General features: G+C 50.7%; 6 protein-coding genes across 22 annotated transcripts; 5 read left to right on the forward strand and 1 right to left on the reverse strand.

Annotated features, from left to right (window-relative positions):
* The first annotated feature begins 1,657 nt into the window (after window positions 1-1,657).
* On the forward strand, window positions 1,658-56,145 carry TMEM51 (transmembrane protein 51). Of its 3 annotated transcripts, none has more exons than XM_066375127.1 (4): window positions 1,658-1,935; window positions 47,687-47,760; window positions 52,430-52,966; window positions 55,019-56,145. In XM_066375127.1, the coding sequence occupies exons 3-4, from the start codon at window positions 52,626-52,628 to the stop codon at window positions 55,425-55,427; spliced, it is 750 nt and encodes a 249-aa protein (XP_066231224.1). In that variant the 5' UTR covers window positions 1,658-1,935; window positions 47,687-47,760; window positions 52,430-52,625; the 3' UTR covers window positions 55,428-56,145. The 3 variants fall into 3 exon arrangements, with proteins under 3 accessions (XP_066231224.1, XP_066231223.1, XP_066231225.1); XM_066375126.1 differs by lacking the exon at window positions 1,658-1,935 and adding an exon at window positions 2,524-2,958; XM_066375128.1 differs by lacking the exon at window positions 1,658-1,935 and adding an exon at window positions 25,901-26,060.
* Window positions 56,146-75,887: 19,742 nt separating this feature from the next.
* FHAD1 (forkhead associated phosphopeptide binding domain 1) lies at window positions 75,888-202,663 on the forward strand. 15 transcript variants are annotated; one of them, XM_066375129.1, is made up of 35 exons: window positions 75,888-76,006; window positions 79,626-79,733; window positions 103,078-103,284; window positions 110,337-110,604; window positions 115,002-115,111; window positions 118,664-118,897; window positions 124,597-124,720; window positions 126,503-126,633; window positions 129,387-129,476; window positions 131,254-131,358; window positions 135,794-135,901; window positions 138,589-138,672; window positions 139,853-140,005; window positions 141,146-141,341; window positions 150,308-150,378; window positions 152,416-152,568; window positions 155,696-155,803; window positions 156,045-156,152; window positions 160,868-160,975; window positions 164,260-164,367; window positions 170,404-170,577; window positions 171,591-171,816; window positions 173,807-173,891; window positions 176,189-176,295; window positions 177,228-177,387; window positions 178,829-178,961; window positions 183,251-183,380; window positions 183,925-184,049; window positions 187,032-187,115; window positions 187,527-187,747; window positions 188,303-188,468; window positions 193,593-193,673; window positions 196,161-196,214; window positions 200,397-200,547; window positions 202,270-202,663. In XM_066375129.1, exons 2-34 carry the CDS (start codon window positions 79,641-79,643, stop codon window positions 200,511-200,513), a joined length of 4,422 nt encoding a protein of 1,473 aa, XP_066231226.1. In that variant the 5' UTR covers window positions 75,888-76,006; window positions 79,626-79,640; the 3' UTR covers window positions 200,514-200,547; window positions 202,270-202,663. The 15 variants fall into 15 exon arrangements, with proteins under 15 accessions (XP_066231226.1, XP_066231227.1, XP_066231228.1 ...); XM_066375130.1 differs by having other exon boundaries at window positions 202,277-202,663; XM_066375131.1 differs by lacking the exon at window positions 193,593-193,673.
* Window positions 202,664-210,705: 8,042 nt separating this feature from the next.
* On the forward strand, window positions 210,706-227,626 carry EFHD2 (EF-hand domain family member D2). The gene is made up of 4 exons (XM_066375145.1): window positions 210,706-211,091; window positions 223,802-223,949; window positions 224,905-225,039; window positions 225,968-227,626. Exons 1-4 carry the CDS (start codon window positions 210,790-210,792, stop codon window positions 226,097-226,099), a joined length of 717 nt encoding a protein of 238 aa, XP_066231242.1. The 5' UTR covers window positions 210,706-210,789; the 3' UTR covers window positions 226,100-227,626.
* A 5,253-nt stretch (window positions 227,627-232,879) lies between these two features.
* On the forward strand, window positions 232,880-238,915 carry CTRC (chymotrypsin C). The gene is made up of 8 exons (XM_066375146.1): window positions 232,880-233,024; window positions 234,121-234,212; window positions 234,299-234,396; window positions 235,172-235,297; window positions 236,151-236,287; window positions 237,031-237,176; window positions 238,076-238,228; window positions 238,840-238,915. Exons 1-8 carry the CDS (start codon window positions 232,985-232,987, stop codon window positions 238,852-238,854), a joined length of 807 nt encoding a protein of 268 aa, XP_066231243.1. The 5' UTR covers window positions 232,880-232,984; the 3' UTR covers window positions 238,855-238,915.
* A 7,709-nt stretch (window positions 238,916-246,624) lies between these two features.
* LOC136399676 (chymotrypsin-like elastase family member 2A) lies at window positions 246,625-260,452 on the forward strand. The gene is made up of 8 exons (XM_066375148.1): window positions 246,625-246,736; window positions 246,988-247,076; window positions 248,388-248,485; window positions 249,956-250,084; window positions 253,274-253,410; window positions 256,180-256,325; window positions 257,297-257,449; window positions 260,360-260,452. Exons 1-8 carry the CDS (start codon window positions 246,697-246,699, stop codon window positions 260,375-260,377), a joined length of 810 nt encoding a protein of 269 aa, XP_066231245.1. The 5' UTR covers window positions 246,625-246,696; the 3' UTR covers window positions 260,378-260,452.
* Window positions 260,453-260,879: 427 nt separating this feature from the next.
* Window positions 260,880-279,658, reverse strand: CASP9 (caspase 9). Its single transcript, XM_066375147.1, has 9 exons — window positions 279,432-279,658; window positions 276,197-276,578; window positions 273,238-273,272; window positions 272,710-272,886; window positions 272,126-272,215; window positions 270,878-271,025; window positions 263,395-263,574; window positions 262,677-262,786; window positions 260,880-261,664 (listed from the first exon to the last, which is right to left on the reverse strand). The coding sequence occupies exons 1-9, from the start codon at window positions 279,561-279,563 to the stop codon at window positions 261,575-261,577; spliced, it is 1,344 nt and encodes a 447-aa protein (XP_066231244.1). The 5' UTR covers window positions 279,564-279,658; the 3' UTR covers window positions 260,880-261,574.
* Window positions 279,659-280,808: the final 1,150 nt, after the last annotated feature.

Raw genomic sequence — 280,808 nt, forward strand, 5'->3', positions numbered from 1 at the left:
GATTAAATAACACAATGTATGCAGAGCAATGGATGAGTGTACAACTATATGGAACAACTCAGTGAAACAGCGAGTTTCTCTCTCTCTCTCCCTCCCCAACCCTCAATCCATGGGGGGAAAGTGGGACTCAGTAAAAGGTAACTGTTGTCTTCCCCACTGCTTATTATGGTAGTGGGCAACAGAAATCCCACCATTCCAGATTTATTTCTTTGGCCCTTTCCTCAAGCACATATATCCCTAGCCCTTGTCAGCTGACACTCAGTGGAATAAGTTGGCAAGTTAAATTGAGTCAGGCTCCTCCGTGGGACATTAGAGAACCTGAGATTCAGAGAAACTAACCACGTAGAGAAGAGGGCACTGAAGGGATGACAAGAGAAACCTGTCTCCTTCTCCAGCTTCTCAGTTTTGCTGTGGCTCAGCTATGGCTGAGAATTTCTCCAGCCTCTCCCCAGATTAGCCAGGGTCAAAGCCAGCCTGAAAGGGACGCTCTGAAGATGGTGTTCTGAGATAGACAGGACCTGCCCAGCTGGGTTTGCAGCAGAGCGGGGAGAATCTGGAGCTGGATCCTGGCATGGAAAAGTACTGAAGCTCTTTGCGGGAGCAGCTGTCAGAAGTGATCATCTCCAGTCCGGGCCTCTCTGAAGTCGGTCTTGCAGAGTGAAATGAAAACCAGATTCCAGTTTTACCTGAGAGCTATGTGACTGTTTCCCAGCACTCCTTTGGAGCTTGGAAGGTTCCCAGTTCATTGTCTAAACTTTGTGATGTGTACACACAGATCTCAACCACGAGCATGCTATCACAGGTACCTGCTTACACAGAGGGCTCTCCCCAGTCACTAAAATAATGCTATTGGTTGGGGCTTTCATTCATTCAACAAGTATTTATTAAGCACCTGCAGGGAGCCATACAAAGTAACAGGGGCACAGAGATCCCGGTCCTCAAGGAGATGGGTAAAGAATGACATCACTCTGCAGAGAATGGGTCACTTCCTGACCAGCAGACAGGGGAAGCAGGGGAAACTTGTCCCAGAGAGCTTGTGTAGACTGACAAGGAATTATTTCTGAGTAGAGAAAGCGCAGCTTCTAGAACTGGAGTCTAACTCTTGATACTGCCCAGCTGTGTGGTCTTGGGCAAATGACTTCACCTCCTTAAGTCTCTGCTTTCACTTCTGTAAAGTGGGTGTAAGCAATAACCGTCTCAAGGATTGTTATAAGGATTAAATGAAATGGTGCAAAGGAAGTGGGTCCACAGTAAGGATGCCAGGAATAGCAGCTCATGAAGACCCACTACTCTGTTGCCCCTAATGCCTTCCTTCCCCACCCTCAAATCACAGATCTGCCTTTCTGTGAACACCAGGGTCCTGTGAGACCCATTACTGTATGAGCTAAGAGGAAACAATGGGGAAAAATACCCACCAGCGATAACTCTGTAGGTGTACAAACACATGGAGACCATTTGTACCCATGAATTCAGCAATTTGGATGTGAACTTGATTGCAATTCCACCAGGGTGTCTAATTTCTGTCCTGGACATGGTAGGTTCCCAGTAGGAGGCGCTTTCTGTCCTCAGCTCCATTCTCTGACACCTGGCCAGCTGCCTATTGGCTTTTCTCAGGGTTTGAACTTCAAAGAACTGGACACTCACCAGAGAAAGGGACTCTGGCCTGACCTCTCTTGGAATTCAGATAGTGTGAGCTAGTGAGAGGAGGCGGGCTACTTTCTCCCTCTGTTTAGAACGTAGATTTTTGGTGGTTTGGCTGAAATCAACCCAACCAGTTTGGACGCCAACCTCCAGGCAGGGACCAGAGGCAGAATTGCAGATGAGAGGCACCTTCGTAGAGCTCAGGGTTCACACTCCCAGGAACCAAGCCCCCGGCAGCAGCGCGTGGGCGGGGGCTCGGACTAGAGCAGAGGCGGGGCACCCTCCTGCTGCCAGGTGGGCAGGACAGCCATCTGTGCTTCCTCGGGAAAGTTCTCTGCAAAGTTGGGAATGGGGCCACAGCAGGGGAGACTCCCGGGCCTGAGCGCCTCCATCCCGCGCGCGGGTACCGGCATCCAAAATGGGTTCCACCCGGGCGGAGGCCCAGGCGTGCGACCCGGAGGGCGCTCGGAGTACTCAGGAGGGGGTGGAGAACCGGGCCCAGGGCATGAGCTGACTCGCTATTTGAAAACTTGCTTCGCAAACCTCCGCCCTTCAGTCACCTCGCAGGGCACAGCCCTGGCCAGTGCAGGCGGGTCCCTGTGCCCCAAGGGTGAAAGGGAGGCAGCCGCCTCCCCAGGAGGAGCCTGGAGAGGACCGCGCACCTGGCGGCCAGGTGAGCGCCGGGCCAGAAGGCGCGGCGGACCGGTCCGCGGAGCTGTGCCCAAGCGCTCGCGCCCAGGGTGGGGCGACGGTGGGGGAGTAACCCGTAAACACCCGGACTCGCCGCCCAAGACCTCCCCCACCCCACCCCCACCCCACCCCGACCATCACGGCCCTGGACGGCTGTCCCCTCTCCCTGCCCCGGCTCAGCCAAGTTGCTTAGCGGGGTCGGGGGAGGACCTGGGCCTAGCGACCCACCCACCCCAGCACGCCCTGGCCGACGCGAGAGGTTGGGTACCCGCCCACTACAGGCTGGGCTCCGCGCCCCGGGCCTTGGGGTGGCGCAGTGGGCCGGGAGGGAGGGTCGACGGGGGCGGTGCCTCTCCCCGCGGGAGGCAGCTCCGGGCCGGCACCGCCCTCTGCTCTCGCGGTCCCTCCCTCCTGCACGCCGGCGCTCCGAGGCCGCGCTTCCTGCGTCCCCATCCCGGTCCCGGAGCGGGCGCTGCGCCCTCTCCCCACCGCCTCCTTCCACCGAGATTCCGCGGAGCTCCCAGCCGCGGGCCCCAGCACCCCGGGGGAGGCAGCCCGGGAGGGCCGGGGTCGTGGAGTCCCCTGGCCCGGCCGGCTGACGAAGACCCAGCTGGACCCGCCGCCTGGGTGAGTCTGCGCCGCCGCGCTCGGCTGTTGATTCCAGGGAAAGGAGTCAGGGACTGTCGCAGTCTGTCCGTCCGTCCTAGTAGAGTTTATGCCCCGATTCTGGCTCCGGAAGGACTTCGTACCCACATCCACTGGGGCACTGCCCTTCCAATGTGGGACACCCCCGCCTCCCTGGCATTGCCCTGGGGCCAGTTGGCCTTAGCTAGGGCAAGGCAGCCGGCCTCCGGGGCCCCTGTGCGCGGACAAGTGCTACCTGCCTGTCGGGTTTTGAACCCCTGACCTCGACAAAGAGGCACCTTACCTTACACCGGTGCTTAGAGCAGAATTTCCCAGTAGGTCTCTGAAACCACCCTGGCGCTGCCTGCAAGATCTCCCCTCCCCCACCTCTTCCTCCTTTCTGGAAATCGAGGCTGAGAGAGAGAGAGAGAGAGAGAGAGAGAGAGTGTGTGTGTGTGTGTGTTACGCACTAGAAGCAAAAGAGTAAAGAATAAGGCTTGAGCAAAGTTTTGGTGAAACTCAGTTTCTTCACTGTAAAATGCTAATGATAACCACCTGGGGTGAGGTGGGGCACTCATGTCTAGCTGGTAGCAAGTACTTAGACCCCCCCCTCTCCCCCGCATCAGATCCATAGTCTGCGCCCTGAAGGGTGACATGTGGCCCGGAGTGCCAAGTCTGATTAAGAGGGTTGGTTATTCTCAGAACCAAGGGACAGGGGAACAGGAAACCTGGACCTCCATAGGTTTCCCCAGCACAGCCCCAGGCACTCCCTGGCCGGAAACAGCGCTGGGCACCTGTGTAGCTTACAAAAGAGCCAGGGTGACCTGGGCTGGGTCCCTCTTAGTGGCGTGGGTGGTCCAGGCACTGGGAACCCTGGCAGGGCCCCAGCTAGGTGGGGTAGGTAGGAGAGGGATTGCTCTAGGTTGGCTTCTGGCTTTAGCTTTTTGAAAGGTTTTCTCGTGGGAGGTTGGCTCTGGGACCTGAGAACCGCTTTTACACTTTGAAAACTTGTCACATTGGATCTTGACCTAAGTTGACCAGGCCAAATGGAACTTGGCAGGAGCCCCTTTCCCTCCAGATATCTCTCGCGACAGCCTGCTAGAGTTACGTGCAGATTGGGAGGAAAGGCAGGAATGAGAGGAAGGGGAGGAGGCTGGCGGTGCATCTGGTCCTCACCCGTCTGGGTTGGCAGTGGTTCTATGATTAGGACCTCCCAGGCACCTCCCACGGCCACCCCTGACCCAGGGCCAACAGGCCTCAGACAGCTCCCAGCCTAGTGAGTAGTAAATGACAAGTGTCCCAGAGAAGTGGCGATATGGTTAGGCCCTACCACTCCCAGGAGTTTCTCTGTGACCCACAGTGGGCAGTCCCTTTGCCTCTCTGAGCCTTGGTTTCTTCGTCTGTAAAATGGGAATGATAGCTTTATAGAGTAGGATGGGACATTCATGCCCAGCACACCGCACGCACTCTAGGCAGGGAGGGATGTTACAGGGCTGGGGGGAGAACAGAAGAAAGAAAAGAACTCAGGCTGAGGCATGACAGGAGGTCCTGCTAATATTGAACAGTGAATCGGAGTCACTCAGGGTGCCTGGGAGGAAGGGTGTCTGGGCGGATGGAGCAGCATAAACAAAGGCATGGAGGTATGAAGGTCATGGGGTGCTCTGGGCAGGGGTACTCAGGCAGTGGCTGATGGGGAAGGTAAAGGGAGTGGAGGGTCTGGAATGAACCGGACTGGAGAGGTGAGGCCAGGTCCCCGCAGGTGAGTTTTATCATGTAAGTAGCTTAGAACCACTCAGCAGATGAGGACCCCAGTGCTCTGTGTACACCGAACAAGAAAGACTCGAATTCCATTCAAGTTCTTTAAGCCGCGGAGTCACTAAGTCCTAGTGATAGTTAGGAAGGTAATTCCAGCTGCGCATTGGGCGGAAGTTTGGAGAAGGCTGTACTGCAGGTCGGTGGCCGTGGGAGTGAAAAAGGGGGTGTGGACTGCAGCACCACATGGGGCAGCATAATGTGTGGTCCGAACATGTGACCACTAATCAAAGGTGAGATTTGTGAGTTGGGTGTGAGGCCCCACACAGCCAGCTGGTCTTCTACCAGAGAGGTGGCAAGTGCCTGGCACCTAGACAGGGCCCCAGCCCGCACCCCTCCCAGCCCCAGCTGTGGCTCTTGGGCTCCAACAGACACGGGTCCAGGAGTTTCTCTTTGTGAGGAAAGGCAGAAATGCTCTGAGCAGCCTGCTCCATTGGGGGCTCATGTTTTACTGGGTCACAGTTCTGGTAAATGTCCCCTGCACCCCATCGCTGTGCGCTCTTTGAGAATAACAATTACCCCTTAAAACTCGGGCTAAAAGAGACTGGAGTGTGAGTAGCTTTGGTTCTGGGCTTCTCTTCCCCCAGCTCCAAATTAAGGTGGAATTTGAGCGACTGAGAACAGTTTTCTCCCTAAGGGCCTGGAATGTTCCAGAAGCTCAGATGCCTTCTGCTGGGGAACATGGTGAAGGGTCTCCTCTGGCTACTGGCTTTTGCTTTCACTTTTGTTGGGTCTGCTCTGAGGCTTGGAGGAGGCCTGGCAATCCTGACAGCTGTGAGAGTGGCCTTCTCTGCGTTAGAAGTCTCCCTTGGCTTGGTGGGGGACCACACTCTGCCCTTTACCTGCCCTTGGGTGAGGGGACCACTCTCATTTGACAAAGGAAACTCAGAGAGGGAAAGAAACTTGTCCAAGGACACACAGCAAGCCAGCAGCAGAATCAGGACTGGCACCCAGCCCTCCTGACCCCTCTGCGGTCCCCCGCATTATCCCAGGAGGCCTGGCTGCATTCAGGACAGACTTGTTTAAGCCCCAGTGTACCTCAGGTGATTCTCAACGTCTCCATCTTGCCGTCCTCTTTGTAGAGTCTTGCTCTTCCTGGGCCCAGACAGGTGGCCCAGCTTTGCCTGACAATGTTTTTTGCCCCCTCCCTTCTCCTGGATGGAGCTGTTGGCACACTAGTTGCCCCCCCTTCCCCCCAGCTCTGGCTCCCCAAAGAAACAGGCCACTTGTCTGGTTTTCCCTGCTTCGGGCCAGACTGCCCTGCTCCCTCCCAGACAGCCCTGAGACACAAGCCAGAGGCGCCTCTCTGAGGGTCTCAGCTGAGGCCTCAGGCTGATGCTCGACTCCTCCCTCCCCTGAGCCCCTGCCCTCTGACCCAGTGTTGTTGACTCAGTCTGAGCAGCTGAGAGTCTCCTTATTCTCTCTCGCCCTAGATTTATTGGGCTTAGCAGCCCTTAAACCTGAATGCTGGTCCCTTTAGCTCTTAGAAAATGGAGCCAGAAAGGACCTTAGCCATCAGAAAGTCCAATCGGTTTATTTTACGAACAGGAAAACCGAGGCCCAGGGCTTGCCTGAGACCAGAGCCAGGGTTAGAACCTGGTTTCCCGATTCTGTCTTGAATGATTTTGAGGATGATTCTTGGAAAAATAAAACAAAACCTCAGAGCATCCGCCCCCAAGAGCCCCCTTCTCCCCCTACACTCCACACTGCCTTTTGGAGGCATCCAGAGTGACCTGTCCAGAGGGGAACGTGCTGAGGCCCCTGGAAGAAGACGCGCACACATTAAGGACTCGACATCTTGATGTTTTCAGTTTCTGTTGGTTCAAGCTGGCATTCACGCCAGGGAGTAAACTAGTGATCGGACGTACTTGCCACTCTTTCACCATACTTTATAATGTTCCTCCGGGTGGATAGGCTTTTAAAGTTGTTTTTAATCCCCAGATTACGACAGAAGTTCGTGTTCATTGTAGAAAACTTGGGAGGAAGCCATCCCACTACGCTGGCTGCCCCTGTTGGTGTGCGAGTTTTACTTAGGGTTTTGTTTGTTTGCTTGCTTGCTTGCTTGCTTGCTTGCTTGTTTGCTGTTTCCTATCCTGATTTTTCAGTTCATCATCTTACTGTGTGTTTACATGAGTTTTTCACACTGGCTCTAACCCGTCAGACTCATATCCTTCTTGCATCTCATGGCTGGGAGGTATTTGGGAGGCCAGCTTTCTGGGTTGGTTCCCTCACACCACTCCTTTGGCCAAAATTCTGTAAAGCTATGCAAATGATTCACCCCTGTGGGACTGAGGAGGCCATTTCTCTACGTGGCTGTGATTCTTAGAAAAGGGCTCTGTTTATAAAAATCTAAAGCAAAACTGATTCTCAATGAGCCTCTTAGAATTGGAGGAGGTCAGCCATTCGGGGTGGGACGGGTGTGATCCGAAGATTATACAGAAGGAAGGAGAAAGCTTCTTTTCTTCTGAGTTTTTGCTGAATGGGTTTTAACCCAGCCAGATATTCGCCACCCATTGTCTCCATCCCTTGCCCCAAATCCCCCCAGGATTAGTTACTGGGGTGGCAAGTGTATGGATCCTTAGAAAAAATCAGCGTATGACCTGCTCATCTCTCAACCCTGCCTCTTAGAGAACAGGTGTTGCAGTGGCAAAGATGTACGGAGAATTTCTTACCTACGCGGGTGATGAGGTTGGTTATTCCACCTTGGGGACAGGATCTCCTGGCATCTCTCATTCCCTGACGGGGTCCCATGTGGAGTGTCAATTCTCACTACTAGACGCAGTTGCAGGGGCCCCCTGGGCTAATGTTTACAGACTGTGGGCAGCAACTTATTAGTTGGTGTTTAAATCAGTGAGGTGGTCCTCCACTGGCTTTCTGAGAGTGAAAGACGAAAGCAGACGTGAAGACAGAGTGCATTTCCCGTCAGGAGGGGAGAACTCAAGTATAACTCATCTCTGTTACATGTCCCTGGGAATGCACTGAGTCACCAGATATTTCCAACAGCTTGGTGAGGACCTTACGCAGCACTGCTCGCTCCAGTGCACTGGGTTTTATTCTGCGGATCCTGGGGAACTTGGGGGTTCCTTGGATGGGTCCGAGAAGCAACTCAGGGTTTGCAGGGACAGGGCTGAGTAGTGGGAGGGAGTCAGGGCCCTCTGAAAGGAAACTCTGCTTATCGATGTTCCAGAGGTCTGGGGTGTGAAAGGTCCATTTAAAAAGAACCTGCAGCTTCAGAAATAAAACAAAACAGCAGGTTGAACACCACTGCTAGTCTAGACGCCTCAATTCTTAGAAGAAGAAACCAGGGCCAGAAAACAGAGAGGCCAGGACCTGTGCGGGGCAGGTGGGTTCTCAGGCTTCACATCAATGAGGGTCTCCAAATGTAGACCTTTGATGCCTCCCCCAAGAGGCTCTAAAGTCAGTGTTAGAGCTACAGGGTCGAACCGCGCGCTCCCCACGCAGCCTGGGTGTCCTGTGGGCTATACTGGTATTTGCACTAGGAATTAATGTTTATCATAAAGCCTCTAGCTTCCGTGCCAACGGCCCTGTTTACATTGCCACAGTGCACTGAGCGTTCATTTGTTTGATGCCAGCATTTAAAACACATCACAGGGCTGGGAAGTCCATTTTGGCATTTCTTCTTTTTTTAATGTCCCCAGAGCTTTACTAATGGAAGCATCCCGGAGGCAAGGGGCTCAAGGTCACCCAGCAAATCCTAGCAGATCTGGGACTGGGACGCACCACACAGTGGGCAAGTGCCCTTTGTTAAGATCGTGGTCTCATATGAGGTGTGGTTCTGCTATTGCTTCTGTCATGATACAGAACCACATGGTCCTAATTCCCGGTGAATTGTATGTCTTTGCCACTTTTTCTCTTTACATCTGGTCTTGAATGAGAGAGAAAGAGAATTTACTTACCTTTCCCATGTCTTGCATTTCCCCACACCCACGGGCCAGGCTTGCAGGCTTCCGTTAGTTAGGTTGCAGGCATGCTCTGTTGCTACTTGATATGGGGTAGAGGGTTTGATAAAACTCAAAACACACTTTTAGACCCCAAATGTTACAGCTTCATTGGCTGCCTTGTGGAGGGTGGCGATTATGTAGTGGAGTTGCCTTTAGGTAACTGTTTTCAAACAGTGACAGATGCAGATTATCCTGTACAGGTGAAGTCACCTTTGGCTCTCCACAGACTGTCCCAGAGGCAGAGGTAAACTGGAGATGGCCAGCCCTCTAGCGGATTGCCCTAGGGGGAGGAGACTTCTGTGAAAGGGCCATTATAATACAAATGGCAGCGATGAGGAAGCCCTGGAGCCTGAAGGAGAAGGTTTCACTCAAACTTGGAGAGTCAAGGAAGGATCTTCAGAAAGAGTGAAGTCTAAGCTGAAATTTGTACCTGGCAGAGACAACAGCCTATGCAAAGGCCCTGAGGTGGAAAAGAGCTTAATTTATGGACTGGCATTAGATGTGAAGGTCAGGAATGGGGGAAACAGTTTATGTAAATCATTCTTTTTTTTTTTTTTTTTTTTTGTATTTTTCTGAAGCTAGAAACGGGGAGAGACAGTCAGACAGATTCTCGGATGCGCCCGACCGGGATCCACCCAGCACGCCCACCAGGGGGCAACGCTCTGCCCCTCCAGGGCGTCGCTCTGTTGCGACCAGAGCCATTCTAGAGCCTGGGGCAGAGACCAAGGAGCCATCCCCAGCACCTGGGCCATCTTTGCTCCATTGGAGCCTCGCTGTGGGAGGGGAAGAGAGAGACAGAGAGGAAGGAGAGGGGGAGGGGTGGAGAAGCAGATGGACGCTTCTCCTGTGTGCCCTGGCTGGGAGTTGAACCCGGGACTTCTGCACGCCAGGCCGACGCTCTACCACTGAGCCAACCGGCCAGGGCTGTAAATCATTCTTAAAAGTTATTTTGGCCCTGGCCAGTTGGCTCAGCAGTAGAGCGTCAGCCCAGAGTTTGGAAGTCCTGGGTTCAATTCCCGGTCAGGGGACACAGGAGAAGTGCCCATCTGCTTCTTTACCCTTACCCTTCTCCTTTCTCTCTGTCTCTCTCTTCCCCTCCTGCAGCCAAGGCTCCATGGGAGCAAAGTTGGCCTGGGCACTGAGGATGGCTCCATGGCCTCCAACTCAGGTGCTAGAATAACTCTGGCTGCAAGGGAGCAATGCCCCAGATGGGCCGAGCATCGCCCCCTGGTGGGCATGCCTGGTGGATCCCGGTCAGGCACATGCGGTAGTCTGTCTGACTGCCTCCCCGCTTCTAACTTCAGAAAACAAAACAAAAAAACCCCAAACAAACAAAAAGTTATTTTGGCCTGATCAGGCTGTGGAGCAGTGGATAGAGCATCAGCCTGGGATGCTAAGGACCCAGATTCAAAATCTTGAGGTTGCCAACTTGAGCACGAAGTCTCTAGCTTGAGCATGGGATCATAGACATGACCCCATGGTCCCTGACTTGAGCCCTAAAGGTCACTGGCTTGAAGCCCATGGTCACTGGCTTGAGCAAGGGATCACTGGTTTGGCTCAGCTGGAGCCCTCCAATCAAGGCACATATGAGAAAGCAATCAGTGAACAACTAAGGTGCTGCAGCTATGAGTTGATGCTTCTCATCTCTCTCCCTTCCCATCTGTCTATCTCTGTCTGTCCCCCCCCCAAAAAAAAAAAAAAATAAATAAAATTTAAAAAATAAAGTTATTATGGAAGTGAGAGTCCTTCATTTAAACAGTATTTGTGGTGTTCTCTCTGCAGGCCCAGTGTGCTGGGGTTTAGGGGAAACAGCCCTTTAATAGAGACGCCCTCCTGCTCTCATAGAGCTTACACCCTATTAGGCAGGGAGAGGAGTCAGTAAGTCAAGAAACAAACAAGTAATCTAACAAACCAATAACCCTATCACACATGGAGCTAAAATCTTGGCTGATTCCTCACTGCCTGTAGGATCCAGTCTGGGCCAAGTTTTTAGCTTTCAAAGCTCTGAAGACTGCACTCTTTAGAGTTCAGGCTGTTTACCTTTCCAGACCCACTCTGCGGTCCGAACGCCTCCCCCATTGGATACCTTGGTCACAAGGAACAAAGAACTACTTCCCATCTCCACCTCTCTCCACCCCCCTCCCATATGCCATGAGTTTGATGGCTTCTTTTTCTTTGCTATTCCTTGTGCTTTTCTGCTTAGATGGTTCTCTGTCCTTGTCAAAACCCTTAAAAAAATCAAACCTTTTATTTTGAAATACTTTGCATTTATAGAAACATTGCAAAAAATAGTACAGAGACCCTTTACTAAGAAATTCACGTCGTGGCGTGCTGAGCGCCCCTTCCGGTGCTGACAGCGCCAAGATGGGCCTCTCACCGCAGGCCTGCCGCAGTGTGGGATGTAGCGCGGGTCGTGGTCCCCAGCTAGCCTGTCGCCAGGCACGTCGGTCATAGGGAGACCTCTGCCTACCTGGGACTGAGACACCCAGCCTTTCCCCAAGCGGACGCTGCAGGGCATTGAGGTCCCAGCTAGATATCAGCGGGGCTCCTGACAGTTACAGAAGCTGACACGGAGGAGGAGCTGGCTGAACTGAGACCTCTGCTAGGGGCGGAGGGCAAATGAGGACTTGCCAACCACAGCTGAAGAAAGGCAAGCATGCCCAGTGCCCGGGGGGGGGGGTGAGGAGGAGGTACAGGTCCTGACACTTCCCCTGCGGCCCGCTGTGCCCGGAGAAGAGGGAGGAGTTTGTGGATAAGGTCAGGGAGGGACTCCGGAGGCTCATCCCATATGATATGCTCCCAGACTGGCTGGGGACAGTGACTGCCTGGTGTACATCCACAGACCGCCTGTGTCCTCCCTGCCAGCCTGCTTCAAGAGCGCCTTCCACATCCAAACAGAGACCCGCAACATCCGGACCCATTTGTTTGGTTCTGTGCTGTTTGTCTGTTTGGGAATCTTGACCATGCTCAGACCGAATGTGCCCTTCACGGCCCCGCTGCAGGAGAAGGTGGTTTTGGGATGTTCTTCTTGGGCGCAGTGCTGCTCCTGGCTCTCACACCGCCTGCTGTCCCTCAGAGACAGTCAGTCTCTCACACTCTTTCTAGACTGGATTGCTCTAGTGATTATGAGGAGCTTTGTCCCCTGGTCTGTTACTCCTTCTGCTGCTCCCCACTGCCAGGGCTCAGCTCTACCTCTTCATCGTCTGTTTCCTGGGCATTTCCGCCATCATCGTGGCCCAGTGGGACCGGTTTGCCACTCCTAACCACGGGCAGACGAGAGCAGGGCTGTTCCTCGGCCTTGGCTTGAGCGTCGTGTCCACCATGCGCTTTACTATTGCTGAGGGCTTTGTCAATCAAGGTCCCCACTGTGGACCAGGAGGGCTGACTCTTCCCTGTGGCTGTGAGGTGCATCACCGGACTGGCCTCTATGCTGCTCCAATTCCTGAGCGCTTCTTTCCTGGAGAGTTTGACAGATGACTCCTGGGGCATCAGATTTTTCGTGTCCTGATGGTGACATCAGCCTTCGTCCACTCCTGTGGGTCCTCTAACCTTCAGGAATTCCGCTCCGGCCTGGAAGGCAGCTGTGCCAACGACTCTTCTCTGAGCCGCCCCCTCCCCCCCGGCCTGAGGCTGGGAGGGGAACTTCCCGAGTGCTTCTAAACATAACTTCTCTGCTGCAGCGAGAGGAAGTTCTAATCTCCCTGTTTCTAGAAGAAACCTCTTAGAGAATTGAGTGTCCGCCAGGCTTCAGGCCGCCTTCCCACCCCAGGTCTGTGTGATAAACTTCCCTCGTCCCTCACTGAAGAAGGGGGTAGTCCACCTGGCAGCCCCTCTTCAGCAAGACAACTCTGTCCCCTCACACAGAGGACTTGGAAGCTCACTTGAGGTTTTACCCCCTCCTCCAACCATTTTGGGGGGAAATGATGGACTGGGACTCTTTGGAAATACATCCTTACTTTGTAACCTGGCTTAGAAGAGGGCATCGGTTTGTAACAACACTTTAGAAATGATTGTGCCCCAGTCCCGTCTTTCTGGGGCCTGGAGCTGCTGACAGCAGGGAGTCAGTCACCAATGTTGGTGAAGCCCAGCTAAGCATGGAAATGTGTCTGGGCTTCGGATAACTTGAGTTTGATTTTTTTTTTCCCTTGTCAGAGTAATGTAACATTGAAACAGGGAAAAGATGTTTACTGTTGAATACTAAGCTTTGAAAAGAAATCTGCTGTCATTGCTGTGTATCTTGATGCAAAGACTACGGTGATGAAAAGAAGACAGTTTGCATTCAGAGATTTTAATATAAAAGAAGAAAAGAAATTCACATCGCTATTAACAGAATGATAGACTTTATTTGGATTTCACCCATTTGTGGTGTTTCTGCTCTGGGATCCGGTCCAAGACACCACGTTGTATTTAGGTGTGGTGTCTCCTTCATCTCTACTGGCCTACGACAGTTTCTCAGTCTTTCCTTGAATTCCGTGAACTTGAGTGAGAGTTTTGAAGAGGACTGGTCAGTAGTCTGTAGAATGTCCCCCAGTTTGGGTTTATCTGGTGTCTTCTAATGATTAGACGCCACGGGGTTTTGGGTTTTAGGAAAGAGTACTACAGAGAAGTGTCCTCACTGTGTCACGTCCGGATATACACGATACCAGCCTGACTTATTGGTGATGCTAACCTTGGTCACTTGGGTCAAGTGATGTCTGCGAGGTTTCTTCACTGGAAAGACACTTGATCCTCTTTTTGGAAGGGGCTTTTAAAGTACAATAGTAAAAGGTAACATTATAATAGAAATGATTGAAAATTATTGATACATTTAAAAACTTAGATATAGCAAATGATAAATTGGAGCGATATTTGCAAGACATGGCAGACAAGGGGCTGTTTTCTGAACACGCGGAAGAGCTTTTGCTATCAGTGAGGAAGGCTGACGGCCCTAGCTGAGACGTGGGGGAGAAGAACTCCTGTTGGCCAACGAGCACCTGTGTGGGGGAGAGAAACTACATTCAACCTCACCATGTTAATGACAATGCCAGTGAAAAGAAAACCATCTTTCACATACAGCATTTTAAATGTTTGGAAAAGTTTTAAAATTTGAAGTTGAAAAAGAACACTCATGTTGAGAGGCGGTGCTTGCTTAAGCTAACGGTGGGAGTGTAAATAGAATGGTCCTGCAAATGCACATGAAAAGCTTTGAAAAAATGTAGCAGTTTCAATACCAGGAATTTATCTGGAGGAAACATGATTGCTAAAGAGTTTCAACATTGTTATTCTTTTTATAATAGAAATAAAATTAGAAACCAACTATGTGTCCCTCAACAGAGGTGTATTTAAATTATGGGTCCTCCATGTACTGGAATATTCCTCAACCACTGAAAATTATGATTTAGATAAATACTGATGATGTAAAAAAAATTGTTCATTATATAACAAAATTTTAAAAATTATGTCACAAAATCATGTTGTAAGATCTCATTTTTGTAAAAAAAATCTATGTTTAAAAAATATATAAGAAAGTCTGAATAGTGTCATAGATATTATCAGTAGTTGTAGATGGTGGGGTAATATGATGATTTAAAATTTTTCTGTTAATCTAGATTTAGTAATTTTTGTTTAGTAAACAAGTATGGTTCTTATGACAAGAGGAAACATTTTTGTTTTTAAATAAATGTTTTTAGCCTGACCAGGCGGTGGTGCAGTGGATAGAGCATTGGACTAGGATGCAGAGGACCCAGGTGTGAGACCCCGAGGTCACCAGCTTGAGTGCATCTCATCTGGTTTGAGTAAGGCGCACCAGCTTGAGCCCAAGGTCACTGGCTCGAGCAAGGGGTCACTCGGTCTGCTGTAGCCCCCCCCCCCCAAGGCACATATGAGAAAGCAATCAATGAACAACTAAGGAGCCGCAATGAAGAATTGATGTTTCTCATCTCTCTCCCTTCCTGTCTGTCTGTCCCTATCTGTCCCTCTCTCTACTCTCTCTGTCTCTGCCACACACACAAAAAAAATGGTTTTAAAAAAATTATTTAAATAAGAATTTTGTTGTGCTGTGGCCGGTTGTCTCAGTGGTAGAGTGTCGGCACAGCGTGTGGAAGTCTCAGGTTCGATTCCCAGCCAGGGCACACAGGAGAAGCACTCATCTACTTCTCCACCCTTCCCCCTCTCCTTTCTCTCTCTCTCTCTTCCCCTCCCACAGCCAAGGTCCTATTGGAGCAAAATTGGCCTGGGCGCTGAGGATGGCTCCATGGCCTCGGTCTCAGGCACTAGAATAGCTCTGGTTGCAGCTGAGCAATGCCCCATATGGGCAGAGCATCACCCCCTGGAGGGCATGCCAGGTGGATCCCTCTCGGGCACAGATGGGAGTCTATCTCTCTGCCTCCCTTCTCCCTTCAGAAAAAAAAAAACAACAACAATTATGTTGTGGCTCCTGTAAGGGTTACTGTTAGGTAAGTTGCTTGGTGAGCTGTGGAGGGCTTTGCAAATATTAGCCACAATTCCAGATGGTTCTTTTATGATTGTTGCCTACAGCTATAAAAACTGCCTGTTGTGGGCTGATTTTGTGCCTGCCCTACATTTGTATGTTGAACTCCTAACCAGTGTGATGGCGTTAGGAGGTGGGCTCTTTCGTAGGTGATTAGGTATAGACTTGGTCATGAGACTGAGGCCGTCAGGATGGGGTAAGTGCCCTTCGGAGCAGGGATAGAGAGAGATCAGCAAGGCAAGGCCATGTGAGGACATACTGGGAAGGCAGCCATCTATAAGCTGGGATGCTGGTCCTCACCAGGCACTAAGTCAGCCGGCACCTTGATCTTGAGCTTCCGGCCTCCAGAACCAGGAGAAATAAGTGTCTATTGTTGAAGCCCTTCAGTCTATGCTGTTTGGCTATAGCAACGTGAGCTGGCTCAAGACACCACCCTCCTATGATTATGTTTACATCTATAAATATTTTTTAAATTTTATAAACAGCGAAATTCTATGAGTGTGACAAACGCACAGTTTTGTAACTGCTACCATAATAAAGACACAGAAAGATTGCATCATTCCCCCACATTCCGTCATGCTTCCCCTTTGGGGTCAACCCCTCTCCCACCCTGTCCTGAGCAACACAACACCCGATGTTTGCTGCCCACTCAGTCTTGCCTTTTCCAGGAAGTCACATAAGTGGAATCACACAGGGTGAAGCCTTTTGAGTCCTTTAGTGACCGTGTAATGCCTTTGAGCTCCCACCCTATGGGCGTATTCCATGGTACAGTGGGCCCCGCTTTGTTTATTCCTTCCCCTGCGGAAAGGCATTTGGAGTGTTTCTAGTTTTTGGTGGTGATAACTCAGAAGTCACTGTAAATGTTTGCGTTTGGGTTTTACGGTGAACATAAGTGTTTCGTTCCTCTGGGGCAAATCCCTAGGAATGGGATTGCTGATTGCTGGTTTTGTGTGGCGCCTGTGTTTGTACGAAATGGTCAAGCACAGACAGTTTCATGCTGATGATCGAGGGAGAGTGGGGCGGAAGGGATGGATTCTCACAGAGCACCTACCGTGTGCCTCACACAGAGCCAGGAGCTTTACACGTGGCCTCATGTCATCCTTACCACAGCATAGGAAATACTGGACTCAGCCCCCCCCCCCAAGGATGACCCACAGAAAGGGCAGTGTCATGTGATTGGACCTAATTAATGCACAGCTACTCTCTTTGAATTGGGGGGAGGGTACATGTAGGGGACTGTTTAGGCTCTACTACATGTCCCCACCTCTACCCATCCCCCTCCTTGTTCTAGCATTGACATGTCTTTATAACCTCGATCCTCCACAGAGTCGATTTGCTTACGTGTGCACCCTCTAAACTTCCGTAAGAAGGTTCGGCCACTTCCTCTCCCTGGCACTGTGGCTGTCTAGGGACCTAATGAAATATTAACAACTTTTCTTTCCTCCATCCAGTCTGAAACTTTAATGACCTACGTTGAGCATTGAGTGGAAACCATTTGTCATCTTTCCTTGAGTGATGTTTTGTCTTTTCCCGCTGATGTGGGTTCAGGTCTCTAGGTACCAAGTTGACCTCTTCCCCGCTGTGACCCCTCCCCTTCCCCATGTCACAGGAATGAGAGTGACAGTGGGTTGTACACAGTGCTTCACTTAAGTAACTTTCTTATTAACTCTTTTTTGTTTAATTAGACAATTAGTTTTTTACACACTGTGTAAAAAAATGTCCTGAAGGATATGCAATGAAAATGATGTATTTTTCTCTCACCACAGACCACCTGAGCACTTTTTCCCAGAGGTAGCTATGCTTCCAGAAATTTTCTTTGCAGATAATGATGTTTCTAAATGCCTGCTCTGAGATATTCTCCTGGTAGTCAAAGCAATAAAATATTATAGTTGTCAGGATTGGTATGAAATTGTTGGGTAATTTTAAACTCGTAATAACTTGTACCAGGGTCCTCAGGTTGCCTTTGAGGACCCAGGAAGCATCTGAAATTTTGGCAAACCTTCCACCTCTGAATGTTTCTATGGAGGGTCAGTAGCTGTCGGATTCTCAAAGGGGTCTGTGCACAAAAGAAATAAAGAAGAAAAAAGAAAGAAAAATCATGACTCATAAATATGGGGAAAGCAACCTTTTACAGATAGATGGTAGAGATAAGCGTGTAATTAGCTGGGGGTACAAGCTCTGAATTTCTGGGTCATTGGTCTTTGGTTTGGGGGTTGGAAGCTGATGGAGCCATTGGCTGAACAGCGTCGTCTCGGGCTAAGGGGAACTGCGCCTGGCTGACCAACAGCGATGAGGTTAATGGAGTTCTTCCGCCCTTGTGTTTCTGCTGACTCACTGCAGGTGGGGAAGCGCGTCTGCAACTTTAGAACATGTGTGTGCTTTTGCCCAGGATGAAATTGTCCAGTTGCTGGGAACTTCTCACGGACAGGGGCCGCCAAATTTGCTTCCTGCAAGAGGGTTTCAAGGCTGAAAATACTCAGAAAGAGTTTAGGGAAATTCCGGAGAGGCAGAGACATATCCGGTTAGTGATGGAAGTCATAAATGTTTGGGAAACTATCCCTGATGGGGTCAATACCCTTGATGGAATCGAGGCAGAGGCATCCAAGCCTCCCCATCCCCCTTGTCTTGGGGAAGCCCTGGAGGAGGCAGGTAGCCTGGGCTGGCTAATGAGAAGGTCTGACCCTACTGGTTATTTCTAATGTTAGTGTAAATTGATGTAACAATTGTGCCAGGCACTATTCTAAGCATTTTGCATATGCTAAATCATAGATACTCGTAACAGTTCTATGATTTGGGGAAACTGAGGCAGGAGTATGCTAGCTACTGTGCAAATAACCCTATACCTCCAACACCACATTTTAAGGGTTTAAGATACACAGGTCATAATTACAATTTAATGTGTTCAGTGGGGAAGGTAGGGTCTTTGTTCCACATAATCCTTCTGAGACCCAGGCTTTTTTTCAACCTCAGCACTTGGTTTCCAAGTGCCTGGTGAGCTAATAACACAGCCGGAAAGTGGTCGTGTGGGGATTTGAACCCAGGCAGCCTGTTTCAGGGTCTGTATTCTTAACCACTACACCATGGTGAGAAACGAGTGCTGGCTTTTAATTTCATTTACCTGGGAGGTAACCTCAGAACTGGGAAGTAGGGAGAGAACTTGGGATTCTGGAGAACATGTGCTGCTTGTTGCCAAGGAAACAAGCTCATCTTTCCAAACAGTGAGATGGGTAAATCTGAGAGACATCTGACTTTGTCTCTCAGATTGACCTAAAAATTAGAGCTTTTTCTCCTAAAAGTTTGTACCTGAAATAAATGTGCATCAGCGACGTTGCTGCCTGGCCCTTGGGTGTTTCCACCACAAATCTCATCCCTCCAACACTGATTGTTGCTGCTTTGTGTAGGGAGGGGTTTTGCTAACTGTTAGCACCCTGATCAGATGTTTTTCACCAGTTAAAATGTCTTCTTGTGGAAATAAACCAGAAGTCCAACATAAAGGCCTGGAAATGGACCATGGTACATCGATGCAGGGGAATCCCATGTGGCCATTAAAATTGGTGGTGATGGAGAAGACTTTGAAAGACAAAGATGATTCTAATCTGTGAATGTAACAAAGGAGATTATTACAAAGCTGGCCCATTTAAAAAAATTTTAAAAAGATACAAAGAATTAAAAAAATTGAATAATTACAATTTCTAAATTCCTAAACATGTATCACTTCGTATTAAAGGAACAGATGTAAGTTCAAGTGCGGGCTCTAGTGACCTCGGGCAATTGGTTAATTTCTCCAAATGGGGAGAACAGTTTTGAGATTTTTGTGAGGATTAAATGAGCTATATGTAAAAAGTGCTTAGCATGTAGTAAATGCTCAGTAAAATTCTAGGTGCTGTTGCGATCATCATTTTTTTCGAATCTTTCCATTCCGATGAGCCACGCCACCTCCCAGCTAACCGTTTCCGGCGGCCCGTGGGGCTTTGTCTCAGGAAGACCGTATTCTCACACAGGTTGTTTTCAGGACAGTCTTCCTTTTCCTGGCTCTCGGTTCACACTCCAAGACATCAGTTCACATCAGTATCACTTCCTTATTTCTTCTTTAGGCAAATTTCACAAATTTCATCTTTTTTAAAAAAAAAAAAAGAAAAAAAATTCCATCAAGACCGTTCCACTCCCAGCCTTGCTTTATCTCAGAACTGTCTTCCTTAAACCTGGAAGCTTTGAAGCGTTTGCCCCCTGCCAGACGTTTCCATACCTGCCTTGCCTTTGCTGTCTGTCATTTTGACGCTCGGTGAATTGTGGCGGTCTCCCCGGTAGAACAAACTACTTTCCCCGAGAAAGCGAGTTGGAAGGTTCTATCCTGGCCACTGCTCCGCGGGTCAAAGCGGTTGCCTCCTGGGCCAGGCTGTGGGATAGATGGAGCCTTGGCTTGGAAGTATGCTTTTAAAGAAGCTGTTATTCCCAAAGCAGGCAGAAGCAGCAATCAGGAAAACAGAGGGGTTTGCACTTCAGCCGCACGGAGAAGGGAAGGGAAGGGTGATTTTCACGGTCTGAGAGCGGGGGCTGGGGGGGCCTTTCAAGAAGGGCTATCAGCCTTGGGCAAAGGCTCAGAGACAAACGTGCCGGGCACCTCTGAAGGAAATGCAGGGTTCTGTACCTCGGGCACACTTCCACAGGATTCAGCGATATGATCTCGCCATTTTACGCTATCTGTCTCAACTCTGAGACTTTTCATCCTGGGGACCCATGTCAGCATTGTTTGTTGAGACGTCCCCATCTCAGTAAAGGGCCTGGCAGCAGTCAGTTCGGGCTGCTGTAACGAATACCATAGACTGGGGGTTTAAACAAACAGAAATTATTTTCTTCTAGTTCTGGTGGCTGGGAACTTCAAGGTCACGGTCCAGTGAGGGCTCACTTCCTGGCTTCAGTCAACCAGGCCTGATAACTGGGAGGGAGATGGATGGGGCAGGAAGAATCACTGAAAGGAAAGGCTTCGCAAAGGAACGGCCTGGGGACCCGCTCGCTGGGGGTCCAGAGTGCGCGTATCCGCACTGAGGCGATGCGGCATGTCACGGAGGGAGCGTGGCCAGATGTAGGAGAGCAGGGAGTGGCAAAGACTGTGAAAGAGTGACAGGCAGGCCCCTGCCACGGGATGGGATGGAGCTATGCCTCGGCACCAGCTGCTTATTGCATGGGAGAACTTGGGCCAGGGTGACCAGATTGTCAAGTTTTGTAAATGAGATTACCCAGGTTCTCAATGCTGGAAACGACTACCCCATAGCATATAAAATAAGTAGCACTTCACAGGCCAAATAAACTGTATCCACAGGTCAGATACAGCCCTGGGGCGGCCCATTTGAGACCTGCTGTGTGTGTCTGTGTTGAAGGGTAGACTGAGCAGGAGAGAGAATGGCCAAGGTCGCTGAGACTTCAGGCCCAGGTCACCAGGAGAGTGCCATGCCCTTGCATGGTCATTAGGAAGTCTGGGGGAGACGGGGGGGGGGGGGGATGGTGGATGGGAGGAGGTGGGGAGTGGAAGATGTTGAAGGGACATGGACGGTCATATGACAGAAGGGGACACAGAGGGACAGAAACAGCTCTTTCTGGGGGGAACAGCTGATTTGCAAAGGCGGTTGGTGGGAGAACCGAGGGGCGGCCTGTTGGTGTGGTTAACTGATAGTGGGTATAGAGGTGGTCTCCCTTGAACCCTCTCCTAGAGTGCTTTTCTGTGCGGGGTTTATTCTGTTTGAGATTTTGGAGTTTTTTGCTTGTTCGTTTGTTTTAGTTAAGATCACCTGATTTGCATCCGAGTCGGTGACAAACATAAAGGACATGGGTGTTAGAGCTTTAGAGACACGGGTTCTAATCCTGCCTGGCTCCTTGGGCAGCGTGCCTTGGGGCCCCCTTTCCCGGGCATCTGTCACACATAGATAGGAACGCCCTCTCCCCAGTTCTTATGTCCCATGTGCAATTGTTCAGGTCGTCGTCACCTTGGGACAACCTTCACCCCTACAGTGCACCCGCCTTTTCATCTGAAAACGAGGGACTCGGGGTGGGGGGGATGAATCCAGGCTCCTTCCTGGCTCAACTCAGCCCGCCTGGGCCTCCTGAGAGAGCCCCTGAGATTTGAGTGCACTCTGGCTGGAGGGAGGGGGCAGAGGAGGGACCTTCGGGCCATGCAGGCCGCCCTCCCCCACCCCCCGCCACCTAGAGGCACGGTCCACCGTAAATGTCCCGGGAGAACCTCCTTTCACTGTGAGGAATGGTCAGACACTGGGGAGGAGTCCCCAGGAACAGTTATCAGCCACCTCCCTGGTCAGGGGAACTGGAGACCATCCTGAGACCCTGAATGCCTGTTTTGGATATAGTTTTGTCTGACAAGGGTCCTGTCCTCATGGGGGGCTTACAGTCTGGCGTGAGGGAGATGACACAGGCCACTTAGGAGATAACTCTAGTCCACAGTTTGTGATGATGTTTACTGAGTCGTTCCTGTGGACCGGGCAGCGCCTTACGGGGTTGGTGTGCGTGGTTTTACTTGAGGCTCACAACAGTGTGCTAAGGGAGGTTCTGATATGACACCCACTTTCCCGATGAGGAAGCCGGGACTCGGCGGTGAAGTCGCTTGCTCCCCTGCCCTCGCTCAGGCTGCAGAGCTGGGCCCCCTGGCTGTCAGGAGACCCTGTTGTTCAGCTGGGTATAGCTGAGCAAGTGACACCTTAGGAGCATCCCGGAGGAGATGGATTCAAGCTGAGACGCAGAGGAGGGAGAACACGGCTGCAGGGAGAAGGGCTGTGCAGCCAGGCGTGGGAGACAGCCACACCGTCTGTTCAGCCCCCACCCCCCCAGGTTAGGACTATTTGTCACTTGTCAGGAGTCACCAGCTGCATCCCCAAACCTGAGGGGGAGCAAGATGAAGGCCATTGCATCAGTAACCGTGTGAAGGGCGCCCGGCGTGGTGTCCAACGTTTCGACGCGCTTGAGCGCCTGACTGCCCTCTGACAGCTCCGTTAGGGAAGCACTGCTTTTCATTATACCCCTCTTTACAGCGCGGCTGAAGCGGCTTGCTCAAGGTCATCCCTCCAGGAAGTGGTGGAGCTGGGAGTCACACCGAGGACCTCCGAACTCCCCAGAACTTTTAACCCTGGCCTGATAGTGCCTCCCTTGCCAAGGTGCGAGGACTTTGCCGAGTTGACCCAGAGGCCACGGAAGGGAGGCACGTGTGGCTGGAATTCCTGGGTCGAAGCCAGGAGGCAGTCTGGGTGGAGGCATAAATGGGTCCCCAGTCCTCCCCTGGACCATTTCCTCACTGTGGCTCTTCCAGTCCTCAGCTGTCTTTGCTGGACCTTTCCACCCTGCCTGTCTCTGCATCCTCAGGCCTGGCTGACTCTCTAGGTGTGGCCTTTGGTCCACGCTCCAGGGTGAGTGTTCAAGGCTTTCGTGAGCATCAGGGCCACTCGGGACACTTGCTAAAAGCAGACCAGATTCTGATTCTATAAGTCCTCAGTGGGACCCTGGAATCTGCAATTCAGCAAACCCCACCCTAGGCTGCAAGGTAGGGGATGGAGTGGTCCTCAGGTAACAACTGGTCTCAAACGACTGCTCCCTCTGCCTCCCAACCCCACATACTGCTCAGCTGACCACAGCCACCTCCCTTTTCAACACCCCAGATTGTTCATCCTCTCTCCAGTATCATGACATAGGACGGACAGTGTCCCCATTTTACAGATGAGGAAAACAAGGCTCAGGGAAGGGAAACAACTTGGCGGCTAAGGCCACCCAGATAGACACAGATTTTAATCACCTCCTTGCTTTTCCGCCCCAGCTAAATTGGCATTGATACCTTCAGGGGGGCGGTCCCTGGTGGGGTTTAGAGGAAGGGCTGCGACTGATCCATCTTCATTAACACATCCAATCTGTCCACTCTGAAACAGAGGCATGAAATCCTGGTCAGCGCCTTGGCAACCAGAATATTCCTGTGTTATCTCCTTGGGCTTTTAAGCCGTGGTATGAAAAGCTGACGTCATTAGTCAGAACAAACCACCCAGGGTAGATTCAGGTTTCAAAACTAAATGTGAATCAAAATGTGGACTAACTCAAGGATCACTGGTTAGGAAACGATTCCTCTGTGACCCAGAGCAGTGCCTGTCACCTCTGGGGGCTGGTCACCTGGATCAAGGGCTTGCAGAAGAGCAGGCTAGGGAACCCACCCCTGCGAGCTGCTGCAGCACTGGAGAGGGGATCAAAAGAAATGCCCGGTGCCCCAGCGATGCCACCCCAAGGGATTTATCAAGAGAGGCGCTAACATCTGCCCACACAAATGTTCACAGCAGCTTCGTGCACAGCGGCCCAAACGAGAAAGTAGCCCAGGTGTCCGTCAGCAGGTGAACAGACTGACTGTGGTATATCCACACAAGGGGCACCATTCAGCAGGGTAGAGGAACCAAATGAACTACAGATACGGGCAACACCTTGGAAGTGCAGAAGAAGACTGAGATAAGAGCACAACATGTGTGACTCCATTTTTAGGAACCTCTAGGCCCTGGCCGGGTAGCTCAGTTGGTCAGAGCATTGTACTGATATGCCAAGGTTGTGGGTTCAATCCCCAGTCAGGACACATACTAAAATCAACCAATGAATGTATAAATAAGTGGAACAACAAATGGATGTTTCTTTCTTTCTCTCTCTCTCCCCACCTTCCTCTTTCTCTTATATCAGTCAATAGTTAATTTTAAAGAAAAAAGAAAGAAAGAAAGAAAGAAAGAAAGAAAGAAAGAAAGAAAGAGAAAGGGGAGAGGGAGGGAGGGACAGGGAGAGAGAGACTGAGAAAGGAAGGAAGAGAAAAGAAAGGAAGGATGGAGGGAGGGAAGGAAGGAAGAGAGAAAGGGAAGGAGGGAAGGAGGGAGGGAGGGGGAGAAAAGAGAGAGAGAAAGAAAGAAAAGAAAGAAAGAAAGAAAGAAAGAAAGAAAGAAAGAAAGAAAGAAAGAGAAAAAGAGAGAAACCTCTAGCACAGGCAAAGCTAACATATAGTAACATAATGAATGGGTCAGTGTTTTTCTGGGCCTGGGGTGGGGGTTGGGGGTTGATTGGAAGAAGGCACACAGAGAACTTTCTGGGGTGATGGAAATGTCTTACATCTTGATCTGGGTGGTGATTCCAACTCGTCAAATTGTATCTGTGCATTTCAGTAGATATAAATTAGGCTTTAAGTAAACAAGTAAATGAGCAGATGCCTCCATCCAGCCCCTGGCAACTCAGTCCGCAGTCTCGGGTGGGGCTCAGGGGCATCTGTATTTTCAACAAGTGCCACAGACAGCATTGTCCTCTAGCCTGGCAGGCACCTCCAAACTCTAACCGTTAAGGTCTCTTCTGTCCAGGGCAGTTGAGTTTTAGAAGATGTCAAGGACTTACTGCTAGTCTGTTTTAAAGCATAAGCCAACTGGGGGGTCAAAGTCTGGTCCCAGGGATAACTCCCAATAAATGCCAAGACCAGCCCTAAGCCACAGACAAAGCACCCTCAGTCACCAGGCTGGTTCTGGACACATGCCAGGCATCATAGGGTCTGCTGTGCTGGGAACAGAGGGCAAGACTCCCGTGTAGAGCTGTAGATGTCTGCCAGGCAGAACTAGGCAGGCCCTCATCTGGGTTCTGTCTCCATGGCCACCCTTCAAATGATAATAATTTTGGCTGTGGGTTGAAGAGCTATCATATTATAGACACCACGCCTGTTGGTTTGTGTATGTGTTGAATTACATAAGAGGATGCATTGCGCAGTTCTTAGGAGCCTGGACTCAAAGTCCACCTAATCCCCAAATCTCTACAATTAGCTGTGTGTCTTTGTACAAGTGACTTAACCTCTCTGAGCTCCTCATTTATAAAATGAAGAAGATGGCAATGCATCTTTCTTTACAGGGCCTTGAACGTGGGAGCGTTTAGTATATGTTGGTTATTATTATTAGTATCTGATTTAATCCTTATAATAACCTTGTTGGTTTAGGTGCTATTTTTGTCCCCCACTTTACAGAGCAACAACTAAGGCTCAGAGAGGTCAAGTCCCTAACCCAAAGTCCCACAGCTAGAAAATGGAGCAGCTGGGATTGAACCTTAGGTCTGCCTAACCCCTGATGCTTTTCATTGCACCACAGTGCTGTCAGCTCTGGGGAATGGGGCTCACGGCAGAAGACCCCCATGTACTGGAATGAGCATCCATCGCTGCTTGAACGAGAGACGCCCCTGCTTCTGGAAGGCTCTGTGTCGTGGCCCCCAAAGTAGTTTCACATTCTAGCTCTTCCAGCTGGGGGACTTGGAACAAGATGCCTCATGGCCTCAGTCTCCTCAATCTGTAAGACAGGGGTGCTCATGCCAACCTGAAAGGGCTATGGTGGCCATGAACTGAGTCAGTAGGGGTACGGTGTGCAGAATGACACACAGCACACAGCAAGCCCGTCGTGCTCGTCCGCTCACTCCACCGTCATCTGCGAGGTGCACACCTCTGGGTTCCTGACTGAGCTGGGTGGGGCTCCAGGCTGCACCGGGTGGGGAGGTTGTCCTTCATGCCTTCGAGGAAGTGACAGGACAGTCTCCAGGGCGTCTGTTGCAACAGGTGTGACGTACAGCCGTTGTGAACCACGTCCAGGGAACCCGAGGTTCTATGATTAAACCCTGTCTTGGATTGCCTCATGTTAAAAACTCAAGGCTTTCCGCCCAGCCTTGTCCCAGTTTTCTAACCATCCTGTGCACTCCGTTGGAAGAGATTCAAGCAGACAGTCGCCGTCACGTCTAAGTGAACGGCAGGCTTCCTGCCATACCGACCCGGCGGCTTGCAGACTGGAGGTGGAGCGGCGCGGCAGGTGCTCGACAAGACCGAGCTCAAGGTGGACAAACAACGCTTTTGTTTGTTGATTTTTGTGTGTGTTTTGTTTATTGTGCCTGCATCTGGGGAAACCGTGTGGGTTTCTCAAGCTGGTCTGTTTCCTTTGGATTGAAAAGGAAAATAGAAGGGAAACGATCCAAGCGTGACATTCAGCTGCCCGCTTGAGACTCCGTGGGAGCTAGTTTATAAATGAAAAATGTGTGACCAGGCTAGGCTGAAAGCAGAGTGGCCACACAGCATGTCACTGTTCAAATCTCTGCACTCGTCTTGGCTGTGTGACCTTGAGGATGTGTCCATCTGCCTCTCTGAGCCTCAGTTTCCTTGTCTGTAAAATGAGCACCCGCCTCATGGGGGCTGTTATGAGGTCAAGCAGCAAGGGTCTCAGCACAGCACAGTGCCTGGGCACATGGTACAGACTCCATAAGCTTTAGCTAACAGGATTCTTGGCAGGTTGGGACCGCTCTGAGTTGAACTGTTCAAGATCTGGGTCTCTTGCCAACTGGCTGTGTGACCGTGGGCAAATCACTTCACCTCTCTGAGCTTCAGGTTCTTCATTTGCAAAACATTGAGACTCCCCCCTCCCATGTTCTTTACCGTAAAGGATTGTCCTAAGGATTAAATTAAGAGAGGTAACTTTCAAAGACAGCCTAACACAGCTAGTGCTTAAGAAATAGTAGTGATTGTGCTGACGATGTGATAATGGGGACACCTTGCTCTGACTCTCGCGGAGGTTGAACAAGGTTGTAAGTGTCTTCCCAGGTGTGCTGGAGGTGTGACGGTGGGGATACCTCGTACAGCCTCAAGGTTGGCGCTCCATGGAGTGAGACAGGGCAGACAGGAAGGGCCATAGAAGGAAGGAAGGCAGTGGGTCTCCAAAGATGGACATTTACTGAGCTGGTGGCTGTGACAGGGAGGGCGTGACAGCCCAACAGAGGGCACAGAAGTATCGACTATTTCTTGGCTTAAATGCGTCTTTCCTGTTGGGCTCGTTTTTGGAGGTGCAATGGTGTATAGCAGCTGTTTTGGGAACCTGTGAGTGGACAGACCTTGCTTACACAGATTCCGAATACAAAAATATAATTTACGTGAAGCACGTGAAGGGGACCTGATTCCCCAACCGCAGAATTCTTTATCTTGTGGAAGTATTCACTAGGATATTCTTTTCAGTATCAAGCAGCCCTGGTGTGTGTACAATGCCATTTGATTTACAAATAAGAGGGCAGGATTGTGTATCGGTAGTGTGTGCTGTCAGGGGACCATCACTACCCCGCCTGGCCCCAGGTGGAATCCCTGCTCTGCCTGTTAACAGCTACGAGACTTGTGTCATGTACCTCTCTTTCCTCATCTGTACAATGGGGATTATCGTTAATTAGTACCTATGTCACCACATAGGTTTCATGAAGAATAAAGGATAATTCATGTGAAGAAAGTCTGCCACATAGTTACACAATATTTGTGGCTGTTATTCATTCTAAAAAAATTTGCAGCCTGACCTGTGGTGGCGCAGTGGATAAAGCGTTGACACTGAAATGCTGAGGTCGCCAGTTCGAAACCCTGGGCTTGCCTAGTCAAGGCACATATGGGAGTTGATGCTTACAGCTCCTCCCCCCTTCTCTCTCTCTATCTCTCCTCTCTCTCTCTCTCTCTCTCTTTCTCTCTCTGTCTCTCCCTCTCCTCTCTGAAATGAATAAATAAAATAAATAAATAAATAAAAATTTAAAAAAATTAAAAAATTTGCAGGTCCTGGTCAGTTGGCTCAGTGGTAGAGCATCAGCCTGGCATATGGATGTCCCAGGTTCGATTCCTGGTCAGGGCACAGAAGAGAAGTGCCCATTTGCTTCTCTACCCCCCCCCCCCCCCACTTCTCTCTCTCTCTCTTTCTCTCTCTTCCTCTCCTGCAGCCATGGCTCAAATGGAGTGAGTTGGCCCTGGATGCTGAGGATGGCTCCATGGCCTCTGCCTCAGGCACTAAGAGCTCAGTTGCTGAGCAATGGAGCAGTGCCCCAGATGGGCAGAGCATTGCCCCCTAGTGGGCTTGCCGGGTGGATCCCAGTCGGGGCGCATGTGGAAGTCTGTCTCTGCCTCCCCTCCTCTCACTGAATTAAAAAAATAAAAATAAAACTTTGCAGAGCACCCTCTCTGTGCCTGGCCTCCCAGAGCTTACTTGGGGGTGTGGCATTTGGGGAGAGAGACAAAATGTAGCATAAACCAAGAAGATGATTGCAAGTTGCCACCATAGCTGTGTCCCAAACCAGCAGAGTTCAAAGATAGAGAATCACAAGGCAGTTACTTGCAAACCTTTGGTTTGGAACGCCTCAGTGTGATAGCGACATTTTAGTGACAGATGAGGAGCCTGGTGGTGAGGGGCCATGTAGCTGGAGCACCAGGTGGAGGTGGGGGGCGGGCCGGAGCAGCTTTGTGGACGTGAAAGTTCAGACCCAGCAGGTGCAGGGTGGAGCTGAGGTTCTGCCTTTCTCTCCAGCTCCATGGCCGCCACCGAGGCGGCTGGCCCCCGGACCCCGCTCGGAGTGGCCAGGACTGGAAGAAGGCAGAAGGAGCCAGGTCTGGAGGACAGAGCGCCCAAAGGCAGGTGGGGAGTTTGGGCTTTATTCTCAGGACAGCAGGAAGCCGGGCAGGGGAGTGCCAGGGGACAGAGGACCCTTTTAGAAGCTCGTTTTGGCTGCCACGTGGAGACCCGCTGGGGCAAGGGCAGCGGCTGGGAGAACAGGTCGGAGGTGGGCGGGTGCAGTCACCCAGGTGATGGCAGCAGCGACGGAAGAGGCAGGAAGTCGGTTTATTTGAGATCTTTGGGCAAGGTGAACGGCCAGTGCTTGCTGAGGTTGAATGTAGATATTCTTAATAAAAATTATTATGTGTGCTTCTTTTTTAAAAAATAAATAAACCAGTTGTCTGGAGCCGTGGTCCTCAGCCAGGAGTTGTAAATGAGACGAATTTAGAGCCCAGAGGAGGAGGATGGTGACTCTGCCAAAGTGGGGGATTGGCAGAGGTCACTGACCCTCCCCCAGCCTCAGCCAGTTGTCTGCCGAAGGTAGAGAGAGGCCGCGTGGTGGGAAGGTGAAATGTGCGCAAAGTGCCCGGAAATCAGCCCAGGACGGATGGACTAAGGGCTGGACAGATGGACATTATGAGCCAGGGCTGTATCCTGGGGGCAATAGGGTGTGATGGAGCGATCTTGCGTGAGGATGGTGTGGTTACATTTGCCTTTTGGAAAGGTCCCCAACTCCAGAAAGCAGTGTGGAGAGGGCAGGCTAGGAGGCTGGGAGGCCTCGGAGGGGACCTTTGGGGTCTGTGTCCAGGTGAGCTGTGAGGTCAGCCTGGACTAAGCAGGAGGTGGTGGGCCATTCAGGGGCGTGGGCTCTCCCCAGGCCCTGCTTCCTGGGTCCTCTTTGTGCTCGGGCAACCACTGTGATGACTGGAGGGGAGCAGGTGTGTGTCCCGGCAACCCTGCCCTGGGCTGGCCTATCTGTGTACACAAACTGGACACGGGTTCCGGCCCCTGTGATAGCTGCTGGGACAACAAAGGCCTGCCAGCTTACCCGGGGGGAGCACGAGTTCCCAGAGCCAGAGTCACCTTCCCTTCCAGAAATTGTCCCCACCCCTCTGCGCCCCCCCTCCAGTCTCCCCAGCCACTCCCTGACCTCCACAGGGACCGGGTCCTCATTCCTCCTGCTCCTGCCATCTGTTCTCCTTTCTTCTTCTCTGGTTTTACTTATTGTCTCTCCTTTGGATTATTGATGCCACTTCGTCCCTTCCTGCCCTCGCTCCCCCGTGTGTCACCTTTCATAGTCTTGTCCTCCCGTTGCCCCTCTTGGTGGTGCAGGCTTGAGGGCAGAGCGCTGTATACGGCTGCCTCGGGGCCCAGCACAGTGCCTGGCCCTCGGTCACGTCTGCCTGTCTCCGCGTGCCCTTCCAGTGTGTTCCCCTCTTCCTTCCCTTTTCCTGTGTGTGTATCCGCTTGCTAGACGTACTTCTAACGTTGGCAGTAACGTTTTCAAGGGCAGGCCTGGCTCTTCCGCCCCCTAGTTCCTGCTAGCCACCTAGAGCCATTCCCAACCCGGGGATTTATGACAGTATCTATCAGCTGTGTGTCCTAGGGTGGTGGCTCGGGGACAGATTGGCCAACTTTCTACCCTGTGATTGTGACCTTCCTCAGTCACTGTCACAGCCACAGTCCTCTCTTAGTAACTGACCCAAATCATCCTCCTCAAAAGATCCCCGCCGAGGATGAGATCCAGGAACCCTGGAAACGGGCTATGACTTAGCCCCGCCCCAGAGCAGCCACCTTGCAGGTGCTTGTACCTGTCAGCATCAACCTCACCTCGGAAAAGAGAGGGTTGTGGGGAAATGGCAGTTTTGTTTTGGTTTCGGTTTTTAGTCATTTTATTTTAATTTTTTTATTAGGCGGAAGAGGTTATGATTGGTTCATACAACTGAAACCTTAGTAGGTTCAGCTGGATTCTGGTGGTTTGAGTGGTGTCCCCTGGGGTCCTGCTCACTCTCCACCTCCGCTCTCATTTCTACCATGCTGGGTCCCTCCTGGGGCAGCCTCTCCCCTTGCGAGGAGCAGATGGCCACCAGCAGTGCTGGGGAGGCCGGGATTCCCCCGCCAGCATTTCCTCCTCCATAGTGAAGGCCTGATTTTATGGGTTCTGGTTGGGTGGGGGGCCTGTCTTTTAGGAGATCTGATTGGCTGTTCCAGGAGCCAACAAGAGCCAGGAGAAGGGGACCTGGAGTCGAACAGGCACCTGGGCAGCCACCTACGCATGGGTCCAGGTAGCCCTGGGCAGCCTGGCTCCCCAGCCCAATGTGGCTGGACACCTGGAGCCCCCAATGACCCTCCACGGGAGTGACTGGTGCAACGGGCTCTGACAGCTTCCCACTGTGGAGAGCCCACAGTGCCCTATTTAGATGTCCCTGCACTGTGTTTCTGTGATAATAAGAAGCATCCCCCAGGTTACCTGTTTGGTGTTTTCCTGTTTGATAATGGGTTTTTTGTAAGGAGAGGGCATACCTGTGGGGTGCCTGGCAGCAGGTGGTTTGTCCGAGATGCTTGTCCCCGTGTCCCCCAGCACCTGGACTATGGCCTGGCATGTCGTGGGTGTGCAGTGAATACTGGTGGAGGGAGACAGCCAGGCAGAGTTCAGCAGCAGCACCGTGCCTCTGTGCCCAGCTTCTCGGGGGCACCCAGGAGAGAGCAGCTATTTTATCATCGTTGTCATTATTATCGATTGTTGTGACTCTTGGGACCACGTGGCCGCTGTCATTGCTGAGCCCCAAGGTCTCTCCTGGCTCTGGAAGCAGCCTCCACCTCTGCTGACTCTCACCCCTGTGGGCGGCCTCCGCTTCAGTGATCCCATAGTCTTTCTAACTGTGTGGAGGCCCAATTCCTCAGCGGATCTTGGGCTCTAAGCACCCTGCAGGGTGAACCGGGTCCCACCTCACAGAAATGTGTTATAATTCCTGTGCCAGTCAGGCCCCGTGTGGGGCAGAGACAGTGCGACAGGAGCCCAGGGGGGCAGGGACGTGATTAGAACTGCAGAGACCATGACCCCTGCCATGGAGCTTCTGGGAAGATGATGACGGGTGAGAGCCTCTTGTCACCACCCTCAGCCTTGTTCCCTCCTCTTACAGAGGGGACAAGCGAGCAGCCAGGTTTGTCTGAGGGTTTGGGTTTCAGAGATGATTTGCAAAGGTGTCCAGCTCAGTACCTGGGCCCAGCAAGGGTTCTGAGCGTGAGGGTTGAATCACAACCCCCAGCGTGGTGCTGTGGTGGCTCAGGGCGGGGCAGAGTCCTTGGACAGGAGGACTCCAAGCAGCCCCATCAGCCCTGAGTCACGGGGCCCGAGCTGGAGGAGTGGCAGAGGGACCCGGTCAGCTCTCAGCCCCGACCCTCAGCTGATCACAGGTCACTTCAGACTCTGGTATTCCTTTATCTTTGTCACTCAGGGGGTCTAGGACAACCCCATGGGGCCATCATCCCTCTGCCACCAGCACACTTCTGCTTCTGGCGTTAGACAAAGGAGTGTCTTGTTCATGGAAGCAGTGTGTATGTAGACATTTCAAAAACTCACTCCTTTTACAGCCTAGCTTGGGGGACGATGAGAATCAGGATTTTAGAGGGACTCTGGACTCAACTCTCTGGTTCACCGCCTCGCTCTGCTAGTCATTAACAGGAGACTTGGGGCAAGTTATGGAACCCGCTGGGCCGCAGTGTAGGCATCTGTAACGTGGGGAGGATGGTGGCGGCTTCTTCATAAAGATTAAATGAGATGGTCCAGACTCCGAGTAAGCCTTCAATGCGTGTTAGCGCTTCTTATCACGATTTAAAGATGCACGCTTCTAAAAACCAAAGGTCCTTTTGTGAAATGTGTAAACCTCCCCCCCTTCAATTTGCAGCCTGATGCCCAGTGTCTGTACCAGGTACACCTGAAGCTCCAGGAGCCAGTGATTTAGGTGCGGGAGTGGGGATATTTCTCTTGGGAGACAGTCTGTGGAAGGCCAGTGACCCCCTGAAATTGTGCAGGAGAGTGCCTAGAACCCTAATGGTAGGCTGGATAATAAAATTATTGATGAATAATCACAGACACAGACACACACACACACAGAGACACACACACATTCACCTCCCAATCCAGAAGCTGTGATTATGTCACCTAATATGGTAAAAGGCCTCTGCAGATTCACATGCACCAGATGGCATGACGTAGGCACAGGAGTCCTTACAAGAGGCAGGCAGGAGGCTCAGTCAGAGCAGGAGACGTGATGAAGGCGGGGAAAGGGGCCAGGGGCCAGGAATCCCCGAGGCTGGGTGTTACTGCAGCTTCTTCCCCCTCCTCACCCCTCCCCCTCCAGCTCTCCCTCCCCCTACTTCTTCCCTCCCCCCTATAGTGCATCTAATGGATGGATGTAGTCTCCATCGGTCCATTTCCTCTTTGGAAAGGACTCTGAGAAGGCCCACAGGACAACCTGCGCCCTTACCCTGGGGTTCCTAAATTCAGGTCATTCTCAGGTGCCCATGAGTGTGCCTCCCTGGTCCTCCCTGGTCTCCAAGCCGCCCCTGCCTGTCTGGATGGAGGAACTGGCTGCGGTCCTGCCAGTGGGATGGGTAGAGGCACTTCCCTTTGGGGGCAAACCTCTAAGCCAGCGGTTCTCAACCTGTGGGTCGCGACCCCGGCGGGGGTCGAACGACCAAAACACTGTGTTGCCGGGGTCGCGACCCACAGGTTGAGAACCTGTGCTCTAAGCAGCTGCTCGCCGCCACAGCCTGGAACCTCATAGGTCCAAAATAGCAGCTGGTTCTCAGCCGAGCCCTCGGCCTCCATACCTTTCCAGCTTTCCCACACACGTGACAGTGACAACCTCAGCGAGCTCTCCGCCAGTTCTGTGCCAGACCTGGTATAGTGTATGTCTCTGGATCCTCAGAAGCAGCGTCTTTCCTTTACAGATGAGGAAACCGAGGCTCACGGAGGTGAAACGCATTGCCAGGGTCGTCCAGAATTAAACCGGGGTCGGACAGAGTCCACATTCCCCGTATTTTCCATGATACCACTGTGTCGTGGTATTCCATCCGTCAGTGCTTACTAAGCCTCTCCTGCACGTGCCAGGCCTGTTCTAGAACCAGGAGAACGCAGTGAACAAAACAGACAAAAATTCTTATACTGGCGAGCTGTCGCATGGAAATAGAATGCAAGCCCCGTGTGTAATTGTAAATCTCCTAGTGACCCCATTCTTTAAAAAGTGCAAAGAACTAGCCCTAGCCTGATAACTCGATTGGTTAGAGCAGTGGTCCCCAACCCCCCTGGGACGTGGACTGGTACCGGTCCACAGAGAAAGAATAAATAATTTACATTATTTTCGTTTTATTTATATTTAAGTTTGAATGATATTTTATTTTTTAAAAAATGACCAGATTCCCTCTGTTACATCCATCTAAGAGTCTTGACACTTGTCTTGGTCACGTGATATATTTATCCATCCCACCCTAAAGGCCAGTCTGTGAAAATATTTTCTGATATTAAACCAGTCCGTGGCCCAAAAAAGGTTGGGGACCACTAGGTTAGAGCATCGCCCTGATATGCAAAGTTGCCAGTTCGATCCCTGGTCAGGGCACATACCGAAACAGATCGATGTTTCTGACTCTTTCTCTCTTCCTCTCTCTCAAATCAATACAATTTAAAACAAATTTTTTTTTAAAGTACAAAAAAATAGGCAAAGTTAATCATATATTTATTTTCTTTAACTTGCGGCAACTGAAATACATCATTTCGACATGGAGGTAAAGTGTGAACGAGATAGTCTTTTGGATGTATCTCAGTCTTGGAAATCTGGTGTGTATTTCTTACTTTTGTAGCATATCTCTGCAGACAAGACGCCTTTCAAGAGCTCAGTGGCCACATGCGGCTAGTGGTTATTGTATTTGACATAAAGCAAATCCCCACTGGCCATCCAGACAGTGACCTAGGTGTGATCAGTGTCACACACATCTCCCCCCACCCAGTGGCACTCAGCAGCTCTCAGTCCCCTCCTGCCACATCTGGCTGGGGATTACACTGGCCACACCGAGCCCTGTGGCTGGGTTGTTGTGGAATTAGGGACGCAGCGTTTCCTGGTGGGGTGAAGAATGGAAGGGCTGGGCCTCAGCTCAGACGACTGGGTCAATTCAGCCCTTCCATTGTGCCACGTCATCATTAGCGGGCCACATAGGGCCACTCTCTTGTTTTATTATTGTGGTTGTTATTTTATTGCCTTTTTCTTCCCTCCTCCACTCCATTTTTCCTTCTCTCTCAGTGCGACCATTCCAGGGGCGTGGAATGCCCTGATTGGCTAGGCCCCGGGGCAGGTGCCGCCCCTGGAGCCTGAGTTAGGTCAAGCCCCTGGACTGAGGCCCTTCTCAGTCAAAGGGAAACCGGGGTGCTGTCCCTCCGGGAATGAGAATGGTCACCGGGCAGGTGAAACAGCAGTGTCCTCTGAACTTCTCTAGGGCGTTCGAGGCTGACCGTTGCCCCTCCCTGTTTGCGCCTCCTGTTGGAACCCTCCTTGGCCTCTTTCCCAGGCTGTCCCCTTTCTCCAGGTTTGGCGCAGGCTCTGGAATGCCCACACTGCCTCTCCCAACGCTCATTCCTGCAGACATGGCACCCAGACCACACTCCATTGACGAGCACTTTCTATGTGTATTATCTCTCCAGAAAGGAGTCATTGTCACCACATTGCAGATGAGAAAACAGAGACTCGCAAGGTATTAGGAAAAAGCTAGTAAAGTGGAGGAGCTGGCTATTCCCAGCGTCCTTACCGTGAACCGCCATAGCCCTCCAATTCCTGGTTCACGTGTGCCAGTCACCAAGGCCCCTGTGCTCTGAAACTCTGTGCCTCTCCCTCCCGGCGCTGCGTCTGCCACCGCCAGCCTCCCAGTCTGTGTAATAGATCCTGTCACTTTTGCCATATATATATATTTTTTTTTTTGGCCAGAAGCAAGCCATAGGTCCCTCCCACACTCAAGCAGAGGGTCATACCCAGCATGAACACCAGGAGGTAGGGACCCTGGGGCCACCTTGAGAGGCTGCCAGCCACACCCTCTTTGGTCACCTGTCTTGGATGGCAGGATAGGAGAGTAGACTTGGAGAGACCTGCCATTTGGCTTTGGGCAAGACCTCAGTTTCCTCATCTGTGACATAGGGCAGTGCCATCTGGCTCTTGGCGTTCTTGTGATAATTAAATATGCTCATACAGGTAAAACTTTTAGCACTGTCCTTGGCATAGTGTCAGTCTTATAAATAACAAATTCAGTATGACTGACTCTTCACAAGGTTTGGTCTGCTGTAGGTAATAAAAAGCCCTAAGTAACAGTATCAACAAAATAAACCTTTATTATTTTTTTCCTGTGTCAACAATCCAGAGGTCAGCAGTCCAGGTCTGGGAGGCCAGCTCTATGACCTCCAGGGACCTAGACTCTCTCTATCTGGTTGTTCTGCTGTCCTCTACCTCATGCTCCAACATGGTTGCTGAGTTCCAGCCATCACTACAGCCTGTAGGAAGGAGGAAGAAGCAAAAAAGAGAAGGCATGTCTCTTCCATTTAAGAACCCTTTCTGGCTGTCCCCCTCCCTGATACATACTTCTCTGCTTATATCCCATTGGCCAGAGTAGTCACGTGGCACAGCTCACTGCCCAAGAGGCTGGGTAATGCTGGGACTTACCTGTAGATAATGAGGCCAGTTCGGTGTCAGGTATTTTCTGCAAAGAAAGTGAAAGGAGTCCTTTTCACTTTCAGGAGACCTTCCAGTTAGTGTTGGGGTTAGGGTTTGGGGTTGTTTTTAGGGTTTTGGGTTAGGGTTATCTAAATGTCACCCTTTCCTTGACACGCCATGTTTTGACACTCACTGTATACCCGGTACTCTTAACATGAATAAAACATTCACCCTTTAACCCTATGAAGGTGACACTGTCTGATCTGATACCACTGGACGGGGGGTGTTTCATTCCACCACCCCCTCTGCAGCCTGGGCCCCAACACCGGGTCATGGGAGCAGTTCCCACACAGGATGCTGGGAGTAGCAAGGGAGAGGGTGTCAGCAGCTCTGGCCATGCTGTGGAGGCTGTGAGCACTCAGCCCAGGGTAGTTCTCCATGTATTTCCTGAAGTGAAATCCAAGCCCCCCAGCACAAGCCCCCCTCTCTCCACGGCCTGTCACTCCCCTCCCCCTCTCTCCCGCGGGCTGCCCTGTTTTAACCTCAATTCCAGTTTTATGATTAAACATCCCAGTGTCAATTATTTACAATACACCCAGATGAATATCAGGGTGGCAGGGGCCCGAGTGACTCACAAGGGGAGGTTGGTTTTTATGGAGGGGAAACGACATGAAGGAAAACAAGGAGCCCTACCTCCTGACCACTGAGACTGAGGTCCCCCTGGGGAGGACTTTCAGCAGCGGGGGTGTGGGGAGGGGGCTCCCGTGGGCGTGGGGGGGGGACTGACAGCCTGCTAGCTCTGGAGTCAGACGTGTCCAATCTGAATCTCTGCCGTGCGCTGTGTGACCTTGAGCAGGGACCCTGACTCCTTTGAACTTCCGTGTCCTCTCCTGCACAATAGCGACCATTCGAGAAGCTTTCTCGTCGTGGTTCTGGGGGGACCTCAATGTGATATAATAAATAACATATTGAAAGTCTCATTATGTTACATAAATAATGCTAACAATAAATTCATACACATGGGTAGAATACACTGATTTGACCAATAAAATGAACAAATACAGTTATTAACGATAATCCAGGCACAGAAGGCACCCAGCATTTAAGGAGAAAGTTAAATGTTGCTGCTACATTTTTTTTTTAATTTTTTTTATTTGTAGGGGAAACAGTACAGATTAATTACCAACTCATTCTGAATTACAATACCATCCAATATTATTATTTTTTTAAATTTTTTATTTATTTACTTTTTTAGATTTTATTTATTCATTTTTAGTAGAGAGAGAGGGAGAGATAGAGAGAGAACAGGGGAGGAGCAGGAAGCATCAACTCCCATATGTGCCTTGACCAGGCAAGCCCAGCGTTTTGAACCAGCGACCTCAGCATTCCAGGTTGACGCTTTATCCACTGCGCCACCACAGGTCAGGCCCAACTGCTACATTTAAAAAATGTGACAGTTGGAAAAAAAGAATTGGGTGTGACAAGTGACTTCCTAAGAATCAAAAGCAGGAGGAGAGCTGGGGCTCAGGAAGCAGGTTCTGCTAAAATGCCTCAAGTAGAAACTGGACGGAGAGAGGGGAGAGGGGGCGGGGAGAGCTGAACAAGGTCAGCCGTGTTCCAGCAGGGCTCTTGGCAGAAGGTTTGGGAACCAGTTTCATGGCAGCACCGTCGCTGGGGCTAAAGAAGAAAATGTCCATTTATAGGCAGGATAAACTTTCCCCGACTGAGCACTAATCTCCGCGATCGGGGCGGACTGCTACAGGCCTGGGAACAGGGAGGGTTTTGCTCCCGCAGGAGTCAGCGGCCCGCGGAAGTCTGTGTCTCCTCCTTGTTTTGGTCGAAACACTCTCATCTAAGGACCCCGTAAAATAAATCCCTGGCTCGTGGTGTCTGAGGGCTGAGGAACCCGTAGTTTAGAGCCAACAGCAGAGCGAGCGCCTGTGGATACAGACATGAGAGCACACGCCCTTTTATCGCGGTTTTCATCCCGGCAAAGAGCAAGTGCAAACTTGGCTCCCTAGCAGAGCCCGGGGTTAAAATGTAAACCGAGGAGAGGAGGGCCAGTGTGCCCAGCCTCCCTCCAACCTGGCTGTCCCAGGAGTGTGTGCAGAATTCACCATGTGCTGATGGGTGTGATCGGGATGAGGGAACCGTGCCCAGCTAACCCAGCTGTTGGGTAAGTGAACAGCCTGGCTGTGGGCAGGTGCCACAGGAAGGTGTGAGCACGCATGCTGCCTGTATGCACTTCCTGTAACAGATTACTCCAAACATGGTGGCTGAAAACAACACACACGTATCCTCATGACGTTCTGGAGGTCAGAAGTCCACACACAGTCAGTTTCGTGGGCTCAAGTCAGCGTGTTGGCAGGGCAGTTCCTCCTCGAGGCTGTAGGGGAGGATTGAGGGTAGGCGTGTCCTTGCCTTTTTCAGCTCTGGGGACCACCTGCACCCCTGGTTCACGTCCCCTCCTCTCATCACGCCAGCCTCTTGCTTCCATCATCATCTCTCTTCCTCCTTTGACCACTCTTATAAAGACACTTGTAATAATAATAATAATAATTGCATCCCCCTGGATAATCTCCCCACCTCAAGATCCTCCACTTAATCACATTAGGAAAGTCCCTTTGCCACATAAAGTGACAGTCACAATTCCAGGGATTTGGGTCTGGATATATTTGGGGGACCATTACTCAGCCTGCCACATGCCTTTTCCCAAATTCTGAGGAAGATGGGGTGGTAGGTGGCAAAGATCTCGGAGCTGGACCCCATATTCTTCTCTGCCGCCAACGTGAATGGGCTTGAATTAGCTCCTCACACCTTCCTGGCCCCTTTAAGAACAGACGGATGCTCACCTCTCTCTGCAGGTCTGGAAATGGCAGCTAGGCCCATGAAGAGCATTTCCTCTCAGCCAGGCACCAGATGACTCCCCTTAATGCAGTCACTTAGTGCTTTTCAGCATCACTGTCTCTGGAAACTGCCAGGCAGGCTCCTGCCTAAGGGCCTTTGTTCAGATGCACTGATCCTGGAATGCCCTTCTCCCAGATATCCATATGGTTCCCTGCCTCACCTACTTCTAATTTTTACTCAGATCTCTCTTCTCGATAGCTGTGTTTCCTCACCACCATATTTATTTATTTATTTATTTTATTATTATTTTTTCCTTTTCCAAGTGAAAGGAGGGTAGAAAGTGAGACAGACTCCTGCATGCACCCCAACCAATCCACCCAGCAACCCCATCTAGGGCTGATGCTTTAATCAGCCAAGCTATTTTTAGCACCTGAGGCTGATGTGCTCCAATGGAGCTATCCTCAGCTCTTGAGCCACTGGCTGCAGGAGGGGAAAAGAGAGAGAAGGGGAAGGGGGTGGGAGAGAAGCAGATGGTCACTTCTCCTGTGTGTCCTGACTGGGAATCGAACCTAGGACATCCATATACCGGGCCGACACTTTATCCACTGAGTCACCAACCAGGACTCATATTTATTGTTTTAACTTTTTAAATTTATTATTACTGATTTTACAGACAGACAGACAGAAACATTGATCTGTTCCTGTACATTCCCTGACCGGGGATCGAGCTGGCAACCTGTGCACATTGGAACGATGCTCTAACCAACTGAGCTATCTTGCAGGGTTCTGACCACCACCATATTGAAAATCACCATGTTCAGCACAGCCCACCACCAACCCCCAGGGTCAGCGTTTTCCTTTAGCCTGACTTGCTATAGAATGTTCTCTGTTAGACTGGTTATCCATGATCTCCGGGGAAACAAGTCTTCTGTCTGGCCATTCCTCTCTCCCCAGCACTTAGAACACGTGGCGCATGAATCTCAGTACTTTGAGCTTGTTACGCATAACAACCTAGAGAGGTAGATCCCCGTACAGTTCCCCTCATCTTACTGATGAGGCAGCGGAGGCCAGAAACGTTGAGGATTACCTCGTCTTCGTCTAGCTATCAAGGAGCAGAGCTGGGCTAGAAACACTGGGAATGCATTCCACGTGTGTGTTGTGTGTGGGGTGGGAGGTCCATACTGGAGAACAGCCTCTGCAGTCCCTGCTTTTAGTCTCCCCTCTGCCCTCCTCTACTTTTCGCTGCAACATGCCTCTTGTGGAAGAGGAGCCAAATGAGTCGATGTCCAGATGGCCTGTCGCACACGGGCAAATGCTGTGTCCGGACAGTGCCCAAGGGCACAGGGGCCTGGCAGGCAGCCGGTGAACTGACCTGCAGCAGGGTACACTGCAGTCTCAACTCCTGCCTCCCGGACTTGGGCTGAGTCTCAGAGATCCGGTACTCTGGTCCTGGGAAGGTTGGCGATGACATCTTACTTGAACTCTCTCCTCCTGTCCGGAGGGTAGCCTCCGTGGAGGGACCACAGGACCGGCCCGTAGTAACAGGGATTGGCCCTGCCTTGGTTTTAGTTCAGTTTGGCTGAAAGGCTGGTGTTCTGCTGCCCCAGGCCTAAGGAACGTCTGAACAAGGAGATTTTGTGCACAGGGGACTACTTATATAAGCTGTGAGACCCTGGGCAGGTTTCTCAGCCTCTCTGCCTCCCTGTGTTCAGTGACATCGTGGACAAAGGCGAGAAGAATCGCACCTCCCTCGCGTGGTGGTTGGGCAGAAAAAACAAGCTAACCCATCACGGTTGGCATCCAGGCAACAGGAGCAGCCATTTCCATTGCTGACCGGATGCCAGGGCCAGCAGGCTGGGCCGGGTGGTGGTCAGCGCCTGTGCTCAACCTTGCTTTCCAGACTGAGAGGTAGCTGGTGGCTCATCCCAGAGCCTGGAGAAGGATCAAAGTGTCAGAGTCACTTTGAGTTGACGGTGACAGGCAGGGTGCCCTGGCTGCTGCCCTGCGCCCAGGGGCACCAGACTCTGTCCTGGCAGGAGAACACACAGAGATGTCACCTTTCCTGAGAAACACTGAATGTGACTGGAGCCTCGAGACTGGGTCCTGCATGTCTTTGGGGGACCATTACTCAGCCTGCCACATGCCTTTTCCCAAATTCTGAGAAACATGGGGTGGTAAGTGGCAAAGATCTCCGAGCTGGACCCCATATTTTTTATAGAGAAGGTGCCAGCCTTCCCTATAGGGTCACACGCCAGCCACCTGCTCAGAGAAAGACATCGTGTCAAGCTTCTAAAGAAAACATTCCTGATATATGTGCTTGCTCCTAATGTTTATGGCTCCTGGAGTCTTCAGAATAGATTTGTCATCCTTAATTTCACTAACCCTTAAAAATGGATTAGCAAGGAGCCTGGAGATGTCATGTCTTATAAAATCCACCCCTGTTGGGGGAGGGAGCAAGCTGCCTCCTTTCTCTGCAGGAAGTGCTGTATTCTGGCAGAAGCCCTCTCTCCCATCTCTCTGCCGTTTCTGCCGCTGAACCCTGTCCCCTGGAATATCTTAACCTCCTCCTACCCCCGAACTCCACCCCAGGAAGTTGACGTGTACCTCAGGGACCTGCAAAGCTGCCGATTACCTTCCTTCTCCCCGTGGTTAAAAGCATGAGTTTTGGAATCAGACAGACACGCTTTATTTCTGCTTGGACTAGCTGTGTGGCCTTAGACATGTTACTTGACCTCTCTGAACCTCAGCATCCGTATCTATTGATATAATGTAGAACTGATAACTATTAAGTGATTATGCATGGAAGGAGCTCAACGGCGGGCCCGGCAGAGTCAGCACTCAACACACATTCACTCTCACACTGATGTTGACCTCTCTCCCGTGAGGAAGAGTCACCTGTCTTCTTGCTGGAATGTAAAAGCATGTCTCACACATCTGTGTGCCCTCCCCGCCCCCAGCGCCCCAGAGTCCCGGCCACACAGTAGGGACCCAGGAGTTGTTAGAATCAAATTCTTTAAAAAGCCATTTTAAAAGAAATGCACGCTTGCCACCCCTCATGCATTTGTGATCAAATAAATGTCTCCAAGGGTAAACTGTGGGACATTCGTTTCTGGCTTGCATGCCCTGCCCAGGGAGTGGCCCACGGGACTCGGCTTTTCGAGAGCTGGCGTGGTGCCAGGGACAGGAGGTGGACTTCAGTGTCAGCTAGCTTTGATTGTGAATCTCGACTCTGCTGTGTACAAGCTGTGTGACCTAAGGGAAAATTACTTAAATAGTGGGCTAATCATTTTTGAAGGGTGGCTGTGAGGATGGGATGAGTTTATGGTCTGATTCATGGTCTCGGTTGCTGCTAATTTTGTTGCTGTGACTGCTGGTGCTACTGTTACCGTCACATGCCACTTAACGATGGGGCACGTTCTGAGATATGCGTGGTTAGGCTGTTTCGTCCTTGTGTGAACGTCACAGGCACTCGCACAAACCTAGATGGTACAGCCCACTGTACACACCTGGCCACATGGTCTAGCCTATTGCTCCCAGGCTGCAAGTCTATACAGCAGGTCACTGGACTGAATACCGCAGGCAATGGCAACAGTAGTATTTGTGAATCTAAACATATCTACACATAGAAAAGGTACAGTAAAAATGTGGTAAAAGTGATGTGAAAAAAAATGGTATGCCTGAACCATGAATGGAGTTTGCAGAACTGGAAGTTGGTTTGAATGAATGGTGAGTGACTGTGAAGCCCTAGGACATTACTGGACACAGCTGTAGACTTTATAAACATGGTCCCACCAGTTTTCCCCCCACGTCCTTTGGGCAGGGTCAGAAATAAAACACCGAAGCTGTCAGCGCTGCTCCAGGAACAGGGGTGCGGGCTGGACTGACCGGAAAGACCGAGGAGAAGCTGGCGGGTGAGACGCAGATCACCATCGCCGTGACTGTTGGGAGGGAGGGAGAGTGGCCGAGGATCAACAGGAACAAGAAATCGGGACGGAAGGGTAAGGAACACGGGGGACTGTCATGGCCATGGGGTTTGGCTATCGCCTGTCGGAGCAGTGGTCAGTTTAAGGAACTTAGTGGTATTCAGAAAAACAGAAGGTGTTTAACATGGAGAGGTATAGAACTGAGGACTCAGTATTTTGATGTTGGAAATTTGTTTTTGGTTCCATTGACCCTATCTGGCATAAAGACTCTCTCTCTGACATTGAACTGATGGAAGAAATAAAACTTATCTATGCTTGACATCATTACAACCTGCCAATATTTCCAAAGTCCAGGGACAGGCTGGCCCCACACGACCACAGGAAGTTTTTTTAAAGTGACAGTGGCACTTAGTCCTTGTTAACCTGTGGACCTGTGTCCTTGTGCACAATCTTAGGTCCTACAGCAAGGTACTCCAGGCTAGGTCTGGGAGGCTGCAGCGCCCTCTGAATACGGAGCGCTTGGGGGGGGGGGGGCTCCTCAGTGCAGAACCAGGTCCGTGGCCGACAGAAGGACGGGGATGTAACCTGTGCCCTCACCGCGAGGGGCAGGGAGCAAGAGGAGCTCTACCACCAAGCCCCACAGGCACTGCTCCCGTCAGGAAAAAAATCCCCCTGAACCACATTTCCTCCCGTTTCTTACAAGAAATTCAGTTCCTTTATGATCTGATGGGACCACCGTCGTCTGTGCAGTCTGTCACTGCTGGAAACCTTGTTATGTGGTGCATGACTGTCATTCCTACCAGTGCCCTTGCTCTGCCTTGCTCATTACTCAGCATCCTTCCTTCTCTTCTCCCCCTCTGCTCTCTGGGGCACAGGCCGCCCTCCTCCCCTCTCCTCTACTTTCTGACTCACTTGCCCAGCACTTTGCGTTTTTCCTGAGTGCACGGTCAGTGGACAAGAACCTGTTCTGATAGAACAGGAACCTGACAACTTTTGACCTTGGCTCGTGGGGAGATGGCCTGAAACTCCCCTGACGGGACAGGAGTGGTGGCGGCTCGGAGCCTTTCTTCCTGGCCCCACGCCTTCCCCACGGCATGCGACTGGAACTCGGGTGACAGAAGTGACTGTGGGCTGAAACTTGGCTGAGAGGGCCCCACTGAATCCCTCCTTTGTGACGGGAGTGCAGCGCAGCCCGGTTCCCTGGGAATGGTGCGGGGATCCCTTTCCCAATTACGAGGTCGGGGCACGGGGAGGATGGTCAAGGAGCCTCTTTGTCGCAGGGGCTGGTCATGCTGCCGGCTGCCAAGATCCCGCCCCCCAAAGGCTGCTGGGCTGGACGCTTCCGGGGCTGTGTCTTCCCGGGCCACAGGGCAGAGCTCAGTGGCTATGTGAGGGTCTGGATCAGATCCCTGGCTTCTAAACCGTGATCTATAGAATGTCTGGGCTTCATTAAGAAGCGGGCAACGAAATGCTTGATAGTCGACACTTGGGACCTTTTTGCTCTGTTTCAGACAGAGCCATGCTGCTTTCTCTTGTTTGATTTTATTTAAGTCATTGTGTTTATATTCGGTTCACAGAGAGTTCAATCCAGGTGTGGACTGGCAGTGATGGCCATGTGGGTCTCAGCCAGGTGGAGCACACTAATGTCCAGAGCTGTGACTACTTCCCTGTGGCTCTCTCTTCCCTCCCCCCAACCCCCAAATCCCTCCTGGCTCTGGTTGGCCAGAGTTGTGCATGGGAACAATGTTGGCAGCTGCCCTGGTCCGAGGCGCAGGCTCAGGGCTCTCACACTCCTGCTGACTCCTGCCTGGGAAGATGCGGGAACCGCCGAAACCTCAAACCCCAGCAGGGAACAGTGATAGAGGCACCTGCTCGGGTCAGAATGGAAACGACATTTAATCTGGGCACTTTGCCCATGTTGCTGGGAAGTCATGTGCATACGGTTCGATTTCAGTATCCAGGTACTCCTGAAAATTATCTCTATCTAATCCTCTCCCCCTCCGTGCCAGCCTTGAACGGGGAATTTTCCCTAATTCACATGGGGCATGGGGTTGGACTTTTAAACTTCCCAGATAGTCATTCATTTATTCATTCAGTTTACAAATAGTTTACAACAGGTACCTGTTACATTCTTAACATACTGTGCCAGGTGCTGGGCATACAGAGATGAAGAAGACAGACAAGAGCCTTCTTTCAGGGAGTTCACACTCTGATTGGGGAGACGGAAAGCCAGCAAGAAAACAAAGCAAGATTATATAGATGGTGAGGTAATGTCACAGGGCAGGAGAGGAGTGGGGTGAGGGACTGGGCATTTTATGTAGAGTGCTCAGGGAAATTCTTGCTGGGGAGGTAGCATTTGAGCTGAAGGACAGAGGTAGTAAAGAAATAGCCAAACAAAAGAGACAGGTGGAAGAGTGTTTCAGGCAATGGGAACAGCAGGTGCAGAGGCCCTGAGGCAGGATGTGCTTGGTATGAATAAGACATAGAACAGAAGCTGTTGAGGGTTGGTGAGCCAAGAGATGAGATATGAGAGAGGCAAGAGCCCCATCCAGTCTGGTAGGATTTGAAGACCATAGCAGAGGAGTTTGGATTTTTTTTTCTTTTTTTCTTTAAGTGAGAGGAGGGTAGATAGTGACACAGATTCCCACATGCACCCCAACTGGGATCCACTTGGCAGCCCCCATCTGGGACTGATGCTCGAATCAGCCGAGTCACTGGCTGTGGAGGGGAAGAGAGAGAGAAAGGGAAGAGGAATGAAGAGAGAAGCAGGTGGTTGCTTCTCTTGTGTGCCCTGACTGGGAATCAAACCCGGGACGCCCATATGCCGGGCCGATACTCTATCCACTGAACAAACCGGCCAGGGCCAGGAGTTTAGATTTTATGCTAAGAGTAATGGAAAAACATTGATGGAAAACTCTTTTGGAAATTCCTGTTACAAAAGAGTATACATAAGAAATATGTGAAATTGGCCCTGGCTGGTTGGCTCAGAGGTAGAGCATCAGCCCAATGTGTGGAAGTCCCAGGTAGCACACAGAAGCGCTCATCTGCTTCTCCACCCTGCCCCCCCCCATCTCCTCTCTCTCTCTCTCTCTCTCTTCCCCTCCTGCAGCCAAGGCTCCACTGAAGCAAGGTTGGCCCGAGCACTGAGGATGGCTCCATGGCCTCCACCTTAGGTGCTAAAAATGGCTCCAATTGCAGCGGAGCAACGCCCCAGAGGGGCTGAGCATTGCCCCCTAGTGGGCATGCCAGGTGGATCCTGGTTGGGCGCATGTGAGAGTCTGTCTGTGCCTCCGCCCCCCCCCCTTCTCACTTCGGAAAAGAAAAAAACGAAATATGTGAAATTAAGGAATAATAAGTAAAAACCTGTGTATCCTCCACCCTTCCCCTCCCCAACACCGTATCTCCTCCAGGGAGGTAGCTCTTATCCTTATCCTTCACCTTAGTTTATGTCTTTGCAGTTCTTTCCAGTATTACAAACATCAACCAATATATTTAGTTTTGCCTTATTTTGAATGTCATATAAATCGAACCTTACTGTGTGTGGTCTCCCACAACATGCTTTTCTGTTCAGCATTCCATGGGTTAGAATGGCCTGTGCTGGCACATTCAACAATTCATTCATTTTCAGTGCTGAATAGTACTCCACGGCATAACGCTGCCATGGCTTATCCCTCCACCTGGGACTTGACCTTATTTGATTTTCTAGTGTTGAACCCAACCCTGCATTTTTGGTATAAACCCAACTTCATTGTGATGTATTCTTTTTTCCTTCTTTTAAAACATTGTCGGGCCCTGGCCGGTTGGCTCAGCGGTAGAGCGTTGGCCTAGCGTGCGGGGGATCCGGGTTCGATTCCCGGCCAGGGCACATAGGAGAAGCACCCATTTGCTTCTCCACCACCCCCCCCTCCTTCCTCTCTGTCTCTCTCTTCCCCTCCCGCAGCCGAGGCTCCATTGGAGCAAAGATGGCCCGGGCGCTGGGGATGGCTCTCTGGCCTCTGCCCCAGGCGCTAGAATGGCTCTGGTCGCGGCAGAGTGATGCCCCAGAGGGGCAGAGTGTCGCCCCCTGGTGGGCAGAGCGTCGCCCCCTGGTGGGCAGAGCTTTGCCCCTGGTGGGCGTGCTGGGTGGATCCCGGTCGGGCGCATGCGGGAGTCTGTCTGACTGTCTCTCCCCATTTCCAGCTTCAGAAAAATACAAAAAAAAAAACAACAAAAAAAACCACAAAACATTGTCGGATTCTGTTTACTGAGGTTTTGTTTAGGGTTTCTGTTTCTATGCTGGTGGGTCACACAGGTCCGCCATTTTCCTTTCCTGCCTTGTCCTTTTTTGGGGGTTGGTATCAAGATTATCCACACCGCAGCCAATGACCTGGGGGAGTGTCTCCTGTTCTGTTAGCCTCCGGAGCACTTGTATGAGAAGGCTGGAACTGTGGCAGGGTTTAGGAAATGTAGCAGCCATCGTGTTAGCCTTCTGCAACCCCACTTTTTCAGTATAGAATCTCGGCTCCTTCGGATACAGCCTTCCCTGCTTGTCCCCCTACCCAAATGCATACCCTGTCCCCCAGAAAAGCAAAAGAAAACACGTGCCTCCCCCACGAGCACCTCAAACCGGAATGCTCACAGCTGACTGAGAAAGCTGTTTCTGGTTTTTTTACAGGTGGGTCCCTAACTCGGGATCTGAGCATGAAGAGTTGTTCTCAGGACTTTCTGGACCCCCCCAGGTAGCAACAGGTAGGTGCCTCTCTTAACTGGTTCACAGTTTTTCATAGAAACCCAGACAGAGGATCACTCCCTTTGCCCTTAGGGACCGCCTTGAATGTGACCCATGAGGGGTCCAGCTCCAGGGTCCAGAGGTGAATCTGGCCTGAGCTGGCATGCCAGGCTGCCTGTGAAGGCAGCGGCTGTTTTAGGAACATGTTGGAAGCTATGTGGGTCCAAATCCTCTAAGCACAAAATTAGCTTCTTTCCATATTTTTCAAAGGGAAAGAACACCATACTAAATATAATTGTGGGTCAACAAGCCAGAGCAAGATAAATAGCCACGAGCTGCCCTTCGGGGAGCCATGCCGCCACATCCTCCAGTGAAGCTATCAAGACCCTGGTCTCCAGAGGGCAGTCGAACCAACGAGCAATTGAGCAATTTTAAGCTACTGCTGGACGTGTAACCCTGCCACGAACCCCGCCCCCCCAAAACATCAAAAACCTTTATTTAAGTTCCTTTTTCTAAAGCAAGAAATGCACGTCTGTGTTTTCTAATTCTTTTTTTCCCCGTGAGAAAAGGAAAGGAAAAAATCTATCTAATCCCATCACACAGAGAAAATAACTATGAATATCATGGTAGTATAATTTGAGTGTTTGTTTGCAATATGCTATAATATATTAAACAGTGTTTCTCAACCTCTCTCACCCACTGTCCCCTAAGGATTTCTTATAAACACTCTTTTTGTAATGTTCCCTGCACCCCACCCCCACCCCCACCCATGAAATTTCATTATCACAGAGATGCTCTGTTTATGGACCGTGGAGGGCCATAAACCACTCTCATGCTAAAGATTATCACACCCCGAGAATCAAGTTTTCCCCTTTGTGGGTGATCTCACCCCATTCTGAACACAGGCTTTAAATTTTTTTTTTTCTGAAGTTGGAAACAGGGAGGCAGTCAGACAGACTCCCTCATGCGCCCGACCAGGATCCACCCAGCATGCCCACCAGCTGGCATGCCCACCAGGGGTGATGCCCTGCCCATCTGGGGCTTTGCTCTGTTGCAACCAGAGTCATCCTAGCGCTTGAAGCAGAGGCCATAGAGCCATCCTCAGCACCCGGGCCAACTTTGTTCCAGTGGAGCCTTGGCTGCGGGAGGGGAAGAGAGAGACAGAGAGGAAGGAGAAGGGGAGGGGTGGAAAAGCAGGTGGGCGCCTCTCCTGGCCGGGAATTGAACCCGGGACTCCTGCACGCCAGGCCGATGCTCTACCACTGAGCCAACCGGCCAGGGCCCAGCTTTAAATATTTAATAGCAGACTTTTCTATAAGAACTTGTTATGTGCTGGTTACATTCTGTTTTGGGTGCTTTTACTTACAACTCCCCCCCCCCCCAAAGGAGTGAGTGCTAGGGAGCTTTATCTCCATTTTACAGTTGTGAGCATCAAGGCACAGGGATTAAGTGACCTGTCCAAGGTCACACAGCCCAGAAGGAACGATGTGAGGAGCTGAGCACCGGCAGCCTGGCTCCCGAGTTCACACTTCCCCACTAAGCAGTGTGGCCTTGCAGCAACACACCCTGACTGTAAAACAATTCGAAATACAGAAATAGAGAGAAAGGCGGTACACTTCCCAAGCCCCCTGCCCCAGAAGCCATCGTTATAAATTTGGAATGTGCCCCTCTGTCTGGGATTTTTACACACATTTCTATATGTGAAAATATGTTCTCTTTTAACATGAGTAGGATTGTCCAGTCTTTTTTCTTTTATATTCAAATATACATGTCTGTGTATAGAAAGTTTTTTCATTAGCATTGCACTGAGCATACCATTAGTTTAACCTTGCTGCTTGTCTTTGAAATGTATTGTCAGCTGCCTTGAGACCATAATTGAATAAGTGCATAGGCCATATTTTATTTCACCAGGCCCAGATTATTGACTGTTTTAAGTGTTTTCTAGCTTCTTACCACCCTCAAGCTGTGATGAGCATCCTTGACTTGCATATTATTCTGAGAAGTTGGAATGACAGTACCAAAGACTGGAAACATTGTTGAAACTTTTGATTCTTAAATGCCAAAATTTGCCACCCAGAAAACTCGTATGAAGTTGCCCATCCCAACACCCTCACTCACACTGGGCATCACCATCTTTTTATTTTTCTTAATTCTTTTTAAACTTTTTTAAAATTTCATTTAGAAAATGAACTTTAACCCAGTGACATTGATCAATAAGAATACATAGGTTTCCGGTAAATATTTCTATTGCATTTGAACTGTTGCTTATGTTGTATACCCATCACCCAAAGTCAAATCATTTTCTGTCATCTTGTATTTGTCCCTCTTGACACCCTTTCTACCACCCAAAGACTTCAACTTTTTTTGTTTTTGTTTTTGTTTTTTTGGAGAGGAGAGAGTGAGAATGTGGGGGGACGCAGAGCGAGAAGCATCAACTTATAGTAGTTGCTTCTCCTACGTGCCTTGACCGGGTAAGCCTGGGGTTTTGAACCAGTGACCTCAGTGTTCCAGGTTGACACTTTATCCATTGCGCCACCATGGGTCAGGCTTCTATTTTCCATCGTTGGCAATTTAACAAGCCAAAAATGTGTGAGTCCTGGCATTTTCACCTCTGGGGCCCGTTTTACTCACTGACCAAATAAGGCAATGCTTGAATAGAGAATTAATGAGAGGCGATGGTTAAAGTGGCCCCAATCACTGGTTTAATAAACACACCATCAGCCTCCCAGGTACAAGGCCCAACTCCCGGGGCCTTAGTGGGTGCTTAGTCCGTGGCTGTTTCATCTCCTGCTTCTAGCATGAGCCTCTGACTGCACCTCTCCACCAGTGAGCCCTCACCGCGACTCAGATCCATTTGGCACAGCCCAGGCGTTTCTGGGGCTGCCAGAGCCCACATCCTCCCCTTCGCTGGCCGGGAGTGGTACTGTGCAAAACAAAAGCTCTTGTGCTTATGGTAGACGTTCCCAGCTGGTCCCACTCCAACTGTCTGCAGTGGGACCCTGTGCCCTGCATGTCACACACAAGCCCAGTTGTGCCCATGCGTGCGCACACACACACAGAGGTTCATATGCCTGTACACATGCACGCGTATGCACATATGTACACATGTATGATACACAGATACACACAATGTAGCATGTGTGGGGTACAGGCAGTGGGACTTGCGTCTTGCAGAGACTTTCCACATACCCTCCAACCCAAGTCAGGACACCAGCAGCCTGACGGACGGCACAGGCCTCGTGCTTTCCTCCCACTTCCTCGTTATTCCTCGTAGACAGTTCCGCTGCTGGCCTGGAAGCCCCACTGCCCCTTAACTCGCTCACCAGTGTTTTTCTAATACCTATAACACTGCTTAGCAGATGCACGAGAAAGAAAAAACAAAAGGAAGAGACTGCAAGCTGATAAAGGATGTTCTCCCAAATATTTTTAGAGTATTTCCTAACAAAGTGGTCAGCTTCAGATTAAGCCCATTGTTTAATGAGAAAATACCTCCGAAGGGTCGGATTTCAAGCAGCCTGGTTCGCTGTCCTTTTGGGGAGATCGGAAAGAATGCAGGATTGAAAAGAGGACCTTGCCCATCTAAACATCTGTAAACTTCTGCTGTTCTACAGAGGCTGCTGTGGCAGGAATAACGTAGTGGGGAGTGGTCATCAGGGGGCCTTGCTTGTCCTCCTTGGCCCCTGCGAGTGTTCTAGGCTAAACCTTCAGGTGACTTGTGCATGTGGCTCACTTGTCCAGCCAACAAGCGGTTATAGAGTCCCAGGATGGCCGGCTGTTCCCTTTAGCCTGAAGTCTCTGAGCTGCTTCAAGGAATGGAGGTTTCTCTTCCAGTGAGCACAGCAGCTAGGATGAGGACTGTGCAAGCTTCTGTCCCTTTAAGAATCAGAAAACTCCATGTGGTTGAAGATAGTGTGTCTTGCAGGCTGGCTTCATGTGGCCTCTCTTCATGTCATTCATTTGACTCAACAGACAGTGTTTAAGTCCCTGCTGCGTTGCAGGCACAAGGGTGAGGAAGATATGGTCACAGGAAGAGAGAGACTTGCCACAGTAGAGTTGCTAGGGGCTCACAGGAGCACACAAAGGGGCAGCTGAGCTGGGGTGACCACAGATCTGCAGAAATACTGGAGGTGGGTATGCAGAGAAGGGCGAGGGGAGAGATGAATGGGAGAGGCAGGACCAGGTTAGCCGTGACCCTCATTCTAAACAGCCTGGCTTTTCAGCCGCAGGGAGCCACTGAGAGTGGGGAAGACCGCAGTCGGCTCTCCAGACTGGGTCATGTCATTGACTGATGCCTGTCGCCTAGGCGATTCCATTATATAATTATTGATCAGGGCTCACGCATGCCAACATTTATACCTCTCACGTACCCAGTGATGTCTGAAACGTGACCGCCCTTCATTAAATTCCGCAGAAATGTTTTAATGACCTGGAGCCTTGACCTTGCTGGCTGCCTGCAGGGAAAGGTTTGGCTTTTCCTTTTCGGGTGGGTGTAGGCGGATCAGCCTTCCTTCTGCAGGCTCACAGAAGGAGTCGCACGTAAGACATCTGGAATGCATCAAAGGCGAGCCCAGCCGGAGCCCGTGGCTCAGAGCTGCTTCTGAAACTCCTTCAAGAGCGCGGCCGCTGGGTTTGCAAAAGCGTCATGAGTCTAGCTGATTTTCCTCTCTCCTCTTTCTGCTTCCCTTTCAGACCTCCCGGCCACAGCTGTCCACACGGGATGCCTCCTGTTTGCCTGAGAGTCCGGCTGCTGTTTTTTTAGTGCGGCGCAAGGATCCTGTTCAGTGCACTTAGGGGTTTTTGTGGTGGTGGTGGTGGTGGCGGCGGCGGCTGCTTCTTATTTATTTTCTTTCTTTGAACCGGGCTGTGCCCTGCTCCTGCTGGCCTGATGGCCCAGTCCAAGGCCAACGGCTCGCACTACGCACTGACCGCCATCGGCCTGGGGATGCTGGTCCTCGGGGTCATCATGGCCATGTGGAACCTGGTACCCGGGTTCAGCACCGCCGAGAAGCCGACTGCTCAGGGGAACAACAAGACGGACATAGGCAGCGGCATTCTCAAGAGCAAGACGTTCTCCGTGGCCTACGTGCTAGTCGGGGCCGGTGTCATGCTGCTGCTGCTGTCCATCTGCCTGAGCATCCGGGACAAGAGGAAACAGCGGCAGAGCGAGGAGATGGCGCACATCCAGCACCCGCCGGGCATTGAGCCACATGTCCAGGAGGAGGACAGGTAAGGACGGCCCGACCCACCCCAGACCGACCATGGACACGCACTCACGCACGCACACTCACAGGGTTCAATGATGACAACATTTTAGTCTAGGAATCTTTGCTTTCCCACTCTCTCCCACTAAGCCTCTGTAAAACAGCTTATCCTTTTACAAATCACTTCATACTTCTGTCCCAGAGTTTCCCAGATAATTGTGGTATGAGCGGAGAGAGGTGTACCAAGATGCTGACACCCCCCAGGGAAGCGGCATGGGGGCTGGGGTGGCCAGAGGTCTGCAGACTAGTTGCTTGTCCATTATTCACCCCCACGTGCTGTCGCTATCGGCTTCAAGTGGAAAAGGTTAGGAAGCAGTATTCTATTTGATCAAAAACGCCACCAACAGCTTTCAAAGATCAGTGATGTACTAGGGAACATATGATAAAGGCTGATGTCCCAATTATAAAGAAGAGCCCCTGTAAATGAATAGGAAAGATGAACACGCCAATAGGAAAATGGACAAAGGATACAAACAAGCATTTCAGAGACGTCCAGACAATGGATGTTCAACGTCATTAGTCACGAAATGCAAACACAAAGGTGTCATTATCCCTTGCCTCTTGTGTTGGCCAAGATCGACATCCCTGGTGCTGGAGGGAGCCCAATGGGAACATAACCTTTCTGAAGGGGAATTTTCACAATAAGAGGCAGTATTCAAGATGTGTGTGCCTATTGATTCTGTTCCGAAGAGCTAATCCTTAGGAGACAGTCACACGAGTGCAAGAGTTTATATGTTTATCTGAGCATTGCTTAGAATAACGAAAACTGAGAAACAACCTAAATATCCATCAATCAACTAAGTCATGACATGCCCTTCAGTGACCTTCTGTGCAGTCGTTGCTGAGCTGTACTTACTAATGTGGGAACGTATCCACCACATTGAGGAAAGTAGGCTGTAACTCACCATCTCTGGTCAGGGTCCTAATCGCATCCAATATGGTGGCTGTGGGATTAGGAAAGGATCTGGGAAGGCATGCAGCAGAATGTTAACAGTGGTTCTCTCTGGGTGGAAGGACTTGGGGTGGGTTTATTTTTTCCACGTTCGAATTTTCTATTAGTATCTCTTATCTTTATAGTGCGAGGGAGTTGTTTTCTTTTTGGAAAAATTAAACCAGTTTTCTGACACTAAAACACCGCCATGCATATGCTAGAAAACTTGGGAAATAGAGAAAAGAACAAGGAAGGAAGATCACTCACCCGTAACTCCTCACTCTAGCCGTGCATTCCTACAGGGGCTGAGAAGAAGTGTAGACAAACAACAAGGTTTCTGAGGTTGGTTATTATCACCCCACAGGTTCAAGTGTAGGGTCCCGGAAAATGGCTGTTGGCATTGCTCCCTAAAAATGGGTAAAAAATATACCCTGCTTTTGGGGGTTTTATTTTAACAGTCAAATGAAAATAAGGCTAAGGACCTGACCTGTCCTTTGAGTCTTGTGGTGCACCTGGAAGATAACATCTCAGTTTAATGTGAAATACATGTAAATTTTACATTCAGATAGATATTTCTTCTCTACCTGGGTAACAACCATTTTGTTTGTTGCTATTTTATGCATGTTTATGTTGCCTTTGGCCAAAGCACGAGCTGGGCATCAGAATAGCTCTCTTGCCTTGTTAAGTGTGAGACTCAGAGACAAGGGGGTATGAACACGTGGATAATACAGTGTTGTAATAAGTGTTGAGAATGTGGTGTTCAGTTCCCACCCTTTTGCTTCCCGAGGTATGGCTGAGTCATGTAACCTCAACGTATCAGTTTCTCCATCTATAAAATGGCTATAATAATAGTACCTAACTCATAGTGTCCTTAGGAAGATGAAATCGGTTCATATGGGTTCAGTGTTTAGAACACTGCCTGGCTCAGAGCAAACAGATGAATTATTAGCTTTTATTACTTTTTGGACCCGTTTGTTGTTTACAAGGCTGGTGTCTATGGGCCCAGTGCCAACACAGGATGTTAGAGTCCATCTTCCGATGGTTTTAAGTGACTAATACTCCCTGTCTGTGCTCGTTGTTTTGCAGCCAGGAGGAAGAAGAGGAGACTTCCTCAAGGTACTACGTCCCCAGTTATGAGGAGGTGATGAACACAAACGTCTCGGGGGCGCGGGAACCCGACCGGAGCCCACGAATGAGCATCTCTCTCCCCTCCTACGAGTCCTTGACGGGGCTGGATGAGACCAGCCCCACGACAATCAGGGCCGACGTGGAGGGCGGCCCAGCAAACCCACCCGACAGGCAGAACTCCAAGTTGGCTAAACGCCTGAAGCCACTGAAAGTTCGAAGGATTAAATCCGAAAAACTTCACCTCAAAGACTTTAGGATCAACCTCCCGGACAAAAACGTCTCTCTTCCCTCCATCGAGCCGTTGACTCCCCCTCCACAGTATGACGAAGTCCAGGAGAAGGCCCCCAACGCCCGGCCACCTGACTGACAGCCCCTCTCTGATGCTGTTCCCTCCTGTCACTCACCCTCCGCACCAACAGACCCCAGTGAAGCCACTCCAGCCACAGTTGAGAAGCGAGGGCACAGATGGGTACTGGGCAGTTCTGGATGGGGGTGTGGGTTGGGGAGTCCCGTGAGTCTGGGGTGACTCACATCCACAGAAGCTCCTGTAGCGGGCACATTGGAAAGAGACACCATCTCGGATCTCATGAAGCTGTGGACCCCATCCAGGGGCGGTGTGGGCATCTTCCCCATCGTCTTCCCTCAACTGAATCATGATGACCGCAGCCTCTTTCCGCCTGGGAAAGGCCACCGAGCAACTGGTTTAGACTGTGGTTTTGTTCTGCTTTCACTAAGACTGTTTTGTTCCCAAAAGAAAACAAGTTAGACCTCTGCTTTCTTCACTGGAGTCCTGAACCATGGGTAGGAAATACAGTAGAAAGGAGCCAGCCGTTTTGTGAATGAAGCCAAACAAATGTTTGGATGACTATGTAGGGGGTGAGGCCCAGGTGGGGTTCCCAGAGCCCCGGGCGCCATTGCTTCTTTGAGAGCCCAAGACAATGATGCTAACGATCGTAGTCTTAACCGGTACACGTCACTAGTCTCCCCTGTGGGACGGCAGGGAAGGAAAGCTCGATGGGGTGTTCTGTTCCTTTTAAAATGCCGTGCACCTGAGCTTTTTATAATAAAATATTTTATATGTAGTACGTGTGGGTGCTGAGTTATTTGAGCAGCTCTTCCAATACTGACTTGCTTACGGAGCAGCATCAATGATAATAACAGCTGATTGGTACCAACACTTATTCTGTGCCAGGCGCCGTGCTGAGCTCTCCACATGTGCTGTCCCGTTTCATCTGTACCCACTTGGTAGGTCAGCTTGCGGAGGCTCAGGTGAAAGTGCCCCATGCCACGCCAATAGTAAGTGGTGGGGCTGGGATTTGAAACCAGGCCGGTCTGGCTTCAGGGTGTGAATGCTTAAACTCTCTACTGTGCACCACAATTAAAGAGCTTTTTCAGAGGTTGAATGTGTTCCCCAAGAGCTGTCGCCGTCAAGCCCAACAGAGAGTTCTGGTGCATAGACAGCAGGTCTCTACTTATCTAAACATTCTTCCTACATTTCTCTCCCCGGGATCTGGCCCACGCGGGAGCTCTGCACCTCCTGTTGGCCCCCGGAGCTGGCGGGCTGTGTGATCAGAGGGTGGGGGAGTATGTCATCATGGAGATGACAGAGTGACTCCCTGTGGGGTCCAGAAGAGCAGTTCAACTGATGAGAAACGCCCAGAGGATCGCAGATTGCTGAGAGGCATGGGGATGTCTGGGGTCAGAGACGTGGCCATGGAGTGAGAGTCTGGGAAGACACACCCGAGTCCAAAGGCGCCTTCTAGTATTTGGTAAGCATGGAGCGGGCCTGTTGGGAGTCCGCAAGGCTGGGAGCTTGGTTGGAAGTATAAATTCTTAGCCCCTCGGTGTTTCCTAAGAACTCCTGTGGGAGGGAAGTGACAGCAGTTAGGAAGTGAATCGCCTTCTTATCTTGGGAGTGGCAGCAGTCCCTAAAGTTCCAGCCTTTCACTTTCCTGATGCAAATCACCTATAAAAAAGGGAGCTGCGGGGATCCGCTTGCTGGCATGGGACACCGGAGGCTGCTCTGGTCCCAGCTCTCTACTGGGCTGCCCTGTGGCTCTCTGTATCTCTGGCTGGACCTTTTCTTCAGTTATTCTTTATGCTTCTTCCTGATGGGAAAAAAAAGGAGAGGAGAACAGCAAGGCTCCCAGTGAGCTGAGAAACAGCTTTTTCAAAGAACTCTCAACCTGGCCTCTGGTTGACATCTTTTGGGGATGACTGCCTAACCTAGACCCTCCTTGGGAGAAAGAGAGTTTTGAGGCTTGAGTGGGCAGAACGGTGGCCCCCAGAGATATCAGGCACCTGAGAACATGGTGAAGGTTTGCAGATGTGGCTCAGTTAAGGATTTTGAGATGAAAAAAGATACTGGACTATCCGGGTGGGCACTACGTGTCATCCCCAGATGTACCTGTAAGTGAGAGACGGGAGATCACATACATAGAAGAGAAGGAGGTCACGTGACCATGGAGGTGACCAGAGATCAAAGTGATGCAGCTCTAGGTCAAGGAAGGCCAGAAGCCACCAGACCTGGAAGAGGCCAGGATGAATTCTTCCCTAGAGTGTCCAAGAGAGCTCAGCCCAGCTGAAAACCTTGATTTCGGCCCAGCTGGTGCTCTGCTCATTGTTGGTCTGGCCCCCAGATCTGGGAGAAAATAAGTTTCTGTTGTTTCAGGCCACCCATAAAATTTGTGGGGATTTGTTACAGTAGCCTTAGGAAACCAACTCAGGGCTCAGTCTTAGAGACCAGCCCTCTTTGACCTGACCACTTCCTGGCTCTTGCTACAGGCAGGAATACTGTGGAAATAGCATGGAGGACCCTATTTGTTTTGTATGTGTGCAAATGATCGAGTAGAAAATTCACATTCAGAGTAAATAATGGATAACTAGCATATAAAATAATCTGGCATGGGTTTGCCGCGGTCTAAAACAAAAGCAGAGAGAATGTTAGCTGGGAACGTTAGCTACAGGCAGGAGTCCTGAGTTGTGCCTAGAGAGGCAAGGAATTCATCTGCAGTATTAAGTTAAAACTACCTGTTTTAACTTTAAAAAGCAGGGTCGTCTTCACCTCAAGTTTCCGTCCTGTTTGCTCCTTGGTTCAGACCTACCAGGGTTCCATCTGTTGACTACAAAAAAAAAAAGTTATAACAGTAAAATCCAGAAGACCCTAGCCCTTTCTTCTGCATCACATTTTTTAAAAATTTTTATTGATTTGAGAGAGAGAGAGAGAGAGAGAGAGAGAGAGAGAAACATCAATCTGTTGTTCCACTTATTCATGCATTCATCGGTTGACTTGTTTAGGTGCCCTGACTGGGGATAGAACCTGCAGCCTTGATGTATCGGGATGTCGTTCTAACCAACTGAGCTACCCAGTCAAGGCTGCATCACATTTTTGTTCTTATGAGGACAGGGGGCCCTGGCTGGTTGGCTCAGTAGTAGAGCATTGGCCCAGCTTGGGGATGTCCCGGGTTTGATTCCCAGTCAGGGCACATAGAAGAAGTGACTATCTGATTTTCTGCCCCTCTCCCACTCTCTCTCCCTTCTCTCTATCTCTCTCTATCTCTTCTCCCACAGCCATGGCTCAGTTGGAAGCAAGTTGGCCAAGGGGCCCTGAGAAAGGCTCCATGACCTGTGCTAAAATAGGTCTGTTGCTGAGCAATGGAGTAGTGCCACAGATGGACAGAGATTCGCCCCATAAAGGGCTTGCCAGGTGGATCCTGGTTGGGGCACATGCAGGAGTCTGTCTCTCTGCCTCCCTGCTTCTCAGCTTAAAAAAAAAAAAAAGAGGACAGAGATGTGGGAGAGAATTTAAGAAGCCACTCAACTGTTCTTGAGCCCTAAATGGCCCAGGGCTTTGAAAGAGCAGAGAAAAATGCCCACCAAACACTCTCATCCACCAAAACGTAGAATCTCAGCGGCCATGTTTGGTGTCATGTGACCAACACCCTCTCTGGTCACAGCTGACTGGACCTGAAGTATGTGTCCACCTGACCCAGGGCAACCAATCAGAAGCTGAGCTGGGCTAGGACCTTCTCTCCCAGGAATTGGTCCTGGGATGAATGGAGATGTTATTGGATGATGTGGTCTCAGAGATGAGGGGGCTGTTTGGGGGTCATCACAATGGGCCACAGCTGAATGAAGCAGTGGACCCTGCTCTGCAGAGAGAGAATGGAGCAAACTGCTGAAAGAAGCAGACATGAACAATGAGACCTCAGAGATGGCTGTCTGCTGATGACTTTCTGGTCCTTGGTCCTGTCCTTTGGGTATCCCAGCTGTACTTCAGCCCTTGGGTTCCACAAGAGTTGCTGTGTCCTCCCAACAAATTCCCCTTTTCAGCTTCGCCCCTGAATTTAGCCGAAGCCCTTGAAGGCAGGCACTGCCTTTGCGTCGTCGATGGTGCTGGGCCCATAGTGGACACCCCACCTGCTCTCAGTTTTGATTTTCACTTTTCTCAGACTGGTTACAGTTCCAGGGAAGGGAAGCTGCAAGCAGATGACTGAGGTAATGACAATAATGACTGACTGCAGTACAGAGTGCAGCCCGGTATGCGTGCAGCTAAACCGGCTAGATGCATCCACGAATGTGTATTGGCTCCTGTTATATACTAGGCACTGTTCTAGCCTCTGGGGACACAGCAGTGAGGCAGAAATCCTGCTCTGTTTGGGAAGTGCCGGGGTCCAGCCCCGAGGGGGAATCCAGGGGTCCCACAGGAAGAGACAGTGTCGGCGAAATTGAGTGAGAGAGCCGGATTCTTTTCTTTCTCTTTATTCTCTGGTTAGCATTTACTGCCAGGCATCTCTGCCAATGGCTGGTCTAACTTTACTTTTTATGCACACACACTAAGTTACAATCACATGGTATTTTGAATACATTATTGTTTTAGTTTCACTATGGTTACATATTTCTAGATAACAGTTAATTCATATCTATAAGCTACAAGTCAGGTGGTAAGTTATTCAAAGTACAGTTATACAATAACTTGAATAGTAATAACAATATCGGTACAGACTTCTAAAAGATTAGTACTAATTAATAACTCTATTTTACTGTTGTTGTGAGTCAAGGGCGCAGAGAGAGATAGCAGACAAAATCATCAAGGACTAGCAAAGGACCACCGCTTGCTCAGGCAAATAGCCTTGAGTTTATGTAGTGTCCTAATTCTTTTTTCATAAGACTACAAAAGGCTTGCTATTTAAGAAACTAACATAGTATTAAGAGTAACTTTTACTTAAAGATACATAGAATGCACCTGCAAGATAGCTAGTAGCAACATAATATCAGAAGGCATTAATTGCTATTGCTGCTATGAATCCCACCACTTTCCTCTCCTTATTCTTGGAAGATACAAAAATCTCATGAGAATGTTTTACTGAGAAAAGCCCAGCAACTGCCTTCAGTGACAAAACAAGTCTTTTAACAAAACATTTCTTTACTAGCCAGCTGCACTCCTATCCAAGGCCACGCAACAGGCCACTCCACTACACCTTACCTAAGATTCTAATGTCTAGTTAAACTTTATTCATTTACTATATTCATACACTAACTTTATTCTTTCTAACATGATTAATAATAAGAAATTCTCCTACAAACGTAACCCTTTATGAGGGATATCATGGCCAGCCTCTTATGTTTATGAACCCAGTTCAAGGGGCTTACAGGCTTTTCTGTGGAACTTACACCTTCTGTCTCATTTCCAAAGAAATTACTACGAATCTACAGGGAAAGCACAGTACTATTATCCCTGTGCCATAAATAATAGCACACACCCAGGAAAGGGGAGATATAAGGCCAGATTAATTTAAAAGATTAAAGGGGGAAGTGTCATTGTGCCTTTCCTTTGCGGTGACTTTGTCAACCCGCAGCTGTTGGTCTTCACTGCGGTGACTCTATCAACCAGTAGCCATCGATCTTCTTTTGCTGTGACTTTGTCAATCAGCAGTTGTGGATCTTCTCCTGCTGTGACCTAGTTAGCTAGCATTAGTGGATCGGCTCCCAACAGGGAAGGACTCTTGCTTGGGCAGTGTTTCCCAAAGCAGGTCCCGTGGCCTTGGGTGACAATGCCATGGTCATTTTGGACTGGCTATTGGAATAGGGTATGATAAACTTGAAAGCCACAGGGGAGCTATGTGCACAGAGAAAGCTGGTCTGCAAGAAGAGAGGGGTGAAGCCGAGGGTCATGGAGGAAACAGCCCTGTGCAGAAAGAGGTAGAGAGATCAGCTGCTTTGCCTCTCCTGGTCCCTGTCCTCCTTAGCCTGGCCACACCCCCTACAGGATGCCCCAAGCCACTTTCAGCAGAGTCGCATCCTTGCCAGACAAGTTGGAGTGGGTTTCTGTTACTTGATGCCAAATGTCCTGAGACGACCTGGTTCTGGAGGACCACGTGAGGTGGCAAAGCCAAGATCATCTGCGAGTGTGCAGCGAGCTGAAAATGGACTCGGCTGTACTACTGGAAATGGATGGATCGATGGACCCCAGGCTGTGAAGGGCTGCACACAGAGAGCTGTTCTGAGGATTAATGGGCTCGGGTGTTGCCTTAAGGGCCCTGACAAGGACCATTTAGCTCCCAGGAAAAACCATGCTGCCTGTTCAAGTGCAGGCTTAGGAAAGGACAGCCCCAACTCTGTCTGTGAGCTCAGGGGGCGAGACACGGGCTTCCCAGCAGAGAGGACGTTCTTCTAATCCTAGCATGGCCTCTTCCTAGAGGTTATGATTTGGGCAAGTAATTTGACCCCTCTGAGCCTGGATGGCTTCACCAGCAAAATGGAGGTTACTGATGTAGAGGTGGGCACCCGAGAAAAATACCAGTGCCTAAGCTGGTACCTGGCCCAGGGAAAGCGATGGCTATGTGGCAGCTATGCCTAGACCACAGTCTCCTGAGGGAGAAACCTGAAGACCCAAGCACTTCTCCGAGAGAGTGTGGGCCTTCCACTCATTTCTGGGAAATTCACCAGGTGCCCTGAGCAGTTTGGGAGGGATCTTCACAGAAAGCCAGTTCCCGGGAGACAGCAGCAGGGCCTCAGAATCCAGGCCAGCTGAGCAGCCCCGGGGCCACCCTGGAGCAAGCCTTGGTAGCCCAGGGCTCGTGATGGCAATTCCCATCACAGAGCGTGGACGGTCAGTCTGTTTTGTTTGATTTTCAGTCTAATGCTGCATGGTTGATGCATTCAGAACCGAGTGTCTGCAACTAGGAAAATGAATCTTAGGAACTACAGCTCTCAGGATTTTAGAGACATTCTTTCCTGGTGAGTCCCCATGTTCCCTGGGACTTTAATGGATGGGAGTGAAAAGGGCCCCTGATCAGATCCATTTGGACATCCCCACGTTAAACAAAGTCTAGTCATTCAACAGATTTTAACTGAGCACCTGCTATGTGCCCTGGGCTAGGGAGAAGCTGCAAACAAACGGACCAAGTAAGTCCCTGCCAACACAGAGGCTACATTCTGGGGGGAGGAGGACAGACAGGTGGTGAACCAGTAACTAAATACAGTGTGTCCATAAAGTCATGGTGCACTTTTGACCAGTCACAGGAAAGCAACAAAAGACCATAGAAATGTGAAATCTGCACCAAATAAAAGGAAAACTCTCCCAGCTTCATACCTATTCAGTGCAGTTCGATGTGGGCTCACGCACAGATTTTTTAGGGCTCCTTAGGTAGCTATCCCGTATAGCCTCTACGGACTTGTCACTGACTGATGGCCTACCAGAACGGGGTTTCCCCACCAAACTGCTGGTTTCCTTCAACTGCTTATCCCACCACGTAATGTTATTCCTATGTGGTGGCGCTTCGTTATAAACGTGCAGATATTCACGTTGCATTTTGGTCACGGATTCGAATTTAGCGAGCCACAGAACACACTGAACTTTCCTCTGTACCATCCACATCTCGACTGGCATGGCCGTGGGCTGCTCCGCTGTATACATGGTGTTACATCATCATCTGCGCATGTGCACATGCTGCCACATCATCCTACAGAAACTGGGAGGGTTTTCCTTTTATTTGGTGCAGATTTCACATTTCTATCATCTTTTGTTGCTTTCCTGTGATCTGTCAAAAGTGCACCATGACTTTAAGGACACACTGTATATAATGTGATGTCAGAAAACAAGTGCTGTGAAAAAAAATGAGGCAAGTAAAGAACAGGGGGAAAGAAGATCAGGAAAAGTCTCTGGGAAGGAACGCTGGAGAAAAGTAACGAGGGAGCCCCATGGGTGTCTGGGAGCAGAGAGCTTCAGAAAGTCTGGTCTCAGATGCTTGTGCACGTTAGCAATCTCCAGCTGCCGCAGAGCACAGCATTTCCTAAACCATTTTGGCTACAGAACGTTTTTCCCCACAAAGCACGGTCAGCTTTCAAGGATTACACTCCAGGGAGTGGCGAGTGAGCCAAACTCGGTAATTCAACAGGGTAGAAACACGCCAAGAGCAGGCAAGAGACTTGTCCGAAGTCCTACACTCATGGACGAATTTGTCCCGTAGCTTCCTTTGTTGTGTGGCATTCAGATCACAGACACCAGTGAGGGCAAGCCACTTGTCCCAGCACAAGACAGCCAGAGAGAGAACCAAGGCCATGGGTCCAGGATGAGCCAGGCGGCGACACAGAGGTCCTCCGGCTCTGAGACCCACTGCAGCCCTGGCAGGGTCTACTGCCCAGCAAGGAAATTTGTGTCTCTAATGGGAAGGCTGCACCCCCTCGTGACAGCCTCATGACGTGATACGCGTGCTTCCCAAAGTTCTTGCCACCTGTGTGGATGGTGGTTTGTGAGACACCTCCAGATCTTTCCGAAGCAGCTTTCACATTGAGCCAAAAGGAGAAAGCCGTTCCCCTGTGTCTGATGTCCAGGAGTGCCTGAAGCTGGGATGGTAAGCGACAGACAGCTGCAGCGCATCGATCTCAGGTTCTCCAGGGATCAACTGAGTACAGCGGTCGGGGGGTGCAAGCTGACCAAGAGACAGGGGAGGACGCCATAGAAAGAGCGCGCAGTATGTGGATACAGATTTATCCAGATAATCTGCTGGAGAGAGCCCACGTACACCCACACCAGAGGTCTTGAAAATGCAGCCCCTGGCCACAAAAGTTTGCTCCAAGCCAACCGGGCTGCCTACCACGTGTGTCTCATTGACACCAACACTCCAGGGGCAGAGCAGACCCTCCAGAAATCTGCAAGTTCGAGGAAGGCAGTCAGATGGCTGACATGCTGATACCAACCAACCAGCCCACAGATGCTACATGTGGTCAAACTTCTCAGCTGCCACTGCTGCTTAAACATCCACTCCAACAAGACATTTCACCTTCCATCTGTGATTGTCCACCAGGATGGATTTTTGCTGCCCAGGGGGTATTTGGCAATGTCACAGTGGTGAGAGGGGGCATCTACTAGGGCAGGGATGCTGCTACACATCCCACAATGTGTAGGACAGTCCACACCACAAAGAGTTATTCTGCCTCAAATCTCAGTAGTGCCAAGGTTGAGAAAGCCTGCCCTAGAATGAGGAGGACCCATTCTCTTGGGCGGAGAGGGCTTTGGTCTAGACCCTGGCCACCTGTGGCAGCTCCATCAAAAAGAAGCAGGAAACCGTCATCCTTGGAGATCAGCCAGAAAGTGGTACTTTTTTTTTTAACTGTCATTTCTACAAAGACTGTTTTGTTTTCCCTCTCCAAACCAGAACTGTGAATCTAATTCTCCATGGCATGGTAAAAACAGATTTATTTATCTTCCTTTTCTCTTTTTCTCCATCCCCAGTCCCAACCCTGCATTAAAGCCTGGAATTTATGAACTGAAATATAAAGAATGTGGGAAAGATAATGGTGAGTAGTACTTACAAACTCAAAGAGATTTTGAGAAATGTTCTATTATTTGAAAGCATGCTTGGAGCTAACGAAGGGTGTATAACAAAATAAAACAACTAAAATATTGATACAATTTGGGGAACAAAAATTATGGTACAAACCTTTCCTGGGATATAAGCTTCTCTTCTCAGGAAAAAAAATAGTGTCAAATAATACAATATGCTGCTCAGAGATAAGCTGGGCTTACTGCGGTATAAAATGGGGGAGGTGTGTGGGAACTTTAAACCCAAGAAAACACTCAGTGTTTATCCTGGAGATGTCTTAGTTCAGAGCACATCCTTGACAGTTGTGTCCGGTCAAGAAAAATCGTTAGCGTAGCCCTGGCCAGTTGGCTCAGCGGTAGAGCGTCGGCCTGGCGTGCGGGGGACCCAGGTTCGATTCCTGGCCAGGGCACATAGGAGAGGCGCCCATTTGCTTCTCCACCCCCCCCCCTCCTTCCTCTCTGTCTCTCTCTTCCCCTCCCGCAGCCAAGGCTCCATTGGAGCAAAGATGGCCCCGGCGCTGGGGATGGCTCCTTGGCCTCTGCCCCAGGCGCTGGAGTGGCTCTGGTCGCGGCAGAGTGACTCCCCGGAGGGGCAGAGCATCGCACCCTGGTGGGCGTGCCGGGTGGATCCCGGTCGGGCGCATGCGGGAGTCTGTCTGACTGTCTCTCCCCGTTTCCAGCTTCAGAAAAATACAAAAAATAAAAAAATTAAAAAAATTAAAAAAAATTGTTAGTGTCTGCTTTAACAAAACACAAATAAGAGGAAGAAATAATGTACTAATGTGATAGCAAGCTTTTACTTTGGGGATAAAACAAGACAAAGCTATGAATATGTTTGGAAGAGCAACTCTTTAAATATTTGATATAGACAGGTGAATAAATGCATCTCCCTTACCTAATTCCTCCCTCTGTCAAAGTTGAGCCAAAAATAAAATAAAATAAAAAGCTGCATTTTTTTTTGTTTTTTCTGACAAATTCATTTTAAGTTAGATTCAAAGTCCCAGTCCACAAATGGACTTCTCTGAATGGGAAAGGACACACAATTCCAGCAAGTTGCCAATGGTGAATTTATGTTAGCACCAACGGGGTTCTTTGAAGTCAGCACAAATGCAGCAAAAGACACAGGGATGTGCATCTTACAGGAGAAGTTGTGAGCAGAAGAATGTCCTGCTGTCACAGGGATACAAGTACGGCATGGGAAATGTACTCAATAATATTGTCATAACTGCCTGACCAGGTGGTGGTGCAGTGGGTAAAGTGTCGAACTGAGATGCTGCGGAAGACCCAGGTTCGAGACCCCGAGGTCGCCAGCTTGAACACGGGCTCATCTGGTTTGAGCAAAAGCTCACCAGCTTGAGCCCAAGGTCGCTGGCTCAAGCAAGGGGGTTCTCGGTCTGCTGAAGGCCCACAGTCAAGGCACATATGAGAAAGCAATCAATGAACAACTAAGGTGTTGCAACGCGCAACAAAAAACTAATGATTGATGCTTCTCATCTCTCTCCGTTCCTGTCTGTCTGTCCCTGTCTATCCCTCTCTCTGACTCTCTCTCTCTCTGTCTCTGTAAAAGAAAATATATATATATTGTCATAACTATATACGGCACTTCTGGGTTACTGGAAATACCGAGGGGTAAACTATGTGACTGACTGTCTAACCGTTAAGCTGAACACCTGAAACCAATACATAATAAAGTTGAAAGTTAAATGAAAAAGGTAATGCTAAGTCTGCTGAAAATAGCCATTCAATCAATAAAATGGCAAAGAGAAATTGGGGCCAAAAAAAAATCTGCTATTTAGGAGAAAACTTCACTTGGATATTCATCTCCCATGCTTAAAATAATTTTTTTAAGCCCTAAAATTTTCCCATTGACTTCAAAGCAGTAAAATCATCCATTAATCTTCCCTTAGGCCAGTAATAGGAAGGTCTCAAGGGGCCACATAGGAGCCAGAAATAAGACTGCTACAGAAACAGTCGGAGGAGAACATTAGATGGTGAAGTTCTATTGCTATGTTAAAACAGATGATCTCATCGTCCTACTTCACGTATAATGGAATTCTCAGATGTATGCATTTCTATACATCCTTTAGTTGAATGAACATTGAATTAAAAAGAATATGATTTTATCCCTATGTATTAAAAGTCAGAGTTTGTCAGCATTGGTGTTGTTGACATTTGGGGCTGGGTAACATTGACATTGGGTGGAGGGAGCCGTCCAGTGCATCACGGGATATTAGTAGCATCTCTGGCCTCAAATCACCAGATGCCAATAGTCTCTCCCAGGTGTGACCATCAAAAATGTCTCCAGACACTGTCTGTCACATGTCCCCTGGGTTGATCACTTCCTAAGAGATATAAATGTCTAATCACTATGTTGTACACCTGAAACTAACATATCGTATGTGAACTATAATTTTAAAATAAATTTTAATAAAAGTCCTTGGGGGGGACAGAATATTTTTGATTGTGAACCACAGCTTTAAGTCTACAGAAGGAGAGAGCAATACAGAGAAGTAGAAAAAATAGTATCACGTGGGTGGCAGTTTCCATGTTTGGTAAAATGAAGCCGTTGATAACTGCTTTGGGTCATGAGACTAGGAGAATCAGATGAGAAAACCACATGTGAAAATGCTACAAAACATGGAGTTTTGAACAGAAATGGTTTTAGAATGCATTATGCCCAACTTCCTTGTATGGGGGAAAAAAACTGAGCCAGAGAGATGTCTGCCCAGTGACCACACAAATGCGATACAAACATGGATGGTTATAATTCAATACTGCATGGTTCCCACATGCAAAAACAAAGGGCGTGGGAGCCAACCTGAGTTAACCCCGACACAGCATTGTGTGAGCATCCAACCAATTAATGACATCGATGGGTTAACACACAGCTACATATTTTAAATCAAAGATTCCTAATGATAGCTTACTTTGGCAGTGGCTTCTTACTTTGAATATTGACACATAAAAGGAAAGAACCAATCACTCATTCTGCCTTCCCTGAACGAATTATGTTGCATGATAAACAAACAGTTGAAGAAAAAGTCTTCCTTATAGAAGAATTCTGGCTAATAATTACCAATGGAATAAGACAGAAAAACATGACTCTAAAACCCAAAGGAAATAATGGATCTAAGGAATGACCCTCAAAGGACACTAAAACAATTAGGTAAAAGTTGATGAATGAGTAAACAAAATGTGGTATTTATATATACAATGGAATATTATTCAGCCTTGAAAAGGAAGGAAATGTTGGCACACGCTACAACTTGGATGAACCTTGAGGACACTGTGCTGAGTGAAATAAGTAAATCACAAAAAGACAACTACTTGTGATTCCCTTTATATGACAGACAGACAGGAGAGTGGTGGCTGCCGGGGGGTGGGGGAGGGGAAATGGGAAGTCGTATAATGGGGGTAGAGTTTCAGTTTTACAAGATGAAGATATTCTGGAGATGGTGGTGATGGTTACACAACAATGTGAATGCATTAACACTACTGAGCTGTACACTTAAAAATGGTTAAGATGGGCCTGACCAGGTGGTGGCACAGTGGATAAAGCATACCTAGGACGCTGAGGACCCAGGTTCAAATCTCTGAGGTCACCGGTTTAAGCATGGGGTCAGGGGTCACTGGTTTGACTGCAGCCCCTCCCATCAAGGCACATATGAGAAAGCAACCAATGAACAACTAAGGTGCCACAACTACAAATTGATGCTTTTCATCTCTCTCCTTTCCTGTCTGTCTCTGTGTCTGTTTCTCTCTCTTGCTAAAGAAAAATGGTTAAGTTGATAAATTTATGTTATAGTGTTTTACCACAAATAAAAGTAAAAAGTTATTGGGGGATAAAAAGCGGACGAGGTTGTAATGGATGGCTCAGTCTATTAGCACTGCTCCTCCTGATCTCAGTGTGTCACAGTGTGACGCAGACAGAAGCACACAGACTGCCTATGAAGTCCTTGACAACAAAAAGGCTTTGACTCTAATCAGGCCTCTAGATCTAACTATTAGTTTACAGGAAACATGGAGAAGAGAGGAACAGTTAACAAACCATGAGGAAGCAATCAGACAAATCAGGGTGTGACTGTTCCACAAGACGGAGGACCCTTCCTGTTTCTCCAACAAATCAGTGGCTGAAAATTAAGGTGAGTGTGTGTGTGTGCACGTGCGCGCGTGCAAGTTGCATGGGGGCAGTATTTGCTGTTATAGAATAAATGAGATTTTAGTGATGCAAACACCAAATGTAATATGTAAACCTTGGCTGAATCCTGATTGTAATTCCAGTGGGTCAGCAAACCGCAGCTTGTGAGCCACATGTGGCTCTTTGGCCCCTTGAGTGTGGGTCTTCCACAAAATACCACGTGTGGGCGCTACCTCAATAAGGAATGTACCTACCTATATGTTGGAATCCATGGGAGTCTGAAAGACCAGAGTTAACAGGCTTTATTGAAAGGAAGAAAGGAACCCTGCTGGGCACTTCTCCCTGGGAGAAGAGCACCGAAAACAGACTGAGGTAAAACTTTATAGGGTTGGGGATAGCCTCGAGCAAGGGTGTGCTGGTATGTTCACCTTTCTGGAATACTCTTCATTGGGGTGATTGACCAGCTTCCTGGAGTTCCTTTGTCCCATGGGCGATTGTCTGGTAATTAAGGGTGGGGTCAGGCAGCCAAGTGGAACAGCAAAAGGGCAGTTTGGAATTCACGTATCTATCACTATATAGTTTAAGTTTTAAAAATCTGGCCCTCAAAAGAAATTTCAGTCATGGTACTGTTGATATTTGGCTCTGTCGACTAATGAGTTTGCTGACCACTGTAATAAACCAAGAGTTCAGAGATATCTTTGAGAAAATCAAGGAAATGTGAGGATAAACTCCTCTGCCAAATGTGGGGAGTTAACAGGTATAGGAAGTGGGAGGGACAGGAAATGGGAGGGACAGGATAAAAGGCCCTGGACCTTTGCAAACTGAGCTAGCGCAGTCTAAGATGCCCATACTAAGCCAGCACCCTCAAAGGTGCTATACATCAGAGGACAGGGAGAACTTTAAAAAATATTATTTCTTTTCCTGCCAGAAAAGGGAGCCTATGAAGCAACTTGTTTATTTTCAATGTGGTTCTGGAGGGAAAAATTAATAATGGCCACAATAATGATAATGATGATTGTCACCCTGAGGATTTGTAACCACATAGATCTGAAGTTCAAATTTATACTCCAGACATTCAAGGGGAAAGCTCCACCCTGAAGAAGTAAATGCAAGTGGTCACAAGTTATTAGCATCCCTGGCACCCAGCTGAGACAGAGGAAAGCAGCCAGGAGGCGCACCCCTCAGGATTCCCACAGTTAATGTCAACCAAAAATGAAATCGCAATCTAATTATCAAACATCCGAGGAACAAGTCTGTATGTGCCAGAGTAAGCAGAAACAACCATCAATAGATTGAGATCCCTGCCCAAGGGCTTCAAACATTGAAATGATCAGATACAGATTCTAAAACCACTATGTATTAAATATTTTTTATCCTGACCTGTGGTGGTGCAGTGGATAAAGCATCAACCTGGAATGTTGAGGTCATCAGTTTGAAACCCTGGGCTTGCCTGGTCTTCAAGACACAAATGGGAGTTCATGCTTCCTGCTCCTTCCTACTTCTCTGTTTCTCTCTCTCTCTCTCTCTCTCTCTCCCTCTCCCTCTCCCTCTCCCTCTCCCTTCTCTCTAAAATGAATAAATTTTAAAAATCTTTAAATATTTTTTTAAGAATGATTTTATGATCAACAAGGGATGAAATTATCAAATATGGCCAGTCAATCCTCCTGATTGGGTAGCTCAGTTGGTTAGAGCATCATCCCAATGTACCAAGGTTGCAGGTTTGATTCCTGATCAGGACACGTACAGGAATCAACCAATGAATGCATGAATGAGTGGAGCAACAAACTGATGTTTCTCTCTCTCTCTCAAATCAATAAATAATTTTTTAATAAATGGCCAGGCATTTGTCTTCAGTTGTTTGTGGGAACAGAGATAGAACAAATTGAGCCCTACACTTCTAAAACTTCTTTTTTTAAAAAATTATTTTTATTTATTTATTTATTTTAAAGGAGAGAGAGAGAGATTGAGAGAGAGAGAGAGAGAGAGAAGGGGGGGAGGAGCAGGAAGCTTCAACTCCCATATGTGCCTTGACCAGGCAAGCCCAGGGTTTTGAACTGGTGACCTCAGCATTCCAGGTCAACGCTTTATCCACTGCGCCACCACAGGTCAGGCCCACTTCTAAAACTTCTATTCTGGTGGGAGAAACAGATTTGTGTACAGAATCAAATTAAGCTGGGGGTGAAAACTCAGGGTTTGCAGAAGCCAGAGAGGAGATGTGAGCAGTGCCTTAGGCCGGTAGAACATAGGCTGTATCTAAAGAGGGCAGCCTCATCTCACTCCTAGAAGACTATTGATCTATGTGCAAGAATAGAGCCAGGAGTTACCAGATGTTCCCAAGAAAAGGCATAAATCCAGATTTTAATGTCAATTAAAATGATCTGTACATGTTGGCTGCTCTAGTAGACATCTGAAGTTTCTGTTAACCAAATATCAATTTACCTGTCTTCTAAAGTATCATGATGTTATGATCACCCTTTGTAAACCACGCCTTTCTCCTCATCTCAGTCCAGTCTCTCGGAGATGGAGAGATGATGTTGACTCCTTCTCTGGCTGCAGGCATAGGCATGTAACTCAGGTTCAGCCAATCGCAGCACAGCAGTCTCCTGTTCCACAATAACGGACTCACGCATGGGCCTATGATCCAATCAGAGAAAATGAGAAGCAGGAGGCCTTTTGGGGAACTTTAGAGAAAAGACTCTCACTCTTCCCTAAGGGGTTTAAAACTGAGAAGGAAGATGCAAGGGCTGGAGCTATGGCATCCTTTCTATGACCGTTATACAGATTGTCTGTCTGTGGTTGGACCGACCTGGTTAAAGCATTGCTGAGAGCTTGAGAAAGGCCAAGCTCTGATGGCATCACTTGGGCCTGAACCTAGCTGCTCCTTCTGGGGATTTAATTTATAGTCACCAGTGAATTTGTTTTCACACTGAGGCCAGTTTGAATCAGTTTCTCTGTCACGTCACAGAAAGGGGCCTATCCCTTCAACTAATTAAAATTCTTTACAAAGTCTGACTGCCAAACAAACATATCTGAAGGCTGACCATGGCCATTCGGTTTGCATTCTCAGTGCCTAGCCTCCCTTCTCTGTCTGTACCACCGTACTTAGCTTCTCTTAGCACCTGTCTTCTTGCCTCTCTTCCCACTGTGCCTTCCTTCCACCATAGTTCTCCTTCCCTGCTCTACCTCCTGAAATTCTACTCCTCCTCATGATTCAGGTCAAATGTCAAATGCTTCCCTTTTTTAAGTGTCTTTCCTGACCATGCTCCCGCACCAAGTCCTGCCTCAGGCAGAAGAATGTACCTCCCCCTCTATCCCCAGGTCCCTGTGAACACACACACACACACACACACACACACACACACACACACACACACACACACACACTCCCTTTGAGCACTCAGCCCTTCTGTGGAGGATCCTCATTACCCAGCAGCATTCCCGTCTCCCTTGCTTCTTGACAGTGATTCAAATTCAGACTCAGATGAGAAGGGATGATCTTGGCGACTTAAGTTTCCAAAAAACAATCAGCTCTTAGGAGAGGACAGAAAACATGGTGAAAGACGAGGCTTTGGGTGAGGGGTGGGGAAGAAAAGAACAGTTGTTCTGGGAAAGAGAGAGGTCTATGTTAAGGACAGTGAGGAAGGAGGGAAAAAATGGACACATTTAGATCCAGTGAAATGACTCAGAGGAAACCCGAGAACAAATGTCTAGAGAGGTAAGAGGTTGGATAGGAAGATAAAAGCATGTGATGGAATGACCACCTGTCCCCCCTACCCCCGAATAAAGCTCAAAATAGGAGCACTGTTCAAATGAGAAAAGAATGCAGATGGTAAGCAAGACGTTGCAAAGCCTCCAGAAAACAAGAGAGAGGGTGACAAAGGATGAGGTCATCTCAAACCAGATACACTGGGAGCCTTTCTTGGATTGAAAGAGGCTTTCTCAAAAGGTGGGGTTCGTGTTGGCTTGCCACTGACAGAACTCAGAGCCACCAAGGACTTCTGGAATTTGCTTTACCAGGAGGCCCAGCAGTTGCTAGATGGGGCTTAAGAGCCAAATGGGTCAGAGGTCAAAGCAAACCAGGTGTCAGCATATGAGCTGCCCCAGGTCAGCACTGGCTTCTCTGGGGGGGCCTTGTACACAGTTCCCTTGCCTCCTTTCCCAGGATCCACTGTTTCTTTAGGCGATCAAATAACAAAGCCCTGCATCCAATCACAATGGCCCTTAACCTTTGTAGGGGAGAAATCTGGCTTCGACTCTGGGTCCTCTTCCCAGACACACGCACGTGGGCTCAGGCACACCAGAGTTTCCTCTCAATTTCAGTTCACACCGAGGCCCAGGTCTTGGACACTAACACTACAGGTCCTAAATTCATTCATGTAATCAAAAACATTTTTACTGAGTGCCAAGGGGAAGAGCTGATGTAAAAGCGTGTGCTCTGACCAGGGCGTTCATGCATCTCCTGCCGCACGGAGGGAGGCGCCTGGTACCAGTGCTTCCGAGATGTGTTTGGCAGAATCTCCTAAAGCTGGCCCTAGGTGTCCTCTGTGACCCAGAAATTCTACTCCCAAGCATCTATACCCAAGAGACATGGGCATGTGTGCATGCCAAGAGACGCAGACAATGGCTCCCAATTACCCTTTAGCTCCGGGCCCAGACAGCATAAAACAAAACAGCAGGCCCATCCAAGGTGGGATCGGCACTCTTCATCTGCAGTTTTCAAACAGAAGGAATGGACCAACCTCTGTGGCAAAGCCCAAGGTACCAAGGGAAATTGACATTGAAGGCTGGTCTGCAATTAAAAAAAAAAAAAAAGACTGATCTGCGAGAGAAACGAATGCCCCCAAATCAGCAATAGAAGAGTCCCTCTGAGAAAACCCTGGGTGTGTTCGCATTTTTCTGCCAGGCGGAGGGGTGAGGCCAGCTGTGGAAGGCCTCATTACCAGTTATTCTTTCCGTGGTTTGAATTTATTTCCTGGTGTGTGTGTGTGTGTGTGTGTGTGTGTGTGCGCGCGTGTGTAAAAACCTGCATTTCCTAAGCCCTTTGGATCGGGTTATTGGCAGCTGCAGGGCTTCCAGGGGGCCCTCTGCTCTCCCACCCAGGCACCCTACTCAACAGACTCAACAGCCCGGCTACTTCCTGCTGCTCCTGCTCTCTTCTAGCGCTTTCTCTCCCTTGTTCCCATCCCGCCATTTCTCTGCTTTTCTCCTACCCCTATGGGCAAGCCTCCCTACCTCTCCCAGCGGTGGAGAGGGGGGCGGGCGGGGCGGGGCCAGCATGCATTTCCTGTCCCAATGCAAGGGCAACAAGAAAACCAGCAGGTAGGTCTGGGAAAGGGGCACAGTGGCTGTGTTTGCCTCAATCAAAGAAGGTGGAGGGGGCAGAATAAAGTTTAATGGGGGCAGAGGTTCACAGGAAGGAAACCCAGTGTCTGGCAGGCAAGCTTGGTGGCAGGCCCCAGCTGCCCCTTGGCCTAAGCCTCTTTCCCCTCTTGGCCTCAAACACTGCCAGGTCTTCAAGACAGACAGGAGCCCAGCCTGGGCAGCGATAAAGGAAAGCATGTGTGTCCTGTGGTTGTGACAACTGCCACCTGTAGTCCTGGGTGGCGGGTAGGGGGTACTTTCCTTGTCACACTCACCCAGAGTCAAATCCTGCCATATTTTCTAGCTCTGCAAAGCCTTATTTTCTGGCTAAAATGGAGTGATTTAATAGAAATAATGATCATCACTGACTTTTTTTTTTTTTTTTTCTGAAGCTGGAAACGGGGAGAGACAGCCAGACAGACTCCCGCATGCGCCCGACCGGGATCCACCTGGCACGCCCACCAGGGGCGAAGCTCTGCCCACCAGGGGGCGATGCTCTGCCCCTCCGGGGCGTCGCTCTGTTGAGACCAGAGTCACTCCAGCGCCTGGGGCAGAGGCCAAGGAGCCATCCCCAGCGCCCAGGCCATCTTTGCTCCAATGGAGCCTCGGCTGAGAGAGGGGAGGAAAGAGAGACAGAGAGGAAGGAGAGGGGGAGGGGTGGAGAAGCAGATGGGCGCTTCTCCTGTGTGCCCTGGCCGGGAATCGAACCCGGGACTTCTGCACGCCAGGCCGACGCTCTACCACTGAGCCAACTGGCTAGGGCCATCACTGACATTTTTGAGTTAGACTTCCCTGCAGTGCCCATGGGTGATCGAGGTCAACTCTGAGGCCACCATCACACTTACAGGGATTCAAGGGTTGTTTATAGAGATGAAGAACAAATGAATGAATAAACATCAGTTCTGACAGGGAAGGACAGGCACAGTAGGGTTGTGGGTTTAGGAATGTCCTTTCCCCAGCACTCGGAAGAAACCCTCATTCTTTCAAAATTATTCATTCCTCCCCTCCACCCCCCACCCCCCCACCCCCCACCCCCGCTCCCAACCTCAGAAGTGGTGCCCCCCCCCCCCAGCTTACTCTATTTTGTCATCTGCAACAAGGAGGGCTGGGGATTTGGGTAGGGCAGGGCTAACCTCCAAGTTTCTCCTGGTTCAGCTCCATCGCCCACTGCCCCCAACCCCCTCCTCAAAGCACCCAGCCTAGATTAAAGGGTAGTAGGAAGGATTCCTGAGTCGCTCCCTCCTTGCTATAAAGGCTTGGGCCACTTCTGTGAATTCTGAGCCCCCAGTCTCTCGATCAGTGAAATGCGGCAGAGGGCCCAAAGTGGTAAATCGGAGATGCCTCGACCGCAGGATGTACTGCACTCCACGCAGGTAGTCCACGCGGGCACGCCCAGCGCACCGCCCCTCGCAGGCCACGCCCCTTCACTTTCGGCGGCCTTGGCGGCGTTGCCATGGCGACGCGCGTACACAGGCGGGGCAGGTGTGCAGAGTGCGGGGCCGCCGGCTGGAGACTCGGCGGGAGCGCGGCCGAGAGGCCTCGCCCCGGAGCGGGCCTGGCGCCTCGCGAGCCCGCCGGGCTCTGGGCGGAGGACGGAGCTTGGGCTTCTTCCTCCAGCCAGGTGAGTGCGGCACGGGAGGAGACGGCGGGCGGAGACCTAGGGGCCGGACGGGCCACCCCTGCGAGGTCAAGGACTGAGGTGGCGGGGAGGGACCAGGGGAGGGACCCGGCCCCACTCCAGCCGCTCTCCAATCCAGACACCTGACCCCAGGAGCACCTCAAACCTCAAAGAAAGTGTCCCAACACCAGCCCTTCCTACCTAAGTGCAGCCCCCACCCCGCTCCCCGAGGTAGCCCACGCGGGAGCTTTAGGACCCTCCTTGGCACCAACTCTCGGATGTCCTGTGGGTTTCAGCTGAGATTAGGAGGGGCGCCCCCAGGTTTTCCGGATTCACAGACTACATCACCCAGTGGTCAGACATCCCCCTTACCTGACCTCTCCTTTGAGGAACGTCTACAGCTCAGGCCTCGGAAGACCTTGTAGCCTCAGAGGAAATGTTACTCCTATAGCCCATTCTGACCCGGTGACGTGGTCAGCGGGATGCCCCCGCTGGAGGATCGTCCCTCTTCACTGTGGCTGGAGCTCTGCGACACCAGGAACGAATTCGCAGAGTTTAACACCTTTGCATTACTTTCTACACTGTTTTCAGAGAGGGGAATGACTGCACAGGTGGAGAAATATTGTCCAACCCAAAAGCTAAAGGGAGAGAATTTAGGTTTTCCAAAAAGTCATCTGGGATAGATGCTGAAGGGCAGATGGAGGTGGTTGCTGTCAAAGATTCCTAGCCAGCCGTCTGCTCTAATTGCTCTGAGGTGTCATTTGTATTTTCATTCACTCAACAAGTGTTTACTGAGCACCTACTAAGAGTCAGGCCTTGACCAGGTGCTGATTATGGGGGAAGGAACAAAACTGTCAGGAACTCCGGCAGGCGTCCCCAAACTACGGCCCACAGGCCACATGCGGCCCCCGCCGCAGAAGGGCCCCACCTCTTTCACTGGTGGTCAGTGAGAGGAGCACTGTATGTGGCAGCCCTCCAACGGTCTGAGGGACAGTGAACTGGCCTTCTGTGTAAAAAGTTTGGGGACCCCTGAGAGGTTCCCCCTGCTTGCAAGCTAACAAGTTAGCCTGCCCAGCTTATAGGATGCTGGCGGGAGACAGGAAACACCTGGCCAGAGACAAAGGACTTGATTACTCACAGCAGAGCAGGCACAACAGGCGACCCTAACTTCACATTTACATTGGTTCCCCTTGCCCCCAAAGTGCCTCAGGGTGGAGCAGACAGCAGAGGTGGGTGTTGTGCACACTGTGGGTCCATCTGAGGAGCTCCAAGCTTGGCAAACTCCGATCTTTGAAAGGGGCCTATAGCAAACCAGCCTGACCGTTACCCCTAAAGGAGATAGTATCTTTATTATAAGCATTACCTATATTCCCCCAGGCTGTCTGCCCTACAAACATCCTTGGAAAGATAGTGCAGGACAGAATCTGTCAATGTCTTTGCTCTGAAGGTGGTAAAAATGCAAGAAGCCCGTGAAAAATTGTCTCAACAACAACAACAAAAAACAACAACACAGTTCTGGCTGCCCTGGAATGTGTATCTTAGCGAAAGGAAAACGGCAAACACCACTAAATAAAGGCCTAGGAAAATGTGAGAGAATGATACATACAAGGGAGGAAATGCAGCAGGAAAATATGACATTTTAGCCAGGGTGGTCAGATGGTTACCACTAACAGGTGACATCTGAGCAGAGAGCAAGCACCAGCCTTGGGGACATCTGGAGTGAGAGCTAAAAAACAAATATGCACGCCACCCAGATTTTCGGTGGTAGTTTGGTGGCATTCCCTAAGAAGAGACAGAGCACACAAATTTACACTTTAATTAGGCTAGACCATGTTGCTTGATAGCATGGCCCTCTGCAATTGAAGATGAATAACTAACATGATTTGATGGGAAGAGAGCATGTTTCTAATGGGAAATTGCCTTTTCCTCTATACTAATGATGGCAAACTTAATAAAATGTATTTCTCATGATATGAAGGCATCAATGTTTGTGAGGTATCCTTAGGCCTCAGAGTTGACTAATGTGAAATAAATTGTCTGGCTTATTTTTATTTCTCTTACCCCCAGGATAGGATCATTTTTTCCTTTCAAAGGGTAGAATCCTGGTTTCAATGGCAGTCTGTTATTGCATGTCCCGAGTGTCAACAGGCAGTGTAACTCGTGACCCCATTCTGCCCCACCCAGCAACAGTGGAGGCCCGGACACTGAGCTACTGGAGGGTCATGCAGTCCTTACACGAGGCGGCTCAGCGTTCTCTCTCTGAGACGTACTGTTGTGTGACCTTAAGCTCTCTGAGTCTCAGTTTCCCCATCTGTAAAGTGAGACAATGCTGGTACCTAGCTCGCAGGGTTGTTCTGAGACTAAAAAGAGACAAATGATGGCACAGTGCCTGGCACTTAGTAGGACTTCCGTACGTGATGATGAAACTGTTGACGGGAAGCAGAACCAGACCTGAGACGATGTGGTCACAACCAGACCGCTTTAGTTTTATCCCCAGTCTGGCAACTTCACATTTCAGTGGCCTTTCAGTTGAAAAAGAGAGGGGCTTTCGTTCTTTGACGTGGCATTGAGATGGAGGCTGTCACATAGTAATAATAGAACACATTTCAAATCAGAACTCAAGCACCGTGTGAATTATCACCAACTTTTTGGAACCTACTGAAGTCACTGAAATTGTTATGTTTTGAAAAACGTGTATAGAACTTATTTTGCAATGCATCAAAATATATAATGGATGGATAGGTAGACAGATATGTGATCGAACAAATACAGCAAAATGTCCCCTTCCACTTCTTCCAATGATTCTGTGAGTTTGGCGTTTTCATAATAAAATATTGGGGGGAAAATATGTGCAGAGTCCTGATCATTTGTCCAAGCTATTCTTGACACCTTGTCTAAATCATCCTTTTTAAAAGAATATGAAGAAATGGAGTAATCTCAAAAGAAAGTATCATTGAAAGCCCATTTCCTCAAAGACTGACTTGACACTTTAAGAAACTCTCTAGAAACTTAGAGTTCCTTGTATCAGAGTTTGAGAAGCCCAAATTAATAAGAGTAACAAAAGTAGTACAAATGCATGTTTCATGTGTAACAGGCACCGTTCTAGATGCTTCACAAATTTTATTAATCCTCACAAAACTTAATCCTCACAAAACCCTTTGAGATACAGAGTATGATTAACCCCATTTTACAGATAAGGAAACTGAGGCATAGGATAGAATAAGTAACTCACCTAAGATCACAGAGCTAGGACGTGGAGGGTTAGGAATACTGAGCATGCGTACTTGATATGTCAGATAAGGAACCTCATACCAAGTTTAATGGGAATAGAGAACAATTCTCATTGGAACTCAGATTTGTGGTCTGATTTGTAGCTGCAGTTGGTGCTTGGAGTTATCTAAAAATGCCTTCTACTTGGTTATCAGAACCAAGCTCGTCAATGCTAGACTTCACAGGTAGAGATAAAGACTCGTGATCATTGCTAAGCCCATCTCTCCACTACCATCTCTGCTGATTTCTCCTTTAGACATGCTGGTGCATTTTGCTCATTCTAAATATGATGCTGAATAAATAGGGGACTACATTTTTCTAACAATTGTTTTATTCTAAAAACCTTATACAGTGGAAAGCAGAGAGAATGAAAGCCTACCTGAAGAGCACAGAAGGCTTTTTTGTCCTGAATAAAAGTACTACGATCGGAAAGCACGAAGACTCAGACCTTGTTTTAGAGGTAAGGACTCTTCCCACCCATTCCCCGCCCCTCCGCAGCCCCTTACCTCCTCCAAAAACCCTTTAGAGATCCGTGGACTCAGATCTCTCTTAAAGCACAACGTCTGGCTAACAGCCACATCTTTCCCTGGTGTGCTGCCAGTAACAGATTGCCAAACGTGCTGGATTTCTCTGGAAAGCAGTGAGAATGAGCTCAATGCTAATGGGGTATGCCCTCTGTCCTCTGCTGAACCGGTCTGTGGGTGTCCCACCTGCGGTCCCCAGCAGCCTGATGGGGTGGTTGGAAAGGGGGGCCTAGAGCTGGTGCTTTGACCTTCACCTGCTCCCAGCATGATAGCCAGAGCCGCCTGGAGTGCCCAGTATGAGCAACGGCCTCTCGCCCTTGCCAGAGTTTTTGGAGACTGCTGTGGGCCCCGCAGAACGGAGTCCAGGGAACCTCCAAGCCTTAAATCAGGGTAAGCTGTGGGCGTGGCCTCAGGGTTTCCTCATTTCATTTCATTCTCTGAACCAGCTGGGGCTTGGTCCAGAGTCTCAGCTCCTTGACATCTATGGCAGCTGGAAGAAAGCAAGGAATAGTAAGAACAGTGGCTTTGAGCCTTTTAAACTCATTGAAGAGGGTTTAAAATACTGCAGCAGCAATAGAAATACAATGGGATCCCTTTATAACTGTGAAAGGCAGGTCTCACTCAGACCTCCCTCAACAGATTTTCTCTTAACTTTTTATTTATTTTTGACATAATTATTGATTCACAAGACGTTCTAAAAATAGTGGAGAGCTAGGTCTCAGGTACCCTTCACCTTCACCTAGTTTCTCCCGATTGGTCACAGATTATCTAGCCATAACCATATCAAAACCAGGAAGTTGACATTGGTACAAAGTGTGTATTTGGCTCTATGCCATTTTGTCACATGTACGGATTTGGGTGCAGCCACTGAGATACAGAACTATTCTGTCATCAAAGGTCTCCCTTTTGATATTCCTTTATAGCAGGGGTCGGGAACCTTTTTGGCTGAGAGAGCCATGAACACCACATATTTTAAAATGTAATTCCGTGAGAGCCATACAATGACCCGTGTATGTTATGCATTATTTAATAAAAATTTGGTGTTGCCCCGGAGGACAGCTGTGATTGGCTTCAACCACCTGCAACCATGAACATGAGTGGTAGGAAATGAATGGATTGTAATACATGAGAATGTTTTATATTTTTAACATTATTATTTTTATTAAAGATTTGCAAGCCATAGGTTCCCGACTCCTGCTTTATAGTCACAATACCTCCTCCCTCCACCATCCCTCAACCCTGACAGCCAGTAATCTGTTCTCCATTTCTATAGCTTGCATCTCTTTGAGAATGTCATATAAATGGACTTTTCAGGTTGGTTTTTTTTCACCATAATGTCCTTAAGATCCATTTACATAGATTAATTAGCCAATCGCTTTTTTATTGCTGAATAATACTCCACAGTATAGATGTACCACTTTTGTTCAACCATTTATGCATTGAAGGGCATTTTGACTGTTTCCAATTTGGGATGGTTACGAATAAATTAAGTTTTCGTTTCTCTGGGATAAATGCGTAGGAGTGTGGTTGCTGGTCCACGTAGTAAGTATATGTTTGGTTTCTAAAGAAACTAACAGGCTTATCCAGGGTGACTGTACCATTTTGCATTCCCACTAGCAGTATGTGAGCCATGGTTTCTCTGCATCCTCCTCAGCAATTAGTATTATGACTGTATTTTTAAATTTTATTTTTTAAAATTATTATTAAATGAGAGGCGGGAGGCAGAGAGACAGACTCCCACATGCGCCTCAACCAGGATCCACCCAGCAAGGCCCCTACCAGGTGATGCTCTGCCCATCTGGGGCCATTGCTCCATTGCTCAGCAACCGAGCTATTTTAGTGCCTGAGGTGGGGCCATGCAACCATCTTCAGTGTCTGGGACCAACTTTCTTGAACTTTTGAGCTATGGCTTTGGGAGGAGGAGAGAGAGAGGGAGGGGAGGGAGGTGTGGAGAAGCATATGGTTACTTCTTCTGTGTGCCCTGACTGGGAATCAAATACAGGATTTTCACATGCCAGGCTGATGCTCTACCACTGAGCCACCCGGGCAGGGCCATGACCATATTTTTTATTTTAGCTGTTTTAGTGTGTGGTGATATCTGGTCATGGTTTTAATTTGTATTTCCCTAATGGCTAGTGACGTTGACTATCTTTCTATGTAGTACTTATTTGCCTTCTGCATATCCTCTGAGGTGAAATGCTTCATGTCTTTTGCCCTCTTTAATTGAATTATTTGGGTTTTTTTGCTATTGAGTTTTGAGAGTTCTTTATACATTTTGGATATGAGCCCTTTGTCAGACATACGGTTTGCAATTATTTTCTCCCATCCAGAGTTTGTCTTTTTATTCTCTCAACAGAATATTTCACAGAGTGCAAGTTTTAAATTTTGTTAAAATGATCATTTATTTCTTTGAAAGGTCATGGTTTTAGTGTCATGTCTAGGAACATGTCACTAAGCCCTTGATCCTAAGGATTCTCTCGTTTGTTTTCTTCTAAAGGTTTTGTAGTTTTATGTTTAAATCTGTGAGTTTGTTTTTGCATATGATATGAGGCTTAGGTCAAGTTTTATTTTTATTACATGTGGCTATCCAGTTGCCCCAGAACCATTTGTTAAAATGACTGGTCTCTCCCCATTGAATTGCTTTTGCAACTTTGTCAGACTCATTTGGCCATACTGTGTGGTGGCTATTTCTGAATTCCTTATTAGGTTTTATTGATCTATGTGTCTATCCCTATACCAATATGACATGGTCTTAATTATTGTAGCTATATAAGTCTTAAATGAAGTAGAGTGATTCCTCCCACTTTATTCTTCTTTAAAACGTGCTTTTTTTTTTTTTAGCCTATTCTAGTTCTTTTGCCTTTCCATATAAATTTTAGTAATAAGCCTGTCTATATAAAATGTCTTGGGAAGTTTTGATAGGAATTATGTTTAAACCTATATATCAGTATGAGAAGAATTGATATCCATGAACATGGTATGTTTCTCCATTTACTCAAGTGGTCTTTGATTTCTTTTATGATTGTTCAGTAGTTTTCAGCATACAGGTTCTATACGGGTTTTGTCATATTTATACTTCTCTCTCTCTCTTTCTCCCTCTCCCTCTCTGTGTAAATAGTTATATATATATATGTTTTTGAGAGAGAGAGAAAGTAAGGAAGGGAGAGAGAGGAGAAGCATCAACTCATAGTTGCATCATTTTTTTAATGTCTGTTTTTGTTTTTTTGTGAACTTTTATTTTATTATATTTATTCATTTTAGAAAGGAGAGAGAGACAGAGAGACAGAGAGAGAGAAGGGGGAGGAGCAAGAAGCATCAACTCCCATATGTGCTTTGACCAGGCAAGCCCAGGGTTTCGAACCGGCAACCTCAGCGTTCCAGGTCGACACTTTATCCACTGCACCACTACAGGTCAGGCATAGTTGCATCATTTTTAGTTGTTCATTGATTTCTTCTCATACATGCCTTGACTGGGGACTCAAGCTGAGCCAGTGACCCCTTGCTCAAGATAGCGACCATAGGATTATGTTGATGACCCTGCACTCAAGCTGGCAAGCCTACACTTAAATCAGACGAGTCCACACTCAAACCAGTAACCTGGGGGTTTCCAACCTGGGTCCTCAGCATCCCAGGTTGGTCGATGCTCTATCCACTGTGCCAACACTGGTCAGGCAACAGTATTATATTTTCAATTTTGGTGTCCACATGTCATTGACAGTAAATTAAATACTATTAATTTTTGTATGCTTATATGGTACCTTGCAACCTAAACTTTCTATAAGGCTTTTTGTAGATTTCTTAGGATTTGATACACAATCATGTCATCTGCAAATCAAGGCAATTTTATTTCTCCACTGGGAAAAAGAGATCTGAATGTTTTTATTTTCCTTTTCTTGCTTTATTGCACTGGCTAGGACTTCCAATACTCTGTTGACTAAAGGTGATAAGTGCAATCTAAATCTTTGTGTTTGCTTATTCCTAATCTTAGGGGGAAAACATTCCATCTTTCTCAATAAGTGTGATTTTTCTGTAAACAAGTTGAGTAAGTTCCCCCTTAATTTCTAGTTTTCTGAGAGTGTTTATTATAAACTCAACAAATTTACAGATAACTCAATGGGCCTCTCCTTGAGATTCTTATTCATGTCGTGGTCTCCCAACAAGGACACAGAGAATCTGTTCAGTGCACAAAGTTGGGAGGGGGGGAGAAAAAGAAAAAAGAATTTCAGTTTTTCCTTTATCATAACAAAGCATAGACTTTAGGTAGTCTTATTTCTCATCTGGCCGAAGCTGAGACATAGAGCTCTGTTTTGAATGTGATTGTGGGAATAGAAAACTGTAGTAATTTTCAATAGCACTGGCTTTGGAGATGGACAGACCTAGGTTTGAATGTCATTAAGCCACTTTCTGGCTGTGTGATGCTCTGCGCTCATTTTCCCTGTCTACAAACAACTTACGTATCTACCCCTCGGTTGCTGTGAGGATTAAGAAAGAACCGCACAGAAAGCACCTGGCATGTGACGCTGAGTACACAATACCATGACTGTTACTATTGTCTTATAAAATGGGGACCGTGAAGAATCCTCAGGGGTACCCAGGATTGAGACGAGAAGCCATTGATAGTAACAAGCTGTTTGGAAAAGTAAACTAATGAGGACAATTATGAGGTAGACAGCAATTGAGTGGCATTCATTGTATAGAAAATAATTGACTGTTTAGTGCATTTTGGACTTAGTTTAAGAAGTCACCACCTCCGGCAACAGTCACATTGATTTATGAAGAAATAAGTTGCACTTTCAGAAGCACAAGCCTAAATTGGCTCCCCTGAGAACAGATGATGCATGCATTGCCAAATGTTCTGTGAATAGGCTCGATGAGAACTTCTGTCTTCTCTCAGACAAATCCTCTTCCCGAAGCGTAAGTGGATGCAGGAAAGGAGACTTGCTTTAGAAAGGGATGTGCGGACACAGGGCTGTTTTGAAGAATTGAAACCTGAGGACATGTCAGCATTTTCCAGTTTTATATTAAGACCAGAGGAGGAGAAAACTGCCCCTTCTGCTGACTTCACGAGGCCTCTCTGATTAGGAGATCTGCCCTAATCGGCTGTGGGCCACCCTAAGGTATAATCCAATAGTTGATTTAGAGTTGCCACTGGAAGTCAGTTCCACTAAATAAAGTTCAGAAGTATTTAGTAATAAAAAGTTGTCCTTGAAATTACCCAGAGGTTACAGCTAGCAAATAAAAACTTTGATTTACTTGGGTGAATCCTTAAGAATGGGCAGTTGTGCTTCTAAAGATTTCTAGTCGTTTGCAAGGCTGATACAGTGTTTTGATTGTTGATATAGTATTCATTGATTTTTTTCTGATAATAGAAGGTAGTTACATGCTTATTGTTTTAAAACTGAGGGAAAGCAAAGTATAAGGAAGAAAAGTCACTGGTAGTCATTTGACTCAAAATCAATTCTAATATTTGTAGGGTTTTGGCCTCCAGACTTTTCTTCTGTATCCTAGATGGGGTTTGATTCCCTGGCAGCAATAGGAAGCCTGTGTTTGTCAGCTCAGGTCTTGCTGTTATTGTCTCTCATTCATTCCACAAATATTAACCTGGAGCCTCCGCCCCAAGGCAATCCTGGGGACACAGCAATGGCCGGATCAGGCATGGTCCCTGCAGTCAGGAAGCAGCTAGCAGACAGGCATGAGTCGAAGACCCCACGATGGCATGAATAGTTCCATGCCAACACTGGGGCTCTGAAGGGAAGAAGCATGGAGGACCAGGAGGACTTAACTAGGCAAGAGAAGAAGGGAACAGTGTGTGCAAAGGCCCTGGCGTGAAAGGGGATATTGTGAGGCCAAGGAACTGAGAGAAAACCAGTGTGTCTAGAGTAAGAGTGAGAAGGTGGAGAACTAAGAGACAAGGTCTCCTTCGTGCCACCATCAGGATTTTGATCTTTATCTGAAGAAGGCACTGGAAGATTTTTTTTTTTTTTTGACAGAGACTGAGAGAGGGACAGATAGGGACAGACAGACAGGAAGGGAGATGAGAAGCATCAATTCTTCGTTGCAACATCTTAGTTGTTTATTGATTGCTTTCTTATTGTATATGTGCCTTGAGCTGGGGGCTACAGCAGAGCAAGTGACCCATTGCTCAAGCCAGCGACCTTGGGCTCAAGCCAGTGACCATAAGGTCATGTCTATGATCTCACACTCAAGCCAGTGACCCTGTGCTCAAGCTGGTGAGCCCGTGCTCAAGCCAGCAACCTCGGGGTTTCGAACCTGGGTCCTCCGCATCCCAGTCCGACGTTCTATCCACTGCACCACCACCTGGTCAGACAGCACTGAAGGATTTTAAGCAAGGGGAAGACCTGCATTTTGAACTGTCCCCCCTGGCTGCCGTGGGCAGACAGGCAATCAGGAGCTCTGTTCAGAATCTCGCCTCTCCTGTTTTGCATGGCTTGAAAGCCTCGGCCGTGCTCACTTCAGAGTTAAACCTTGTAAATTATCACTTCCATGGTCTGACGTGGCTTGCAAACTGTAATTTTTGGAGTTGGATGTGGCTGTTACCTAAACTCTGCTTAGAAAGTGGCTCAGTTCTTCCAGAATGAAGAAACACTGCACGCCAATGGTTGTCCAATTTTTCATATGTATAAAGTGCTTGTTAGGCATGAGCCCCTAGACCAGGGGTCCCCAAACTTTTTTACACAGGGGGCCAGTTCATTGTTCCTCAGACCGTTGGAGGGCCAGACTATTTAAAAAACTATGAACAAATCCCTATGCACACTGCACATATCTTATTTTAAAGTAAAAAAACAAAACGGGAACAAATACAATATTTAAAATAAAGAACAAGTATATTTAAATCAACAAACTGACCAGTATTTTAATGGGAACTATGGACCTGCTTTTGGCTAATGAGATGGTCAATGTCCGGTTCCATATTTGTCACTGCTAGCCCTAACAAGTGATATGATGCGCTTCCGGAGCCGTGAGGCGTGCATCCCAAGTCACTGAAAGTAGTATTGTACGTGAGCGTCGCCACGCTTTGCAGTGCCACCACATATAGTACTCTAGGTGCACAGGATGTGGATGCATCCTGTGCTCCTCTCACTGACCACCAATGAAAGAGGTGCCCCTTCCGCAGGGCTGGATAAATGGCCTCAGGGGGCCGCATGCGCCCGCTGGCCATAGTTTGGGGAACCCTGCCCTAGACGTTCTGACCCAGGGGGTCCTCACATTTATGTGTTCCCCATGTTTAGGCGGTGGCTGTGGGGTCCTGTGGAGATGGCTCCAGGAGCACATTTTGAGAATCCCACCATCTCTATTACCCATGCCTCTTCCCTTCTGACGTGGGAGCTCCAATTGGGTGGGCAGGGGTGAGTGTACGCACGCATGCGCTGTTTCAATAAACTTTGTTTTGAGGAAAAGAGGAGAAAGGTGAAACAGCAAAGAGCTGCCTGACCCTAGCCCCTCCCCAGGAGCTTACCGGGCCCCACCCACACTGGGCGGCCCCCCACCCCCTTGAAGACTGAGCTCCCGGGACTCCGGTGCTGTGGCTGGGCGGGTGGAAATGGAGGAGAAAAACCAAGGACAGAAGCGACAGGGGGATGAAATGCTCGTGTCTGCACCTCCGTCCTGCCAGCTATCCACTTCCTCGTTGCTGGAATGATCTCTTGAGCAAGTGTCAGCCCCTTCTCATCTGGGCTCTGAAGGTCGTGGAGCAAGGCCAACCTAACAAACACAGCACAACCCATATGAGTGGATGACTCTTGTCCCTTTGTCTGGCACCTACCAGCTCTGGCTGCCTCTTCAGAAGAACCGTCGGAGCCTACATCATCATCTCGTTTGTTACTATGAAACAAGGCTGCTGTGATTTTCACATCATTTCATAGACATGTGGGGATGTTGCTGTGGCAGAGGGCATGTAACTCTGATGGGTGTTGCTAGCTGTCCACCAGAGGTTTACAGATGTGGTTAATATCCTGCCAGCAGTGGATACCTGTTCTGTTTCCTATCCCTTCCCCAGTCTAGTGTGTGGTCCATCTATTGGGTCTTCATTGATCTTGGAGGTGAAATATGGCATCCGTGTCATTGTGATTCGTGTTTCTGTTATTATGAGTGAACCCTACGTTTTGAGATGTGAGTTTTAGATGTGGATTCTTACCATGCCTCCAGTCTCCGTATGGAAATCCACAGAAAGACCCAGGCTTTGGTGCGGTTACCAGCTGTGCTGTTCATACTCCCTGGCCGGCTCTGCTGCCCGGGTTCGGCTCCCACTTTGCCCCAGGGCTCCACGCACAGCGCTGCTCCTCTGGGGACTCACCATCCGGTCCCATCAGTCCTGTATGAGGACCGGCAGCTGCAAATGGGGGCTGATTTCATGGGTCACAACAGTCATGGGCTTACTTCCCTCTGGCAAGTGGAGGGCTTCCAATAGGGAGAAGTTCAGAGAAAAGGGCTGGATTGTAATCTTTTTCTCTTTTATGTTTTGGTGATAAAATACACATAATGTACAATTTACCATCCTAAGCACTTATTGTGTGTGTGACAGAGACAGACAGAGAGAGAGGGACAGACAGACAGGAAGGGAGAGAGATGAGAAACATCAATTCTTCATTGCAGTTCCTTAGTCTCCTTAGTTGTTCATTGATTGCTTTCTCATATGTGCATTGACCTGGGGGCTACAGCAGAGTGAGTGACCCCTTGCTCAAGCTAGCAGCTTTGGGCTTCAAGCCAGCAATCTTTTGGCTCAAGCCAGCGATCATGGTGTCATGTCTATGATCCCACGCTCAAGCCAGCTACCTCACACTCAAGCTGGTGAGCCTGTGCTCAAGCCAGTGACCTCGGGGTTTCAAACCTGCGTCTTCTGCATCCCAATCTGACACTCTATCCACTGTACCACCGCCTGGTCAGGCCCATCTTAACCATTTTTAAGTGTGTACCATCCAGTGGCATGAAGTACACTCACGTTGTTGTGCAATCATCTCCCCCATTTTTCTCCAGAACATCGTCATCCTCCAAAACTGAACCCCTGCACCCAAGAAGCACTAACTCTGCCCTCCCGCTCCCCAGGCCCTGGCCACCATCATGCTACTTTCTATCTCCATGAATCTGACTAGTCTAGGTACTGCATATAAGTGGAATCATCCAGTATTTGTCCTTTTGTGACACTTATTTCACTCAGCATAATGTCCTGAAGGCTCATTCATGTTGTAACATTTGTCAAAATTTCCTTCCTTCCTTTCTTTATTTTTTTTAAGTGAGAAGAGGGGAGATAGACTCTCACATGCTCCCCAACTGAGATCCATCTGGTAACCCCTGTGTATGGCTGATGCTTGAATCAACAGAGCTATTTTTAGTGCCTGAGGCAAAAGCTTGCACCAACTGAGCCACTGGCTGTGGGAGGAAAAGAGGAAGAGGAGGTGGAGAGGGAGGGGGAGAGAACCAGATGGTCACTTCTCCTGTGTGCCCTGACCGGGTATCGAACCCAGGACATCCATATGCTGGGCCAACACTCCATCCACTGAGCCAACCAGTCAAGGCCTATTTCCTTCCTAAGTCTGAAAATACTCCGTTGTATGTACAGACCACAGTTTGCTTGTCCATTCATCTGTTGATGGACACTTGGTTTGCTTCCACCTTTTGGCTGTTGTGAATAATGAACATGGGTGTGGAAATCTCTCTGCAACCTTGCTTTCAGTTCTTTGGGGGATACCCAAAAGTGAACTTGCTGGGTCATATGATAATTTTATTTTTAATATTTTGAGGAACTGACATACTCTTTTCCATAGCAGCTACACTAATTTACAGTGCACAGGGTTATACTCACCAACACTTGTTATTTTCTGGTGTTGTGGGAGCTCCAGTTTGTGTGTGTGTGTGTGTGAGAGAGAGAGAGAGAGAGAGAGAGAGTGTGTGTGTTTGACAGCAGTCGCTCTAATGGATGTTAGGTGGAAGGTCATAATCTTCTGAAAGCACAAATCATACAAACAGCTACAGCACTCATTTAAAGACTACTGAATTAATGCATCTTGCATGTTTTAATATCTATAGTTACAGAATTATATCCTCAAAACAATCCTATGGGGTAGGAACTACTGTTATCATTTTTATGTTCATTTCAAGATGTGGAAATGAGGCTCGAAAGGGTAAGTCGCTTTCCCAAAGTCACACGGTTAGCTGGGGAAGGCAGGACCGAGTTTCAGATTCTAGGCTGACTCAAAGCTTCTAAAGAAAGAAGCTTCACCACTGCTCAGCCTCTCGGCTAAGATGAAGTGTAGAAAGAAGCTTCATTGTTTCGGTGTGAATTTAGCTTTCAGGAACATCTGAAAATCCAAATGTCTGAAATTCCGTGTGAGTTAACTGAGATCATAAGGTAGCTGACTAAGCTAGGGAAATTCCATAGTGTGGAATCCTAAGTGAGACTTGTCAGTGACACATGAAATCGATATTCTGGTGATCCTCATTCACTCAAGAAGCTGGTGTGGTGCCATCTAGTGGGGAACTTGGGTAAAGAGGAAATGTTGGCTCAGTGCCTTCCCGGAAAGAGGAGCTTAGGGGCTCTAAACAGCGGCCCCTCCAGAACCCTGGCTGGGGGTCTGGAAGTGCGGCAAGGTAGACCAAGCTTGACTAACGAGAAGCCGGGGGTGGAATGGGGGAATTTGCCAGGAAGAGCAGGCAGGAAAGGGCACCCTAGATGTTGAAACAGCATGGGCTAGGGTGTGGAGTTGTTTGGTGAATAATTTGGCTGGGGAAAAAGGGATTGATTGCATATCAGTGGCTACAGGTCAGGAACAAAAAAAAGAAAGAGGAAAAAAAAAGTTCTATGAAAAGTCACCTCGCTGGGTGATCTGACCATAAATTCCTAACTGGGCAGGTCCTGGTGAGTAGTCACGTACGCCCCAGGCCTGTAACTTCTTCTTTAGTGAAAGGTTTGAAGCCAGCCCTGCCTGTTGTCCTTGCGATCTGGGTTAACACACCTCTGTAATACCGAAAGGGAGTATTAACCCTCAAGAGAGCCCTTAACCTGACCTGTCCTGTAGTCGTCCACCGTGCTTGCTCCCCACTTCCGCGTAACCTTCCACAGGTTTCCTCCTTAATCTCAGATGCATGAAAGAAACTGCTCGAATAAACTCTTTGTTGTTGTTTTTTTTTTATTAAGTGAGAGTCGGGGAGGTGGAGACAGACTCCCGCAAGCACCCCGACTGGGGTCCATCCAGCAAGGCCCTATGAGGCGATGCTCTGCTCATCTGGGACAAAAGCTACATTGCTCAGCAACTGAGCTATTTTTAGTGCCTGAGGCTAAGGTCATGGAGTCATCCTCAGCACCAGGGCCAACTTTGCTCAAACCATTCGAGGAATGGCTGAGGGAGGGGAAGAGAGAGAGGGAGATGGGGGGGAGGTGGTGGAGAAGCAGGTGGGTGCTTCTGTGTATTCTGACCAGGAATTGAACCCAGGACTTCCACATACTGGGCCGACGCTCTACCACTGAGCCAACTGGCCAGGGCCTGAATAAACTCTTATAAGAACTCCCTATACTTCGAACAGTCTTACGTGGACAGTAGAAAATGTAAGCCAGGCTAAGTGTTTAACATTTAACTTGTTTAAAGATGGAGCCTCCTCCTGAAAAGGCTTTTAAGCTGGGAAGGAATGAGTGGTCTTTGTCATTTGGGTGGGCGATCGGGCAGCACAGCCCTAGGACAGAGAGGCCGAGTGCACAGCCTGGGCACCAGGCGGCCGGGTTGGAGCCTGGCTCTGCCCTCGTGAACTGCAGGATCTCGGGCAAATTACGCAGCCATTCTCTGTTGCACTTTCTGTACATGTGCGATGTTATGAGACTGAAGTACGGTACTTACTGCAAAGTGCTTAAACGGTGCCTGGTGGTGGTCAGTGTTGTAGTAAATTTTGACTGTTTTCTACGTAAAGCAACTGAAACGTATTATCTCAGAGTCTGTAGGTCAGAAGTCAGGGTGGACTCTGCCCGTTCCTCTGCTCCAAGCCTGGGCTCGTATCCAGGGTCTCAGAAGAAACCACTTGCAGGTCCATTCGGGTGGTTGGCAGAATCTAGCCTTTCCCGTGATGGACCGAGGTCCCCATGTCCTTGCTCGCTGTCATTTGGAGGTTGTTATGAGCCCCGCGAGGCTGCCCACATGCCCTGGCACATGGCCTCTGTCCTCTGATGTCAGCAGCAAAGGGTCCTTCTCAGGCTTTGAATCTCTCTGACCTCCCCTCTGACTCATCTCTGCAATCCAGCCAGATAAAGTTCTCTGCTCTCAAAGGCTCATGGGATTAGATTAGCCCCACCCAGGTAATCCAGGATGATCTCCCTCTTCTAAGACCCTGATTAGTAGCCTTTACATCTGCACAGTCCTTCCGCCGTGTGATGGGGCACGTTCCCAGGCTCCAGGGATCCGGGCACGACCATTCTGTCCAACCAGCATTAATACTTTCTGTTGCCTGGACTGCTGCCATGGGGAGGGGGCAGGTTATGGGACTGGTTATGAGCTCTCCGGAGCACTCAGTAGGGTCGATGCCAGGGACATAAGGAGAGATAGCTGGTTGAGCTGTGAGGGTGATGATATCATTACTGAAAGAGTCAGACAGGAAGGGAGAGGCAAGACTGCAAGACTTGAGGTGACACGAATATCGAGAAGCAGGTGGTGGTTTGGGGTCCGGATCAGAACTGGTGCTTGGAGAATCTGAGACTTGAGGGGATGTGCAGTGGCCCCAGCCTGTGGACCGAGTGAGAAGGAAATGGAGACTACCCTAGACTCCTGGGGAGCTGCAGCATCTGAGGGAGCCCGGCACGGAGCCCTGGGAGGGGTCAGGGAGGGAGGAGGAGGGTTGAAAGCTGTCCCCAGGCCGGGGGATATCAGTAACAGAAACAACTGGCAGTCACTGAGGGCTTCTTTATGCCAGGCACTGTTCTTTGCACTTCTGTATGTATGAACTCAGGTGATCCCAACGAGGTGGGACTGTCATTCTCCCATGTTACAGACGAGGAAGCTGAGGCACACACAGCCTAAGCAGCCTGCCTAAGGCCGCACAGGGAGGCTTTGCCAGGCTGGGGACCACTCTCTGGCGGTCTGGCTTCATGAGCCAGCCTCTTCTAGAGGCCTCGGCCTCCCCAGGGTTCCCCGGGAAGATGCGGGGGGCAGGACCAGGGAAGTGGAGAAGCTTCCTCTGTGCTTCTCCTCCCAGACTCGCTCTGTCACCAAACCCTGCCGTTTCCTCGGGTCTTCACTCTTCTGAAAACCTCAGTTTTTACTGTTTCTATGGGAGGGGGGTAGGATGGCCAAGAACCAAAAGGTGAAATGAAATAGATTAAACACACATGTGCACGTGCGCACACACGCGCGCGCACACACACACACACACATATACACACACACTCTGTCAGACTCACTGGAGAATCTCAGAGGCACACACAGATGCACCCCAGCTGCACAGCTGCCAAGTGGCAGAGGTGAGACTCGAACTCAAGGCTTCCCAACTGCAGAGCCCCTCCTCCTGCTCATAACAGTGGACATTTTGACACTTGCTGTACGTGCCAAAGTCCTCTTCTAAGAGCTTTTGTATGTGTTACCTCATGTACACATCACCAGGAAGTCTGTTCTACTGTTGTCCCCATTTACAGATGAGGAAACTGAGGCACCTAGAGACTAGGCTATTGCCCAAGCTCACTATTTCCAGCTAGTAAGTAGGAGAGCTGGGCATAGGTCCCAGGCCACCCGCTTCCAAGGCCAGTCTAGTACCCACCACCCTGTCCTGCCTCCCTAACTCCTCGGCCACCAGGCCACACGCCTGCTTCCAACAATAGTATCAAATGCCACAGAGGCTGGGGAGGCCCTGGATAACAATGGCAGTGGGTCGAGGACTCAGTGGGCACGGAACTGTCATGAGCAGCTTGACAATAAAGGAAGAGAGAGTGACGGGAGGCGTGTCTAGGATGGGGCGTTGGGGAGCACGTGTGTAGATTACATGGAAGGAATGGGGTCAGGGTGGGACTGAAGACACAAGAGAGGAGCTGGTTGCTGAGCCAGAGACGGACCCAGGTGGGATGAAGACAAGAATACGCTGAGCCCCTTGGTGGCTGAGGGATGGGGACTGGAAGGTCATCTCTGAGAGCTTCCCGTACTGGGTCCCTGCGTCCTGGCAGGACACATTCGAAGTGGTTGTGGAGTGACGGAGGTGGGTTTCAAAGGAAATAAATACATGGCCTCTGCCCCCTGCTCTGGTCTCTAATCTCCCACCAGCCAAACCTCACAGGAAACCAGAGGCAGGGAGCCCATCGGCCCCTGGATACGGCCAGACAGACCGGCCTGCTGGGGCAGAGGGCTCAGTGGAGAGGGGAGGGAGAAGGTCAGGAGGAGTCCATGGAGAATGCCCGGCAGGGGACAAGAGGAGAGGACATAGGAGGCTGTTAAGAAAGTAGAATGCAAGTCCAAAGACAGGGACCTGGTGGCTGAGGCACCCAAAGACAGCAGCGCATGGCTGGACTGGGCCAACCTTGAGGATTAAGTGTGAGGGTGGCCAGAGGACTAGGGGGAAGGGGGCAGAGATGGACTTGAAGTGGCTGGTGATCTTGAACAGACACCCAGGCTGGAAGAGGGGCAAGGGTGCCCACAGGGAGAGGATGGGGGAGCAAAGGTCATGATGAATCATGGAGAGGAAGGTGGGGAGGAGGGGATATGATCTGAGACTGGACTTTCGAGGTCCAAATGATGCAAGGTTGAAAACTAGCTCCAGCCCTGGCTGGTTGGCTCAGCGGTAGAGTGTCGCACTGGTATGTCAAAGTCCCATGTTCAGTTTCCAGTCAGGGCACACAGGAGAAGTGCCTATCTGCTTCTCTACCCCTCCCCTTCCCCCCCCCTTCCCTCTCTGTCTCTCTGTCTCTCTCTCTCTCTACCTCCTGCAGCCATGGCTCAAATGGTTCAGGCAAGTTGGCCCCAGGATCTGAGGATGGCTCCATGATCTCACCTCAGTTGCTGAAATGGCTCAGTTGCCGAGCAACGGAGCTGAAGCCCCAGATGGGCAGAACATTGTACTGTAGGGGGCTTGCTGGGTGGATCCTGGTCAGGCACATGCAGGAGTCTGTTTCTCTGCCTCCCCACCTCCCCATCTCCCTGCCTCTCACTTAGTAAAAAAAGAAAAAAGAAAGAAAAGAAAAAACTGACTTCAAAGAAAGATTCAGGTACAGTGTGAACCTTGGCATCAGCTTTGCAACTAACAGGTAGCTTCTCAGGGAGGCTTCTTCTCTGCACAGTGGCCATCAGAGCAGATATATTTGCTGTGAGTAGGTCTGTTAAAGTCTCAGTATTTTATGCACTCACTCTGTGCCTTAAAAGATATTTAAAATGCAGGTGGCTTTTTAAAAATGCATTTGTTTTCTATATCCAGTTCCACCCCACTTCCTCTCTCATTATTTGAAACTTGGGTTCAAATCCTGACATTGCCATGTGCACCAGCATCTTGACCAGGGGTCCCCAAACTTTTTACACACGGGGCCAGTTCACTGTCCCTCAGACCATTGGAGGGCCAGACTATAAAAAAAACTATGAACAAATCCCTATGCACACTGCACATATCTTACTTTAAAGTAAAAAAACAAAACGGGAACAAATACAATATTTAAAATAAAGAACAAGTAAATTTAAATCAACAAACTGACCAGTATTTCAATGGGAACTATGCTCCTCTCACTGACCACCAATGAAAGAGGTGCCCCTTCCAGAAGTGCGGCGGGGGCTGGATAAATGGCCTCAGGGGGCCGCATGCGGCCCACGGGCTATAGTTTGGGGACCCCTGATCTTGACTTTGAGTCACTGTGAATGCGTGCATGTAAAAATATATACCACATAAAATTTACCCTCTAAACCAGTGGTAGTCAACCTGGTCTCTAGGAATGGGGACTGGAAGGACGCCCACTAGTGGGCGTTCCAGCTTTCATGGTGAGTGGTAGCGGAGCAACCAAAGTATAAATAAAAAGATAGATTTAACTATAGTAAGTTGTTTTATAAAGATTTATTCTGCCAAACTTAGCGAAAATCCGACATAAAATACTTGGTAAGTAATTATTAGTATATGCTTTAACTTGCTGTAACTCTGCTTTATAAATTTTATAAAGTAAAGTTACTTCCTTACTTTATAAATCACCATTACTGTGGAACCGGTGGGCGGTTAGAAAATTTTACTACTAACAGAGATACAAAAGTGGGCGGTAAGTATAAAAAGGTTGACTACCCCTGCTCTAAACCATTTTAAGTGTACAGTTCAATAGGGTTAAGTATATTTACTTTATTGTGTAACCAATCTCCGGAACTTTTTTATCTTGCAAGTCTGAGACTCTATTCCCATTGGAAAGTTACTGATTCCCCATCCCCCCAAACCCTGCCAACCACCTTTCTGCTTTCTGTTTCTGTGAACTTGGCTACTCTTAAAAACATCATATAAATGGCCTGACCTGTGGTGGCTCAGTGGATAAAGCGTTGACCTGAAATGCTGAGGTGGCTGGTTCAAAACCCTGGGCTTGCCGGTCAAGGCACATATGGGAGTTGAAGCTTCCTGCTCCTCCCCCCCTTCTCTCTCTCTCTCTGTCCTCTAAAAAAAAAGAAAATGAAAATAAATAAATAAATAAATAAATAAATAAATAAAATAAATAATAATAATAAAAAAAAATCATATAAATGGAGTCACACAGCATTTACCTTTTTGTGACTGGTATATTTTAGTGAGCTGAACACCCTCAAGGTTCATCCATGTTGTAGCATATTAAAATTTCCTTCCTTTTAAAGGAAGAATAATAGTCCATTGTCTGTAAATACCACGTAGATTTTGCTTCGCCATCTATTGATAGACACTTGGATTGCTTCCACCTTTTGGCTGTTGAGAATAACGCTGCTGTGGACACAGGTATGCAAATATCTCTTCAGCTCCTGCTTTCAGTTCTTTTGGACGTATACCCATAAGTGGACTTGCTGAATCATAGAGTACCTTTATTATTAATTTTTAAAGGAGCTACCATACTGTTTTCACATCAGCTATACCATTTTACATTCTGAACAGTGCGTAAGCTTCCTGTTTCGTCCACAGGCTCAACAACCCTTGTTATTTCCTGTGGTTGTTTTTTATTTGTTTCTCATAGTATTCCTCCTAATGGATATGAGGTGATATTTCACTGTGGTTTTGATTTGTGTTTCCCTAATGATTAGTGATTTGGGGCATCTTTTTATAGGCTTGTAGCCATTTGTATATTTATTCCAGCTCTTTGTTGACTTTTAATCAGATTTTTTGTTGTTGAGTTATAGGAGTTCTTTATATATTCTTGATAGTAACCCCTTTTCAGATGTGTGATCTGCAGATATTTTCTCCCCTTCCATAGACTGCCTTCCATTCTGTTAATTGTATCCTTTGATGCACATGTAATCCTGTTTATTTATTTTTATTTTGCGTTGCCTGTGTTCTTGGTATCATATCCAAGAAATTATTTCTAAATCCAATGTCAGGAAGTTTTCTTCTAAAGAGTTTTATAGGTTTAGGTCTTACATTTAAGTCTTCGCTCCATTTTGACTTAATATTTATATATGGTGTGAGGTAAGGGCCTAATTTTATTCTTTTGCAGTATTCTTAGCACCATTTGTTGAAAAAACTGTCCTTTCCCCATTGAATGGTATCAGTTCCCCCTTGCTGAAAACCATCTGACCATACAGGGTGGGGCAAAAGTAGGTTTATAGTTATGCATACATGGAACAGTTTATTCTTGTATTATTATTTATTAATTATCGTATTATTTTTCATATGAACAACTGTAAACCTATTTTTGCCCCACCCTTTGTAGGCAACAATTTTTTCCTGGGCTTTCTATCCTATTCCATCGGTTATATGTCTGAACTTAGGACAGCGCCATACTGTTTTGATTACTATAACTTTGTAATGAGTTTTCACACCGACAAGTATGAGACCTCCAACTTTTATGGTCTTTTTCAAGATTGTTTTTAGCTCTTCAGGGTTCTTTGAGATGCCATATAAATTTTAGGATGGATTTTTCTATTTCTGAAAAAAAAATGTTATTAGAGTTTTGATAGGGATTACATTAAATACAGTGTGTCCGTAAAGTCATGATGCACTTTTGACCGGTCACAGGAAAGCAACAAAAGACGATAGAAATGTGAAATCTGCACCAAATAAAAGGAAAACTCTCCCAGTTTCATACCTATTCAGTGCAGTTCGATGTGGGCTCATGCACAGATTTTTTAGGGCTCCTTAGGTAGCTATCCCGTATAGCCTCTACAAACTCGTCACTGACTGATGGCCTACCAGAACGGGGTTTCCCCACCAAACTGCCGGTTTCCTTCAACTGCTTATCCCACCGAATAATGTTATTCCTATGTGGTGGCGCTTCATTATAAACACAAAGACGCTGAGGATGGCTCCGTGGCCTCTGCCTCAGGTGCTAGAATGGCTCTGATTGCGTCAGAGCAATGCCCCAGATGGGCAGAGCATCGCCCCCTGGTGGGCGTGCCAGATGGATCCCGGTCGGGCGCATGCGGGAGTCTGTCTGACTGCCTCCCCGTTTCCAACTTCAGAAAAATACAAAAAAACAAAACAAAAGAATAAACACGCCAATATTCATGTTGCATTTTGGTCATGGATTAGAATTTAGCGAGCCACAGAACACACTGAACTTTCCTCTGTACCGTCCACATCTTGACTGGCATGGCCGTGGGCTGCTCTGCTGAATACACAGTGTTACATCATCATCTGCGCATGCGCACATGCTCCCACATCATCCTACAGAAACTGAGAGGGTTTTCCTTTTATTTGGTGCAGATTTCACATTTCTATCATCTTTTGTTGCTTACCTGTGACCAGTCAAAAGTGCACCATGACTTTACAAACACACTGTATATAGATCCTTCTGGGTAGGGATGACATCTTAACATTATTAAGTCTTCCAATCTATGAACACAGTATGTCTTTTTATTTATTTATCTTCTTTAATTTCTTTCAGCAACATTTTGTAGTTTTCAGTGCACAAATCTTTTACTAACTTGGTTAGGTTTATTCCTAAGATATTTTTGTTTTTGTTTTAGGGGGTTTAGGTTAGAGGAGGGGAGATAGTGAGGCAGACACCTGCATGCCCCCTGACCTGTATCAACCTGGCAACCCCATCTGGGGCCAATGTTTGAGTACTAAGCTATTTTTAGCACCTGAGGCTGATGTGCTTCAACAGTGCCCAGGGTCATGCTCCAACCAATTGAGGCACAGACTGTGGGAGAGGAAGAGGGAGAGAAGGGGGGGGGGAAGCATATGGTTTCCAAGAGTTGGGTTTTTTTTTAAATCATGAATTACTGTTGGATTTTGCCAAATGCTCTTTCCTCATCTATTGAGATGATAATGTAATTTTTCTTCTTTGGCCTATTGATGCAATGAATTATAATGATTGATTTTCAAATGTTGAAGCAGTCTTGCATACCTAGAATAAATCTTATTTTCTTGGTTAGCCTGCTAGAGTCCTGTCAATTTCATTGATCTTTTCAAAGAACCAGCTTTTTGTTTAATTGATTTTTCTCTATTCTTCTCCTGTTTTTTATTTCATTCATTTCAGCTCTAATTTTTACATCTTTTCTTCTGCTTGTGTTAGGTGTATATTGCTCTTTTTTTCTCTAGTTTCCTAAAATGGAAGCTTAGATTATTGATTTTAGATCTTTCTTTTCTAATAGATGCAGCCAATGCTATAAATTTCCCTCTAAGCACTGCTTTTGCTGTGTCCCACAATTTTTAATAAGATGTATTTTCCTTTTCTTAGTTGAAGATATTTTTTTAATTGATTGATTTTAGAGAGAGAGAGGAAGGGAAGGAGGGGAGAGAGAGAAAAATACATTGATATCTTGTTCCACCCATTTATGCATTCATTAGTTGATGCTTGTATGTATCTGGACCAGGGGTTGAACCTGCAACCTTGGAGTATTGGAACGACACTCTAACCAACTGAGCTACTTGGCCAGGGCCTTCAAGATAATTTTTTATTTCTCTTGAGAATTCTTCTTTGATCCATGTGCTGTTTAGAAGTATATTGTTTAATCACCAAATACTTTGGTATTTTCCAGTTGTCTTTCTGCCATTGATTTCTAGTTTGATTCTATTGCAATCTGAGAGCATACTTTGCATAATGTCTAATCTTTTATTTTTTATTTTTTGTATTTTTCTGAAGTTGGAAATGGGGAGGCAGTCAGACAGACTCCCGCATGCACCCAACGGGATCCACCCGGCATGCCCACCAAGGGGCAATGCTCTGCCCATCTGGGGCGTCGCTCTGCTGCAATCAGAATCATTCTAGCGCCTGAGGCAGAGGCCACAGAGTCATCCTCAGCACCCTGGCAAACTTTGCTCCAGTGGAGCCTTGGCTGCAGGAGGGGAAGAGAGAGACAGAGAGGAAGGAGAGGGGGAGGGATAGAGAAGCAGATGGGTGCTTCTCCTGTGTGCCCTGGCCAGGAATCAAACCCAGGACTCCTGCATGCCAGGCCGATGCTCTACCACTGAGTCAACCGGCCAGGGCCTATGTCTAATCTTTCAAAAGTGTTGAGGTATGTTTTGTGAAGCAGAACATAGTCTGTCTTTTTGACTGTTCCATGTGAACTTGAAAAAAAGTGTGTATTTGTTGTTAAATGAAATAGTCTATAAATGTCACTTAGATCCAGCTGATTGATGGTACTGTTCAACTCAGCTTTATCCTCACTAATTTTCTGTCAGCTGGATCTTTGACTGATAGAGGGATGTTGAAGTCTCCGACTATCAAACTGGATTTGTCTACTTCTCCTTGCAGTTCTGAGTTTCTGCCTCACATAATTTGATGCTTTGTTATTAGGTATGCACACATTAAGGATTCTTGTGCTTTTTTGGAAAATCGACCCCTTTATCAGTATATAATACCCTCTGTATACCCGGTAATTTTCCTTTCTCTAGAGTCTGCTCTATCTGAAATTAGTATAGCTATGCTGCCTTTCTTTTATGTTTCAATATTTTGAGTGCCAAAGTATTTGGTAGAAATTTGCCTAGTAAGTAAGAGCACAGACATTTGAATCAGGTAAACCTGGGTATAAGCCAGGCTATTCAAGCTGGATGACTTTGAGAAAACTTAATAATCCTGTCCCTCAGTTTTCTTATCGACTAAATGGGGAGCTATCCCTTTGGATTACTGTGGAAATGAAATGGGATAAGCACCTAGCAAATATTCTGGTATGTAATATTTAATTAATGTATTCAATTAACATAAGCTATTATATATTATTGCATAATAATGTAAGTATTCTATTAATAGAAACTGTAGGTTATTACTACATTATGGGACTTTGGTATAGATTTGTAAGAGCAAGTACTCTTTGTAAGAAACTTGAATGAGACACCATGAGAAAACAAACTTAGAAATCAATTGCAACATCTTGGACTAGCGTGGATGCGTCACAGACAGCGTCTTGAGAAGACAGACTTCACCCATGCCCTGCAGCCCACAGTCTGGGTCCCGATGCCAGGGGAATGCGGTATCTTCTGCTGGGTGCTGAATTTTGCTCACTCTTCTTTTAAAGTGAAATTAAAGCAGCGGCCGCCTGCCCCCAGTGCTAATTCACAGACACGCTGTCCGGAGTCTTTTCCTTCAGGGGAAATATTGTTACACCGGAACCCTTTAGTTAGATAAATTCTGACAGGCTTTTAAAAAGCAATAGAAATAATTAGTCGCATGGGAAAAACTTCATTGTACATCAAGGTTTCTTTTTTAAAGGTAGTTGTTAAACTGTGTTGTTTGGCATGATCTCAATTTTGTTAAAACTTCTTAAAAAGATTATAAGCATTAAAAAAAGAAATAAAGAAAAAGACTGGAAGGATGAGAACCAGTGTTAACAGTTCCTGCCTCTGGGGGATGGAATCCTAAGTGATTTTAATGTCTTTTCCGTATGTATTTCTCTAGATCTCATTTTCTGCGATATTAAGAAAAACATTACTTTAAAAATGAATAGGCCCTGGCCGGTTGGCTCAGCGGTAGAGCGTCTGCCTAGCGTGCGGAGGACCCGGGTTCAATTCCCGGCCAGGGCACACAGGAGAGGCGCCCATCTGCTTCTCCACCCCTCTGCCGCGCTTTCCTCTCTGTCTCTCTCTTCCCCTCCCGCAGCCAAGGCTCCATTGGAGCAAAGATGGCCCGGGCGCTGGGCATGGCTCTGTGGCCTCTGCCTCAGGCGCTAGAGTGGCTCTGGTCGCAATATGGCGACGCCCAGGATGGGCAGAGCATCGCCCTCTGGTGGGCAGAGCGTCGCCCCTGGTGGGCGTGCCGGGTGGATCCCGGGCGGGCGCATGCGGGAGTCTATCTGACTGTCTCTCCCTGTTTCCAGCTTCAGAAAAATGAAAAAAAAAAAAAAAATGAATAGAACAGATAGTGAACAACAATTATTGCAAAACCTCCCCTTAACTTAATATACTCTAACCCAGTGGTAGTCAGCCTGGTCCCTACCGCCCACAAGTGGGCGTTCCAGCTTTCATGGTGGGCGGTAGCGGAGCAACCAAAGTATAAATAAGAAGATAGATTTAACTATAGTAAGTTGTTTTATAAAGATTTATTCTGCCAAACTTAGCGAAAATCCAAGATAAAATACTTGGTAAGTAATTGTTATTATATGCTTTAACTTGTTGTAACTCTGCTTTATAAATTTTATAAAGTAAAGTTACTTCCCTACTTTATAAATCACCATTACTGTGGAACCGGTGGGCGGTTAGAAAATTTTACTACTGACAGAGATACAGAAGTGGGTGGTAGGTATAAAAAGGTTGACTACCCCTGCCCTAGCCCATGAACTTGGCATTTTCCTCGCAAGAAAATGAACAGTTGTCACTTGCTCATTGACCTTTCCAGTTTGTGTTTGGGCCACTTCTGCTTTCTGTCCTGCCCTTTGGAATAACCAAAAGCACACCTGTGTGGAGTCAAGGCAGGAGACAATGGAGTTCCCTGGCCCAGCAGGCTCCCCTTTGCCTCTCTTTCGCCTGATCCCCCACCCAGCAAACTTGTGTACCTGTCCTGGGCCTGCACATCTCCCAGCTTCCCCGTGCACTAGCTGTGTGACCTTGGGCAAGTCACTTAACCTCTCTGAGCCTCCATATTTTCATTTTTAAATGAGTATGGCGGCGGCCATCCAGCCAGGTGAGGCACTAGGTGTGTTCCGGCACCCAGCAGCCCTGGTAAATGTTAGTGTCCTGTCTTTCTTCCTGTTGTCCCAGCTCTCACTGTCCCCTCCTCTGTTTCAGTCTGCTGACATTGACAACCACCACGCACTCATTGAATATAACGAGGCCGAGGGCAGCTTTGTTCTCCAGGACTTCAATTCCCGCCACGGCACCTTCGTCAACGAGTGCCACATTCAGAACGTGGCTGTGAAGCTGTTCCCAGGAGACGTCCTGAGGTTTGGGTCGGAAGGGCTGACCTACGAACTTGTCATTGAAAACGCACCCTCGGTGAGTCCCCAGGTCAGGAGGGAGGGAGGGAGGGGCGGATGAGGGGGGCGGAGTGCCGCGCTGTGCCCTCCCTGCCACCCGCCCGAGGTTCGGATGGAGCCAAAGGTGTGGCCAGCCGCTACAGAGCGCCTCCGACTTCACGCTCTGCACAAAGTGGCAGCCAGGCCGGGATTCTGTGAAGTTCAGACCAGTCCGGGTGGGTCCTGGGGGGGGGGGGTGAGTCAATGCGAATTAAACTCTGTCCTCACTTGAGGATAACAGAGGGGAGAAAACCACTTAGTCCGATGCCGGCTGGAGCAGTGTCATGGGCTGGTTTTCAGACAGAGCAAAGCATGCTTTCGTGGTCATTGGAATATACACGGATTTCTTGAATTCTTATTTCTACATGTAACAGTATCTCACTTCCTTCCCCAAGTGACTGTGGGCAGCTGCACAAATGCCCCCTTGGCCTGTGCCCAGGTGACTTCCCAGCAGCCCAAGCCTTCCCAGGGCGGGCCTCCCCCTGCCGGCCTCTCCCGCCCCCACAGTCTCTCGGGTGCTCCTAGATTGCGACCCTTTGGTGCAAGCATCCTTATTAATGGTGGGGTCCTTTGTGAGGCCCAAGTGAGGGTGGCCTTGTGACAGCGACGCATTCCTATGCATTTCATTTCCTGATTATTCATACCTGTGTGAGTTTTATAAAAGAAAGGGGGAAAAGGCAGTAGTGAAGAATGCCTGTCATCAAATATGTTTCTCTTTCTTAGAGAGACAGAGAGAGGAAGGAAAAGAGACAGAGAGAGAGGAGCATTTATTTGTTGTCCCACTTAATTGTGAATTCATTGGTTGCTTCCCATGTATGCCCTGACAGGGGATCGAACCTGCAACCTTGATGTTTTGGGACACGCTCTAACCAACTGAGCTAACCAGCCAGGGCTCTCATCAAACACCTTGAGGCCCAGTTTTTCCAAGAATTTTGTGGCCATCTTCATTCCTGCGTGTTCTTATTTCTGATGGATTTTTGGGTTGCAGGGGAGAGTGCTGTGTTCTTCCCCACCTCCAACCAGGAGAGAGTTTCTAGGGAGACTCATCCCGGTGCCCCAAGGGTTGGGTGATCAGAACTGTGCTATTCCAAACAGAGAGTTCCCAATGAAAACATTTTTCTCGCACTTTGTGGTGAGCACAAGCAATAGAGAGGGATGTGACAGTGTTTTATTGGGGGGAGGGGGAGAGGTAGAGAACCAAATATGTGTGCAGACGTCACTGTGGCAAAAGTGGGCGTCCTGAAGTCAGGCCGGCTAGAGCGCGGTCCCAGACCCGCTCTCACGCTGCCTGTGGGACCGTGCACATGTCACTTCACCTCTCAGTGACCTGGTTCCCATTACTGTAAAATTGGGGTAACAATAGCTCCCACCACATGAATTACTGTGGTGTTCAGTAGGCGATGCTGTGATTGCCTGGCCCAGCATCTGGCACCTACGACAGGTGCGTGATAACTCTCAGCTTCAGAATCAAGCAAACACACATGGGTGCCTCCCCGGTGAGTGTTCCTTTGGAAAGGAAACCTCCCAAGATCTCCCCAGCTAGCAGATGGATACATTTGCAAAGAAATTACCCACGGAATGACATACAAGATGGAAAAATATAAAGACAAACTCTCAGTGGGGAAAGTACGTTGGCACCCAGGAGTAGACTTTGTAACTTGTATCTCTTTCACCCAAGTGTAAGCTAGATATTGCAGAACCCCAGGCTCATGGTTCACTTCATGGTCCATGTGGACCGCACACCCGGAGCTGTGCAGGGCAATACCTGCGGGGTCACTCACAGTGCCCTGAAGCGACCGGTCAGTAGCAACAGAGTCTGCGTCTCAGCACCCTGGGTGGGAAATTGAAGTCACAAAGTCGGGTGTGCCTTCTGTATAATGGCTCCTGTGTGCTGTTGCCTTTCGTAGTGCTTTCTGATGTCCAGGAAGGGAGGTGTGGAAACCAGCTGTCCTATTCACAGTGGTGGTGTTCTTATAAAGCAGCTGGGTGAGGAAACCTGTACCACTCAAATGTACAAGTACTGTCTTTCTCGGTCCTGAGGTACGGAAAATCTAGTGGAAATGCCCAGAATGAAGAACAGGTTGGTCCCAGCCCTGTGCATGCTGTGGTTCAATCAGCAATGACCCACAGTCGGGCTCTGGCTGACCATGACCACAGGGCCAGCCCGGGGCACCACAGCACTAACAGTAATTGTCTCTGCATGGGCTTCCCTTGAGCCCCCTCTCGTCTCTCTGCAGTCAGACGTTCCCACGTGACCTCTGGAGACTGTCCTCTGTCCAACTCGCAGTGTCCTGACAGCCTGGGAAGAGCACCCTCTAGCGGTCGTATTCCTCACTGCTCACTGCTATATATGGGGCTGCTCTGCAGAGTACAGAGAGAACGCTGGGGCCTCGGAATTCCACAGGCCCAAGTTCACTACAGCGTAAACATTCTGAGCTTGTTTCCAGTCTCTACCAAGCAGCTATTCATTCATCACAGGTCCCCTTCCCCCTTCAGAAATTTTATAGAGGTCGTTAGGACCACCTCTATCACTGTGTAAACTGATGCCCAACCATGTATGCCCAATTATGGCAGTGATATCTCATGTGTATTTATTGTATACTTTGGGTTATACTCCTACCTACAGTATCTATTTAATTGCTCAAAGTAGTCCAGCCTTGGCCACTGGGAGCTATTTCAGGTTGGCTGCTGTGTGCTTTGAATGGCTTCATCGTTTTATTTAGTGTCAAACAGTATCACCACTTCCAGGCTGTAGGACCTTGGGCAAGTCACTTACCCTCTCTAAGCTTCAGTTCCTCACTCTACAATAAAAGGATAAAGATGCCCCCCCCCCCCCCACTCAAGATTATTCTGCTGATTGGGTGAAACCACATATATTAAGCACATAGCACTGTCTTCGGCATATGCGCGCCTTCTCTACATGGTGGGTCAGAGCTGTAGTATATCAGTGACTTCTTACAAATGTAGTATATCAGTGACTTCTTACAAAAGAGCACATGACAAGCTCTCCGAGGGCAAAGTCTGCTTCCTCACCTTCTCCCCAGTCTCTGGGGCTTCCCAGCAAAATGTATGTGTCCTGTACGCACCCTCGGTGCCAACTCCCTTGATATTTTTTAGGTGTCTCCTTCACTCCACACCTTTAGCAGGTTAGAGACGGATATTGGAGTGCTAACACAAAAAACAAGTAGATAATCTGAAAAAAAAGGATTGTGATTTCTTGAGTAAATCATTGACCTGTATTTGTTTGTTCAAGCTGATATAAATTCACAGTGGGTATGGTCACAGTTAACCCAGGTGGCTGACACCCTGCTAGTTTAAAGATAGTGTAGACAAAATCAAATATAAAACATATGCTCCCTCGAAACAAAACAAAAAGACCAACCATGTAATATACCACAGATAACAGAAGGGGGGGGAAAAAAGAGAAAAGGCATTAGCATGTATTTTATATTATTATATTAAACCAGTTTCTAAAAACAAGCTTGTTGATAGCAGACCTTGACCCCAAGCTCCATGTACACCCTAAGACCTGGCTTGCAGTGCGACTCATGTCTGCTTACCCCTGCCTGTTTCCTTGTAGTCACCAGCTCTACCGTCTGAGGACGCCTTGACCTGGCTTGCCTATGACAGAGCAGGCCCGCTAACTAGACAAACCAGCTTTCACTTTCCAACTAAAGGCACCCACAGTCAGCAAGTTTTAGAGCAAAAAAAACTTTACTTTTAATTTTTGAACCCAAAGAGCCCTTCGGAGTCTCTGCACTTACACATCCGTTAGGGAACCTACATTAGAGCTCTGTGTGCTACCAGCAACCGGCTCCAGCCAGCCTCACAGGGCTGAGCAATCCAGGGTACAGCCCCAGCCAGGGCTCGAGCCAGCTTCCTTAGTTGCACCCCCAAGTTCAAAGCAGCATATTCACAGTCACCAAGAGGTGGAAGCGGCCCACGTGCCCATCCATGCCGAATGGATAAACAAAATGTGGTACATACATTCAATGGAGTATTATTCGGCCTTAAAAAGGAAGGAGGTTCTGACACATGACAACATGGATGAACTTAAGGACATTAGGCTCAGTGAAATAAGCCAGTAACCAAGACACTGTATAATTCTGCTTACCTGAGGCACCTAGAGTAGTCAGATGCATAGAGACAGAGGGTAAAATGGTGATTACCAGGAGCTAGGGAGAGGGGAGATGGGATTTGTTGTTTAATAGGAATCGAGTTTCAATTTTGCAAGATGAAAACATTCCTCAGATCTGTCTTACAACACTACTGAACTCCATACAGTATTCAAACATGGCTAAAATGCCAAGAGGTATATTACATGTTATTTACCACAACAAACAGCTCCCCTCTCTGCATCTCTCAGCTCCACTCCCTCATGCAGGCCACATTCTCAAGTCCCACAAGGTCACTCCAGATCTTGGTATCCTGCCAAGTCTCTCTGAGTCTCCCTGGCTCTGATTGGATCCCATGGTCCACTACTGAACCAATCACTATGGCCAGGGAATGTGACTGGCTGATTGCTTAGCCCTGCCCACCACAATGAGTTGAGAGAGGGTGGAAGATTCTCCAGAATCTCCAAAGAGCTGAGTGGATACCTGGCTGTCCCCTACAGAAGTAGAGCACTGGAGGCAGGCGATATAACCCCTCCCTTTAGCGCCCCTGCGGCTAGTTGAGGATGAAGCACATTTCTATGAGCACCCCAGCATGAAAAGGAATTCCTCCACCCTATCAGTAGCCTAGATTTGTTTTCTAGCGGGCTGGCATAAAATACATTAGAATTTACCCTTCGTCACCTTCAGCCCATTTATTCAATAAATCCTTACCGTACCAGTGGGAAAAGGTTATAGGGATGATTGAGGCAAGACAGCCCCAGAGGTGGGGTAAGGAGGGACCAGCTGGGCGGAGGAGGGCAGGAGCAGCCTCTGAGAAGGCACAGGTATGGGGGCTGGGGTGTTAACATGCAGAGAAAGGCAAAACCACTTGGAACGTAACGGTTCCAGAACACGGCCAAGTCACCCCCGACACAGATGTGGGCCAGTGTCACTAGGAACATTGGGACAGATGTCCCCAGGCAACTGGAGTGTGATTTCCCTGACCTGTCTCCAGAAGTGTCCTGGGGGGAGCACACAGGACCCTGGGCTTGCCTGGGAAAGACTGTTGCTGGAGGAAGGGGTCGGGGGTCTGGGGGGCGCAGAGCCTCCCAGGAAGCTACGGGAAGGCCTGTCTTCTGGGGCCCCCATTTGGGGAGCGCTCTGCCCCGTTTCCCGTTGTGCGTCTCTGAGCTCACATTCCCTCCTGTCTACAGAAGGAGAAACGTGGCTCTGGGGAGAATCCATCTGTGGCCCCACATAGGCAGCAAAATCTTTGAACCTAGCTTCTGACTCGAAGTGTGTTTTTTCTGCTAAGAGAATTGAGGGGATAGAAACACCAAAGTGTCCCTCGATAGAGGATTGGATAAAGAAGATGTGGAACATATATACAAGGGAATAAATACTAACTACTCAGCCATAAGAAATGATGACTGTCATTTACGACAATATGGATGGACCTTGAGAACATTATACTGAGTGAAATAAGTAAATCAGAAAAAGCTAAGAACTGTAGGATTTCACACGTAGGTGGGATATAAAACTGGGACTGATGGACAGAGATAAAAGAGGAGGGGTTACCAGGGAGAAGGGAATGTGGGGGAGGGGAAGGGGATCTAGGGGACTGGGGAGTGAGGAAGGAGTGGGACGAAAGGTGTAAGGAGGGACAAATATAAGGTGATGGAAAATGATTTGACTTTAGGTGATGGGCACGCAACATAATGAACAGTTCAAATGCTATAGAAATGTTCACCTGAAACCTTTGTACTCTTATTGATCAATGTCACCCTGTGAAAGTTAATTTTCTAAATAAAATTTGAAATAAAAAAGAATTGAGGGGGAGAGGAAGAGACAGAAACAAGAGAGACTGAAAGGGAGAAGAAAGAAAGGAGAGAGACCGAGATGGAGAGAGGAGAGGGAGGAAAGTGAGAGAGGTCATTGGACCTTGACCCCCAGTCCCGCTCTAAGCCTCATTGGTGAAACAGGGATAAGGAGACCTCCGCCCCTGAAGGGCTATTGTGAGGAATAGATAGTAAAGTGCCAGAAATGATAATAAACGATAGCACTTGCCGATGTCATTGTTGAACCGCTAGGTCCTGGAAGAAACCGCCACTAAGCGTTAAACCAAGACAGAAGCCAAGTGTCAGCACCCCCCATTCAGCACCGGCTTCTCCCAGTTAGATGGATTTTTGTTGCCCTTTCCATCCTGAGTAGCTAGAAGTGTTTCCCTGGGGTTAGACAAAGAGAGGTTCTCTGGATAGATATTTTAAGACATCTGCCAAGAACTAGAAGTGGTGAGTGCTGAGGCTCAAAGGTTAAGGAACGGCCTGGGTCGCTGCCATCTCAGAGCTCTCGGCTCCCGGAGGGGGCGGGTGGGCTAGAGGTGCCAGAGAGCCACACAGTGTGCGTGGGAACACCGCCGGCTGCAGGGCCCCGGTGAGTGGGGCTGGAGTCGCAGTGCTTTGCTCGTTCTTTCTTTCTGCCGGAGTCTGAGGGTCTGCTCTGTAGGTGCCGGGCCTTTGTTCCAGGTGCTGGAGGTGCGTCAGGAGCAAGACAGACACCACAAGGCCTTCCCTTCTTAGAGGTGACATTCTACCAGCCCAGCAGCTCACGAGCAGACCTGGGAGCTTGGGGACGTCACCAGGTCTTGCTCAGCCTCAGTCTCATCACCGGGTGTCGGGTGGATGAAGCGAGGTCATGCATGGGAACCTCTTGGCAAGGTGCCCGGCATGAAGGCTGCACCCAATAAATGGTGGTGCGGTGGTGCGCAAGTGTGACCCAGAGTGGTGACCACTGTCCCAAACTTGGGGAGAGTCAGTGAGGGCTTCCTGGGGCAAGTGACTTACAAGCTGAAACCTAGGGCTGCAGCTGTGTGGCTGGAACACAGGGGTGGAGACCACCCCAGCTGATCATAACCTGACCCTCTTGTCTACCCCTGCAGGTCTCCTTCCCGTGGGTGAGGGGTCCGACACCTTGGCCGAGGCCACAGCCACCTCGGGCCGCACAGCAGCCAAACCAGTCGCGCTTGCCACCGCAGATGCCCTTCCACCCGGGCGTTCGGACAGCGCAGGTGCAGCGGAGCTGGTCCCAGGGGTTCCCCAGGCCCGCCACAGTCCCGCCTGCCTCCCACAAGCGGCCTGTGAGTGCCGGCGGGAAGATGTTCTCCTTCACCGCGGATGGCGCGCGCCGGTCTCCTGTCATCAAGCAAGGTGTCCCAGGGCGCTTCCGCGGGCGGCTTGTGGATGGGCTGACAGCCACAAGGATGGGTCTTGCTTTTTTTTTTTTTTTTTTTTTTTTTCTTTTTCATTTTTCTGAAGCTAGAAACAGGGAGAGACAGTCAGACAGACTCCCGCATGCGCCCGACCGGGATCCACCCGGCACGCCCACCAGGGGCGACGCCCTGCCCACCAGGGGGCGATAATCTGCCCCTCCGGGGCATCGCTCTGCCGGGACCAGAGCCACTCTAGCGCCTGGGGCAGAGGCCACAGAGCCATCCCCAGTGCCCGGGCCATCTCTGCTCCAATGGAGCCTCGGCTGCGGGAGGGGAAGAGAGAGACAGAGAGGAAAGCGCGGCGGAGGGATGGAGAAGCAAATGGGCGCTTCTCCTGTGTGTGCCCTGGCCGGGAATCGAACCCGGGTCCTCCGCACGCTAGGCCGACGCTCTACCGCTGAGCCAACCGGCCAGGGCTGGGTCTTGCTTTTTGTTTATCTTCTCTGATTCTAAAGTAGAACGTAGTCAATGGTTAAAGAAAACTGTAAGAAAACAATTTGAGATCAGCTGTCACCCGATTCTCACTCACAGCCTGGTCACTTTGGGGACACAAAGTCAAGGTTCCCTGCCCCCATCCTCTCCCCTTGGAAGGCCTCACGGCATCTGGGGCGGAGACGTCCTGTCTGTCGCTGTCCTCATGGCCTCGCCAGCCTCACTGGCAGAGGAGCTGGGTTGACTTTGTCCCGGCCATGATTCCCTAGGTTCCTCCATGGCCTCTGGTGTCAGGGTCCCATTTCCTGTCTTTGTGTCCCAGCCCCAGGCCGCTCTGAGTCCCGGGTTGCTCAGGAACATTCACTTTGTCACATCCCTCAGCCATGTAAATAATAGTTATTATTGTGAAGTATACGAACAAAGAAGTAAATGACCCGGCCAGGGCACACAGGAGAAGTGCCCATCTGCTTCTCCACCCCCCCCCCTTCCTCTCTGTCTCTCTCTTCCCCTCTCGCAGCCAAGGCTCCATTGGAGCAAAGATGGCCCGGGCGCTGAGGATGGCTCCTTGGCCTCTGCCCCAGGCGCTAGAGTGGCTCTGGTCGCGACAGAGCGACGCCCCGGAGGGGCAGAGCGTAGCCCCTGGTGGGTGTGCCGGGTGGATCCTGGTCAGGCACATGCGGGAGTCTGTCTGACTGTCTCTCCCCATTTCCAGCTTCAGAAAAATACAAAAAAAAAAAAAAAAAAAAAAAGAAGTAAATGAAATGTGTGTCCACAGTTTACATCATCATCATTGTCGTCATCAGATGAACCCCCGTTACCTTCCACCCAAGTTAAGAAATTACTCAGTCTCTGACCAGTGGTGGGGCAGTGGATAGAGTGTCAACCTGGGATGCTAAAGTCCCAGGTTCAAAACCCCAAGGTCACTAGCTTGAGCAGAGGGTTGCCAGCTTGGGATCATCAAAATGATCCCATGGTCGCTGGCTTGAGCCCAAAGATTGCTGGCTTGAACAAGGGGTCACTGGCTCAGCTGGAGCCCTCTGATCAGGGCACATATGAGAAGCAATCAATGAACAACTAACGTGATACAACTAGGAGCTGATGATGCTTCTCATCCTTCTCCCTTGCTCGCTCTCTCTCTCTCTCTGTCTGTCTCTCTCTCATTAAAAAAAGAAAAAAATTACTTAGCTATTTCTCCCAATATTTTAATATGAAAAATTTCAAACATACAGCAAAGTGAAAAGAATTTTACAGAGATTCCCCCATCTAAGTCTACCAATCACAGCAAGAGCTCCTGGGGGAAGAAAAATTATTGAGGATAGACAACAGGTGGGGTGACTTTTAAAAAAAATATTATCCAGGCCCTGGCCCAGTAGCTCGGTTGGTTAGAGTGTTGTCCCGCAAAGTGAAGGTTCCTGGTTTGGTCCCCGATCATGGTGGGTGTGTAGGTGGATGTGTGTGTGTGGGGGGGGGAAGCTTTCTTTTTTCAACTATTTCTAGAAGATCAACTCGTCCCACTTTGCCTGGGGCATTTCCATCAGTGTCACTGAAAGCCCGCCGTCCCAGGAACTATCCCAGTCCCGCACAGACCAGGACAGTTGGTCACCTCAACTGTTTTACTGGGATTTCATTCCCTCATTCATGAGTTCACCACACTGGGGGGACCTACTACTACTGTGATGGTTGTGCGCCCCGGTCCTGGGGCCCGACCCACCGGGCCAGACCCTGACTGTGCCCCTTACCAGCTGTGCGGCCTTAGCCAGGCTGTCCGCACCTGGCCCCCGGGGTCTCAGCAGGGCTGACATTAGCCCCTGCCTCACAGCGTTGCCGTGAGCACCAGCATGGAGAGCACTGCTGGCCGACGGGCCCTTCGTGAGCTGTTAGGTTTGAGTGCGGCCAGGCAGCGTTTTCGTTCTCAGTGCACCTGGCACCTTCCCCACCGATACGTACAACCAGAACCGAGACGGCTGGGGGTTCGCACTGGGGTTTGACCCCTTCCTAGCTGTGTGAGCTTAGGCAGGGGTTTTCTCTCTGTGTCCCAGCTTGCACGTCTGTAAAATGGGATTAGTAAACTCATTCTGAGGGCCACAAACTGAGCTGTGGTCCCAAACCACATAGTCAGGGAGAATGACATTAACAAAATGATCATAGAATAGCACCTATAAAGTCACAACTCCAGGCAGGAGAGGAACCCGGTGCCCTGAGAGAGCTCATGACTGTAGGACCTGACTTTGTTGGGAGATCAGGAAGGTGTCCCAGAGAGACTGACACTCAAGCTGAGTGCCGAAAGGCGAGTGACACTCACTAAGTGCGCAGAGGAGGGGACAGTGTGAAAGGGACTTTGAGTGCCATGTGGTGGAGGTTATCGGGCGAGTGCAGAGGGATGGGCAGTGTGGCAGAAGGGTGAGTGAGATCCCCGAGGACCGTGGCTCGAGACCACGGTAAAAGAACAATGAGAAGTGATGGCCAGTGTTAGGCCGGGAGGAGACGTGACCCACGGTCCAGCCGCACCAGGCCGTGTCTGACTTGGGATACGTTTGCCACCACAGGGATGCCACTGAGGGCATCACTGAGAAGGGTTCTGCTTGTCTGAGACCCGGGGAGAAATCACTGGCTCTAAAATGCATAAATAAAAAATGCAGAATCAAAATGAATAAACGATTGGATAAATGTCCACAAATGGGACGGAGCATACTTCATTAATGGTTAATGCTGGCACTCATTAATGTTTCATGATACTTGAAGACAATTGGTTCAATTTCTCACTTCACAAAAAGACAAGAATGCACCCAGAAGTCTTAGTCAGTTGGCAATTTAAAATGCAGCACTCAGAGCCAAGGGAGCTCAGGAGCAGAATTATAGAAGGCCTTCCAAAAGTTTTACAGCAAAAAAAGAATGTATTCAGTGTCGATGTGAGTGCATTATGACGTTTGGTGTGGCGTAAAGCAGGGACCCCAGACGTCATGATGCCACCACCCCTGGAAGTCATTCAAATAGCCCTTGTAATATTAGCGGTGAATAAGAAAAAAATCAAGAAAACCAAATATCGATCAAGTGGATTCTAGTTAAATACACTTGGGGACACTTGTACAGTGAGTGGACTACAATGCTATTGTTAAAAGAATGCAGTGTATCTATCAATACTGACGGGGAAGGTGTTTTTGATGTATTGTCAGGTGAAAAAGCAAGCTGGAGAAACATCTCTGCAACATAAACACTTTTTTTGCTGCTGTTGTTGTGGTTTTATTTTGTAATAAAGATAGCTGACATTTGGTGCTAAATGCTCTAAACCAGGTGTAGGACACTTTCTGTAAAGAGCCAGATAGAAAATATTTTAGCCTTTGTAGGCCATGAGGGCCCTGTTGCCGCTACTCAATTCTGCCATTGTGGCTGGGTTCAGCCATAGACAATATGTAAATGAATGACTGTGGCTGTGTTCCAATAAAACTTTATTTACAAAAACAGATGAAGGGCCAAATTTGCCCCTAGGTCCACAGTTTGCCAACTCCTGCTCTGCATCATTATTTTATCCTTAAATAACCCATTATAACAGAGGCTCTTAGTGTCCCTAGATTATATATGTGGAAACTAAGGTTCAGAGACAGTAAATGACCTACCCAAGGTCATTGGCTCTTAACATGGCATAGAAAAAAGTTTGAAAGAGACACATCAAAGTGAGTCGGCCCAGCTAACACCGGGAAAGAGGACTGAGGTGGCTTTGTCCCTTTCTAATACGTCCGTAGTGCTACCATTGTTTTTCAATGAACATATACACCACTTTGTCATTTTTAAATTATGTAAGATGTAAATCTCAGCGGGAAATGAATGTGAAATTTAATCTGAAAATATTCCTTAAGACCTTAGGGAAACTCACAATTTCCTGTGTGTCCTCTGTTGATGTGTTAGTGTGGACCAATGCCGTGGAACTGTCGGAACAACCAGTGGCCGAGGGCATCCCCGGGGCAGCGCCTCCCAGGGAGATGTATGTGGACCAGGACCTGACCGAGCAGGATAAGGTGAGGGGCTTCCGGGGAGGTCAGAGCTACGGCAGCAGCAGGATCGTGGAGGAATCGCCACTGCCCCATGTTCTAGAAGGGCTCTTTTTACTGCTTCCAAGAAACCACCTCTCGGCCCTGGCCAGTTGGCTCAGCGGTAGAGCGTCGGCCTAGCGTGCGGAGGACCCGGGTTCGATTCCCGGCCAGGGCACACAGGAGAAGCGCCCATTTGCTTCTCCGCCCCTCTGCCGCGCCTTCCTCTCTGTCTCTCTCTTCCCCTCCCGCAGCCAAGGCTCCATTGGAGCAAAGATGGCCCAGGCGCTGGGGATGGCTCTGTGGCCTCTGCCTCAGGCGCTGGAGTGGCTCTGGTCGCAACATGGCGACGCCCAGGATGGGCAGAGCATCGCCCCCTGGTGGGCAGAGCGTCGCCCCTGGTGGGCGTGCCGGGTGGATCCTGGTTGGGCGCATGCGGGAGTCTGTCTGACTGTCTCTCCCTGTTTCCAGCTTCAGAAAAATGCAAAAAAAAAAAAAAAAAGAAACCACCTCTCACTCCCAGAATAGTCCATCAAAACTCTGGGAACTGCTCCTTTTATCCCAAGTAACAACATCTACAACCACAGTGTACTGAGCACCTGCTGTAGGCTGGACCGTGTCCTGTGCAGTTGACATTCAATTAGCTTGTAAATCTTAACCAGCTCCAACACAGATTTTTTTTTCACCCTCACTTTACAGATGAGGGAACTGACACTCAGAGAGATGGAGTAACTTGCCCAAAGTTGCACAGTATGAGGGGCAGAGTTGGAAACCAAACCTAGGTCTGGTTACCCTCTAAGCTGGTCCTTCCAACTCCCACGTGGTAACTGGCCAACCCCGAGGGATGGGCGGTGGTGGGGACACACGTTTCCTAGCAGGAAGAGGTGAGCACTGAGGTCAGAGAGGACCACGGAGATTTAGAACCTAAAACAGGATCGGGAGCCAAAACAGGTGAATTCAAGCAGTTCTGGGAAGGGTCCGGGTTGATTTCTCCCTTAGACACAACCTGAACATTATCCTGACAGAAGCAGTCGTATGATATCTTGCCTTTCTGAAGGCCCAGGGCCTGAGGCAGCAGCCCTCCTCCGAGTCTGTGAGGAGGACAGCCACCAGGGGTCCTGGTTAGACATGAGGTTCTGACGCAGGTGTCCTGGCGCCAGACTGAGAAATGTGGGAGCAAGGTGAGAAGCCAGGCTCGATGCTGGGTCAGTTCTTGATTGCTGTGTGACAAGCCACCCCAAAACTTAGTGGCTTAAAACAGTAATTTATATTTTCCCAGGATCTGCAGGTTAACCTGGAAGGTTCTGCTGGTGTCCCCTGGCCCCACTGATGTAACTATAATCAGCCCGAGGCCTCTTCAGAACTTGCACAGAGATTGCCCAGCATCACTCCTACCACATTCGATTGGCCAAGCAAGTCACAGGCCAGCAGGATTTGGGGGGGGGGGGACAGACTCCACCACTTGATGGCAAAGCTGCAAAGTATTTGTAGCCATTTCTCAATCCACCCCAGTTGTTAAACTGAAACTATAATGTAACCATATATATATATATATATACTTTTTCCTATATATGAGCCACTTACACCCTGACTTGCCACTTCAAGTACAAGTGATGGTGAAAAACTCAGTGTAAGCCAGAAAACATAAAAGGCACGTACTGGCTCATCTTACTGGAAAACATAAAGGCCTTGTAGCTTCATGGCTGGATCCAGGGGCTCAGATCGCGTCATCAGGACAGCCCCCTCCACCAGTGTCTCCCGGTTTCCCTCAGAGTTTGGCTTTCTGCAGCAGGCTGCCTTTGTGTGTTGGGCAAGACAAACTCGAGCAGCTAAACCTATAAATTTAAAGTCTATGACCCAAAAGGAGTCAAGATCCCTTCCCTCTGTGACTGGCATTGAAATCTCCAAGAAAACTCTGACCGGCCTGAGTCACATGCGCACGGGAGGAGGGACAGGAAGGAGCAGGGCACAGGATTTCCAGTCTTTCTTTTTTTTTTTTTTTTTTTTTAAGATTTTATTTATTGATTTTATGGGGGAGAGGGAGGGAACAAGAAACATCAACTCATAGTTGCTTCACTGTAGTTGTTCATTGCTTGCTTGTTGTCTGTGCCTTGACCGGGCAAGCCCAGGGTTTTGAACTGGTGACCTCAACACTCCAGGTCAATGCTCTAGCCACTGCACCCCACAGGCCAGGCTGCATTTTCAGTCTTACCAAGACCTCAGAGAAGGGGGAGCCATTCCTCAAGGAAGGGATGAGGTCCTCCCCAGAAAGGCAGAAACCACAGCCAGACGCCACCCCCTGCCGGCTTCTTTATACTCCAATGCGCTGGACAGGGCCTGGCACGTAGTAGCTGCTCAATGTGTGTTTGCTGCATGAATAATTAATAAGCACCTGCTTGAGCCTGGTCATTTCCGGTGACTTATCACTGGGTGAAACAAGGGAGACTGCTACCCAGGAGTACAGAACGTTTGGTGTCGCCCCTTGACATTTGGTTGCAAACATTTGCAAAGACCCCCCCCCCCCCAAAAGGCCCATTGGCAGCATTTGGCAATGTCAGACAGGCTTCCCCCAAGTTAGGGAGCTGGGGGACCATGAGTCTGATGGGGCAGCTCCCCAGGCAACGAGCTGGCCTGGAAAGTGCCCACTTACCTCCTTCCAACCAACAGGAAATGGTTGGAAGAGCAGGAAGTCCTTCAAAAGCAGACATTCTATAGCTGCATTTGAAAATGCATCTGGGAACTTTTTTTTTTTTTTTAAGTCTTTCTGACATTTTATTGATGACTTCTGCTGACAAGTTTTGGGGATTTTTTTCCCCTTTGGGAGGAAACTTCACAAGTCCTTGGGCTGCAGAACTTTTTCTTCCCCGCGAGCCGGAGGAGTGGGTTAATTACATCTGTGGGTAAAGTCAGCCAGCGATGTTTTTTCCAGCCCAGAGTGTACAGGAGCCCACATAAATAAATCACGACACCTGCTCATTTACCTTCCAGATTCCGTTTCCCGGAATAAACTTTTACGTGAATACCCAGAAGGGACAGGGAGGACCAGGAGAGGGGAAAGAGAGAGAACGGAAATATTTCAGAATGTATTACATTTTTTGAAGTTAAAAAATAGCCCTCATTATAAGCAGGACGTGGTCGAAAAGAAAGTCATTTTCCTAATTACTTTTCCTCGGTCCCCAGTGCACAGGGCGGAAATGGTATAAATAAAAAATACGATCAACTTTCTGGCAACAAAAGTTCCCGACGGGGACGGTCGTTCTCAGTATGAAAGTATAATTTTCAGGGAAAGGAAAGTTTCGGTACCTGTGAGGCATAAGCATCCATTCACAGGAGCCTAGACACAAGTAGGTCATTTCAACCAAACTCTTGTCTCCATGAGGTTTTCCAGGAGACAGAGAGAGCTGCCTTCTTCCCCACCCCACCTGCCCTTGCCTTCCTAAAAGAATTACGCCATGCTCGGCCTATATCTTTTTAAACAGGCTCGGCCTTGACCCCAGACCCACACCTAGTAAACTTCTCTCTCACCTGGCCCCCACCCAGGATGAAATCATTCTGCTGCTGGGGAAAGAAGTCAGCCGCCTCTCGGATTTTGAACTTGAGTCCAAGTACAAAGATGCCATGATAGTGACCCTGCAGAGCGAACTGGCCAGCCTGCGCCAGACGCTGTCGGAGACCGCCGCCCCCTGGAACGACAGGGGGGCCTCGCAGACGTTTCCGACGGCCGGTGAAGACATCGGTGCCAAGGAGAGAGAGATCCAGAACTTGAAAGGCCAGGTAGGACTCCGAGACGGGTCGCGCGAGGAGTGAGAGTCACGACTCAGGGTACCAGCTCTCAGGTGGAGCCCTAGGAGAACCGTGGGGAGCCACCCGGGTAGCTAGGAAAGGGGTGGTTGGCACAGCAGGGGGGCTGAGAACACACATCCCAAGGATTAGAGACTTGGCAGGTTTCCAGCCCAGTAAGAACAGTATTAACTTTGATTAAGCACCTACCACGTGCAGGAACGGGTACAAACGCTTTAGCTTATTTTAACCTCCCAAACCTCCGACACATACTGTTCTGCAAGTGAGGAGACAGACAGGCTCAGAGACGCCCAGGAACTTGTCACAGCTTGCACTCGAGTGAGCGATGGCGGTACAGTCTGAGCTCCCTGCAGACCCCGTGCTTGCTCCCCCCTTTCTATTTCCAGCCAACACTGTCACCTCAGTGGCCACCTCTCACCCCCACCCAGCCCCAGCCAGAAAGACCTGTGGGCAGTTTGCTAGAGAACGGGAGACGGAGTCCCCTGTGTTCCAAACTCTGCGGCCTGTCCAGACCCCGAAGGTAGGAGCTGGCTCCCTTGTGGGAATCTCATCAAACAAAAATTTCTCCACCCACAATTTCTGGATTTACCAGTCACGTTCTTTCTCTTGAAACCAGATCCAATTAAAAAAATAATTACTTTAAAATTGGCTGGAGATTGTGTACATAAATTATACCTCAACAAAGTTGATTGAGAAAAGAAATTGGTTGCTAATGAGCGTTGGCCTCAGCTTAAAGCCTTGGTCAGGTTCGACCCTCTTCTCTGGTTCTGTTACTGCCTTTCCCTTCTGGAACCAATGTAAGACGCACAGTCTCAGTCCTCAACGTGGGCCCTAGAAAAGGGCAGAGGTTGTGCGTGGTGAACCTAGGAGATGCTGCCCAGAGACTGTTGGCTCCATGAGGACAAAGACTAGGCTCAGTTACCTTCCATTACTCTGCCAGGACCATGTCTGTTCATTTGTTCCTTCATCCATCCATTTATCCACTCATCCATTTATCCATCCATCCATCCATCCATCCATCCATCCATCTGCTCATCCATTTATCCATCCATCTATCTATCCATTCATCCATCCACCCATTCATCCATCCATTCATCCATCCATCTACCTATCCATCCATCTGTTTATCCATCCATCCATCCATTTATCCATCCATCCATCTACCTATCCATCCATCCGTTTATCCATCCATCCATCCATTTATCCATCCATCCATCCATCCATTTATCCATCCATCCATCTATCCATCCATCCATCCATCCATTCATCATCCATCTACCTATCCATCCATCCATTTATCCATTTATCCATCTATTTATCCATCCATCCATCCACCCACCCATCCACCCACCCACCCACCCATGTATTCATTCACTCAAATAAATGTTTTTGGGGTGCCTACCTTGTGTCATGCCCTCCTCCAGGCTATGATAATTCAGCAGAGAAAAGGGTAGACATGGTCCTTGCCTTCCCTAGATTACATTCTAATCAGGGAGACAGTAGTCAATTAAATAAATATATGCCTTAACATTTAAATGAACAAATGACTCGCCTCCGGACCCATTTTGAAAAACCATGAAAGCAGCTGTCCTCTAGGAACTGCTACCGCAGACAGTTGCCTTGGTGTCTAGCTGACTCACTGGTGAGCATCCTTTTCTTTTCTGAACCCAATTAAGCCATTGGAGGGGGATATGTCCCTTTCCGTTATTCTCCCATTTCACAGCTTTCCTAAGCAAAAGCGACATTTTCTTGTCCAAACACATGAATGAGGATGAATATTCTCCATGTGTCTTTTTTTTAGTTGAAATGTATTTGACATATAACATTGTGTGATTCCCACAAATCTTTGACTGTCAGCAGCTCACATTAGAGTATTGTTCAAAGTGGCTAGTGATATCTGAAAAGGGGAGTTGTTTGTTTGTTTTTAACAAAGAGATTATCTAGAAACATTTACACTGACCCATCATACTCCCCCCGCCCCTGATCTTCACTTGTAACTGAAGGAGCCTATTTTATAATAAGGCCCATCTGAACAAGAGGCTGCAGTTGGTTTGAGCCCTAATCAAAATTCATCCACTCATAGTTTACTTTCTTAAATATTCTGCAGCCTGCAGAACATTCCGCCAGAAGTACGTGTCACAGGGCAGGTTGATTTATTGCTCTGATTACTTTCTGTGTTTCCCCTGGTCGCCCGGACAGTATATGCATAATGATTTGCCCTCAAAGGGCTTCAATCTGCTCCAGCATCACTAGAAAGCGCTCACCTCCACGCGCTCTCGCATGCCTGTGCTAATCAGCAGCGGAATTATTATCTCAAAGCACTCACTTCACCTGACACTGTTATCTTCCTTGTGACTCGGTGCCTACTTCATTACACAGCAGAACAGACATTAAACTTCTTGGTGGGCTTTTTTAATTTTTATTTTTTTAGTGAGAGGAGGGGAGGCAGAGGGACAGACTCTCACATGTGCCCCAACCGGGGTCCACCCAGAAATCCCACTAGGGGGTGATGCTCTACCCATCTGGGGTGTTGTTGTGTTGCTCAGCAACTGAGCCCTTTTTTTTTTAGCATCTGAGGTGGAGGCCACAGAGCCATCCTCGGCACCCAAGGCCAACTCACTCGAACCAATCGAACCATGGCTGCAGGAAGGGAAGAGAGAGAGATAGAGAGAAAGAAAGGGAGGGGGAGGAGTGGAGAAGCAGATGAGTGCTTCTACTGTGTGCCCTGACCTGGGACATCCACATGCCGGGCTGATGCTCTACCATGAACCAACAGTCCAGGGCCTAAAGTTCTTGGTATTTATGCCAATTACAGACAATATGGACATTTAAAAATACATATATAGTGAAAGAAATGAAGGGGTTTGAAGGCTATTTAAAGTTTTCCCATAATCTGAAATCCTAAAACTCTGATAATTCGACTGATATATTTTATATCTGTCAGAAACACTGCAGTCTTTGTGTGTGTGTGTGGGGGGGGCATCCCTTCTGGAAATTTCTGTTGTGCCTCTGGTATCATGCAAATGGAAGCATTAAACTGGGTAGAACTAGAAACATTTTTTAAGACTTATTCTGGCCCTGGCTGGTTGGCTCAGTGGTAGAGTGTCAGCCTGGAGTGCAGGAGTCCCGGGTTCAATTCCCGGCCAGGGCACACAAGAGAAGCGCCCATCCGCTTCTCTACCCCTCCCCCTCTCCTTCCTCTCTGTCTCTCTCTTCCCCTCCCACAGCCAAGGCTCCATTGGAGCAGAGTTGGCCCGGGCACTGAGGATGGCTCCATGGCCTCTGCCTCAGGCACTAGAATGGCTCTGGTTGCAGCGGAGCAACACCCCAGATGGGCAGAGCATCGCCCCCTGGTGGCATGCCGGGTGGATCTCCGTTGGGCGCATGCGGGAGTCTGTCTCTCTGCCTCCCTGCTTCTAACTTTGAAAAAATACACACACAAAAAAATTACTCCAAGTACCTTTTATGGGAAAGTTGCATCTACCCCCACAGAACAGTAAGAGGTAAAAGAAACTTTTCACTCAGTTTCCAAAGCACAAAGGTACAAAAGCAAGAGGGTATGCGTGTTGGGGGCTGGGGGAGACAGTGACCTTTGTCATATACCTCCACCATGTCTCTGATACCCCAGGGAAAAGGTAAATGTAACTGCCCCAAATGTCATAGAACTCAAACCATGATGATGCAGGAAATGGGTCAGAAAATGGAATGAAACCTTGATGGTTCTATTAATTCTACCCAAGTAATGACAAGATTTTCCGGGACAGAAACCAAGAATGAAGATCATGAGCGCCATCTGGTGGCAAGGTCCTTACCTACATGATGTGAGCATGTCCCACCCCATTCATTTTTCTATGCTGTGCCTACAGCACACGACCCTTATAAGGGTTCCTGAATTTCCTCTTAACAATGATCGCACTGGTGTTAAAGTGACTCGAGACAAGGCTTACAAATGCACACAAAAATATTACCAACCTACCTTCCCCCAAGACAGACGAGAGAAGCTGAAGCAAAAACACACTGCAGCCTGACCAGGCGGTGGCGCAGTGGATAGAGCGTCGGACTGGGATGCAGAGGACCCGGGTTCGAGACCCTGAGGTCGCCAGCTTGAGTGCGGGCTCATCTGGTTTGAGGAAAAGCCCACCAGCTTGAACCCAAAGTTGCTGGCTCCAGCAGGGGGTTGCTCAGTCTGCTGAAGGCCCGCGGTCAAGGCACATATGAGAAAGCAATCAATGAACAACTAAGGTGTTGCAACACGCAATGATTGATGCTTCTCATCTCTCTCCGTTCCTGTCTGTCTGTCCCTGTCTATCCCTCTCTCTGACTCACTCTCTGTCTCTGTAAAAAATAAATAAATAAAAATTAAAAAAAAAAAAAAAACACTGCAGGTTGTCAGTGAGAAGACAGTCACAACTCACAGCCATGTACTGTGTGCCAGGCATGCTCCCAGCGCCTGGACATACAGCAGCTTATTAAGACCATTTTCATGGTCCTATCAGATTGGGACTACCCTCACCCCATTTAGAGAATGGAGAACGACACAAAGTCCAGCGTCCTCCCGAGCTCACACAGCCCGGCAGCGGCAGACGCGGAATGCGAAGGTCACCGTCTGGCTCCCGAGCCTGTGCTGTGCTTCAGAGCCTCCAACTTTTGAGGCTGGTTCCGAGGGCCAGGGGGAAGACCTGGAACCCAAACCTAGATTTGAATCTTGACTCCAGCTCTGACCAGCTGTGTGACCCTGGGCAAGCAGCCTCACCTCTCTGAGTCTCGGTTTGCTCACTTGACAAATGGGAGCAGCACTGGGACCTTTGGCCTCCAGTGGTGCTGTGACAGGTGATGGAAGAAGCAGCATCAGTGACCGGCTCTGTACGCCCCGGTGTGACCCCTGAGATACAAACGAGTGTTATCACTGGAGGGAATTAAATTCACAGCCTGCTCCCCGCCTTTGTATTTTTCTCTGCATCCAGTGGTACTGGATGACCTGGGGCCAAGGGCTCGTGTCCTTGTGACGGAGAGTTCAAGGTCATAGGAAGGTACACTAAGGGAGCAAGTTTCCCCAAAAGCAGCTGTGCCTAAGCCCCTGTGTGGACAGAAGGATAAGCTTCATGTTTTTTGTTTGTTTGTTTGTTTTTTAGTGAGAGAGAGACAGAGCCAGACAGGGCCAGACAGACAGGAAGGGAGAGAGATGAGAAGCATCAATTATTTGTTGTGTCACCTTAGTTGTTCATTGATTGCTTTCCCATATGTGTATTGACCGGGGGGCTACAGCAGAGCCAGTGACCCCTTGCTCAAGCCAGCAACCTTGGGCTCAAGCCAACGACCTTGGGCTTCAAGCCAGTGACCATGGGGTCATGTCTGTGATCCCACGCTCAAGCCGGATGAGCCTGTGCTCAGGCTCGCGACCTCAGGGCTCCAAGCCTGGGTCCTCTGCGTCCCAGGCCAACACTGTCCACTGCACCACCGCCTGGTCAGGCAGCTTCATGTTTTGATTACGGATGAAACGGTGGTCACTGAAGGAATGGGCCTTCTCCTGTCCCTTCCACTAGTTAGAACTACAAAGCTTGGTTTCCCCAACAACCAAGATCAATCTGACTTTCTGTCCAGCCGTGGAGAAGCAGCAGTGTGTCCTACAGACCCAGGCTGGCCCCCGCTGACTGTGTTGCCTCCGCCCACAGATCAATGCCCTACAGAAAGGCTACAGCCAGGTGTTGTGCCAGAACCTGTCCGAGAGGAACTTAGAAATCACGTCCCTGAAGAACGAGAGCGAGAACTTGAGGAGAGACAACGCCATCAAGTCTGGTGAGCTCCCTCTGGAGTCGGGCCTGAGAGCTGCCACTCTCCCCCGATACCAGTGCCACGGCAGACATGACCAGTCAACCACTGCAGCTTCCTCGTGGGGCGGCGCTGTGGCCCCAGAGATCTGCTCAGCAGCTCTTTCACCAGCAGGGTCAATGAATTCGAGTTTGCCCCTAAGAGAGGGTTATCACTATCGGTTCCTAGGGCAGGGCCTGGTAAATATTTGAGTCAATGTCATCTCTTAGCTAGATGTTCTCCTGAGCACGGCCTCACCAGGAGAACACAGGACGCTGTGTGGCTTGGGCAGTTCCAAAGCCAGCTTGCCGTGACCACAGACTAGCGTGTGGACCCCGTGGGGTCACCGCTTTAAAGCACTCATTCGCTTACCCATTTCACCCTAGCGCGCCAGGGCGCAAGTGAAAACGTTTTTCTAATCTATCAACAGAAGTAGCCTCATGCCCAGGAGCTGGGGTAGAGGAGGGCCTGCCAACGCAGGGTCCAGGCCACAGCTGTGTCTCAGCCCGGAGTCCTTGATTCCTTCAACATGTTTATCGAGCCCCTACTAGGTGCCAGGGCCTGTTCTGGGTGCTGTGGGGAGAGCCCTGAGCGAGAGAGCCAGATCCCTGACCTCACAGGACATGCATCTGGGAGTGGGTGACGGACAGAAATAAGTAAACAGGTGAATAAACAAGCCCATTTCAGAGAAAACAGGGCAGCATGCTGGCAAAGTGTTTCAGGGGGTTAATGCAAAGGGAGAGTAGCTTCGCGGGTAGGCAAGGACAGGTCTCTAAAGGGGTGAAAGGGAAGAGCGGAGAGATCACAAGTGCAAAGGCCCTGCGGCCAGAGCAAGCTGGCTGTGTTGGAGGTGAAGGCCACTGGGGCCGGAGTGGTGGGAACGGGGGCTGCGAGGCCAGATGGTCAGCGGAGAGGTGGGGCTCGCTCTCAAGGAGGACTCTAGGTCGTACTCTCAGGGTGATATGAAGCCACTGGGGTTTTTTAAACAGAAAATGACATGTCTAGAGACCTGAAGAGGATGGGGTCATTAACAGAGGAAGAGGAAGGGAGAGCAGCAGGTATGGGGAGCAGGTCATGAGTCTGGGGTGGGCATACTGCTCTTGAAGTCCCCGATACCCAGCAGGAAGTGTGTCCATTGCCGGGAGAGCTCAGTGCAGCATGGAACTGCGTGTAAATCACCGTCTCTATGTGAATCTCTGTCCTGTGCCTGAGGGCCAGCCTGACCACTGTCTTATCTTCTGCCTCAATCTTTACATACACACACACCCCCTTCCTCCACCCCTCCGACCCCACCCCACCCTGTCAGGCTCTGCTCATGCTCCTCTCTAACTTAGAGTATCCTAAGATATTTGCAGGGCAACCCATACGGGCCAGGTACTCCTCTGGGCACCAGAAACATGAGGAACTCACGGGCCCTTCCTTGCCTTCCTCCCCGACCGCTGCTTGTCACAGCTCATTCATGCTTCAAGCCTGTCTCAGACCTCTACGTTTGATCCTCCTAACCACCAGCATCAGCATCCCCTGGGTCATCCCCTGAGCCTCAGGCCCCAGCCAAGACCTCCCGAATCGGACCTCCTGTGTCAACAAGACCCCAGGTGTTCCGTGTACACATCCAAGTTTGAGACGCATGGGACTGGGTTATGCTGCAGTAACAAACAGCCCCCCGTTCTCAATGGTCCACAGTCGGCTGGTCACAGTGGCGATGACTGTAATCCTTATCGCCTCTTTGACATTCTCTTTTTTTTGAAAGTTCTTTCTTTTTTTAAACAGGGATGGTGTCCTCTTTGCAAAAAGACATGTTAGCAAAGGATGAGCAAGTTCAACAACTCAGACAAGAGGTGAACCAACTAAAAAGTGACAACAAAGAAAAGGATCACCAGCTGGAAGCCCTCAGCTCCAGAGTGAGTGTGGTGTGATCCTGGTTACCAGTCATCAGGATAGAATAGCAGCTGTCATTTGCCTTGGGCCCAAATGTCCCCGCCTTCTCTGACACCTGTCGAGAGGAGGCCCATGCCCAAGGGCTCCGGGAGGAGAGCCGCTGGGTGGGTCACCTGGAAAGACTAAAAGCTGGGGGCTGAGTTCTTTGCAGCTTTTCAAGAAGCAGCATGCGTGTGGCTCAGAATAAGCAAGAGGTGTATTCAAATCTGGCAAACGTTTTCTAACACCTGTTATAAATTAGTTTAATCCCAGCAGCAAACCATGATTAGCATTTCTTGCCACTGAGAGGCTTAGCATAAAAGCAGATTGGGATCCCTCTGTGAGCAGGGACCACATGGGCTTCACCCCCGGCCCAGTCACCTCTGGTTGTCATAGCTGCCTTCACAGCAGGACAGCCGAGGGTCCAGATGTGGACGTGCATGTGGCTCTCACCCCGGCCCTTAGACCTCAGTGTGTGTCCGAGTTCCTCCAGGTAAAATGGGCCTGTGAGGCGAGTTAAGAGCTTTTTAACTATAACTTTGACTATTGACAGACTTTGCGTTCAGTCCTCATCCTGTAAGGTAAGATTTCTTTGTATTCGTATGATCTGTTTCGATGAGGCAAAGTAAAACCTAAAAGCTTTAGTCTCAGGTGGCATCCCAGATGCAAAGCGGCTGCCTGGTCAGCTGGCGGTCCGCGTGGGTGCCCTGGTGGGAACAGACCTGAGGTTCCAAAGAAAAGGCAGAAGCGGTGTCTGGTGCTTAGTACTAGACCTAGTCCAGAGCTGGTGACCTGATCAGGCGTTGGGTCAGAGAGATCAGGGTCCAACCTCAGAGCTTGCTTTCATTGTAACTTATTTGGCCTCCATTTCTCCATCTGTGAAATGGGGGATAGCAGATTCATTTTTCTAAGAAGTGGGAAGTCGGTTTTAATTGTGTTCTTCTGCCTCTGCCCCTGGTCCTCCGCCCCGCCAAGCTCTCTGCCTGTTTCTCCGGGACAGATTGACGGCCTGGGCTCCGGGGAGCAGGTTTGTGTGGGGTGCGCATGCGTGCACGTGCGTGTGCGTGTAGGGGAGGGGGATGGGTTGTACAGCTGATGCTAAGTGGGAGAAATAGGGGGCGGGGGAGCAGGTTTGTGTGGGGTGCACATGCGTGCATGTGCGTGTGCGTGTAGGGGAGGGGGATGGGTTGTACAGCTGATGCTAAGTGGGAGAAATAGGGGGCGGGGGAGCAGCACCTGCTAGGCTATTCTCCTTCCTCAAATTCGTTTGGATTATTTTTCTCCCATGTCCCCTTCCTCCTCGACCTTGGAATGAGGTCTGCCTTCTTCTCTAGCCTGTGCCCTCGTCCATCCGCATGTGGGCTCCCCACCACCAAGGGTATCGCTTTCGTGAACATTTGGGATACCGACCTTTTTTTAAATCACGTATTTGATGGTGTCAATTTTAGAAAATAAGTAGATGGCATTAAAAAAGCAAAATGCTGCCTGACCAGGCGGTGGCACAGTGGATAGAGCGTCGGACTGGGATGCGGAGGACCCAGGTTGGAGACCTGAGGTCGCCAGCCTGAGCGCGGGTTCATCTGGTTTGAGCAAAAGCTCACCAGCTTGGACCCAAGGTCGCTGGCTCGAGCAAGGGGTCACTCGGTCTGCTGTAGGCCCACGGTCAAGGCACATATGAGAAGGCAATCAATGAACAGCTAAGGTGTCGCAAGGAAAACTAATGATTGATGCTTCTCGTCTTCTCCATTCCTGTCTGTCTGTCCCTGTCTATCCCTCTCTCTGACTCTCTCTCTCTGTCTCTGTAAAAAACAAATAAATGAATAAATAAATAAGAAAACAAAATGCTGCCCCAAGAAATCACCATTAATATTTTGATTATATTCTTCTAGTCTTGTTTTTACATATTTATGAGAAGTGAATAATTTATATAGTTATATCTTACAGTGAATTTATACACATCTTAAAATTTTAAATGCTTACTAACATCTTAAAATTTTAAATGCTTACAAACGTGTTTTCCCATGTTAGTAAATAAAAGCTTTTATCATTGGTCTTAAAAGCTACACAATATTTTCCTGGGTGTACACAGTACAAATAAAGCAGCCTCCTATTGTCGGACACTCAGGGGTTTGTTTGTGTTTTTGTTTTAGTGTGGCTAACAACGCTGAGAAGCACATCCTTGAGTCTATGGATTTGCTGACTTCTCACTGTCCTTACGATACATTTCTAAAGTGGAAATTTCTGGGTCAAAAAGGCCCATCTTTCTGCTCTAAATGCCTGTTTCTGAACCGCCCTGCAGAAGGGCCGATCCATCTACCCTTGCACACTAGGGCAGTGGTGTGTCTTTGAGATGAACCCTGCCTCGAGCACTAAGAACCGTCCAAGTTCACGAGTGAGCTCCGCCCCATCCCTAGGCTCCTGAAAGCCATGCTCAGCGGGTCCCAGAGGAAAAACACCCCGTTCCTCTACCCTGAGGACCCAGACTCTGCAAAACTGGGTTTTTCCCGTGAGGTGACTCACTGGCTTTTGAAAAAGAATTTCGGTGCTTTCTTCCTCAAAACTCATGAGCAGCATGCACTAGGGGCTGCCATGGGATCCCACGTGTCTGTCAGACACAGATGGTCTGGCCTCTCGGAATTTGGGGGTATGACTGGTCATGCTCTGAGAGGCCAACGTGGGGACATGGGACCCCCAGGCAAACCTACAAGGCTTTGCTGTCTTTTTTTTTCCTCTATAGTGCTCAGTGCTCAAAGAGGAGTTAAAAAAGGAAGGATCTCAAAAGGAACACCGGGAAGCCCAAGAGAAAGAGTTAAAACTCTGCAAATCTGTGAGTTGAACTTCCTCACTCCTTCCTCATTCCTGGGCATCCACAGAAAGAGTCGTCAGCCCATTGGGCAGCACAGTGCTGGGCTCGATGATGGTTGTTGTTGAGGCTGTCTCGTGATTCTTTGATTTGCTGCCTCTGGGAGGACATGGCGGGAGGACCATGGACAGCACTCTCCCAGGATTCTCTGGGCATGGGCTTCAGCCCCCTCACCGGGTTTCTCTTGGAGCTCGGCTGGGGTTGGGATAGGAACAGCGACAGAAGCTGGCCAGGAGGTCACCACCTGCTGCCAAAAATTCACTGTGGTCCCTGCCCCTGGGCTTGTGATGTCCAAATTATTATGTTCCAGGGTCACACTTTTATCATAGAGATGGGCCCTATTACTGATACAAAAGTTCTTCCTTAAGTAATTTAATTTAAATACATTCATTTTATACCATTTTGTAAAAACAAAAATGCATCATTTGCCTTTTATAGAAGGTGAATATAAAAAAAATACAGTGAAAATATGACCATTAAAAGGAAAATGTTTAGCCTGACTGGGCGGTGGCACGGTCAATAGACCATTGGACTGGGACATGGAGGACCCAGATTCTAAACCCTGAGGTCGCCAGCTTGAGCATGGGCTCATCCGGCTTGAGTACAAGCTCACCAGCTTGAGCGTGAGATCATAGACATGACCCCATGGTCGCTGGCTTGAAGCCCAAGGTCACTGGCTTGAGCAAGGGGTCACTCACTCTGCTGTAGCCCCCAGGTCAAGGCACATATGAGAAAGCAATCAATGAACAACTAAGAAGCTGCAACGAAGAATTGATGCTTCTCATCTCTCTCCCTTCCTGTCTGTCTGTCTGTCTCTATCTGTCCCTCTCTCTCTATCTCTCTCGCTCTGTCTCTATCACAAAAATAAAAGAAAAGGAAAGGAAACGGTTCAGCTCTGGCCAGTCGGCTCAGGGGATAGTGTTGGCCTGACTTGTGGACATCCCAGGTTTGATCCCGTCAGGGTACACATGAGAGCCAGCCATCTGCTTCTCTGCTACTCCCTCTCCTCCTTTTCTCTCTCTTCCCCTCTCACAGCCAGTGGCTCAGTTTGTCTGAGTGTCAGCCCTGGGTGCTGAGGATCACTTGGTTGATCCATGTATTAGCCCCAGATGGGGGTTGCCGGGTGGATCCCGGTTAGGGCGCATGCAGGAGTCTGTCTCTCTCTTTCCCCTCCTCTCGCTAAAAAATATAAATAAATAAATAAATAATAAAAATAAATAAGTAAGTAAATAAATAAATAGAAATGAAGCTTCTCCCACATCACCAGGCATACGGTTCCCATCTGCTGGGAAGCACAGTGCCTTTGACACAAGGAGTCATGCTCCTCTCCACGTCGGACACATTCCTGTTCTCTCCTGGTGGGAAGGAAAGAAATTTGCATTTTGTTCTCCAAACAGCCCTTATTCAAACTGATCTCAAAAATATACCCCAAGAGAAGAGATTCCAAGGTGCTGTTGGATATCTCACTTTGTTTAATCCAGGGTACACGCTGATTTTCAAACGAGACTAATCATTTTCATTTACCCCGCACTTTCATTATATCAACTGAAAGAAAGAAAGTCTACTTTGCTCTACAGATGTACAGTCTCCTCCAGGGGATGGAATTTAGCTAATATCAGACTAGATTTGCACCTTAATGAACCCGATGAAACGAGTTCTAGAGATTCAGCCCCTCCAGCCCATCGGGGCTGAAACCCTACACGCCATCAGGGAGGGCAAACTTTCGTTGAAACTCTTTCAGCAAATCCAAGGCATGGAGAAAGAAGTGTGGAAGCTCAGGGAAGAGTTGAAGAAGAGTACCACGGAGCAGAGTGTGATCTCTAAGATGTTCCGAGAAAAGAACAAGGTACATCCACAGCCTGCTGGCCCAGTGACCCCTCTGGGCCAGGCACCCCATACACACATCATCTCCATTAATTCTTAACACTGACCCTGTGTGGTCTATGCTGGTATTAACCCAACTTTACAGTTGGGAAAATTGAGGCTCTCAGGGGTAGAGGAAGTTAGAAGCTACCCAGGTTTACTTAGATAAAGTAGATGTGGCAGAAATTTGAATCCAGATCTGTCTGACTCCACAGCTCTAATGTGTGTAACCACTACCCTAGACTGCCTTCAGATCTTTTTATTATTATTATTGAGAGGTGGGGAGGCAGAGACAGACTCCCACATGCACCCTAACCAGGATCCACCCAGCAAGCACCCTACTGGGGAATACTCTGCCCATCTGAGGCCACTGCTCCGTTCTTCGGCAACCAAGCTATTTTAGCACCTGAAGGGAGGCCATGGAGCCATCCTCAGCACCCAGGGCCAACTTGTTTGAACAGTTCGAGCCATGGCTGCAGGAAGGGAAGAGAGAGAGAGAGAGAGAGAGAGAGAGAGAGAGAAGTGGGAGGGGTGGAGAAGCAGATGGTCACTTCTCCTGTGTGCCCTGACTGGGAATCGAACCCAGGACTTCCACGTGCCAGGCTAACACTGTACTGCTGAACCAACTGGCCAGGGCTGCCTTCAAATCTTAACTGTAAAATTACTCAGACAAGAATTTCTCCATTAAATCAAGTTTACTTGTGATGTTGTTCAAACTGCAGTGCTCTTATTGATCTTCCTGTCATAGTGCTTGTCAGTCTTTGACAGAGGCATGTTTTTTAAAATCTGTCATGATCACCTGACCAGGCGGTGGTGCAGTGGATAGAACGTTGGACTGGGATGCTGAGGACCCAGGTTCGAGACCCCAAGGTTGCCAGTTTGAGCGTGGGCTCATCTGGTTTGAGCAAAAGCTCACCAGCTTGGACACAAGGTCGCTGGCTTGAGCAAGGGGTTACTCAGTCTGCTGAAGGCCCGTGGTCAAGGCACATATGAGAAAGCAATCAATGAACAACTAAGGTGTTGCAATGAAAAACTGATGATTGATGCTTCTCATTTCTCTTTCCTGTCTATCTGTTCCTGTTTATCCCTCTCTCTGACTCTCTCTCTGTCTCTGTAAAAAAAAAAAAAAAAATCTGTCATGATCGTGGATTTATGTATTTCTTCTTTTAATATCATCAATATATGTTTTCTGTATTTTGAGGTTGTTACTAGGTACATGTAAATTTGGAATTTTAGTACTTCCTGTTGGGGAAAAAAAAACCCAACTCAAAACTTTGATCATCTTAAAAATGTCCCTCTTCATCTCCCATAAAGTCTACCTTGTCATTAATACATCGCCATCGGCTACACTGGCTTTCTGTTGGTTAGGGTTTTTATGGCGTATCTTTTTCATAATTTTCCTGTCAATCTTTGTTTTAATTCTCCCCCCCGTCTGAATAGCATGTCATTTTTATAAAATCCAGTCTGACAGTCTGCGTCTTTTAGCCCACTTATATAAAATGCAGTTGCTAGTATACTGGAGTTTAACTTTATCCTCTTGCTCAGTGCCAGCTGACCTATATTTCTTTTTCTCTCCTTTCTTGTGTCCTTTCGAGTGGATGGTTTTCTATTACCATCTTGTCTCCATTAGCTTGGAAATGTTTCACTCTTTCATTATACTTTTAGGAATAATAAGACAATAGCATTCACCCTTGAGTTACAAAAATCCGATATTAACTGAGTTTTTCACTCTCTTAGTGGTCATCCTAAAGACTGTAATATGCATTCCTTTTCTTCTTCTTCTTTTCCAAGTGAGAGGAAGGAAGATAGAGAGACAGACTCCCACTTGCACCCTGACCGGGATCTACCCGGCAACCCCCATCTGGGGCCCACGCTCTACCCATCTGGGGCCATGCTCGCAACTGAGCTATTTTTAGCATCCAAGGCGGAGATCCCACGGAGTCATCATCAGCTCCTGGGGCTGATGCACTCAAACCAATCAAGCCATGGCTGCAGAAGAAGAAGAGAGAGAGAGAAGGGGAAAGGGGAGGGGTAGAGAAGCAGATGATCACTTCTCCTGTGTGCCCTGACTGGGAATTGAACCTGGGACATCCACATACCAGGCCAACATTCTACCACTGAGCCAACCAGCCAGGGCCTATAATATGCATTGTTGACTTAACCAAGAGCCAGTATCAACTGATTATTATACCCTTGACAATGCAACAGCTTTACCTCCTCCAGATGTATCTGTCAGTGTGTCATTTTTTTTCTGTCTGAAGAACACCCTTGAGTGTTCTTTTCAATGTAGTTCAGTGTGATGAAACATCTCTCAGATGTGCATGTATGTCTGAAAATGTATATTTGACCTTCATTCTTAGAACACATTTGTACGAAGCACTGAATTCCACGTTAGCTATTGTTTCCTTTCAGCACCAAATACATCTTTGTAGCGTCCTTCGGTCCCTGCTGTTCCTACTTTGAAGTCATTGCTAAACCTAACTAATGCACCTTTGCATAATCTCTATTTTCCTGGACTGTTTTTAAGGTTTTATTTTCCCTTGATTTCCAGTCATTTTATTATGATTTATCGAGGTGTGGATTAATTTTATTTACCTTGCTTGGAGTCCACAAGCCTCCCTGAACCTTCAGCTTGGCGCTCAGCATTAGTTCTGCCCTCATGCTGTATACCACAGAGGCAGTGAGGTGCTCCTGCAGGCTCCAAGCAGGGGACCGATACGACTACGTTTGTGATTGATAACAATGGTGAAAATGATAGCTACGATTTCTCATGTATTAGGCCAAGCATTTCGTCCCTTTTCACCATCCCAGCAGCTCTATTGACCTAGAAACGATCCTTTCCATTTTACAGATGAGGAAATCGAGGCTACTAGTTACTAACGCAGTAAGTAGCCCAAGGTCAGTAAGTGGCAAAGCCAAGGTCGGAAGCCAGGTGGCGTCTGATACCCATGACTGTGGCATAGCCACTGGCCACATGTGACTGTTCACGTTGACATTTATCAAAATTAAATAAAATTTAAAATTCATCTCCTTAGTCACACCAGCCACACATCTCAAGTGCTCGATGGCCGGACGTGGCCAGCGGCTGCCCTGGTAGACAACTTAGACACGAAACATTCCCGTCATTGCAGAGTTCTGTCTGACAGAGCTGCACTACAGCTTGGTGACCTCACTGTACCGTGCAGAGTGTTCTGGAAGGAAGTAAAAATAGAGGCAAGGAGGCCAGTTAACACAGGCCAAAGGTTCTCCGTGCCTGGCCGGGGCTGGCACAGGATAGGAGCGCAGAAGTGGAGTGGACATGAGGGGGTCGGAGCGGCAGGCGTGGAGAACACTGGGTGTGTGAGACGGAGAAGGGGGGCAGCTGGAGACGACCCCGAGGCTTGGGGTCAGGGGCGGGGTGGGGGGACAGGAGGGCAGGTCTTTATGGTGGGGAATATAGGTGAGAGCAGAGTCCAGGGTTGGACTTTGCTTCCATGGCGTATGGGAAAGTCTGCTGAAATAGCAGTCAGAGCACGTTCAGACCTGGGAGGGTTGTTTATGGAGGAACCTAGGCCCAGAGAGGTTGGATGGCTTTTCCAAGATAACTTAGCTAGAGGCTCTTCCACTGGCCCACGCTGCGCAGATGTAAGCTGCAAAGGGCTCTTCTGGGTCTTTTATTACATTTGCGTGACCCTCCCCCCTTCCGCTCTCTAGCAAACAGTTTGTGAAGTTGTTTCAGTTCAAAACCCTTTGATTTATTTAGGAGAGTTTGCCTCATTTCCTGGTAATGCCAGCGCCCTGGGCTCAGCTCGTGCTCCCGAAATGTTTCTTGTTCAGCAACGAATTGAGCAGCCGCAGTGTCCTGTGATGGCCAGCAGAGGGTAGCACCGAGCACTCCCAAGCTCTCCTCTACAGTTGACTGTTACCCAAACAAGGGGGAATAAATCTGCAAGCTTCCAGACTTGAAACACCTTCTCTTACAGGCTGTGATTCTTTGCTTAGCAGGCCTCCCAGAGTCGGTTCCAGAACCTACTTATGAAGAACTATACTAGTCTAACCACTTTGAGTCCCCATGAAATCTCCAGGAGACAGTATTGGTATCATCATTCCCATTTGACTGATGAGAACACGAAGTCACAGAACAGGGAAATAACTCTCCCGGGGCCGTACGGTTTTCTTAGGGAACCGAGTGGGATTGGAGTCTGCGGTCCAACAAGCACAGTTAAGCCCAGGATGCAGAGCTCGGCCCTTTTCCCCAGGAGCCGGGTCCTTGTGCGGCTGTCTCTGCCCCGTGCACACCTATGACCCCTGCCACAAGGGCTGCAGCTGCCCCCTTCCCCTGTGGGACTCCCCCGGTCCATTAGGCCTCCTAGAGGAATCTCACCAGAGCGCATTATGATCACATTAGCAGCGAGTGCCCACTTTCGTCACCCTTTCAGGTTGAAGACAAGCTTCAGGAGGATTCCAGAAGGAAATTGCTTCAGCTACAAGAAATGGGGACCAGAGAGAGCCTCATTAAAGTCAATTTGGAAAGGGCAGTAGGTCAGGTAGGCGTGCGTGCTCCAGAGCCCCCTTCGCTGGCCCACGTCCCTCGGGGATGTTCTGCGCCCCAGTGGCTGGTGGGGGTGAGTGAGGAGGTAGACGGATGCGGTTGGATTCTCCCATTGATCTCGTGGGCAGAAGCTTTGTGTGTGTGGCTTCCGCCTCCCAGTGGACGGCCTCCCGCCATCCCTGAAAAGGCTTTTCCTGCTGGGAAGCTGCCCACTCTGTTAGTTCGCCATTGCCCTCTCTGATGCCTGCCCCAATTAGCCAGCCCCGCTGGTCCCCCTTGGGAAGGGTCTGCGCCTCTTGACCCTGATGGTGTTTCTAGTCTTTTCTCTCGAGCAGTTGTCATCTGACATTTACCACTGTCTCTCCTCCCCGGGGGGCCCCCAGCAGATGTCACTGTCAGGGTCTACAAGGAAACGCTCCTTTCCTTCAGAGAGTAAAACCCCAGAATGGCAGAGCTCATGCGAGACAGAGAAGTCTCTGGGCAGGGCGGCGAGCAAGCCTGGCCCGGCAGGGCTGGGGGTGCCATTCCTCTGGTGCTCAGGCCTAGGACGGCCCGCCGGCCCCTCCCTTACACGTGGCACTGATGGGAGGGCCAGAACATGCAAATGAGACTTCACCAAAGGCCCAGGGAGAGCCAATGGGAAGCCAGGATGGGGGCACTGACCCTCCAGAATATGGCCTACCAAGGGCAGCCCACCTTGGGCTCCTCCTCAAGGCGGCTGGTCTGGCAACCATGGCTCCAGAGCATCTCAGACTATTTAGCATCTACATGTGCTTGTGCTTTTTTTTTTCTTCTGGGAGGGAGGGTCCAGCATGCTGCTCCATGGATTCACAGAAGGGTCTGCGAACCACCAAAACAGTTTAAAAACTGTAATCCTAAGGGTCCTTCCATCCCACCCAACCCAGCCCCCCAAAGCCCCTGCCTTTGGTAGTGTCCAAGCCTGACCCAGCAGTGTGACCAGGCTTTTTCAGAGGTACCCACAAGTTAAACAATGATGCTGACTCTTGGGCAGATTTTAAAACTCCTTCAACAAACGTCCACCGCCATCACCCCAGGTCATTCGTCCTGCAGGGTGCCCATCCCATAGCAAGAGCGGAGGGCCTGCCCATCTGGGCTTCGCTCTGTGCACCTGCGCTACCCCCCCCACCCCCCTGCACTCGGCACTCCCCAGCACACACCTGATCTGAGGGCATAACCTGGGCCACTTGCCCAACTGCCACGGTGCTGGTTCTGACTCGAGGAAGAAGTTATCTTGGAGAGAACCCTCAGAGACAATGTGATTCCTCCAGGTCTAGACACAAGAGAGAGAGGGGATGAGCCCCAGCTCAGTCCCCAGACTTTCCCACCCCGACCCCTAGTCTCTGCTCTCTATCTAAGATTCACCACCCCCCCCCCAGACTCCAGGACCGAGCCCATCTTCCGAGAGAACCTGTCCCTCCGCCCCTGAGCAGTCCCATAGGGTGCCTCTGGTGGTGAGGGGGACCATCACTCATAGGCCCTCTCTACATAACTCCTTCCTTGGGCGAGTTAGGGCCCTCCCCTGGGCTGTGACAGCAGAGAACGGCATGGAGTGCATCGAGCCAGCCCTGTCGGCTGGTGGCAGGCCAGCCGCAGCGACGCCCCCAGGAGATCCATCACTCCACTACTTGGTTTCCCAGAATCCCACAGTGTGCAGTCCACTCCTGTGTCTTAGAACCCCTTGACTTTTAAGTTGATTCAGTGGCCTTTCTGGTCCCTTCAGGACCATGCTGGTAAATTTCCAGGTAACCTTGGACTTCTTTGCCTCCTTTCTCATGGAACCTGGAACACCTCGAACTTGTAATGCTCTAACTAGGTGTCCCCAAACTACGGCCCGCGGGCCGTATGTGGCCCCTTGAGACCATTTATCTGGCCCCCTGCCGCACTTCCGGAAGGGGCACCTCTTTCACTGGTGGTCAGTGAGAGGAGCACTGTATGTGGCGGCCCCCCAACGGTTTGAGGGACAGTGAACTGGCCCCCTGTGTAAAAAGTTTGGGGACCCCTGCAGCCGTGCTTTAATTTAATCATTTCGCCAGCCGCAATCTGAACACACCAGCACCAAGGGGGCACTCACGAGCGGGTTGGGCTGAGACAGAGGAGCCTTGATAGACATTTCCATTCACAAGCGTCCAGCGAATATTTATGGAGTGTCTCAGTCCCTGGGGATACAAAGAGGAATGCAACAGAGTCTTCAGGACACGTATGGTGCAAGGCACAAAATGGCAGAAGGGGGTGAGTCCTGTCCCCAGGCACCCTTGCTGATTACACAGTTTACTTGGGCTGACAGCCTCAATATTTATTTCACAGTCTGGTGCCAGCTTAGCAATTACAGCAGAGAGCTCGGGGCCCCGGGCTTCCCACTGGGTCATTGGCAGCGAGTGGCTCTTCGCAGGGCCTGAGACGTGTGTGCGCTGACCACACGCATCCGCCGGGTTAGGCAGGCAGGCCTCAAAAGTAATTAAAACCTGATGTTCCCTTCCCTTCTGTGGGCGCTGCCCCTTCCCGGCAGAAGGGGAGATTTTAATAACCTGTCATGACCAGGAAGCGTGCACAGATCCTCCTGACTGGCTTCTCCTGGCCCCTGGTGAGGGAAGTGCCAGCCCCAGCCTGGCCCCTGCAGCCCCCACGGCCTCACTCACCTGCTTGTCTCGCTTTGTGCTGCAGCTGGAGCAGTTCAGGAGTCAAGTCGTCAAGGCCGCCTATGGGCGGGCGAGGCTGTTCTCGGACAGGCCCGTCAGCGACCAACAGGTTCGTCCGGCTCTCCTCTCTCTTCTCCGGGGAGCTGGGACTGCAGACTCTGGGAGCATATGTCCCTACATTTTGTTGGTGGCACACATTTTTCACACTGTTGCCACACCATAAAGATTTGGGGGTTTTTTTTGTTTTGTTTTGGTGGTTTTTTTATAGCAAGAGAGAAAGAAAGATAGATAGGGACAGACAGACAGGAAGGGAGAGAGATAAATGAGAAGCATCAGCTTGTAGTTGTGGCACCTTAGTTGTTCACTGATTGCTTTTTCACATGTGCCTTGACCAACTCGGCTGCAGCCAAGCCAGTGACCCCTGGCTCAAGCCAGCGACCTTGGGCTTAAATCAGCAGCCTTGGGCTTCAAACCAGCCACCATAGGGCCGTGTCTATGATCCCATGTCCAAGCCAGTGATTCTGCACTCAAGCTTGTGAGCCTGCGTTCAAGCTGGATGAGCCCTTGCTCAAGCCGGTGACCTCGAGGTTTTGAACCTGGGTCCTCAGTGTCCCAGGCCAATGCTCTGCCCACTGCGCCATTGCCTGGTCAGGCCATAAAGATTTACTTGAATTTTATGAGATTTCCTGGCTTCCAAAGTAAAAGCCAGTTAAACTGCCTTGCAATGTTTCTGTGAAGATCAGATTAAATCACTCAGCATACTTCCGATTGCCAGGCAAGCACGCGTAACCTTCGTTAGCTCTGTGACCAAAGGGCTGCCCCACTACAGATGGCGCGTCCTGGCCCGTTCCCTCTGGAGAGGAAGGGTGGCCGTGAGGACGGACTTGTGGCTGTCGTGACGGCCTTGTTAGCTTCCCAAATCACTCTTCCCCGCCCTCTGTGGCCATGCGTGGGTAAAGCACACATGCCTCTGGTTAGCCACAGGACAACCTGACCGCTCTAGGAGCCCGCAGCATCAGGCTGTGTCATGAATCACTACTACAAAGCAGAAAAATCTGGAACACATGAACAGCAACAGCACAGGCCTTGGGATCTTAAAAACCACCTCCGACCCCGGGAAACGGGATGTGTCCCCTCCTAGACGGAGCCATCGCGGAAACCTGTCAGGACCTGCTTCCTCGTCTACAGAGACGGGACAGTGCCCCCCAGTCCCCTCCTCCCGCAGCCTCCCTGTATTTTAAATCCTTTATTATTATTATTATTATTATTTCTTTCCTTCGTATCACCAGTTATTAGAGAAGATTACCCAGGTCACCGAGGACAACATCAACCTCCAGCAGAAAAAGTGGAGCCTGCAGAAGGAGAAGCAGCTCAGCCACTCGAAACAGGAGGAGATCACCGAGAACATCGAGAAGCTGAGGCTGTCTCTGGGCAGCTGCCAGGTGGCCCCTTCTCTGCTTTTCACAAATGCCCCCTTGGTCTAAATCTGCGCTTGGGAACCTGTCCGGCCCTCGGGCCGCAGGCTGGGCAGAGACGCTCTGCTGCTTTGCCCACCTTGTCTCTCGCTGGAGAGGCTTGTTTGGGAACAGAAGGCAAAGGACCTCAAAAAAATGCCTCCAGGGGAGCTTGGTGTGGCCAAAGGAAGGGATGGCACAGATGCTCCGAGTACTGCCGGGGCAGGAGGAGGTCACTGCCCCCCGGGGGGATGAAACGGCCCCGGGTATTTCCAGAGAAACCATTTTCTTTTTGACCCAGCCTGGACAGGACAGGCTGTTCTTAGCCCTGATTCCTTTGACTGAGGAGAGTGTGGGTGGAGGTGGGGGGGGGGTCTGTCTGGGCCCGCACAGCCCCCCCCCCCCACGGTACTACTGATCAGAGCGGGCAGCTGCTCCTGTTTCCCTAGAAATCAGCAGCTACTATTTGGGGAGTCTGTGCAAACATTGGCTCGTCAGCTCTTTCAAATCAGGAAACTGCACTTTCTGACCAGCCTGTATGTTGATGTCAGCAGGACTTCTGACAAATAAAAATAGCCAAATTCAGTTCTCATTTCAGCCAGTTGTCCTTGGAAATTTGGCTTTGAAGTTGAATGGACCTACGTGGGGTCTCTTTGGCCACCAAAAGTCCACGTGAGAGTGTCAGCAGCATCAGTTTCCCCCCATGCCTGACCTGTGGTGGCGCAGTGGATAAAGCATTCACCTGGAATGCTGAGATCACCGGTTCGAATCCCTGGGCTTGCCTGGTCAAAGCACATATAGGAAGCAACTACTATGGGTAGATGTTTCCTGCTTCTCTCCCCTCTTTCTCTCTCTCTCTCTCTCTCTCTCTCTCTCTCTCTCTCTCTCTCTCTCTCCCCCCCCCCAAAAAAAAAATCAATAAGTAATATCTAAAATAAAACTAAAGTCACACCCACCCCTGCGGAAAGGAAAAAGCAAATGAAACTGGACGGGGCCATCGCAGCGCAGCTGACACGTGGCACTGCCCGCTTCACGGCAACGTCAGGAACATCGTTCTTCTCAGGTCACGTCAGACACCCTTCGTGGTGACAGTGGGCTCCTCACGATGTCGGTCTCGTCTCCTTCCAGGCGTGCATGGGAATGTCCTGCGGCAGCAGCGACCTGAAGAAGGAGGTGGAGCTTCTTCAGCAGCTGCAGGTGAGCCCACCTGTGTCTGGGCTCCAGAAGGTGGCGCTGGACATCCTGCGCCTGTCGCAGTCCTGGCTGGAGGACACCGAGCGCCTCCTCAGGGACGTTGGGATCCAGCTGTCCAGCTCCGACAAAGGTATAACCGGCACCTCCCCTTTCTCACGTCGCTGCGTGCCTCTGACGTGTCGCGTTGGCCCTCCTCACGGTGGGACATCTGTCGGGGAAGGCTTCCTAGGCGTGCGGCCCCGTCTCCCCTCCTCCGGGCTGACCTCGCTTCTCCACTGGAGAAGTGGTTTTCCTGGAGAAGAAAAACAAAAACAGAAACACCTGAGACGTGATCACTGAGTGAAAAGCGAGACGTGACAGAGGCCAAAGGGAAAATTAAATCAAAATCGTCCTCAATCTTCTCTCTCGACAATAACTACTGTTATATGTATATAAACGTAAGATAGGTTTTCTCCTGTCGAGTTTGGAACGCACGGAGAGTTCCCGCCCGCCCTCTGCCCCGACGCGGGCACGGCCCCTCTCACTATCCACATCAGCTCCGGGTGGTATGTTTATTGCAGCTGACAAACCTTCACGGACGCCTCGTTGCCGTCCGGAGTCCAGACTTCGCACCGGGGTTCACTCTCCCTGTCGTACGTTCTGTGGGTTTGGACAGCTTTCTGATGATAGGTGTCTGCCACCGTCGAGCATTTGGACTATTTTCTTGCCCTCAACGTCCTCTGTTCTCTACCTACTGACTCACCCCTCCCCCACCACACCCCCGACCCTGGCCACCTCTGATCTTTTTATTGTCTCCGTAGTTTTGCCTTTTCCAGAGTGTCATGGAGTTGGAATCGGACGATGTGTATGTAGCATTTTCAGATTGGCTTCTTCTCACTTACGAATGAGCGTTTACGTTTTCTCCGCGTCTTCTCGCGACCTGATAGCTCATTTCTTTATGGTGCTGAGCTATGCTCCCTTGCCCGGAGGGACCGCAGTTTGTTCATTCTCCCTCTGGACAACTTCCTGGTTGCGTCCACGTTCGGGCAGTAATGAATAAAGCTGCCCAAACATCCACGTGTAGGTTTTTTGTGGAAAATAAGTTTTCGGCTCCCTTGGGGAACTAGCCAGGAGTGTGATTGCTGGGTTAGGGTGGGCATTGACTGAAAAGTCACTCACAGGAACATTTTAATGGTGGCAGTTGCTACAGTTGAGAAGTGCAGGGCTCTGACCTGGTCAGGGAGAGCAGGGTGTCTCCAGGAGGCCTAGGAGTTATTTGCCAAAGAGGGGAGGGGAGGGGAGGGGAGGGGAAGGGAGAGGAGGGGAGGGGAGGGGAGGGGAGGGGAGGGGAGGGGAGGGGAGGGGAGGGGAGGGGAGGGGAAAGCAGCGGTCTGGGTAAAGGGCGCAGGGTCGGGGTCGGGGGAGTACAGAAGGCACAGGGGCTGAATTTAGAGATGGGGCAGGCCGGGCCCGCGAGGGAGGTCAGCAGAGGCTGTGTGTGTCCCCCGGGGGCTTGCAGGGCCCGTGAGGGAGGTCAGCAGCAGCTATGTCACACAAGGGCTCACAGGGCCCAGGGAAGCAGTTCTGCTTGGTGCTAAGAGCAGCGAGAAGCCCACGAAAGGTTTCAGGTAAAGAACTGATGGAACAGGCTTGCGCTCAGAGACAATCAGTCATCTTGGCCGTGAGTGGGAAATGCATTGGAAGGTGGCCAGCATGGAACACCAGTTAGGAGGCTATCACAGAGCTGACGGTGGCTAGCACTAGAACATGGGTGGGGATGGAGAAAGAGAGAAGCTTCCTGGGGCATGTAAGAGGTATATCAACAGGCCTGGGTGTGGGATTGGCTATGCATGGAAGAAAAGTGACAGAGAGAAAGCCCGTCAGGTTTCTGGCTGTGTGATAGGACAGGTGTGGTTCCTTCACCAAAATCTAGAGTGGGAACCAAGTTTGAGGGCAAAAATGAGTGTGAGGTGCCTGTGATACTTTCAGCATGAGGCACCAAAGACACAGCTGTCACCCTGGATGTCTGGTCTGGAAATAGGTATTAGTGATTATACTCAGAACCCAGAGAATATGTGCCACTTAGTGGGTACTTAATAAATATCTATGGAATGCATGGATGGATGATGGATGGATAGATGAATGAATGGAGGCTGGGTGGATAGATGGATGGATGGATGATGGATGGATGGATGGATGGATGGATGGATGGATGATGGGTGGATGGATGGATGGAGGCTGGGTGGATGGATGGATGGATGGATGGATGGAGGCTGGGTGGATGGATGGATGGATGGATGGAGGCTGGGTGGATGGATGGATGGATGGATGGATAGATGGATGGATAGATGGATGAATGAATGGATGATGGATGGATGATTAAAATCATATGTGTGAATGGTATCACTGAGTAAGAAATAATTTAATAAGAAGGGAGAGCTCAGGACCACATCCTGAAGAACTCCAACATGTTGAAGGTTGTTGAAACTCTTTGCCAAATCACCCTTCAGTGAGGCTGCATGAGTTTGGCATTTTTACAGCAATGAATGAGAATAGAGGAGTGATTTTTCAACTCTCACGATTCTACATCCCCAGCCAGGATATCTTTAAAGTAAAGTAATTCAGAAGGTGGTGTGAAGTTCTTCAGGGAAAAAAAAAAAAGGAAGAGAAAACAAGATTAACTTTTATATAAGTGCCTGCCCCTCACACGCAGCGTAGAGAAGAGGGGGCTGGTTTCTTCCCAACCGCCCAGTGGCCCTCCAATCCCAGTTCTGTTGTTGCAACCAAAGCAGAGTCTCAAGGCTGTGTGAGATCAGGTGAAAAGTGACCGCACTTTCAGCTGTTTTCAGGATTTGAACTAAAATAGAGATGGAACATGATCTCTAGGAATAGCGGGGCCAACCTCTGTGTGCGCTGTCCCCTCCCCCTCCAGGACCTGCTAGTCATTGTAGCTTCTGTCTGTAAGTCGAGTCATATGTTACCATAAAGAAATGTGGGTTGTAAAGTGAAGCTGTTGGGCCAGCAATTCCAGAAAGACTATTTTAGGCAGTATTTCTCAGACCCCGCGTCTCCACAGAGCCCAGAGTCCTGAGCAATGTGAAACAGGTCTCTGCAGGTCCCTCCCGCACTACTGTGCACTGTGGGTGTGTAAGGATGGGAAGAAGAATGGTGCTCCCAAAAGAAATGTCTCTTTTCTCAATGCCCCTTCCCCCAACTAACATCTCTTGGAATACTGCTCCATGGAGCACCAGTTGGGAAAACACAGACTGTGTTCTAAGAAGTCAGAGAAAAAGCGCCTGACCTGTGGTGGCGCAGTGGATAATGTGTCGACCTGGAATGCTGAGGTCGCCGGTTCAAAACCCTGGGCTTGTCTGGTCAAGGCATGTAGGGGAGTTGATGCTTCTTGCTCCTACCCCTCCACTCTCTCTCTTTCTTTCTCTCTCTCTCTCCTCTCTCTCTATAAAAATGAATGAATAAAATCTTTTTAAAAAGTCAGAGAAGAAGCATGGAGGGTGATAACAGAAAGGTCAGTGGGTGGGGCCCATCCTTCTTCTAAAAGGCATTTATCTCTCGGCATAAGCAATAGTATGGCAAGGTCCCAAAGACTAAAAAAATAAGAGTGAGAGCGATGAGCTAGAGTTCTCTATATAGTCTCTATATTAAGTACGACTGTACCAAATTCCTAGCACACAGCCGTCTATCTACGCAAGGATGGTGATGGTGATGATGATGATGACAATGACAATGGGGAGGAGGATAATGGTCGTGGTGGTGATGGCGGTGATGATGAAGTGATCATGATGGTGGTGATAATGATTAGATGGTGATGGTGATGATAGTGATGATGGTGGTTATCATTCATTACTGAACACTTATATTCTAATGGCTCTTCTAAGCATTTTTCAGACATCTCATTCCATCCTCTCACTAACTCTCTGAGGCAGGTGCTCTTATCCTCGTTTTATAAATGAAGAAACTGACTCCAGAAATGTTTCATGAGTATTTTACCATGATAAGGTGACTCAAGGAACTTTCCATTACAGAGGCCAGCAGGGCGTCCCATCCTTCAGCACCATCTGCACACACTCCTAAGAGCCTTCTGTGTCCACAGTTCCTGAGAGACGGGCAGGCCCATGGTTTCTTTAGCCCCTCCCGGGCACTTAGAGCTGTGCTTATTGTTTCACAGGTATTGTGTCCTTTTATCCACCCATGACCCAATGGGCTAGGGACTGTTGTTGCCTTTATTTTGTAGGTAAGGAAATTAAGTCTCAATAACATTAAAAAACTTGCTCAAGGTCACACGGCTGCTACGTGATAGTGTCAGGACTCAAACTGAGGTCACTGTGATCCTAATGCCTGTGTCTCTTCTGTGACACACACTCTCTCTGAGGATCTGGAAGGAGACCAGGTACATGCCCCGTTCTGGAGGACAGGTTCTGTCATTAACTTGGGCAGAGACAGCAGAAGGTGAAGGGTACCCAATGCACACCAGGAGCCATGCCCAAGGAGATCCCGCCTGCATACGGCAGAACAGTTCCGAGTCTGGGCTTTAGAGACCAGCCAAGCTCTGAGTCTCAACTGTGCACGTACTAGTTGTGTGAGAAAATTCCTTGACTTCTCTGTGCCTCTGTTTACCTGTTTATAAAATGGGGGTAAAATCTCATCACGTTTAGTGAGGATTGAAGGGTGTGATGAAAACACACATTGCAGAGCATGGGTCACAAACCATTAATGAATGTGATCTGCCATCATCATCAGCCTCAAATATGTCCCTGTTGATTTAATGTGGCCTAAATGTGGTGGCCACCAGACGGGCGTGTGCAGTCGGTACAGCCCGGCTTGCTCACACGGACGGAGGTGGCTTTACCGGCAACTCCCGCCCCGTCTCCATTTGGCAGCCAGTGAGATGTTCTTAGCCGTGAGCGCTCAGTTGGGTTGAACCCAAAGAAGCCCTTTCCAGGCCTCCTTCCTGGACTTGACAATGGGCCGTGTGTCCCAGCTGCCAAGTGGCAAAGCTGGGACTCCATCCAGGTCCCTCTGATTTCAAAGGCCAGGCTCTTAACCGCCATTCTACCTGCCTTTTGGAATGTTGTCCTGAGAGATAAAACCTACCTAACGAGCTGGGTTTGTAAAACCTGAAATAAGTTCCCCAGGAGAAGCCAGGCCCTGTAAATGGAGAGGGAAGCCCCTTGCCTTGTCGGGCGACCTCATGAGAGGCCCAGACGTTGGAGCGGCTGCTGAAGACCTGATTGGCGAAGGGTTAGCTGTGTGGCCCCGCCAGGAAGATCAGAAACACTGAGGGGCCTTGAGATTCAGTTCTCCACTCCTCCGCCGGGCTCCTCCGCTCCCTTTGATAAGGGAGAGAATGGACTCGACATTTTTCTTTGCAAACTCAGTTTTTGTGTCTACTTCTGCGACACTTTGTCACAAACAAAATTCTCCCCTGCATACACAGAAAATCATTCTTTCTCTGCTATCCAGTATTTTTTAAGTGAAAAAAAAAGGACATTGTTGTACAATATGTATAGTTATACTCCCATTTTTGTTTTCTAAAAATGTCAGTATCTGACCAAAAAAAAAAAAATCTGGAGAAAAAGACATGAACATTCTCCCAGCAGCTCGGGCCTTTCCTTTCACTCAGTCGTTCCACACTCTGCTGTGGGCCTACTGTGTGCCAGCCACAGAAGGCACAGCAGTGAACACTTCCCACGTGCGATTTTTGCAACGTTGGGGTTTTGTAATAGGCACATATAACTAACTTTTGTGGCTAAGAATATAGGGAAGAATTGTTCCTTCTCCCAAAGAGAGAAATCTCATGATTACTGTTCATCATCGAATCTAGAAACATAATCACTCATCCCCACGTCCCCTTCAATATCCTTGACTCCCTCCTGTCGCCAACCCTATCTGGAAGTTGCCCGTGATTTGATCCTTCCCCTCGGGTTCCTGGGTCACAGGCTACAGCTGAGCACAATCCCAGACCCATCCCACTGCAGCCAGGGCAAACCCAAGCACTCGCCTGGTCCTTACAGCCCCAGCCAACGCCCTCAGGCCATCTCTGTGCCCTCCCAGTGCACCCCTCCCCACGCGCACCTCACACGTGCCAGCCCAACCTCCACTCCGGAGCCTCCAGTCTGTTTTAAAAGAGCATGGCAGCACTAGGTCTGGGTTCTGCTCACGAGACCTGCAGCCTAACCCTGCGGAGTGTCTCTCGTCTCACCTACACGTACAAACGCATTTCCTAGCTGGGTCTTGTCTAATGACGAGGAAATGTCATGTGTCAACTCCTGGCCTGGTGCCTGGCACGCAGCAGGTGCTTAATACTTGATAGCTGTGATGGTAGCATCGAAATCCCCCGAAGGTTGCCTGGGCGGAGATGAAGGTCCCCCTCTTCCTCCCTCTCTACCCACCTCTCCTCCCGTCCCCCCATCTGCCCCGTGGTGCTCTCCTGCCCTGTGTCTCCCCTCTTCTCTCCAGATCCTCCCAGAGAACTGTGCACGAGGTCCTGAAGGGTGACCTCCGTCTTTGGCACCTTCGGCCTCTCTCTCCCTCTTACTCCTTCTCTTTACCATCAAACATGCTCTTTAAGATGGCGATTTTTCAGTGGAACCCACTGCTCCTTTAGCAGCTTTTCTGATACCCGCTCTCCTGTCTCCTCAATGACAGAGGTCCCCCGACTGCACGGCCGACGTCCTGCTCTGTCTTTGCCTCTTGGTTTTGCCCCTGCCGAGTAACAGCCCGGAGCCCCTGCACGGCCGGCCCCCGCTTCCCCAGGCCTGTCCCCTGATGGTCTCTGCTTGCTCCCCGCAGCCCCTTTCTCCACTTCCGGCCCTACCCGAGAATCTCCCGCACTGCAGCCTCTGGCCTCCCCTCGTCTCCTCTCTCATGAAGAAACTCCCCACGCCAGGTGCCTCAGTGGCCCCTTCCACGCAGTGATGGCCACGTGGACATCCCTGCATGCTGTGCGGGGCGGCCAGGGACAGGAGTGCAGGGTCGGTGCCATGTAAGGGAGCCCCACCAGGGCCACATCCACCAGGAGGAAGGGGACTCCTTCCTAATTCGTGTGGAGACTCTCTGGGTGAGGTGGGCCGGTCTTGCCGACCGAGCATGCCCGGCTCTCTGCTGACCAGCTCTCCCTGGAGTCCTAGCACCCCGAACGCAACACGTCAGACACTGAACTTAGCCGCTCCTCTCTTCTCCCCAGCCGCCTCGTCACCCCAGCCTGTCTGTCTGACAATGGGGCCACTGTTCTGCTCCTAAAGGAGGCTGCCCTCTCTCGTTCTTTCTCCCCATACCTGTTTCTCCCGCCCTGGTTTGGAACATCAGCGCTGAAGACCTGGACGCCCCTAGGCTCTTAGCCACGTTCCCTGCCTCTAACTCAGAGGAGGGGATTTTACCACTAGGAGAGACACCTGGCAGTGTCTGGGGGCATTTTTTTATTATCACACTGGGGTGGGGGTGCTCCCGGCACCCGCTGCGAAGAAGCCAGGGTGCTGCTAACTGCCCTCCAGGGCACGGACGGCCCCACGCCCGACATGTCAATAGTGCTGCCATTAAGAAACCCAGCTAACTAGCACCTTCCCCCAGCTATTTTTCTTGGGGGGAAAAACATTCTTTATCAAGCTAATTCCCTGCTCCGTCCGCAACTGAAATAGCAGTGACCCAGACCGTGGAGTCACACCAACTCGAGCCCAAGTCCAGGCTCGGCCGTTGGCCAGCGGAGTGACGTTCAGGAGCCACAGCGTCTCTGAGCCCAGCTGCCTCGTCTGCGAAGTGGGCGATGGTCGGACCGTACAGCGGGCTGATGTGTTGATTGCCTACCCGAGGTCCGGGCACGTAGGATGTGCTCAGCACATTTCGGTGATGTCTCAGTGACGTTGACGCGTTTTAGGCTCCTGTTCTAGGCCTGCCACACGTGGGGCCAGCCTTCCAGCCCAGCTCTGCCTTGAACTCCTCCACCTCCCGCCATCTGCTCCAGCCAGCTGTCTCAACACTCTCGGGAACAAGCTCTGCACCCCCGCACCCCACCGGCCTTTGTTCCCCCTGTGACTTTCCCACGGCTGTTATAACAAACTACCACCAACTCAGTGGCTTAACACGACACATACAGTGTTACTCCCTTATAGTCCAGGAGGCCAGACGTCCAAAGTAGCTTCCCCGGGCTGGAGGCTCCAGGAAGGAATCTGCTCCCTCGCCTGTTTCAGTCTCTGGAGTTTTATTCTTTGTGTCTCACAGCCGGGAGTGTCACATCTCCAAGTCTCTCTGCCTCTGTCCCACTACCTGCTCCTCTGTCTGTCTGTAGTCAAACTTCCCTTTTCCTCCTTCTTCTAAGAACCTGTGTGGTGGTACCGGGGCCACCCCGAGAACCCAGGACAGTCCCCTCATCTTAGGATCCTGAACTTCACTGCATCCGCCCAGTTCCTTCTGTCCTAGAAGGCAGCGTTCAGGGACCCCAGGGACCCCAGGGACCAGGACCTGGCTGCCTTTGGGGCCTTCACTCAACCCCCACATTCTGAGATGCTCGCCCTTCCTGCTCTGAATTCTGTCCATGCCCGGTGGCTCCTGGCCAAGTAGCCCTCTGCGATCTCTCCTCTTCTGAGACCCTCACACTCTTCCCTCCAGACCTCCTGCCTTCAGCAGTCACTTCTCCCCCCCTCCCCCTCTCGCCTCTCTCTCTCTCCTTCCCTCTTGCCCTCCTGCAGCCATGGCTCAAATGGTTGGAGTGAGTTGGCCCCAGGCACTGAGGACAGCTCGATAGCCTTCAGCAGGCACACGGCCTGGGGGCACCGTGTGCTCCCCGCCAGGGAGAGGAGACCCTGTCTCTCAGGCTGAGCCCCCCACACGCAGTTCGGTTCACGGCTTTGCACTCAGTGGATACTCAGTTGATAGGTGTCCTGTTTTTTATCTGCCACATCTGAAAAGAAACTTGGCTTCGAGCCCAGCCACACTGATCAACCATTTTAAAAGCACAAGTTTAGGTGGCCACTCAGGTTTTCTTGACAGGACGACAGAGTTGCCCTCATCCACCCATCGGTAAACTCTGTGAAGACATTATCTGGAAAGCAAAGGAGGTGAATTGAGTAGATACTTACCTTCTTCTTGCTTCTCTTTTTAAAGGGTTGTCTTTGTATCTGAAATATCTTCTGGAACATTATAAAAAAATCATGATCCGGACCCAGGAACTTCAGGTAATCTTTCAGCTTTTGGAAAATCCAGTTTGGTGCCTGTCCGGTATTTACAGAGCTCTGTGCATTTTAATCCTGTTTTCTGGCCCTGGCAAATTGGCTCAGTGGTAGAATATTGGCCTGGCATGTAGAAGTCCTGGATTCAATTTCCAGTCAGGGCACACAGTAAAAGTTACTGTCTGCTTCTCCACCCCTCCCCCTCTCACCCCTCTCTCTCTCCCCCTCTCTCTCTCTCTCTCTCTCTCTCTCTCTCTCTCTCGTCCTCCTGCAGCCATGGCTCGAATGGTTGAAGTGAGTTGGCCCCAGGCACTGAGGACAGCTCCATAGCCTCACCTCAGATGCTAAAATAGCTCAGTTGCTGAGCAACAGTGCAGCAGCCTCAGATGGGCAGAGCATCTTCCTGTAGGGGGCTTGGCGGGTGGATCCCAGTCGGGGCGCATGCGGGAGTCTGTCTCTCTGCCTCCCTGCCTCTCACTTAAAAAAAAAAAAATCCTGTCTTCTCTGCTAGCTAGCTGGTCAGTCCACACCCTCCAGCATGTGAAGCACCTTCTCCATTTGCTCATGAAGCGATTCAGACAGGATGGCAGGATGGCCCAGGAGGACAAGGGCAGGATACTTGTTTCACTTTATCAAAACCCAGAAAGGCTTCGATGCCATCAGATCTTGAAAAGAGTGTTTATTAAATGCAGTGGAAGAAGTATAGCTGGCCAGAGTCCAGGCAGCAGAATTACCAAAAGTTGCATAATGTCAACATTCTAGAGGCAAATGGCCCTTTGGGGTTGCATCACCCTGGTAGTTATCGCCATAATAATGCTGTGTAATAAACACCCACGAAACCGGAGTGGGTTTCCACAATCACTGCTCACTGCCTGGAGCCTGCCGCTAGGTAGGTCCGTGGAGCTCGGATGGGCTTACTCACGCGTCTGTGGGATGGCCTGTGCTTGGTTGACCCAGGCTGGCCTCAGCGGGGGCAGCTCAGAAAGCGGGCTGACCCGAGCTTGCTGTCACAGCAGAGGGAAGAGAGAAAACAGCACCAAGCATGGAGTGCTTCGCAATCATCCTGTTTGTGTTATATCTGTAATGCCCCACTGGCTAAAGCAAGTCACATGGCTGAGTTCAGTGTCGGGGGGCAAGGAGGCAGGACAGAGGTGGGCACTGAGAGTTCCATAGCCAAAGACACAGAAGGGTGAAGTGTTGGGGACCACCACTGTGGTCAACCTCAGAGACTATCTAGTCCACAGGTCACAAATTTTTTCTGTAAAGGGCCAGGTGGTAAATAGGGCTTTGCAGATGGCTTTGCAGGTCCTACAATCCCCGTCACACCTACTCAGCTCTGCTGCTGTGGAGCAAAAGCAGTCATAGAAAGCACGTAAGTGAACGCGCATGGTGGGCATGGGCCTGTTCCAATAAAACTTTATTTACAAAAACAAATGGTGGACCACATCTGGCCTACAGACAGTTCATCAACCCCCGATCTAGTCCATTCTCCTTATTTTACAGATATGGACATTGAAGTTCAGAGGCGAGGTGACTTGTTTCAGGGTCACGCAGGTAGATGGTTGAAGACCCCAGACAAAAGCCCAGGCCTCCTGACCCCAGCCCCCTGCTTTTTCCCTTACACTCAGCAAATAATAGCTCAGAATTCTAGCTACCACTGACTGTACACCTCCTGTGTGCTTGAAGCTTCCCTTCACTATTTCATTTAAGCCTCAGAACTCTGAGAGGTAGATTCTATTATTAATCTCCTCTTCTAAATGAAGAAGCTTCTAGAAAAAAACAAGAGCTGAGATTCTATCTAGAGCGAAAGCATGAGTTCTTCACCATTGTACTCCACGGCTTTCTTGCTAGTGCCCAGGCGGAGCATAGATTTCCTGTTTTCAGGAAAGTTTTGTGTAAACCTTTATCCCACCCCACAAAGGTAAATAACTTGTAAAAACATGTGTATATATATAGAGATATATATATATAGAGAGAGAGAGAAATGACTCCTGTCCTCAGCCCTGCCCCCGTCCTCTTCAGCATCCTTCCCTCTCTCTGCAGATCAAGGTCAGCAGCTCTCAGGAAACACACAAGTCTCTGCTGCAGGAAAAGCTGCGGGAGCATCTGGCGGAGAAGGAGAAGCAGGATGAGGAGCGGCTGCAGCAGGAGGAGAAGCTGCGAGCCAGAGTCCAGCGGCTAGAGGCCGAGAAGGCGGTAAGGACCCCGGCGTGTGTCCTTTACTACGGAACACGGAGGAAACAGCCTCTTCTATGAGAAACGAAGAGCCTGTGTGTGTGTGGAGCAGGGGGACCCAGGAACTCCTTGTGGGGCGTGTGGAGCTGAGCTGTTTAGCCAAGGAGGTGATGTGGGCAGAATTAACCTGGAGGGTGAGTTGTAAACTGCAGAGCAAAGTCCGCCTGGAAAGGAAAGGTGGCTGAACTTTCTAGAGCTGGGACCTCGTCTGTTTACACACGGCAGCTGGTTCTGCAAATGCCAGTCGTCGGTGCAGGGCCCTCTGTAACTGACAGACTGTTTCTAAGTGTATGCAAGACCAACTTTACATGATTTCAGTCTTTCGCTTTCTCTTTATACATATTTATTCCAGTCTTTTGCTTTCCCTCTACACATGTCAGGGGAAACAAATGGCCAGCATTGCTCCTCACTTTTCTAGAAGCCAAGCTAACGAGCGGGTAGTTCCCAGAGGCCCCTCTCGAGCTTAAAGGGGCCCGAGGGTCACGTGGGGGATCTTGTTAAAATGCAGTTCTGGTGCAAACTCTGGGTTGGAGCCCTGGGGTTTTGCATTTCCGACCCGCTTCCGGCCAGTGCAGACAGCACAGGTCTGCCGACCACATTTTCAGCAGCTGAGTTAGGTTTTCCCAAAATTGTCTGGACACCAGTTAAAAATGCAGATTCTTGGGCCCCATCATCGTTGGACCGCTGAATTAGAATATCTGGAGAAAGCCAGGAAATAGCATTTAAGGAGCCCATTCTCATCTCTTTTTGATATTCAGGGACCGCCTTGAATTCATCCTGGATCAGTGGCTCATGACCTTAGCTGCTCTTTTGTTATTCAGGGGATTAAAAAATACTAATGCTCTGTCCCCCTCCCCTCCCCCAGGTTCTGATCCACTGGGGTGAGGGTGTGGCTCATGCACTAGGATTTCTAAGGGCTCCAGGGGGTTCCACTGTATTCGCCCCTCCTCCCACCCCCCTCAGGGTGGCAGCCACAGATCTGCTGAACCCCAGCCCTTCTCGGGGAGGAGGATTGGGCCTGCCCCTCCCTCCACCTTTCACCTGGAGCTCAGTGAACTTCCGGCTTCAGTCTGTTCTCTGTCACACATACCCCTGCTCTCCAGCCCTCTCCAGGAACCTCTGTCTGTTTCATTTCATCCTCCAATTCGGGCCCGGTCACCTCAAGAACTCTCTCCGCCTCTCTCTCCCCTTCTCTTTCTGTCTTGCCCTGCTTTTCTGCCTTTTGTAAAATAAAAGAGTGAAAAGGAAGAACTACCTGACCATAACCACATCAGACCCGCACCAAGGTAACGTTAACGATAGACTTACGTCAAGGCGGGCCCATTTTGAAGGGCAATAGGATCCACAAAGAGCCAGTGTCGTCTGTCCAACAGAGAGGAAAATAAAACCAGGAGAAAGCCAGTCTTCACCACCTTCACTGACCCCCCCTTCCTCGCTCCTCTCTGATTGACTTCGCCTTTCCAGATGTCTCATTTATTTTTAATTTTGCGTTGACCTTCCCCATGATGGCCGCACGGTATGTCAGCCCCACTGTGTTCCACGCTGTCCACTTATAACATCGATCCTGACAGAGACAGGGTTTCAAGGGTGGCTTTAGACCCCTTTTAAGCACAATCAATCTCGGTGCTCAGCACCCCCTGTGGAGGGGGAAACAGCCCCAGGTACCCACCAGACAGACGGTGACACTGCTCGTGTTTACTCTATTTGTGTGTGTGTGTGTGTGTGTGTGTGTGTGTGTGTGTGTGTGTGTGTGTGTCAGAGACAGGGAGAGTCAGTGAGAGGGACAGATAGGGACAGACAGACAGGAAGGGAGAGAGATGAGAAACATCAATTCTTTGTTGCAGCTCCTTAGTTGTTCATTGATTTCTTTCTCATATGTGCCTTGACGGGGGGGGGGGGGGGGGGGGGCTGCAGCAGACCGAGTGACTCCTTGCTCGAGCCAGCGACCTTGGGTCCAAGCTGGTGAGCCTTGTTCAAACCAGATGAGCCCGTGCTCAAGCTGGCGACCTCGGGGTCTCGAACCTGGGTCCTCCACATCCCAGTCCGACGCTCTATCCACTGCGCCATCGCCTGGTCAGGCTCGTGTTCACTCTTGTGCCATCAAGGGCCATCATTCCTCAGACACTTGATGTTGATCACCTTGACCCGAGGGATTCACCTGAAAGTGTGTCCCAGCCTTGAGCACCAGGCACCCCCATTTTAAATGTCCCTTTTTCATTCTGTATATCACTGTCGCCCCCCACCCTCTTTGCACCTGCATGTGTCAAAATTCGTTAACTAAGCTGCTCGTGAATCCTGACTTGGTTTGAGGACTCTGTTTCAAGGGTAAGAAGCTTTAGTTTTATTGAGCTGACATTCTTTTTTTTATTAGTACCTGTTAGCAATGTTCACCTGCTTTCTGCACACACTGCTGGTGGAGATCTGGAGTCGGCATTTTCCCATGAAGAACCAGGTCGTTTCTGCAGGCCACGCCGTCTCTGTGGTGACTGCTCAGCTCTGTTGTCAGTTCTGTTATTGTACTGTGAGGGCAATCATAGGCAATCCACAAACGAGCATGGAGGTGTTCCAATAAAACTTTATTTATAGAGGGCCAAATTTGGCCCATAGGCCACGGTTTGCCAACCCGTGGTTTAGAGCACAGGCTCTAGAGTCAAATGGAACCAGGGTTCGAATCCCTGCTTGTGTGATTGACTAGTAAACCAGGCAGGTTCCGCAATCTCTCTTCCCCATTTCCTCCTCTGCAAAGTAGAGATGGCAGAAGAAATGATGGCCTTTGTTAGTGAACTGTTATCCTATTCCGAGCCTGTCATGTCTATCGTCTGTCTCATCTGCTCCTCACATCAACCCAGTGCAGGAAGCACTCCTGCTATCCCCACTGTACAGAGAGGGAAACCGAGGCTCCTGTAGCTTCTCGTTCGCCCAAAGTCACACACCTAGGAAGGATGCACCCGCAGCTCTAACCTGAGCCCGCCAGTCAGAGCCCCAGGTTCTATGACTCGTGGAGTACCAGCCTGTGCAGTGCCTGGCACAGCATCCAGATTCCTGCCATGGTAACCATGCCTATTAAACAACAGCCATTGACTTTCAGGCTTTGGAGGAAAAAATTACTCAGGAGAAAAACAGAACGAAAGAAGCGTTAGAGGAAGAACAGAGGAGAGTCCAAGAGCTGGAGAATCGCTTAACCCTCCAGAAGAAGGTATGCAGCTTGGGGAGACAGGGTAGTCTGAGCCCACAGGGAGGCCGTGCGGCTGGGGAGGGTGGACCCGGGGCTCTGGTCGGGGCCTGCCTGCTCCAGCCCCGGGCTCGTAGCTGCCCGCCGCCTCCCGTGCGGTGGCTGGGAGTTGAGCAACGCTAGCCGGTGTGGTATCTGGCGCACAGTCCAGATTCCTGCCACGGTCGGTAACTGTGTCTATTAAACAACGCTCATTGGCTTTCAGGCTTTGGAGGAAAGCTTTATTCAAGAGAAGAGCAGAGTGAAGGAAACATTAGAGGAAGAACAGAGGAGAGTCCACGAACTGGAGAATCACTTAACCCGCCAGAAGGAGGTATGCAGTTCGGGGAGACAGGGTCGGCTCGAGCCCAGGCCCGGCTTGAAGCCACGGAAGGAAGTTCCACGGTGGGCAGAGCGTGGCACAGCTTTCCTAGAGGGACCTGTCCTTGGGAGGGCGCGGCCACTTCGAGAAGAAGCACGGGAGACTCGAGGAGAGAACCCTAGAGGTGTAGCCTTGACAACAAGCTGGAAAAGTTGTAAAACAGCATAAGATACAGTCAGAGGGTCGGGCTCAGGAGGGAAGTTGAGACCGTAAGGAGACTGTGTCCCAAAGCACAGAGGTGGAGGAATTCTGGAGTTCTGAAACTTCAGGGCGGGGCAAATCCTCCAACAACACCCTGAGATCACCCAGCCTCTAGCTCCACCGCCAGGGAGCTTTCTACAGCCCGGGGCAGCCACTACCAGGACTGTTGATGCCTTAGGCTGGCAGGAAATTTTTCCTTTAAGGTGGAATGAGTCACTCTTTCTCCCAGAGGGTTATCAACCCTACACCTGCCCCCTGCACTCCTACAAGATTATTATCATCCACATAATAGTCTTTGAGAGGCCAGAAAGGAGAGGCAGCTGCTCCTTGTGTTTCCTTATGTGCCTCACAGGACCGGCACTGGCCAGTCTCGGTCTCGGTCCCCCCCTCTGCCCAGCCCTGCACTCCAGAAGTCACGGGTCAACAGCTCATTGGCTGGAAGGGCCTGTGGACATGTTACCGTGTTTCCCCATGTATAAGACACTTCCGTGTATAAGACACACCTTAATTTTGGGGCCCGAAACTTGAAAAAAAAAAAAAAAAAAGTATTACATAAAGTTATTTAACTCAAGTTTTATTCATCATAAAATTCATACAACTCCTCATCACTGTCAAAACTCCCATCCATTAGCTTGTCCTCGTCTGTGTCTGATGATGAATCACTGTCTTCAACAATGAGCGCAAAAAAACAAGTACAAAAAAAAGGGAAATGCAAGTAAAAAAATCTACAACCACTGTATAAGACGCACCCAGTTTTTAGACCCCAGATGTTTCAGGAGGTAGGGAAGGCACATCTTATACATGGGGAGATACGGTATGTTTGGCCCCAGACTGTTTTATTTTGAATTCATAAAATTCACTTCAAAATCCAGATGTCCATCCTCTTGAAAAGTCAGAAATTCTGGGTTTTGTTTCCACTTGGCAAAGGTAAAACAAATGAACCCCGTGGCAGCGTTTTGCCCGGTTCTCCCATTCCGTCGCGGTACCATGGCCCGCTTCGTTTGGATATCTGTCCGGGCTCTGAGGGCATCTGAGTTTGCAAGCCACCATCTGTTTTCTTCCTAAAGTATATGGGGGCCTGGACGGTGGCCCCAGTGCAGGACTCTCCTCCCTCTTGTTGAAGATGCAATACTTCTGTTGATGTGCCCACGCCTGCTCTTGGGGAAAGCCCTGTTCCACCGCTGTGTCCCTCGTGGGCATGCTCAGATCCCCGGGTGTTTTCCGCACCGTGCTTTCCTTAGCTCTCCAACCCTGAGGCAGCACAGAGGAGTGAGCAGAGCAGGCTTTGCAGCCAGTGGAGACACGGGTTCCAATCCTCCCTGGGCTACCTACCGGCTGCAGCAGGGCTCTCAGTATCTGCCTTCGGAAGCGGTGGCTGTGAGGGCTGGAGATTGTGTACTATGAAGGGTTTGGCCCCAGCGATCGCTTGGTAAATGGTTATTACTGTTCCTATCATGACCGCTGCTTCTGTTCAGGCACCTGTTTGCTCCAACTGCACCCAACCTCACTCTCAGAGTGAGATCCTTGCAGAGTAGAGATGGCAGAAGAAATGATGGCTTTTGTTAGTGAACTGTTATCCTACTCTGAGCCTGTCATGTCTACCATCTGTCTCATCTGCTCCTCACATCAACCCAGTGCAGGACTTTTCTCTCAGAGGCTCCTGTCAAAGCCACCGTAAGAACCTGGGAAGATGATCTGTTCCAGGGCGGGAAGAGGTTTCCGTGCTGGGGTCTCACTCGGGATCCGCGCACAGCGGTACTCTGTAAACAGTGTCACAGGGGCCCGGCCCTGAGTTACTTCTCCAGGGGCGGTGACCAGGAGGAGGGTCGCACAAGGGCTCATGGGGGCCAGATGCCACCCAGAGGTCAACAGCTCAGACCTGGGGAAGGCTCTTGAATGTAGAGATTTCAAGGTCATAGGGGACTTCAGGAGAGAGATTTAGAGCAGGGGTCCCCAAACTACGGCCCGCGGGCCAAATGCGGCCCCCTGAGGCCATTTATCCGGCCCTTACCACACTTCCGGAAGGGGCACCTCTTTCAGTGGTGGTCAATGAGAGAAGCACATTGACCATCTCATTAGCCAAAAGCAGGCCCATAGTTCCCATTGAAATACTGGTCAGTTTGTTGATTTAAATTTACTTGTTCTTTATTTTAAATATTGTATTTGTTCTCGTTTTGTTTATTTACTTTAAAATAAGATATATGCAGTGTGCATAGGAATTTGTTCATAGTTTTTTTTATAGTCCAGCCCTCTAATGGTCTGAGGGACAGTGAACTGGCCCCCTGTGTAAAATGTTTGGGGACCCCTGATTTCGAGAAAGCTGGATGGGGGACACCCTCATGACAGAGAGGAGCTGTGGCCTGGTCACCCTGGGCCCAGGAAACATCAGCCCACTTCTCTAGGCAGAACCGCTTATGGTGGCTTGACAGGAGACTCTGAGAGAAAAGTCCTGGACACAGACGTCCATCAGCCTCAAATGGTTATTTGGGTTTTCCTTTTATTAGACCTTTCGCCACAGTATCAGACAAATCTTTTTTTTGTGTGTGTGTGTGTATTTTTCTGAAGCTGGAAACGGGGAGAGACAGTCAGACAGACTCCTGCATGCGCCCGACCGGGATCCACCCGGCACGCCCACCAGGGGCGATGCTCTGCCCCTCCGGGGTGTCGCTTTGCCGTGACCAGAGCCACTCTAGCGCCTGGGGCAGAGGCCAAGGAGCCATCCCCAGCTCCCAGGCCATCTTTGCTCCAATGGAGCCTTGGCTGCGGGAGGGGAAGAGAGAGACAGAGAGGAAGGAGGGGGGGGGGTGGAGAAGCAAATGGGCGCTTCTCCTATGTGCCCTGGCCGGGAATCGAACCCGGGTCCCCCGCACGCCAGGCCGACGCTCTACCGCTGAGCCAACCGGCCAGGGCTCAGACAAATCTTTAAGCCAAGAGAATCATTAGGTCATAATGTAGGGTTTGAGGTAACGTTAAAAGGTTAATTCTGGCTACCTGCCGAGTACCTTGGGATCAAAGTGGCCAAGGGGACAGGACCTGTGGGGGGGGGAGGGCGTGCAGGGAGCCACTGAGAGGGAAGTCCCGAGTGTAGACCTCGGGTCAGGTGCGCTGGGGCCAACCCCGAGTCACCAGAAAGTGCCTGAAAGCCTCCTTCACAAATCGCAGGACGATGTCTTACTCTGAAACCTGCCTCAAGCATTCAAAATCCATGTGACTCTCCCATGAGATCACTGCTCCTCTGCTTCGTTAGGGGCTGGGAGTGGGACAGCTGAGTGCTGGGGTTTCTTAAATGACTTTTTACTGCTAAAAACATAGTATTCCAGCTATATTGTGGATTAAATACCTTATGCATGCATATCTGGGGCCCTAACCACATTCCAAGTTCCAGACAGCTGACAATCAAGCTGGTTTTTCAGACCAACCCCTTTGAAAGTTCAGGTGCCCTTTCTTGCAGTGACTAGAAACAGGGGCCTTGCAGCCACTTCTCTCCCTCAGTGATTTGCATTAAAGCTACTTAACTGCATAGCTTATCAGCAGATAGCTTCCGAAATAAAACTTTTTTTTTCTTGTGGGAGAGACAGAGAGAGTCAGAGAGAGAGGGACAGATAAGGACAGACAGACAGGAAGGGAGAGAGATGAGAAACATCAGTTCTTCATTGCTGTTTCTTAGTTGTTCATTGATTGATTTCTCATATGTGTCTTGACTGGGAGCTACAGCAGACTGAGTGACCCCTTGCTCAAGCCAGCGACCTTGGGCTCAAGCTAGTGAGCCTTGCTCAAACCGGATGAGCTCGCACTCAAGCTGGTGACCTCGGGGTCTCAAACCTGGGTCCTCCACATCCCAGTCTGACGCTCTATCCACTGCACCACCGCCTGGTCAGGCCTGAAATAAAACTTCTTGATAACAGGCACCTCACCACACTTCCCTCCCTATCAAAGCTCCGCTGGGGAGGTCCACCTCCCACTCCTTTCTAGAAATTTCTATGTTGTGGCTCATTAATTCAACACACTGCCCTCCTCTGGAAACCTGATTCTCTTTGAGAGATTTATTTCAATAATGGGAAATTTCATTATTAATGAGAGTCGTCTGCTTATCAGGGAGCTGCCTGGCACAGTGCTAAGAGCTCAGACTCCAAAATCAGCCAGGCCTGGCTCCCTCTGCGCACCTGCTACCCACCAAGGGCCTCTGCAGGCTGCCGTGTGCCTTCCTCTGCCCAGGGTTCAAATCCCGGCCTCGCCACCAACGGACCGCGTGACCCTGGGGCTCGCACCAACTTTCTCTTCCTTGGTTTCCTCATCTATAAAATGGGCCCACTGGCCTCTCGGATAGGGCTGCTGTGAGAGTGGGTTGCGTGTGAGGCCGCCCCTCCCCCAGCATTTTAGCTGCTATCATTACTCTTAGTATCATCAGCCTGAGCTGATTTCCCCGAATGTGCAGGCAACCAAAACGAGCCATCGTTGATTTTCAGATGTTGGAGAGCAGCATAGCCCGTGAGAAAAGGAAAGCAAAGGAAGTCGTAGAGGGAGAAAAAAGGAAAATTCAAGATCTGGAGAACCACTTAACCCAGCAGAAGGAGGTATGAGGAGCAGAGTGAGAAAGTGGTCTGTGGCTGCCAAGACCCCCGTAAGAGGGGCCCTGGAGTCCGACGACATGAGGCCGTGTCTCTGGGCCTTGACAGCGTGCGGTGGCCAAGGGGCAGATCAGGGCAGTGCCCGTCAAAGTGGCCAATATCACCTCATACAGCTCACGAGTTCTATGACCCAGGGCAGATCACTTAACCTCCTGTGCCTCAGTTTCCTCATCTGTAAAATGGGAGCATTGACAGTCCCCGCCTCATAGGATTCAGTGAGTTACTAAATATACGGACGGCACTGGGCGCTGCACCCGCACACAGAGGGTGGCGACCCGTGGACAAGAGGTGATCTCCAGAAGATAGCCCCGGGGTGGCGCCTGGGCCAGTCCCTCAGCCAGCATCCCTTCTTCATCACCGAAAGGTATTTATGGTGCAGACCGGAATAAATGCCAGAGTAAAGCTCTCCCTCCCGGCTCTGGCCTCCGGGTTTCAGAAGACTAGCAAGCAGACCCCCCCCCCCCCACCACCACCACCAAATAAGGAGAAACACAGACATGCAGTCAGATGGAGTCGATAGGAGCACAATGAGCTCAAATGGTGGTCACAGCAAATGACCAGGGGTCAGTGTCTTCTGGCATGGATGAGAAGGGGAGGGGGAGGTGGGGGGATGTCTGAGCGCCAGGCCTAGCAGAGCTGGAGACATCCACGTCCCGCCTCCCCCACAGTCTGGGACTGGGCCCAGAGCCACCATGGAAGGGGAACGCCCAGGCACAAGGCAGACCTGGCCACACCTTCCCTCAGTGCTCGCTCTAGGGTGGAGGTCAGACAGCCACCTAAACAAATGCACAGGTGACTCCACAGGAGTGCGTGAGAGAGCAGCCTGCAAGCAGGGAGGGCCTCTCGGAGGAGGCGACCTTTGAGCGAGACCTGGAGGAGAGAGGGAGCACCAAGGGAGCATCTGGGGAAAGAGAATGTCACTGGACAAAGCGGCCAAGTGCAATGGACAGGGCCAGAGTTAGCCAGGGGGGCGGGGGCAGGGCACGAGGAACGGAATTCAAGCTGGAACCAGATGGAAGCCAAACCCGGGCAGGGGGAGAAAGCGGGAGGGAGACGGCGTGCGCAAGGTGAGGCCTGGTCCAGGTCCTGGTGGGCTAGAAGTGCCGATTCCTGTTCAGATTCCAGCTCTGCCCTCCCACTGTGTGACCCTGGGCAAACCTTGCCCTCCCTGTGCCCCCATCTGTAATGTGGGGGTAGTGGCAGAACCACCCCAGAGGTCTGTCTAAGGCAGGGGTCTCAAACTCGCGGCCCGTGGGCCGCATGCGGCCTGCCGAACAATTTTGTGCGGCCCACAGACTAATCCACGAAGTTCAAGAAAAGTGTTGCGTAACAGTTGCCTTTTGTAGACCTAGTGCGGCCCGCCGAACGGCTGTGATCTTGCTCTACGGCCCACATGCTAAGTTGAGTTTGAGACCCCTGATCTAAGGAGTCTGTCAGTGTATACACTGTGAAGCACCTGCCCAGGTGAGGTCAGAGCCAGGTGGGTAGGGAAGAAGGTGTGTCCAGCAGGGTGGGGGAGGGAGACAGAGTGAGTACACTGCCCAGTCTACTTGGCAATGGGGCTGTACCAGTCTATTCAGGGAAGTGGAGTTAGAGTCCAGGTGGGTAAGGGACCCTGAACAAGCCTCGTTAAGGGGTCAGACCCAAACTCTGGTCAACGGCTGCCCGCTGAGCATCCCTTACACCAATGGGCCAGGGGCCGGGTCGTAAAGCCCAGGCTCTTGCTGGAGGGTGTAGCAAGCTGTGTGCCAGCCTACATGTGAACATGTAAGCATGTCTCTCGCCTCTGGGCAGGCCGGGTTTGAATCATGACGGGCAAGGCAGGGTCCAGAGGCCAGTGTCAGAGTGGTCAGAGCCGGGAGCTGGTGCCCAAGCCCGCACCACCGCTGCCTGGTCTGTGGCCTTGGCATGTTCCTTGCCCTCTTCCTGCCTCACTTGCAGCCTCAGTGACCTCACCTCTAAAATGGGGATAATTGGGCAGATGCTCTCTGGGGGGTTGCAGATGAGATGCACGAATACATTCGGTGCATGGGGCCTGGCAGTCACATTGCAAGTCCTTAAAGTGTGCTCAGTGTCGCCATTATTGTTTTCCTTGCCGTGTGCCAAGCAATGCCCTCCCCACAGGGGCTCTCACGACAGGCCGGACGTAGACTCGACAGCAGGAAAACACCAAGCCTGAGCAGGGTGGCGAGTCAGGGCCCACGCGGGCGGGGAGGCCCGTGTGCAGAGAGGGGCAGGTGGACGGAGCCCACCGAGGCCACGCTGAGACAGCAGGACCGTGGGAAGGCCGTCTTTTCTCCAGGGCCATGCATCCCCAAAGTCTCATTTCATCCCCAGCTGAGCATTCCCTACAACAATTGCCAGTAGTTTATATATATATTTTTTTTTTAAACCAAATAATGCATGTTCACTAAAGAAAATTTAGAAGATAGAGACTATTGAAAAGAAGAAAATGTAAATTGCTATAATCCCAACTCTCCCAAAATAACCATGTTTACGTCTTGGTTACGTATCTCTCCAGTCTTTGGTCTGTGCACGTATGCTTATATTTAAAATATTTTTCTTGTGCACTTTATATTTTTATGAGAGCATAACTGCAAGGGTCCCAGCAGCTGGAGGTGGGACGTCCCATCCAACCCCACCCTGGCTGCGCGCCTGGGGCTTGTGCAGCTGACGCTGGGCTCCAGGCCCCTCCCCACCACCAGCCTTACAAAGGGAGGGGGTGTTCTCAGTTCCAGACTGTCCTGGACATCGATATTGGGACCGCAGCCTTTGTAGGCTGGGTAGAGACCCCCAGTGCCTGTGGAAGCCACAGGCATCAGGACTGCTGGGACAGGAGTTGTCTCCCCCCCGCCCCCCCCCCTCCGGCTCTGTCTCTCATGCCCCACCCCCCAACAAGCCACATATTTCCAAAGTAGGCCCTCACTGGTGCCAACACATGCCAGTTTACTCGGTGGCCCAGGGTCAAAGGCCTTGAGCTGAACACTCACCGGCATGTCACTTCCTGAACACCAGCTTCAAAATCCTGAACAGTGAATAACTGTCCCCTTGGTGCACATGACTCACCGAGATGTGATTTTCGGGATCTCAGTCATCGCTCTCCAATGGGTGTCCTGTTCCTTGAGCTCTTGCTTCCAAACCCTCACGACGCACTGGTTTCAACAATTACAAACCCAGGCCCCTTTCTTTCTCGTGTGTGTGCCCTCACACCGCTTGTTCTTGACCTCCAGATCTTAGAGAGCCGCATCGCCTACGAGACACAAAGAGCGACGGAGGCTGTCGAGAAAGAGAAGAGAAAGGTGCAAGATCTGGAGAACCGCCTGACTAAGCAGACAGAGGTAGGAGTCCCCCCAGCACGGAGGAAAGGCGCGGCGGAGCCGGCTTGGCTGAGAGCGGGCTCGGGAGCCGGGTGCTCTGGGTCCAGTCTGCCTCCGCCGCTCTCTGGCTGGGGGGCAGTAGGCAGGTTACCACCTCTGCGCCCGGGTTTCCCCACTTAGGAAATACAGATGATATCAAAAGACCCACCTTACTGAGCCGCGAGACTCGGTTGTTAACGTACACGTAAAACGCACAGGAAGTGCCTGGCACTCCGGGAATGCTCTGTGTGCTGGCTGCTTTTATTGGTAGTAGGATGAGCTCACAGCAGGAGGCAGAGGGCCAGAAGCCAAACCCAAGCCTGTCTGACTTCCAGAGACCTTCATCATCGACACTCCTCCTCTCCCTGCTGCTCGGGAGCAAGCCGGGTGTGGGCTCAGAGGCCTAGGGTGAGAGGGGGGTGTCAGGGTATGGGCGCCTGAACTTCTGATCACCTCAGTGTCGTTCCTCCACCAGAACTTGTCATTATCATATTATCACCTTCATATCAAACCTCATTTATGTTTATTATCATCAATGGGAGTAGCCGGCACCAGTAGAGGTAGAAGTTGGCGCATGACCCAGGACACCGCCACGCTAGGATGTAATTCACTCCTCCTGGGTCCCAACAGTACAAGGGACACACACACACACACACACACACACACACACTGACCAACATCTCACAAGTCAAAGCAAACAATAAACATAGACTGACAACAGGGGCTTAAATTTAAATGCAGCTAAAAACAACAACAACTTTAAATACAGGTAAACACAATTTTAAAAGGATTTCAAGATCAGGTGGGACAGAAAAAGTCTATTCATATCATCAGTCTTGGCTCATTTTCTTCAAAGAAATGTTCCCAGACATGAGCACATACAGAATCTCCGGGCAATTTATTTTAAGTGCCCATTTCTGGGACCCTGCTGCACCCCCGAGATTCTGAATCACTGTCTCAAGGGTGGGCCTAGGGATCTGTGACTTTAACAAGCAGTCTGAGGGGTGCTGGTGCGCCCGGGGTGTTCCTGCTTGAGGGAGACGAGAATCAGTGTCCGTCCCCAGCACGGTCCCCAGCACGGTTTAGAAGTGTGCCCAGAGAAGGCCGCCCAGAGTTGGGGGAAGCGACACAAGGCCTGCCAGCTTCCGGAGGGCTTCCTGCGGGCCGCCACGATGTGTCGGGCTGAGGGACAGCCCAAGGGAAGTGGCCCTGACACCCCGGGAGACTTGCCATGGGAGCCGCCATAAAATATGCACTTCACTGAGCAGTAGGAGAAAAGGAGAAATTAAAATTTTTTAAGTAGATTAGTTGGGGCATAAAATGGCTTAGGAATGAGACTAATACAAAAAAAAAAAATGGGTATCATGAAATCAATGAATGGGTCACAATTTTTAGTCTAACAGTTACAGTGAAAGGGGAAGCCCAGTGGGTTATACAATTCGTAGATGAAGATGGACTGATGGCTCATGAAAATTGGCCCGTTCTTGGTACTCGGCCCAGAGAGAGGAACATCATACAGAAGACTGTGCGGGTCAACCTGCCGTGTCCTCCACAGCAGCCTTAGGACGATGACCTCAGAGGACGGGGGCTGTGACAACCCTCAAGGCAGGCTAGTGACATCACGCCAGACAAGGAGAAACAAGACACTGCCCCAGCGGCTCCCTATGTACCAGCAAGGATAAAAAATTACAAGGTCACAGACACACTCAGAGTTGTTTATTTGCATGCTGTTTGAGCTGACGGTGCAGGAGAGCAACAGAAAGACAGAGTTCATCCTTACAGGCAAAAATGGGGTTTGGATACAAGAAAGAGGAGCCCGTGGAGAAGGGCAGTACATGCAGGCCCTTGGGAGCAGGAACTCGGTGCTCCTGTCCTGTGTGAGCAGCTGAGTAGCTTTGCGGAGACCGAGGACGCCGCGGCACGCCTGGCAGCTTCGGGGCCCATTGAAGGAACCGTCTCAGTGTGCCGTGGGCTGCAGGTGACAGGCTGCTCTGTGGGATGCCTGCCAGGGTTCCCAGTGAGCATCTCCTCAGCCCAGGTCCACACAGTGTCCACACTGGGATTTCTCAACAGTGACAAAAATATTAAGACCATAAAGATCATAAGACCGTTATCTCCATAAAGATTCAGGAGTTCAGTGGCAATACTAAGAGAATGAGGTGACTCCCAGGTCAGGGTATTGCATGATGAAAATGGTATTTGGGGGGGGGGGGGGGTTGTTTGTTTTTAATTAAAAAAAAAATTAGTGTTCTCCAATTATAAAAGGAGCACCTGTTTACTTGAGAAATTTTGAAAAATACAGAAAATGAGTTCAGAGAAAATAACTGCCTGTGATCCCACTGAGCAGAGTTGCCACGAGTGACATGTTGATGAATCCTTCCCGACCTTTATGTTGGTGATTACTATAGACATCGGCACATATTGTTCTATTGCAAAGTGACTTCCACCCTTAAACAGTGCATACTAATCGGGACACTACTTTCCACTTAATATGTATTATAAAGACATCTCGTATGGCCCAACACCTTCCACCACCTGCCATTTAAGAATAACCCTCGTTTACACTGTGTGGAGTGGACCCAGTTCATCCCCCCCACCCCCAGGTCGGGCGCTGGGACTGCTTCTCACTCCTCGTCTGAGTGAAGGATGCTTGGAGGGACCCCCTGTGCATCGGTCCTTGTGCACGTGTGGGGGTTTGTGCTTTAGATTAATTCCCAAAAGTAGAATTTCTGCGTCCCAGGATACAAAGCTTATCAGGCTCATGATACATGTTCCCAAATGACCCCCCCAGGAAGGTCATGCCAGTTTATACTGCCACCAACAGAGAGTGTCCAACTACATCTCAAGAATATATTTTAGAGTTGATAAATTTCTGGAAAAGATAAAACAATGGAGACAGTAAAACAATCAGGGATTGGAGGAGGGACGGACAGGAGGAGCACAGAGGATTGTTAGGACAGTGGAGACTCTGTGACACTGTATCGTTGGATACGTGTCATTACACATTTGTCCAAAACCATAGGATGTGTACCAGGTGAACCCTAACGTACTCTCTGGACTTGGATGATGATGCTGTGTCCATGTGGGTCCATGAGCTGTAACAAATGTACCACTAGGTGGGGGCTGTTGATGGTGGGGAATGATGATGGTGGGGGATGATGATGGTGGGGGATGATGATGGTGGAGGATGATGATGGTGGGGGGTGATGATGGTAGGGGATGATGATGGTGGGGATGATGATGGTGGGGGATGATGATGGTAGGGGATGATGATGGTGGGGGATGATGATGGTAAGGGATGATGATGGTGGGGGATGATGATGGTGGGGGATGATGATGGTAGGGGATGATGATGGTGGGGGATGATGATGGTGGGGGGTGATGATGGTAGGGGATGATGATGGAGGGGGATGATGATGGTGGGGGATGATGATGGTGGGGGATGATGATGGGGGATGATGATGGTGGGGGATGATGATGGTGGGGGATGATGATGGTGCGGGTGATGGTGGGGGATGATGGTGGTAGGGGATGATGATGGTGGGGGATGATGATGGTGGGGGATGATGATGGTAGGGGGTGATGATGGTGAGGGGTGATGATGGTAGGGGGTGATGATGGTGGGGGATGATGATGGTGGGGGATGATGATGGTGGGGGATGATGATGGTGGGGGATGATGATGGTGCGGGTGATGGTGGGGGATGATGGTGGTAGGGGGTGATGATGGTGGGGGATGATGATGGTGGGGGATGATGGTGGGCGATGATGATGGTGGGGGATGATGATGGTGCAGGTGATGATGGTGGGGGATGATGATGGTAGGGGATGATCATGGTGCGGGTGATGATGGTAGCGGGTGATGATGGTGGGGGATGATGATGGTGGGGGATGATGATGGTGCGGGTGATGATGGTAGGGGATGATGATGGTGGGGGATGATGATGGTAGGGGGTGATGATGGTGGGGGATGATGATGGTGGGGGATGATGATGGTGCGGGTGATGATGGTGGGGGATGATGATGGTGGGGGATGAAGATGGTAGGGGGTGATGATGGTGGGGGGTGATGATGGTAGGGGATGATGATGGTAGGGGATGATGATGGTGGGGGATGATGATGGTAGGGGGTGATGATGGTGGGGGAAGATGATGGTGGGGGATGATGATGGTAGGGGATGATGATGGTGGGGATGATGATGGTGCGGGTGATGATGGTAGGGGATGATGATGGTGGGGGATGATGATGGTGCAGGTGATGATGGTAGGGGATGATGATGGTGGGGATGATGACGGTGGGGATGATGATGGTGGGGGATGATGATGGTGGGGATGATGACGGTGGGGATGATGATGGTGGGGGATGATGATGGTGGGGGATGATGATGGTGCGGGTGATGCTGGGGGATGATGATGGTGGGGATGATGGTGGTGGGGGATGATGGTGGGCGATGATGATGGTGGGGGATTATGATGGTGCAGGTGATGATGGTGGGGGGTGATGATGGTGCGGGTGATGATGGTGGGGAATGATGATGGTGGGGGATGATGGTGGGCGATGATGATGGTGGGGGATGATGATGGTGCAGGTGATGATGGTGGGGGGTGATGATGGTGGGGGGTGATGATGGTAGGGGATGATGATGGTGGGGGGTGATGATGGTGGGGGATGATGATGGTGGGGGGTGATGATGGTGGGGGGTGATGATGGTGGGGGGTGATGATAGTAGGGGATGATGATGGTGGGGGGTGATGATGGTGGGGGATGATGATGGTGGGGGATGATGATGGTGGGGGATGATGATGGTGCGGGTGATGGTGATGGGCGATGATGATGGTAGGGGATGATGATGGTAGGGATGATGATGGTGGGGGATGATGATGGTGCGGGTGATGGTGATGGGCGATGATGATGGTAGGGGATGATGATGGTGGGGGATGATGATGGTGCGGGTGATGGTGGGGGATGATGATGGTGGGGGATGATGATGGTGGGGAGTGATGATGGTAGGGATGATGATGGTAGGGGATGATGATGGTGGGGGATGATGATGGTGCGGGTGATGATGGTAGGGGGTGATGAGGGTGGGGGATGATGAGGGTGGGGATGATGATGGTGGGGGATGATGATGGTAGGGGGTGATGATGGTGGGGGATGATGATGGTGGGGGATGATGATGGTGGGGGATGATGATGGTGGTGATGATGGTGGTAGGGGGTGATGATGATGGGGGATGATGATGGTGGGGACTACTGATGGTAGAGGAGGTTGGTCATGTGTGTCTCAGGGGTACATGGGAAATCTTTGTACCTTCTCCTCAATTCTGTTACAAACCTAAAACTGTCCTAAATATATAGATAGATAGATAGATAGATAGATAGATAGATAGATAAAATGAAATAAAGACATGAAGTTTGTAAAGCCCCCACTCAGTGCCTGTCACGAAACCCACATGGCCCAGTGTTTGAGGAGGGACTCAGGAGGAGCTGGGAACTTGGACAAAGATCAGAAGGATGAGCTCTGGGAGGGAGGACAAGATGTCCAAGGTCATGGTGATTGGAATCCAGTCTCACCAGGGGCCTGAGGCCATTCCGGTGCCAAAGCCCCAGAGGAACGTGGAGGAGAGTCCTGGGAACAGGCCCTGTGACAAAGGGGAGGGAGCTCAGAGCATTTGTTCTGGGAAATAGATGTAGAGAGAGACATGACAGCCCTCCTCAAATATTTAAAGGGCGCCCTCATAAAAAAGGAAATAAAACTTCCTCAGTGAGCACCAGGTGACAGAACGGAGCTCAGAGACCAGAGAGCACACGGAGACAGATGTCAGCTGAGTAGGAAAAGAATTCTGTCACCATCGGGACCTTCCAGGGAGAGCATGCACTTTGGACTTCAAAGGCATCAGCAGAACAATAACAGCAGAATAGAGTTCGCCTCCTGTCTGAAAATGGAGGAGGAGGAGGCCAGGGGAAATATATAATATATTCCCAAATTTCTGTTAATTTGATGCTTGTCATTTGTCTAGGAACTCAATTTAAAAGCGCAAAAAGAAGATGTTTTAAATAATAAATTAAAGGACGCACTGTCCATGGTAGAGGAGACTCAGAAGACAAAGATGGCCGAGAGTTTGAAAGCAGAGAGCCTCACCACGAAATTAAGTGCGACGTTAGCTGAACTGGAAACGGCCAAGACAAAAATGGTGAGAGACAGACGGAGCAACTTTGCTCTCCACGCAGGATCGCAAGGCCAGGAGGCTGCGCGGTCTAGACCAAGGGATTCCCGGCCTCAGTGCTGCTTGACACGTTCTGGGTCCGATAACTCTTTCCTGTGGGGCCGTCCTGTGCACTGTAGGAGTGTCAGCAGCATCCCTGGTTCCTACCCACTAGATTCCAGTAGCAACCGCCCCCACCTCCGGTGTGACGACCTAAAATGTCTTCAGACTTTGCCAAGTATGTGTGACTTTCTCAGGCAAAGAGTGTACCCATCGGGAGGGAATCGAACATGGAGGCCCAGCACGTACGTGGGAAGAGGGAGCAGGAGGATGAGGTCACTAGCAAGCAGAAGAAGGCTGGAGGGAGAAGGCGGATGGGGGCGTGGAGGAGGCACACGGGCAGAAGCTCCAAGAAGAGCCGTAGGAAGGAGAGGGTGGTCATGGGAAACATCTGACCCACCATTTGGTAATTTTGGGGTTTTAAGAAATACAGATCCACCCTCTTTTTTCTTATAAAATTATTCATTCATTAATTTAATGGATATTTACTGAGCATCTAGGTGCCACACTGTGGTGGTGATCTAGGCACTGATTGATGTTGGGGGCATCTTGGTAAATAAGAAAAGATCAGTTTGTGTTCTCACGGAGCGTACATTCTAGAGGGAGTGAGAAATAAAGACACCAGATAATTCAGATGGTGATAAGTGCCTCCGGGAAAATAAAACAGGATGATGGGATCGAAATTATCAGACTGTTCTTATGGTCAGGTAGTCAGGGAGGGCCTCTCTGGGGAGGTGGCATTGGAGCTGAGGCCTGAAACATGAAGAGACAGCATTGCAAGGAGCCAGGGCAGCAGTGTACCACACAAAGGAAATAGCACATGCAAAGGCCCTGCGGTGAGACCAAGCTCCATTCCTGTGGGTACAAAGGGGACATGTTGTTAGTGTTGTAACTGTCAGGTCAGGCTCCCAACGTCGCCTTAAGCGTGTCTGTTTTACCAGCTCATGATGGAGGGGCGGATACAGCTGCAACAGCAGACAATCAAGGCCCTCCAGGAAGAACAAGAATCACACAAACAGGGATTTCAAAAAGAAATCATGGAATACAAGGAGCAAATCAGACAGCACTCCCAGACGATCGTGAGTCTAGAAAACAGACTCCGAAAAGTGACCGAGCACCATAAGAAAATAGAGGGAGAGATCGCAAGCTTGAAGGATAATGACGCAGGTAGGTCCAAAGAAGAGACCGCGAGGGAATCTTAGTGTCAGGGCAGGTCCTGATTGTCCCGTGGGTCCCAACAGGCTGACTGGTGAGAAAAGGCCTCGCTCATTGAGAAGCTCCCTTGTTCCCTGGAGCCTCCTTTTGTCCTCCTTACACAACAAGGTTAGGGGCCTCAAGGCCCAGGTTTAGCAGAAGTAACAGCAATGCGTCTGGACAGCCTTTGTGCTGAGCCAGTCAGCCAGGACAGGCTCCCGCTGCCGGGCTGTGAGGTTGTGGGAGAGGCGTGCCAGGGCGCCGTTTCTACATGGAACCCTCCAGGGCAGGGGCACGTCAAAGGCTTCCCTCTGCCATCAGCAATCTGTGACTCTGTCTAATGCACTTCCATAATCAGCCAGGCTGCGTTTCTTAAAAGATAAACCCCAAAGAGGCTAAAACAGAACTTGAGTAGTGAGCATTTATTTGCCCTAAATCGCCAAGGGATTGCATCTTACGGCAGAGACACCAGCTACTGGGGGAGGTATTCTAGCTGCTCCGTAAGGAGGGATCGTTCACTCCACTTACCTGGAGGGAGCTCTCCTTCTGGACATAGAGGCCTCGGGTCACAGTTTCTCAGCCTCTGCCCTATGGACATTTGGGACTGGATCATTCTTTGTTGTGGGGCCGTCCTGTGCACTGTAGGGTGTTGAGCAGCATCCCTGGTCCCTACCCACTAGATGCCAATAGCACCCCTCCCCCTAGTGTCTAAATGTCTCCAGCATTGACAAATGTCCCCCAGAGAGAACAAACTCACCCCTGGTTGAGAACCACGGTTCTGGTCTCAAGCCAGTTGATGAGCTGTCAGGGCTCATCTCCATACATTTATTTATTCAACACTCTTAATTGAGCAACTGTTATGTTTCTTTTTTTATTTGATTGATTGACTTTTTTATTTTTTTTAGAGAGAGACAGGAAGAGAGAAAGATAAGAAGTATCAATTTGTAATTGCATCTCAAGCCAGCAACCCTTGGGCTCAAGCCAGCAACCTTGGTGTTTCAAACCTGGGACCCCATGTTCCAGGTTGACACTCTATCCACTCCACCAGTCAGGCTATTGATTTTTTTTTTAAGAGAGAGAGAGAATTATAGATTTGTTGTCCCACTTATTTATGCCTTCATTGATTGATTCCTGCCTGTGCTCTGACCAGGGATCAACCCCACAACCTTGGTGTGCCGGGACAACGCTCTAAGCAACCGAGCTACTGGCCAGGGCGAGCATCTATTATGTTTCAAGCTCATTCTAGGCACTGAGGATTCGTTAATGGGCAATCAGGGAGGGTCCCTGCAGTTTACCAAGCTACTACCCTGACAGGTGACCCAGGATGAACAGGACACCATGGCAAGGACATGGAGCGGGACTCAGTTTCCCAACCCAAGTCTAGGTCAGAAGGGGGATGCTTAAGCTGGAACCTGAAGGGTGACATAGCTTTGTCACCCCACACGCATAGATCAGTGCCTATCATAAAGCAGACATCCCATGAGAACTATTGAATGACTAAATGAGCAAGCGAGCATGTGACGGAGTGGGGAGGGTGGAAGTCAGAAGGCAGCGGGCTGAGGAGTAAGTGGCAGATGAAGCCCGGACAAGACCCTTGTCTGAGCAGAGAGGAGGAAAGAGGGCAGGAGGTGTGTGTGACCCAGCGGTTAAGGCTTCACCTCTCACCAGCTTGCTGAGTGGGCACGAGATCCGTCACTCCTCTGCCCATTTCCTCACCTGTATGGGCTTGATCTACGCCTTACAGAATAGCTGGAAAGATTCCCAGAGCACATGCATCATGGGGACGAGGGGGTCCTCAGCCTGTGACAGAACCTGGTGGTGGGCCCCATTGGGTGGAGAGGGCTGCAAGGTGTAGGGGGAGTTTATAAGCTGGGAAAGATGCAGGTGTGTTGACATTGAGCATCGGGGAAGGAAACCGTCTGCTGCAGAGTTGTGGTAACGTTAGCTTGCCACTCTGATCCAGCCCAGGAGAAGGAAACCCAGCAGGACAGTCCAGCGGGGCCCCCACCGGACAGCAGCGCCAAAGACGCAGCGTGTGATCACTTGATGTGAGTACCCAGGGGGCGTGCCAGCCCCAGAGCACCCTCGCTGGTGCAAATGTGAGCAAGGACGAGGACGGACAAGCCAAACTCCCGCTTCTGGCCGCATTGTCGGAATCTGACAGAAGGAGTTGAGTCTGGTATCTACTTGCCGTTATGTGAATTTCTCAATTTTTTTAGCCAGTCAGGACAGTGTCGTGGAAAATCGGGGGGGGGGGACCTCACGTTCGAATCCCAACTCAACCGTCTCCAGTTGTGTGACTGTAGGCAAGACAGTGCCCTGGCTGGATCTTAGCTTCCCTGTCTGTGAACTAAGAGGTACGTGCCGGGCGCATACAAGTCACTCGGTAAGTGATAGCTAATGCCACGGTGAGCTGTCTTCCTAAGCAAACAGAGGTATAGCAAACAGAGGAGACCACTTAGTGGAGAGGTCTCAGGGAGAGTTAAAAGTTAAGAGGTTAGACTGAATGACCTCAAAGAGTTCCCCACCCCAACCAAAATGTCTAGATCTTGAGCCTCAAGGAACTGACAAGTTTCCAGAGAAACAACACATATGTTTGGGAACACCACTGCCAAGCAGCAGATAAATAATAAACAGAGTACTTGTGATTCAGGAAAGGATTCAGGGAGGTCTGGAAGCAAACCACCAGCTTGCTCCTTGCACCAAATTCCAGTTACCAAAATCTAATGACACAGGGTTTGTAAGCCCCAAAAGGCAGAGGCACCCAACCTCCACATTTTGAAAGCTTCCTCACTGGCTCCTCCCAGTAGCACACTCTCTAAAGCCCAGTGGCCACAACTTAGGGAAGTGTCTGCATCCACCTTGCTTCTCCCTGTCCCGCTTCACTGTGAACACCTGTGCACCTTAAAGTTTCATCCTCAAGTCAGAAGAGTTATAACCAAGGAGACTAGATAGATAGATGATAGATAGATAGATAGATAGATAGATAGATAGATAGATAGATATGTTTGTGTGTATACGTACATACTTATTTCCATCCCAGTGACCACCAATCTTTTTATTTTGACCTGCAACCTGCTACTATCTTGCTTTATTCCATAATGAACACACACTCTACTTTCAAACATCCTTATAAGAAAAGCCTGGATTTTAAAAGCCTGTGAACTCAAATGAAATAACATTAATTCCTGCCCAAGGAATATACAAGACTTCAGCACTTCCCCAGCACACACAAACACACGCGCGTGTGTGCACATACACTCACACGCACACATGGGCACGCATACACACACACGTGCACATGCACACATACACTCACACATGGGCACGCATACACACACACATGCACATGCACACATACACTCACACATGGGCACGCATACACACACACGTGCACATGCACACATACACTCACACTCACACATGGGCACGCGCACACGTGCACACACACAAAGTGTGCCTTTCCAAAGGCAGAAACACATTCCCTGTTCTTCCCACTTAAACCCCAGTGAGGCTCCTAGCCTGTTACGTGGGGCCCTTTCCCGCGGAACACCCCACGTAGCCATCCCAGTCAACCACCCTGAGCTTCCTGGTGCCCTGCCCGCTGTGGTGTGGTGGGGAAAGAAGCTGTCCTCATCTCACCCTGCCTGCGTCCCCGGGGTTATCTGGGTCCCAAAGCCAAGCCTCCCACAGAGGGTGCCATGAACACCATTCCTTCTCTTCCAGCCCCACCCGTGTGTCCATCAGAAACAGAAGCCATGCCGTCCTCCTCTCTCCTTCCCCGTCTTCACAGAATCCCTGAGCCACCCCCCCCCCTCACAGACACACACAGTCTTTCCTCCTCTTTCTACCAAAAAGCTTAAGTCCACAAGCCTATCAGTTCATGCTGACAGATGCTTGAGCAGGAAATCATATTTCAACCTCAGACAGAACCCAGCCGGGATCCTTTGTCTATCAATGTATTTCTTTCCTTTTCTTTTCTTCTTATTGATTGATTTGAGAGAGAGAAATATTGATTTGTTGTTCCACTTAATTATGTATTCACTGGTTGATTCTTGTATGTGCCCTGGCCAGGGATTGAACCTGCAACCTCAGCATATTGGGACAACACTCTAACCGACTGAGCTACCCAGCCAGGGCTGTCTTTCTTTTTAATAATGGCACATCAAAATAAATTTGGTTTTGAGAACTTTTAAAGCATGTGCTCATCCCCTTGCCGGGATCAGAATCCCACGGACCACCACTGATGGAGCATCGCTGTGCGTTTGTACTTGGCCGCTCCCAGGCACTCGAGACGTCACAGAGACCGAGCTGACCTGACATTGCCTGTTTTTCTGAATTTCAGGGTGGATTTATTGACTGCTCAGAAGGAAATCCTGTCTCAGCAGGAGGTCATTATGAGCTTAAGGAAAAACCTTACCGAAGCCCACGGCCGAATGTCAGACCTGAGAGGTTCGTGTGCTTGCCTGTGTCTCTTGACTCCCTGACCCACTTCGAGAAGGGAAAGAAACAGGGCTGAGGAGGTGGAAAGTGTGGCGCTAAGAATTCGGCTCAATCTACTTTCCTGGGCCGTCACAGCACTTGTAACGGGGTCAGCAGAAGCTTTATTCTGGCTCTGGCACTGAGCCCGTCCAAGGCTCCACAGGGAACAGTCCCCAGAGGGCTCCGGACCTCTGCAGTGAAATGCAACTTTCTGTTTCGGGGAGAATCTCCTTTTATCACTGAGAATATGTCTCTGGGAACAAAGGCTCCTCCTCAGGCAGGCTGACCTACACAACCCTAGCACTCCCCAGCTTTGGGACCTACGGCCAGGTAGTCTCTCTGGAGTCCCCTTTCTCAGGTGCAAAATCACCTGCAATACACCTGCTCCCAAGGGTTAGTGTGTACCTCGGGGCTACCTAGAGTGGGTGAAATGACTAAACTCAGACTTTTGGGTTGCACCCAAGGGGGAGGGGGCTGAACTGTGTGCTCAACCCTACCTGTCATGGGTGGGAGGCTGTCACACCTGGTGGGCAAGTGAGCAGAGCAGATTCCAAACGCCTCAGAACACCCCTAGACAAACAGACGCAGAAGCAGGCAGCGGGAAGTGGACCAGAGTGCCCTAAAATGGCAATGGTACATAGGCAGGGACAGACAGCATCTGCTGGGTAAGGCCAGAGCCCGCGGTCCTCACAGAGCCAGCACTCGCTAAAAGGCACTGCTCTTGTGCTACTTTGCTGCTGTTTGCTAAGACGCAAGCTGACCTCCTGGCTGTCGCTGAAGACCCCAGAGAATCCCTGGAGGGTGCACTCTCCCCAAGATTGTCATACCCTAGCAAATTTGCTGCGGCCCTAGTGGAGACCCAAGGCAGGACACCCCCTCACCAGCTTTCATGTCACTCCCAGGAGAGCTTAGCGAGAAGCAGAAGTTGGAACTGGAGAGGAACGTGGCCCTGGTCCAACAGCAAAACAGCGAGCTGCGTGTGCTCAAGGAAAAGTTGGCACAGGTGACCAGCCTAGTGCAAAAGAAGGACAGGGAGCTGGAGGTCCTCAAGGAGGCACTCAGGTATGTGGGAAGGTCTGCATGGTGTGGGGAGTCCAGGCACAGCCAAGAGTCCAAGGAACCTTGCACAGAGAGTGGGGGTTCAGTCAGTGCTGACTGCAGAGTTGGATGATGGATAGATGGATGGAAGAATGAATGGATGAATGGATGCAGGCATGGATGAATAGAAGGAAGGAAGGAAGGAAGGAAGGAAGGAAGGAAGGAAGGAAGGAAGGAAGGAAGGAAGGAAGGAAGATGGATGAATAGATGAATGGATGGATGAATGGATGAATGGATGCATGCATGGATGAATAGAAGAATGGAAGGAAGGAAGGAAGGAAGGAAGGAAGGAAGGAAGGAAGGAAGGAAGGAAGGAAGGAAGGAAGGAAGGAAGGAAGGAAGGAAAGGAAAGGAAAGGAAAGGAAAGGAGGGAGGAAGGAAGACATGTGTTTCATTGCTTCATAGCCTCATCAGTTAAAACAGGGCTTTCCTTAGTTTTGTGCTTCCCAAACATTCCTGCCCAGTATTCCAGATGACAGGTCTCAGCTTAAATGCTGCTTCCTCCAGGAAGCCCTTTGTCACTCACACTCACCAAACATAGACAAGGGTGCCTGCTCTGTCTGGGGTCCCTCAGACACTTCACTTCACCTCAGTCAGCCTGTGTTTAATTGCCTAATTGTCTGCCTTCCCCATGAGGACAGAGTCTGTATAGACAATGCCTGGTATCGCCTCTCAGCATTCACGCAGTGCCTAGCACATAGGGAAATTAGTAACTATATATTGAACAAATGTATAAACTAAAGGTGTCAGAGGTCAGCTTCAAATAAATATAAAATGTCCCTTTCCCATGGATTGGTCTAAAAAAAAATGCATGTGTGTTTGCATTTTTATCCATATTTTGACATTTAAAATAATGTTTTCCCTAAGAAATTATGAGTAAAATTGATGTCTTGTGTACACCCTGTCGCTTCTTGTGCCTCGCGGCTCATGGCCAAAGCAGATTCATACAGTGGTTAAAAGCAGACTCCAGACCCAGCTGTCTGGGTTCAAAGCCAGGCATTTCCACTTACAAGCTGTGTGAGCACAGGCAAATTGCTGTGAGTCTCTGTCCCTATCTATAAAATGGGGTGGGGCAAGTCCCCAGCTCAGGGGATTGTTACAAAAAACAGAAGGGCTAACACATAAAGAGTAAGAAATAGCATGGGCACAGTGAATGCACTAATGGGGCACAGCAGGTGTCCCCCTGACCCAGGTAGGAAGCAAGAGCAGGCAGGTGCCTGTACCCCTGGCCACTCTCCTGGAAACCCCCTGGGACTGAATTCTCTAGAAATCTGTGGGCAGGAAACTTGAAGGCTGGAAGGCTTCCGTTACCTGTAAAAATGGAGTTCCTTTTCCTGTTCTGCTGGGGGAAATTCGTGGTTCCTGGCACCCTGTGCAGCCCAGTGACGCATCTTCTCCGCCCTAGAGTCTCCCAAGAGAAACACAGACTCCAGCTGCACAGGGAGAAGGAACAGAAACCCAGGAATAAGACCCAGACGTGTGACATCTCGGTGCAGATAGAGCCAGTCCACGCCGATGCGTTCGTGGGCAGGCAGGAGGTGAGTGCCCGCCCAGTCCTGGGCGCCTGGGAAGACATGCTGAGGAAGAGAGAGCCCGACGGTGGCTTTCTTTGCTTTGAAAAGTATTCTCATCCTAAGTTCCAAAACCAGTACTTGCTTCTGTGCCATGTATGATATAAATAAAAAAGCAGAAGTCCTGCCTCTCCAGTTGCCGTCACCAGAGGTTACAGCTGTCAACAGGCTGGCCCGTGTGCCATCAGACCTTACACACCCTTATATAGCCACAACTGTGCAGTGGTTGAAGACGAGGCTTGGACCTGGTCTTCCTGGATCCATCTTTCTGAAACTGGGACCTCAGGAGGTTACTATGAGCCAATTCCTTCAACTGGAAAGTGGGAGAAGTGGCCGTCACTAATCACCTTGTAGGGCTGTTGAGAAATATATTTTATTTATAAACACACACACACACAAACCCATTTATAACATATACTTATGGAATAGATCTTATTCGAAAAATACTGGTATCAAGCCATATATAGTCTATGAATATTTCCCCCCACGTAACACTATTTAATGGGCATCTTTTCAAGTAAGTATAAAAGATCTATCTCACTCTTTTAAGTGGCTGCATAGAATTCCATTGTGTCCCTTTTGTCTAAGCAGTCTGCTGCAGATGGACAGATAGGTGTTTCTGTTCTCACACGTTACTGTAGTTAAGGTCCTTATACATATGTAGAACGAATTCCTAGGTGTGACATTGTTGGGCCTGGAGGACACTCTAAATCAGGGGTAGTCAACCCTTTTATACCTACCGCCCACTTCTGTATCTCTGTTAGTAGTAAAATTTTCTAACCACCCACTGGTTCCATAGTAATGGTGATTTATAAAGTAGGGAAGTAACTTTACTTTATAAAATTTATAAAGCGGAGTTACAGCAAGTTAAAGCATATAATAATATTTACTTACCAAGTACTTTATGTCGAATTTTCACTAAGTTTGGCAGAATCAATCTTTATAAAACAACTTACTATAGTTAAATCTATCTTTTTATTTATACTTTGGTTGCTCTGCTACCGCCCACCATGAAAGCTGGAATGCCCACTGGTGGACGGTAGGGACCAGGTTGACTACCACTGCTCTAAATTGTGTTTGATGTGGCCAAACTGCCTTCCCAAAGAGCAGCGCCATTTATGCTCCGTGGCTGTGTCATGGTGACTTCTCTCGGTGCCTTCCCAGAAACCTTTGTGTGCCTGAAGTCCCAGCTGTAAGGCAAACAGGGAGTGTGTCTGAGTGAGAGCAGCCTTCATCACGCCACCCATGAAGGTGGCGCCCACGTTCTGCCCCTGGGGCTCAGGCTGTGGCGCACCCATTGTCTGTGGTTGGCTGACTGTGGGTATGGTGCTGCCTGGAGCCCCCGGGTTTCCTGGAGTCCCCGGATGTCACTTCCTCCTCTGCTTTATGGAGCTAGAGAGCAGGGAGTTTCAGTAATGGGCTTTGGATTTTCCCCTGAAAACGGGGCCAAATGTGTCAGCCTGCCTTCCTGCTTCCTCAAAGCTGCCTTTCTCCTGCCAGACAGCCGTGGGCCAGCGCCACACACAGCTCAACCGTAAGGGCTCAGCAGCCCGGCAGCTGTCCTTGGCACCAATTGCTGTCCAGAGCACTGTCACAGAAGTGTCTCCTCACCGCTCATGGTGGCCTCGAGCCGCGGCTGCGGCAGGTCCACACGGCTCAGCTCCGCGGGGCAGACAGCGAGCGGGTCTCGCTCCCGCTGGAACCCCAGGCTCTTAGTGCCAAGATGCAGCTCATACCCATTCACTCATCAACAACTATTGAGCGCCTGCTGTCCGCCAGGCCCTGTGCTGGGCGCGGAGGAGGACGTGCGGGGTTTCTGCCCGCACCGGATCCCCTCCGACTCCACACGTGTTTGTTGGAACGGACTGTTTACTGGTGGCCGCCAGTTTCCATTATGAGGCGGATTAGCTGAGGAGGAGGGCGGCTGCAAGATGAAAGGAGAAAAGTATTTGTTTTTTCTCAGAATGGTCTCCGCACTCCGGCGCTTCCTGCTCTGGAAGCCAGAGTGGGTCAGAGGGCTGAAGAGTTGTATGAGAAAGAATCTCCCTCTTCTCTAAATAAACAAGTTCCCAGAGGGACCATGAGTAAGGGTCACGTCGGGCTCAGGCCTGCGCTTCATGCCGAGTAAAGGCTGTCAGCAAGCCCTGCTCCACCCCAGGGTCAGGATCTCCTGCCCTCCCCTCCACACACTGCAGACGCGTGCGCGCACACACGCACACACGCACACACACGTGGCACTTCAGGTGTTGACTCTCGGGCAAACACACACCCTCAAGAAGAGCAAGGCCAGTGTAGAACCAACAGGCGAGTGGACCAGCGTTGTATCCTGTAAGCAGGCTGGCGGAGCCAGGGATGGGGCCAAGTGAGGTCCTACTAAGTGCCGCCAGGGTGGAGCACCCCTTCCCTCAGCTGCTGAGCTCTGGTCCCAGCCAGAGAGCAGGGTGGGCTCCTTCCCGCTCCTGTTTCCGGCCTCAGTTCACTTGGGCTCTGTATTTATTGAGCATCTCCTGTGCTCGGGCATAGTTGACAATGGAGACAAAGATTTTGGTCACAGAGCCCACGTTCCAGAAAGGGAGAGACGGGCAGCAAACAAGTCAGTATCGAAGAAAATGTCCAGTGGGGATAGCGCTCTGGGAAGATTTACAGCAGGATTCCGGACAGAGTATGGACGGGGAGCTCTTTCCGATCGGATGGGCAGGGAGGCCTCTCCAAGAGCAGACCTGGTCAGAGCCTGGAGGAAGTGGAGGGGGAAGTGGAGGGGGAAGTGGAGGGGGAAGTGGAGGGGGAAGTGGAGGAGGAAGTGGAGGAGGAAGTGGAGGAGGAAGTGGAGGGGGAAGTGGAGGGACATGGCTGGGGGTAGGGGTACAGGTTGCAGCCTCAGAGGGACCGCATCCTGTCAGACAGGTCCCAGGATGATTCAAAGAAAGAACTTTGTTCTCCTGGTAGCATTTACCACTTTCTGGAATTATCTGCATGCCTGTCTGCTTATCTGTCATAAGCCCCATAACTGCAGGGCTTGTCTGCCTGGTTCCCTGCCCTTCCCCAGTGCCTAAAACAGTGCCTGGCTCTATAGAAATTCTCTATTTTTTTTTAAATGTATGAAGGGACCCAAAATTGTTATTTTTTTTAAATCATCATAAAAGAACCAAATTGTCCATTTCTTCCCTATCTCTCCATTTGACTGTAGGACCTTATCCAGCAACTCTGTCTACAACTAAAAACCATTCCCAGCATCCATCCCACTTCCGTGTCTGTCTTTCACACCACATACTTAACTGTCCCCCATATACTTCCCATGTTTATCTCACTCGCTGTCTGTCTGCCCACACTAGGACACAGAACCCAGGCCAGTAGGAATTTTGCCGTTTTACTCACTGCTGCGTCCCCAGAGCCTGGAATAGGGCTTGGCACACAGAGGTGCTTGATAAATCTTTGTCAGATGAGTTCATGTGTGAACGACTGAACTGCTTACCCCAGAGAAGCATTGTTTAACTTGGAGTCCTTGACTGGCCTTCAGGGGGGTCCCTGGACTCCCAGAAGTCATATGCAATTATTGTGTGTACATGAATATTTCTGGAGGGAGAAGCCTTGCATTCCTCTGAATCTCAAAAGGGTGCGTTACCCTTGAAAAATGAAGACCTTTCCTTGTCTGTGCCCTTTGTAAACCCTTTCTAGCTATGTGGCTGATGGCTACCAGGTTGGATGGTGCAGATGTAGAATGTTTCTGTCATCACAGAAAGTTCGGTTGGACAGCGCTGTTCTAGGGACTCCTGGAGTCTCAGAGGAAGGCTTTCCTTTCTCCACACCAGCCAAGAGCCCGTCTCTCAAATTCCCCCTAGCAAATATTAAACAACCATCCTTATCACCGGTAAAGGGCACGTATCTTGTGTTCTCATCTAAAAATGCCCCGCCTGGAGCAGAATTTGACGTGTTGTTCAGAGACGAGACCAGAAAAACAACAAATGGAAAAACAAACTTAGAAGAAATAAAAAACAAAATGTGGGGAGGTAACATAGAGGGATATCTTTTATTTATAGTCCTGCTAAGTAGGTAGGAAAATTGAAAATCTTCCTAGATGGTCTTTATAGTTGAAGTGAAACATTTAAATTCCTTCTCTGCTGAAGCCCCTTAATGCTATTTTCCAAAGTGCTCAGTGACGAGGTTTCTGCTCTATGCGACTTGTTCGCGTTTCTTCACATATGAGAGAAATAGTCTCGTCCTTAGTAAAGCTGATGTCTCTACCATTCTGGCCACAGGAGCAGTCCTTCAGTGATCTGGGGGTCAAGTGTAAAGGGTCCCGTCACGAGGAAGTCATTCAGCGTCAGAAAAAGGCCTTATCTGAACTCCGACTGCGAATTAAAGAACTGGAGAAGACCTGCTCATCAAGTAAGCCTCGTCTGCCTGTCCATGCTCAGAGTTGTGAGCCCCAATTCTAGGGTTTGCTTTGGGAACTGACCAGTTTGCCAGGACTACCATCTTCTATCCCTGTTATTTCATAACCAAAGGATCTTGTAATATAAAAACAAACAAAAAAAAACAACAGTCAGATGATCTCAGTCAAGGGCAGACTTGATATCAGATAAAGAAGATTTCAGGAAAAACCCGTACATTGCCCTACTTCTTTCCATTTCACTGTAGCCTGGTAGAAACCCTCTCCCGGACCAACACTGTGCAAGGCTCGACCTTGGGGCATCTCCTGGAATACCGTTTAGAGGGGCAGGACTGCCCAGATGCTGAGCTAGCTGCCAGTGGCACGCTGGGCTAAGACCCAGAAGCCTGGCTTCAGGTGCCATCCCTGTTCCTGTGGTGTTTCAAGGTCACGCTAGCTGTGTGACCTTGGACAAGACCAGTCAACAGTGGCTATGGTTATGATATGCAATAACTTCTTCCTGAACCTTTCTTTTGACTCTATAAATTATTTCTGTTCTAGACCCTGAGTACCTCCTGAATGAAACCTTTCTAGACTTAAAGACTCTCAGAATGGAAAAAAATGTCCGGAAAATAATGGACGCAAGACCTGATTGGCCAACTCTCTCAAGAATAGAGACTCGAGCGGTAAACAAATCAAGTTTGTCTCTGCATGACTGACACATGGAGAGGGCGGACACGAGGCCAGACACTAGCTGGGTGCCCTGGCACGGCCGTGCAGATCAGTGGTTTGGGGCCAGGCCCTTCCTGATGGGCCTTTGTCTGTACCTCCTGGTCAGTGCCTTGCACACCAGTGGCCCAGTGTTTGCATAGAATGGTGGCCTTCTGTTTGTGCACAGCGTGATAGTATCTTTGCATTGGCATTGGGCCAGGTCAGCCTCTGGTAGACCCTCCTTTCCACATGGTATGTGATATTCTGCAGGAAATATTCAACGGGCTAATTTATAACATTAAGCCTTTGAGTTTGCCTGAAGTTTGCTTTTTGCTGTAAGCTGGAAAACATGAACACACAAAAGGTAGCAGAGGGAGCCATGAATAAGAGGACACCAGCTTGGAGTCAAAGGGACCTGTGTTGGAATCCTAGCTCTGAAAGCTGTGTGACCTTAAGTGAGGCTGCTAACCTTTCTGGGACTCTGTGGCCCAGTTGTACAATGATGACGAAAAAATTAAAGGAGGTAATTATGTAAAGTGCTTATCCCAGCATCTAACTCACAGTGAACCCTTAATAAATGTTAGCTGTTGTTATTATTAAGTCATATTTAAATAGTATTATTCAAGAAAGTCTTCCTTTCTTAGGGGGCATAGTTTTATTTGACAGGATCTTCAGAAGTAATTTTTTTTCTTCTTTTTCAACTGAGAGGAGAGGAGATAAAGAGACAGACCCTCACATGCACCTGACTGCAATCCACCCAGCAGCCTCTGTCTGGGGTTGATACTCTGCCCATCTGGAGCCATGTTTGCAACTGAGCTATTTTTAGCGCCTGAAGCCAAGGCTCCATGGAGCCATCCTCAGCACAAGGGGCCAGTGTGCTTGAACCAATTGAGCCATGGCTGTGGGAGGAGAAGAGAGAAAAAAAGGAGAGGGGGTGGAGAAGCAGATGGTTGCTTCTCCTGTGTGCCCTGACCTAGAATTGAACCCAGGACATCCACACGCTGGGTCAATGCTTTACCACTGAGCCAACCGGCCAGGGCCTTCAGAAGTAATTTGACTGTTAAGTTGAAGGTACCCTGTATCCTAAATGGATGTTTGATTGACACATGACAGCAGACAGCTGAGGTCAATGTCAATCCCAGAATCCACTGGGCGGGGCTTGCAGCTGCAGCTGGATCTAGACCGTACTCAGGCTTGTAGGAGGAATAATAGTCATCCTATCTGTATTAACATTCTCCCCAACAATTTTTCTAGAGATGTGAGTCTTCAAAATTCTGTTGGTTTTCTTGATAAGATCAAAGGCTCATTCTCCGAGGTTGGGAATGGAGGGACAGTCTCCAAGTAGGGAACTCAGTTGGATCTCAAATCCTGACCCTGCTTCCGAGATTTTCCTTCCCCTTGGCAATGACCCCTGATCCCACCGCTGACACCACAGAGCGCCAAACCTCCCAACTGTCTTAGAAGACCCCAGGCCTTCCAGGCCGGCAGTAATTAAAATTAGAGAAAGAGAAGGCTTTAAAGAAGAAGCAGGAGGAAGAATAGCGGACGTCTGTTAAGTGCTGACTTGTGCCAGGCACTGAGCAAAGCCCTGTCCACACACTGTCCACTTCATCCTCACAGCAGCCTGGGCCTGGTTACTTTTATTACTCCTGGCTGACCGAGGAGCCAGGACTGTGTCCCTGGTAGTCTATCTCTCACACCCTGTTAGGCTGCCGCGAAGGGGGTTGAGACTGTGTAACTGAACCCTGTCTCCCAGACTCGCCCTTAGGAAAAGAGGGAGCTGTGTAGGGGCGCAGAGGATGCAGTCCAAGGAGGTCAAGGTGCCGAGCAGCGTCTCAGGGGGTTTCTTGCAGCAGATCTGCCCAGTTTATTGTCATCTTCAAATACCCTCTTAGATTCTCATCTCTATAAAAGTAGAACTATGTCCACTCTTGTCTATCACAGTTTCTTCTGGGGCCTCTACACTTTTGTATTTGGGTTTTGTTTTTTATCTCAGAGATTTACAGTGTGGTGCCCGCAGATGCTATGGGCTAAGAAATGCTATGTGACAAGCACTGAAAACCCAGGTTACTTTTTAAAGGAGATTTATTGGGTATTTGTGGTTCTTCAGATTCCCCGATCAGTCCGGCGGCTTTTTCATGCAGCTGGTAGGGACCTTTAGCAGGCCACGGGCCGATTAAGGTCTGAGTCGGGGCACAGCTGTAAACATCGTTCTGCGTTGTCTCTGGGATGAGTGTGAAGTGATGCTCACCCACCTGGGTCCAGCACTAGAAGGAGGTTGGGCCAAATCTTGTGAGGAGGGGATAGTTCCCCCTGCATAAAAATCAGATTCCTTTAACAAAAGGACGGGGGCTATTTTCTATTTACCCTTCACTCATTCATTCAACAAACACGCACACTCTGTGCCAGGTGCCGTGGCAGGCACAGGAAATGGGACAGTGAGCAGCAGTACCACGGTTCCCATGCTTTGGGAGCTTGTCGTCTAGACCAGGGTTTCTCGCCTCAATACAACTGACATTCTGGGCCAGGTAATTCTGTGCTGTGGGGGGCCCTGTGTGCTGCGGGGTGTGTAGCAACCTCCCTGCCCTCTACCCTTTGGATGTCGGTAGCACCCACCACCCCCATATTTAACAGCCAAAAATGTGCCTGCGCATGGCTAAATGTCTGGGGGAGGGACAAGGGTGGACAAAAGCACCGCTCGTTGAGAACTGCTGGTCTAGAGGGAAGACAGCACCGAAAGAACACAGCAGGGGATGTGCCACTTCGAAGAGAGCCACACTCTGAAGGGTAGGGACGCAGTTACAAGGAAGCAGTTGACGAAGGAATCAGACCAGAAGGTCAGGAACGGAAACAAAAGTTCACTCTGCTGGGTTATTCTTCGGTAACTGCACGGGGTTCTAATGTCCGGCTGCCGAATTTCATCACGGAACGCCAAGACTTTTTAACTCTTATTTCAGGCTCAAATTGGCCTTGCCAACTCAGCCACCGAGAGGTCGGGGAAAATGGACATGGCCGAGGCTCTGGATCTCAGCGAAAACCTGGTACGTACACAAACCTGGGGCCCCTGCACTCAGCGTGAGCCGCGGGATAGTTTAAACACCAACCCCGCACACTTATCCGGTTGTCTAATGGCCCTGCAAGACCCTTCTACTACACCAGCCAGCGTGGGTCAGACAGGGCACAACCAACCTCCCTGCAAACCTGCAGAGCAAGAATGAACGTTTATATCTGTTGTCATCCCCCCCCCCCAATTCTTATAAAAGTATAGTACAAAAGGACGTGGAGGAAATGAAAGTCATACTAACCACCCCAGTCATGCTCGTTTCCGAAACGTGTGTGTGTTCCCTGTGATTGCCAAAAAATGAGTGAGTCAGAATTAGGCGTTGGCCTCCTTCGGGCGGCCGCCGCGGTCTCAGGCCAGGCCTCTCACGTGCGACACGCCTTCCTTGTAGTACATGGACATGAGCAGGACGCTCAGCAGCCTGATGAACATCAAGGACATGGCAGGTCACGTGTCCATGAAACACCTCTCCCCCAGAGAGAGGGAGAGAGTCAACCAGCTTCGACAAAGGGACCTCGACCTGGTGTTCGATAAGATCACCCAGCTCAAGAGCCAGCTGGAGAGAAAGGAGGAGCTTTTGAAAGGATACGAAAAGGACATTGAACAGCTCAGGTACCGCTCATGTCCCCGAGGAAAGGCCCCAGCCTGCATTCGCCCGGCCACACCTCAGGGCAGCAGGACACTGACCTGTGTGTGGAAGAATTAAAATATGGGGAGTGGGGGAGGGGTGGCCAAGATGGTGACTCAGGCCTGGTAGTGACAAGTGTCTCAGTTGAGACAGCAGCCATCGAAGTGCTCAGGATTCTCCACTCTCTCTTCATGAATAAGCCGCACCTTATATGAATTTGCCTGATGCGTCAGCATTTGTGAACTTTCCATTAAGCTCCATGCCATTCGCAGCGGCTGCAGGTCTCCCATGCTCTCTGAGGGGTTGGGAGGGGCCGGTCACTCATCCTTTGCGCCCTCTCGCTTCGCTTCGCTGAGTCGGCTGACTCGCTGCTTATTCTGCCCCCTACTCCCCAAACCTCGGTCTTCCTCTCCTGCATGTAATGGAATCACTGAGTTAGCAGTAGCTGGGGGCATTTGGAGAATCTCCAGGTTCGGGGACATTGGCGGTGACTGAGAAAGGTGAGGGGAAAAGAGGCTTTGTCTCTCCCGCATGCTCAGGCAGAGCAAAGCGTCCGCTCAGATGTACGAGTCGCAGGTGGCCAAGCTGGAGGACGACATCTACAAGGAGGCGGAAGAGAAGGCGCTGCTGAAGGAGGCGCTGGAGCGCATGGAGCAGCAGCTGTTCCAGGAGAAGAGGCTCAACAGGGCCATCAGGCAGCAGAAGGTGAGGCCCTGCTCAGAGCAGAAGCGCTGAGGCTGCCCCTCCGCTCCTGGGCAGAGGGAGTGCCCTAGGGGAGCGGGCAAATGAAGGTGGCAGAGTAGCTTTAACATCAGACAGACCTAGGTTTAGACTCTAGATCTGCCACTCACTATGGGGTCTCGGGCAGGTTTCTTAAATTCTCTAAAACTCATTTGTATTTTTCTTTTAAATGGTGGCTATTATTTGTATTTTTATCATTCTTCCAGGTCCTGGGGATACGTGGATGATTAAGCTCTCTGAGAACAGAGATTTAGTTTCCTATTCTGATTGCCCAGAATGTAGGAGACACCCAATAAATATTTGGTGAATAGATGGATGGGTGGGTGGATGGATGGATGGACAGATGGATAGAGATGAATGGATGGATGGATGGATGGATGGATGGACGGATGGACAGACAGATGGATAGACAGGTGGATGGGGATGGATGCATGCCCTTGAAGAACAGCCTTTAGTGCAGAGCAGACAGGTGAAGAGCTGACCTCAGCTGCGTTCCCTGCAGAGGCCTACCCTCCATCCACACATCTTCCAGGCTGCAGGCTCCATGACATGTAGTCCCAGAAATGAGAGCAGCCGCCCTGCTCTGAGGGAGGACCAGATGTGGCGTTTCCAGCGCTCACCACTCTGAGTTAAATTAAACATCACAGACCCATGTCTGCATGTGTCATGGGGCTGCCTCAGGCAGAGGACAGTTTCCTGTCACACCGAGCAATGCCAGGGAGAGCTGGGCCAATGACAGAGCTCTGACTTTCCTTTCATGTGGTCTCTGGAGAGCTCACCCCTTCTGAGGCATCCCCCCCTCCAAGGCTTGGCAGGCTAGGTCCCAAAGCAGAGACACCAGATCACAGAATGGGACAGCAAAGAGCCCAAAAAAAGCCATTGTCATGAGCTGACTAATAATGTAAGACAACCTGAGGATTTACATAATCAGGCTTCACATGCATTATTCGGAGGCCGCCCTGTTCATATACAGAGCCGGAGCTGTGCCTGCCTATTGGGCACTAGACATCCATCAATGGAGAAGGCTCTGAAGCGGTCAAGTTGAACCTGTGATAGGGACTTTCAAAGTTACAGAACTCACAATTTAGGGAAAGATTTATAAGAACTAGAGTCATTAGCGTGGCAATGCTGATGGTACTATTTATCGCGCGCTCAGCGAAGGGCAGGCACCTGCTCCCCATGACACACGCTTCCTCTGTCCCGTCAACCCAGCGAGGAACGCTGGTGAGCGGCAGGTCACTGAGAGAGGGGACCACTGAGCTTGACAGAGAGTAGAGTTCCCTGGCTAGTCGGTGCAGCAGGGTTCACACCCACACGTGCTGCCCTCCCCTGCCCGGGTTCACTTTTCCACGGCCCTTCCTCGCCGTCCCTCGCCGACTCCCTCGCCAGGGCATGCCCCTCTCCATCCTCTCTCCACTGCTCCTGGGGTTCTCATGCCAGGGCTTCCCCCTCTCCGTCCACTCTCCACTGCTCCCGGGGTTCTCACGCCAGGGCTTCCCCCTCTCCGTCCTCTCTCCACTGCTCCTGGGGTTCTCCTGCCAGGGCTTCCCCCTCTCCGTCCTCTCTCCACTGCTCCTGGGGTTCTCATGCCAGGGCTTCCCCCTCTCCGTCCTCTCTCCACTGCTCCTGGGGTTCTCACGCCAGGGCTTCCCCCTCTCCGTCCTCTCTCCACTGCTCCTGGGGTTCTCACGCCAGGGCTTCCCCCTCTCCGTCCTCTCTCCACTGCTCCTGGGGTTCTCACGCCAGGGCTTCCCCCTCTCTGCCCACTCTCCACTGCTCCTGGGGTGCTCATGCCAGGGCTTCCCCCTCTCCGTCCTCTCTCCACTGCTCCTGGGGTTCTCACGCCAGGGCTTCCCCCTCTCCGTCCACTCTCCACTGCTCCTGGGGTTCTCATGCCAGGGCTTCCCCCTCTCCGTCCTCTCTCCACTGCTCCTGGGGTTCTCACGCCAGGGCTTCCCCCTCTCCGTCCTCTCTCCACTGCTCCTGGGGTTCTCATGCCAGGGCATCCCCCTCTCCGTCCTCTCTCCACTGCTCCTGGGGTTCTCACGCCAGGGCTTCCCCCTCTCCGTCCTCTCTCCACTGCTCCCGGGGTTCTCATGCCAGGGCATCCCCCTCTCCGTCCACTCTCCACTGCTCCTGGGGTTCTCATGCCAGGGCATCCCCCTCTCCGTCCACTCTCCACTGCTCCTGGGGTTCTCACGCCAGGGCTTCCCCCTCTCCATCCTCTCTCCACTGCTCCCGGGGTTCTCACGCCAGGGCTTCCCCCTCTCCGTCCTCTCTCCACTGCTCCCGGGGTTCTCATGCCAGGGCATCCCCCTCTCCGTCCTCTCTCCACTGCTCCTGGGGTTCTCACGCCAGGGCTTCCCCCTCTCCGTCCTCTCTCCACTGCTCCCGGGGTTCTCATGCCAGGGCATCCCCCTCTCCGTCCACTCTCCACTGCTCCTGGGGTTCTCACGCCAGGGCTTCCCCCTCTCCATCCTCTCTCCACTGCTCCCGGGGTTCTCACGCCAGGGCTTCCCCCTCTCCATCCTCTCTCCACTGCTCCCGGGGTTCTCACGCCAGGGCTTCCCCCTCTCCGTCCTCTCTCCACTGCTCCTGGGGTTCTCACGCCAGGGCTTCCCCCTCTCCGTCCTCTCTCCACTGCTCCTGGGGTTCTCACGCCAGGGCTTCCCCCTCTCCATCCTCTCTCCACTGCTCCCGGGGTTCTCACGCCAGGGCTTCCCCCTCTCCGTCCTCTCTCCACTGCTCCTGGGGTTCTCACGCCAGGGCTTCCCCCTCTCCGTCCTCTCTCCACTGCTCCTGGGGTTCTCACGCCAGGGCTTCCCCCTCTCCGTCCTCTCTCCACTGCTCCTGGGGTTCTCACGCCAGGGCTTCCCCCTCTCCATCCTCTCTCCACTGCTCCCGGGGTTCTCACGCCAGGGCTTCCCCCTCTCCATCCTCTCTCCACTGCTCCCGGGGTTCTCACGCCAGGGCTTCCCCCTCTCCGTCCTCTCTCCACTGCTCCTGGGGTTCTCACGCCAGGGCTTCCCCCTCTCCGTCCTCTCTCCACTGCTCCTGGGGTTCTCATGCCAGGGCTTCCCCCTCTCCGTCCTCTCTCCACTGCTCCTGGGGTTCTCACGCCAGGGCTTCCCCCTCTCCGTCCTCTCTCCACTGCTCCTGGGGTTCTCACGCCAGGGCTTCCCCCTCTCTGCCCACTCTCCACTGCTCCTGGGGTTCTCACGCCAGGGCTTCCCCCTCTCCGTCCTCTCTCCACTGCTCCTGGGGTTCTCACGCCAGGGCTTCCCCCTCTCCGTCCTCTCTCCACTGCTCCTGGGGTTCTCACGCCAGGGCATCCCCCTCTCCGTCCTCTCTCCACTGCTCCTGGGGTGCTCATGCCAGGGCTTGGCTCTGCACTTACGTTTGGCTGTTCATATGTTGTCAGAAATTCCTGTTTGTCAGGAAAAAAAACAATAAATAGATTCTGATGAGAACTTGTATACATTTGTCTTAGCCTCAGTTCCTTCCAAGGGGGTATGTGTTCATTTTTTAAATGGAAGTTAAAGGAAAATAGAATTCCTTTTCGCTTTCAGTTTCACACCTAATATTTCCACAAAGAGCCTTATTTTCTTTTTCCATCTCCTGTATAAAATTTCACCTGTTTGTAGCAATGGCCTGGTTGAAGCATTGGGAAATGAAATTCCTCACCTTGCCACCCCCCACCCACCCCTAAAAAAATGTAGTTTAATGTTTGAACGTCTCTTCACCAAGCAGAACTTTCCAGAATCTAAAGTCATGCTTCCATACTAAGAACCTTTGACTGCAAAAATGATATGAAATGCTTAGAATGCCTCCGTGCTGGGCATCCACAGAGAGCATTGTGGTCCGTCGCAGCCAGATGCCTCTGAGGCACCCTGGCTCTGCGCTCTGTCCATGTGACAGTGACGATGACAGAGGCCAAGGCTGTGCTCAGTCTACTTGGCTCCCCACATCACTAGAGAAGGCAGCAGTGTCTGTTGGAGTTTGCAAGAGGGTTTCAGAGTCAAACAAATAGGGTTCAAGCCCCACATCTGCCCCTGAAAACAACCAAAAATGGTAACTGTGGGACCTATTTCACAGGCACGGGGAGGGTTCCGTGATATAAAGCGTGCAGGGCCTGGCACGCAGCACGAACTCGTGGCGGGGCCCGGGGGGGGGGGGGTGCTGCGTTGCTTTCAGAGCCTCCTGCCTGCTGTCCCGTTCAGCACGCACCGAGCCACTGTCGCCCAAAGCTGGCAGCTCTTTTGGGAAACTCTTTTTCTATTTGGTGAATACAGCTAGGGCTACAGCCAAGAAAAGGCCCAGATGCTTTTTGGGTATTTTAATAAGAAATTTTTTAATGCACAGAAATTGCCTTTTGAGATGCAATTAAGCCCTTTATTAGGACTCCCCAAGTGTGACAAAGGCTGAATGAGGGGCACTGGCTGCTTCAGGCTGGGGAGGCAGCATTCTGCTTGCTTGCCAATCAAATCTGCAGCCAATCAAATCCTGGCCAAGGGGTGTGGCCACAGCCCTGTCAGTGTTCTCAGCCGGGCATGAGCCCCTTCCTCTGCTTAATTAACTCAGACACCCTCGATTTTAAATGAGAATAAAATGGCACCTAATGCAAAGCATTCAGTTCCATGAGAGTGTGTATGCAAAACCCTTAGCACGTGGTTAACACTGGATAGATGCTCTTAATACCATCACTGTTATCATCATTATTATTTTAACTCGCTGTTTTCCAAGATTTTATTGGGCCCAGGTATTCTCAAGATCCTGGTTCCCTCAGTGCACTTGTGTGTTTTTGACCACAGAAATCGGTAGGTGTCATGTAGGATGGAAATGGGATGGGGGCGGGGCTTGGAGGTGGTACCCTCTGACCCACACAAGGTTGAAAAAAGTAAGACGTGGTTAGAGTAGCCCAGTATATGGATAGAAGACAGTTGAAGAAAAAGACCCTCACCTGTCCCCCATCTTTTGCCCACTAACTCTTGAACCCCTGCATCCCCTAGAAGCCTAGAGGTGTGCCACAGAATGGGACAGGTTAGGACACACCAAACACTCTCTTGCTCACCTGATATTTCCACTCAGGAACGTTTAGAGGATCCTGAACAGAGAAATGTAAAAGAATCAACATCTTGCAACTGTTCCTTCAAAGAGAAAGAGAGGCAGGTATGGAGTGGTTTTCTGATCTTGCAGCAAGACACAAAGTTGATACAGTATTTACAAAGGGTAAGAGCTTATGGGGTGTGAGGGCCAGGGTATGCTGCCCAAGGAACAACCACACACACCTCCACTCCCTCCCCTCCCTCCCCCCAGCCCAGCCCAGCCCCTGCCCCTCCCCCTCCCCACCTGCAATCTGAACAAATGACCTAAGAGACAAGCAAGCATCCGACCCAGTATCTGGAGGTGAGAGAGGGCAGAGGGGAAGTAAAGCGTGGCTTTGGCTGCGAGGGCAACCATCCTAGCCTCTAAATGATGTGGGGACTTGGAGACAAGGTCATAAGAGAAGAAAAAGAAGAAGAGGCGTGGGGAGCTCCAGGAACCCCTATCCCAAGAACGAAGTAGGTGGGTGAAAGGAGGAGAAAAGTGGGTACAAAATGGAGTCAGGAATGAGGATGAAAGTGCCCGTTGTAAACATGTCCTCACCTACCAAAGGGGGAGCCTCATTCGACTGTGGGCTTCTGGTGGCCGATGGGAGGTGGAAAACCCAGCCAGGATGGGTCCAGAATTCACGGTGTCCATGAGATGAATGGACACAATGCTCAGAAGCATTCTCAGTACAAAGACCATACTGGATTTTCCCTGGAGAGGACATCATGTGAAATAATAAACAACTCCCTTAGAATAGCAACGGGATGTTGGCTGGGCGATGTCTGAGAACAGCTTGTGAGACAGACTGATATCATCACACACATCCCGGTGAGCGGAGGCAAAGCAGGTGTGTGGGTGCCAGGCTCTGCCCTTCCGTACTTAGCTGTCCACTGATTGGATCTAATCCAGAAAGCTATTTTGGAACAATGTTCAAACTGGGGTTCCCTGGAGCCCTTGGGTGCCATGGAAGAGTGTGACTCAATGCACACACACACACACACACCCCTTGTTCCCATGAGGGAAGCTCTCTATTATCTGTTTAATATGCAAACTTGAAGAGATTTTGCTTGGGTAAAGGGTTCACCTACAAAAAAAAAGGAAGGTTGTTGGTTTTAGAGCACTGCTTCATAATGTACAGGGAATTTGGATGGTGACCATCTTCTGAGCTTACTTCCTCTCTCAGTTTGTGATAAATATTGAGTAGCTTCAGGCTCACAGCCTCCTCCACAGAAAATGCCTGGAGGGCAACTGTCAGTTAAATACAGGCCCTCAAGCCTTCAGAGACCGTTGCCCTGACAGTAGAGTTAGCGTCCTTTCATAAGAATGGAAGAGACATACAGCAGCTAGTCCCTGTCCCAGAAGATGGCCTTACGTCCTCCATGAGCTTTGTGAATGTCCAATCAGGTTGCCGGAGTTAAAAGAGTTGATAAAACAAAGCTAAACACAACAGGGTGCCCAGTTCAATCTGAATTTCAGGTTAACAACAAGCAGTTACTTAGTATAAGTATGTCCCGAATATTGCATGGGACCTACTTAACACTAAAAACTTCTTTGGTTTCATTCTGAAAGTCCAGTTGAACCAGGCAGCTGGTAGTTTGCCTGGCAACCTCTCCCACAGGTGTTAACTGAGCACCAACTAGACGCCAAGGGGTGGGCTCTCAACCAGATGTGCAAGATGGCAGCCCACAGATGTTTTCATTTGACTTGGATTTTTTTTATTTTGAGTAACATTTCAAAGCGCTTGCATGGAATCCTCTGGATTTTTGGCTTCTCTGGGAAACTCGAGGCCCCTTAGGTGCTGGGGTTGGGGTGTGCTGGCATCCTCACCGGGCTCGCGTCACTTCTACTTCCCTGGCCCCCGTAGGCATCAGGTTGATGGCCCCAGTGAGTGCTCAGGGCTCTCCGAGAACGTACCCTCCCTGATGCCCCTGCAGGGTCACCTGCCGGAATGTCAATCCATAAGGGAAGCCCTAGTTCACTCTCTCCCTGTTGTGTCCCCAGCGCTAGGGGATACTCATTCTTTGGTGAACTGTCCCTGAGAGTCAGGGTCCTGGAGAGACCAGGGTCAACAACAGCAGTCAGACCCTAGGGGAAGCTCCAGATCTGTGGTGGCACTGGCTTCCCAACAGGCCCCCACAGTCCCCGACAGGGAGGTCAGTTGCTGTGGCTGTCACCATGCTTAGGTCCTGGGGTGCCCGGGTGGAAACCCATTGCACGTCTACATCCTCTTCCACTGATGTGGGCGGCTCTGCTTCCAGCTAAAGCAGATCTGTCCACTGAGGGGGTACAGTGTTCTTCCAGGGCATTGTGGCTGACCAGCCCCCTCCCCGCCAATGCCTCCAAAATCTGGGACGGAAACCCCAAAGGGGCTCAGCAGGACAGCGCACCATTGATGAGAGCTAAGGCCCTGGCCGCAGACTCACATTCTCACCCCCACCCCTGTCCCTAGAAAGGGCCCTACATTCCATCCAAAAGGGTAGCATCTGAAAGTTGAGAAAAATCCATTTTTCTTTGATGCAAAAGTGAAGAACATGAGCTAAATGTTGTCACTATTCTTTATTAAAGAGACGCATGTTTGTAGCGACGGTGAAAAGCAAGATGCAAAGCTCAAACTGCCAGGTGAGCCCGAAGAAGAGAGCACAGTAAGAGGTCAGCAGAACCCCAACTGTCAATCATCCTATGTCTGTCATGTACTGAGCATCTAGTGTGTGCCAGGCACAGAGCTAAGCATCATCTGATTTAATCTTCACAACAACCCTATGTGGTGTTTTATCCCCAATCATCAGAGGAGGTGTCTAAGGCTCAGAGACTTTAAGTAATTTGTCCAGAGCCACACAGCTAGGTTGGGTAGGAGAGCTGGCCAACAGCCAGGTAAGCATGGCTTGGCCTCCTTGAAGGTAATAAACATACAGGTGACAAACCTGATGCGTTTTGGGTGGCATTTCTCTTGCATTTCAAGGCAGCCTCCTCTAGAATACTCCTTTTTAAGCGTTGAGAATCAAGACTATGACATCTAAAACCTGCTGAAATATTGCCATTTTCAATTCAGCCCGGGAACTGGAATCAACCCAACCCACGTTCCCACTTTGCAGAGGGTAGAAGCAAGCTCTCAGGAAGCTTGAAAGGAAACACATTTTAGCTGGATAAGAGAGAGGAGATAAATCTGAGTTGGATAAAAGGTCACAGTCATTTCAAAACAACAAAATTATCCTCGGGGGAAAAAATGATTCTAGGTAAGGGATGTTTTTGGAAAAGAGAAGCCTCTTCTTAACCAGCACTCTTGTTCTAAGACTAGAGGATGGTTACTACCCAGGACAGGAAGTTAGGAGGAGAGTGAGCATCCTGAGGCCCCCCTAGACCTGAGACCTTGGCTACCCTGCAAAGTGGGAACGAGTGGGAGCCTGTCTCCTGTTCCTCCATGTAGATGGTTGAGCCCGGGAGCAGGCAGAAACCGCCCCACAGCGAGGTTTTGTCTGAGGACCACTTGGGGATGTAAGATGACAGAGGAGCTATCGGGATGGACCCGATATCTTGGATGTCATTGAAACATGTACCTCCCTGAGATGTGCAGCCTCCTGGAACTCCGGGCCGCCTCTGGTCTAAACAGAATGCGCGTAGATGGTGCCCATTCTGCCAGCCCCTCCAGCCCACACGTAGAGGCGTGGTGTCTAGAACCTCCTCGGTACGAAAGGGTTTCCTCCACGTTCCTTGCAAAGTGTGGCTTTAGGCTCCTTCCTCCACAGTGTGCCCCGAGTCCCTGTGGGCATGGAGTCATTGTGACCACCTTGAAAAAGACAGGACATGTAAAACCCGGTCCTTCAGTCCTACCCACTCCCAAAGGCGTCTCCACCGCTAGCAAGTGTCAGAGCGGGCAGCTCCTTCCTTTTGATGGTCCTATGGGATTTTGTTTCCTGTCCTCCAAAATGCCATTCATTGATTTGCAGTTCATTTGCAGAGAACAGCTTTTTATAATTGTTTGTCAGTTGCATGCTAATGAGGAAGATCTTCTAGTTAACAAATATTTACTGACTACCTAGTCTAGACCACATGCTGTGCTAGGCACTGGGGAGGGAGAAGTAAGCAGAGGATGCTCTGGTGGTCCCCATTCATTCAGCAAACATTTGCCGAGAGCCTACAAGAACAAGAGTCGGGCACTGTCCAGGTGTTGGGATTCCACCATGAGTTCTCAGTGAGGGCAGTATCTCACCCCGGAGATGGCAAAAATTCCTTTTTTAAGATGTTTAAAGCACAGAAATACATACAGTGCTATCTGTAACATTAATATTTCATTAATTCAAACTGTGGGAGCGTTTATCAAAGGACCATAATAGGAAAAAGGGGCGGGGTAGGGGGTGAGAAACCCTGGGTCAGATCAATGAAGAAACAACACTGCCTGCCTTTACGCCTTACAGTCTTGGGCCACTTTTTATAAAAAATACAAGTAATGATGACGTAATTACTTTGTACAAAATGTTTTGTTTGTTTTTTTTCTTTCAGAGAGAGAGGGATATATAGGGACAGACAGGAACGGAGAGAGATGAGAAGCATCAATCATCAGTTTTTCGTTGCGACACCTTAGTTGTTCATTGACTGCTTTCTCATATGTGCCTTGACATGAGCTTTTAGCAGACTGAGTAACCCCTTGCTCGAGCCAGCGACCTTGGGTTCAAGCTGGTGAGCTTTGCTCAAACCAGATGAGCCCAGATGAGCCTACACTCAAGCTTGCGACCTCAGGGTCTTGAACCTGGGTCCTCCGCATCCCAGTCCAACGCTCTATCCACTGCGCCACCGCCTGGTCAGGCTGTACAAAATGTTGTAAGGACAAAGGCCAGTGGACTGAACCTGGGAGTGTATGTCACAGGGACCCACCCAGTCCAAGGGCCAGGAGAGGCCTCCCGGAAGGAGGGCCATTCAAACCGAGACCTGAGGTTGTGTGAGAATGGACTGGTGTCCTTCTAGAGCCGACACTTGAAGTCCCTTAGAGCAGCCACTCCTGTCCGCCTAGGTGTCGCTACTTAAATGACTGGCTTCTATCCATGCCTGTTCATTCTAAGGGTGAGCCCCGTGCCTCCAAACATCCAAGCTGTGTGCATGGTGACTGCCTGTAGTCCCAGGTTCAAGGTAGATCCTGCCACGTTTTCCCTGCCCTTCCTGCCCTCGTTTGCATTTTCAAATTTCTCATTCCCCATCTCTTCCTCTTCTCAATCACCCATCCCTGCCTTCTGCTGTCCCGCCCTTGTCACCTAAAAACATGGACCAAATCTCCACGTTCCTGGCAGACCTCGGGGCAGAGGACCCTGGACCGAGGACTCTTAACTTCTAACACACTCTTTGGCTCAAATTCCGACGGCCCGCCCCACACCGGGTCAGGGCACTGGCATTTGGGAGCTATCCACAGCCAGCAATTTTATTGAAAATCAAATAAAAGAGGCTATAAAAGCAAGGTGGTTTCCAGGGAAAAGTTTCCAACATTTGCTGTCTGTTTCCATTTTCCCTGACATTCCGAGCAAGGTATATATTGTACTTCGTGGGCTAGTGCAGAGACGTTAACCCTTCTCACTCTGAAATGATCTTGAACACAGTCTCAAAGCACATGCAAGGCTCCTGCCAGCCACTGGCGCCGGTCTCAGGAGCGGATGCTTAAACCTGTCTGAAAGTGACCAGAGATCAAGAGATGGTCCAACAGCCCCTTTCATTGAACTCGACCCAGCACCTCCTCTCTGTGGGTATTCTGGGCAATACCTCACAGATGAGGACACCAAGGGTCACGTAGTAAGTGGCAAGGCTGAAGTCTGACTACCCACAGCCCTCTTCCCGCAGGGGTATTGTGTCCTCACTGCAGGAATAGGGCTGGAATTTGAAGCTTGTTGTAAAGCTTGCAAGTTACAATCTATCCACAGTAGATGCAGAACTCTGAGAGAGCGATTCTTGCATTGTAATTAATACAGTGCTATTCAGACAGAGGGAAGGGGCTTTCATAAGGATACCCAAGTGAGTCTCTCATTAAAACAAAGAGCTGAAAGAGTCTGGCCCCAAAACAGAACGGGTAAGCCGTCGTGTCCCAGGCACCATGTCTCTCTCTCTTTCTCTCTCTCTCTCTCTCTCTCTCTCTCTCTCTCTCACACACACACACACACACACACACACACACACACACACACACCACATCTGTCCTTGTCATTTCTCCATATCTCTGCTGAGCTCTCTCCAGTCACGTGACAGGAAGGAATGACTTCAAGGTCCCCCAGTCCAAAGGACCAGCCCAGGGAGCGGATAACCTCTCAGAGCCCTTTAACCCCAAATCCTGGGAGTGGTTATCTAAAGAGCCCAGCCTGTGCCAAGTGTCCAATCAAGCATGACCAGGGCTAGGGGTCACACACATGGCTTCCAGGAGGGGGTGGCCAGTGCTCAACAAAGGGCCAAACAGACTCCCTCCAATACCCTGCATTTTCCCTCCTGTGACATCAGAGACATAAGACACCTGCAGTTTGGTAACAGCTCTTCAGGAGAAAGATACTCCCTCACAACGAATGCGCACCTCCTAAGAAGCTCTCGGTTTCGAAACGCAAATATAAAAAGGGAAACCGTTACCTGTGTATCAGAAGGCTGGATGCCAAAAAACCTTCATAGTGCTTTCCTTCGGTAGTGTGACATTGGTGGATCATTTTAACTTTCTTTAGCATATATATACTTTTTTAAAAGAAAAGTCTTATTTTAAGTTAAAAAAACATTTGCGTGACATGTTTGGGGATCTCACTGCAATGATAGAGTTTGCGCACTGATTTCTCTTGTTCATTGAAGGTTGGAGCCAGAAAAGCCACCCCAAAGATGAACCAAGAAAGAGAGACGCTGAAGAGAAATGATTCCAGCAGGTCCGGTCAGCGTTTTCTGTCCTCTAAGCCTGGTGGAAGGAACTAGAAACGTCATCCTGCTCGGCCTTGCGTGATCCTCTGTGAGTCAGTGAGACTCTTCCGTGTCCAAATACTAAGATGCTTTCGTAGGACTTTAAAGGTTGTTACCCTAGTGCCAGGACCGCCAAACAAAATGGGAGGAAGAGCCAGAAGTCATAGATATCATTTATGTTTTATTTTTCAAAAGCCACAATAAAAAAAAAAATCTTGATATTTCAAAACCAAATACATTCTTAATGCTGATTAAGACTAGAAGGAAATGAGAGGTTTCCTTTATGTGATATTCCACGGAAGGTGCACAGTACACAGGGTTCAGACCTAAAGTCAGTGAGCAAGGTGAGCATTATCTGATCTTAAAAAGACTCTTGAAAATTCCAGAAATTTTTTTTGACATAGTATTATTTATATTGTATCGTATCCCCAAAGTACAAAATGGCAAGTTTCTCTCCAGCATCCAAAAAGATCACTTGGTTAGGCAGTAGTTCAAGCAGCTGACTCATGTTTGGGATCCAAATTGTGTGTGTATGTGTGTGGGGGGGATGTTGTTTGTGGGTGGAACATGTATATTTGAATTTGCATAAGTTAAATTTGATGCCTATATGACTTCACTATATTTTAGGTCTTTCAGAGGATGTGTTCATTTTTATCATATGAACATTGCAACCCATGATCACAATTTCTTTTTTTTTTTTATTTTATTTTTTTACTAAGTGAGAGGCAGGGAGGCAAAGAGACAGATTCCTGCATGTGCCCGACCGGGATCCACCCCGTAATCCCCCTACAGGGCAATGCTCTGCCCATCTGGGGCCACTACTTGGTTGCTCAGCAACCAAGCTATTTCTGTGCCTGAGACAAGGCCATGGGGCCATCCAGCCATCCTCAGCATCTGGGGCCAAATCGCTCAAACCATTAAAGCCATGGATGCAGGAGGAGAGGAGAGAGAGAGTTAGAGAGAGAGGGAGAGAGACAGAAGGGAGGAGCAGGGGAAAAGCAGATGGTCGCTTCTCCTATTCATTCTGACCAGGAATCAAACACAGGACTTCCACACACCCAGCCGACACTCTACCACTGAGCCAACCAGCCAGGGCCGGCAATTTCTTTTTTTCACTCCTTAAACTAGGTAGCTTTTAGGGTATCTCCACAGCCACATCCCCTTTCCCTGAGAATGTACCCCCTCCTCAAATCAGGTTTGCCCTACCTAATGCTGTGTGTGCTCTTAGCCACAGCTGGTTGGTCAAGCAGTAGATGCTACCCGAGCCGGACCAATCAGGTTCTCTTCTAACTCAAGCTGGGCCAATCAGTATCTCTGTTTTTAGCGTTTGGAAGTGGAGTCTGAGATGCCATGCCAAGTCATTAGTGGTGCTAGAGTTGAGAATCTAATGCAGTTCCAGGGTTGGGGTGGCCACTTCCCACCTTGTGTTTGGAGAAACAAAAAAGCCAGTCTTCAGAGAGAAAAGGCTGGGGTAGATACGCCACAAGTAGAGACAAGAAACCAAGGGCCTAAGACCCCCAGAGAGACAGTGCAGCAGATACGACCAGCCCCTAGTCATCGCCTCCCTCAACTGAGTAAGCTGAAAGCTAGCTGCCTTGATTTCCCAGCCTCCCTTGCCACTAGAGCTGGCCGTATTGTTCAGTTCTCACCAATGACATGTAAGTGAAGGCCACTGGGGAGGGCTTCTCTTCTGCAACAAAAGGCAAGTCTTCGCTAGGAAAAAAGCTTGTTTCCCTTTGTCCCTTTGCCTTGTCTTCTTTTTGTCTTCGAGAGCTCAGACTTAAAGCTGGAGCAGCCATTCCGGGACCACCAGGCAACAAGCAGGAGGCTGAAGCCCACCACCAAGGACAATGGAATGGAAAGAGGAGAAGGGCCTGGGGCCGCATCGCTGTGTCCGACACCATGGCGGACTGCCCACCTCTGTACTTCCTGTTGTGGAAGACAATTCATTTCTTCCTGTTTAAGCCACTGTGGTCAGGTGTACCTGCTTATGCTGTGGGACAAACTACTCAGAACGTAGCGACTGAAAATGGTACAATTATCTCTCAAGACTCTTTGGGTCAAGCTGGGCACTTGTCCTGGTCTGAGCTGGCTTGGCTGGGACAAGACAGTTTGAGATGGCCTCGCTGACATGCCTTGTCACTGGCAGGCAAGTTGGTTTTGTTCAGTGGTTCTCAATCAAGGGCAATCCCCCCACACACACAAGGGACATCTGGCCATTTCTGGATGCAGTTTTGGTTGTCACAACTGAGTCAGGGGGAGGGTGCGGGGAGGGTACTACTATCATCTGTGAGTAGAGGCCAGCGATCCTGCGAAACACCCCACAGTGCACAGGGCGTCCCACACAGTGATGTATTTTATCCAAAATATCAATAGTAGTGAGAATGAGAACCCGCAGTCTAGAGAGGCTGGGACTGTCTGTCTCTGCATGGCATGGTGTCTCATCACCCCGCTGGCTAAACCAGGCTCTTGTGTGTGTGGTGGGCACGGCTTCCCCAGAGCAGCCGGAGAGATCAAGCCCCAAAGCAGGAACACTTCTCACTTGCCTTGTGTTTGTCAATATTCCATCAGACAAAGCAAGTCACACGGCCAGAGTCAGTTTGGGAGGCGCTCCAGATTTTTACATTCTACCCACATCCACTGTTCTGTTATTTGAAACTGAAGGCATTCCACCTGATACCGAAGGAGAAAGTTACTTTGATTCCTGGTAACTTTCCTGTTCCTAGTAGTCTTGTCTTTCGGAAAGCCAGTGGTAATGACTGCCCTTGGGTTCCACTAGGACCCTTTGTATCACTCAAGAGTCTTTGCAAACAACAGAAACCTTTCACAGCTAATGTAAGCAGAAAGGGCGTTTATTGAAAGGAGATGAGGAAAGTTAGAGAATCAAAGGGCAAGCAAAGCCGAAGAGCCAGGTACGGGCTTTTCTTCCCCACAGGCGCTCCCTTTCTGTGTCAGCTGGTTTCAATGTCTGTTATTTGCAACCAAAATGACCTTTACTAAGACACTCTGCTACACAGCCCTGCCTGAGAAGCTCCCAGAAACCTTTCCCCTGGGGTTGTGTCAAAGGAGACCACAGGGGACCTGCGGTCCCCTAAACCCTCCCGATCTTCCGATCCCCCAAGAAGCTAAGACAAACATCTTCCTTCCATCCTTGCCACTGGCAGCCCATTCGGGTTCTTGGATTCGTGACTTTGCAGATCAGGTGCCCTTCTCTAGAGACTTGGCAGAGCCACCAAAGCCTGCTGTTGTGGAAACCAGAGTCATGAAGTGTCTGCCGAAAAGAGATAGCTTCCGGATCTGCATTCCAAAGTGTGTGCTCCCGGTAAGTGGAGTGGTTTCCAGGTTTTCAGGGTCTTAGGAACGAAAGCCACACGCTAACGATGGGAGGAAACCCAGACCTGCCCTGCTGACGTGCTCCTCTGTTTCAGGCCGAGGCCTCCTGAAGCAGGAGTTAGGTCACCCAGTGAGGGGAGACTATTTCAGCTTATCAGCCTGGCCTCATTTCCATCAAGATGTGCTGCTCGCTCGCATCCGTCTGCTCAGTGTCCCAAGTTATTTCGGGCCAATTCATGACCTTCTGTGCCAGCTTTTGTTTTTAAACGTTTTTCTTTGCCGATCTGTTCCCTAGGAATCCACCGCAATGCCTCTATCCTGCGGTGGGAAGCTTTAACAGGCTCCTTGCTTTGAGTTTCCTCTCAATTTTAGCATATTGTTTATATTCCTAAGACCCTAAGATATCAGAGGCAGAACATTTTATCCTCTGGCTAACTGTGGCCTTATCATCACAGAACCCAGAGGTGCCCTCTGACTGATAAATCGTTTTTACAGTTAAACAACCAACTTTCATTCATGCAGGCATCAAATTCTGGGTCCCCACTATGCACCAGGTACTCAGGGGCACTAGACCTCGTGACCTTGACCTTTGCTCCCCTTTCCGTCCCGGTCGGCTGCTCTCCTGAAACGGAGTCAGGATCACTCCTTTCCTGGGTGTATTGACTGGGGAAGCCCACCTTCAGCGTTCACGTACTCTTGTTCGGCTTTCTGTGGGTTTGCTGGGTGTTCTATAGAGAGAGCTGCATGCAGCAGTGACCCTTTCTTGGAAGTTTCTTTGTGCCTTTCAACAGTTGAAATTTAATAGCTAATAGCAAACTGTTTATAGAGCCCTTAGCAAGCCATCAGACTCTGTGCTAAGCACAGTGCCAACATCAGCCCACTTAGCCCTCACGCACTATGTACGGCTCCTGTTTTACCTGTAAAAACGATGAGTAGGAAGTACCCTGCCTGAGACCAACAGTGTCAGAATCCAGACTTTCTACCACAAAACACTTGACTATATCACTTTCTTCAGTAAAGTCCGGGAACCAGCTGATTATCTACCACTTGATGAGGATGGGGTCAGCCACTTCTGCAAAGGGCCAGGCCATTATAGCCTTTTTCCTATAAAGGGTCATTTTGCTTGGTGGACCAGAGACTGTCTGCCATCCCTACCCAACTCTGACATGGCGATATGATACCTAAACAAATGAGCAGGCTGTGTTCCAATAAAACTTTATTTACAAAAATAGGCAGTGGGCCAGATATGCCCGCCCAGTGTTAATCTCTCCCCCAGGCTAAATTGTTAATATCTGCATGGCTATGGCCTGCTGCATGACTCCCAAGGAGGCCGATGATCAGCATCTGCACCACTGAGAGCGTCTGGAGCCTTTCTCCTAGGTGCCATGCACCACACTGAACGCTACAAAATTATTTTTTCATTGAATCCTCTCAAGTGCTCCAGGAGGAGATAATTATTGCCATTTTATGACAATGCAACTGAAGCCAGAAAGGTCAAGTCACTTGCCCAAGGTCCCCCCAATGGGATTTCTACACTCCGGTGACACCACACTGCCTTGCACCACCAGAGCCCTACGCCTGAACAATTGGGAGTTAGGCCTGTGAGTCTGCAGACCTGCCTCCCGCTGGACCCAGAGTGAGAGAACCGAGCCTTCATGACAACACAGCCTTCCTCTGGGCAACCTGGATTACTAGCCCCCTTCTGAGAGTCACCTTCTTTAGTCAATACCTTCGGTCAGGTGTCCCTGGCCTAGGCACTGTGCTCTCCCTTGGCCTACCTCTGCATGGTGCTAATTTTACAATCTCCCTTCCGGTTTCCCAAATTCTCGGGCGCACCTGCTGCGGCCACACGTGGTGTTTATCTGTTCCCTCCATTTGTTCCTTCTACCCGTCTGCTGAGCAGAGAGCTCGAAATGACCTCTGAGCCACACTGATGCCCAAGGACCAGCAGGTCATCCAGCCTCAATCCCTATCTGATGCCGCTGACACTGTCCTCAGAGGAGAAGGGGACAGACACTTGAGAGGTTTGTTTTTTAAGAGCTCCTGTTATCTTTTGTGTTGAGTCATGTGGGTGCATAGAGGTGTCACTTTAGCAGCTTTTCTTTCTTGGCAGTGACCTTGAGACCTAAAAATGGGCCACCGGATGCTCTGGAGGGGACACTGAGAAAACACCCAGTCTGTCCCTCCCTGGCCTTAGACAGAGCAGGCCATCTTGCATTCATTCGACAATTATTCCTTCTGGGCCAGGCCCATGCAGGGCATTGAGGAGCCAAAGTTGAACCAGAGAGATAGGTCCCCCCAGGAAGTTGTGTTGGGGAAGGGGGCTGGTGACAGATATTTTATTAGCAGCTTCATTGCGGCTTATAATTCGTGCTGAGTCCCAGTTACAGGACAGTTTAGCAGGAAGAGGACCCAGTATGGGGTCCAACCAGTCTCTCTCTTCAAACTGCCAAGATCTGCTCCTTCCCCTACTCCTGCGCAAGACCAGAGCAGTTCCACCGCCAGAGTCCGCAGCCCAACGCACGTAATAAACATGGCTCGATTGCCCAGGTGCGGGCGCGTACTGCTCTCACAGTGGAATACAAAAATCGCAATCACCATCTCATATCACTGCCACCCTTGGAAGGGATCCTGGAGGGCACCTCAGATGCAGCACCACTGGGTTTTAAGCCAAATGTGCATACACACACACACACACACACACACACACACACACACACACACACACTCACACACTGAGAGTTTAAAACAGGCTAAAATTCAGGGCTTTAAACTTGGACAGTGAACTTCTTGGGGTTTAACAGAAGCAGAAAACACTCAGCTTTCTTTTTTTCCAGCCTGCCCAGTTGAGCATATGCAACTAATCTGAAAGGTGACCTCAGTTTTCAGGTAGATTCAGTGCATCTAAGATAACCACAAAAAGAGAGCTCTATAGATAGATGGCTTGGTTTCTAATGACCTGAAAATGGGCCTACCTGCAGCTGTCCCCATCCAGCCCTTCTCCACCTGCCCCGCTCAGCGGTCCCATAAACTCCTGCCTTCCTTCGCACAACTTGCAGACTTGGCAGGAGGTGACAGGGCCTCTGAGACCCACCAGGCTATGACCCGTCCCCTGCTATCACCCCTCCGATCACTCCAAACGAGGACTTGGGTTGTCCCAAAATCTTGACCTCTGTGCATCGGCTCAATCCATCAAAGGCTTCCTGATGACCACAGAGTGTCTGCAATAATTAATTAGTAAGCTGCTATTTATACAGAACTAAGTGTGTACTGCACTTTGAGCCGACTTTATCTCTGCCTGCCTCCCTTATCCCTTCTCCTTATCCCAGCATCTCAGGGTGGAGGGAACCACCCAGTTCTGCCAGGTTCTGAATCACCCCTCTATATTCACTCCATCTGCCCCATCACCCAAGAGCTCTTTCCATCCCCTCCGTTCCTTCCTCCTCTTCTTCAAAGTGCTGTTGTTTTTCTTAATATGACTTTACCCCTCCCCAAAAGACAGTTACACAAGTAGGTGTGGGAGGAAGGAGAGGAACAGAAGTCAATGATGACTAAGTCAGCCCAGCTCCCTGGACGCTGAAAGACTGTCGGAATTGGCTCTCACTTGCCCCGCCTCTGTAAAAATCCTTTGCCGAGGGTGTGATTTTTCCTGAAGATCATTCTTTCCACATGACCAAATGCTGTAATGCGTAACCAGTCCAGATCGTTTCTTTCTGCCCAAATCCATGCTTTGGGCATAGCACAGGGTCATTCAGAAGTGATTTCCCTAATGAACAAGCAATGGATAGTTCCTGGGAATTTTACAATCTCATCAGCTCTCAGCAGTTATGCTCGCTTTTCCTTTCTTCACCACTTCTTTGATTGCTAAAGAGGTGCTTTTCCTGAAGTCTTAAAGCCTCAGGAGGAAAATGTTTAAATAAAATGAAGCCTCCCCCCTCTCCCCAAATGCACCTCTGGCTTTAGAGCAGATCAACAGTTGTCTTTTTTTTTTTTTTTTTTCTTCTCCTTTTCTAAGCGAGAGGATAGGAGATAGAAACTCATACTCTCGCATATGCCCCAACTGGGATCCACCTGGCAACCCCCATCTGGGGCCATGCTCTCAACCGAGCTATTTTTAGCACCTGAGCCAGAGGCTACAGAAGCCATCCTCAGTGCCCTGGGCCATGGCTGCAGGAGAAGAAGAAAGAGAGAGAGAAGGGGTGGGGGATGGGTGGAAAAGCAGATGGTTGCTTCTCCTGTGTGCCCTGACCAAGAATGAAACCCGGACATCCACACACTGGACCAACACGTTACCACTGAACCAACCAGCCAGGGCAACAGTTGTCCTTTATAGGCAGGGCCCAGCCCAAGGAGTGCAAATGGGGCAGAGCACTGGGCAGCTCGGGCTCTCTTCCTGTAGTCACAGAGCCTGCGAACTCTAAAACCCAGGGAACCTGTGGGAAAAGCAACCCAAGAGGTCTTAAAAGGGCTCACCCTTCCAGGTAGCATTTCCTGCGCTCTGCCTGCATATACTAGCAAGTCCTGAGCATTCCACTCCCTTTTTACAAGATGCAGTAGGTAATGATCCGGAATTCCCCACCTGTGCGTCAGGAAGCCCGCCCTGTCTCTGGAGGGTGGTGTCCACACAAGCTAAATGGGTAATTGATGGAGGCATTTAATACATACAGCCAGAGTGAATATAATTTGAACCAAACAGGTTTTTCACATATTTGTAAGTTGGTTTTTTAAGAACATAAAACCTCACACGATCTCTTCCCTGTTAAAAGTTTGCTCCCACATCCAGCGGATGCAAAGTATTTCATAACGAAGGCAGCCCTATTTCATGCAGACCCACTGTAAACCATAAGTTAGAGCAAGTCGACATTTATCAGGTGTTTTTTTTTTTTTAAAGTAGTTAGCTGCTTTGTGAGGAAGACTAAAACTTTGGCAAACCTGAGCATCTGTAGACAGAATTTTTAAAGTTTTAATCTATACCCTGTCTCTCGTCTTTTGCATAATTAAAAACAAACTATTGTACTTTAGTTGGGTCCTTCAAGGCTGCATATGGGAGATATAAAAATCTCTCCTTTGCAAATAGCTGGGTCAAACTGCCTAAGATCAACAGAAGCTTAATTCCAAGCAATAAGAAAACAAAATCACCCCATTTAACCTGAACATCTTTACTGAACTCAGAAACAACCTCAAAAATAAGTAAATACAAATTTCATATTTTCTGAATGCTGAAGTTTTTCCCCCTCAATTTCATTCTTTTTAAAAATGCTTTTTAAATTAATTCAGCAATATTTTTAAACTATGGCAAATTGCCTGACCAGGCAGTGGATAGAGTGTCAGACTGGGATGTGGAAGACCCAGGTTTGAGACCCCCGAGGTCGCCAGCTTGAGCACGGGCTCATCTGGTTTAAGCAAAAGCTCACCAGCTTGGACCCAAGGTCTCTGGCTTGAGCAAGGGGTTACCTTGGTCTGCTGGAGCCCCCCAGTCAAGGCACGTATGAGAAATCAATCAATGAACAACTAAGGTCTCACAATGAAAAACTAATGATTGATGCTTCTCATCTCTCTCTGTTCCTGTCTGTCTGTCCCTATCTATCCCTCTCACTGACTCTCTCTCTCTCTCTCTGTAAATAAATAAATAAATAAATAAATAAATAAATAAATAAAATAAAAAACTATGGCAAATCAACAAGTATCAATTGAGATTTGTTTATGCAAATCATTTTGTAACGGCCTCTGGCTGTACCTTCTCAAATGTTTCTCTGCCTCCAGATCACTGATGTTTTAACCCCTGTATCCATCTTTTCTCTGGACCTTGACTAGTGGGAGGGAGTCCCTGCATAGCGGGTCTTCAGCATCCTCTTAACACAAAGCACAGTCCTCCTTCTAGATTAAAGATTTTCAAACTTTGTGAGAACTCTCCTGGGTGATTGTTGAAATGCAGAGTTCTGAGCCCTGCCCCAGAGATCAGTTTGGTCTGTCTGGATTGGAACCTGGGAGTCTGTATTATTCACCCCCACCCCTCCTCCTAACTGTGCCCCTCCTCCCACCGCGTGTTTCTTTTGCTGGAGGTCCGCACCTTTGCAGTTTGAAGGTGACAGATCAAACCACAGAGAAAAAACCCATCCCATGAGCCTCTGGGGCCCTCACCGAAATAGTGACATCAAGATCACCCTGCAGGTTTCCCTAAAGCAGAGTCACAGGCGACAGCGTGGTCCAGCAGCTATTCTGCCAAGTCACCTATGTGATGTGCTGGGCCAAGGGGAGAGGACCGGCCTCTTGCTCCTCTCGCTTTTTCCCTGTCTCCGACACCCCTCAGAGCTGAGGCACAGCCCCACCTCCGTCGCAGCCGCTGGTCCATCCTTTTCCAAAAGATGAAGCCGCTTCCGCTGTGATTAAATCTAAACTCGGGTTCTGCTCACCCGGCCCACCTTCATACCCATGCGACCCTCATTGACTACGCCAGTGTGTAATGAGTCGTCTCCATGACAACGGACAGGGTGTTACGGACACAGGATTACGATTTTACAGCGTGGAGATTCCAGAGAAGGGGTTGGGGGCTGCGACCCCCGGCTCCCCCAATCCACACCCAAACTGCAGGGGAGGACCCCCTTTTCCTTCCCGCACGAGTCCCGGGACTCCAGCCCGACCTCTCCCGCTCAGCTTGCGCAGTGGGAATGGAGACGAGGAATGGATTTTTACTGAGACTCCCTAGTCTTAAGGGGTGGATGGTGGCGGGATCGGCGCCAACAGCACGCTTGAGCGGGAGCGAATGACACCAAGTGCGCGCGGGCTGCGCAGGACCCGGAGCGGGGGCAGGGAGCGGGCGGGCCCCGAGGGGCGCAAGTCCCACCTTCGGGGGCGGTGCCTGGCGCGGGGAGTGTCAGGAAGAGGAAGAGCGCGGCCAGAGGCGGTGCGGGCGCGCGGCGAGCAGGGGCCGGGCCGAGCGAGCGCCGCGCGGGCCACCATGGCCACGGACGAGCTGGCCAACAAGCTGAGCCGTCGGCTGCAGATGGAGGGCGAGGGCGGCGCCGAGGCCCCGGAGCAGCCCGGCCTGAACGGGGCGGCGGCGGCCGGGGGGCAGGACGAGGCGGCCGAGGCACTGGGCAGCGCGGACGAGGAGCTGAGCGCCAAGCTGCTGCGGCGCGCCGACCTCAACCAGGGCATCGGCGAGCCCCAGTCGCCCAGCCGCCGCATCTTCAACCCCTACACCGAGTTCAAGGAGTTCTCCAGGAAGCAAATCAAGGACATGGAGAAGATGTTCAAGCAGTGAGTGCCTGCCTGACCCTGCCCCCCCACCCACCCACCCCGCCGGTCGGCCTCCGACCCGGTACCCCCTACCCCGCGCCGCCCTGGAAGCCCTGCCACCAGCCGTGCTCCCCCGAACCCCGACACACCAGGGCTGGGGACCCTGCGGCCCCTTCCAGACAATCGCGAGCTACGGAACCCTCCACCCCACTAGGCATATGGGTCAGGGGATCCCCGGGTCTTGGCTCGCGACCCCTCCGCTGGGTGACGCTGCCCCCAGTGCACCAGACGCGCGCGCACGGACTGGGGAACCCCGCGGCTCCTTCTAGATAATCACGAGTCCCAGCTAGTCTCCATCACCACCCCATACATGGGGCTGAACACTCCGGGATGCTGGCCTAGGACCCTGCCCTGTTAGTGATGTTTCCCCCACCACCCCACACACAAATTGAGGACTCCCGTGGCCTCCCGTCCACCCGCAACAAGCAACTAGAATTCACATCCCCATGCCAACACGCACTGGTCACAAACACCCCCCAGAGCCTCAACAAAGGTGACCGTTCCCTATATTCCATGCCACACACGTCCCTTTACTTGGATGTCTCTTCATCCCCCTGCTTGTCTCGGATCCTCCTCCTTTATCCGTGCAGTTCAGCGTCTGGTAGCAAACTATAGTCAAAGACCCGTCAGCCCCTCCCACCCCTACCCCATCCACTCAGTTAGCTGGGAACCTGAACCTTGACCCTCAGGTGGGTCTCCCTAGGGGGGGACCCTTCTGTCCCTGCCCCACATTTTCCAGGTATGTGCAACGTCACCCTCAAATATCCCTTAAACGGTAGGCCACCTTTTCTCCCTGCACACTGTCCCTCCCTCCTCTTGCCCTCACCCCCACCACCCAGTAGTTTCTGTCCCGAAGGCCCGATCTCTCCTCAAGGCCTCCCTGGTGCCCCTCCTTGCTACTGTGTGCCCCTTCCCCACCCATGCAGGGTCCCCGATGCCCCACGCCTACCTGACTTTCCAGTTTCTCTCGCCCCTACATTGACTCCATATAATTCCATGCCCTGTGTTCTCAGAAGGTTGGACAGGCACCCCAGGTGGGGGGGCTCAGCCCTTCTGCCAAAAAACACCCTTAATATCCCCGTTGAGGGAATAGCAGGGGTCGGGAACCTATGGTTCGCGAGCCAGATGTGGCTCTTTTGATGGCTACATCTGGCTCACAGACAAATCTTTAATAAAAAAAAATAATAACGTTAAAAATATAAAACATTCTCATGTATTACAATCCATTCATTTCCTACCGCTCATGTTCATGGTTGCGGGTGGCTGGAGCCAATCACAGCTGTCCTCCAGGACATTATCCAAATTTTTATTGGATAATGTGTAAGGTACACAGGTTGTTGTATGGCTCTAACGGAATTTCATTTTAAAATATGTGGCGTTAATGGCTCTCTCAGCCAAAAAGGTTCCCAACCCCTGGACTAGAGAGAAAGGGCTCCAGGTCCTCTCTGTCCCATCCCTGGGTCGACAAGGTTGGGATGGAGATGGTCAGCCACAGTCCCCTCCAGCCATGTTTGGGGGAGGGGGGTGGAGGCGGGGGTGGAGATGCACAGCCTCGCTTTCTTTGGTACCCTTCCCACTTCCTGTTGCCCTGTTGTCCTGCCCTTGGCTTCTAGAAGGGACACAGCCCAGGAGTACTGGTCATGAGTGGATCTGGGAGGAGGTGGAACTATCCTGAGAATGCTCTGGGACAAACAGCCCGGAGCCAAGGGCGGGGTGCTGCGCCCACCTGGCCCAGGGCAGGAGGTGGAACAGGCTGGCGCTGTGTGTCTCGGCCACAAGCAGCTGACTGTCCAGCCCTCAAGCAGCAGCCCAGGAAGGCGGTGTTTTGCAACCCTAGAGCTTGAGAAAGGCTCTTCCCACTTCTCGCACTTGCCGCAGCTGCTGCTTCTGCATTTGGCCCCGACCACACAGGGGAAGAGGTTTCTAGTTCCCAGACCTGGGTGACTGGGCGCCCCATACTTTTCCAGGGGCCAGCCTGGGGAGGGGGGAACTAGTCCTTGATTCCCTTCTGGGCCTCTGCACGCAAGTCCCAGGGCCCTGGGCTGCCTCTTTGACTCCAGGGTCTTGTTGGAAATTCTCCTAAAGTTTCTTCCCAGCCGAAGATTGGCACAGTCAGGAGAACAGGATTTCCAGGAGGTGAAGATTTCCAAAAACCTGGCAGGAATAGACTGAAAGTTCCTTGAGCCCAGGGCTGATGGAGCTTCACTGTCCAGAACTTCCTTGTAGAGCCGCCTCGAGAGTGCAGATGAGATCTCTGTATCAATAGCAGTACCAAGGCACTAAGGCATTCATTCCTCCTCCCAGCAACCTCATGGCAGAACCATTGTCATTCCCATGACACAGTTGGGGAGTTTGGGCACAGACGTAACTGGCCAGATCTGAACCCAGGTCTGTGACTCTAGAACCCATGTATTTCCTTTCTGGGTTTCCAGTTACAGCCTTCTGCTTCCACATGGGAAAACACACTCCTCCGACACCCTCTTCCATGTTCATGGGTGGTTTTCTGCCTTGTGGACCCACCCACCGCCAGCCCGCCCCTTGTCCCTAGAGCCCCCCTTCTCTTAGGCTTCCACACACCCCTACCCCTTGCCACCGAAATCAAGACCCGAGCTGTTTGGGAGAGCCCAGACACCCCGCAGAGCAGGGACAGCTAGATTGCGAGGGGCCAGTGACTGGGGGGAATGGTCTCGGAGCGGCGCTGGCAGAACAGGCTCACTTTTTATCGAGGCTGTTTTTGGCGTCAGTTTGACGAGTATTTTAGTGAAGACTTGGGGGAGTTGGACCCACGCAAGCCCCCTCTTGGCACAACTACTGCTTGCTGCTGGGGTGGTGGGAGGGGTGAGGGGCAGGAAGGGGCCAGGGAGCTGGACTTCTAGGGAAGGAAGTGCTGCCCGCCAGGGGCCCTGGCTTGAATGGAAAGCTGCAGATTTTGTATTCAAAGAAACAAGGCTTCACTGTGCCAGCCAAGCCCAGCCCCGCCGAGTCCAGCTGTGAACAGCCAACAGACAGGCTCTCGGGGAGGACAAAACCCCCGTTCTGCTTCTGCTGTCTGAGTGGGGCTGCAACCCCCTGGGTCCCAGCAGAGCCCGAGGACCACAGCCAGGGCTTTGCTGCAAGACTTCCACTCTGGTGTCCAGCTCTCCTGGCAGGGAGGAGGGAGTCCGGCCCTCCTGGGCAGCCATCCACCAGAGCCCAGTGCAGAAGATAGGGGCTCAGGGGGAGCTGGGACCCTGGCTTTCCTTGGAGGCCAGGAGCCTGGGGTATCAGTCCTCTGTTCCTGGGTTACCTAGGCTGCCTGCCCTCCCTGGACCTCAGTCTTCCCATCTGTAAAAGAAGCAGGCTCTATCTGATGATTCCCAGAGGTGATTCGGCAATGACCTTATTTCTGAGGGGTCCTGAACCCTTCTGGGCGGCAGAACTGCCTCCCGGGTCTTGCAGTCTGTCCATTCAGTGTTCACCTCAGCACACACTTCCTGAGGAGGGAGGTGGGGGGAGAGGAAAGGGGACAGAGGGAAGGTGGGCTGTCCGCCACCATCACTGACCTCACACCACAGTCACGCAGGTTCCAGCAGGGACAGCCCTTCTCCCCATTTTACAGAAAATGAAACTGAGACCCAGAAAGGTATAGTGATTTGCTTGGGGTTACAGGGAGGTAAGTGTTCAATGGCTGGGCCAGAGCATCCTTTGTCTGGACAGTGGGGATAGTGAAGCTCAGAGGTGAGGCATGGTGCATGGACACACCCCATCGGCGGAGCCCGGACAATCAGTCCTCCCTCCCTGTGCGGCCCCAGGCTGCGTCCGCCAGCTCTAATCCATTCCCTTCCCACCTCTCTCTGCCCGTCCATCTGTGGCTGTCTCTAGAACCCTCTGGACAAACGGGGAATGGTATGGACCCAGAGAGCGTCAAGGGGCCCCTCTGGGCTGGCGACAGCCTGCGTGGGACTCTGCAGGGTTCTGTAAGCCGAGACCTGCCAGAGACGTAGGCAGCCCTGTAATTCTGAACCTGCCGTGGAATCTGAGGAAGTTGTCCTAGTTCCCTGCCTGGCCCAGCCCATCCCCAGACACCGCATCTCATGACCCCTTGCGTCAGAGAGACAGGCTGCCCTCTCCTGCTGGGCCCCTGCCCTTCCCGCCCTGCCCTCCTCCTCTTCACCTGCGCAGGCCCTTGCTGCTCCCAGCACCTCCCGAAGCTTCCTTCCTGGAAGGCTCTGTGGTGCAGTGGTTAACAGTGGGGCCTTTTGACTGGACTCTGCAGCCCTGGGTTTGAATCCCAGCTCCGGGTCCAGGAGCAGTTTCTGAGCCTCAGTTCCTGCCCCTTAGAACAGGGAGAGTAATAGCACCCACCTCACAGGGTTGTCACGTGGAATTTAACCCAATGCTTGGCACAAAGTAAGCACTTACTAAGTTTCTCTCACCATCATCCCCGGTCCTAGCACTGGTTGTCTGGACTGTCACCAGGGTAGCTACACAAAAGCCACTGGCTGCCTCCACTTACCCCCCAGGAAGCTGCTGGGCTGGCAGCCACCCTCTTGCTTTGGGCCAGAGTGACAGGAACCCAACATGAGTACCCTTTTCTCCTGCTGAACAGACGCTCTGATTGACAGCTACAATACGGCTTTGATAAATAACACAACCGGGGACGGGAATTCATTATCACTTCATTATGTGGAAGGCAGGTGGCAGGAGAAAAGGAAAAGCAAACAGCAGCTCTGGAGTAACACAGAAGGGGGGCTCCAGCGCCCCACCGCCACTGCCCAGCTGGGTGGCCCTGCGCAGGGCCCTCAGCGGCTCTCGGAGCCTCAGTTTCCCCTGGGGCTAAGGAATCTACCAGGTAATGTTCTGAGGATTAAGTTTTTAAAGTCCTGCCTGACCAGGCTGTGGCGCAGTGGGTAGAGCGTTGTCCTGGGATGCTGAGGAGACCAGGTTCGAAAATCTGAGATCACTGGCCGGAGCGTGGGGTCACCAGCTTGAGCATGGGATCATAGACATGACCCCATGGTCGCTGGCTTGAGCAAGGCGTCACTGACTTGGCTGGACCACCCCCCCTTCAAGGCACATATGAGAAAGCAATCAATGAACAACTAAGGTGCCACAACTATGAATTGATACTTCTCATCTCTCTCCCTTCCTGTCTGTCTGTCCTTGTCTCTCCCTCCATCTCTCTCTCAAAAAAATTTTTTTTAAGTCCTGAGCCTTTGTAGAGTGAGTCCATCTTTGGGTCCGGTCTGTGGGCTTTCAGGAACAGGGGTGATAGTTCTGAAAAACTTCACGTTTACGCCTTTGATCATTCATCCAGTTAGATAGTTCATTAAGTTCCTGCTGTGTTCAAGTCTCAGAAAAAACTCAGAGAAGAATGAGGTTCCTGCCCTCAAGAAGCTTGAAGTCTCAGAGAGCAGCAATATATAGGGAGGGCCCTTCAGGGGAGAGAGGATGGATGGGCCCATTTCTTTATTCCCACCAGGAGGACTACAGGTTCTCATGAGGATTGCCGGGGTGATGGGCTCTCCACAGCCTGCCCCCTGCCTCCACGCCCTCTCCCTGTTCGGTGGAGCCTATGTGTCTTGTTTCAGAAATTGAATTTAATCTCACAGTGAGGTGAGTTCTATCATTATCCCCATTTGCCTGATGAGGAAATTGAGGCTCAAAGAGCTGTCAGGATTAGAACCAGGTCTGCCTCCACGGAGCTCCGGAGGTCAAGGGAGGGCTGTGTTTATGGTTGGGGGACAGGGCACTGCCGGCTCACAGGGACACCCTCTGGGGGGTGCAGAGGTTGGGAGCTCCCAGCAGCACCCAAGAGCTGGGCTTTCGGGGACGGAGGATTTCCAACCTCAGAGCTCATCCTCTGCCTGTCCGCCTTCCCTTCTGATTCTGAGTCACCTTCCTCTCCCCACCCCCAGGGACTTTTGGTTTGCACAGTCCCTCCTGCCTTCTCTCCTCCCTGCCCTCTGGGCCCAAGGCCTGGCTTCAGCTCAAAGAGTCCAGGCCCTGGAAGGCCAGGCCCTGCTGCTTTAGGGCGAGGACAAAGGCCTCTTCTGCCAGGGGAGCCCCACCCACAGAGGAGGGAGTCACTCTGCCACCTCAGCAGGACAGTCCCCACACCCTGCCACAGCTGCTGTCCCCTGACTGCCCAGCAGCCTCCTCCTTGGCTGACTTCTGCTTTTCAAGGACGGCACAGAAGTGAGGGGTCCGTGCCAGAGAGGTGCAGCCAGCCGGAGCCGGGCCCCGGATTCCTGGCTGATGGAGACCGGCTCCAGCCCTTCCTAGCACTCAGCCTGGATCTGATCGAAAGGGCCACTCCATTCCAGGCACTTTATCTGTCTATCCTTTCTCAACATCCTGGGAGATTATCATCACCCATTTCACAGATAAGCAGACTGGGTCTCAGGGAGCTTTACGTGACTTGTCTGAAGAAGCCACACGGCTAGCAAGAAGCTGAGACAGGATTTGAAATGGGGTCTGCCTGACTCCAAGTCCCTTGCTCCTGTGAGACCCCAATAGAGTGGCACCTGCATCACCCTGGTACCGGTAGAAATGCAGGTGCCCGGGCTCCACTGCAGACTGACTGAGTCAGAATTTGCACTTTAACAAGCTCTACCAGGTATGCACATTGTTAAGAACAGAGAGGGAAGGAGGCAGTGCAGGGTGAGCTGGTGGGAAACCCACTGCTGATGCTAGGGGTGGGGTGGGGTGCCCCTCCCGGGCCAGCGTGAAGGAGTTGAACCCTAGCTTCGGATGTCCCCAGACCCTGACAGCCCCCAGCAGATTGCCATCGGCCGGTGGGGTCTCTCACTTGATCCTCAGAGCAACACGTGTGCGCACGCACGCATGCCCACAGCCCTTGGCTGATACAGGGCAACAGGTCGAGTTTCAGATTCTGCAGATAGGACCAGAGGAAGTGGGGAGCTGCTGGGCTTTCCCCACATGAGTCAGGCGGTCTCGGTTGGGGGCGTGCAGGGACGGATGGGCATTGCCAAGCAGTCGTCACCCAGCATGTGGGCATCCACCTGCGTGGGGAGGCAGGCAGGGCCAAGCTGGCTGTAACAGCTAGCACGGCCAGAATTTTTCTGTCTTCCAGAATATTCCTGCCCCAAGGGGCCTGCCTTCCCATTTTGCAGAACAAAGAGTCAAGGCCGAGCAGCTAGTGGGGCCTCTCCAGACAGGCTAGGGGAGGACCAGGTCTGTGACAGCTGAGACCAATGCCAGGGAGGCCTGGGGGGCTCCTTGGTCCATGCACGGCACCCTCCCCTGCTGTCTGCCCCCTGACGACTCCCATGGGCAGAGGGGCCATCAGAAAGGCCTAGGATAGGACTCAGAAGAGACAGAATGGGTGTCCCCTGTGCTCCCAAACCACTGCTCCTTCCCTCCCCTTGTGTCGTGGCTGTGATGACTCCTTGTTCTGCCGTCGGACTGGGCAGCACAGTCCCTCCAGCGGGGAGGGCCATGCGTGAGGCTCAGCTTCCTCCTGGACAGCTCCAGAGCCGGAATGGGCTGCCTGAGGGACAGGAGGCAGTGAGCCTTCCACCCTCAGTGGTGTGGAAGACACCAAGCAGGAAAACCGCATTTGGAATCTGACCCTCACGAATGGCTACATGAGGTGGCCTCTGTTATCCCCGTTGCCCCAGCCTGAGGTTTTCTGCTGCAGGGTCTGTAGGCATCGGGACAAAGCAGAGTAGTTAAAAGTGTGTGTTTTCGTGAGGCCTGGGTTCGGATTCCAGCGGTGTCTGTGTCACCTGCGGCCTCGGCCAAGTCCCCTCCTCCCTGAGCCTCAGCCTCCTCCTCTGTATTACGGGGTGTTTGTGCCTGCTTCACAGAGTCTCTGCGAGGAGCTGTGCGGAACGCTTGCACAGCGCCTGGCACGTAGTGGGGCGCGGCAGAGAGCAGGCACTAATGACATGAAATGGGGAGAATGCCGTGTGCTGCAGAAGCCACCACTGCCCGCCCGCCCGCCCGTGACTCCTGCTTATCAGGACCGGCTGCAGGAGGAGCCGCCAGCTGGTGGGACCTGCTCTCCCCAAAGGGCAAGGTCTGCCCGGGTGGTGGCCGGCTGCTCCACTTTCAAGGACAAATGGGAGGGGATTTTGTCACCAGCATCCGGGCCAGCAGCTGCCAAACCCTCCCTGTTGAGAACTATTCAGGGGGAGGAGGGGAGGAATGTGGGCGCGGTGCCAGGGGCAGCCATCTCCCTCCAGTGCTGGAGAAAAGTGCTGAGCTCCCAGCCCCGGAGCTTTGTTGCCGGTCCCACTGGATGGGATCGGCCCTCCCAGGCAGGCCCCAGGCCAGGCTGTCAGCCCAGCCTCCCCTAGTCCTGCGCCTTTGGGAACGCAGGAACCTCCATGGGACCCGAAACAAGAAGGAGGCAGGCAGGCACGGAGGAAAGAGTGTGGAATCTTGCGGTCTGCCAACTTTGTGACCCTGAGCTGGTTGCTGCCCACGCTGGGCCCCAGTGTCCCCACATAACATGAAGGGGGTGGACCAGGCTATCCAGGGGGCTCTCCTGAGCCAGCTCTTTCTCTGGAGCTGCTGAGCCACCTGCAGCCTCAGTTCCAGCTCAGGGAGAGGGCTGTTGGGTGGGAGGGACCCCCCAGCCAGGGATATGCTGCTTCCGGCCATCTTAGAGCATCCTTCTCTCCTGCGTTGCCAGTCGTCCACCTGCTGGCAGCATAGTGACAGTCTCCCTCTTTGTCACTTCCCTCCCTGTCAGAGGAGGGACAGGAGCGTAATCTAGGGTCAGGGCTCCTCTTTCCCTCTGCCTGGCAGGAGAGCCGAAGGTTCTGTCCTGCTGTCTGTCCACCTCCCCCAAGTGACAGGGACTTTTTGAGTCAGGCTAATGGGGGAAGCAGTGGGACCTTCAGAGGAGGGTGACGTGCCAGAGGGACCTCTGGGACATCTTGTCCTCCCCCGGCCTCCCAGCCAGTCTACAACAGGCATGTCCACCCAGCCATGCACCCTCAGGACTGGTGCCCAGAGAAGAAGCCGCTGTATTCTTTATTATTCTTACTGTCACCATTATGTGCAACGTACTTAATAGTATTGGACACACAAAAAGTTCTCAGTAGCCATTGTTATAATGAATTTAGCAGCTTTTTTTGTGTGTGGCAGAGACAGAGAGAGTCAGAGAGAGAGACAGACAGATAGGAAGGGAGAGAGATGAGAAACATCAATTCTTCTTTGTGGTTCCTTAGTAGTTCATTGATTGCTTTCTCATATGTGCCTTGACTGGGGGGCTACATCAGACTGACCCCTTGCTCAAGCCAGCAACCTTGGGCTCAAGCTGGCGACCTCAGGGTCTCAAACCCGGATCTTCCGCGTCCCAGTCCACTGCTCTATTCACTGCACCACCGCCTGGTCAGGCTGAAATTAGCGGCTTTTAAACACCTACTATGTACTAGGCATTTTATATCTGTAATCTCACCTAATCTTTGATTTTAAAGGTCGATATTAACGATTCTTTTTATTTCATTATTATATTTCGTGTGTATTAAGTGCTCACTGTGGACCAGGATCTGTGCTAAGGATTGCTTTGAATCCTTTTCTTAATCCTGAGACGGTTCTTTGATATCCACAATGTAAATGAGAGGATTAAAGTTTGGGGGGGACAGGTGATTTGACCAAGGTCACCTAGCCGGCAGATAGCAGATCTGAGATTTGGACCCAGGTCAGTCTTAGCAGAGTTGATGTGAGCACAAACCTTCAAGGTCATCATCTTCAGGTTAACTCTGATACCTGGCTGACCCAGCGGTCCAGAGCCCAGGGCACATGGTGGAGGCCCATTCCCCGGAGGTCTTATGGGATCAGCCTTCTCCAGTGTCACCTCTGGGGGCCCAAGTTCCACCGGAGCACCTGGCCTCCGTCACCCCCCCTCCTGGTTATTGATCCACTGGCACTGCGGCCAGCCCCTGCATTGCCCCCCTGGGGGCTGGAACCTGCCCAGGATGGGGCCCAAACCCAGTAATCGATCGACCCGTGATAGATGCCGGTGGCGGTTCAAGCTGAGGTTTTAGGCTGCAGCCCAGCCAGGCCCGGGAGCTGCCAGAGATCAAGAAACCCAGAGGCCAAGTTGCCATCCAAGTTCGGGCTCTTTATCTACACTTCCTCTGAAACTGAGCTGCCCCCGGCTGTGGGAGAAGCCCGGCCACGGCCCTGTGAGCAGGAAATAAAGCTGGGCTCGGGAGAGGGTGGGGCAGCGGAGAGAGTGGAGTGTGGGAACCGCAGAGATGGGGGTTTGAATCCCTGCCCTGCGGGTATCGGGCCAGTGCTGTCGCCCCTACGATCCTGGCTCCCTCCTCAGTCACATGGGGACATACGACTGACCTGCCAGGGCTGCTGAGTGCAGAGGTTGTAAAAGAGGAGATGCCCTCATTGAGTGGCAGGAGCTCACTTATTATAGTGACGGCAGCTGCCGTTTCTGGAGCCGGCCCCGTGTGCCAGGCACGGTGCTAAGCGCCCGGCCTGTGGGAAGTGAGTCCTCACAGTGTCCCTGGGAGAGTCATTGTTGTGCCCCGGGTCTCAGCCTTGGCTGGAGGCTCCAATGGCACAGGCCGCTCCAATGGCACAGGCCCCTGGAACCCGGGCGATCTGCTCCTGCCCTGACGTGCTGCCACGGACCTTCCTTGGAGCCCAAGTTCAGAAAGTGGTAGGACCTTTGTTTTCCTGAGGGGCCCTGAGGAAGGGAGTCCCTGTGACTTGCCCCAAGAAAAACTGTCCCTCTCCAGGCTGCGCTCTCCACAGGGCCACTCCAGCACCTGTCACTGAGGGTCAGGCAGCCGCCACCCAGTGTCTGATCCACTGGCAAAGAGGCTCCAAAGATGACAGGAGGGGCCTCTGCCTTGCCCCTACACCCCCACTCCACCCACAGGGCTCCTCCAGCTCTAAGTAGAGCCTGGACTCCGTGATCATAGCCCTGCCTGACCCTCTATCGCATTCTCTCACATCTGCCTCTGGCCCAGCCATGGCCGCTGCCCACAAGAACCTCTGGCCCAGCTACCCCCACTCCGGCCCTCTCCCATGGTGGAGAAGAAAGCCTTGGCATCCTGTGTTCCCTGCAGGGCTCCCAGAGACCTGTCTTCCCTTTGCTGCCACATTGCCAACCACTGACTCACTGTTCGTGAACTATTTATACCCGTCGCACAAATGCTCCACTCAGCCCCTCAGGCAGACGTCTCTGTTCTGCTGGCAGCCCCAGGACACGTAGAGGGGGGTGGGCACAGAGCAAATTGTGAGCCTGACAGACGTGGAAGGGTAGAGCCCAGCTCCCTCCTTTACAGCTGTGTGGCCTTGGGCAGGTCACTGAACCTCTCTGAGCCTCCAGTGTAAAATAAGGTTCTTTTGAGGATTAAGTAAAATTATGTGAAGTTCCCTGCACAATGACGGATCTCAAAAAGTGGTTGCTGGCCCTGGCTGCCTAGCTCTGTTGGTTAGAGCATCGTCCCGATGTGCCAAAGTTGTGGGTTCGATCCCTGGTCAGGGCACATACAAGAATCAACCAATGAATGTATAAATCAGTGGAACAACAAACTGACGTTTCTCTCTCTCACCTTTCCTTTCTCTCTAAAACCAAAAAAGGAGGTGGGGAGGGTAACAACTAGAGAAGGGGACTGGGGGCTCTGAAGAGGGCAGAGGAATGGGTTGTGTGCAAACAGGAACTTGCAGTCACCCAGACATAGGTTTCTGGAACTCAGCCCCTCTGTCACACTTCTGTCACCTGCCAGCTTGAGGCCCTGGGGACTGCACAGGGTTTCTGTAGGCCGAGGAGGCCCACTTTTCCAGCAGGCAGGTGTTTGCCTAGCCTGATAAGACAGCCCGCTGGTCTGTGCGGACACCACACCCGCCCTCCATGGAGCTGGGTGCCCTGTTCACTGGCTGCACCTCCCTCGCCAGGGGACAGGGTCTGGGGGCCAGCTCTGACCCAAGCTCTTGTCACCAGGAGGCCAGTTGAGAAAGACGTTTAGACCCTACTCCCACACACCCCATTCCTGTCTCTGCCAGGCCGTGGGTGGCAGAAAAGAGGCCTGAAATGTACAGGGCAGACACGGTCACCACCTGACCACAGTTCCAGCCACTCAGCCCTGTGCCCAGTGCTGGCTGCAGGCAGCCTGCACAGTGTGTTCCCTGGTCATGCCCAGTGCCTCCAGGATAACTAGAAGTGGACCTCCCTTTGTGACCTCTGGCCCTGCCCTGGGACACATGGTACCTTCTGCCTCCCTCCTGGGTGGGGGCAGGGAGTAGGGGAGAGAAGGGGCCAAGATGTACCCGTGGAGTACCCGTGGAGACGCTGCTAAGCCAGCTGGTCCTGGAAATGGTCAGGGAGTACTAATGTCACAGCCCACCCCCAGGGTATTGGGATTTTCCCTCCCGGCTTGTTCAGGTCCCATTCAGTACAGGGAGGCTAGGGTTTCAGCTTCCTTGTGCGGCAGGCATGTCCAAAACAGAACTACTTAACATGGAGGCTAGCAGGCTATGTGGTGAGTTCCCCATCATCAGAGGTAACCAAGCATTTGTTGGGCTGCAGATCCAGACTGCACCTAGGCAGAGGTCCCTTTCAGCTGTGACAGGATGACATGTTGGTGGGAGGTGCCCTTTGAACCCTGGTAGTCTGGCTTGTGATTGGTCTAACTAACTGGTCAAGTATAAGGTGTCGGGATGTCCTTAGGTCTCTCTTCTTGTGCCCACAGGTATGACGCCGGCCGGGATGGCTTCATTGACCTGATGGAGCTAAAACTCATGATGGAGAAACTTGGAGCTCCCCAGACCCACCTGGGCCTGAAAAACATGATCAAGGAGGTGGATGAGGATTTTGACAGCAAGCTCAGCTTCCGGGAGGTGAGACTGACCCCCTTTGTCATTGAGTGACATTGCCCTTGAACACAGGGGAGGGGAGGTTCACCTTAAGTATGCAGGAGGGATATCTCCTTCCCACAGTGAGCACTTACTGAGTGACTTCTTTATGTCTGACTCTGGGGAGGCTCTGGGTGTGTAAGGCCCTGTGCGCCCAGGGTCCTGGAGTGCCCAGTGGGGAAAGCCAGAGTTAAATGACACAATGCTGCCATTCAGGAGAAGAAGGGACAGGTGACATGTACCGTGGGTTTGAGACGAGCTGAGCCCAGTGGAACTCCACACTCTGGATCTTACTCAGCCCTGACTCAGAGATGGGATCCAGGGGCAAGCCCGTTCTGTGGAAGAGGAGCTGGGCTCACAGCCGGGGGCAGTGTCCTGGATGCCGGGAAGTGTAGGGTTCAATGCCAGGGGGTGGCCCCTCGGGGGAGTCAGCTCAGGCCAGGCCTTGGGGAACTAGCAGGAAGCATAGGGGAGGCCGGGCAAGAGAAAGGCGCGGGCAGTGTGGGATAATGGTTTGGAGTCGGGACGTGGGTTCAGATCCTTCCGTCAGTTTCTGGTGCTTAGATTTGGGACAGGTTTTTGCCTTGTCCCTGAACCTTCGTCGTTCTGTGAAGTGGACACAGTCGTGTACCTTTAGAACTCAGTAAATGGACATTAGAGCAAATTAGTGTGGGGAACATTGGAGACAAAGATGAGAGGTGGGTTGAGGCCATGTCATTAAGACTCTCGATGGGAGCTGAGTGTGGACCCACAGGCTTGCCGTAGCCCCGGACCCTGGGAGGGCAGAAGCGGGATCCCCTGGTCTCCCAAGGCCCAGAGAGGGAGGGGAGAACCCAGCCCCGTGAGTGCACCTCCTTTTCCCCCGGAGGAGGCCCGGCTGGGCCTGGGGACACTGAGCCGCTTCCCTCCCCTGATGCCCCTGCTTTTCTTCCTGCTACAGTTCCTCCTGATTTTCCGCAAGGCGGCCGCGGGGGAGCTACAGGAGGACAGCGGGCTGCACGTGCTCGCCCGCCTCTCCGAGATCGATGTCTCCACAGAGGGCGTCAAGGGGGCCAAGAGCTTCTTTGAGGCCAAGGTGAGGAATAGAAGGAGGTGCAGAGCTCAGGGTGGGGTGCCCTGACCCTGGCTCAGGGACAGGGGTGGCCGGAGTATCATAGGACCGTGGGTCAGCTCGAGGGTCAGCTCGACAGGAGACAGGAGAAGAGAGCTGACGCCCAGGCTGAGCCAGGCAAGGCCCATGGCACTCCTGGCTTCTGTCCCCTCCCATCCAGCTGTGATCCTTTCCAGCTGCCCCCTTCTCTTCCTGCCCCCAAGGGCTGGTATTTTTGAAGAGGGGACCAGGACTACTTGGAGCTGCCTGCCCCTGGCCACTAACTTGAAGGACTGGACCTTAAAGGGTAGGCCTAGAGACAGACACTGGCTCCTGAGGCCCCTTAGAGACACTAGCCCTGGCCAGCCCCAGCTTGGAGGAACAATGGCGCCCCCCAGAGGCCATCTACATGCACAGCACCCTCCCCTTGCATCGCAAGCACTTGATGGAGACAAGTGTGGTTCCTGGACCCTGCCCTCCTCGGGCCCCAGGGTACCTACCTTTCCATGTTTCTCCCTCTTCCCCTGTAGCTGAGAACATTCCTTCCAGAGGCTGCCTTCCGCCTCCTGCAGGGTTTCTAGGGTTGAGTGGATGTGTCAGGGTTCAGCTGGGCGCCCCCAGACAGGAAGCAGGCTAAGGATGCGACATCAGAAGCTCTCGCGTAAAGGACCATGCTATGCAGCAGCCCCTGAACTTGTCTGATCTTTTCCACCAAATCCATCAGGTCAGAGTGATAGACAAGCTCTCAGTGAAACTGAGGCTGTAAGAGGTGAATGTAGTTCCCGGTCCAGGGTTGAAGTTAGTGAGAGGGGGAGCAGTGTGGGCATTGCTGGGAGGACCCCAGAGGAAGCTCACATGGGGGCACGGAGACCCCTCCCACCCTCAGCCAGCTCCCTCTGCCTGCACCCCCCAGGTCCAGGCCATCAATGTGTCCAGCCGCTTTGAGGAGGAGATCAAGGCGGAGCAGGAGGAGAGGAAGAAGCAGGCGGAGGAGATGAAGCAGCGGAAAGCGGCCTTCAAGGAGCTGCAGTCCACCTTCAAGTAGCAAGGGACTGTAGCCCGACCGCCTGGCCCCGGCTGGGAGCCCAGTCCGGCCGGCGAGCGTGGGTGAGGGCGGGCAGACTGGAGGCTGAGCCAGAATCCTCAGCTCCATCTGAAGGGACCATTCCTGAAAACCTGCAAATGTCTGTGAACGCAGCCAGTTGAGAGCTCACAGAGGTGACCCAGCCTCTCCCCGCTGCCTGCCACTGTTCCTGAGGCCGCGACCCCAGCACTGGCTCCTGCCTGGCCCAGCCCCCCCTTGTGTCCCGGGGTGCTGTCCCCTGCCTGCTCCAACGCTGCTCTCTGCCCGCGAGCCTGCCCTCCACATACCTCCCTCTCCTCCCTGTGCCTCCCCGTCACCTCCTCCCCGTGCCCAGAGGCCACCCGCCCATAACCCACAAGCTGCTCTGCCCCTTCCTAGACTGGGGGGGGGGGTGACAGATAGCAAGAATTGCGGCTGGCTCCATAGTGGGACCTCAGGAGCTGATCAGAGGTACAAGGGGGCCCTACCCCCTGCACCTGTTTCTCCAGTCCCGCCTCCTCCCCGCCGGAGTATGTGGGGCGGGGGGGGGGGGCAGAGGAATGGCTTCTATTTCTGTGAAGGGACCCAGGCCCCTGGCACCCCACCCACGCAACCCCAGCGTTCTGGGGCCCAGCCAGACAGGGTGAGGGGACAGCTGTGTCAATCTACCTCACGGGTCCACATTCTCCCAGCCACGGCAGGGAAGGCTCTGGGGGCAGAAACACCGCTCCCTAGTCCCACAGGGACAGCCTGAGGGTCCCAAGGGCTCTGGAGAGCGGTGTAGGGAGGAGGGACTGGCCCCTCGTGGGGATGGAAACCAGCGACATCTCCATTCTCCAGGAGACGTCCAAGAAGTGCTTTAAAGAGGTTTGCATGGACCAGACAGTGGGGAGGCAGGGGGCCTTGCTCGGCCCTTTCACACCATCCTTCCCCAGAGTGACATTGACCACCTTGTCACCAGCGATGGGACCTATCCTGTCACACCCACCCCCTGAGGAAGCATGGGGACCCCAGCCCTCCCTGTGCCACCAGCCCGGGCCCACGCAGCTCCCATGTGCTTGCTCACGTGTGTGCGTGTCTGTGTGTGTGTGTCGCTGTGTCGTGAACCTGTGCCTGTCCTCCAGTCCAAACACGTGAACGGCCGTTGAGGTCACAGTTATGCAACTTCCAGTGTGTCGTGACAACATCACTGCTTTTTAAACTCGATAACTCTTTATTTTTAGTAAAACGCCCCAAGAGTCTGTGAAACTCCCGTCGGACTTGCAGAGGTTTTATTTTTTTGGCTTAAAACCTGCAGAAATTAGGAGGTACTGACCCCGGCGCGGCAGCCTTGGCCCTGGGTTGCATTTGCCTTAGCGGATGTGTTTATACAGATGAATATAAAAAGTTCTTTTTCTTTGGGCTTTATTGCTTTTCTTTTTTTTCCTTCCCCTCCCACCCCCCAGAAAAGCTACTTCTTCATTCGGTGGTACAATTATTTTTTTTAACTAAAATAAGATAAAAATTCTATATTCTTATGTATGTGTGGTTCTTGGTTGGTGAGGACGGAGGAGATGGAGAAGGGGGAAGAGGGTGGTCCCCTGGGTGCTAGGGCACATTTGCTCAGGTGGCTCCCATGTTGTATCAGAAGCCAGGAAGAGGGGACTGCCTAACAGGAGAGATTGAGTTTGGTGTCCACCCACTATCACCGGGCATTAGTCTAAGTATTTTATATATATTTATTTGTATATATTAATTCATTTAACCCTCACCACCAGCCCATGACAGGGATGCTATTTCTTTCCCAGATAAGAACAGAGAGACCCAGGAAGTCTCCTGGCAGCACACAGGTAAGCGGGCTGGCGGGATGCAGGCCAGGGCCGCTGAGCCTCTAGCCTGTTCAGCGGGGGCACACGTGTCCGCAGGTGCGCAGCATGGTGGCTGGACGTGGCACCAAAACCATGTAGATTCTGGGTTGATGTGCTCTAGAGCCCACACAAACACACACAAGACCCACGCACAGAGGGATGCCCCAAGCTTTCCCCACCACGCACACAGGCTGGGATGGGGGGTTGGAGAGTGGAGAAGGAGCCAAAGTATTCCCTGTATGGCTTTGGACAGATCACTATCCCACTGGGTCTCAGTCTCCCCACCTATTCAATGTGAGGCTAAGCTAGGCTAGGGGTCCCAAGGCCTTCCCAGCCCTGTGTTTTCCAGGTAGAACACCCGGCTCTCCCAGGTGCCACCTAGGGTCTCTGGATTTGGGGCTTGGGCTGTGGATTACTGCCCCCAGGCGGACGTGGCTGGTACTACGGCAACCAGGAATCCCTCCGCCTGAGCTGAGGTCCTTAACAGCTGTTGGCCTGGGACGGCTGCGTCCTTGAAATGTATTTCCTCGGAAAGGGACCCCCCACATGCCACCTGATGCCTGAGATGCCATCCCAATTAACACAGCATGTTAGTTTAAGCATTGCTTTCAATGGCCTTCCCAAGGGAAGAACATCAGATCCCTAACATCCTAGTGAAAAGGGACTCAGAACAGAGCAATAGAGGATACTGACAGGAAAGGGCTAAAATTCAAGTCCACATGCCCTGCCCAGCTGGCCCGGTGATGGTGTGGGCCTCGAGCCCTGGGGAGGTGAGAGACAGGGGCCAGCTGTCCTAACGGGTCTCAGCTGGGAGGGGGCTCTCGGCCTCTGCCTGCACAAGAGCCCCCTGACTCTGCAGAGGCAGATGGCACACAGGTTGAGGAATGAGGAGGCCCGAGGTGATTGCAGGACCCACAATGAGAAGGTAGACAGCTCCTTAGAACCCTCCCCCGGTCCCGTCTTCTCAGTAAGCCTTCCCCCAATGAGTCCTGGCCCCCAAACCCGTCCCTCAGCCCCCAAACTCTCTCTGCACCTCCAGTACTTCCACTGGTTTTACAGAGAAACCCCATCAGCCCCCCGGCCGGCCCCCTCAGTGGACCTCACCTGTGGTGTAACAGCTGCCGCCTGAGAGTCCTGTCCCAGAGAGTCCTGTCCCAGCCGCTAGAAGATGGGGGGGGGGGGCAGTCAGGAGCACCTGCCGTTTTTCAGGTTCTCGCCACTGCTTCCCACCCCCAACCTTGGCATTGCTTCTGCTGAGGTTGCCCCTCCCCTGAGCCCAGAGTCCCCTGAGTCACCATGGTTATTTTCTTTCTTTCTTTCTTTTTTTTACAGAGACAGAGTCAGAGAGAGATAGATAGGGACAGACAGACAGGAACAGAGAGAGATGAGAAGCATCAATCACTAGTTTTTCATTGAGACCCCCCTTAGTTGTTCATTGATTGCTTTCTCATATGTGCCTTGATCACGGGCCTTCAGCAGACCGAGTAACCCCTTGCTCGAACCAGCGACCTTGGGTGCAAGCTGGTGGGCTTTTGCTCAAACCAGATAAGCCCGCGCTCAAGCTGGCGACCTCGGGGTCTCGAACCTGAGTCCTCGGCATCCCAGTCCGACGCTCTATCCACTGCGCCACCACCTGGTCAGGCACCATGGTTATTTTTCCATCACAGTCTGACCCCAAGTGGCTGGGGGTCACTGAGGTCCCAGATCCTCCAAGGCCCCACTGCAACCCTGGGAAACACAAGGTTCAGTGGGATTGAGGTGGGATTCTAGCATCCTCCCACTCTCAAGTCCTCACGGTCATTCTGGAATCTGTCGAGAAGGTATCCTTTCCAAAGGCACCCCAGCAAGCGCCCACCCAGAGCTGACTTCTCATTCAGGGACCCTCCAAGGCACACATCACCCTGCCTGGCGGGGCGCTGCAGAGACGCTGACCAGGGTCTTGGTGTCTCTGTAGTCCCAGCCCTAGTACAGGGCCCATACACAGGGGGTGCTCAGTGAATGTGGGAAGAGGAAATGAATGAATGAGTGGCCTCCGGGTATGTGGCATGTCATTTCCTCACAGTCGGGGCAAATTAGAGTCACATTCTTAAGAACGCAGGTTCATCCAAGCACCCACTCCTCCAATCACAGGAAGTCCACTCCCCCATGGCTCCTCCTTGCCGATACACACAGCCCTGCCTGCTGCGACTGCTTCTTCAATCTCGGCCACCATGGCCGGAAAACCAGGTCAGCCAACCAAGTGTCACCACCGTAACTTATGCTGTTTGAGCCCCTGCAGTAACAGCATCCTCAGACCCACTGCTCTCTGCACCAGGGCCAGGTCAGGAGGGGCTGCTACCACACACCCAGAGGCCGCTCCCACCTCTGCCCAGTTGCTCCCAGTGAAAACCCAGGTTCTATTCTCCAGCTGGCCCAGGACACAGCTAAAGGCACCTCCAGGGCCGAGGAAAGACGCTCATGAAGATCCGACGAGCATTCCCCAAATTCTATCCCAGCCGCATGTAACCTGACCTGAGGAGGGACCTCGGCCAGGACTGGTTGTCCATCGCTACAGTGGGCACAGTGTCCAGAACCCACGATACCTGTAGGGCCCGCAAACATGTTTGGTTTCTTTTAAAATCAACAGAGAAAATAATGAATATAATTTACACTGGAGTATTTTAGTCTTTAAACCCATGCAGTCATAAAACATAATTTTTAATATATGTTGATAAGGGGCCCACAAAGGCCAAAGAACCTAGTGACAATCTTGGCTCAAGCTTTCTCATAAGAACCAGATGACAACAACAACACTAATAACAGCCAACACTCGATAGTGCTTGCCACAGACCGGGCAGCCCTATGAGGCAGGTATCATTTTTTACCCCCACTTCATAGGCAAGGGCGTGGAAGCACAGAGGTCGCGTTGCTAGCAAAAGGTCACACGGCTAAGAAGCCATGACTGGGCTTTCCTCCTTCAGGTGGCCTGCCCGGCGCAGGGCAGAGAGCTCAACACTCCCTCTTTATCTGAAGCAGAGTGAGGTGACCTCAGTTCTATCCAGGCACAATCATGGGTGCTACCTTACATCAAAGGCCACCTGCTAACTGATTCAAAGCAAAGGTGCAGATGCTGTCTGCACCTTCCAAAGCACCATCAACCTTCAGTTTTGTTTAGAAACAAACGTTCCAAAAAAGAAAAAGAATGAATGACTCTATCTGGTACCTCACTACCTAACTGCACACTGGGGTACACATTTGTACGTGTGGCACGTGACTCTGTGTGTGTCATGAATCACTGCTTTCTACGTGTGACATTGAGGTGTACGGGTCTGTAGGCAAAGGTGTCTGTCTACCTGTCCCTGCATTCTTGAGTGTCTATGGGCACGTGCCTGCAGTGGGTACGAAGACACTGCTGTGTCTCTCTGAGTGTAAGTTGGCAAACTCTTCCACACAGAAGCCCAGTTAATCCTTTTCCCGGGTTGTTCGAGAGAAGCTGAGGCCCAAAGAGGTTGCCTAGGTCCGGGGTCATCTAACAGGTCACTCACTGAGACAGAAACAAGAAGTCTTCCCTGTCACCAAATCTCTGTTTACAATGACAGTCCCCAGGCCCTGGTGACCCTTTGCAGTTTGGCAACCAACCAACAGCTTTGAGTGTCAGGTGTATAAGGCCGCAGTAGCCACGGACCCCACTGTCAGGATCAGCCTCTAGAATGCAACAGAAAGTTCCCGCAGTCTCAGATCCCCCAAACACCCCAGGCCGGGGCCCTGAGGCCACCCCACAGACCCCCGGCACACCCTCACACTCCTGTCTCCACGTCTCTTACCTTTGTCAAAACTCCACTGATTGTTATATTACCCACGTGAGGCATGCTTGCTTCTAAGAAAGATTTAATCTGCATAAAATAGGTAGGTTAGAATCCTCTCCACCCCTGGATAACAACAGGATGCGGAGCATTCTGAATGAATTTCTTTACTGGGAAATAATTCCCAAGGAGACCAGCGTGCCCAGCTCAGAAAGCAACTCCCAAGGAGTACACGAATGAGGAGAAAGGGGAGCAGAAACGATCCCAGCCGGCTGAGGTCGTGTCTTGGGCAAATAGATGAAACCAGACTGTCTAAGGGACAGACTGACCCTGAACTGCCGGGGCTCTGGATACACCCTCTGGGCACGCAGAGCTTGGACTCACAACAAGTACAGTAAACCCAGATCTGCCACTCAAGTCACGGAACCTTAGGATGAAAAGGGGCCTAAGAGTGTGTCTGGGCCGATGGGCCCATTTTAGTGATGGGGGTTCTGAGGGCTCCGTGCTGGCTCCGGGTAGGAATCTGGCCAACCAGGCACCTTCCAGGGGCTGCCCACGCCCCAGCTCCGTCCGCACCCGGACAGGAGGCGCTGGAAAGAAGGGGTGCTCCAAGCTCTGACCACACTAGTTGAATGGGGAAGAAAGAGATAGAGAAAACAACAAAAAGAGAAGAAATAAAAAGGGATGAAGCTATCAAGACAGAAAGAATCCGTGTGTCACAGCAGTTTGACAGACCGATGTTAGAAGCGCTGACTTCAAATCCTGATTCTCTCGCCCAGCTGTGTGACCGTGGACAGTCCCTGACCCCCGAGTCTCAGCTGCCTCATCTTTAATGAAAGGATACAAGTGTCTGCTTCGTGTTGTTGGGAGAAGTAAGTGCATGCACGTGGCAATGACCACATTGCCCGCCACATAGTAGGCGCCCAGTAAATAATAACTAAAAGAATGAGTTAGGGAGAGAGAGGAGTACTGAGGGCCCCCCCAAACCTGCAAACCTCAGAATCTGCCCTGTCTCGGCTTATTTCGGGAAATCTATGCCTCCAGCCAGCCCTATCTCCGGCCCAAATTAAACAGTAACCACCCAAGGTCAGGGAAAGGGCCTTGTAAGAACAGGTTTCTTTCCGAGGGGTGGCTCAGCCTTGACGGGTGGGGGGGGGTGGACCCCAGGCCCACCCCACTCCTGCCTATAAGTGTGCCCCACCTGCTTCGACGGCCACTCAGTCCCGAGCACAGACGACATGCTGAGCATCACGGTCCTCGCCGCACTCCTGGCCTGCGGTAAGCTGCGGGTTGATGCCAGCTGCAGCCCATGGGCTGTGAGCTCGGCCTGGCCTCCCAGGAATCAAGACAGGAGCAGGGGGCCCTCTGCTCTCCGGGGGTCCAGGAAAGGAGCTTTGGGGTCCACTGCGGGTTCAGATGAGCCACTTTCTAACGTCCCAGGATGAGGATTAGAGATGAGGTGTGGAGAGCACCAGGTCCACGCCTCATCCTGAGTCACTCCAGGGACCATCAGGACTTGACTTCCCTAGAGTTGGCGTCTCTCTCTTAGGGATTCTTTGCTCCCCAGTGTTGGTGGCCTTCTCCATATTAGGAATCAACAAACCTGACTTGAATGTCACTCACTCTCAGCAGGACCTGGGCAAGCCGCTTCACCTGCCTAAATCTCACTGGTTCTTTTGGCAAATGAAAGCACCTGATTAAGAGTCCTTCTAGCTAATAACCTACAGCAGTAATAATAGCAGCTCCTGTTTCTTGCGTGTTTGCTGTGTGCCGGGCACTATGCTAAGCCTGTTACATGCAGGAGCTAGTTCAATCCTCACAACTACCTTGAATGGTAGAGTCTGTTACAACCTCCGCTTTACAGATGAGGGCTCCGGGGGCTCAGTGAGGCTCCAGATCTGAGTCTGGGTCTGTCCTACGGTGGGACACATTCTCTTGACCGCTCCACACAGCTCCCAGCTGGGACAGTCTGCAACTCTGTAGACTTAGGGCTCACACACACCCCCATTATGCTGTGGCATAAAAAGGGATAGCAGGGTAAGGATGGAGGACACAGGTGTCCCTGGGCACTCACACACATGCCAACCACCTTTTATTTCTTTCAATGCGTGGAGCGTGCCCCTGTACCAGGCCTTTCACTAAACTCTTTGTAGGCATTGTCAAACTTAATTCTTGGGACAAACATACCAGGTTAGTGCTATTCTTCCCATTCCACGGAAAGGGATGTTGAGGCCCAGAGAATTAGATGGCTTCCCCAAAGTCATGCAGTAAGATCTGAACCCAGGTCTTCCCAGCCCCAGAGTTCTACCTGCCCCTTCCCCAGTGGGGACGCCAGCCCCCCTGACCTGTGATCTTCTTCCTCTGTCTCCCCTAGCCTCCAGCTGCGGGGTCCCCACCTTCCTGCCCAACCTAGCGGCCCGGGTGGTGGGAGGAGACGATGCCAGGCCCCACAGCTGGCCCTGGCAGGTAAGTACCGCTGCAGGGGCGGGAGGTAGGTGGGAAGGGGAGTGGGTCGTGGGTCCCTGTGGGATGACATGTGCCCCCTCCTCCAGATCTCTCTCCAGTACCTCAAGGATGACACGTGGAGGCATACATGCGGTGGCACCTTGATCGCCAGCAACTACGTCCTCACGGCTGCCCACTGCATCAGGTGAACGGGGATGATGCCCAGAGTGGGAGCTTGAGAAGCTGTTTTTACTGAGCACCTACTACACACTCAGGCACTGGGCTTAACAACCTACTTATAAGCAATCACTTTGTTTTTCTTTCTCCATTCAACCATATTTATTGTGCACCTACTATGTGCCAGGGAACACAGCAGTGAGGACAAAGTCTGTGCTCTCAGTGAGCTTATATTCTGGCAGAAGACAGAGCAACAGACCGTTAAACAAGAAAATACTGAATATAACATATCAAACGACAATGAAGACAAAAGGCTCGAAGAGAATAAAAAGTGTGAGGGGCTCTGTTTTAAATGAGGTGGCCAGGGAAGGTCTGCAAAGGGGACATATGGGCACAGACCTGAAGGTGAGGGGAGAACCCCGGGTCTAGGGAAAGGGCACTGCAGGTGGAGGGAACAGCCAGTGCAAAGGCGGGAGGAGGGAGCATGTCTGAGGAATGGCCAGGAAGCCGGTGCTGCAGGAGCAGGGTGTGAGGGGAGGGCGGAAGCAGAAGGGTGTTAGAGAGGAAAACAGGTAAGCTGATACCCAAGGAGATTGAGGCCTGAGGCCACCCACCTAGGAATCAAAATGGACTTGACCAGGGTCCTTCCCCTGCACCCTGGGAAGGATCAACAGGGATGGACACTCCCTGCCCCCAAACGATTCCCACATGGCCACAGAGCTGAGTCCAAAGCTCCAAGTTCCTCTCCTCCCCACCAGCTAGCAGGCGGCCACCCTGACTCAGTCCCCTTCCTCTCTGTTCAGCAACGCCCGGACCTACCGCGTGGCCCTGGGGAAGAACAACCTGGCAGTGGACGACGAGGAAGGCTCCCTGTTCGTGGGTGTGGACCACATCATTGTCCACGAGAAGTGGAACTCCTTCCTGGTGCGGTGAGTGCCCAGCTGAGCATCGCACGGCCTCTGGGGGCAGCACAGGAAAAGGGTCCCCGAGACAGAGCAGCAGGGCCTGCCCTCACCCTGTCCCTGACCCCATCCTTAACCTGCACAGCCCGCAGATGACTCTTTGCACAAAATGGCAAAATTCTAAGAAGAGATGGACACCCCTCCCATCTCCTTCTTTGGCCGGGGGTTCCCAGAGGGTGCACAGGGGATAAAGACCCTGAGGTCCCCACAGTCTCTTCCCTGAGGTCTCTGAGCCAGAGGCTGAGCCAGGACTCACCTTTGGAGTGCCTACACATAGCAATAAGCACTTTATGTGCCATCTCTTATTTAATCCTTACAACAGCTCTGGACAAGGAACTGAGACTCAGAGAGGTTAAGGAATATGCCCCAGGTCACAGAGCCCAGGACATGTTAGAACTGGGAATCAAACCAGGTCTGCTAAGGTTGCCAGCTTTCATCCTGGTAACATGAAAAGATTTTTAAAAATTGCATCCACAAGTGTCTCTCTCTTATCATTGTCATTTCCTGCTTACCTTTGCTTCATTTCTGGTTGACGCCTAGCCTGCAGTGGTCCGAAAGGCTTCTTCCACCCTAGTCTCCCCTCCGTTAAGCTTTCACGATGTGAATCCACAGGTGGGAGAAGAAGCTACATCTAAAGGGGCAGGCAACCGTGTTAGAAGGCGGGCCACCTGTCCTCTGACATCTCTGTCAGCCAGTAAGAAGTTAGCAGTCAGGACGTTTAGGGAGGACCCCTGGTCCTCAACTCACAGCCTGGACCTCTGAGCGTTGGCTGGGGAGGTCAACGCCTCCTGCTCACTGAAACCTCCCCTTCGAATTCCAGCAATGACATTGCCCTCATCAAGCTGGCAGAACCCGTGGAGCTGAGTGACACCATCCAGGTGGCCTGCCTGCCGGAGGAGGGCTCCTTGATGTCTCAGGACTACCCCTGCTACGTCACTGGCTGGGGCCGCCTCTGGAGTGAGTACAGCCTCTGGCAAATCACGAAAGCCTTCCTGGAGGAAGTGGCTCCCACAACAAGCACAGCACCTACATCTGCCCATCACTTTTCTTTTTTGCCCGAACATCTTCAGATTTTCTTAACTTTGTAGTAGCAGCAGCTAACGTGCATTCATCACAAAGCATGGAACAAGTGCATACGAAGGGGTGCTGTAAGGATTACACGGATTAGAATTTGTCAAGAGCTTAAAGCAGGGCTTGGCACATACTAAGTGCCCTGGAAGCGACTACTAAATAAACGAGACAAACCATTTGGGGTAGGGGATTAGATCCTGTGGTATACCTATATGCCCAATAAATTAAAGCCAAATTAAAAGGTGAAATGCAAATAAATGAAACTACGGAAGTCTTAGAGAAAAATGCAGATTAACGCTTGGGAAATCTTGGGGTGAGAAAGACCTTTCTCTGGGTGACATTAAAGGCAGAGTCCTATGAGGGAACAAATGCCAATTCAAGCCCCAGGATCCAGATTAAAGGGAAAAACACCTCAAAGGTGTTTCTGTGGTTAGTTACGCCTCCAGCCTGCTCTCCCTTCCCCTCCCTCCCAGGGGTCTCTGACCCAGGCAGTCTGAGGCCGCTGGCTCGGAGCCTCTGCTCTCCATCAAGGGCATGTGGGTGGTTCCTGTCCCAGCCCCATCTCTTGCTGTCCCCTGACGGCCCGGCTGCCCTGGCTGCCGCCCGCTCACCACCCGTTCTCTCCCCAGCCAACGGCCCCATTGCTGAGGAGCTGCAACAGGGCCTGCAGCCCGTGGTGGACCACGCCACCTGCACCCAGAGTGACTGGTGGGGTGCCATGGTGAGGGACACCATGGTGTGTGCCGGAGGCGACGGCGTCACCTCAGCCTGCAACGTGAGTGCCCGGGCCCTGCACCCCGTCCCTATCCAGGTGGCCTAGTAGGAGGGGACAGCGGGGAGGGCAAAGGAGGGTGCGGAGTAGGGAGACCCACGTGACTATACCCTTGCCCTGGGAGGGGCCTGCGCTCTGGTTGGGCCCAGGAGGCTGAGGAGAAACTGTCACCCCCGCCTACTGACCTCCCCACCCCACCCGAGCACTGTGGTGAGAGTGTGAGGGTGGAACGTGAGTATCTTCGAGTCCCAGTCCCACCACTGAGTGACTGCGTAAGCTTGGGCAGGCTGTTGAACCTCTCTGAACCTCAGTTTTCCCATCTATAATATAGGGATTTCGTAAGCACTTCACAGGTTGTTGTGAGGACTGAAGGAGTCTAACAGGTGTCGAAGAGATGTCATTGATGTCTCTACACATGTTCCCTCATGCTGTCAGCTCCATCTGTCCATGGAGACAGAGGACTTAGGAAGTCTGCCGCAGAACCAAAAAATATCGAGGACAATCAGGGACTGTCCTGTTTTTAAACACATGACACCCCCCCCCCACTCCCACCTGCTCCCTTTCCCAGCTCTCCAACATAGCTCCCAGAATCCTCGCCTCTCTGGGAAACTTAGACATGGTGACCTGAACAGCTAGTGGAACCGAGCCACAGAGAGGGTTATCGTCATCCCAAGATCACACAGCACATCAAGAACTAGTTTGACACCCCAGGCCTCCCAGAATGAGGCCAAGGCAGTCCCAAGCCATCTCTTCTCTGCTTCCCTCACCATGGACAGGCTGAGGCCAACACAGGAGGGACCAAGGCTTGGAGGAACCCATAACCCCCACCCTGACCCACCCTTGCTCTCCAAGCCTGTCTCTGGGGGAAGCCTGGGGGCTGACGCCCATCTGGTCTGGTGCAGGGGGACTCCGGCGGCCCACTGAACTGCCAGGCTGAGAATGGCTCCTGGGAGGTGCGGGGCATCGTGAGCTTTGGCTCCGGGCTGGGCTGCAACACCCACAAGAAGCCCGCGGTCTACACCCGTGTGTCTGCCTACATCGACTGGATCAACGAGGTGGGTGCCTGCCTCCACGCCCTCTTTCCTGCACGCACCAGCCCCTCACCCTCAGTCACTCATTTATTTATTCACTCATTCATTTGGTGATTCCATTATTCATTCATTCATTCACATATCCATCCATTCATTTATTCACTCACTCAATCAATCTAGAAGCATTGAGTGCTTACTCTGTACAGCCTTGAGTCGGATGCTGTGAAGGACACGGTCATTACCTTCTCCACCCATTTGTCCACTGGCTTCAGTGAATACTTATGTCCCGATCCCAGGCACCACACCAGTCCCCCCCCCCCCAAACAGAAACGTGATCCGCAAAGGAGAGGGGGGGGCAGCATGGCTTGGCATATCTATCTTGAGGGCAGGGCAGCAGAGGGTCACTGGAGCTGGGGGCTTGCCCACCAGGGGCTAATGTGTCCTGAGCCCCATGTGCATAGTGTGGTCTGAAGTGCTGAGGGGGTGCAGAGCCCTTGGGCAAAGGCGAGCCTGCCTTGTGAAGTCGGGGGGCTGCCCATGGTGCCCCCTTGTTCCTATTCTCCCAGAAGAGCCCCAGAAGGGGACACGGGCACACGGGCACGTGCACACACTTACCCTGTTCTCTGCTCTTGCAGAAAATGCAGCTGTGATTCATCCTTGGGAGCCACGGCCGCCAGTGCCTGAAACCACAATAAACCGCCTTCCCCCTCACGCTGCCTGCATTCTTGATTTGCGTCTCCCTGCAGTTCTCAGGCTCTCTTGGGGTCGCCCCATTCCACATGGGGAGTGCAAAGGGTGACACCCCCAGCCAGGCTGGTTAAGCCTTGGAGTTTGCTCCTGGGGCCGCTAGTGGCGGGGGGTCCCAGGAAGCCACCTGGTACCTGTGGGTGGGGGTACAGGTTAAGGGTACATGAGACACTTGCCCCCAATATCTCGAAGCTGTGAATCACTGTGGCCCTGATCAAGTCACCTCTTCCTTATCCTGCCTCCAGAGGAGTCTGGTGGGTCCTCAGGCCACAAAAGGATGCCCACTGAGGCTCCCTGAGGAAGAGGCTCCCTAACAGACCCCACCCCGAGCAGACGCCATGGCTGCTGGCACCCTGGGATCCCTGAGATAGTGCAGTATTTAATGAGCCTGGGCCTGATGCTAGCAGCCCTGTGCTGGGCACAGAGAGGGCACAGGAGGAGGAGGCCACAGCCCACCCTCGGGGGGACAGGTGTGAGGAAAGCAGTGGTTTCCACACATGGTCACAGAAGGTGAGGGCTGGAAACACTTTCATTGTATTAGAAAGGCAGGGAAACTGAGGCCCAGAGAAAGAGAAGGGCTGGACCAGGTCCCAGGAATAGAGGGAGCCAGTAATGCATGAGCCACGGTGGCTCAGGGAAGGGACAGCCCTCCAGAGGCCCATGGGAGGGCAAATGGGCCAAAAAAAAAAGGGTGATCCAGTGCCCAGTGAGGGACAGTCCAACTGGGGACCCCAACCCTGACCATGCACTCTTGAGAATGTACTGATCTACAAAGGGAGATGCCCCCCACCCCAGCCTCTGAATTCCGCCCTCAGCTATGGCTGCCCTCTGGTTGGTCCGTGAGTCACCCCAGCTCCTAGAGATGGGAACCATGGCGCACCTCACATCCCTTGCTATGCCAAAGCTATTCTCAGGGAAGACTTGACTCATTAGACAGGAAAGACATCTCCAAGCAGCTGGCATTGCCGGAGCATAAGTCACGGGACAGGGAGAAGGTGACCAATAGTCCTGGTACTGAGTAGATTTCTAGGACACGAGACTTTCAGCACTAAAACCAAGACAGTCCGAGGCACATTGGGATGGTTGGCCACCCTAGCAGGGAAGGGCAAGCAATGTGGTTGAAGCATGAACAAAGGGTTCTCACAGAAGGCCATGGTAGGGGGTGTTGGGACTTTATTCAGAGGGCAATAGGGAGCCATACAGGGTTTTAGAGAGAGCGGTGACCACTGTGATCAGCAGGCAAGCACGAGGGCAGGGAGGCCAGGTGCAGTGGGCTGGGCCAAAATCAATGTGGCCTCCACCGAGGCAGTAATAGAAAGGAGAGAGAAGGCTCAGGAACTCAGTAATAATTCAATGCTGATTTAAGAGGTATATGTGTATTGGGTTTTTTTGTTTGTTTGCTGTTTTTTTAAGAGAGAGAGAGGCAGGGGGAGAGAGAGACAGAAATGTCGATCTGTTCCTGTATGTGCCCTGACTGGAGAATCGAACTAGCAACCTCCATGTTCTGGCCCAATGCTTTAACCAACCAAGCTATCCTACCAGGGCGAGGTATATGTGTATTGTTAAACAACAGACCCCTAGTCCAAAATCTATATAAACCTTTGGGAATGTGATTGCTATAGCTAAAGTACTTTCATTAGCCAATAAAGGTTGAAACATAAGCCATGGCTCTGTTTGTTCAACAAGAACCCAAAATTCTCAGATTCAGGGACAAGATTCATTGTTGTTTCCAACGGTCAATGTCTACATGAGGTAGACGGAACACTAGCCCATCAAAAATGTCCAAGTCCTAGTTACCAGGACCTGTGAATGTGCTACCTTATGTGGCAAAGGGATTTTGCAGGTGTGATTAATTTAAGGATCGTGGTTTGGGGTGATGACCCTGAATTACCCAGGTGTGCTCAATGGAATCACAAGGGTCCTTATTAGAGAGAGGCGAGAGGATCTGCATCAGAGGGGGATATGAGGACGGAAGAAGGAAGTCAGAGTTGGAGGGAGGTTGAAGCTGTTACCCTGCTGGCTTCATAGACGGAGGAAAGGGTCACAAGCCCAGCAAGGCGGGCGGCCTCTACAAGCTGGAAAAGCCAGGAAAGGGCTTCTCCTGTAGAGCTCCCAGAAGGATCCAGCCCTGGCTCAGCTCAGTGAGACTGATTGGGGCCTTCTGATTTCCAGAACTGTAAGAGGACAAATCTCTGCATTTCAAGCCACTACATTTAAGGTAAGTCACCAAAGCAGCAATAGGAAAACTCTCTTCTGGCAAAGTCTAGAGTACACCGTGGGGCTGTAGGGGAGAAGGAAGGTCGGGCTCAGGAAGGGACCTGGCTGGGGTGACAGCAAGGATTTGGAAGCAGGAGAAAACGGGCACATAGGCATCGACCCTCCCACCTCCACCCTCTGAGCGCCCACCAGGCCAGCGACACAGTAGAACACCACTGTGTCTGATGCAGCCGCCACGGCTAGCTAGTGCGTGTTGAGCACTAGGTCATCTGGGTGCCAGGCACCATCCAAGGACTTCACATACACTATCCCATTTAATAACCGTGACAGCCCTGGTTGTTACCCCCTTTACCGAAGAGGAAACTGAGGCTCTGAGAGGTTTAAGAATTTATCCAAGAGCAATGGAGCACCAGAGCCTGTGCGGCTAGCAGCCATGTTATTTCTGCCATTAATCCCCAAATCTTAAGGACCCCCTCTACACTGAAGTCCTTTAGTGGTCCTGCCAGTGGGTGGGGGTTGTGGTGACAAGACTGAACAAAGCTGGCAGTGCGCCCAGACAGACGGAAACCTGAGAGGAGAATTATTGCTCACAGATGTTCACAGAGGACTCGCACCCACTGTTCCGGCTACTGCTGGCATGATGAGTAACACTGCGTGACAAGCAACCACAAACCCTCAGGGGTGTCCAATGACAGGATTTATTGCTCACACATCTGGGGTCAGCTGGGGGGCAGATAGGTGGCCCTGCTGATTTTGTCTGGAATCCCTCATATGTCTAGGGGTCTGGAGGTTGGCTGATCAAGTCTGGGTCTCAAGCTCCACGCGTCTGTTGTCCCCCTCCTGGGAGGACACTGCCAAGTTATGAGCCAAAAGGTGTGGATACAGGGAGAGGTCAAGAATCAGGGCCATGTTGGCAATCTACTATACCCACATTATCTCAGCCATAAGTTAACAGCATGAACAGTGGGAGGGCACTCACTGGGCTGGAGCTCTGAACCCTGCCACTGACAGAGCTGTGCCACTTAACCTCTCAGAGCCTCTCAGTTTTCTCATCTGGAAAATGGGCACCTGTCTTCTCTCCCATTGGGATCCAATGAAATCACAGAGGCATCCCTGGCCAGTTAGTGGATAGAGTGTTGGCCCAGCATATGGACATCCCAGGTTCGATTCCCAGTCAGGGCACACAAGAGAAGTGACCACCTGATTCTCTCCCCCTCACTCTCCCCCTTCTCTTCCTCTGTCCCTCCTGCAGCCAGTGGCTTATTGATTTAAGCGTGGGTCCTGGGGCACTGAGGATAGTTCAGCTGGTCCAAGTGCATCAGCCTCAGGTGCTAAAAATAGCTCAGTTGATTCAAGCATTGGCCCCAGACAGCGGTTGCCAGGTGGATCCTGGTTGAGGCACATGCAGGAATCTGTCTCACTATCTCCCCTTCTCTCACTTAAAAAGAAAAAGAAAAAGAAATCACAGAGGCTTGTGATAGGAGTCATTACTTCTACTGACCTCACACCTGGATTCCTATTAGCCTCATTCCCAGCAGGCTTTGCGGCTGGCCAGCTCCCTAACGCTCCCTCTTATGAGGTTGGGGCACATGTCTGCAACAGTTCTCATGGTGGTGGGCCAGGAGGGCATGCAAAGAGAATAAACACAGAGCATCTTCCCAAAGCATTGATTTTCCACAAAGATTGGATGGGAAGAAAAACATTTTACATTAAAATATACCCAGCTAAGCTGCAAAATTCAGATTGGGATTTCCAAATGAAGAAGGCGACTTCAGAGACATTCTGCTGTTGTGGTGACTGCTTCGTGCTAGACCTCAGATCATTACTCTGCTGCAACCTGGAGCCTGCAAACCAAATCTGTTTTGTAAATAAAGTTTTATTGGAACCCAGCTATGGCCAGATGGCTGCTTTTGCAGAGTCGACTACTTGCAATAGAGACCATATGGCCTGCAAGCTAAAATATTTACTGTCTGGTCCTTTGGAGGAAAAGTTTGCCAACCCCTGATCTACTAGGATTCTTTGACAGAAATGTTTTGAAGAGTTCTATGCTAGTCTGATAAACGAGGCGTGCGAACTAAGGATTGAAGTGTGAACATTATATTGCACGTTTACTATTATCAGTGTTCTATGTGAATAAACTGTTTAATGTTGCCCACAAACCCAAGATAGGTGGAATGCATATTGTTTCCACTTGATAGGTAAAGAAACTGGGAAAAGAGAGATGAAATTAGCCCAAGGTCAGTTCTTCCCACATTTCCACATGCGGGAGAACCACCTGCGTATCTCGCAAGCCTGCAGTTGCTGAATCAGCAGGTCTGGGCAGAGAGGGTCTGCATTTCTCACCAGCTCCCGAGCTGTGCTGCTGCTGTTGGCCCACACCAGTCTCTGAGTAGCAAGCACCCAAACCACAGAGTCAGTACACAGAAGCACCGGGTGTAAACCCAAGCCCCTAGCCACCGAGCCATTCCTTCTCAGAGGAATCTTTGAATGAGTCATAAACCACATGAGAAGTTCACACCTACATCTCCCTGCCTCTACTGAGACCTCAAGGACTCAACCCAGTTTAGAACTTTACAAACCGCCTGTGGTCCAACAATGGACAGACGGGGAACTGAGCACCAGAGGGGAAAATGGGCTGTAGTGGCTATTTGCTCTCTTCCTCATTGGCCTCCATTCCCTCTCTAGAACCCTGGATATTTTGTTTCTGTGGCACCCCTCCCCCACTCATTCTACACATGGTCTGGGTGGAGCCTCACGCCTAGATCTAGGGGCAGGACCTGTGCTCAGGCCTGGCCAATCAATGTGCTACATCCCCTTCCCCACCACAACAATTGGCTCAGAGATGGGCACGTGACCTAAGACAGATTCAAGCAGGGGTCGTCAAACTTTTTATAAAAACCGCCCACTTTTGCAGTCCTGGTAGACCTGGTCCCTACCGCCCACTAGTGGGCGTTCCAGCTTTCATGGTGGGCCAATCGCGGCGCTGTTTGGTTGCACGGTAGGGACCAGGTTGACCAGCACTGCAAAAGTGGGCGGTTTTTATAAAAAGTTTGACGACCCCTGATTCTGGACCCTAGAAGAAGGCTCTCTCTCTCCCTGCTGGGTTTAAGGATGAGAGGGTGGGAGGCTACAAGAACAAGAGGGGGAGAAAGGGAAGAAGGGGTGATTTTGCACCCCAGAGTGTGTTTGGCGATGTATGGAGACATTCCCTGTTGTCATGAATTGGGGGCAGAGTAGAAGGTGCTACTGGCATCTAGTGGGCGAGGGCCAGGGATGCTGCCCAACCTCCTGCAAAGCAGAAGACAGCCCTCATAACAAAGAGGCATCACCCAACATGTCAGAACCCTGGGGTCGGAGATCCTGTAGCTATCTTGTTCCCGTGGAAGGAAGAACCTGCTGCCTCAGGCCACTCAGTGGAGGCAAGAACAGACCCTCCCAGTGGAAGGCAGAGCCGAACAAGGGAGAGAAGCTGAGTCCTGGGATGTCATCAGAGCCCTGGGTCCAGCGGGGTCTCAAGTTAGCACTGTTCCTGGGCTTTCCCATTGTGTGGCCCAATCAATGACCGTATGACTTAGCCTGTTTGAGGAAGTTTTCATTCCCTTTCAACTCCTCAAAGCAATGTGGTGAAGCAGACTGGGCATATGTCCTCCTCCCTGTGTTATAGATGGGCAACCTCAGGCCAGAGAGCCTGTGAAACTTGCCTAAGGTCACACAGCAAACCCATGGCATGTGCCAACTGGTATTTATTTGTCCAGTGACTTCATACAGGACAGATTGTATTTTTCTATTAAAACAAACATAGCTACATGAAGCAGAATGCCAAATTCATATTAATTTTCAAGATAAAATAGAGTTCAGAAACAGTTTGTTGTTGTACTGACTGCTCCAGGCTCTAAATAAGAGTCCAAATACTTGTGGGGAGTTAGGGGTAGAGCAGGGATTAGATCCCAGGTGTTCCGACATCCAGTTTGATGGATTCTGCACCCCAGCCTTGCGGACCTTCACGTGATCTTTGGGCGACTACAAAATTCTTTCACGCCCATATTCTTGCAGTAATCCTGCAATCCAAGCCTGGGTTGCTATCTAGGAAACACAGGTTGAATGCTAAATGTCTTGTCAAAGATAGAGCATTCAAATCTGCCTGAGCAAAGACTTGAACCCAGGTTTTAAGAATTGAAGTTCCTCTCTCCTCTGATCTTATGACTGGGGCCCAGGATACAGTCTGTGGTCACAGAGCAGGGCTGCCTCACCAGAGCCTGGGTTGCCTGGCACTGTACTCTGACCATGAACAAGGACAGTGAAAGTCTAAGGAAGAATGAAGAAAGCCTACTCATTTTCTCCACCCCTCCTATGCCAAAAATGAGGGGCTTATTGCAATAGATTCAGAGTGCCATCTCCAGCACCATCAAGCAAGGGTCTTTGAAACCAGACCAACCTAAGTTAGAATTTCCATTCTGTCTTGGAAGTTGTGTGATCTTGGGTGAGTCACTTTACCTCTCTGAACTTCTGTTTCCTTGTCCAAATAGGGATTCCTCGTGCAGGATTTTGTAAGGCTCAGATTAGACATGTGAATGCATCTGACATATGTAGGTGTGTTGTTCGGTATCAGTCTGCCTTTCTAGGAGGTTCCTGCTTTGACCCCACTTAGAAGATGGGGTTATTGGAGAATTCAGACTGCTATTGTCTTGGGAGTAGACAATAAAATATGTCCTGATCCATCTCAGCAAAGCTCTCTTTTGCCAGCACTCTCTGTTCCACCCCGTGGCTGGGGCTGCCAGACCCCAAATGTGTGGCTCTGTCTTGTGCTTCTCCTTGTTGAGCACATCCCCTGTGTTTATCAGACCCTCTCCCCAATGTTGCAAAACAGACCGGGCACCTGCTTCTCTCCCTGTTTCACAGATGGGCACGCCCCAGGCCTAGAGGTTTTCGTGACTCGTCCAAGGTCACACAGCAAGCTATAGCCTAGAGCAGGATTTATCATCCTCGGCACCATTGGCATTGGCAAGGAAATCATTCCTGTGATGGGCCATCCTGTGCATGATAGGATGTCTAACAACATCGCTAGTCTCTACCCACCAGATGCCAATAGCGCCGCATCCCCAGCCACGACAAACCAAAAATGTCCCCAGGCATTGCCAAATGTCCCCTGGCAGGCACTACCAGCCCCATTGAGAACTACTGGCCTAGAATGGTCTTTGTCCAACCTGCCAGCTGTTGTTGTTTTTTTGAAGACACAGTTCCAAGGACCAACAACCAATATTTCTCTTCTTCCCCAGCACACAATATAATCTCTTGAAAGCAGGGAGAACCCATATTTCCATATCCACCTCTGGCATATTTTTTGAAGTATTTCCAGGGTGACCGGTGGGAGAAAATGGAAAAAAAATATTTGAACACAGGCTGTTTTCCACGGGGCTTTGAGAAAATGCCCACCTTGTGCACTCCTGGTATATCTCTGGCCGATAAGCCCGCTCTTAAAGCCAGGGCCTCAGCCAAGTCCACGATTCCTGGACTCCTGCAGACACACCATGATCAGGGCCCTGCTGCTATCTGTGCTGGTGGCTGGAGGTAAGCCCCTTCGCCCAGAGGCACTTTTCCAGTTCCCTGCTGGGACTGGGGAGGGGACTCCCCTGCTGCCACTGGACTCAGTCCTCTAGTTATAGGAAAGCTGGAGTGACGTTCCAAAAAGGTGGAGCAATGACCTCTTGGGATCCTTCTAGAACAAGGATCTTCTCTTTGCAGTTTGGGAATGCAGCAAGTGCAGATTATGGTGTTGGGGTCACTGCTACCTGGACTCACAACCCTTCCTCTTTCTGTAGCTCTCAGCTGTGGGCGCCCAGTTCACCAGCCACACCTGCCCAGGGTGGTCGGAGGGGAAGATGTGAAGCCCAACAGCTGGCCCTGGCAGGTGAGTCACCCCCACTGCACTTCTTCCCTCCCTGCCCCCACCACTTCGCCTCACCGCTTTGCCCTCCACCATGGGGTCTAGTGCACAGGCAAGGATAGGAAAACTCACCAGGAAGATACGTTTCTGTGGCCTTGGTCAACTTTGGAGGGTAGAGGAAGCAGTCCCTTCTCCGGCTGTGATAAGGAGCCACCCCACCCAGCTACCTGTACACACGTGCGTCCATGTATGTGTAGACAAGAGTGTGCGCATATGTGTGTGCAGGGTGGTCCTAGAAGGCTTCTTGGAGAAGGTAAACTTGACCATACACCTGTAGGAAATGAAGGAGAAAATTATGCTAATACCTGGGAGAAGAATATTCCAGGTCAGAGAAACAGCAAGTGCAAAGGCCCTGAGGCAAAAGTGAGCTTGTTATAATTGCAGAACCTCACTGAGGTCAGTGTGGCTGCAGCAGAGGAGAGCGGGAGCTGACGAGGTCAGGGCAATCATGTAGAGCCTTGTAGGCTATTGTACAGTTTTGTATTTTTACGCCATATAAGATGAGGAGCCACTGGAGAGTCTGAGCCAAGAAACGTCATCAGACTTACATTTAGAAAGGATCGTCCGGCCACTGTGTGGAGAAAATATGGGGTGAGGAATGGACCAGGCTGAGAGCTAGGAGAACAAGCGGGAAGCTATTGATACAATAATAATGCAGGTGGGAGATGGAGGTGGTTGGGACTAGCCATGGAGACAGTGAGAGAGGTGGCGTCCTGTCCATGGATTCTGGAAGTGGAACTGGTGGGTTTGCTGGTGGGCTTCAGGGAGGGATCTGAGAGAAGGAGAGGCGTCAGGGTTAACGCCAAGGGTTTGGGGCTGAGCAGCTGGTTAAGGGGGGTTGTCAGTTACTGAGAGAAGGAAGGCTGGAAAAAGAGCGGCTTTAGGGGGCAAGTCAAGATTTTGGTTGTAGACTTATTAAATTAGAGGGCTATGCCCTAAGGAAATAGCCCCCAAGAAGAGGGAAATCCCAACAAATCATACTGCAGAAAGATGTTCAAAAGTGTTGTTTTTTTAATAGTGTCATTATTTAAATCTTTGATACTGTATTTTGTTCATCATGGTTTTTTGTATTAATTTTTATTTTTTGATGTTGCATTAAAATGTTATTTATCCTGATTATTGGATTTCTTGGTGCCCCTTACCTTGTGCACCTGCGACATGTGCCACGCTCACCTGGCCCCAGCCCTGCTCTCGGGGGAGGGGTGCAGGGAGAAGGGCGCTGAAGGCAGGAGGCCCGGCTCTTTCTGCTCCCTGAGCGCCCAAGCCTCTTCCCAGGTCTCTCTGCAGTACAACTTCAATGGCCAGTGGCGCCACACCTGCGGAGGGTCCCTGGTGGCCCAAGACTGGGTCCTGACCGCCGCTCACTGCATCAGGTAAATGCCATTCCCTAGACACGCAGCTTGCTCACTGGTGTCTCTGTAAGTTGGAGCCCAAATGTCCTGAACCACCTTCTATAAAGGAGCCTTGCAGATAATCACTAACCTGGCCCAGAAACAAGCCTCAGTCAACTTTTAGTTCAGTCTATTGGGCAGTTGGGTTCAGATGGGTCAATACATAACATGGACCAAGCGCCCTGTGCCAGACACGGAGTGGAAATCTAGGGGAAGGGGAGGTCCATTTCCTGTTCTCTTGCAGTACTAGATGTGGCCTCCGGATCTGGAATTGGGTTTCCTTGAGCAACTTGAATGACTTCTCCGAGCCTCAAAACCATCACCTGCAAAAAAAGCAGATAACAGAATTTAATGGAGATGAAATGAAATGATGTAATAAAGGGCCTGGCACTTTGTAAGTGCTTGATGAATGCAAACTGGGACCATGACAAAGGCCCACAGGGAAAGATAAGGTCCTGCGACATTCATCATTCACCTGTCTTTTCCCCTCCCTTCATGAGACCTCTGCTTATCTCACCCCAGTCAGTGTTCAGTGGAGTTACCGTTGGGTCAATGCGATTCTCTCTTTGCCAGGGAGAGGATGGCAGGGGACCCTTCTCCCCACCTAATTTATTAGCTTTATGAGATGGTGGGAGTAGTAATAGAGGTCCGGGAGTCAGAAGCCCTGGCTTCTAGTACTGTATTCTCACCAATGAGCTGTAAAACTCTAGGCCAGTTACCATACACTTCTCTGAGCCTCAGTTTCCCCATCTAAAAATGAAAGGAGAGATTAACCTAAAACATTCCCTGGAGGGCAAAGGACTGTTGTGTTCTCTGTGTCCATCTCATTTCCCCCATAATAACATAGAGTTTACATTATTATAATTTTTTTGTGTGTGTGTATTTTTCTGAAGTTGGAAACGGGGAGGCAGACAGACTCCCGCATGCACCCGACCGGGATCCACCCGGCATGCCCACCAGGAGGCGATGCTCTGCCCATCTGGGGTGTTGCTTTGTTGCAACCAGAGCCATTCTAGCGCCTGAGGCAGAGGCCATGGAGCCATCCTCAGCGCCCGGGCCAACTTTGCTCCAATGGAGCCTTGGCTGCAGGAGGGGAAGAGAGAGACAGAGAGGAAGGAGAGGGGGAGGGGTGGAGAAGCAGATGGGCGCTTCTCCTGTGTGCCCTGGCCGGGAATCGAACCTGGGACTCCTGCATGCCAGGCCGATGCTCTACCACTGAGTCAACCGACATTATTATAATTTTTATGTTATAGTTTATTGTTAGTATACTGTGGGTATAGTTGTTATATAGTTACAGTCATGTTATATTAAAACTAACCAGTTGCCCGAGTGCCAGCTAGTGGCATACTTGGGCCATCCCGGCATTATCCAAAGCCAGACCTGCCCGTGGGGGTGGGGGCAGAGAGGACAAGACAGCCAGGAGCTGAGCACTCCTTTCCACCCTGTCCTCAGCTCCTCCAGGACCTACCGCGTGGTGCTGGGCCGGCACAGCCTCTCCACGGAAGAGTGCGGCTCAGTGGCTATCAAGGTCTCCAAGCTCGTGGTGCATGAGGACTGGAACTCCAGCCAGCTCTCCAAAGGGTACCTCTGTCTGGGTGCACTTGGGGGTGGGGGTGGCAGGGGTGGCAGAGGCACAGACAGGAGGGATCTCGCAGAAAGCACCCCCTCCTTTGCTCCTGTTGTAGAGTAGGGGAAGGAGCTCTGACCTTTAGAAGTACAGCCAGCCTAGAGATGCCTGGGATGAGGGTGGGAACAGGGGGGGAGGGTAGAAACTGTTAGGCCCACCTGGGCCTCCTGCCAAGTTAAGCCTGCAGATCTGCTGTCCACCCCAGGCACTCCCTGACAATGTGTCTATTCCCCGCCAAGCCCGGGGGACACAGGGACGGGTCTGCAGGCCCCACGGCTGTCAGTGGAGTAGAGCTCAGGGCCTCCTGCCTTCCCCTACTCTCCAGCCCCTCCCAACAAGGCCTTTTATGTTTTCAAAGATACCCTGATACCCTGCAGGGACGGCCTGGGAATAATGTACACAGGAAGATGACAAGAATCTCATACCTCTCCAAGGCCTAGCAGTAATTATCCCCCTAACAGGGAAATGACAGCAGCCTCACCCCGCCTTTCCCCTCAGATGATCAGATACCATCCTGTGCCCACCGCTAAGCCTTTACAGACCCCCCCATATGCTGTGCTGGGCACTGGGCTCTGGGTGCTGGACACACAGAGAGGCGCAGGCCACCATGCCAGCTCTCACGGAGCTCAGGGGCACAAGTGTGGCAGTGAGGCAGTGTGGGGGAGTGGTTAGGGACTGAGCTTCGGGAGCCTCATGGGTCAGATATGAGTAATGACGACGTGACCCTGCATGAGTTCCTCAGCCTGTCTGTGCCTCAGTTTCCTCTTCGGTAAAATGAGGGCAATCACAGTGCCTACCTCTAGGGTTGTTGTGAGGATTAAGTGAGATAATGGACGTAAAGCACTTAGCGAAGGGCCTGGGAGGGCGCTGGTCCAGGCTCTCTGGGGAAGGTGACGAGACGGTGATGAACGAAAAGGTCCCACGCAGAATCCACCACTCACTCCTGTCCGTTCAGTGGTTCATGCAAGGGGCAGACCCAGTCAAGGCCCGTCATTCACTGCCTTAGTGACTAGTCAGATCTGATTCCTCTTTTAGAATTTTCCAAGGGCTGGGTGGTGCCTGATTCATCCCTGAATCTCCACCCCCTAACCTGGGGAAGGGGCACACAGTAGGGCCAGAGAATATGTGCTGGACCACCGGGCTTCTTCTGTGATCACTAATCCTGAGATCCAGGTGGTGCTAAACCAAATTCAGAGCCACAGGTTCCTTCACGTCCTCATTCCATAAATATTGGTTGAACACCTACTAAGTGCCAGGCCCTGTTCTAGGCACATGAAAAACAGCAGTGACACACCCCAGATCTTTAGCCCAGTGAGGTTTAGGTAACCCCTAAACCTGAGCAGCTCATTGCAGTTGGGGAAGCTCCCCTTTCTAATCCCAAACACATAGGCAGTCTAGTGACCAATGGTGTCCATGCCCAGCCAATGTGGTCTTCCATGGAGACAGGCAGAAACGTCAGGGATCTCCAACCCTCCAGAAGCTGCCGTTAGGGTACCTACTCCCAGTGAGCTCTCTGCCAACCCAGGAGTTAGTTTTCACAGTCATACAAACTAGTGCTTCCCTTGTGCCAACAGTTTCCACGTATTACCTTATTTATTCCTCACAGCGTCCCTAGGAGGGTGGTACTATTCTTATTCCCATTTCACAGATGAGGAAACCACGACCTAGAGAAGTGAAGGAACTTCTCCGAAGTTAACAGATCTAGAAAGGAGCATTAAATGAGGTGTGAAGCGCTTGGCAGAGAGCCTGATCCTAGTGGTCCTTCAATGCACTCCTATGGTCAATATTGTCGTCTCCCAACTGGACATCGGAAGTTATCGTTCCTTCTACCTGCTTCCCCATCACCTTCCCAGAGCTCAGAGGTGTCTGTCATCCCCTCCTCTCCTAATTCAAAAGAGCAGGTCTGCTGTTCCAGAGGGGCCTTCAGAAAGAAGCAGCCCAGCCATTACTTCAAATTTGCATAATATATGCAAATGTACAGCCTCTTCTGCAGCCCAACAGGCCAAGCCTGACTCCTCAGCACAACCCCAGGGCGCATGCCCTGTGACCGTAAACACTGAGGGTTCCTTTTTGTGTGTGATAGAGAGTCAGAGAGAGGGACAGACAGGAAACAGGAAGGGAGAGAGATGAGAAGCATCAATTCTTCGTTGTGCCTTGACCGGGGGCTACAGCAGAGCCAGTGACCCCCTTGCTCAAGCCAGTGACCTTTGACTCAAGCTGGTGAGCCTTGCTCAAATCAGATAAGCCCATGCTCAAGCTGGCGACTCGAGGTCTCGAACCTAGGTCCTCTGCATCCCAGTCTGATGCTCTATACACTGCGCCACCGCCTGGTCAGGCAACACTAAGTGTTCCTTCATCCAGTCAGCCAGCTGTGGTGCAGCGCTGCTGAAGGCTCTCAAAGAATGCAGGGGGTCCGTGAGTCCGGAGGCAGTCCCTGCCCTCCATGGGCTTGTCAAGGGTAATACACACATGCAAAACACCAGAAAGCCATAAAACACCCAGGCTGTAGAGTATCTACATCACATCCTAACAAGTGCCTGTGGGATGAGAGAGATCTCATTGTAGCCATCGTGGAAAATACAACCTGCTATTTTAGGAAATCACTAATGGTTTCCCAGACGAGAGAGGGAGACGGAGGGATGAGGCTGGTGGCACACTCAAGGTGGAAGGGGAAGTGAAGAGGAAAAGCAAAAGACCTTTCCGTCTGAGCATCTCCGGCAGTTTTCTAACTGATCACGGGAAGTATACAGTCAGAACAGACATCACCAAGCAATCTGGATGTATTTCCTACCTGGCCCTGGACAGAACCTGGGAACCCTTGTCAACACGGCCCCCCAGGTTGCCATGGCTAATCCATCAGAGTGGACATTGCAAGACAAAAACCTAGCTGCCCTCCCTCTTCTAAATAGTCCCCCTGAAAGAGCTCAGGGGAATTTGGGTCTCCGAGCTCCACCAGGGACAAAACACAGCCCTGGAGTTTAACCCCAGCTGCTCCCGACCCCTCTAACTCTGGCAAAAGGAAGAGTCACAGTCAGGCTGGCCAAGGAGGGGGCTCAGTGTTTCCAGCGGGGGCTAGATCAGAAATGAACTCAGGGCAGGAACAGTCAACCCCCTCTTCGTTCTCTACCTCTCTATCACCCCAGGAATGACATTGCCATGCTCAAACTGGCCGAATCCGTCCCCCTGAGTGACAAGATCCAGCTGGGCTGCCTCCCTCCCGCTGGCAGCATCCTACCCAACAAGTACACCTGCTACGTCACAGGCTGGGGAAGGCTACAGAGTAAGTGGGTTCCGGGAGCCCCCAGGCTTGGAAGGGAGGGGGGCAATGTCACCTCTGTCCAGCCAAAGGCTCTCTCCACACTCACCATTCCAAGGTGTCTGGAAGAAATGGCAGTTGCCTTGGAGAGGCAGGATAGCATAGACTGATAAAGGTGAGACTGCCTGGGTTCGAATCCTAGCTCCTCCACTTACTAGCTGTGTGACCTTGGGTACATTGCTTAGCCTCTCCATGCCACAGTTTCCTCATCTATAAACTGGGAATGATAACAGCACCTGCATCACAGGGACTTGTTAAGTGGATTGAAGGAGTGAATCCATGGGAAGCACTTAGCTCAGTGCCTGGCACATAGTAGGTGCTGTGTGTCAGTTGTCACTGTCACTATGACAGAGTGAGGGTAAGAGTGACTGCATGACATCTGGCAAGGAGGTTCCTCTGTATGGCCCAAGGCAGGAGCCTAGAACAGCATTTACTCTGTGACCTCAGGCTTCTGGGGCTGCACAAATGTCCCTGGGGCCCTCATCAGACCCTCCTCTCCACACATCAAAACGTACCTGTGGCCCTGGCCAGTTGGCTCAGTGGTAGAGCATCGGCCTGGCGTGCAGGAGTCCCGGGTTTGATTCCCAGCCAGGGCACACAGGAGAAGTGCCCATCTGCTTCTCCACCCCTCCCCCTCTCCTTCCTCTCTGTCTCTCTCTTCCCCTCCTGCAGCCAAGGCTCCATTGGAGCAAAGATGGCCTGGGCGCTGAGGATGGCTCTGTGGCCTCTGCCTCAGGCGCTAGGATGGCTCTGGATGCAACAGAGCGATGCCCCAGAGGGGCAGAGCGTCGCCCCCTGGTGGGCAAGCCGGGTGGATCCCGGTCGGGCGCATGCGGGAGTCTGTCTGACTGCCTCCCTGTTTCCAGCTTCAGAAAAATGCAAAAAGAAAAAAAGAAAAACATACCTGTGCCATGTGCCACCTGATTTCACTGCCCAGAACCTGGCTTCGTGTGAGCCTCCTTTTGACATAAACCCCAAGGGTCACAAATCCAGTAATGATAGATCACCCAGGAGGAACAAAGGACCTGCCCTTCCCTTGTAAATATCACCAGAGGTATGGAAAACTCTAGGAAGGCTCATGCAGGTGCTTGTTCCTTTCCTAATGACATAAACCTATTGTTTTAAGTGATATATTTTTCCAGAGGCACATCAACACACATGCACTCAAATAAATTAATATCACCCTCTTGACTGGCTTATGTGCAAAAACAAGGACACTTGGAAACTCAGCAGAAGTGAGAAGCAGGCGAGGCAGCTCATGCTTATCCAGATGCAAGCTCAGCCTCCTGTTCATCTACCCAGAAAACACCGGCGCAGAATGCTTTTCTCTGGAGGCAGCGAGAGCCAGGGAAAGGTCCAAGTGCTTGGCTTTTAGTCCCAGCTCTGTTAGTTAGCTATGTAACCTTGGGCAAGCCACTTTGGAGCCTCCGTTTCCTCTTCTGGTTACATGGAAATACAGTTGGTGAGATGACAAGAGAGATATGACAGTGCTTTATACATGATAAAATAGTATACAAGCGTTCATTACTTATTAATTAAAGTGATCTTGGCCAAGCTGCTTAACTTCTCTCAGCTTCAGTATCTCATCTGTCATATAGGAATATATACTTACTAAGGTTTAGCAGGCTTTGAAAAGCCTAATAAAGCACAAGTGAAGAATTATATTATTAATCTTAATAGTGATGATAATAGTTACGGAGGTGATGGTGACAGCACCATTAGGGGTAAGTACCATTAGGAAAATTCTACCTTAACCACATTAGAATAATTTTCCCAAACTTGGGGCTCTGAATGCCAGAAGGTTCACTGTTTTTTGTTTTTGTTTTTTAGCGAGAGATACAGAGAGAAAGAGAAACAGAGAGAGGGACAGATAGGGACAGGCAGACAGGAAGGGAGAGAGATGAGAAGCATCAATTTTTCGTTGTAGCTCCTTAGTTGTTTATTGATTGCTTTCTCACATATGCGTTGACTGGGGGGCTTCAGCCAAGCCAATGACCCCTTGCTCAAGCCAGCAACCTTGGGCTCAAGTAAGAGACCTTGGGCTTCAAGCCAACAACCTTTGGGCTCAAGCCACTGACCATGGGGTCATATCTATGATCCCATGCTCAAGCCAGCAACCTGCACTCAAGTTGATGAGTGCTCAAGCCAACAACCTCAGGGTTTCAAACCTGGGTCCTCTGTATCCCAGGCCAATGCTCTATCCACTGTGCCACCACCTGGTCAGGCAGATTCACTGTTATTTTTAAGATAAATGATAGAAACCCATGAAGCTAGCTGGTCTCAACCAAGGACAGAGACACAGCTAGGCTTCTGGAACAAGACAGCATTAGGAGCTGCAAGACTAAAAAAACTCTGGAAACCCTTTCTCAAATTTTCTTTTTTATTTTTTTTTGGAAATGTACTTCATTATTCTTTCTCTAGAAGAAAATGGCAGCCACTGCCAACAGCTCCCAGATGTATATCCTCTCTGGCCGGAATTTCAAAATTCTAATCCCAAATTCCCAGGGAAGGAATTCATTGGTTTAGGTTGAGTCAGATGCTCACCCCTGAACCAATCAACTGTGAGGACACAGTATAGACAAGCATGTCTGCTCCCATTGCAACCATACATGGATAGGAAGAGTGACCAAAAGCAAGGGCTGGGCAGAAAACCCAATAGGTGTTCACTATTCCCTCTATTCTCAGGAGTCCTTTTAAAAGTCCCTGTAACGTCTTCTATCTCATCTCATGCAGCCAACGGGGCTCTTCCTGACATCCTGCAACAAGGCAAGCTGCTGGTCGTGGACTATGCCACGTGCTCCAGCCCTGACTGGTGGGGCAGCTCCGTGAAGACCAACATGATCTGTGCTGGGGGTGATGGCATAATCTCCAGCTGTAACGTGAGTGCAGGAATGGGGCTGGGGTGGAGAGAGGCTCTTGGGGGTCCTAGAATCCATCCTTCTGCCTGCTGGCAAAAGCAGGAAACAGCTCCAGACATTTGAGACCCTGACCTTTGTCCTTGTAGTCTCCAGAAAGGATGACTTGAGATGTTCCTCATAATATCCATCCCTCTCATTGCTAGGAAGTCTTTCCCTGGATATCACTGGGGTCTCTTATTACCATCATCTCTCTTATTTTTTCCTCTGTGTAGGAAGGAAGCCAAGGGATGCATTTTATGGGTTGGGGCCTTTCTAAGATGACTTCAGGTTTATCTGTTGAATTAATCCCATTAATGGCCCAATGTATTCCCTCAGGGTAGCTGCCACAGAGCCTTCCTGGAGACAGTGTCTTAACCAAAAGGAACTGCTATGGGGTGGACTTTGTAGCAGAGTGAGGACAGAACAAGAAGTACCCTTGCATGTCTTTATGATCACACTGTGCCCCTATGGTCTCTGTCCCCATGCAGACCCGCCCCTGGGAAGGTCCCTCATCATGGGTGGGAATGGCCGGTGGAGGATGAGCACGCAGCATTCTAACTGTGGGACACAGTCTCAGATCCCTTGCTCACTGCCTGTACAACCTCTGGCAAGTCACACCCTCTGAGGGCTTCAGTGTGTCCTCTTCAGTGGAATGGGGACACTGACAATCCTGACTTTCTAGGTTTCGGTGAGGATTATATGAGGTAAGGTATAGAAAGTGCTTAGCTCAGTTCCAGACCCACAGAAAGAATAGATGTTAGTTCTCGTTGGTATCATGGTGCCATCTTGAGCTGTGACCACAGAGACTAGTCAGAGAACATGGTGGCTTGTGGTGGGACAGTATAAACATACTGCAAACACGTGAGACACGGGCCTCTGATGGGCAGCCCTTTCCCCTCCCAGCACCCACCCAAGCCCCCAGTCCCCCCTGACAGAGCTCTGGCCTTCCTCAGGGAGACTCTGGAGGGCCGCTGAACTGCCAGCAGGCCAACGGCCAGTGGGAGGTGCACGGCGTGGTCAGCTTCGGGTCCTCCCTCGGCTGCAACTACTACCACAGGCCCTCTGTCTTCACACGGGTCTCCAACTACATTGACTGGATCAATGCGGTAAGAACCGGCCACGCCCTGGGTCCCCTGGGCCCTGCCCTTCTGACCTGGCCTCCCGAGGGCAATGCCCACCTAGGGTTTGAGAACCCTCTCCTTCCTGAGAACCAGGCAGGAACCCCCGGAGGAGGCTGCAGCCTGGGCGAGCCCTGCCGTGGGGATAAATTTGAGTGAAAAGGCACACTGAAGGTGCCCGTCCAAAGAGGTTGATAACAAAGGACCCCCATCAGGCATTAAGAGGGATTCCTTAGAATTACTGGTGTATTCTAATTTTGCTGATCTGTGTGTAAGCCCAGCCCAGACCCCACCATCCAATGTTATAAACGTATTTATCTGCAAAGTCCAAAACCTGATAGGTTGAAACCCCTACAGCCTTCATTATTGGGAACTATCCCCCTAAAGGGTCCCCTACCTAAATGCATCCCCAAGTGCAGATGGTAGGTGACAGCCATCTCGGTTTGCAACTGGACTGGAAGGTTTCTTAGGATGCAGGACTTTACATTTTGGATTGGGACAGGCCAGGCAAATAGGAGTGAGTTGGTCCCACTATTATTGTGAATGTGTCCCCAGAGAGCTGTCACCTAGAAGCACAAAACAAGTACCTTCTAAGCTTCCACACCAGCACCGTCCCTATTTTAACAAAAAACACACAATTATAATAAAAACCATAAAAGTTATTTTTTTAAAAAACTGGCAGCAGCCTTGAGAGAAGCCATGGTGACAATCAGCAGCAGATCTAAGCAGTCACAACAGGAGAGTCATCACAAGAAAGGTGTGCCTGCGGGTGTGTGGGAGGCGTGGGGAAACTGAGGCAGGGAGGAGGACGCATTGTGCCTATTGATGGAGGCTGGCAGGGAGGAAGACACTCTATGCTGATTAGGGGCACTTTTTACTCACCTCCTGGCCTCACCACTGCCTCGGTTTACTCTTCTGTAAAAATGGGACTCAAATGAGACCAGGATTCCTCCACGTGTTTAGGGGCCAAAGCAAATGGAAGTCAGTTGTTTGTGGCAGAGCCCCCAAAGAAGGGAAAGCTGGCATCTGAATTCATGATTTTAATTTTCAGAGAACTGTTCCCACTGCCTCAAACTGACAATCTGTTATAAAATCAAATAGGAAAGCACAGCCGTCAGCAGGTCATAGGGGGAAAGCACACTGTCACATGGGCGCTGTCAAAATAGGCAGGTGGCTGCCTCCAACTTTCCCATTAATACTTGCCGGCTCCTTGCTCACTTGTCTGTCTGCCGGCTTTTCTTTGCCAACAAGTGGTCACAGACCCCAGGGATTCCGGAAAAGTTTGTTGGAGAAAAATGTAGAATCAAGAAGAGAGTGGCTCTCCGTTTGTCGGGTTTTGTTTTAGTTTTGGGCACCCTGGGGGAAAGCCACGATTCCGTTTTGGCAGAGGAAAATTCGAGTCCGGCTTTTAAAGCGTCACCAGCATTTCGAGGGGCCTGGCCCGAGACTGATTGGATGGAAGAATGTGTAGAGGGGCCTTTCCCCAGACACATTCTAGGGTCCTTTCTCAGCCCCAGCTGCTGGGTGAGTCACACTGCAGCTGGTCCTGGCTGCACCTTGAGGGCCCAAAGCAGGGGCCAGGGGCAATTGTCCTGATTTCTTGCCACAGAACCAGCTGTTCCCAGCCACAGACATGGAGCACAACAGAGCAGGGCACAGCCGAAAGCATGGCCAGATGTCGGAGGGGATCAACGGGGCCCGTAAACCTTTTGAGACAGAGAGGCAGAGGTCCTGGGCTCACGGGACAGCAGCCAGGCCAGGCACATGGGCCTGGTAACGGGTTCCAGGAGGGGCAGAGCCAAGCCACCAGCTGTCCTCTGGTGGAGGCTGCCCCAGCAGCTGCAGAGAGGCTAGTGGAACCTCGCAGTGGCCCCAGCCCAGGGGCACGCCTGGAATCACACACAGGCGCTTGGCAGCACCTGCCCAGACAGACCCAGACAGGTGTCAAGTCAAGGTCAGGGAGCAGGAGAAGGAAAGCGACAGGAGGAGACAGGTGGCTGCGGGCATTCGTCTTTTCAACAACTGGTCACTGAATGACAGCCACACATGCATTTTCGGCATTCACCACCTTATTGCTTATTTGGGAGGTAACAGACACTCTTTATAAAAACATTAAAAGAATATAGGAGTATATCAAGTAAAATATACAAGTGCCCCTTGTCTTGCATCTCCAATTCCACCCCCACCCCCACCCCCACCCTGCAGAGATAATCATTGATAACAGTGCCCTCTTCTGGACTTTGTTGTGTATCTATATACATACAGCCTTCCAACCAAAAATAGGATTTTAGTCTTCACACTGTCCTGCAACGTCGTTTCCTCACGTAACACCACACCGCATTTTACACGCGAGAACCTGTATCTATGGCATCCTTTTCAATGGCTAAATAATATTCCATAGCACGAATGGAATGAACCAAGCTTTCACCTGGTTCCTCTCTTCTGCTCTCCCCCTGCCGCAGCGAACACCCTGGAACACACACTCTTACACGCTGTGTGAGCTCGTGCCACAGATAGAGACCCAGCCGCCTCTGGGTCACGGAGTCGACGTGCAAAAACGTTTGGGAGAAAACGGCTGAACAGCCTCTGAGAAGCGGTGACAGCCCCGCTCACAGTGCAGCAGAGCGCTACGCAAACAGTAGTGCTCGTTCACAGTGTCGGGGCGGTCACCCTTTAAGAAACAAATGATATCTAAAAACGTGTCACTGATAGGAGTTCCCCTGGTAGAAAAGCAGTCAAAACACCTTTTTGTCCCAGCTATCATTTGAGCGCCCATCATGGCCACCTGGTCGACCTGAGCCGTGGGGAGCGTGGACGGAGAGAGAGCTGGGACACCACCAGGTGCCACTCTCTGCTCCCTGAGGCTGACCTGGTTGTTGTCCTGTGTGTGTCCTGCAGGTGATAGAAAATAACTAACCACCAGGAGTTCCCAGAACTGTCTCAAACTTGGAAACGCCACAGAGGAAAACAATAAAGTGACAACTACGTGAATCACATTCTGGGTTAGAGTCTTATTAGCAAACCGTCCTCACGTCCAGGGTTTGAAAAGCAAGAAAGAGGCCAGATCGGGATAGCTTAAAAGACCTCGGCGTTGGGCCCTTCTCTGGGGAAGCCCAACATGTCACTGTCCCACAGCATGGTCAGCTTGCACTGCCGGGTCCTTTGGCCAGGAAGGCATACAGAGGCACAGGCTGGACTCGGAAGACCCAGGTACAGCCAGGTCTCTCTACCAGTTAACGGTGTTCCACTCAACAAGCAATCTGACCTCCCTGAGCACGTGGCTCCCACCCCAGTCACCTCCTGGGATGGGGTCAGGGTGAAGATTAAATGAAATGTTTCTCCCCCAAAAAAGCAAAAGTCTCCTTTATAATGAAGAACATGTTTAAGCAAAATGAGGGGGGAAATAGGCAAAAGAGAGTCCATATACACCTAAGGTTTATTTCTTTAAGAATACTGCAATACAGGAAAAATTAATAATTTTTAAGACTTTGGTTAAGATCCACAGATTCCAACCGTTCAGCCTCCAGTAGCCCTAAACTTGCTGATCTGAGAGAGATGTTGGTTGGTTTGTAGCTAAAAAAAAAAAAAGTCTCACAGTTCGGTGGTTCTCCAGTGGGGGCCCACCAGGGGACACCTGACAATGTCTGAAGACATTTCTGATCACTCTTCAGGGAGGGGTGCTCCTGGCCCTTAGTGGGTAGAGGCCAGGGATACTGTCAGGAAAGCACCCCACCCCCACCCCAGCATGAATTATCTGGCTCCAAATGTCCATGGTGCAGTTGTTGAGAAGCGCTGCTCTAGAGAAAATACAAGGATGTCAGACACGGTCGCTAGCCGGGCAGCCAGCCACTGGCCGAAAGCCACACGCTGTCCAGGGCATTCTTCCGCTCCTCTTCCTCTGTTGGCAGTCACTGGGCTCCAATTTGGTCGCTGCCAAGAGCCCGTCTGCCACCAGCTGAGGAGCCAACCTTCAACACGCTACAAAATCCTCCCAATGCATGACAGCTGCAGTTGAAGAGAAACCCAGGCCTCAGTCGACCCCGGACCCCAGACGGGGAGCAGGAAAGTTTTGGGGTGAAAGGTAAGGCAGGGGGGTCTTGGGCCCTGGCTTCACTAAGTTTTAAAGAAGAGTTTTTTCCGGAGGAAATTAAAACAACCAGGAATCTGTTTGTAAATCCCTTTCTCCGAAACAGCGTTGGCGACCTGTGAAAACACGACCACAGGGAGGTCTGTGAGTTCTCTCGATCGAAGTACAGAATTCCTTCAATTTCTGGAACTGAAGAGGAGCTTGGGAGCATGTTCCCTGAATAAGCACTTTTAAATGGCTCTAACTGCAGCCTCCTGGGGGGGGGGGGTGTTAAAGAACAAGCATCTCAACCACAAGTTAAGAAAACTCAGAATTCAAAATTTCAAAATTCAAAAAATTGACAAAGTTCAAATCAGAATGAAAGGCTTGCTTGAAGAGTAGAGAAGCGACGGGCCCCAGGACCGGAGGGTACTACTTGGCCCTGTTGGACCCCCACCCCCCACCCAGGCTGCCTGATGTCCACCTGCCCAGGACCATGGCACGTGGGGGCCCTACACTTGGACTTCTCTCCACTCTGCTCAGCAAAGCACAGAGCCAGAGCCTCCTCGGACAAAAGGAGGGGTCCCAGCCCACACAACCCCTTCTCACGGCACAGAACACCTGAGCGGAGTAGGTGGGGCCCCGGTGAGCTCGGGGACCCTCGGAGGAGTGGGATTTCACTTAGTGAGTCTGGGGCCCCATCAGACTGTCCTTCTCTGGTCTCTCGCTGGGGCCTCCCGAGAAGGGGACATCCTAATGAGGATTCACGATTCCTGGGGGTTAAGAGCAGATGACCATGCAGTGGGGCAAAGGGTACAGGGACAGCCCCACAACCTGCCCTCGGGGATGCCATGCTGTCTGGCCACTGAGCGAGCCAACCCTGGTGCTGAGGACCAGCTCTGTCAGTGGGGAGAGCGGAACGTGTCAGGCTGGGGACCTCCGAAAAGCTGAGGATGGTGGCCCTGGGAATAAGGGGCAAATGTCACTGTCGGCAGTGACATGCATTAGAGAAGCAACAGCCCCGACTCACAGCAAGCTGAAGTGCAGAAGCAGCTGGGGTTTCCCCATCTTTCGCCTGTGCTCTACCTGCTCCCCCACACCTGTCCCTCCCAGCAGCCTGCCCTCCCCTTCCCAGGAGGCGGGGCTCACCCTGAGCAGGAGGCTCTGCAGGTCTTCAGAGTGAGCCCACTGCTCAAAAATGCCATCCAGGGTCTCGATGTACCAAGAGCCACGCTTGGGATCCCTCCAGGAGACAAAACCTTTGGAAAGAGAAAGGCTGAACTTTGTCGGAGAGCGGTCCCCTCCCCAGGCCTGCAGGCAGGGACCTCCTCTGGACGCTGACCCATTTACACCTCCAGCAGGAGCAGCCCACATCTCTGTGCTCTGTCCCACTTGTGAGCTTATTTCATCCTCACCGTCACCTCGTGACATTGGTTATGAGGATGTTTCCCAACAAGGAAACCAAAGCTCAGAGAAGTCAAGTGACTTCCCTGAGGGACAAGAAAGGAGGAAGACTAACACCTGTCCCACTGCTGTGTCCCAGGCACTGTGCTCAGTGATGTCCAGCCACCCTGTTAATCCCCATGACCACCCCTGAGGTATGATGATTATTCCCATTTTAAAGATGAGAAAATTGAGGCAAGGCCAAGCAGTGGGTGAGGCACACAAGCCCAAGGGCGCATGCCTCCTTAAATTTTTTATCCTAGGCACCTCGCTTGCCTTAACCCGAGACTCAGAGAGGTGCAGTAACTTGCTCAGCATCACGCAGGTGGCAAGAGGCAGAACCAAGACTCACACACAGGTCTTTTCTTTCACAACACAATTGCTTCTAGGACAGGTAGGGGAACCCACTGGCAGATGCACTCACCTGGGAAGGTGGAGTAAGACACAAAGATGTCACTTGGTGTGGGCAAACTAGACACAGCATCTGGCTGGTCACAGTGGCCTGGGTCATCCTGGAATGGGGCAGCATCTGACTCGGGGTTACTGCCAGGGGTCCTGTCCTCAGGGAAGGTGGAGACCACCTCAAACCCATGGTCTTTCTGCTCTTCAGGAAGCAAAAATAGATACATTTGTCACTGAAACACACAGACCAGAGCTCCCGCTCCATGTAGCCTGTCCCCAACCCAAGACTGCCTGAGTCCTTCTAGAGCGGGGCAAACATGAGCAGGAAACTGAAATAGAAGCTTTACTTTTTCCTACAACAAAAGTTGTACACCTTTATTAAGTAAAACTTGGGGGCAGAGGGTGGGAAGATGCAGAAATTTTAAAAACAGCTATAAAAAGTTATAAGGTAGGCCCTGGCCGGTGGTTCAATGGATAGAGCATCGGCCCAGGCATATGGATGTCCCAGGTTCAATTCCCAGTCTGGGTACACAGGAGAAGTGATCATCTGCTTTCCCCTGCCCTCTCCCCCTTCTCTTCCTCTTCTCCTCCTGCCATCAGTGAGTTCGAGTATGGCTCCAGGCACTGAGGATAGCTCGGTTAGTTCAAGCGATCAGCCTCAGGTGCTAAAAATAGCTCAGTACTCGAACACCAGCCCCAGACAGGGTCGCCTAGTGAATCCCAGTCGGGGTGCATGCGGGAGTCTGCCTCACTACCTCCCCTCTTCTCACTTAAAAAAAAGAAGAAGAAAAAAGTTACAAGGTATACAACCAAAAGAATTGAAAACAGGTATCCAAACAAAAACTTGTACACAAAGGCGCACAGCAATATTATTCACAATAGGCAAAAGGTGGAAACAACCCAAGTGTCCATCCACAGATTAACAGATAAAATGTGGCAGAAACAGTAAATGGAATACTAGTTAGACTTAAAAAGGAATGAAGTGCCTGACCAAGCGGTGGCGCAGTGGATAGAGCGTCGGACTGGGATGCAGAGGACCCAGGTTCAAGACACCAAGGTTGCCAGCTTGAGTGTGGGCTCATCTGGTTTGAGCAAAGCTCACCAGCTTGGACCCAAGGTCACTGGCTTGAGCAAGGGGTTACTTGGTCTGCTGTAGCCCCATGGTCAAGGCACATATGAGAAAGCAATCAATGAACAACTAAGGTGTCGCAACAAAAAACTGATGATTGATGCTTCTCATCTCTCTCTGTTCCTGTCTGTCTGTCCCTATCTATCCCTCTCTTTGACTCTCTGTCTCTGTAAAAAAAAAAAAAAGGTAACGAAGTACTGACCCATAACACACGTGGATCAATTTTGAATGCATACCAAGTGAAAGAAGCCAGACACAAGAGGCCTCCTCCTGTGTTTCCATTTATCTGAAATGACCAGAATAGTAAATCCATAGAGAAGAAAGCAGATTAGCTGCCGCCAGGGGCTAGGAGAAGGCAGGAACAGAGAGTAACTGCTCACGGGTACAGGGTTCTTTTCAGGATGATGAAAAAGTTCTGGAGTTAGATAGCGCTGATGTAAAGGTACTTATTAATGCCACTGAATTATATACTTCAAAATGGCTAAAATGTTATGTCATTAAAAAATAAAACAAGTCACCCTGGCCGGTTGGCTCAGTGGTAGAGCATCGGCCTGGCGTGCAGGAGTCCCGGGTTCGATTCCCAGCCAGGGCACACAGAAGAAGTGCCCATCTACTTATCCATCCCTCCTCCTCTCCTTCCTCTCTCTCTCTTCCCCTCCTACAGCCAAGGCTCCATTGGAGCAAAGTTGGCCCAGGCGCTGAGGATGGCTCTGTGGCCTCTGCCTCAGGTGCTAGAATGGCTCTGGATGCAACAGAGTAACACCCCAGATGGGCAGAGCATCACCCCCTGGTGGGCATGCCAGAGGATCCAGGTCGGGCGTATGCGGGAGTCTGTCTGACTGCCTCCCCGTTTCCAGCTTCGGAAAAATGCAAAAAAAAAAAAAAAAAAAAAAGCAAAAAAACCCAAGTCACATTATTTCAGCCTTTAAAAGGGAAGGAAATTCTGATACATGTCATAGTATGGATGAACCGTGAAGACATTAAGCAAAGTAAAATAAGCCAGTCATAAGAAGATAAATATAAGATTCTACTTATAAGAGGTGCCTAGAGTAGTCCAACTCACAGAAACAGAAAATAGAATAGTGGTTACTGGGTTGGGGAGGGGTAGAATGGGGAGTTAGTGTTTACTGGGTACAGGGTTTCAGTCTGGCAGAATGAAAAGCATTCTGGAGATAGATGGTCATGACAGTCACCCAACAACATGACTGGGTTAATACCACTGAGCTATACACCTAAGTTGTATGTGCACTGTACCACAATGTTTTTAAATATTTTAAAAATTACCAAAAAAGGTCACAAAACAGTATATAACATATGATCCACTTGGCATATGCAGGATGGAAGGATGGAAGGATGGATGGACAGATGGATGGATGAATGGATGAATGAGAAACAAAAATCCTGGAAGAAAACATGCCAATTATTAAAAATGGCTACTACCTCTGGGGAACAAGATTGGGAACAGGGATGACAGAGGACTTTTACTTTCATCTTCATATACCTCTAAAGTCTTTGATGTGTGTGTGTGGTTTAATGAGCATGAATTATTTTCGATCTCATAAGTTTACAGTGGTTATTTTGTAGTTCGGTGGGTTTTTGGGTTTTTTTTAATTTTACTTTTCTGAAGCTGGAAACGGGGAGAGACAGACAGACTCCCGCATGCGCCCGACCAGGATCCACCCGGCACGCCCACCAGGGGCTACGCTCTGCCCACCAGGGGGCGATGCTCTGCCCCTCCGGGCATCGCTCTGCTGCGACCAGAGCCACTCTAGCACCTGGGGCAGAGGCCAAGGAACCATCCCCAGCGCCTGGGCCATCCTTGCTCCAATGGAGCCTTGGCTGCGGGAGGGGAAGAGAGAGACAGAGAGGAAGGAGGGAGGGGGTGGAGAAGCAAATGGGCGCTTCTCCTATGTGCCCTGGCCGGGAATCGAACCCGGGACCCCCGCACTCCAGGCCGACGCTCTACCGCTGAGCCAACTGGCCAGGGCCGGGTGGGTTTTTTTTTTTAAGATTTTACTTATTAATTTTTTTTTAGAGAGAGAGAGAAAAATGTGGGGGTGGAGGGTGGGAAGTATCTACTCTTATGTACCCTGACCAGGCAAGTTTGGGGTTTCGAAGCAGTGACCTCAGCATTCCAGGTTGACACTTTATCCACTGTGCCACCACAAGTCAGGCTGGCTGCTTTTCTAACCACATTAATGGCCTCTTCACCACCACACATTAAATCTCTACGTGATGATTCAAAACAAAGCATAGCCCAGCCGGGTCGGCAGCACCTGAAGGCAACCATGGCCAACAGCTGGCTGCATCTCCTTCCAGGTGTTTGTCGACTTGTTTCTACCTGCTGATTCACAGGTTCAACTAATCATGCTTCATTCCTCGATCACAGCATCATGAGGCTTTTCCTAATGAAGGATCATTACAGAGCCTTCTTTAAAATCACGGTCTATGGTACAGGTGGCAGGCACACGCACACGCGCGCGCACACACACGCACACGCAGTACCCCTGGCACGCAGAGCATCCACACAGGCACTGAGGGAAGACACAAAGTAAGAAGATGGGATTCTTCTGTCCAGGTTGTTCAGTGCCCAAACTTATAAAACGTGCATTAAGACTTAGAATTTTATATAACACCATATAAAATGCACCTTTTCTTTTTGTAGGATGATAGTTGAGGAGACTGTCCACAACATCATAGAGCACCCCCTTCAAGACAACCAAAGGAAGAGAAGTCGCCATCCTTGGTTCTGTCTTGGGAATATACCAGGGGGACCTTATGCGTGATTCTACCTTACCCTGTCCCCCCTTGGCCGCTGGGAAGCGCAAGCCAAGTCTGCAGGCGGCCGCCACAGGCGGGCAGGACCTCCCAGGGGGCATCTCCAGACTCCAAACCTGCTCTTCCTTGCACCTCCTCTATCTTGTTCTGCTGCACCACTCGGACCTCTGAAGCTACTACCTCAAGTCCTTTTATGGATTCGAAGGAGGCATCAAGTCACAGGTGATAGGACCCATGGAGATGTTTACAGCTTCTGACCCAGGAATTCCCTAAGGAAATGTAGTAATTCAGGTGGAGCCAGAAGCCCTCTATATAAAGACATTTGTGGACATGAGAGCCAAAAATTAGATATTCCCTAAATGGTCAACATTAGGGAAATGGTTTAGTGGGCGCATAGCACTAAAGCAGGAAGGTTAAGTCATCATCTGAACTGGCGACGGGGAAGGCTGTGGAGGTGTGGGGCCACGCAGAAGGGATTATGTGAGAGGAGAAATAAATGCAGACTGAGGCGTGGGCCGGGACCAAGGTAAGAGGCTAGAATGAGACGGCTGTGTCAGGCTTACAGGGTTTGGGTGACTTTAAATTGTCACAGTCTTTTTTTTTTTTTTTTTTTGCATTTTTCCGAAGCTGGAAACAGGGAGGCAGTCAGACAGACTCCTGCATGTGCCCGACCGGGATCCACCCAGCATGCCCACCAGGGAGCGATGCTCTGCCCATCTGGGGCGTTGCTCTGTTGCAACCAGAGCCATTCTAGCACCTGAAGCAGAGGCCATAGAGCCATCCTCAGCGCCCGGGCCAACTTTGCTCCAGTGGAGCCTTGACTGCGGGAGGGGAAGAGAGAGACAGAGAGGAAGGAGAGGGGGAGGGGTGGAGAAGCAGATGGGCGCTTCTCCTGTGTGCCCTGGCCGGGAATCAAACCCAGGACTCCTGCACGCCAGGCTGACGCTCTACCACAAAGCCAACTGGCCAGGGCCACTGTCACAGTCTGTCTTTTTGATGTTAAAATCCAAATGCCCCCAAAGCAGTGGAAGGCCTGGAAAACAGAATGGTCAAGGCAAGACTCAGGCCACACACAGCTCAGCCAGAGGCACCAGGGTGGTGACCCTGAGGAGGTCTCCGAGAATGAGTTCCTGGGAAGCGGAGCGGGTATCACAGGCTACTCAGGAAAGACGGCAGCTAGAAAGAGCTTCAGGAGAACAGGCAGAGGGGACGTGGCCCAGAGGGTTCCTGAGGGGAGGGTTTCTGGAGCAGGGGACTGGGCCCCAGCCTCCGATGGGAGACTGAGAACAGTCCTGGTAGGGAAAATGGCCCATCGGGCAGGCCCACAGGCAGGAGAACGGGCAGCGTGAGTGGCTGGACCTATGGTAGGAAATGACAAGGAGGGAGAGAGGTCACGTTCACCTAGGGAGGCTGGGGTCCCATCTGCAGGATAGTTCCAGCAGCCCCATAACAATAACTCCAACATCGACCGACCTCTGCCCCCATACAGCTGAAGCTTAGAAACTCGGTGATTTCCATTCTCACAGCTCACGTGCAGGGTCCAGGACTCTGCCTTATCCCTGTCTGCCTCTCAGCCCCCTGCTCTTCTCCACAGAGGCCGCCAGGCCCGCAAAGAGGGGCGTCTGAGGTATGTGCACGCTGGACCAGAGCTTACTCAGGTCGCTACTTCTGGTTATTTTCTTGGCTGAGATTCTGGGATCTGGCCTAGGTGTCTGGGAATGACTTACGCGGAACAGGGGAGGGAACCTGAGATGTGAGCGTGGGACAACTGCCCATGCAGCAGGGGGAGGGGGCACTTCGGTGGGGGCTGACAAGAAGGCCCTAAGGAGACAGGGGTGGGGCAGACGCAACAGGATCCAAGAGGAGGGGGGTGTGGGGAGAGTGAGTCAGACAGCGGACGCTAGCCGTGTGTGCCTTCAAGTGGCATCCTCATGCTACAGATCTGATGTGACAGCCTGGCGCCGGGGTTCTGCACTTTATGCACAGCTTTGTCCTTAAAGAGCCCCACTGACTCAGAACCAACCCCCTGGGGGGCAGGGCTAGCTTCCCCATCCGGGAAGAGGAGCAGTCCCTCAGCACACACAATCCACAACCACGGTAACATATTGTGCTTCCTTCTGCCTTCTCAGCGTGAGCCCTAAAATTCTGAACAGGCGTCACCCAAAATGAACAGCTCGGCCCCACAGAGGCCCATCCGCTTCGGCCAAGTGCATCGTCATGCTGTGTCACCTCAGATCACGCTACTTACGGACATTCCACCCCAAAGTGACCGACGCGGACGCACATTTTTCTGCCCTGGTACCTGCACGGCCTCTTAAGGAAGGGGGTTAGACGACTTTTAAATTTTTCCAATTGTAACAACAGTGGACTTTAAAAATAGCAACCTAAGAGTCACCAAAATCCAGGACAGATTTTCAGATGCATGTAAAACAACAGGACACCCCTCCAGATACAGAGACCGCAGACATTTCTGTATTCCTGTTCTCAGCCTACAGACCGCCCCCGTGTGGCAATAGCGTTAACCACAGCCTGCTGGGGGCCGAGCGGGGACCTGGACTCCAAAGGCAGCTGCATTCCAGAGTTGGAATCTTTCTCTCCCCAGTGAGTTGTTTTGCTTTTGAATGGCAGGAGTCTATGTTATGTCCAAGTTTACTCACAGATATTTATAGAGGGTTCTATTTCAAAGTCAAGTTGAAATAATTAAAATCTACATAAGATGCAACCAAACTGTGAGCTCTGTGCCAGCTGTAGGCAGACAGGCCTGGCCCTGCCCGTGGACAGCTGACCAGGGGATGAGGCCGTGTGAACACCAGGAGAAGGTGCTGTGATGGAAGAACAGCAGCTGCAGGAGCACAAGGGCCAGTTGACCCTGACTGTTCAAGGAAGCGGGTGTTTAGGGAAGACTTCCTGGAGGCGGTGACAGTAAGTTATAATCAGAAGGATGGATGCTTAAGAGTTGGCCAGGAGACAAGAGAGGATGGCCCAGGGAAAGGCTGAGGCATAACCAGAGCCTGTGACATCTGGGAAGGTTGAGCAGTGCTGGACGGGCACAGCATGCCAGGCTTGGGGACACAAAGTGTCGGGGCCGGTTAACCAAGGAACTTGTAGGCCCCACTAAGGAGTCCAAAGACACCGCCAAGATCCTCTGTGCTACTGAAAATGGATATACTGGGATGGGCACAGGGCTGAGGGCACCCTGACTGTAACTTGCCCAGAAAGCTGGCCTCCCTTCCTTGGGGTGGTGGAAAGGAGGTCTAGCTGATGGAGGTCAGGAGAATGATGACAGGAAAATGGAGTTTTTCTTTCTCCTCCGCTGTGTTTATTTTTGTCAAGTCTCTGCAGCCGAAGCTGCCGAAGCTGCAGGCGCCTCTGGCTACAGCCCTGTGGGACCAAGACCCTCGCCTCGAAAAGCTGGATGAAGCTGAGGCCCACTCTAGCCAGATGCAGGTGCTGCCATTCAGACAACAGTGACCATGTTTGGGACCCTCTGACTGCCTGGAGACCCCCCGGGACATCGTGAGGGGCTGGATGGAGAAGCAGGCGGCGGTGGCCCCTCCCCCTCCAGCTTCTTCTGCAGGGGCGCTGAGGACCCACTTACCTCCGCCACAGGCCTGGATGAAAAAGAGCTTGGGCTTCCCTCCCAAGCTGGGGCAGCTGGTTCCATTGAAGATGTTCACGATTCTCTCAATGGACACAGGACACCCATCTGTGCCATAAACAGCCCCCGGGAACTGGAGGTGGCTGGCCTAGGAGACCAAGAATCCTGGTTACAAAACCAAGATATCAGGTAGAATCCCAACAGCCTGTTCAGAGGCTCAGAGGAGGCGGCAAGAGAGGCCAGCGTTCAGAAGGTCCCCGCCAGGGGCACAGGCTGATTTAGACAGAGCAGGTTGGTTCTGGATGGGCCCTGGTCATCTTCCATTCCAAGAGTCTCAAACTCACAGGTCTATAGGGGCCAAAAAAGCCTAACTGGAGAGTGCCACTCAGACAGCCAGCTTCTTCTAGATCAGTGGCTCTCCAAGCGTGGTCCCCAGAGCAGTACTATCAGCATCACCTGGAAGTTGAAAGACATCCAGATTCTGGGCCCCACCCAGACCTCCTAAATCAGAAACCCTGAGAGAGGAGACCAGCAACCAGATACTTCAGGTGCCTCTCATGCTGCTCGACCACTGTAGATCAAGTCTTCTCAAACTTCATGTGCACGGGATCCTGGTCAAGTGCAGGCTCTGAATGAGGAGGGCTGGGTGGGGCCCGGGAGTCTGCATGCTCACCAGCTGCCAGGTGGTGCCCATGATGCTGGTTTAGTGACCACGCCATGAAGGAAACAACCTAAGGGACAGCCCCTGTCTGGCTACAGGCCATACAGCATGCTCTGTGAGGACCTCAACTTAAAAGATGAGGAAACTGAGGCCCAGGAAGGAGAATAGCCTTGGACACAATGACCCAGCACATCAGTGGCCACACGCAGAGTGGGCCTCAGTGTCCTGACGCCCAGCCAGCAGCAAAGGGCCCGGAGCCATGCCCAGCAGGACCGAGGCAGGAGCTGGGAGCTCTTATGTGCTGTGCCGGCACAGAACAAAATCTGGGGGTAGCAGCTTCGTGAGCAGAGCTTGTCTCCTCCCTGCCTCTCCCAGATGGCTTCTCCCAGGAACACCACGCCACCCAAGAGGAGACTCCAACTCCTCAGAGAGCCAGGTGGCTCTCAAGGAAACAATGGGAGGCAGACAGGGCCCCATGGCACTTCCCACAAAGCCAAGGGTGTCCTGGGCACAGGAAAGAACGGCGCTCCCGCATGCCTGTCGGTACAGCCTGCCCAGGTGCCTGCCGGGAAGCTGAGGCCTCCTACCTGACAGCCGTGAGAGAGGATGACCACCACACAGCAGTCCAGGGCCGCATGGTCCCGCCGGGACAGCTCCAATAGAGCCTGGACCATTTGCTACAAAGAGAAGGTTGCAGGTGAGCCAGAACATGGACGGACCAGGTCCCCATCCTGAGCCCACCGGAACACCTGGGCAGAGCACCTTCCCTGCTCCCAGGCCCAATTCTGAAGTAATGACAGTCGTTAATAGTCACAATAGTCACCGTCCTTGGGGAAAGGTGCTGTACTTGGGCACTGATCATTTAACCCTCACAGCGACCCTTGGAGGTGAGTCCTGTTCTTGCTGTCTAGACAATAAAACCAAGGCTCAGGCGTGACCCAGCAGGTACCAGGAGAGCCAGTCCTCCACCCAGGTCTCTGAATCTGAACCTTACACTGGTAACCACTGAGCCGTACTCCCTTGCTCGGTCCTACAGACGTAAGGGCAACTCTGGGGGAGTCACTTGCTTCCAGTGCCCCTCACAGGTCACTGCCCCGCCTCAACCCGTCCCTCTGCATGGACAGTGACCAGGGACAGTGACCGGGGACAGTGATGGGAACAGTGACCGGACCTTGGCCGGCAGGTTGCACTTCGCCTCCACGGTGAAGTGAAGCAAGCGGAAGCGTCGCTGCAGCTTCTCACAGTCGATGTTGGAGCCGGTGCGGATTCGGAGCCTCGACTTCGGGCAGAAGCTCACGTTGTTGATAATGAGGCAGTAGCCACAGGGGTCTGCGTTCATGACGTAGGCCTGCCCAAGCAGAGGGACCAGCATCAACCGGGGTCTCGCGGCATTTCTCAGGAGGGAAGGCGACCCCCTGGTTTTCACTCGTGTGGTTGACAGTCTGGAGCAATGAGACAGAAACTGGGGTCTGCCCTCCCTCTGAAGGAAGAGCAGGGTCTGCAGCCAGCATTGTGGGCACAAGCGAATAGATGGCAAACCAGACCCAGGTGAGCATGAGCGGTGTGACGTACAGACACCTAGACTCAGGAGAGGGGTTAGCAGTGGGCTCCTGACTCAGCTGCCGGGAAGGGCCTGGGGAGTGAGGTGCAGAAGGACCCAACGCCCGTGCCACCGGCCCCAAATCGTATGAAGACTCACCAAATCAGCGTTGCTCCTCAATGTCTCCTGAGCACCTGGGAGAGAGAGACAAAAAGGGGAAACAGGAATGTCGGGGTCCAACAGGGGAGGGGCCAGCGGTCTCTCTGTGAGGGCGGCCCCCACAGCAACGTAGAAGTGGGAACTTGGGAACCCTCAGACACTGCTGACAGGAAGGGGTCAAGGGGCACCGCCGCCATGGAGAACTGTTTAGAAGTTTCTCATGATTAAAAAATACACACCTGCCCTCGGACCAGCAATGCCACTCCCAGGTGTAGACCCAAGAGAGAGGAGCACAGTGGACACAAAAAGACGTGGCCACCAGTGTTCGGTGAAGCCTTTACTCCTGGTGCCCAAAATGAGGAGCAACACGAAGGTCCGTCAACAGGTCAAAGGAACGCCACACAGCCTGCACGGGAGTGAGCGACCCCTACATGCAACACCATGGGTCATCTCAAAAACATTATGCCGAGTAAAACAATAAATAAATAAAAAGGCCATCAAAGTATGGACAGTGCAGTCCCGTGTATGTGGAATTCTAAAGCAGAGGGTATAAGGGAATATAAGGGAGCTCTAGGAGAGGAGAGGCCCCACCCTGTGGAACCCACAGGGCCCAGCACAGAGCAGGTCCTTGGGAAATGTTTGCAGAATGAATGAGTAAAATGCTCATTTCTTCCTTCAGTGTCAAATAGTTTTCATTTGAATTAGCTAAAAGTCAACTAGCCACCAGCCCATAAGGTCATTGGACATTTTTTTTTTTTGTATTTTTCTGAAATTGGAAACAGAGAGGCAGTCAGACAGACTCCCGCATTCATCTGACCAAGATCCACCCAGCATGCCCACCAGGGGGCGATGCTCTGCCCGTCCGGGACACTGCTCTGTTGTGACCAGAGCCATTCTAGTGCCTGAGGCAGAGGCCATAGAACCATCCTCAGCGCCCGGGCCAACTTTGCTCCAATGGAGCCTTGGCTGCGGGAGGGGAAGAGAGAGACAGAGAGGAAGGAGAGGGGGAGGGGTGGAGAAGCAGATGGGTGCTTCTCCTGTGTGCCCTGGCCGGGAATCAAACCCGGGACTCCTGCATGCCAGGCCAATGCTCTACCACTGAGCCAACCAGCCAGGGCCTATATTTATTTTTAAGCAGAGAGAACATGGTGGCTACCTCCAAGACATGTTAGAGTGTGATCCAATGATGGTGACATTCATTGCTCAGGGAAGGCCTGGACCCCTCATTGGGAACTATTTTCTCACCAATTTAAAAGTTACACGACAGGCCCTGGCCGGTTGGCTCATAGGAGGGGCGCCCATTTGCTTCTCCACCCCCTCCCTCCTTTCTCTCTGTCTCTCTCTTCCCCTCCCGCAGCCGGGGCTCCATTGGAGCAGGGATGGCCCGGGCGCAGGGGATGGCTCCTTGGCCTCTGCCCCAGGCACTAGAGTGGCTCTGGTCGCAGCAGAGCGACGCCCCAGAGGGGCAGAGCATCGCCCCCTGGTGGGCAGAGCATCACCCCTGGTGGGCGTGCCGGGTGGATCCCGGTCGGGCGCATGCGGGAGTCTGTCTGACTGTCTCTCCCCGTTTCCAGCTTCAGAGGGATAAAAAGAAAAGAAAAAAAAAAAGTTACCCGACAGAAGCATTCACATCCCATGTTTGTTTGTTTTTATTGTTTTACCTAGCCTGAAGGTTTCTATTAGTCCACAGACTTGATTTTAAAATGATTGCTCATTTCCAAAATTCCACTGCACCCCCAAAATATTATCCACTACTGAGGAATGTATTCATTTCTCAGATTAGCAACAATGATCCACAAAGTGACAGAGTGACAGCATCCTGATGGCAGAATAGGAATTTTCTACTGCCTTCCCCCAGAGAACCCCAGCTCTGACAATGACCCACAGACAAGAGTGCCTTGGCAAAGTTCGGGAGTCTAGTGGAGAAGTCCTATCACCTTGCTGATGCAAAAAGAAAGAGGCTAGGCTCTGGCTGGTTGGCTCAGTGGTAGAGCATCGGCCTGGCGTGTGGAGGTCCCGGGTTCGATTCCTGGCCAGGGCACACAGGAGAAGCGCCCATTTTCTTCTCCACCCTTCCCCCTCTCTTTTCTCTCTATCTCTCTCTTCCCCTCCCACAGCCAAGGCTCCATTGGAGCAAAGTTGGCCCGGATGCTGAGGATGGCTCCATGGCCTCCACCTCAGGTGCTAGAATGGTTCTAACTGCAGCAGAGCAACGCTCCAGAGGGGCTGAGCATCGCCCCCTGGTGGACATGCCAGGTGGATCCCAATTGGGCACATGCGGGAGTCTGTCTGTCTGCCTCTACACCGCTTCTCACTCGAGGGGGGTGGGGAGAGGCTAGTCAGTAAAGACTGGAGGAGGTGATACTTCCTCAAGTGTAAAAACAGTAACACAAGACTTTAAGGAACATGAAAAATCAAGAAAGCATGACACCACCAAAAAATCACAATAGTTTCCAGTGACTGACCCCAAAGAAAAGAAAACCTGAGCTTTGCCCAATAAAGAATTCAAAATCATTGTTTAAGGGAAGCTCAGTTAGCTACAAGAAAACACAGACAATTCAACAAAATCTGGAAAACAATATACAAACAAAATGAGAAGTTCAACAGAAGAAACCAAAAAGAGAATCAAACAGAAAATCTGGTGCTGAAGAATACAATGAATAAAATAAAATAAAACAATGCAATAGAGAACATCCATATCAGACTTGATCAAACAGAAGAAAGAATCTGTGAAGCAGAAGCCAAGTCATGTGAAATTATCTGTTTAGAAAAAGAATACATACTCATGCTTTTTAGAGGAGGGGCTGCCAAAATTAAACCACCTAAGGACTTACCAGAATATCCCACTCATCCCCTAGGAGTTCTCAGAAAGATAACACCAAAATTAAATTCAGAATTTCAGCCTGCCCAGCTATACCAATGGTCACGCCCACCTGCCAACCATGTTCTCAGTACTCACGGACATCACGGATGCTGCCAGAACCAATGTCTCCCGGCCTGGGCACCTCTGGTCTGAGAACCTCTGGATGGAGCGTGGCTGGACAGAGCTCCTCTGGCCCCAACACCACTGGAGTAAGTTTGCCTGGATCCCACTTCACCGTTCTCGGCTCCTCAGGTTTGAGGCCCATTGGTCCGACCACCACAGGCATGAGGTCTCGGGGTCTGACAGCCTCTGGATCCCGCTGTGCTGCTTGGCTTCTCGTTCTCAGCAGCGAAGCCAGGCTATTCTGGCCTGTGTCCTCTAAGCAGGAGATGAACAAAGGAAGGGCCCGACTCCCTCGAGTCTCCAGATCTATGATCAGCTGCCTGGCCTGATCATGCCGAGACCCAGAGCCTGCCCTCTGTTTGGAAAGAAAGACAAGGCAGTATTACTCAGGCACTTTCCTGTGACTCTGACCTTGTTCCTCTCTTGCCTAGATAGCATAAATCTAAATAATGAGGCATGTGGGCAAAAACTGAGCCTGCTTTTGCCTCTCAATTCATTCAGTATTTTGGAGCCGTGTACTATGTGCCCAGTGCTGTGCTAAGGGCTGAAAATACAGCAGCACAAAGCCTCAGTCCTCAAGGGACATAACTCACATGGGGAATGCAAACAGACAAATCAACAATGACACAGCAAGGAGAGATGTGCCACAGGGATAGCACATGGGATAGGAGGGTATAGGGGCACCCAACTCAGTCCTGGATGGTCAGAGAGAATTCCAGCAGGGGATCTTAGCTGAGGCCCTAGGGAACATTAGAAAATGAATAGTGAGATGCAATGATGGAAGCTGGGGTGATGTGGCTACAAGCCAAGAAATGCTGGCAGCCTCTAGAGCAGCGGTTCTAGCTGTAGCAGGCAAGGAACAGGTTTTCCCTTTAGCCTCCAGAAGGAAACAGCCCTGCTAATACCTTGACTTTAAACCCTTAGGACTCACTTTGGACTCTTGACCTCCAGAAACGTAAGAGAAGAAGTATGTGTTGTCTTAAAAAAAAAAAAAAATGAACATGGATAGTGAATTCAGAGAAACAGGAAATGAAAGTTGGAGTGGGGAACAGTAATGAGGGATGAGGCATTTGTGTCGTTATGCCAAGAAAGCTGTGGCTTCTCACAGATCTGCCTTTTAGAAAAATCAGCCTGCAGGCAGGGTAGACAATGAAGGGAGCGAGCCCCAGCCAGGTCAGGTGGCGGCTAAGATGGCGCAGCTGGAAGAGAGAGAAGTGAAAGGAGAGACCAGAGGAAGAAGAAGGGAGAACCAACAGGACCTGGCCATTAATAGGATGGACTGTGAAGATGGAGAAATGGCCAAGTTTGACAGGTGTGGGGATGGTGAGGCCAGTCACTGAGACAGGCAGCAGGATGGGAACAAGAACAAGATACTGGTTATCTGTGGTTGTCCTTTGAGACCCAGCACTGGGCAAGTCCCTCAGGATCCACACCCTGTCCTCAAACGTTCTACAGCACTGCTGTCTGAGGGAACTTTCCGAGATGATGGAAAGGGTCTCTATCTGTGCTGTCGAGTATAGCAGCTCTCAGACACACGTGGCCGCTGAACACCTGTGTCCTATGACTGGGGCACTGAGTTTTTTATTGTTTAATTTTAATGACTTCAGATTTACATTTAAATAGTGACGTGTGACTAATGGCTACATGGAACAGCATGGACCTATAGTGTCACTGATGAGCTAATTCTCAGTAGCCAAACAACTTTCTGCCGACTTCCACAAATAGATTGTGGTGTTTTGACTTCTCTCAAGAGTTACTCAACACTCACAATAAGACAGACACTTGTTTAAAGAATCATTTTATTCAGTCCCCCTCGACAACCTAAAATTACACTTATCCCCACTTTACGGAAGAGGGAAACTGAGTCATGAAAAGGTGTTACAACTTGCTAATATATAACAAAGCCAGGATGAGGGCCCAGATCCACGTGGCCCCAAAGCCTGTGTGTTTATCCATCATACCAGGTATGGTGAAATGGTACCCATCATTCACACAGCATTCTTTAAAAATTAAGGATTTTTGCTAATTTTTAAAATGTATTTATTGATTGTAGAGGGAGAGGGAGTGAGAGAGATAGACACATGGAACCATTCCTGTATGTGTCCTAACTGGGGATCAAACCTGCAGCCTTCGCCTACCAGGACAATGCTCTAACCAACCGAGCTATCTGGCCAGGGCTGCTAACATGTAAATCAGGTAATCTGACATGAAAATGCCTGTGAATGTACTAAAAGGCATGCTATGGCCTCAACTGTTTCTACTCCTCAGTACACACCAATGCAGCAGGTGCTCATAAGACTTCTTTTAATATTATTCATTGGTAATTTTTCATATGACATTTGTTCTGCTGAAGATGTCCTCACTGGGTCAGGCCAAGCTCCTGAGTGATGAAGACACTGGACACTCCCCCTGTAAGCAGCCCACAGGGCACTGGCCGGGGGCCTACAGGGAGCTATGCACACCTCTGCACCTCATAGCCGGAAATCCCTCCTGTACCCACCTCACCTCACAGGTCTGGGGAGGATCACATAAGACAAAGATAGGAATGCTTTTAGAGAGACAACCTCTACTGTTTAACTTTATGATTCCCTCCATTACCTGCATAAGACCATTCATCTCCAAAACCCCTTACAAAACATAAATTGAACACAGGAGATAGGCACAGTCAACTACCCCATCCATGAGCCCTCTGTGCCTGACACTCTACTGTCATCTCATTTAGCTCGCAGGCTAATTCTACCGTTGTCCCCATTTCACAGCCCAGGAAAGTGGCTCAAAGAGGGTAAGTGATTTGCCCAAGGGCAGGGTGTCAGGCAGTTTGCCGCCTAAGGGTGCCGGACACCTCCATGCTAAAAATAATAAACGCGCCTCCTTGTTGGCGAAAGCACAGCACAGCCGCAGCTGACAGCGCACGCTGACGGTGCGGGAGCAGAATCGCGTTAGCGAGCCCGCAGGAGGGGCTGGGAGCGTTCGCTTCGGCCGGGCAATTTAGTGGGCTCGCCGCCGCGAGGAACAACGGGGTTCCCGCACAGTTAGTTCCCGAAAGGGGGCTGGGTACTGGTTGGCACAGACAGGGAAGCTCGGCCATTAAGTTATGTTGTAGATCCAGGAACCCCCTCTGCGCGGCCTCGCCATCCCCATCTGTGGCGGAAGTCTGCGCACGACCAGGGCAGCGGAGAGCGCCGTCTGGGAGCGGGCGGTGGCGCACCTGGATGTCCTCGATCATGCGGGGCGTGAAGAGCTCGCGGTTCAGCAGAGAGTCCCAGAGCGAGGCCACCTGCAGCTCGCTGACCAACTGCACGCGGCACCGCCGCAGGAGCTGCCGGTCAGCGTCGTCCATGGCGGGCAGACAGCGGGGACCCGGGCCGCCTCCGTCCGCTTCCGGGCCTCGGCTAGCGCTCCCCTCCGGCTCCCCAGGAACCGCCCCTGGGCGGGCCCCAGCGTATCTTTCTCACCCCTAGGGTCCCGCCCCCAGGCCAGGCCACCTCCGGTCTGTTCGGTTTCGCCTCCGCGCCATGCCCCGCCCCCAGGACAACCCCCGCACACGAACGCCCCGCCCCACACACGTCCCAGCTATAGTGCCGCTTACCGGCGGCAAAAATTCAAAACCACTAGCTTTTACCGAAACTCGAGGGCGTCACACTGCTAGTAAGGGACAGCCTTGCCTGTAGTCACGGTCTATCCCGCCCCATTCAAAACCCTTCCCGCGGATATGACTCCCCTCGAGCTCCCTCCCCTGTCACCCATTAAAACCATAAATCTGTCGACCCATGCCCGTTTCTTATCGTTCGCTGTTCCAAACTAGCGTGCCTCATCCAACCAAGCCCACCTTACACGGCTTTCCATTCCCCCCTTCCCTCCCTCCCACCATACCACCTCCCCCCACAAAGGAGAAGTCTAGTCTTCTGAACTCCCAGTTTGTACGGCTCATTTCCATATTTGAAAAGTAATTTCTTCCCTGGCTGGATCGCTTAGCATCATCCAGAAGCACAGAGGTTGCTGGTTCGATCCCGTGACACATACAGAAACAGTTTGATATTCCTGTCTTTCTATCTTCCTTCTTCTCTCTCTAAAATCAATAAAAACAAACATTAAAAAAAAAAAAGTGCTCCTGTGTATTGAGCATTTGCTAGTCCCAGCCATTGTGGTAGCCACTTTGCATTCCATTATCTTATTTATCGCTAACTACAGTACTACCAGGGAAGTACTTTCGCCCATTTTATGTATGTGGACATTGAGGCCCAAGAAAGTAAAGACTCGGATCACCATCACAGAGCTAGTAAGTGGCAGAGACAGGTAGATTTAAACTCGAAGCTGACTCAAAGTCCACAGTCTTAACGGAGTTCACCTTAGAATACTCCTGAGCAGCAAAATCTCAGCCCCACTCATTGATTTACACCACAAGTATTTATTGCGACCCTGTCAGTACCAAGGTGTGTGCAGGCATTGAGAATAAAGAGGAAAAAAAAAACACAACAGAAAAAAAACCCTGCATTAGGAGTTTACATTCCAGTGGGAGGAGACAAATGATAAAAGATATAATATGTCAGTGATAAATGCAAATGAGATGAAAATAATTAAAAAA

Source organism: Saccopteryx leptura, chromosome 3 (genome assembly GCF_036850995.1).
Source record: "Saccopteryx leptura isolate mSacLep1 chromosome 3, mSacLep1_pri_phased_curated, whole genome shotgun sequence".
NCBI lineage: Eukaryota > Metazoa > Chordata > Mammalia > Chiroptera > Emballonuridae > Saccopteryx > Saccopteryx leptura.

Bases quoted from the DNA above. Each gene is read 5' to 3' on its own strand.
- TMEM51 (XM_066375127.1), top strand. From the start codon at position 52,626: ATGGCCCAGTCCAAGGCCAACGGCTCGCACTACGCACTGACCGCCATC. The intron at 52,967-55,018 runs GTAAGGACGGCC...GTTGTTTTGCAG, and splicing joins CATGTCCAGGAGGAGGACAG to CCAGGAGGAAGAAGAGGAGA.
- FHAD1 (XM_066375129.1), top strand. From the start codon at position 79,641: ATGAAAGCCTACCTGAAGAGCACAGAAGGCTTTTTTGTCCTGAATAAA. The intron at 135,902-138,588 runs GTAGGCGTGCGT...TTTGTGCTGCAG, and splicing joins TGGAAAGGGCAGTAGGTCAG to CTGGAGCAGTTCAGGAGTCA. The intron at 177,388-178,828 runs GTATGTGGGAAG...TCTCCGCCCTAG, and splicing joins GTCCTCAAGGAGGCACTCAG to AGTCTCCCAAGAGAAACACA.
- EFHD2 (XM_066375145.1), top strand. From the start codon at position 210,790: ATGGCCACGGACGAGCTGGCCAACAAGCTGAGCCGTCGGCTGCAGATG. The intron at 211,092-223,801 runs GTGAGTGCCTGC...TTGTGCCCACAG, and splicing joins ATGGAGAAGATGTTCAAGCA to GTATGACGCCGGCCGGGATG. The intron at 225,040-225,967 runs GTGAGGAATAGA...TGCACCCCCCAG, and splicing joins AGAGCTTCTTTGAGGCCAAG to GTCCAGGCCATCAATGTGTC.
- CTRC (XM_066375146.1), top strand. From the start codon at position 232,985: ATGCTGAGCATCACGGTCCTCGCCGCACTCCTGGCCTGCG. The intron at 236,288-237,030 runs GTGAGTACAGCC...TTCTCTCCCCAG, and splicing joins TGGCTGGGGCCGCCTCTGGA to CCAACGGCCCCATTGCTGAG. The intron at 237,177-238,075 runs GTGAGTGCCCGG...GGTCTGGTGCAG, and splicing joins GCGTCACCTCAGCCTGCAAC to GGGGACTCCGGCGGCCCACT.
- LOC136399676 (XM_066375148.1), top strand. From the start codon at position 246,697: ATGATCAGGGCCCTGCTGCTATCTGTGCTGGTGGCTGGAG. The intron at 248,486-249,955 runs GTAAATGCCATT...CCCTGTCCTCAG, and splicing joins ACCGCCGCTCACTGCATCAG to CTCCTCCAGGACCTACCGCG. The intron at 250,085-253,273 runs GTACCTCTGTCT...CTATCACCCCAG, and splicing joins TCCAGCCAGCTCTCCAAAGG to GAATGACATTGCCATGCTCA.
- CASP9 (XM_066375147.1), bottom strand. From the start codon at position 279,563: ATGGACGACGCTGACCGGCAGCTCCTGCGGCGGTGCCGCGTGCAGTTG. The intron at 271,026-272,125 runs GTAGGAGGCCTC...TTGGTCTCCTAG, and splicing joins TCCTCTCTCACGGCTGTCAG to GCCAGCCACCTCCAGTTCCC. The intron at 263,575-270,877 runs GTAAGTGGGTCC...TGCTTCCTGAAG, and splicing joins CATCCAGGCCTGTGGCGGAG to AGCAGAAAGACCATGGGTTT.